The sequence below is a fragment of the Gorilla gorilla genome, chromosome 14 (assembly GCF_029281585.2).
Source record: "Gorilla gorilla gorilla isolate KB3781 chromosome 14, NHGRI_mGorGor1-v2.1_pri, whole genome shotgun sequence".
Classification (NCBI taxonomy): Eukaryota; Metazoa; Chordata; class Mammalia; order Primates; family Hominidae; genus Gorilla; species Gorilla gorilla.
Genome location: NC_073238.2, coordinates 62,281,245 through 62,513,384, shown reverse-complemented (window position 1 = coordinate 62,513,384; position 232,140 = coordinate 62,281,245). Strand labels below are relative to the sequence as shown.

The 232,140-nt window shown below is 40.2% G+C and overlaps 3 protein-coding genes and 1 long non-coding RNA gene across 13 annotated transcripts; 2 read left to right on the top strand and 2 right to left on the bottom strand.

The window, feature by feature from the left end:
• The first annotated feature begins 11,636 nt into the window (after positions 1-11,636).
• On the top strand, positions 11,637-54,407 carry MED4 (mediator complex subunit 4). 4 transcript variants are annotated; one of them, XM_019039651.3, is made up of 8 exons: positions 11,637-12,177; positions 16,714-16,780; positions 20,677-20,847; positions 23,709-23,766; positions 25,404-25,490; positions 27,152-27,283; positions 29,819-29,977; positions 53,731-54,407. In XM_019039651.3, exons 1-8 carry the CDS (start codon positions 11,708-11,710, stop codon positions 53,928-53,930), a joined length of 1,344 nt encoding a protein of 447 aa, XP_018895196.2. In that variant the 5' UTR covers positions 11,637-11,707; the 3' UTR covers positions 53,931-54,407. The 4 variants fall into 4 exon arrangements, with proteins under 4 accessions (XP_018895196.2, XP_018895197.1, XP_004054542.1 ...); XM_019039652.3 differs by having other exon boundaries at positions 11,954-12,071; XM_004054494.5 differs by lacking the exon at positions 53,731-54,407 and having other exon boundaries at positions 11,954-12,071; positions 29,819-31,166.
• Positions 54,408-60,005: 5,598 nt separating this feature from the next.
• On the bottom strand, positions 60,006-71,979 carry NUDT15 (nudix hydrolase 15). The gene is made up of 3 exons (XM_004054492.5): positions 69,048-71,979; positions 66,126-66,322; positions 60,006-61,593 (listed from the first exon to the last, which is right to left on the bottom strand). Exons 1-3 carry the CDS (start codon positions 69,473-69,475, stop codon positions 61,454-61,456), a joined length of 765 nt encoding a protein of 254 aa, XP_004054540.2. The 5' UTR covers positions 69,476-71,979; the 3' UTR covers positions 60,006-61,453.
• On the top strand, positions 69,213-181,491 carry SUCLA2 (succinate-CoA ligase ADP-forming subunit beta). 7 transcript variants are annotated; one of them, XM_019039649.3, is made up of 12 exons: positions 111,956-112,146; positions 116,338-116,518; positions 124,402-124,501; positions 124,680-124,842; positions 140,048-140,176; positions 144,734-144,872; positions 159,211-159,372; positions 159,486-159,628; positions 164,164-164,284; positions 164,738-164,826; positions 170,311-170,411; positions 177,001-181,491. In XM_019039649.3, the coding sequence occupies exons 1-11, from the start codon at positions 112,057-112,059 to the stop codon at positions 170,383-170,385; spliced, it is 1,392 nt and encodes a 463-aa protein (XP_018895194.1). In that variant the 5' UTR covers positions 111,956-112,056; the 3' UTR covers positions 170,386-170,411; positions 177,001-181,491. The 7 variants fall into 7 exon arrangements, with proteins under 7 accessions (XP_055215783.1, XP_018895194.1, XP_018895195.1 ...); XM_019039650.3 differs by lacking the exon at positions 177,001-181,491 and adding an exon at positions 174,336-174,354; XM_055359808.2 differs by lacking the exons at positions 111,956-112,146; positions 177,001-181,491 and adding an exon at positions 69,213-69,346 and having other exon boundaries at positions 170,311-171,100.
• On the bottom strand, positions 156,466-167,723 carry LOC109029420 (uncharacterized). Its single transcript, XR_002008484.3, has 3 exons — positions 167,643-167,723; positions 165,510-165,648; positions 156,466-157,926 (listed from the first exon to the last, which is right to left on the bottom strand). It is a non-coding gene; the product is annotated as an uncharacterized lncRNA (long non-coding RNA).
• Positions 181,492-232,140: the final 50,649 nt, after the last annotated feature.

Genomic DNA, 232,140 nt, shown 5'->3' with positions numbered 1-232,140 from the left:
CAGCTTGAATAGGGACCGTAACGGCCTCACTTTAACTTATTACCTACTGAAAGTCCCTGTCTCCAGATACAGTCCCATTCTTTGGTCCTGGGAGTTAGGGCTTCAACATGTGAATTTGGGCAGGAGGGGGACACAATTCAGCCTGTAACAGGTACTATCAACTGACTTCTCGCCGTTGTCCTTGATCATGTGGCTGAAGTAGTGTTTGTCAGGCTCCTCCTCTGTAAGTTACTCCCTCACCCCCGATCTCTGATACAGTTTTTAATTTTATTTATTTATTTATTTATTTATGTATTTATGTATTTATTTATTTATTTTGAGATGGAGTCTTGCTCTGTCACCCAGGCTGGAGTACAATGGCGCAGTCTCGGCTCACTGCAACCTCCGCCTCCCAGGTTCAAGCGGTTCCCTGCCTCAGCCTCCGAGTAGCTGGGATTACAGGCGCCCACCACCACACCCAGCTAATTTTTGTATTTTTAGTAGAGACGGGGTTTTGCCATGTTAGCCAGGCTGGCCTCGAACTCCTGACCTCAGGTGACCCACCTGCCTTGGCCACCCAAAGTGCTGTGATTACAGGCATGAGCCATTGCGCCCGGCCTCTGATATAGTTTAGATATTCATCCCCTCTAAATCTCTTGTGGAAACTTGATCCTCAGTGTTGGAGGCGGAGCCTCGGAGAAGGTGTTTGGATCATGTGGCAGATCCCTCATGAACTTCTTGGTGGCATCCTCCTGGTAATGAGTGAGTTCCAGGTCTATTAGGTACCTCAAGATGTGATTGTAAAAAACGGCCTGGCACCTCCTCCTCTCTCTCTTGCTTCCTCCTCTCTCACTGTGTGGCACACTTGCTCCCCTTTCTCCTTTTGCCATGATTGGAAGCTCCCTGAAGCCCTTACCAGAAGCAGATGCTTGGCTGAGTATAGTGGTTCATGCCTATAATCCCAGCACTTTGAGAGGTGAAGGCAGGGGGATCGAGACCAGCCTGGGCAATATAGCAAGACCCTATCTCTACTATTTAAATATTTTTAAAACTTAAAAAAAAAAGATGTTCTTGCCATGTTTTTTTGTACATCCTGAAGAACTGTGAGCCAAATAAATGACTTCTCTTTTAATTACCCAGGTTCAAGGAATCCTTTATAGCAATGCAAATAAACTATAAAGGATTCCTTGAACCTGGGTAATTAAAAGCAAAGAGATACATGTATGTATACCAATCAGCATATAGAAACATATCCATAAATATTTCTATTTGTAACCCTGTGTACCTATGTTAAGCTATATAAGAGTTCATACTGATCTAATCCAGTACCACGTGGATCATTCTAGCCTTCTCCCCTTCTCTGCAACTTTTTCCTCCCTTCTTTCAGGGGATGAAACATTTATAATACAGTTAGATTCTTTTTTCACATTCTGCACTCCATACTGGGATCATCAAACTTCCTAAATAATTGTTTTAATTTGCATACATTAAGGTTTATCCTTTGTGCTGTAAAGTTCTATGGGTTTTTATAAATGCATGGTTTCATGTATCTACCATTACAATATCATACAGAATAGTTTCTGTACCTTAGAGAAATCCTCTGTACTTCGCCTACTCCAGTCTCCTCATCCTCTGATTTCTTCGTAACCACTGATCTGTTTACTATCTCTATAGATTTGCCTTTTCCAGAATGTCATATAAATGGAATCACATAGCATGTAGCCTTTACAGATTGGCTTGTTTCACTTAGCAATACACATTTAAGATTCTTCCATGTCTTAGGGTGGCTTTGATAGCTCATTCCTTCTTGTTACTGTATAGTATTTCACTATATAGATGTACTAATATTTGTTATGTAATTCCATTACTTATCCAACCCATTGAACGACATTCTGGTTACTTTCAGTTAGAATTTTTTAATATGTTGCAAACTTTCATGTATCCACAAAGTAATATGACTTCCAAAAAACTTACTGAATGCATTGGGATACACTGAAGGAAGTATAATAGTTATGATGATAGCTGCTGGACATTGCGGTATGGTGGTGAAGAATACTGGCTCTGACTTTAGACTGCCTGGGTGTTGCCACCCCCCAGTATGTGGTCTTAGATGGATGACCTAACTTCTCTGTGCCTCAGTGTCCTTGTTTGTAAACAGGGATAGCAATTGTACCTATAGAGTATGAGACAACACCCAGTCCGGTAGACATTACCCACTTCTGTAATTTATTTTTATTTGTACATACAATGCAGCAAGCACATTACATACATCCCTCTATGCCTTCCAGCAAAAATAGGGAAAGCTTCATTTCCCCATTTTATAGACTGAGAACCTGAAATGCAGAAACTATAAATCATTAGAACCAGGACTTGAATTGAGGTTAGTCATTTTACGAAGGCTCTGATCATTCAACTTCGTTACAGTGATTCCCCAGACCAAAAGAGAAGTTTCCTTTCATGCAGCCCTAGACATACTGGACCTGCAACATCATCTTTACTCTGGGTTGTCACATTTTATGAAGGACAAACTAGAATGTATGAAACAGATGATCAAGTTGATGAAAGGTCTGGAAACCCTTTTAAATGAGGTTTGACTGAAGGAACTAGGGATGATTACATGGGTGAAAAAATGAAATATTAGAGATGAAATAAACCAAAATGTTAACAACCTGTGTCTCTCAATGGTGGGCTAACAGGTGATATTTATTTTTTCATATATTTCTAGATTTTCTATGATGCATCATATATATGCACATATACATGCATCATAGTAAATCTAGACATATAAAAAAATAAAAATCGGCCTGGTGCGGTGGCTCATGCCTTTAATCCCAGCACTTTGGGAGGCCGAGGTGGGTGGATCACCTGAGGTCAGGAGTTTGAGACTAGCCTGGCCAACATGGTGAAACCCTGTCTCTACTAAAATACAAAAATTAGCCGGACATGGTGGCAGGCGCCTGTAATCCTAGCTACTTGAGAGGCTGAGGCACAAGAATAGCTTGAACCCGAGAGGTGGAAGTTGCAGTGAGCTGAGATTGCGCCATTGCACTCCAGCCTGTGCAACAGAGTGAGACTCCATCTCAAAATAAATAAATAAATAAATAAATAAATAAAAATCATAATCATAATCATAATATATATTTTCTATGATGTATATATGAGCATATATATGCATCAGAAAATCTAGAAAATATAAAAAATGCATCATAGAAAATATAGAAAATTTTAAAAAGCAATAAAAATATGCATGTATATATGAAATTTTATAAGAAAAAATCTTAATAAATTGTGGTTTAAAAAAATAGGCTGTTGTGTGAAAGACAGATTAAATGTTTTGTTTATGACTTCAGAAGACAGAGTTTGTGCTCAATATGTGAAAATTATCTTGAAGCACATTTGGGCTCATTATACATAAAATTTGCTGATGTGAGGTAGCCACCTCCCCTCTACCAGAAAGGGTTTGATCACAGGCTGGGATCAGGCTAGATCAGATGACTTCTGAGATCTCTTTAGTTTTTATTCCATAACCTGGGCCTCTACTTAAGAACACAAAATGTTTTTAATTGTTTTAGCTCACGATGTACAAATTGATGCTGTTAATATAAATATATTTAGTTTATTCATCTCTCCAAGCACCCAAGAACACTTAGAGATTTGTTTTATGTATTAGGATAAAATGAACCTGTATTTTCTTAGAATAATCTGAGAATTTTTACTCATTCAAACTAGACTTTTTTTCATCTTGTATTGGTTTTCTAGGGCTGCTATAATAAATTACCACAACCTGTGTGGCTAGAAACAACAGAAAATTTTCCTCTCATGGTTGCAGAGGCGAGAAGTCCCAAAATCAAGGTGTCAACAGAGCTGTGTTCCCTCAGAGGCTCTAGGGAAGAGTCCTTCCTTGCTTCTCCCAGCTTCAGGAGGTTGCAGACATTCCTTGGCTTGTGGCTGCCTAACTCCAGTCTCTGCCTCTGTCTTCACATGACCTTCTCCTCTTCCTTCTGTGTCTCTCCTCTGTGTATCTCTTATAATGACACCTCGATATTGGATTTAGGGTCAACTTGGATAATCCAGGATCATCTCATCTTGAGATCCTTAATTACAACTCCAAAAACCTTTCCAAATAAAATCACATTTACAAGTTCTGGGAGGTGGACATATATTTTGGGAAGGCCACCATTCAATCCACAATTAAGAAGTTTGTGAGGCATTTTGACAATTTGCTTTCTGATACTGATTCTTTGTTCTAGTCCTTCTTCCTCTAGACCTGCCAATCTCCCTGCCCACCTCTGATACTTATTCCAGCCACCTTCTGTCTTAAGAATCTCTGCTTTCACCTCATCCAGGAGGCCTTTCCTGACCAATGTTGTCTTGCTCACCTCTATAGGCCTAGCATTTAGTGTGGCATATACACAGAACTTAATAAATATTTGTTGAAAGAATCAACGAATCTACCAAAGGAGGTCAAAGATGATGCTCACCCTTCTTCTGAGTTACTGAGAAGTCGTAAGTTTTTAATGATACCTGGAGAATTTCAGGGAGAGGATGACATTTCTCTTATTTGAGAGTCTGATAAATTCCAGGAGATTTTTCCATCGATATCACACTGCAAATATTTAAGGGGAATGAGGCCAGGCACAGTGGCTCACGCTTGTAATCCCAGCACTTTGGGAGGCCAAGGCGGGAGGATCACCTGAGGTCAGGAGTTTAAGACCAGCCTGGTCAACATGGCGAAACTCTGTCTCTACTAAGAATACAAAAATTAGCTGGGTGTGGTGGCACACGCCTGAAATTCCAGCTACTCGGGAGGCTGAGGCAGGAGAATCGCTTGCATGTCGGAGGCAGAGGTTGCAGTGAGCCGAGATTGTGCCACTGCACTCCAGCCTGGGTGACAGAGTGACACTCGGTCTCAAAATAAGTACATAAAAAAAAATAAATAAATAAAGGGAATGAGAGGCTTAACCTAAACTGTTTTTTATTCTCAAGGCACAAGAATGTAGGGAGTTAAAGTCAAATGCCACAGTTACTAGAGGGCTAATGACTTTAATTAACTGAGTAATTTTGAAGAGTGGGAGTTTTTTGTTGTATTGTTTTTGAAAGTGCAGGCTGAGGTTCTTTTGAGGAAAGCCTCAAAATGTAACTAGGATGGGGGCGGTGAAGGAGTAAGGGGTGAATCTTCTCTTGAGGTGGAGCAGCCCTAGTTGGTTCTAAGTGAGATAACTTGGCTAATTAAAAGCAGTTAAAATGGCACATTTTGAGGCTTTGTAATTTATTTAAAAATTAGATTTGCTTCCCTATACGCCAGCAACTTGCTGGGAATTCATCCCTTTCTCCCAGTAGCTTTTTGAGAGGTGATTTATGTCTTCAGAAACCATAAATGGTGGTTCTTGATACTGGAGCTTGATACTGAATTGAGTGTTATTTTTACTTGGGATTAAAGGCTCTGAGGTTCCTGTCTTGAGGTAGAGTTTCAACTCTTTTTGTTTATTGGAGAAGAGTTAATGAATGCAGTTGTTCTGTTTTCCTTCCCTCACTACCTGCCTGCCAGGAAAGAAATACCTGACTCTGACTTTCCATCTGAACCTTGACCTTGAATATGTTTTTTTGTTTTTTGTTTTTTGTTTTCCTCAGTGAATCAAGTGAGGCAAGATCCTAAATTGAGAAAGAGGAAGGGAAAGGAGATGTTGAGGGGTGGAGAGAGGCAATGGTGTGAAATTGTATGAAGGACAGTGGAGAGGGGTCAGAATAGGGATGCATAGTCTCATTACCCAGAAGCACTAAGGACCCACTGAAGATTTGGGGGTTAAAGTCATGAATTTCAGTTACAACAAACTGACTGGCTTGTGTGTTTTTCTCCATCCATATTCAGCTGCATTGGTATAGGCATGTAGTAGGCACAGCTGCATTTAGCTCAGTGCGTGGCCTTGCCAAGGGAATAAAACAAATCAAGATGGGGGCAAGAAAGTCAAAAGTATGTGCAAGGCAATGATTAGACATCTCCAGATGCCCATTGACATGCAACCCCTCTTTATTAGTCTGCTAGGGCTATCATAAGAAAATGCCACAGACTGAGTGGTTTAAGCAACAAGAATTTATTTTCTCACAATTCTGGAAGCCAAAAGTCCAAGATCAAGGTGTCAACAGGACTGGTTTCTTCCAAGGCCTCTCTCCTTGGCTAGCCCATGTCTGCCTTCTTGCCATATTCTCACATGGTCTTTTCTCTGTGCACACTCATCCCTGGCGTCTTTTCCTCTTCTTATAAGGACACCAGTCAGATTGAATTAGGGTCTACCCTAATGGCCTCATTTTAACTTGATCACCTCTTTGAAGACCCCATCTCCAAAGCATTCACACTTTTTCAGTACAAAGTAAAAAAAAATTTTACATTTGACCCAGTGCACACATACCTAGATATTTAAGTGAAAAAAGTTTCCACAAGATGCACAATGCACTTTGATATTTTAGATATTTTCTTTTCTATTAAAAAAAAATCTCTATAGGGATAAGTTAGGCATGTCAAACAAATAATAATTACATAGTTATGTGTAGATATAGTGTAGTAATGTAAACACTAACTATTGACTTAACAAAGAATTGTGTTTTGTTTTTTTTTTTTTGAGACCGAGTTTCACTCTTGTTGCCCAGACTGGAGTGCAATGACATGATCTTGATTCACTGCAACCTCTACCTCCTGGGTTCCAGCAATTCTCCTGCCTCAGCCTCCTAAGTAGCTGGGATTACAGGCATGTGCCACCATGCCCAGCCAATTTTTTGTACTTTTTTAGTAGAGATGGGGTTTCACCATGTTGGTCAGGCTGGTCTCAAATGCCTTGGCCTCTCAAAGTACTGGGATTATAAGCATAAGCCACCATGCCTGGCCAGAACTGTGTTCTAACTAATGGGAAGATAAATGACACATGTAAGAGAGATAAAATCCTCATTTATCATCATAGGAAATAAATTTCAAAAGCAGTTGAATAGAGATATAGAATATATGCATATTATTTTAAAATATGTGAGCAAAGAATAGAAGTAATGGTTAAAAATGCTGAGAGTGCCCACCTTTAGTGAGAAGGATATGCTAGGAAGTGGGGCTCAGGAGGTGGTAACTTAATACTTTTTTATTTTCATTAGAAGCTTTTGAGTACCATTTGATTTTAGACTATGTATATATGTTGTTTGATGAAAATAAAAAATAGGCCGGGTAAAGTGGCTCACATAGCAAGGCTCTGCCTTAAAAATATAAAATAGGCCAAGCATAGTGGCTCCTGCCTATAATCCCAGCATTTTGAGAGGCCAAGGCGAGCAGATCACCTGAGGTCAGGAGTTCGAGACCAGCCTGGCCAACATGGTGAAACCCCATCTCTACTAAAAATACAAAAATTAGCCAGGCATGGTGGCACATGCCTGTAATCCCAGCTACTTGGGAGGCTGAGGCAGGAGAATTGCTTGAACCTGGGAGGTGGAGGTTGTAGTGAGCTGAGATCGTGCCACTGCACTCCAGCCTAGGTGACAGAGCAAGACTCTGTCTCAAAAATATAATAATAAAATTAAAAAAAAAATTTTTTAAAGATACATAGTGTATTCAGCTATCTATTCTGCTGACCCTTAGGGACAGCCTTGGTTGAGTTTCTCGCTGCACCTCCAAACCTCCACACCAACTGCTTGCAGCTGCTTTTTGCTCAGAATTTCAAGCTGTGCATTTATTTGATAGTGTTTGTATGAGGGGTTCTTCAAAAAGTTCATGAAAAGTGTGTATTATAGAAAAACTATACATGCATTTCAAAATATTTTTCCACCAAAATAAAGTCATACTAACTTGTTATAACATATGTGAACAGGATCTAGTTTGAGGCACAAGAAGGATAAGACATCAGTTTGACAAGAGCCCCTATAAGAACAATATGAATTCTACTAAAATTGAAGCAAGAATATCAAATTGATGGTGAAGCTTGTGTGGAAGAATGGTGAAATCTTGATGCTTTATGAAAAGTTTATGAGGACAATGCCCTAAAGAAATCAGTGGTTTTACAAATAGAAAACTCATTTGAAGAAGGGATGAGATGATGTTGAAGATAAAGCCTGCAGCAGCAGACCATCCACATCAATTTGCAAGGAAAATATTTATCTTGTTTGTGCCCTAATTGCAGAGGACCAGCAATTAATAGACAACACTATAGACATCTCAATTTGTTCAGCCTATACAATTCTGACTCAAAAACTAAAGTTGGGCAAACTTTCCAATCAATGGGTGCCAAAACTGTTATGCCAAAATCACCTGCAGACAAGAGCAGGGCATTCAATGGAAATTTTAAACAAGTGAGATCAAGATCCTGAGGCACTTCTTTGAAGAGCTGTAATAGGAGATGAAAAATGGCTTTACCAGCACAATCCTGATGATAAAGCAAAATCAAAGCAATGGCTATCAAGAGGTGGAAGTGGTCCAGTCAAAGCAAAAGCAGACCAGTCAAGATCAAACAGCATGGCAACAGTTTTTGGGATGCTCAAGGCATTTTGTTTGGTGACTTTCTGGAGAGCCAAAGAATGATAACAATGGCTTATTATGAGAGTGTTTTGAGAAAGTTAGCAAAAGCTTTAGCAGAAAAACACCCGAGAAAGCTTCACCGGAGAGTCCTTCTCCACCACAACAATACTCCTGCTCATTCCTCTCATCAAACAAGGACAATTTTGGAAGTGTTTCAATGGGAAATCATTGAACATCCACCTTACAGTCCTGATCTGACTTCTTTTTGTTTCCTAATCTTAAAAAAATCTGGGCCAGGCTCAGTGTCTCATGCCTGTAGTCCCAGCACTTTGGGAGGCCGAGGAGGGTGGATCACTTGAGGTCAGGAGTTTGAGACCAGCCTGGCCATCATGGCAAAACCCCATCTCTACTAAAAATACAAAAATTAGCCAGGCATGGTGGCACATGCCTGTAATCCCAGCTACTCGGGAGGCTGAGACAGGAGAATCACTTGAACCCGGGAGGTGGAGGTTGCAGTGAGCCAAGATTGTGCCACTGCACTCCAGCTTGAGCAAGACAACAGAGCAAGACTCTGTCTCAAAACTAACTAAATAAATAAAATCTGTAAAGGGCACTCATTTTTCTTCAGTTAATAATGTATTGGGAGGATTGCTTGAGCCTGGGAGGTCAAGGTTGCAGTGAGCTGTGGTTGCACCACTGCCCTCCAGCCTGAGTGATACAGAGTGAGACCCTGTGGCAAAAAAAAAAGAAAAGAAAAAAGTAAAAAAGACAGCATTGACACGGTTAAATTCCAAGGGCCCTCATTTATTTAGGGATGAACTAAATGGCTGCTATCGTCATTTACAAAAGTGTCTTGAACTAGATGGAGCTTATGTTGAGAAATAAAGTTTATATTTTAAATTATTATCTTTTAATTCCATTTTTCCATGAACTTTTTGAAGTCCTCTCATATTTTAGGTCAGAGGTTCCCAGTCCTTTTAGTACATGAATATCCTTCTTTCTTTACAGAGAGCTGGGATAACCAGTGGTAAAGAGCACAGACCCTGGAGCCAGACTCTGGGTTCAGATTCCAGCTTTGCCATTTACTATATGACCCCAGCATGTGTCTTAACATTTCTGCCCCTCAGTTTCATTATCTGTAACATAGGGATAGTAACAGTACTTACCTCATAGGAGTGTTAGGAAAATTAAACAAGTTAATATTTTTGAAGTGCTTAGAACAGTGCCCAGCATGTCAATAAAATTTCATGAGAAAGTAGTGTCCTTTTTGAATCTACAGATTGAGAAAATATGTACCTAACTCCAAATTACCATGAATTCAGTAATACTATATAAAATAATTCATATTTGTTTATCACGCCTGGATTTGTACAATTTGCAAGACAGTATATCTGTGAAAGATGCTATTACTTATCAGTCTATAGAAACTGTTTAATATGCATATGAATTTGCAATAAATCTGAGGAGGTCAGGAGTTCACAATACACATACATGCTCCACACACTGATCCTCAGTGTCTGCAAAGTAGGACTACAATTGGTCATTTTTAACTAATTAGAATCCTTCTAGAATTTTTATGTTTACACTAATATAATGTTCTCTCTCCTCCTACCAGAGTCATGGCTCAATATGACCCATGAGAGTTGAGTAAACAAAACCAACACATACCGTAGAAGTTTGGCACCCTGGAAACTTAACATAAGAAATGATTGACTAGAGTACTGACAGGCATGTTTAGAATGCAAGTGTAATGAACAAAGCTTCAATCTACTTTAACCCATTGCCTGAGAATTGACTGCATTAACAAAAAAGGGTTAGCCAACAGCAGATGCAGGGAACGGTCAGAAAACAAAAGGTGACAAGGATCTCTCGCACTGTCTAGAGGAAAAGGTACCCTGACCTATGAACACAAATAATCCAATCTCTTGAACACAAATATCCCTACACTGTGGAGATACAAAGCCTCATGATTGTGTCATTAATTTTTAATCTCTCCTTGTTTGTTCTGATCGAAGTTTAACAAGCAACATCCTGTGATAATATGGCTTCTCATATAGTTTTGTCTATGGGAAAAAGATATGTTTGGCACTATTACTTTTCATCGTAAGTGAGTAAATCAGCATTCTAGATTACGCAGCAGTTGCTATGAGTGAATTTATTTAACATGAATTTCTAAAAGACTTGTCAACTCTGGGTGCCCAGGAGTCAGGTTTAGCACCTCCAAAAAGACAGAGTAGAGGATGAGACCCTGAAATGAAAGGACTACAGGTACTACTACCTCATGGGAGTGAGGCAGTCCCAGACCATCTTTTACAGTAGCAATATGAAATCCTCATTCCCAATAGGCTTGTAACTTTGGTTTTTTTCTGGTAGAGAGTGATCCCTACTACGTTGTTATCCCTAGGAAAAGTAGGCTAAGACGTATTTTTGCCTTTGACAACCAGTTCTGGTTTGGAATGTGTGGTACATCAATGACTTAAACTATGTTAATTAACTACTACTTATGTACTGTATTGGTTCCTTCAGTTCAATAATTAACCTGAGTAATGAGCAAAACATTTTGTTGGAAGATGTATGGCTATAAAGATGGATTATAGAAATGTGGAAGTAACCTAACTGTCCATCGTCAGATGAATGGATGAACAAAAGGTGCCATATGCATACAATGGAATATTAGTCTTAAAAAGGAAAGATATTCCAGCACATGCTACATCATGGATGAACCTGGAGGACATAATGCTGAGTGACATAAGCCAGACACAAAAAGACAAATACTGTATGATTCTGCTTATATGAGGTACCTAGAGTGGCCAAACTTACAGCAATGGAAAGTAGAATGGTGGTTGCCAGGGCCTGGAGAAAGGAGGGATAGGGAGTTAGCATTTAGTGAGTACAGAGTTTGTTTTACAAGATAAAAGGTTTTGGAGATGGATAGTTGCTCAACAGTATGAATGTATTTAATGCCACTGAACTATCCACTTAAAAATGGTTAAGGTGGGCCGGGTGCGGTGGCTCACGCCTGTAATTCCACCACTTTGGGAGGCTGAGGCAGGCGGATCACGAGGTCAGGAGATTGAGACCATCCTGGCTAACAAGGTGAAACCCCGTCTCTACTAAAAATACAAAAAATTAGCCGGGCGTGGTGGCGGGCGCCTGTAGTCCCAGCTAGTCGGGAGGCTGAGGCAGGAAAAATGGCGTGAACCCAGGAGGCGGAGCTTGCAGTGAGCCAAGACATCCGCGACGATGCACTCCTGTCTGGGCAACAGAGCGAGACTCGTCTCAAAAAAAAAAAAAAGAAAGAAAGAAAGAAAGAAAGAGAAAAAAAACATTAGGCCCAGGAGAATCAGACTACGTTGCCCCCACTGTTCTCAGTTCAGCTGTCGCTCCCAGGGTTTGGACCAGAAAGCCCTCGCTGGCCCAACAGATGGCGCCGGTGCCCGCAGTGCGCCTCCAGGCGCAAAGGGGGCGCTCTCGCCAGGCCTCTTGTTCCTCTCCTGGGTGACTCTTCCGCCTTCCGAGCCCGCCTTCTCGCCACGCACCTGCGTCAGCGCGCTCTGCGCGTGCGCCGGTGGCGGGACTCTAGAGAGAATGGCTGCGTCTTCGAGTGGTGAGAAGGAGAAGGAGCGGCTGGGAGGCGGTTTGGGAGTGGCGGGTGGTAACAGCACACGAGAGCGGCTGCTGTCTGCGCTTGAGGACTTGGAGGTCCTGTCTAGGTAATGCGGCGAGCCTGAGAGCCGGGCTGGAGCTGGGCCGGTGGACTGACCCCGGAGCCGGCCGGCCCTGCGTTTGTGCTCCTTCTCGGGGTTCGGCGGGGAGGGCTAGCTCGGGCGTTTCGAGTGCGTGAGGGTCATGGACGTGGGGTCCGCAGCCCTCTGGCACTCTGGGCGGCGGTTTTTCTCGTTAGAGGGAATTTTAGTAATGATAAGAACTCGCGCGGTCTGAGCCCCTTCGTCCGCGGCCAGCCACTTAACATTTATGGAACGCCCCTTGGGGGCTCAGCACTGGGGAGACGGTAGTGAAGGGTAGGCTGGATGCCAGCTGTCGAGAGAGGGACAGATGTGTAAACTGGCTTGGGGCCTGTTTTTATTAGAGGGCTGCGCTGCGGGGTACTGGAGCACAGGGGCTAGGCACCTTTCCTGGTTGTAGTCAGGGCAGGCTCTCTGAAGAAAGGGCTGCTTGGGAAGCATGAGCTCGCCAAACTCACTAGGCAGCACAGGTAGATGGAACAGCAAGTGCAAAAAGCCTGGCTTGGTGGAGTTGCAAGTTGTTTAGGATGGTTGTGTGTCAGAGATAGGAGATGAAATTAGATGTCGTTCTTCATATTCTGTCACCTTTCATGATAAGTCTTTCAAGTTGAAGCCTTCCTTGACTCCCTCCCATTGACTTGGATGGTAAATTGTCTTGGTTCTACCTCCTAAAGTGTTGCTTAAATTTGCCCTCTCGTTCCAACCCCGCTGTTCATAACTCCTTCTTAAATGTAGCCTCCCAAACAGTTTTGATTGCCTCATGCTTCTGCATTTTATCCTTTTATATTGGCCGATACCAGTTTTAAAAGGCATCTTATATCACTTTTCTGCAGGAAAATTATATAAAAGCTACCTCATTGGTAGGTTTGCGTTGTCCAGTGAGGTAAAGTTCAAATTCTTTAGTCAGACTTCCACATCTTCAGTGCCATTCCCAGTCTACTCCCGATTTGGTGAATGATTCATATATCCTTCAGAATCCAGCTCAAATGTCACTTTTTCTGTAGCCAACATTCTTTGACAGCTTTAGAATAAATCTTATCTGTTGTATTTTAAAATATACCTGATACAATCAGCACTTTATTTTTGGTGTAAATTTAGTCCTTGCAATACTATGGTATTGCTACCAAGTTACCAGGTCAGCACAATATTTAATGATGGAAGAAAACCCGAAAACACCTAGACACCAGAAATTAAATGGCTTATGTGTTTGATCCACTGTTTAAAATAAACTGTATTAGGGCCGGGTGTGGTGGCTCACGCCTATAATCCGAGCACTTTGGGAGGCCAAGGCGGGCGGATCATTGGAACTTCTTCACAGAATGAAGCTGCTCTGGTAGTGTGACTGGCTTCCAGAAAGGTCTCATGTGTTCACTCAGAGGTAGTTATGTGTACTGATTCTGTGATCTGTGAAGTTTGTCAGTCTCTGAATGTAATTTGTGTCTGGCTTGCATTTATGAAAATGAGAAGAAAAATCACGAATGTACCTTACATATTTTTAGATTTAGCCTCTTTAAAAATAGTGGATTTATAACTTAGGATCTTTTTTTTTCTATTAACCTGATTATATAGCCTTTCAGGATATTTATTAGTTTGTAAAATGTAATGCAAGGAGATAGTCTTAAAAAGTTGAAACACAGGTTGTAGGCTAAATGTTTTTTTTAACCCATTTGTGACTCAAAACTCATTGTTCCACAGAACCATGTTGATAGGAGTCTTGAGTTTTCCACACCAGCCTGTCAATTCTGTTTACCTGAAAAGTGTATTATCACTAATAATGTAGGCTCTAACCGCTATGGAAATTTTATTTCTATGGGGAATTGTGTCTGGATTCTAATGCAGTATGCCGGGAATGCACCTTCTTTTTAGCAGGACAGGGCTCTTGAGTGTGGGGGCTTCCTTTGGCCTCTTTTTCGCAGCTGGGGAGGACAGGGGTTTCTATTTTGTCCTGGACTGTTACAGAACATGACTAAGTCTTAGAGACTTCTACCTCCCCTCCACTCCGGCGCCTAAGGCAAGCCTTGTAAAGCCTCCTGTAGACTCACACTCCCAGATTTGCAAGAACAGAGGAAGGCTTATCCCACATCTCCTACCATAGCCCCACTCTAGTCAGCACCACCCCTGCCCCACCTGAAACCAGCTTTTACTTAGACCAGAGGTTCTCAACCGTCTATGTCTCACTTGTGGCGTACACTAAAAAGTTTACTTAACATGCTGTTTTCATACGCTGTTGATCCATCAGCAAGTCCTGTTAGCTCTACCTCCAAAAGATATCTGAAATCTGTCCATGTTTCTGCCATCACCATTACTAAGTCCTGGAGGCTATAACCTAGTCAAAACCAGTGTGATTTTTTGCCTGGAACACTACAGAAACCACCTAACTTACTTCCTGTTCTGGCCCTCTTACAGTCTATTTACCAAATCACTCAGCAGTTTTTAAAAGTATAAATCAGGTCGTGCCATTTCCCTGTTTAAAATAATCCAGTGGCTTCTCATTGCATTTAGAATGAAACACTAGGCCGGGCGCAGTGGCTCATGCCTGTAATCCCAGCACTTTGGGAGGCCGAGGCCGGCGGATCACCTGAGGTCGGGATTTCGAGACCAGCCTGACCAACACGGAGAAACCCCATCTGTACTAAAAAAAAATACAGAATTAGCCGGGCGTGGTGGCACATGCCTGTAATCCCAGCTGCTCGGGAGGCTGAGGCAGGAGAATCGCTTGAACCCGGAAGGTGGAGGTTGGGGTGAGCCGAGATCGCGCCATTGCACTCCAGCCTGGGCAACAAGAGCAAAACTCCATCTCAAAAAATAAAAAATAAAAAAAGAATGAAACACTAATCTTTACCATAACTATAAGGCCCTACGTAATCTCACCCCTAGCCACCTGGCTGCTACATCCTCACTTTGCTTTCCTCTCCCCATTGTACCAGGCCCTGGCTACACCTCCTCAGCTCCATCTTTGGGGCACTGAACTGTCTGTGTCTTCTACTGTGCTCTTTCCTTCCAGACATCTTGGCTGACTTCTCTCATTTAATCCGTGTCTTATGTCAAAGCTGTGCCCTTAGGAAGACCTTCTCTGACCACCCTATTGAAGTAGCCAACCCACTCCAATAGTCTCTAATAAAACATTGCTTTATTTCCTTCCCAACCCTTATCACTCTAGGTTTATTTCTTCTCTTAGTTCTTCTTGTCTCTTGTATTAGAATTTAAGTGCCATTGTTCACTTTGATACCCCAAGTATCTAGAAAGTAAGTGCCTGGCACATGATAGGCACTCAATAAATATTTGATGAATTAGTGAATAAATGAAGACTTTGCATTCTTATATCTACTTTTTTCATTCATTGATTAATTCATAAATAATGGTATGGGGAAGTAGTAGTGGGAAGGGTTGGGTCTAGTTGACATGATCCAGAAAAATGATATGAGGCTAGCTGGAAGGAAGGTGGAAATTTGAAGGTAAAAATAGCCTGGTAGCCAGTGAGAAAGTACAAATGCTCAGGCTGATCAGAGCAGTGTCAGGTAGCTAGTTACGAAGCTGCCCCTTCTGCATAATTTCTCAAAAGTCCCATCTATCAACAAGTTTGAAACTAATATATAAACAGTACCTGCTATACATTTTTCCCAATCTTATTTTGCTCATCAGATACTAATCTTCATACAGGGAAATTGTCATATTTATTAAATGAGCATTCTAAAAGGATATCATTTTATTATGTGTAAGGATCCCTCTTAGTTGATTTTAATTTAAAAAATTCAAATAAAGTGGAGAATCATTAAAAAATGGTCCATGCATCCCTTAATTGTTTTATTTTACCTTAAAATATATAAACATATGTTCATTCACTAATCATGTTATGTAAGACAGGAGTCAGAAAACTTTTTCTGCAAAGGCCAGATAATAAATACTTTTGGGTTTATGGGCCATATAGTCTCTGCTGTAACAACTCAACTCTGCGTCTGTATTTAGGGAAGACTGCCATAGACAATTTGTATATTAATGGGCAGACTGTCTTAGGAAAATGTTATTTACAAAAACTGCAGATGTGCTGGATTTGGCCTGTAGACCCCTGATGTATGAGTTTTTCTTGCATAAATCGCTCATAATGCATTGTCTGCAATTTGTAGTTTGATTTCTAGATCAAATCAAAATGAGAACTTATCCTCTTATCAAGCAGTCTTAGGGCAGACCCTTAGTTTTTATGACTTTTCCCTGGTCCTTTCTTTATAGCTGTCCTTTGCAAGCCTCTGTAGAGTCTTTCCAAGCATTAGGCTTAGGTTTTTATAGAAAGAACTCTTTCTATTTACAATAGTCTTTCATTGGCATTTAGGTGATAGCTATTTATATAATGATAATATTAAGTAGAACTTTTATAAATAAGTTTGGTAACCGGCACAAGCTAGTCTTGGTGAGCTGTAGTTCACAGTCATAGTGGACTGTAGGGAGTAGCCCTGAGTGTTCAGCATGCTGTGAAAGGGTTTTTGTTGTTGTTGGCTTTTTTTTCAGGGAACTTATAGAAATGCTGGCAATTTCAAGAAACCAAAAGTTGTTACAGGCTGGAGAGGAAAACCAGGTAAGTGGCTTCTTTTTAAATTAGTTAATTTCTCTTTGTTTCTTAATTAAAAGAAAAAAACTTGATTTCTGCAAGTTTCCTCTTTATATTTACTTTGTGTGGGAACAGGAATGTTGGATCCTTTTAAGTTATTAATTAAAACTTTAAAATTGGTATTTTCTTTGTATCATTTACTTAACAGTGCGCTTAAGAAGAATAGTTGCCTGAGGGTTTAGCAGTATTTTATTATTTTCTCTTACAATTCTAGTTACACTTACATGTTTATTTATTTTTGTCCTTTGAATTAACCAAGAAAGGCTTGTTGTATGGAGATTACAACAATATTTAGAATCAAAAGTTAATGCTCAAAAACTTACCGTGTATTGTAAGTATAGTTCCCTAATGCAACTTGAACATGCAGGGAAATAAAAGAGCGTACAACTCTTATTAGACATTGCCTTATAGGTGTGAAAGTACGGGCAGTTTTTATTTGCTCACTTTTCTGTGCTTTCTAATTTTCCATGGTGGGTGAACAGACTTTTTTTCCTGATTCAGAATTTTTTTAGAGGTAAGAGGATAAATTTTATATTATGTTTTTGGCACAGTTTTTTCTTTTTTGAGACAAGTTTTCGCTCTGTAGCCCAGGCTAGAGTGCAGTGGCATGATGACTGCTCACTGCAGCCTCAACCTGCTGGACTGAAGCGATCTCCCACTTGTCCTCACCAGTATCTGGGACTATAGGCGTGCACTATAATGCCTTGCTAATTTAAAAGAAATTTTTTTTTTGATGGAGACATAGTCTCACTGTGTAGCCCAGGTCAGTCTTGAACTGTCTTGAACTCCTGCCCTCAAGGGATCCTCCCCACCTTGGCCTACCAAAGTGCTGGGACTATAGGCATGAGCCACCATAGCTGGCCAAAAAAATGTTTAAGAGAAAATGAATGGAGAGGATTAACCTTTCTAAAGATGATGTAAAGGAGAAGAGGAGACAGTAATAAATCTTTTGTCTGCATCATTACCTTAGTTCTGTCTTATGTTTTGAGGGCAGGGAAATCTGATGGACTCAATAGAAAAGTGTCAGTGAGCCTCAAAAGGGGAGGAGGGGATCCAGATGAGGCCACAAGCTAGGAAAAACAGCTAACCTTAGGGGTAGTAAGGTTTTTGTTTTGTTTTTTTCAAAAAAAGAAAGAGGCTAGAGATAAATATGTTAATAGAAGACTACTAGTCTCTCAGGTACTCTGTTAATACCCGTGGGATTGAATAGGAATTTATACAAAGTATGCAAGAAGTAAAATGCAAGGCTTGACTTTATTTGATAGACACTTATTAAATGCTTGCTATGAGCCAGGCACACAGATTATTCAGAAGGTGATAATTAAGACCTATAGTCAGCACTGATCTTTCTTGTACTTTTTAAAGAGTAGCAATTTGTGAATTGTATCTTAGTACTGTGGATTCCTATGTAATTTTCATTGAAACTGTTACTATTAGAGAGGGATGTGCCCATTTGAAAATTTTCTAGCCACCATTTTATTTGGATATTTATAATTTTATATAGAATTTTAGAATTAGAAAGGATCTTAACGATGTTTAGTTCAACCTCCTGTGAGACTAAGTTCCAGGGTGGATGGATGAGGTAGAGGTTAATGGTGAGTGGAACCAGAACCTAGGTCTTCTGACTTTAGTTGAATAATTTTTTTCTACTGAACAATAAGATCTAAAGAGAATATTTTTTACTCATGGGTAGTATACAAATTAATTCAACGTGTGTAAACTTCTTGAAAGTTGTCAGGGAACTACTGTGTACTACTTGCTTTAATAATACAGCTTTTATAGAAATGGAAACCTAGCTTTCTCCTACGATGTGGGAGGAATGAGGATTAGAAGTCTGTTAAATAAATAGAATATACTTTACTTTTTACAGAAAAAGCTTTCTGTTGTTATTTAAAATACTCTTAATATTTGGCAGTTTGTAGCTCAGTCTTTTGTCTATTGTATTAGAAGAATTCCTATAAAATGAGAAGAACTTCATGTCAAAAGGAACTTGAAGAGGCATACCTGTACTTTTTAGTCTTCAACAAATCTTTTTAAATAGTTTTAAAATTGATTCTGAATTTTGATAGCTATTTTCTTTCTGAAGTAGTATTCTCTACTTAGCACAGTAAAGTAAGGATATTTAGACTAGACTTGCATCTTAATTCTGTACTGGGGTGGTGATTGTAGTAACTAGCCTTTGCTGAACTCTTCCTGTATGTACTTAAAGTGCAATATATCATGAATCCTAACAATAGCTTCATGTAATGGCTACTATTAATATTATATTCCTTTTCCTATTAAGAACACAGGCTCAGAGAGGCTGGTAACTTTCCCTGTGTCACACAGCTGGCAGATGGAGGACTAGAGATATGAACCACCAGAGTTTCTATTTTATGTGTTTTAGCCTTCATGGTTTTTGCTGTATCTGCATACCACTTGTTTGTTTACTGTTTTATGAAATCACTGTATTTTTTTTTTTTTCTGAGATGAAGTCTTGCTCTGTCACCCAGGCTGGAGTGCAGTGGCGTGATCTGGGTTCACAGCAACCTCCGCCTCCTGGGTTCAAGCAATTCTTCTGCCTCAGCCTCCTGGGTAGCTGGGATTACAGGCATGTGCCACCATCCCTGGCTAATTTTTATATTTTTAGTAGAGACGAAGTTTCACCATGTTGTTAGGCTGGTCTCAAACTCCTGACCTTGTGATCCGCCTACCTCGGCCTCCCAAAGTGCTGGGATTACAGGCATGAGCCACTGCGCCTGGCCCAAATCACTGTATTTTTAAGATCATCTTCATCGTAAACAATACTGTGCATAAATCAGAGTTTCAGTGTCTCAGTTTTTTCTAATATATATTAGCACAAATGTGTAAGTGTAAAAGTTTTTTTAAGTTCTTGGTGCCACCTAAAATCATCTCAAATACCAAATTTTGGGAGAACTTTCATTATATATATATACACATATATATATTTGAGATGGAGTTTCGCTCTTGTTGCCCCGGCTGGAGTGCAATGGCGCGATCTCAGCTCACCGCAGCCTCTGCCTCCGGGTTCAAGTGATTCTCCTTCCTTAGCCTCCTGAGTACCTGGGATTATAGGCATGCACCACCACGCCCAGCTAATTTTGTATTTTCAGTAGAGATGGGGTTTCTCCATGTTGGTCAGGCTGGTCTCGAACTTTTGACCTCTGGTGATTCGCCTGCCTCAGCCTCCCAAAGTGCTAGGATTACAGGCATGAGCCACCGTGCCTGGCCTATATTGTATTTTTAAGGATAAACTTTTTTTTTTTTTTTGAGACAGTGTCTTACTCTGTCACCCAGGCTAGAGTGCAGTGGCGTGATCTTGGCTCACTGCAACCTCCACCTCCCAGGCTCATGCAATTCTCCTGCCTCAGCCTGCTGAGTAACTGGGATTTTAGGCGCCACCACACCCAACTAATTTTTGTATTTTTAGTAGAGATGGGGTTTCACCATGTTGGCCAGGCCAGTCTCGAACTCGTGACCTCAAGTGATCTGCCCGCATCAGCCTCCCAAAGTTCTGGGGTTACAGGCATGAGTCACTATGCCCAGCCATAAGGATAAACTTTAAAATCGTGTCTTCCCTAGGAAATCACTAAACTTGCTCATGTTGCCATATTGCTAGTTCTGAAAGGCTAGTTTTATTTTGTTTTGTATGAAAGAATAGCTGAAAAAGTAGAAAAGTTTGATATTAATGTTTCCCAAAATAATCATAGGTAGGCTATTTTTATTCTTAACAAGAATTAGGAATAAAATTTTGAAGGTGTTGAAATTTATAGCCTAGCCAATTCAGTTATGGATTCTTTGTTTCATTGGAATGCAGCCTTTCAGTAGTCTGTTGTCTGATTTAATTGACTGTTATCTGACAGGTCCTGGAGTTGTTAATTCACCGAGATGGGGAATTTCAAGAACTAATGAAATTGGCACTTAATCAGGGAAAAATTCATCATGAAATGCAAGTTTTAGAAAAAGAAGTAGAGAAGAGAGACAGTGATATTCAGCAGCTACAAAAACAGCTAAAGGAAGCAGAACAAATACTGGTAAGTTGACAGAGGTTGGTTCTTAAGGTTAAAAAGGATGTTGTTTAATCTGTTTCTGAAAAATCTGTTATCAATATTCTGAAGAGCAGAAAACTAGACTTTCCAAGTCTAAAGGTAATATCTTGTCACTCACCATTGCAAGTGGTTAAATGAAAGGCTATTGTCATTCTCTTTTTTACTTACTGTTTTCAAATAGTCTGCATTACTTGTGAGCCACATTTTCATTGCTTAAAGATTTTACAGTATTAAATTATAGAAATGGAAAGTTTTACTTTTATCCTGGTCTGATATAAATTTTAATTATCAGTAGTCTAAATCTCTCTTCTTTTTTTTTGGTCTCTGATCCTTAACATAAAAATCAGGGAAATTTTTCATTTTTTATATATTTTGAAATCAGTAAAAATATATACACATTTTATAAATTGATTAAAATTTACATTAATTTAGTCATTCATCCTCATCTAGGTAGGATTTGGACATATATCAAGGATCCTAGTTTTCCCTTTGCTGTTCTTGGCTACTATTTCAAAGAGGCAACTTATTTGCTATTATTTGCCCAGTTACTTCACTAAATACTAACTAATATATAACATGATAGTATTGCAGAAATAGCTGAGCTTGATTCTCATGTCGACCAGACATTGCTGGCATCCTTACCACTGATTAATCTCTTAACAAATGTATTAAAATGAGCTCCAGTAACTAGAAGCCTGGGCAGTTCAGGGTAAATTAATCACCTCTACTAAGGAAACAACTCACTAGTAAATAGTTTTTAAAAATATGTTAAAATCAGGCCGGGCATGGTGGCTAACGCCTGTAATCCCAGCGCTTTGGGAGGCCAACGCAGGTGGATCACGAGGTCAGTCTGTGATTGAGACCAGTCTCAGTTCGAGACCAGTCTGGCCAGCATAGTGAAACCCTGTCTCTATTACAAATACAAAAAATTAGCCAGGTGTGGTGGTGTGTGCCTGTAATCCCAGCTACTCAGGAGACTGAGGCAGGAGAATCGCGTGAACCTGGGAGGCATAGGTTGCAGTGAGCTGAGATTGCGCTATTGCATTCCAGCCCAGGCAACAGTGCAAGACTCTCAAAAAAAAAAAAAAAAAAAAATTAGCTGGGCACAGTGGCTCACACTTGTAATCCCAGCACTTTGGGAAGCCAAAGTGGGCAGATCACCTGAGGTTGGGAGTACAAGACTAGCCTAGTCAACATGGTGAAATCCATCTCTACTAAAAATACAAAAAAATTTAGCTGGGCATGGTGGTTCACGCCTGTAATCTCAGGTACTTGGGAGGCTGAGGCAGGAGAATCTCTTGAACCCAGGAGGTAGAGGTTGCAATGAACTGGGATCGCACCACTGCACTCCAGCCTGGGCGACAGAGGGAGATTCTGTCTCAAAATATATTATTTATATGTTTGTATATATTATATATATATATATTAAAATCTGTAAATATGTATATAAAAATCCTTATGTATGTAATACTTGCTTATCAAACAAAATTCAGAAAATACAGAAAAATGGAAAGAAGAGGGAAAAAATTGTCTTTAGTTCAGCTGCGGAAAGAATGCCACTATTCATAGTTTGGTCTATTTCCTTTGAGTCTCAGGTGTATTAGTTTTTTAGGTTATTGTAGTTAGCAGGATACTAACAGACTTTCAATTACTGTTTATTGAAACTTAAGCATTTTTCATATAATTGTATCCGCTTTGTTTGATTTTCCCACTTTGTGTTATAAATAATTAAAGACAGTGAACACAGGACCATAAAACTGAATTTCGTGACTTAAATAGTAGTAACTAACATTGATTTGAGCACTTAGGCACCAGGCCCTGTGCCTTGCATTTTATATGCATTACTTCCATCTTCATAACAGTTTATATCAAGTCAGTGTCGTCATTTAGAGGAAGAAACCAATACTTTAATAACTAACTTGCCCATGGAGGCTAAAAAGTAGATTGAATTTAAACCTTGATCTCTCTGACTCCATACTCTTTTTTTTTTTTTTTTTTTTTTTTTTTGAGACAGAGTCTTGCTCTTGCTCTATTGCCCAGGCCAGAGTGCAGTGGCACAGTCTTGGCTCACTGCAACCTCTGCCTCCTGGGTTCAAGCGATTCTCCTGCCTCAGCCTCCCAAGTAGCTGAGATTATAGGTGTGTGTCACCACGCCCATATAAATTTTTTGTATTTTTAGTAGAGATGGGTTTTTACCATGTTGGTCAGGCTGGTCTCAGACTCCTGATCTCAAATGATCTGCCTGCCTCGGCCTCCCAAAATGATGGGATTACAGGTGTGAGCCATTGTGCCTGGCCTGACTCCATACTCTTAACCACTGTGTCATAGTCGAAGATATGCATATACTAGGTTAACTTCATTTTGTCCTTTAGCGTACCTGGGGGCTTGGAGGGAGCGTTTTTGTGATAAAGTCATTAAACATTGAGCTGATATATAAACGAATAAGAATATGAATTCAAGGTTGTATCTTCTAAACTAGGGGAAAAAAGGTATTTTATTCTTGAACTAGTTGCAAGAATAGGATGCTTTTGGGGTCGTCCATAGTCTGGGTGTCTTCTGCATGTTTATGGTAGAAGACGTGAAGAAAAAGACAATCCAATTTATGTTTTGTTTCTACAACTAATTTGTGAATGGGAGACTAGTTCATAAATATAATATTTCTTTCATTAAATATGACTGAAATAAATAATGTCAAGTGGTATTTCAGAACATTACAAATAAATTGTTGGGATTTCCAAGTTTCGAAGATTGTTCTTGTAGGCTAAAGGATCTTGTGAATTAAGCCAAAAACTAAGTTTGATATAGTTGAAGAATAAACCACATTTTTTTAATGTTGTTTAAATTAGGCAACAGCTGTTTACCAAGCAAAGGAGAAACTCAAGTCAATAGAAAAAGCAAGAAAAGGTTAGTATCATGGGAAGACTGAATGACCTGAAAAGTTAAGGTTCTGGTTTCAGGAAACCAATACAAGAGGATATTACTGATAATCATTTGCTGCTGTTGAAAAGATTCAGTAAATTTTTATTGTAAAGTGTGTTGTGTTCTAGCATTGTGCTGGGTTTTGTGAGGGAGGTAGAAGTATCACATCTTTTTTCAGATTATAAAAAGCAATTAATACAAGGCAGTTTATGGCTGTGTGCCCAAATGTGCAGTAAAAACAGTGAGTTTATAAAATTGGTGGGAGAGGGAAAGAGAAGTATGGGTTAGAAGTGGGATTTCTACCAAATCTTGAAGGCTAGGACAGAGAGAGTGAAAAGACATCCATTGGACCACTGCGCTGGGACTGAAACATCATGAAGTCAGAGCCAGACGTACATGAAGTCAGCCAGTTATACCCTTGGCATATAAGCACATTTGGTGGTGCAGAGGCCCACATGCCTTCCTGCCCTGCTGTCCCTTTTTCAAAGGCTTCTGTTAAATAGCTAATATTCCTTTTTTTTTTTTTTGAGACGGAGTCTCGCTCTGTCACCCAGGCTGGAGTGCAGTGGCGCGATCTCGGCGCACTGCAAGCTCCGCCTCCCAGGTTCACGCCACTCTCCTGCCTCAGCCTCCCGAGTAGCTGGGACTACAGGTGCCCGCCACCACAGCCGGCTGATTTTTTGTATTTTTAGTAGAGACGGGGTTTCACTGTGTTAGCCAGGATGGTCTCGATCTCCTGACCTCGTGATCTGCCCACCTCAGCCTCCCAAAGTGCTGGGATTACAGGCATGAGCCACCGCGCCCAGCCAAATAGCTAATATTCTTTTGAGAGTTAGGTTAGGCTTCTGTAGCAAGAAACAAATCTCTAGGAGAGATGGCTGAGGCTGGCTATTGACTTCTAGACCATTGTTTGATTCTGTTTTTAATCTTCAAAAATTGTACACACTTACACTTTGTTAGATTGAAACAGTATCTAAAGTTTGTAAAATGAAGTGTGTGGTTCTCACTTCTCAGAGGTAACTATTAATGTTTGGTATATGTCCTAGATTTTTTTTTTCTAGATCTGTGAGTATGTATGTAATAAAAATACAAATACACATATGTACATACATTTTGAACAATCGGGTCATACCGTACATATTATTTAGCAGTTTAGTTTTTTTTTTACCTAATGAATACATTGTAGACATCTTTCTATTTAGGTCTACTTAAGAGCCTTAGGGCATATTGATCGAACAGAGAGGTGTGAACTGTCTGCTCTGATTTCATAGCTTGGATGTCTTTGAGAAATGAAACACTGTTTTCTCTATTTTATTTGTGCTCACTATTGCTTTCAGAAGAGTAATGGTATTTAACGGTATTTAATAATTGAGATTATTGAGTGCTATGGTGCTAATCTCCGAAATTTGTTTATGTCAGCTAATTTTTCTGGATTAGTGTCCTGTTTTTGGAGATTTAAGTTTATACTAAACATGTAGGTATTGTTAAGGAAGGCAGGTGACTGAGATTATTTTATTTTCAGATAATTTAAAATTAAATACGATGTGTAACTGATAGATACATTTCTAAACTTGTATGTTTGTTAGACTACAGGTTATACTGTCCTCTTAAAACTCTTTCAGGTGCTATCTCCTCTGAAGAAATAATTAAGTATGCACATAGGATCAGTGCAAGTAATGCTGTATGTGCTCCACTGACCTGGGTTCCAGGTAAACATACTCGTCTGTTATACTAGATATATGTGGTTTTGAAGATTCTTAGGTGACTATGTACAGACATAGATTTAATTTAAAATGTATTTATCCTTAGAAACCTCTGCCACATATTTTCACATCTTTAATGGTTTATAAGTAATGATATAGGCCATGGGTTTTATAAATTTGGTTTTCTATGAAGCCATTGTTGCTAGGGACTGTGTTTCTTTCATGTTTTGAAATAATAAATTGATAATTTTTTAAACTACAAGATAATAATGTGATGCTTCTAAAGCTTTGGATTTATATACCATTTTATCAGGGCTGGCCAGAAGCAAACTCTTTAGAGCCATTAGGATTTCCACAAAGGTTCCAGCCTGAGAAAGACAATTCCAATTCTCTTAGATGCTAAAGACAAAGCGCTGTGCACCCAACAGTGAACATACAGGCTTGGAAAGAGCTGGGATAATTAGACAGCAAAAGAGAGGATCAAGCTGCAACTATATTGACAGTGGATGAAACATAAAACAGGAGACGTAAGGTAGCAGCCTTATTGGAGGAAGGGGAAATAGTAGTAGTTATCTCCACTTCAAAGTAACTTCTGAAGGTGCTGTGTTACCATGCTGAAAGCACTAAGGGTGACTATAATTTTGGGGATGGGTAATCTGCAGTTGGTGAGATGTGCCCAAAAAGTCAATCCAAATCTGGTCTAGTTTTTGTCAACCACGTACTGCTATTTAGTGTGCTTTCATGTTTGGGATGGACATTACCTGCTCCTGCTATTTCACCACTTACACAAATTAGTTTCTGAATTATAAGATCAAAGAGGTTGGTTAGAAAAAGGTTTTATCTTAGACAAGGTGGCATGAGGAAAAAAAAAGTAAAACAAAAAGATGAAAAATGTAAAAAAAAAAAAGATTTTAAATTGAGACAGTCCTTCTATTAAACATTTCAGTTCTTTCTGTCTTATAAGTGTCATGATTTTTTTCTCCCTTGCAGCATAATCATTGTCATTTTCTTGCTAGAAAATACAGTTAAGTTTGAATAATTGAGATTATTATAATTTTCTTAAGTTGTCATCTGGAATGTCTACAAAAAAATGACATCTCTTTTTTTTAAAGTATAGAAAATAGTATATTCTTGGGAAGATTCAGAAAAGAAATTAAAATGCGTGTATTTTAAAAAGTAATATGCTATTAATAACAATTTATAAGGTGACTTTTATATTTCTTTCTTTCTTTTTTTTTTTTTTTTTGAGACAGGGTCTGGCTCTGTGGCCCAGGCTGGAGTGCAGTGGTGCGATCTCAGCTCACTGCAACCTCTACCTCCTGGGTTCAAGCGATTCTCCTGCCTCAGCCTCCCAAGTAGCTGGGATTATAGGTGCGTGCCACCACGCCTGACTAATTTTCTTATTTTTAGTAGAGACGGGGTTTCACCATGTTGGCCAGGCTGGTCTTGAACTTCTGACTTCAGGTGATCCACCCACCTCGTCCTCCTAAAGTGCTGGGATTACAGGCGTGAGCCACCGCACCTGGCCAGATGACTTTTATATTTCAAAATTGAAAATATAGCCTGAACTTTTCAGCATGAGCCAGGGAAAACGAGTATGTCAAAGAACATATTAACACTTATTTTTTAAAATATGATTGAATTAAATGCAGTCTTTATTGTTTTAGGGGACCCCCGGAGACCCTACCCAACTGATTTAGAGATGAGAAGTGGGTTACTGGGTCAGATGAACAATCCTTCCACTAATGGCGTGAATGGCCATTTACCAGGAGATGCACTTGCAGCGGGAAGATTGCCAGGTAATGTTAAGCCGAAGAGTGTTTTCAAACAGATCAGGGTTTTCCAGAGATGACAAGGTTGGAATATCTGGCAGTAAAGCAAGTTTGAGATTCCCGACACAATTTTTTTTTTTTTTTGTAAATTTGAGACAGTCTTGTTATGTCGCCCAGGCTGGAGCGTGTTGGCGAAATCTCGGCTCCTGGGTTTGAGTGATTCTTGTGCCTCAGCCTCCCGAGTAGCTGGGATTACAGGCGTGTGCCACCAGGCCTGGCTAATTTTTGTATTTTTAGTGGATATGGGGTTTCGCCCTGTTGGCCAGGCTGGTCTCGAACTCCTGACCCCAAGCAATCACCTGCCTCAGCCTCCCAAAGTACTGGAATTACAGGTGTGAGCCAGTGTGCCTGGCTCTCAGACCCAGTTCATTGTAATAGCTAGATTCTTTGCCGGTTTATTCTGCTCTAAAGATTCTCCTTGAGGGAGGTATGAAATTAGAACTAGCTGCCTTTCTCTTATTTGTAAATATTACACTGTCTTCCTCAGGCATTTGGCCTCTCTTTTTAAATTATTGCTCTAAACATAGCTTTTTTATAATTGTGAAACATGCTATGTAAATAGAGTAAGATAGTTTACGGAATAAAGTGAACACACTCCTGAACAACCCCCAAGTTAACAAAATGAATAACAATAGCTTTTTATAAACTTTTATAACTTTATAAAATAGTATTTCTGTGAGACCCAGTTCATTCTGAGCTTCAGTTTTCCTCAAGTTTTTCATAGGTTTGTGCTGTTTTTATATATATTTGTTTTATATTATTCCTCATCTTTTATAGTTTGCAGGTGACTTTTGTTTTGATGTGGTAGAACATTTGGGAAGTAGAAAAAGGCATTTAAAAAAGGAAAAAAATATACCCTTTCTGAGGCAGTCACTTTAAATATTTTAGCCTGTTTCCTTTTTTCCCCTATACATTTTTTGCTTAATGTTACATCATAAGGCTGTCCCTGTGTCATTAATAATGCTTTGTATGCATCATTTTTGTTAGCTACCTAAAGTACAACTGGGGGAACTCAACTGTGATATCCTTGGATATCACCTCATATTTCTCATGTTTTAAAAGTACAGGAAAAACAGATAAGGGGAGTCACTGCCACATTTTGGACCAAGGAAGGGACAGACCTAAAAACAGTCTTCCCCAGCTCCATCCCAAGGCCGATACTCTCATATCATGGTGCTGCCATTGGAGAGGGTGCAGTGTAATGTGGCCCACTCCATGGCAGAGAAGTTAGATGAGGCATCAGAGGCCAGAGCTGGCAAGCAGGAAATTACCCACTGGGGTTCCAGGGAGACTTGCTGGGAAGCCGCCCTTTGGGATTCTGGTGAAACCTGCTAGGAAACCACCTTTAGAGGCGCCACTGAAAGTTGCTGTGGTGAACACCACTTAATGTCCTGCACACCAACCAGGCATCACAGCAGTAAAGGAGACAAAACCACCTGATCCAGGATGTGAAACTTGTTTGCCAGTGGAGTCCCACCTGTGCCCTCTACTGACAAAACTTAATTGTGGCAGCTGGCAAAGGAGAAATGGTTTCAGGGGCCAGAGAGAAGGGTAGATTTGAAGCTAACTGGCATACCTTTCTAGTTAATACCATAACTCTTTCTTTTGACCCTTTAAAAATCTGCCTTCTTTCTTTGAGTCTTGAACTATACCTGTTTATGTGCTCTGTCCCTTTGCTTCAGAAATACAGACTTTAAATGTGACTTGGGCACTTTTTTGTAAGGTATTTCATATGCATACATTGCTAATCAACCTCTCTTTGATGAGTCACTTACAATAGCAGTTCCTCTACCAAGAAATCATTCAAATCTATTATAATACTAAAGTACCTATTACTTGTTTATAATATGTAGAATAATCTACATAACCTAGTATACATAAGTATGTATTATATATGCATATAATAGATACATAGATATAGGAAAAATTTGTAATTACAAATGTCTTACAAAAGAAAAATTATGTCAACTGACTGAATAGTTTCTTACAGAGTAGTATGATTTTTTTAAAAAAGTCCCCAGTTGCCAAAATATCAACTTTTCCTTGATAAATTTGATTTTTATTAATTTGGCTAAATGTGTATTTTTTTCCTAGTCTTAAAAAAAATTGGCACAATAGCTTATGCCTGTAATCCCAACACTTTGGGAGGCTGAGGTAGCAGGATAGCTTGAGCCCAGGAGTTGGAGACCAGCCTGGTTAACATAGTGAGACCTCATCTCTACAAAAACTTTAAAAAGTACTGAAGCATGGTGGCGCATACCTGTAACCCAGTTACTCAGGAGGCTGAGGCAGGAGGATTGCTTGAGCCTAGGTCAGGGCTTCAGTGATGTATTCGTGCCACTGCACTCAAGCCTGGGTGACAGAATGAGACCCAGTGTCAAAAAAAGAAGAGAAAAAAGTAAAATTAAAAAAAATACTTCAAATTGTTGCATAAAGGGAAAAGTAAGAACTAGATTAATTACAGATAGAGCTGTTCTTATCTATGCTTCTTTTTTTCTCCAGATGTCCTTGCTCCACAGTATCCATGGCAGTCAAATGACATGTCGATGAATATGTTACCACCAAATCACAGTAGTGACTTTTTGTTGGAACCTCCTGGGCATAATAAAGAAAATGAAGATGATGTAGAGATTATGTCAACGGACTCCTCAAGCAGTAGTAGTGAGTCTGATTGAAAAACCGTAAAAGACAATATACAGAATTGAATACTGTAGAATTCTGTTTCTTTAACAGCAGGGAAATGTAAACTACAGGTGACAAAAAATACCCAGGTAAACACTGGCTTTGGTAGAATTGTGCAGTCATTAAAAGTCAAAATGAACTTTCTTTTTAAAGCCGAAGACTATAGTTTTAGTTTTAAGCCACTAGGTAGATATTTAGGGGAATAGTCAAAATTTACTGTTGAAAAAGCAGTTGCTATGTGCTTTCTTACCCTGTTCTGTTCCAGTTTTGCTGGATTTGTACATAGCCATTCTAGAAATAGAGTTGAGGGAAATTATCCATATACATATCACTAATAGGCTTCTTGGAATTATTTAGAAAAGCATTTTTAAACTGGCAGTGGATGACTGAATAGGCATCATATTTCTTTTTGTGTGTCATTTAAAAGTAACAAAAACTCCCATTTGACAGTAAAGTCTCTTGGCTTCTGTTGGAGGCATGGGAAATTGTCTCAATTTGTACAGTTTATAATTATTGTAATTTTTGTAAATAAATTTGTACATTGTATGCTTTTTTTTAGTTTATACTGTCAGTGTAGGTAGGAAATTATTTCTGTAAATCCAGTTGCATTGTATAATACTTGAGTGACTAACTGAATTGAAACCTATTACAACTGATAGGGTTCTCAAAGGCCTATTCCTATTAGAAGAAATAATTTTTTTTAATAATTGAAAAAATTTACCACAGCCTTATCTGATTTTAAGAATAGATTGTGTGAAAAGATTTAGAATGGAAAGCAACCATTTCTTCCCTTCACCTTCCTCTTCTTACAGTTCCCCAGGAGTCATTTTTAACCACTTTTAATTTCTGTTGGTAACCTCTGTGTTTAGGTAATATGCTTATACAACTATTTCTTGATGTATCAGTTTTAGACAATGTATCTTCTGATTTCAAAGGTAATACAGCATTTAATGTGAAACATTTAGTGAATACAGTAAAGGAGAAAATAAAATTGTTAGCATTCTACCCAGAGATAATATCAATTCATATTGTAGTGTAGATTTTTTTAAAGTTCACATACACTCTTTTTTGTAAAATGAGAATAATGTTTATTTCCTGAGATACTGCTGTATTTTTTAATTGCTAATCTGTATTCTTCAAATGAACTGAGAATTCCATTTTTCCATCATTTTTTCCTTTTGATTATTTTCGATCTCTAGAAAAATTGGAAAATAGGAGATTAATCTTATATTTTCACCATCTAGAATTAAGGACATACAATGTTTGAATGTCTTTCCCTCCAGGGTTATTTTTAGGAATGGACTAACACAATATCTAATTTTAACCTTGCCTTGTCCGTATACTAGGAATATTGATCCATGTGGATACATTCTTGAAAGATTTACTTTAATGGCTAAAATTTTATTGTGGTATGTGCCATAATGTAACTGCCTGTTTTTATCACCAAATCTTTAGGATAGATTCAAAAGGATTGTGTTTTTCAAATTCTTTAATACTGTATTAGTTTTCAGTTGCTGCCATAACAAATTACCACAAACTTGGCTCAAAACAACACAAATTTATCTTAGTTTTGTACATCACAAATGTGAAGTGGGTCTCACCTAAAATCAAGGTGTGAGCAGGGCTGCATTCCTTCCTGGAGGCCATAGGGGAGAATCTGTCCCCTGTGTCTTCCAGGTTTTAGAGGTCGCCCTTGCTCCTGCTCCAGGCCCCTGGTTGGTGAGTGTTTCTCATTCTGCATTACTGTGATGCTCTTCTGCCTACCTCTCCCATATTTAAAGGATCCTGTGATCATTCTGAGCCCACTGGATAACCCAGAATAATCTTCTTATTTAAAGTGAGATGATTAGCAACCTTTATTCTGTTTGCAACCTTAATTCTTCCTTGCCATGTAACAAAACAACATTCATAGGTTCTGTAGATTGGGATTTAGACATCTTTGGGGAAAGGGGGTCATTATCCAGCCTATCAGAAATAATCCAAACTTTTCCCCTGAAAATTACACAAATATACATTCTATCAGTTTTACAGAATGAGACTTTATATAAAGTACTAAGTCAATATCATAAGTCTATATATTTCTGAATTTCTTTTTTTTTGGAGACGGAGTCTCGCTCTGTCACCCAGCCTGGAGCTCTATCTCGGCTCACTGCAAGCTCCACCTCCTGGGTTCACGCCATTCTCCTGCCTTAGCCTCCTGAGTAGCTGGGACTACAGGTGCCCACCACCATGCCTGGCTAATTTTTTTGTATTTTTAGTAGAGATGGGGTTTCACCATGTTAGCCAGGATGGTCTTGATCTCCTGACCTTGTGATCCACCCTCCTCAGCCTCCCAAAGTGTTGGGATTACAGGTGTGAGCCACCGCGCCCGGCCTGAAAAATTTTTTTAAAGGTTTTTGTGTGTGTCCCAGTAGATGCCCTTAAAATAACTGCCTCTGGAAACGATGTCTATAAAAGGTCATAAACTCAAATTTATCTTCAGAGACGAGGCCACTCACACAAATGTAAGGAGTTGGCTAGATATTACTTAACAGGGAGTGGTAGAAATTTTGGCCAAAACTAGAGTGTATGCCCAGGCTTTTAAAATTAGATTATATAAACTGTGGGACAAATCTAGCCCAAAAGTGCCTGTTTTGTTTGTTTGTTTGTTTGTTTTTCCAGAGATGAGGTCTTACTTTGTTGCTCAGGCTGTTCATGAACTCATGGCCTCAGGCAGTCCTCTTGCCTTAGCCTCTCAGAGTTCTGGGATTACAGGCCATCATGCTGGGCTCAGAAGTACCAGTTTTTGATCTTGGTATAACTTTGTGCAGTTGTCGCTTTGGGAAGCTAGAGTGAGATCTGCCTAAGAATTATGTATTCTGATGTTGTGAGTGGACAAATCCATCCCTCAGCTTCATCAGCAGTTATTTTTAAGTGGTAAAGGGAAACACCTTGGGGCTAAAAACAAAGGGTAGAGGAAGAAAAACATTTGCAAAGCCACACTTATGTAGGCAGATTTCTAAATTTGTTCATAGGAAGTTACTGTCTTGTATTTGTTTCTCCAGTGTCCCATTTAAGGAAATCTGTAGGCTGTTTATTCTTTCCTACTGATAAGTATAACTTTTAACTCTGGGGATGTCAGTCAGCTTTTTTGAAATGATCTTGGTGCTAGAAAGACTTGTAACTGTTTAAGGGTCTCTCTTCCACTAATCTTATCCTCCTAAACTTCTGCCATACTTGTGACATGTGAAATGCATGGGTGTTCTGAGTAGGTTTCTGCTTTCTCAGCATAGTGCTTGGCACTTTGTAGGCCCCCCATAAATAATTATTGCAAGAATGAATCTCAGCTCAGTGCAGTGGCTCACACCTATAATCCCAGCACTTTGGGATGCCAAGGTGGGCAGATTGCTTGAGTCCAGGTGTTTGGGTCCAGCCTGGGCAACGTGGCGAAATCCCATCTCTACAAGAAATGCAAATATTAGCCAGACATGGTGGCACATGCCTATAGTGCCAGCTACTAGGGGTGACTGAGGTGGGAGGATCACTTGAGTGTGGGAGCTGTGATCGTGCCACTGCATTCTAGCATGGGTGACAGAACAAGACCCTCTCTCAAAAAAAGAATAAATTTCAATTTATGTCCCTGGAGGACTGGCTTGAAGATGTTAAAGAAAACTCTAAGGGCCCCCTTTACACCTCTTGTTTAAAGCCAGAATCCACTTAACGCTAGACCCTTGCGGGGTGCCCTACCTGCATCTCCCCTAACTATATAGCCAATACAAAGAATTAACCTCCCATAGCTCACTGAAAGAAGAGAAAATAACAAATTATATCATATAAAGAGGCATTTCTGAGGTAATAGATGTTATTTAATTATAAACTGAGTATTAGATGATAACGAGATTTTGTGAGCAGTTAAACAATGGCAGTGTGGTTCTGTAGAGCTATGTCTGCATATTGAGCTGAACCGTAAGAGTGAAATGGGGTGACGCCAAGGATTGTCTTTAAGATACCAATGGGAATGATAGAGAAAGAACCTATGAAAAACCACTCTTTAAGAACAATGAGAACAACAAATATGTCAAAATGAACTCTAGAATTCAGGAAATTAACCAAAGGCAGTGTGGGAAGTTTTACTCAAGAAAACCACCTGAATCTCAGCAAGAACAGCCTGCTTTGTAGCATTTCCACTAACCCTAATTTCATCTCCATCTCCCAAACTTTGTGTTAGCCTTGACAACCAACAGTGCCACAATCCCAGGGAAACCCAGCAGCCACTGGAGGGTGTAGAAGGGCTCTGAAGCTCCCTCAAAACACCATCTGCTGAGAATTGTTATTTGACCTGACAGTTCTGTGTGGCATTTTTCTGGAAACCCCCCTTCACAATGTTGCAGAATTTTGCTCCTTCAGCTAAAATTGGGATCTTGTCACACAACCAGGAAAATTTGGGCATGCAGGCACATTGAAGGGTGAGTAGAGCAGGATTTTATTGGAAAAAAGAAACCTCAGCAAAGCAAGATGGAGTGCTGTTAATAGGCCCCCCACCCCACAGATTGATTCTTAGATCAGTCACCACACAAGCTGAAGAGAGCAGGCTCCTCCCCTGTAAGACACAAATTCCCTGGGGCTCCATCCACTTCCCCCAGTGCGTATGTTGGGCTCCAGTCCTTTGTGGGCATGCCCAGACAAGCCCTGGACAGGTTCCCTCATGTGCAAAAAAGCATGTGATATAAACACGGGGCGAGGCGAACATTCTCAAGGGACCCTTTTTTATCTGCCTAGGCATTTGGCTGTCTTATTCCCTCCTCTAAAGAAGTACATCTAACTGCTTTTAGAATAAGGATAAGGATAAGGATAAGGATGAAGATCGAGCTTAACTGCTTCCTGCTAACAAGCAGTGCTATTTTGGGAAAATGGCAGTCAGATTTCCCTCAGAGGCCTACCTAAGGGTCCCTGGCAAAAGGGGCCGTCCTCCGAGGCTGCTTTGCATGACCATTTGGAATTTGATGGCCCAAAGGCTAGAAGAGACAAACTGGGTTATTGGAAAACATATCAAAACAAAGCAGGGCAGGGGTAAGGACAGCTCAGAAATCCCAAGGCCTTTTACCAGTTTGCACAGGGAGAAAGAGGCCAAAAGCCCCACTGGTAAAAGACCTTTTACCCTTTTGCCAGCATGTCAGGCTTCTGGGTTCCCTTCCCCTAAGCCCAGTCCTAAGCCAAACAGTCTAAGGTTTGGGAAATTAATTCTTCCCAGTTTGGAGGATGCATCTAAGGGGAGTGTCCCATAGTATGGAGACATAATTGCCTATTAGTGAAGAGAGGACAGGAGGAAAAAGGAAAAAAGGTGTTTTTTCCAGAGGAGTCCCAGATGTTCAGGATGCATTTGAAAGTGGTACAGACTGGCTGGGTGCAGTGGCTCATGCCTGTAATCCCAGCTGTTTGGGAGGCTGAGGCAGGTGGATCATCTGAGGTTAGGAGTTTGAGACCAGCCTGAACAACATGGTGAAACCCCATCTCTGCTAAAAATACAAAAATTAGCCAAGTGTGATACACACCTGTAGTCCCAGCTACTCAGGAGGCTGAGGCATGAGAATCTCTTGAACCTCAGAGGTGGAGGTTGCAGTGATCTGAGATAGTACCACTACACTCCAGCCTGGGTGACAAAGCAAGACTCCATCTTAAAAAAAAGAAAGGGGTACAGACTGAAGATGAATGGCTACTCATTTAGAACAAGGGGAATGAGGCATTCCAGGTTCCCTTCTCTTCCTAGCAAATACCCGGGGTATGTGAGGGGGGGAAAGCAAGGTGTCACTGTTTCTGTTTTCTGTCCTTATATCACCATTTCCCAGCAACCGTGACATGGTGCCGCCCATGGGTGTCAAAGCGGCTTTCACCCATGTTAACGGGGGCCTAGGGGGTGGGAGTATCCACTCTTACCCATGTACACCGTACCTCCCCTGCTATCAGTAGTCTTTGAATTCCCTAGACCTTGTTTATGCTATGGATACTAGCATGACCTTTATCCATGAAATGGGAAGCTTGGCTTTATTGCCAGGAATTAGTCATGCTCACCTATGCTGTGCCTTTTAACCTCCATATCTGCCTCTGGATCCCTCAGACCCAGTTTTCTTTCCAAGGGCTTCAACTCGAAGCTTAAAATTGAGTTTGGGACAAAATTGTGTCTTGAGGGGTTGCATTGACTCCTCCTCATAAGCCAAATGCTAAGGTGAAGCTGTGGGATTGAGTCCTCCTCCAACAAGGGAGAGAAAAGAATGTCCTGTTACACACCCAGATAACTGGTGGCTATAGTTATGCTTGCTAAGATTTGGGTGCATGGGGCTTGGCTTTGGTTAGCTCCCTTGGTCTTACTTTCCCAAAAAGGAAACCCCCACGTTATGAGCACCCTATTTATTCCCATCACCTGGCAGGATTCGCAGGATAATTGCTCAAAACTAGACTATTGATCCAGATTTTTATATCACCCATTCTCTTTTGTTCCTTCTGAGCTGCAGCCAGAGATTTCTGGTTAGTTCACAGGAACAAGCATGGTTAGTCTAAAATGTAGGCAAAAACTTAAAAACAACTAATGAGTTTAGAATTTAATGACAAATGTATAAGTTTTGAAACATAATTTCTCTCTCTCCAGTCCTCATTTTTGTTAAAAAAAAAAATCACGATAGGACTGAGTTGTTTGCAAACTAGACTTTAGTCTTGTACTTAGCCCGATTATTGCATAAAGTGCAGTAAGAATAACTATATCTCCGTAGGCCTTTTAGATTGGCTTTGGTGGAACTCTGTTCCACAAGAAATCTCAGATAAGATCTTTTAAAGCTGAGCCCAGTCATAGGTTTGTATCCTCAGATACCTGTGAGTTGGGTGATCCTCTCCTCTTAAGGTCCCAAGATAAACTTGGAGCTCCTGAGCCTGTTAGAAAGTGACATTCTTTACTGACTACAGGTCAGGAAGCTGTAGTCTACAGGGCCTGTGTAGACAAGGGCATGAAGCCAGTTTTCCTGAGGGGCTTTTATTGGCTCTGCAAGTCGAGCTTGACTCCTTAAAGGGAAGCATACCTTTCCAGTCAAAGCCTTGGTAAAACAACCAGTTTCTCCAGTTGCATCCTGTTGCAAAAGAAAATGGATTTTTCTTGCACCAATGCAAACAACTATATTGCCATAAGTTAAGAATACTCACAAGTAGTTCCCAAATTCTGGAGAAGCCAGGCAGAGAGAGAGAGACAAATATGCTCCAAATTTTGTTCACAGGAGTATACCTTACTCAATTATTAAAGGCTGTAAATAGCTCAAAATAAGTTTCCTTGACTCTGAAAAACAAACAAAAAAAAAACAAGGATCAGCAATATTCCAAGCAAAAGTCAAAAAGATTACTTCAGTTTTCTACTAGTTCACTCCATTCAGTTAACTCTTGTTTTGCTTGATATTCATGAACATTTCAGCTCTTCATGACTCCTGTACATTTTTCCTTTATCCCAGTGTCACAATCTCCAAAGTTATTAGAAACCTGTATTTGAGAGCACCTGTCAAAGATATACAGCTGATTATAAACGATCTTTTGAAGAGGATCCAAACAAGACAACAATTGTCTATGATAACAAAATGTCCAGAGTAGTTACAGTTAGAAACATAATTGACAAAGACATAACCCCCTTAATTATGATTGATAGCATATACTTCAGACATTAGAATTTTAGAAATCCCAAGTAATTTTGGAACATATATTAGTATTATTCACTAAAATATAACCTAAAGAAGATTGAATATCATTTTGACAATCTCATGTACCTAAACATGTCAAATAATCCTGTTTACCTCTCTTTTGGATACTCCAGAGGCCCTTTTAGCATCCAGAATCCAAGCATCAGGAAAGACTATTTTGAAACTGAAGTTTGATTATTTTGGGGAGCCTGTTAAATACGTTAGAGGTTTAAAACACTTGATGTTATGAAACAGAATTCCAGATTACTGTAAGTTATTTATTTTGCCAAAATGACTCAGAAATTTTAAAAAAGCAAAAACTTTTTATAACCCTTTACAAATTTTGTTAAAGAGATTAGTGTCTTAAGAGGACTTTGTTGTGCTTTTATTTCAATGCTCAATTTATAGAAAAACCATATAATACCTTTGTGAATTTAGTCAATATGTTCCCACATGGAATTTCTTTTGCAAGATTAATTTTTACAGTCCTTCCACAACTTGTTTGAACTTTTAGCTTATGTAATTCAAGGCAATCCTTTAACTTAGGCAAGAATTTACATTTCCACACCTTCTTATAATCTTTTTCTAAAGACTTACTTTACTGTTCTTACACACCTCTCATGTAAATCTATTTCCAGTAGTTTCAATTACATGTTATAATGGTAACTCCTAGCAATTTGTAACTTTAATGTAAAACCTGGTAAGTTGTTTTAATTACGTGCTAGGTGCAGCCAAGTTTTGACTCCTTCCAGCATAATTAAGGTTGTGGTTAATTCCATATGTCCCCAGGCCTTACCAGTTGCGAAACAGGCAAGTCAAACAGTTCTCAAAGACCAAAAAAGCAGTTTATTACCTTAAAATATTTAGCAAACTTAGTATCTGACCTGCATAATTTAGTCCACCTATTTACATTTTGCTCACATCTGCATTTTACCAATAATCTTTAAAACTGTTTTTATTTCTCAAAGATTAAAGTCATGTAAACTGAAAGGTACGACACCTTTTATCCTCCCTTTTACAAAATATTTGATTCAAGTGCTTATCCTTCTTTAAGTAAATTAGAGCTCTTTTTTATAGATCTCCCATACACACAGCATATGTAACTACACAGACAGGCAGAAGGATTTTTAGCAGCCCTAAGATTTTTCATTTGCCAATCTCCTAATTGAATTATTGGCCTCCAGGTGGAGCCCTTTAAGAGACAGGGCTAGAAAAACATGCAGCTTCTAAGGCCTAATAAACAGGCATAGGTTGGGCAAAAACAGATTTTGAGAGGGATCTAACCACTTTTAATTCCTGGGGTTCCATGAGGAAAACAAGTTTCTTCCCAAAATGGAGTCAGTGGTGCCTTCTCTGTTTTTCCCAAGGAGTCCCATGCCCCCAGGAGTTATCTTGGGACTTGTCATGCATGCATTGAGAGTGACGAGGCAAAATGAAGAAAAATAATTCGGTTGACTGAGAAAAAACCCTTTTTCCAGCAAAACAAGATCCAAGAAAAGAAAAACATAAAGGCCTTTTAAATATACTTATAACTTAGATATCCACTTTTAATTAACCTGAGTGCTCTTTACTAAAATCCTTTTAAATCCCTTGTTATCTGACTTTAGACATACCAAGCGGCCATATTATTTGCTTTCAAACTTTACTAGAGGCTCAGAGAAAGGAAAATCCACAGTGGTTCATGAGGGGAAGAGAATCAACAAATAGCAAAGGTTGCACAGACATCAGACCAGAAAGGATTCATTCCCTAGGCCAGGATTGAACCCAGCTGCCATTGTAAAATGGGCTAAACAAAACATTGCCACGTGGTTACAGGTCATGCTCTCAATGATGTAAAACAAGATGGAGGCCTGCAGCGAAGTTTGCTGCTGACTATACAGAAAGTCATGCAAAGCACACCAGATTGGCTACAGCTTAAGACAAACCTCACAGATCCTTTTTCATAATTAAAACTTTACAGAGAATATAAACAATGATCCTTATCATTTCTGGCCTAGTAAAATGTCTTCTAAAAAGAAAAAAAAAAACTCTTACTTAAAAGTTAACTGCTGACAGGGTAGAGAAAAGGAAAAAGTTTAAAGTGCAGGGTTGGAAAGACACCTGGAGGAAGAACCTCTTACTCTTAAATGCAAATGGGTTCTTCCAACAGGGAGAGAAACTTAAGAGGGGAGCAGGGGAGCTGCCAGTTTGCCTGTCTATCCAGAAAAAGAAGGAAAAGGCTGACATTCCCAACCCCTGGGAGCAACAGTGGTTGGCAGGGGAGGGAGGCATAGTTTTCTCTACCTTCAGAAGTTCGAGGACAAAAAGGCTTAGAAGCAAAAGGAAAAAAGTTTTTGGTTTGCATCTTACTCTTCCTCAAGTCTTACATCTGGGTGCCAAAATGTAGCAGAATTTTGCTCCTTAGTTCAGCTAAAACCAGAATCTTGTCACACGATCAGGAAAATTTAGACACATGGACACATTGAAGGGTGAGTAGAGCAGGATTCTATTGGGTGAAAGGGAAAAAAAGAATAAAACTCAGCAAAGCAAAATGTAGTCCTGCTAACAGGCCCCCCCTCCCACCTCACAGATTGATTCCCAGGTCACCACACAAGCTGAAGAGGGCAGGCTCCTCCCTTGCATAAGGGGTGAATTCCCTCTGGCTCCACCCACTTCTCCTCATGTGCATATCAGGCTCCAGTCAGTTATGGGCATGCCCAGACAAGCCCTGGGCAGGTTCCCTCCTCTGTGCGAAAGTATCTGTTGTAAACACTTGTGGGGCAGGTTGGAGATTCTCTGGGGACCCCTTTTTATCTGCCTAGGCATTTGGCTGTCTCAATAAGGTTTGTCTTTATTTGACCTGACTGAGCGCTCTCTCATTGTGAACAGTCTTTTCTCTGGATGCATTTGTCAAAAACAATCAGTGACAAGAGTTTAGTATCACAGCTGCCTGAGGCTGCAATAACAACTGAAGCAAATAAACAGCTGACTTAAAACGTAGAAAGGAAAGTTTGGAAAATAAGATATCCACATTGGGCTTTGAAAAGCTCTGACATATTCCTGGAAATCTAGAAGGTGACATGCATGCTCAGTGTTGTGTGTATGCCCAGGTAATACCTAAGATGGCCCTAATCTGTCACCTCTGTCTGACCTTGAGGCTTCGTGCAAGCAGAGAGTGAAGGCACGGTAGAGTTGTAAACTGCCTGCAAAAGCATTGAAAGTGTGCTCCAACATGCACGTAGAGCTCACTTGGCAAAGGCAGGGAGACTTACTTGTTTGAGGTAATTATGGAAACCTCTGTCTAATCATAAGCTAACCACTAAACTAACAGTAAAACTTCAAGGATCATACATAATATATTGCAGATGACATGATCTTGCATATAGAAAACCGTAAGAAATCTACTAAAAAGCTATTAGAATCAGTAAGTAAAATCAGTGAGGTTGCAGAATACAAGATCAACATGCAACACTGCATTTCTGTACAGTAGCAATGAATAATCTGAAAATAAAATTAATAAAATAACTCAATTTACCATAGCATAAAAAAGAGCAACACACTAAGGAATACGTTGAACAAAAGAAGTGCAAGACTTACATTATAAACTCTAAAACATCATTGATATACCCAAAAGAATTGAAGGCAAGGACTTGAACAGATATTTGTACACTCATGCTCATAACAGCATCATTTATAATAGCCAAAAGGTAGAAGCAACCCATGTCCATTGACAGATGAATCAATTTTAAAAATGTGGTATATACATACAATGGAATATCATTCCGCCTTAAAATGGTAGGAAATTCTGACACTTGTTATGATACAGATGAACTTTGAGGACATGATGCTAAGTGAAATAAGCCAGTCACAAAGGGACAAATACTATATTATTCCACTTATATGATGTACCTAGAGTAGCCAAACTCATAGTGACAGAAAGTAGAACGGTTTTTGCCAGCGGTAGTGGGGAAGGGAGATGGAGAAATTGGAACTCTCATATATTGCTGGTATAAAATGTGACAACCACTTTGATAAACCTTTTAACAATCCCTCAAAAGCTAAACACAAGGGTGGGTGTGGTGGCTCACGCCTGTAATCCCAGCACTTTAAGAAGCCAAGACAGGTGGACCACTTGAGGCCAGGAGTTCGAGACCAGCCTGGCCAACAGGGCAAAACCTTGTCTCTAAGAAAAATACAGAAATGAAATTAGCCGGATATGGTGATGCACGTCTGTAATCCCAGCTACTCAGGTAGCTGAGGCACGAGAATTGCTTCAACTCAGGAGGTGGAGGTTGCAGTGAGCCAAGATCATGCTACTGCACTCCAGCCTGGGCAACAGAGCAAGACTCTGTCTCAAAAATATACATGTAAAAAAGCTAAAAACAGTTAAACTTTATGACCCAGCAATTCCACTTCTTAGTTATATACCCAAGAGACTTGAAAACACATCTGTGCAAAAACTTGTACACAAGTATTTTTAGAAGCATTATTCATAATAGTCAATAGCAGAAACAACCAAAGTGTCCAACTAATGAGTGGGTTAATAAAATGTGTTAAGTCCATATAATGGAATATGCTTCAGCTATAAAAAGGAATAAAGTACTGATATATGTTACAACCTGAATGAACCTTGAAGAAAATAGATACTAAGTGAAAGAAGCCAGACACAAAGCCCCATATGGTGTGATTCCACGTATATGAAATGTCCAGAATAGACAAATCTTCAGAGACAGAAAGTAGATGAGTGGTTTCCAAAGGGATGGGGGAGGGAGCAATGGGGAGCAATTAATAGGCGCTGGGTTTCTTTTCAATGCAGTGAAAATGTTCTGAAATTAGATGGTGGTTCTTGAATAACTATGAATGTACTAAAAACCACTGAATTGCACACTTTAAAAGGGTAAATTTTATGGTGTGTGAATTATATCTCAATGAAAAAGTATAATATGAATTTGAAATATGTCAGTGTAGGGAAACAACTTAAAAAATTTGTGTTTCAACTTCTGCAATTTCCCAGGGACAAAATTGTTTTTTAGATTGGCAACTTGAAATATTATAGGGCATAGAGTCAGTATTATAGTTTGGAATTCTGACAGTGTAAATATTTTATCTCAGTTTAGTTCAGTTTCTTTACCTTTGTATGTATACCAGTATACATAAATTAAGTCATCCCATAGTGCATTGAAGAAAATAAAATGTTGATGGGCCAAGCATGGTGGCTTATGCTTATAATCCCAGCACTTTGGGTGGCTGAGGCGGGTGGATCACCTTAAGTCAGGAGTTCGAGACCAGCCTGGCCAACATAGTGAAAACCCGTCTCTACTAAAAATACAGAAATTAGCTGGGTGTGGTGGCGTGCACCTGTAGTCCCAGCTACTTGGGAGGCTGAGGCAGGAGAATTGCTTGAACCCAGGAGTTGGAGGTTGCAGTGAGCTGAGACAGCTCCACTGCACTCCAGCCTGGCAACAGAGCGAGACTCCATCTAAAAATAAATAAATAAAATGGTGATGAATAAAAAAACATACTACAGCTAAGGAAAATAGGGGGCGTGGAGACAAGGAAGCAAATAAGGTGAAATCGTCGTACTCGTTGAATGGTGATAGGTGTGTGGCAGTTCATTGCCCTATTTTCTATTTCTGGTATGTTTTAAATTTTTCATGTAAAAAAAATTCCTTTGTTCTTCACATCAAAAGTATTCCCCCAATACCCTGTTTTAAAATGCCAGGGAGTGGAAAAGTTTGGGCACTCTCTAAAGATGTCCTTGATGTTGCCAGAATTCCAATTCAAGGATGATAGATGTGGAAGGAGTGTGTGGGACCCACTGTAGTGAATATTTATTGACTCTATCACAGTACTTTGAACACAGCTGTGAGATTTAGGCCATCTGGATTAGTTTGCTAGGGCTACCATAACAAGATGCAGTGATTTTGGCTTGCCTATGGCCACCTGCTCGCTGAATCTTCCTGTGGCCTTTTCTCTGCTCATGCATCGCTAGTGTCACATGTGTGTCCAGATTTTCTCTTCTTACAAGGACACCAGTCAGAATGGATGAAGGCCCACCCTAATTACCTCATTTTAACTTAAACTGCCTCTTTAAAGGCCCTATCTCCAAATACAGTCACATTCTGAAGTACTGAGGGTTAGGGCTTCAGCACATGAATTTTGGTGGGACACAGTTCAGAGCATAACACCACCCAAGAGCCTGTATAAACTTTATTAATTAAATGTTGAATTAATATGTAATTATTTTATTTTTTGAGACAGTGTCTCACTCCGTCACCCGGGCTGGAGTGCAGTGGCATGATCACGGCTTACTGCAGCCTCAAACTCCTGGACTTGGGTGCACCTCCCACCTCAGCCTCTCAGGTGGCTGGGCTTAGAAGCACCACCATGCCAAGCTAATTTTTTGTATTTTTAGTAGAGATAGGGTTTCGCCATGTGGCCCAGGCTGGTCTTGTACCCCTGGGCTCAAGTGATCTGCCTGCCTTGGCCTCCCGAAGTGCTGGGATTATAGGCATGAGCCACCTGGTCCAGACCAATACATAGTTCTTTCCAGCAGTTTTTATATGACTAAGCCTTTGATCAGTGATATTATCTCCCTAATTATAATATTTGAATGGGAAAATGGTTTTCTTTGTAACAACTGACTTTATAGCATTTTAAAGGAAAGTTTGGTTGCTACAAAGTAGGTACTTTTTAAACTCCTAATAAGGAGTTTAATATTCTCTCCTGAATCTTTTGCTTAAACCTCTCTTTTAAATGCTTTGGCTATTTTAACTTCTGATACGTAGAATCAAAGAATATTAGCATTAGAGACCTTTGAGGACAGGGATATGGAATAGGTTTCAGTTGTACACCATTACCCATCCAGTGACGCTGGTCGCTGCGTTGAAAAGGCTTCCTAGGCTGAATCTGGGCTCAATCAGTGAGAAACAGTATGTACCATACCCAGTGCAGCCTAGTGTCCTCATAGCTGTCATTCATCATTCACCATATGTTTGAGAACCTCTGTGTGCCAGGCACTTCTCTAGGTGCTGAGGATATGGCAGTGAATAAGACAGAGTGAGCCTGCCTTACCAGAATTTATGAGTCAGAGGAGCAGGGTGGGGGGGGGGTGGTGGGGGGGAAGACAGATAATAAGCACATCAATAAATAGAATAAGTCAGATAGTGCTAAGTATAATTTTCATGTGAGTCTGTGTGAAGAGACCACCAAACAGGCTTTGTGTGAGCAATAAAGCTTTTAATCACCTGGGTGCAGGCGGGCTGAGTCTGAAAAGAGAGTCAGTGAAGGGAGATAGGGGTGGGGCCGTTTTATAAGATTTGCATAGGTAAAGTAAAATTACAGTCAAAGTGGGGTTCTCTGGCGGGCAGGAGTGGGGGTCACAAGGTGCTCAGTAGGGGAGCTTTTGAGCCAGGATGAGCCAGGAGAAGGAATTTCACAAGATAATGTCATCAGTTAAGGCAGGAACAGGCCATTTTCATTTCTTTTGTGGTGGAATGTCATCAGTTAAGGCAGGAACCGACCATCTGGATGTGTACGTGCAGGTCACAGGGGATATGACAGCTTAGCTTGGGCTCAGAGGCCTGACATTCCTGTCTTCTTATGTTAATAAGAAAAATAAAATGAAATAGTGGTAAAGTGTTGGGACCGCGAAAATTTTGGGGGATGGTATGGAGAGATAATGGGTTATGTTTCTCAGGGCTGCTTCGAGCAGGATTGGGGCGGCGTGGGAACCTAGAGTGGGAGAGATTAAGCTGAAGGGAGATTTTGTGGTAAGGGGTGATATTATGGGGTTGTTAGAAGAAACATTTGTCATGTAGAATTATTGGTGATGGCCTGGATATGGTTTTGTATGAATTGAAAAACTAAATGGAATAAGAGAAGGAGAAAAACAGGTATTAAAGGTCTAAGAATTGGGAGGACCTAGGACATCTATTTAGAGAGTGCCTAAGGAGATTCAGCATAGTCCTGCCAGCAAAGATTATTTTTTTACTGTAAGAGTTAAGAGTGGCAGTTTGGGGATAGCATAAGGAGATAGCAGCTGTGATGGCTTGGAGAAACAGTGTAAACCGGCAATGTAATCAAGAGCAGGGCATGTATGAGTAGTTGAGAACGGTGAATAGGAGTATGACTAGACAGAAGATAGTAGGGATGACAAGTTTTTTGGGGCACAGTCTAAGTTGGTCTGGTGTCTGGAATGAGACTGGGGCCTAATTAAAAGGAGCGTCTATACAGGAGCTTAAATGGGCTGTACCCTGTAGCATTCCGAGGACAGGCCTGAATTCTGAGAGGGGAAAGTGGTAAAAGTATTGTCCAGTCCTTTTTAAGTTGGTGGCTGAGCTTGGTGAGGTGTGTTTTTAAAAGACCTTTAGTCTGTTCTACTTTTCCTGAAGACTGAGGACCGTAAGGGATATAAAGGTTTCACTGGATACTAAGAGTCTGAAAAACTGCTTGGCTGATTTGACTAATAAAGGCCGGTGTGCTATTGGACTGTATAGAGGTGGGAAGGCCAAACTGAGGAATTATGTCTGACAGAAGGGAAGAAATGACCGTGGTGACCTTCTCAGACCCTGTGGGAAAGGCCTCTACCCATCCAGTGAAAGTGTCTACCCAGACTAAGAGGTATTTTAGTTTTCTGACTTGGGGCATGTTGAGTAAAGCCAATTTGCCAGTCCTGGGCAGGGGCAAATCCCCGAGCTTGACGTGTAGGGAAGGGAGGGGGCCTGAATAATCCCTGAGGAGTCGTAGAATAGCAGATGGAACACTGAGAAGTTATTTCCTTGAGGATAGATTTCTACGATGGAAAGGAAGTGAGAGGTTCTAAGAGGCGGGCTAGTGGCTTGTACTATAGCATAGCCTGCCTTTGCTGGTGTGTGGCGATTAGGCCTGGTGGAACTGCCATCAATAAACCAAGTGTGATCAGGGTGAGGAACAGGAAAGAAGGAAATATGGGGAAATGGGGTGAATGTCAGGTGGATCAGAGAGAGACAGTCATGGGGGTCAGGTGTGGTATCAGGAATAATGTGGGAGACCAGATTGAAGTCTGGGCCAGGAACAGTGGTAATTGTGGGACTCAACAAAGAGTGAGTACAGCTGAAGGAGCCAGGGAGCAGACAGTATATGTGTCAGGTGTGAGGAAGAAAATAGATTTTGTATGTTATGAGAACTATAGAGAGTGAGTTGAGCATAGTTTGTGATTTTAAGGGCCTCTAAAAGTATTAGGGTGGCGTCGGCCGCCGCATGCAGACTTGAGGGCTAGCCAAAACAGTAAGGTCAAATTGTTTGGATAAAAAGGCTACAGAGTATGGTCCCAGTTCTTGTGTAAGAATTCCAACTGCACAGCCCTGCACTTTGGCTGTGGGTAATGAAAAGGGTTGGGATGAGTCAGGGAGGGCTAGGGTGATGGCAGTCTCTAAAGCTGTCTTCAAGGAACGGAAAAAGGAGTGGGGAAAGGATTTAGGAACTATGGGGTCAGCTAGGTTTCTTTTTGTGAGTTTATATAATGGTTTTGTTAGGACGGCAAAACCAGGTATCTAAAGTCGAAAGTATCCAACCATGCCTAGGATGTAGAAGGTGTTGGGGTTTGAGAGATCAGACAGACAGGATCAGCAGGGAGAGCACATGTGTTTTTATGAGAACTACACCGAGACAGGTAACAGATGAGGAAGAAATTTGGGCTTGACTGAAGTAATGGGGGCTGTCAGTGAAGGCTTGTGGCAGTACAGCCCAGGTAAATTGCTGAGCCTGATGGGTGTCAGGGTCAGTCCAAGTGAAAGCGAAGAGAGGCTGGGATGAAGGGTGCAAAGGAATAGTAAAGAAAGCATGTTTGAGATCCAGAACAGAATAATGGGTTGTTGAGGGAGGTATTGAGGATAGGAGAGTATATGGGTTTGGTACCACGGGGTGGATAGGCAAAACAATTTGGTTGATAAGGTGCAGATCCTGAACTAACCTGTAAGGCTTGTCTGGTTCTAGGACATGTAAAATGGGGGAATTGTAAGGAGAGTTTATAGGCTTTAAAAGGCCATGCTGTAACAGGCGAGTGATAACAGGCTTTAATCCTTTTAAAGCATGTTGTGGGATGGGATATTGGCATTGAGTGGGATAAGGGTGATTAGGTTTTAATGAGATGGTAAGGGGTGCATGATCGGTCGCCAAGGAGGGAGTAGAGGTATCCTATACTTGTGGGTTAAGGTGGGGGGATACAAGAGGAGGACGCAAAGGAGGCTTTGGATTGGGAAGAAGGGCAGCAATGAGATGTGGCTGTAGTCCAGGAATAGTCAGGGAAGCAGATAATTTAGTTAAAGTGTCTCGGCCTAATAAGGGAACTGGGGAGGTGGGGATAACTAAAAAGGAGTGCTTAAAAGAGTACTAAGTTGGCACCAGAGTTGGGGAGTTTTAAGAGGTTTATAAGCCTGGCCGTCAATACCTACAACAGTTACGGAGGTGAGGGAAACAGGCCCTTGAAAAGAAGGTAATGTGGAGTGGGTAGCCTCCGTATTGATTAAGAAGGGGACGGACTTACCTTCCACTGTGAGAGTTACCCAGAGTGTCTGTGATGGTCCTGTAGGCTTCCGAGGCGATTGGGCAGTGTCAGTCTTCAGCTGCTAAGCCAAGAAGATCTGGGAAGGAGTCAGTCAGAGAGCCTTGGGCCAGAGTTCCAGGGGCTCTGGGAGTGCTGCCAGGTGAGTTGAACAGTCTGATTTTCAGTGGGGTCCCGCACAGATGGGATGTGGCTTAGGAGGAATCCTGGGCTGTGAGCATTCCTTGGCCTAGTGGCCGGAATTCCGGCACTTATAGCAAGCTCCTGGGGGAGGAGGTCTTGTAGGAATGCTTGACTGCTGTGGCTTAGGCGTGTGCGGCTTAGGCATTTTGAAGTTCTTGTATGCTGGAGGTGTGGCTGGGTTTTGTCTCAAAGCAGAGGCAAGTAATTGTAACTCAGAAATGTATTGCCATCTGGCTGCTTCCTCTCTATTATTGTACACCTTGAAGGCGAGGTTGATTAATTCCTAATGTGGGGTTTGAGGGTCAGATTCTAATTTTTGAAGTTTTTTCCTAATGTCAGGAGTGGATTGGGTGATAAAATGCATATTGAGAATAAGACGGCCTTTTGACCTTTTAGGGTTTAGGGCTGTAAAGCATCTCGGGGTTGCTGCCAAATGAGCCATGAACCGGGCTGGGTTTTTATATTTGATGAAAAAGAGCCTAAACGCTATCTGATTTGGGATAAAGAAAAAGGAGCATTAACCTTGACTATACCTTTAGCTCCAGCCACCTTTTTAAGAGGAAATTGCTGGGCAGGTGGGGGAGGGCTAGTCACAGAAGGAAACTGTAAGCTGGGCGGGTGTGAGGAGGGGAGGTGATAAAAAGGATTATAGGGTGGAGGAACGGAGGCTGAGGAAGAATTGGGACCTAGCTCGGCCTGGCAAGGAGGGGAGAGGTCAGATGGGTCTGTAGAAAAGGAAGATTAGAAAGACTCAGCGATGCTTGGGGTTGGGACTGAGGGGACAGGCAGGAGGGAAAGAAGGAAGATTTGGGACGAGTTGCATTGGGAACAGAGACCAGGAAGGGACCGATGTGTAAAAGACTGCCTGGATGTCAGGCACCTCGGACCATTTGCCCATTTTACAAGAATTATTTAGATCTTGTAGGATGGAAAAATTGAAAGTGCCATTTTCTGGCTATTTGGAACCACTGTCGAGTTTGTACTGGGGTCAAGGGCATTGCAGAAGAAAATAAGGCATTTAGGTTTTAGGTCAGGTGTGACTTGAAGAGGTTTTAGGCTTTTAAGAACACAGGCTAAGGAAGAAGAAGGGGGAATGGAGGGCGGAAGCTTGCCCATAGTGAAGGAGGCAAGCCCAGAGAAAAGAGAGAGTAGAGACACGGAGAAAAGGGGTGGGGGGGTTCTTGCCCCCCAGAAAAGCAGTGAAGTGGTAGAGACATGGAGAGAAGTGGTCGGGGGGGTTCTTGTCTCCCAGAAAAGCAGAGAAGGGGCCAGGGCATGGAAATAAGGGGTTGGGACGCAGAGATAAGAGGTTGGGGCTTGGAAAATAAGGGGTTAGGGCACAGGGATAAGAGGTCGGGGCACGGAAATAAGGGATCGACGTGCAGAAATAAGAGGTCGGGGCATGGAAATAAGGGATCGGGGTGCAGAGATAAGGGGTCGGGGCGTGGAAATAAGGGATCAGGGCGTGGAAATAAGGGATCAGGGCGCAGAGATAAGGGGTCGGGACACGGAAATAAGGGATCGGGGGTTCTTGCCCCCCAGAAAAGCAGAGAAGGGGTAGAGACAGGGAGACAAGGGGTCAGGGTTCTTGTCCCTCCCCCAGAAAAGCGGGACTTGCCGCTAAGGGTGAAGGTCCAAGGCAGGCGTCCCTGCGTGGTCAGACACCTCTGAAACGTGGGTGAATAATCAGAGAGGCGTCCCTGCAATGATTAAACACCAAGGGAAGGCTGCCTTCCTGAGTCCGTGACCGGCACCGGAGTTTTGGGTCCATGGATAAAATGTGTCTCCTTTGTCTCTGCCAGAAAATGAAAGGAATTGAAATTAAGAGAAGGGAGAAATTGAAGGGTGGCACCAAGATTGAAAGGAGAAAGTGGTTGAGGGATAGTGAGGGAGGTTGGAGAAGAGAGTAAGAAGAGGCTGCTTATCCAATTTAAAATTGGTGAGATGTTCCTTGGGCTGGTGGGTCTGAGGACCCGAGGTCGTAGGTGGATCTTTTTCACAGAGCAAAGAGCAGGAGGACAGGGGATTGATCTCCCAAGGGAGGTCCCCAATCCGAGTCACGGCACCAAATTTCATGCACATCTGTGTGAAGAGACCACCAAACAGGCTTTGTGTGAGCAATAAAGCTTTTAATCACCTGGGTGCAGGCAGGCTGAGTCCGAAAAGAGAGTCAGTGAAGGGAGATAGAGGTGGGGCCGTTTTATAAGATTTGCATAGGTGAAGTAAAATTACAGTCAAAGGGGGGTTGTTCTCTGGCAGGCAGGAGTGGGGGGGTCACAAGGTGCTCAGTAGGGGAGCTTTTGAGCCAGGATGAGCCAGGAGAAGGAATTTCACAAGATAATATAATCAGTTAAGGCAGGAACAGGCCATTTTCATTTCTTTTGCGGTGGAATGTCATCAGTTAAGGCAATCAGTTAAGGCAGGAACTGGCCATCTGGATGTGTACGTGCAGGTCACAGGGGATATGATGGCTTAGCTTGGGCTCAGAGGCCTGACAATAATAAAGAAATGAAAATATAAGGAATGAAGAATTCCTAATTCAACAATTATTACAACACCCTTGTTTCTCAAAAGGAGGTAAAAAATTCCTCCCGAGGGCTGTGGCAGAGATCAGAAAGGTATTCAAAGAGAAATAAATAAATATTTGAGTGTTAAAGATACTATGATTAAGGATATGACAAAAAAATTTTATAAACACATGGGTCTCTTATGAAGTACAATCCAAAGTTTGCATACAATTTAAAACAAAAGCAAGAAATGTCACGCTTTGGGAACACTGTTTTCCTCACACTAAAATGTTCTATCTGAAGCAAGGGGAAGTGTCCAAATTATAGTTCACAAAATACCTTTATTTTCTCACAACAAAATCATCCCTAGTCAGCGGCCCAACATTACTCATTTCTGTCATCAAAAACACCCTTTCTGTGGGTTGGTATGAAATATCCGCAGGCATCACAAGTACTATAAGAAAGGGCTTTTTCAAAATGTCCTGTACTCACTCCTCTTCTAACCTGGGTAAGTTTTCTGTACACAGAGAGTACCGTGTCCTCCTACTGTGTAACAGTAGGGTCTCTTTCACTCGTGTCCGTGTGAAGAGACCACCAAACAGGCTTTGTGTGAGCAGCAAGGTTGTTTATTTCACCTGGGTGCAGGCAGGCTGAGTCCGAAAAGAGAGTCAGCGAAGGGAGATAGGTGTGGGGCCATTTTATAAGATTTGGGTAGGTAAAGGAAAATTACAGTCAGAGGGGGGTTGTTCTCTGGCAGGCAGGGATGGGGGTCACAAGATGCTCAGCAGGGGAGCTTTTGAGCCAGGATGAGCCAGGAGAAGGAATTTCACAAGGTAATGTCATCAGTTAAGGCAGGAACAGGCCATTTTCACTTCTTTTGTCATTCTTCAGTTACTTCAGGCCATCTGGATGTATATGTGCATGTCACAGGGGATATGATGGCTTAGCTTGGGCTCAGAGGCCTGACAGTCTCATTTTGATGAAATGTAATGTTGATATTTGGTCAAATTTATTATAACAGTGTTCTATTTAAAGTGTCCAAGGTTTGAAATAATGTGCTTCAGTAACCTACAATTACCTTTAGGAAAAGCACACCCCATACTAATGACATTAGACTTGTGCAAGGCACAATGGCCATATTTGTTATTTTTTGTTTTTTTTGAGACAGAGTTTTGCTCTTGTTGCCCAGGGTGGAGTGCAATGGCATGATCTCAGATCACTGCAACCTCTGCCTCCCGGGTTCAAGTGATTCTCCTGCCTCAGCCTCCCAAGTAGCTGGGATTACAGGCGCCCACCACCACGCCCAGCTTATTTTTGTATTTTTAGTGGAGACAGGGTTTCGCCATGTTGGTCAGGCTGATCTCGAACTCCTGACCTCAGGTGATCCACCCGCTTCGGCCTCCCAAAATGCTGGGATTACAGGCGTGAGTCACCACGCCTGGCCATTTGTTAAATTTCAAAGTGGTATTTCTCAAAGTGTAACCATGAACCATGCATATCAGAATCACCTGGGTGTTTGTTACAAGAGTGATTCAAGAACCTGTTCCTTACCATCTGAATGGGAAGTTTTGTGTGAGACCCTATGCATATTTGAGCACTGGAGCCCTGAAGCCTTTAAGGACCTGTCTTAGTCATTGCCATTCACTATCTGAGAATCTTAGCACCTCTTTCCCCTAGGCGTTTTTATTTATAAGCCAACATAGACAAAGATAACGACAAAGAAACCTAAACAGAAAAACAGGTAGAACTAAGAATACATAGATTACTTTTAAGAATCATTAATGGGGAGTGAATTTAAAAAAAGAAATGGGAATTTCACATGTGCCTCTAAGAAATAAAATCGCTATGTACATGTTCATGTGTATTTATATATATAGCTCCATAACCCCTCATCCAAAACCTTTGGGTCTAAATGTATTTCAGAATTTGAAATTCTTTTTTTGCATTTTGGAAGGTTAATAGGATTTATATACCATGTGTTATATGTCCCCATTAAAGCCAGCAGCAGCACCTTATAAGTCAAACAAGCATATGAAAATTTGTTTGGCAAAAACATATATACTCCATGACCCAGCCTTTTCACTCCTAGGTTTATATTCTTCCAACAGAAATAAGCACACACGCACATGTAAAACACATGTGCACATTATAGAAGCTTTATTTGTAATAGCCCTGAATTAGAAACAACGCAAGTGAACATCAACATTAGGTAAATTTTGTTATAAACAAAGGAATACTATGAATTACAGCCATACAGAGATAAATATCTCAAAAACAATGTTGACTGAAAGATACCAGACACAAAAATGCATAATGTATGATTCCACTCAGACCAAATTAGAAACAAACTATGAGATGGTGGTAATAGTGTTTATCTTCGCAAGGTGACACTTTTGGGGTGATGGTAAAACAATTCTTGATCTAGGTGGTGGTTATATAGGTGTGTTCATTTTGTAGAAGTTCATTGAAAGCCTATGTGCATGCTATACCTGAATTTAAAAGTTAAAAAAAAAAATGCTGCCACTTTACTTAATTGGCTATCGTCTTGTTTCCATAATCCATTTGAATCTTTCAAATAGATTCAAATATTTATGGAGCCCTACTAAAACGCCAGGGACTACACTAGGCATTAAGGATACCTAAAGAGCCTTATTTATTTATTTATTGAGATAGGGGCTCACTCTGTCACCCAGGCTAGAGTGCAGTGGCACAATCTTGGCTCACTGCAGCCTCGACCTGGGCTCAAGTGATCCTTCCACCTCAGCCTCTTGAATAACTGCCACTACAGGTGTGTGCCACCATGCCCAACTAATTTTTGTATTTTTTTGGTAGAGATGGAGTTTCACCATGTTGGCCAGACTGGTTCCGAACTCCTGACCTCAAGTGATCCACCCACCTCGGCCTCCCAAAGTGCTGGGATTACAGGTGTGAGCCACCGCGCCTGGCAAGAGCCTTCTTTACTTAGCACAGAAGATTGCTTAATAAATACTTCTTGGTTATATTGCTTGCCTGTTTTGTTAGATCCTACATAAAACAAACTCTTAGGGGACAGAACTAGCTACTGAACTGGTGTTTCTACCACCATTCTAACCATCGGTTCTGGCAACTATTTCTCCTGGCCACTTCACTTCTAGCCCTTTGGGTCAGTCAGCTAGACACCCAAACAGTTCACCTGGGATGGCTCATGGAGAAAAATCCATGCATGGTAGCTGGGGTGGGATGGTGGCCTCTCGGGACCTCACTGCACTCTCCTGTTCTGACCTGCTGATCTACTATTTCCCTGATTCTAAACTCCTCATTCCATCCCCCAGCCCTTTAGTCCCTTACTATGGTTCTTGCCCAACATGGCATCTTTCATTACTGAACCTGTTGACCACCTATTCTTTCTCCTTCCATTTGAATTCAACTCTTTGGTGGTGGCATGAGCAGGGACGTTGGTTAAGTTAGTGAACTGCCATAAGTATTTGTAAACCCAGTGTACGCAAAAGCCATTAAAAAAATGAAAACTCTCCTGGCCATGGATTGCCTCTGTATAGCACTGCTGATAAGAAAGACGGGTGAAGCAATGTGTGGTCGAGAGCACTTGGTTTATTTTCACCAATGGCAACAACAGAGGGAGGAACAAAGTGCAGGTGTGTGTCCTGCAGTTCTCAAACTGGTAGACCTAAAACATTTTGTGGACAAGTTGAGCCCTTCTTCATACTGTCTTAAAGCTGCTTCCGACTCCCTCAAGGCAGTTCATGGCTCCTACTTGCCAGACTTCCACCTGTGGTCTGGTTTACCTCTCTTGGGGTTGCAAGAATATCTTACCTAAATAGTCACTTTCTCTGCATCCCAAGTATCTTGTTGATTGAAACATCTTATTGTGTGAGTCAGGTTTATCTAATTCTACTGATTTATTTCCACTAATAAAACACAACGTAATAAAATTCTCAAATATGCATGAACACATAATTATATCCCTTTAAAAATACAGAACCTGTTATAAGGTACATTTCACATGCATGTTACTTAATAATTTCCCCTACAACATAGTAAGTTACCCTCATTTTTCCTCACATTAGTAAATTGGCATTTGGATTTCAGCTTCCTTACCCAGTTGTGAACTTTGTGTACATCTTTAGCCAGAGTATCACTTCTGTTTCTATTTTGGACCCTAACTCCTCCTTACTATAGAAACAGATATTCTTCATGTCCCTGCCAATAATTGGAATGCAGTATTTGCATTTCCTATTCTGAGGATCCTCAATACTACTTGTTTTCTTTCTGACCCAGAAAAAGAAAAAGTTAAGAAAAAGAAATACTAAAAGGTCACTTTTTTCATTCAGCTAGTATATATTAGGCATTTAGCATTAGCAGTTACCACTCTGGCTGCTAGGTATATAATAGAAAGACATGGTCTTTAGTCTAAAGGAGCTTACTTTCTACTGGGGAGACAAGCAATCAATAGAAATCAACATGACATCTTCCATAATATACAAGTACTGGCAGCCTTATCAGATGCATCAAACCTAAATCCTCAAATAATCAAAGCTGTGCTCAGCCACAGAAAATACCCTTCCAGAGTCACACGTGATCCCTGAAAGGTGAACATATTTCCTTTTCATTCACATAAATAGCATTTATGAAAACTACAATATTGATGTATACTTGTCTTCAGCCATTTTGAAGGAGGCTGACTTGCAGGCATTTTATCTGCAGAATTTAACTTATTGCTTCACAAATGCATCAGAGGTGAATTCAACCCATTAGAAATTTAAACCATGCTATTCAAAAAGACAAAAACGGGCGGCTTTGGAAGAACACAACTTGTGACATGTCTCATTTAAGCCTAGAGCCTTATGAAATCAAGCGCTACCTCTGAAGTCAACATACAGTAGAAATGGTGTAAGGTGAGATATGTCAAGGTCCAATTGGGTGAGTCCAGGTTTCACAGAGGAAGGAACCTTGAACTAAGGTACGAAAAACTAGTAAGGATCTATTAAGGCACATTGAGGGTGGGTGTCGCATTCAGTTCAGAAGGAGCTGCAGGCGCACTGGCAAGGAGGTAGGAACCAGCATGTTGCACTGGATGAAGCACAAAGAAAGATGCTGAGAGTGCAGGGTGCAACAGCAGGGTGTGATATAATGAGAAAATTAGTCCAGGGAAATTAGGAAAGCTCATACGTCAGGTTAGGGATTTTATTCTACAGGTGATGGGAACTTCCAAAGACGTTTGGGAAGATGAGACGTAACTAAATTTATGCTTTGAAAAGTCACTCTAGGAGTAATGTCAAAAATGAATTGGAGGGTTAAGATGATAAATTTTATGTTACGTGTATTTTATCACAAGAATAAAAATAAGCCATTCAGTTGATTGGCAGAGTAAAGCTGCAGGAAGAGTCTGGGGAAAAGGTGGCGCGGGCCTGGCCTAGGGGAGAGGCAGGTGGGACCATGTGATGGGGATGGATTCAAGAGACAAGAAACAGAATGGACAAGAAAGAGCAACTGCTGGATGCGGGGAAGGGAATCAAATTTGAGCAATTCAGCAGATGGTAGAGCCCTTCTCTGAGAAGAATATAGGAGGAAGTTCAGTCTGAAACACAGCAAGCCAGAAGGATGTGGACAATCAAGTAGAGATGCCTGGTGTGTGGTGGGGCCTGGAGCTTAGGAGAAAGGTCTGGGCTGTAGATAATATTGTTTGGGGAGTCATCCAAGAATAGGTAGAAAGTGAATCTACGAAGGAAAAAAAAAAAGTATCAAGTTATCAAAAATAAGTCTTGTTATCAAAAATAACAAGTATCAAGTCAAACTGAAGTTGGTGAAAAGTTTGGCTTACTTGCTACTATGTTGCTTTTGCCCACGAATTGATCTGATAAAATGAAGAGTGATACATGATTGAATACAACGTTATTAACCAATATTATGATGCAAAAAGCCAAATATTTAAATATTTTATTTTTTGAGATAGGGTCTCACTCTGTCGCCCAGGCTGGAATGCAGTGGTGGGATCATAGCTCACTGTAGCCTCGATATCCTGGGCTCAAGCAATCCTCCCCTCAGCCTCCCAAGGAGCTGGGACTACAGGCAAGCACCACCATGTCCCACCAACTCCACCACACCTAGCTAATCTTTAACTTTTTGTAGAGACAGGGTCTCACTATGCTGCCTATGCTGGTCTCAAACTCTTGTGCTCAAGTGATCCTCTGGCCTTGGCCACCCAAAGTGTGGGGATTACACTGTGCCTGGCTATTTAAACATTTCTTTTCTGTTTTGAGACAGAGTCTCATTCTGTCCCCCAGGCTGGAGTGCAGTGGTGTGATCTTGGCTCACTGCAACCTCCTCCTCCCAGGTTCAAGCAATTATCCTGTCTCAGCCTCCTGAGTAGCTGGAACTACAGGTGCATACCATCACACCGGCTAATTTTTCTATTTTCAGTTGTGACAGGAGTTCACAATATTGGCCAGGCTGGTCTTGAACTCCTGACCTCAGGTGATCCACCTGTCTCGGCCTCCCAAAGTGCTGGGATTACAGGCATGAGCCACTGTGCCTGGCCTATTTAAACATTTTGAACGTGAAAATGAGAAAAAGTCTGGAATGGGAATTTAAGGAAGTGTGGTAGGTTTAACTGACAGTACAAATATTGTAAAGTCCTTATCATACTACTTGGCACACAATAGATGAAAAATTAGATGTTTTGGAGAACCTTAAGTATTAATTTATATTTTTAATTTATTGAAGTACATAAAATGGAAGATGTGGAACACAATGCACATTGTTACCTTTAATTTTCACTTTTTATAAAACTACTCAGCTGGGCGCGGTGGCTCATGCCTGTAATCATAGCACTTTGGGAGGCCGAGGCAGGCAGATCACCTGAGGTCGGAAGACCAGCCTGACTAACATGGAGAAACCCTATCTATACTGAAAATACAAAAACTAGCTGGACGTGGTGGTGGGCACCTGTAAACCCAAATAGGAAGCTGAGGAAGGAGCACTGCTTGAACGCGGGAGGCGGAGGTTGCGGTGAGCCGAGATCGTGCCTCTGCACTCCAGCCTGGGCAACAAGAGTGAAACTCCATCCCAAAAACAAAAAAACTACTCAAGTGCAGCACAGACATCTGCGTACAACATAAATAATTACTAAAAACAGAGGCAGCTTCAGTATATGATTTTATGTTGAAAGAAGACTTTGGATGTCTTCTCTTATATGAATGATTCCCTGAGCTTGCTTTCTCCCACAATCTCAATTTATTGTGATCATTTCGTGCCACAAAGAAGGGACTATTTCACCTAAAAGTATTTGCCTTGTTTGGGAAGCTGGCAGTCAAGATAACAAAGAAGTGACTCCTCCAAGTGGATCGGAAAGAGGCCGAATTCACCTCAGGCTCCACTGGGAAGACTTTTGGTAAGGTATTGCCAGAGTCAGTATAGGAGCACTTGCCTATCCTGGGACAGATGACACCTCAGGGTTGGTCCAGCAAATAGACGAAAAGATATTTCCCTCCCAGTAACCTGGCAGTAAAGTACACTTCCAGAACTCTAGCTGACATTTAGTTTTATGAGAATGTTGCTAGTCAGCTTTAGGTTTTTTTCTATTAAAGGCAATACTCAAACCATCCAGGCATTAACTGCTTTCTTAAGAGTTCTAAATCCTGCTTCATTCATTGACTTATTTAGAGAAATATTTCCTAATTACTGAGTTGTCACTGAATGCCACCTGAGCACATTAAGTGCTGATGTACACACAATCCCCTTCTAATTAATATGGAATTCTTACCTTTTTACCTTTTCCTATGAATAAAACTCCTGGTTAGTTTTTTCTTTCCATTGAAACACATTTCATGTCAAGTTGGTTGAGTTAAAAAACAAACAAACCTCACAAGCTTTCAATGAGTTTGTCATTGCCTTCCAAGTAGCTGGGACCACAGGCACGTGCCACCATGCCTGGCTAATTTTTAAATTATTCATAAAGACAGGGTCTCCCTGTGTTGCCCAGGCTGGTCTTGAGCTCCTGAACTCAAGCAATCCTCTCACCTCAGCCTCACAAAGTGCTGGGTTTACAGGTGTGAGCCACTGTGCCAGGCCTTGTGATGAGTTTTTGAAGCTATAAAATACCTGCATGGATAAGTACTAACATAAAGAGATATCTTAATGAATTACCAATGAACTGTAGTTGAGATAAACCTATGAAAGGATTTAATCCATAAGCTTGCCTGCTTTCTTATCAAGCCTCACATGTCTATCACTTAGGAGAAGCCAGGGACAGGGATTCAGTCAACTGAGGGAGTGAAATTAAGTAAAATGAGGAAGCAAGCAACAGAAGGACATGGAATAATCAAATAGGAGTAGAAAAATTAGTGTGAAATTAATCCATATATCCAAAGAACAAGGCATACATACACACTTATTATATTTGAGCTCTTCAAACATTCCAAAATCATGCATCTAACATCAAAAATATGGGCAGGGCGTGGTGGTTCATGCCTGTAATCCCAGCACTTTGGGAGGCCAAGGTGGGCAGATCACTTGAGGTCAAGAGTTCGAGATCAACCGGGCAACATGGTGAAACCATCTCTACTAAAAATACAAAAATTAGGTGGGTGTGGTGGTGCATACCTGTAATCCCAGGTACTCAGGAGGCCGAGGCAAGAGGATCCCTTGAGCCCGGGAGCTGGAGGTTGCAGTGAGCCAAGATTGCACCACTGTACTCCAGCCTGGTTGACAGAGTGAGACCCTATCTCAGAAAAAAAAAAAAAAAATAGGTAAAGATACAATTAATAGAAAATGAGATTTCTACATGACAAATTATACAATGTACATATATAATTTTGAAAAAGCAAACAAGAAAGAACTTAAAAAATGATACTCACTGGAAAAAGATTCCTTAGCAGGTATTATGATAGTACTGGGGTCTTTTGAAAGAGCAAAATTCAAAGGTAATCAACTCTAAGAGAAGCACAGGATTTCACAGAAGTGCGCTCAAAATTAAAAATGTGAGCTTTTGGCCTAATCTGGCAAAAATTTGGATCCCTTTGTACTCTTAAAAATTACCAAAGACCACAAAGAGATTTTGTTTTTGTATGGTTTTATCTAGAAATATTTATCATATAGAAATGAAAACTGAGAAATTTCTTAAAATTTTTATTAATCATTTGCAAGTAACAAAAACCAAGTATATATAAACACATAAATAACATTTTTGGCAAATAGCTATTTTTATTTTTTCACATATTAAAACCCACTAAAAATAACCATTTTTCTAACCAACCACAACAAAAATCATTAGTGAGAAGAGTACTGCTGCTTTACATTTCTCCAAATCTCTTCAATGTCTGATGACAGACGAAAGCTGGAATCTTGTATCTGCTTTTGCATTCAGCCTATTACAGTATCACACCAGATAGCCTCTTGAAAACTCCTCTGCATACTCATGAAAAAATGAGTGAAAAAGATAAATGATGGCTGGGCGTTGTGGCTCACACCTGTAATCCCAGCACTTTGGGAGGCTGAGGTGGGCAGATGACTTGAGCTCAGGAGTTCCAGACCAGCCTGGCCAACATGGTGAAACCCCGTCTCCACTAAAAATACAAAAATTAGCCAGGTGTGGTGGTGGGTGCCTGTAATCCCAGCTACTCGGGAAGCTGAGGTAGGAGAATTGCTTGAACCCAGGTGTCGGAGGCTGCAATGAGCTGAGATCGTGCCACTGCACTCCAGTGTGGGCAACAGAGCAAGACTCCTTCTCAAATTAAAAAAAAAAAAAAGGAAAAGCTATAAATGGTGAAATGATGTCTTAGTGTTATAAAAACAGCTTTGACCTAGAATACCCTTGAAAGGCTCTTGAGGCTCCCCCAGACCACACTTTGACAACCACTGCTCTAGACGAATCTCTTCATCGAATCTCTTCATATATATGAATCTCTTCATACAAGGACCCTGGACCTCAGAAAGAGTAAGTGAGAAACTCAACATCACAGCCTATTAATAGCAGGATACAGATATTAGATGGTTTGTCTCACTTCTCTTGGTTTAGATTCTCAATTGGAAACCTGGGAGGTACACCCTAATGACCTGTCCTATTCCCTGTAAGTTGCAAAAATTGTCACAATATATTACCCTCTCCCCAACATTTCTTTAATAAAAGAGGTAATCAACAAATTTGGTAAATTTTGCAACAGCCATACTCTGTTTGAACCTAAACTACAATATTTGAATTCAGGTCTCTATTTGAACAGAAACACTAAGGCAAATTTGACTGCATCCTGGAACTCCATGCAAGCTAGTAATGACAAACTGCACAGTAAATATCATAGGTAAATATGGAAAGCAGATTACCCATAATATCAGTATTTATCATGTATTCTGTGTCTGGAATACAATTCAATGACATATTTCAGAAAAATTTTCTCAAGTACTGGCTGAAAGAGTGGTGGATACATTAAGAGACTGCAAATAAACTGGCAATCACAAGAAATTTTTTAGATAAAATGGAGTTGTTCCGAAATGTAGACATTTTTCATTCCCTAACCAGACCTTATTCTTGTCTTTTTAAAGAAAATCAAATCTTCTTGGCCACCTAGAGATGATTTCCTTTGTATCCCACCAGATGGTTCAGATCTTCTTTAAATGGATCATAGCCTTGTTCTTTTAAACAACGCAGTCCCCAGAAAAGCTGGTCCAGGGGAGGTAGTTCTTCCCAAGGAACCCACTCCCAACCTAGAAAAGAAAGATGCTGAATCAATTTATTTAGGTAACAGAAAACAAAGGGTGTTTATTTGGGTAAGCTAACCTACATTTAGAAAAAATTAATTGAATTTAAAAATAACTTGCTACTAATAAACTCCTAGTGATGCTTTGCATTTGCTTGGCTATACAAATATAATTTGCATGTAGAATGAAGGTCTTATGAAGAGAATGGTGGTCATTTAAAACATTGTGTTATTTGAATGTGAAGCCCAGTTTACAAAGGCTATGCCATGGTAAACCCAGATTTAGTATTAGTCAATGTTTATGTAAATATTTTTGTAAAAAATGCAAATAACTGTATATACTATAGGTTATACTACATTAAAATAAACCACTTCCTTCACCTATAAAATAAAGTAGATTACAAAGTTTCTAAGATATCCTCCATCTCTTAAAAAAGTATGAAAGCTGTGCAGAGGAAAATAAAATATTGTACCTTGGTATATTTTAAACAAATACAGAAGGAGATGATTTTTAAAAATCCATTGAAACAAGAAAGATTTAACAGTGTCTATCAGTTATAAAGTACATGAAATTCTAGAAAAAGATTCTAGAGAATGGTGTTTTCTTTCATGATTTAAATGTAAATAACATAGACGCACAGATGCTTATGACAGGCAAATACCTACATATTATATTAAGATACACACTCCATGTTCTAGTTTCTTTATGATCACCTGTTTTTACTATGTGTAAGCACTAAGTATCTCTCTGTCCATAAAATACAGGCATATAGGTACGCATTTTCACTTTGGGAATGCAGGGGCCAAAAACCCATGAAACTGGAATAAGTACAGGAAGAGATGATCAGTAACTGTGACCATACACTAATGAGGTGGGGGGGGAGGGGGAGAGGGAGGGCGGGAGAGGAAGAGAGAGCGCGAGAAAGAGAGACAGACTGTCTAGACAGACACAGACAGACTGAGTACCCAACAATGTGGTGCAAGATGCTTAATTAACCAGGTCTCCAAAAAGCCGTCCATGAAGTTTACCCCATCCCCTAGAAAATGAAGTGTCTGGATGAGCCTCCGAACTATAATTAGATGGTTGGAGGAAAGATGCACTCAATAGTAAACTGAAGCAGGCTACCCAGATCCAAGGCCTGAGGAGCACGGGATAGAGAGACTGTGTCTTTATCCTAGAAATAAAACAAAGACCCACCAAGCCCTTGTACCTTGGCTAGGCTGCAGCTGGTTATCAGTGTAGTTGGTTATCAGGCTGCAACTGGGAATAAAGTGAACATAATTCCTGCTGTATTGTTACTAACATATAGAGCAGTAAATGTTTTTGATCAAATCTGATTTGATGCTAGGAATCTTGTACCTTGTAAATCATACTGCTTTATTTGAGACTACTAGCAAGGTTCATGTCAGGGAGTTAACAAAATGAAAGTGAACAAATAAAAAAGTTACATAAATGAATTTTAAAAACCACAAAGCATGTAAAACTACTCCTAACTACTATATCCTAAGAGGAATAAAACAATACATATAGTTACACGGTTATAAAAACTCATGATTTAGTACTTAAAGTAGAATAGTAATCTTATGGAAGTTATTAAAAAGTAGGGCAGTGTAGTACTAAATGAGAGCTTCACAGAAAGGTTGGCTTGTATGTTCATTCACTGGGTCCTTCCTTCCTTCAACATATTTTGAATTCTGATTATGAGTCAGACACTGTGTTTGGCAGGGAAGAGTTCAAAATGTATAAGCCAAAAGAACTGTTCTTTATAGATTCAAAGTTCAGTAAAAAAAAAAAAGAGCATAATTTGAAGTTGAGTTGAATTTGAGATGCCTTCTGAACATTAAGGGAAGATATTTAGAAAGCAACTGGAAACACAGGCCCGCAGCTCAGAGGAGTGAGATTCAAAATTATAACTTGCATCAGGATTCCCCAACTCAAATCCCTACAGAGGCTAGACAGGGCAAAAAGAGGACTGAAGAATGAGGAAGCACCCAGAGGTGGCTTGGTGAGAATGGTCAAATAAAGCTTGTGGGACAGTCAGTGACCTTGGTGTTTTCTCTATAGCACCTTCTCTAAAAATGAAGGCTTTCTATATCTGCTTCCTGTGAAGGATACTGAATTTAAAAAAGAACTATTCCATCATATTTGTCTCTTCTAGTCTCAGCTTTATTTGCCCATAGAAAAAAGAAAAATAAGAAAATGTTTAGTCCATTTCTTCTTTCTGAGACAGGGTCTCACTCTGTCGCTGCTCAGGCTGGACAGCAGTGGTGCAATCATAGCTTACTGCAGCCTTGATCTCCCAGGCTCACATGATCCTTCCATCTCAGCCTCCCAAGTAGCTGGGATTACAGGCATGTGCCACCACTCTGGCTAACATTTTTAGTTTTGTAGAGACGGGGTCTCACTATGTTGCCCAGTATATGTGTGTACATCCCTTTGTCAGAGACCCTTCCTAACCACCCTATCTGATACAGCACTCATATATCCGTTTCTTACACAGCTTTATTGCTCTTTTTAGTCCTTATTGCTACTATCATAAAATATCTGTAATCTGTCATTTCCCCCACCCACTAAAATGTAAAGTCCAAGAGGGCAGGGACTTTGTTCTATGCACCATTGTTTCTTTAGTGCCTAGAACAGTGTCTCAATACTCAAAACACTGTACTCAATAGGTATCTGTTGAATGAAAAGATTCTTCCCTATTAGAGAAGAAATTAAATGTTTAGAGGGGAGGTTCAATACATAAGACCACTTGGATAAAGTTTCATATGGCAAGGAACATATTCAAAAAGTTTGATATTTTTCTCTTTAGTTCCTTTTCTGACTGTTTTATGAGAATTTGAGGAGAGATGGTAAACAGAAAACCCTTAGAATAATGCTTAGCACACGGTAAATAAACTTTCAGTGCACTCAATTCAACATAGAGGGTAACAGATAATGAAACCACCTTTGCAATATTATAACAGTGAGAGACATCTAACAAAGCTGACTCCACCTTGCTTCTAACCTCACAAACTGTCTCCTCATTTCTACACACAGGCCAACCTAACTATGGGAGGAATTTAGTTTACAGTTTAAAGCAAGGATGGTAATAGTCCTTTCCCAAAACTAACCCCCTCCTTGTTAAGGGACCAAAGCTGCTTTTGTAAAACTAATAAAAGGCCACAAGGTTAGAATTATGGTAAGGGCCAGAACTCTATTAAGATGTAGGCATAGTTAAACTCTAACCAGGCATCATTTTATAACTTGCTTTTTTGTAACTGCTTACTGCTCAGGAAGCATGTAGCCCGTGGTCAAAAGATTTATAACTTTCCCATTTACACCTACAGATGACATTGCTATTGTAAAACCTAAGACTAGTGTTTGAGGTATTTTTCAGACTTTGCATTCTAATGGACCAACTGGTACCACCCAAATCGGTAAGCCACACAAAGAAACTGACTCAAGTGGTCCTGTGAACCCCCCATCGAGGAACTGACTCAGCACAAGAAGACAGTTTTGACATCCGTATGGTTTTATCCCCAACCCAACAAAGCAGCATTTCTCATTCCCTAGCCCCTTGCTTGCCAAACCACCCTTGAAAAACCCTAGCCTCTGAATTCTCTATGGGTAGGATTTAAGAATTATCTCCCGTCCTCCTCATGCAGCTGCCCTGTGATTATTAAACTCTTTCTCTGCTACAACTCCTACTGTCTCAGGGTACTGGCTTTTTCTGGGTGGCAGGCAAGAAGAACCCAACTGCTCTGAAACAATAATTGTTTTATCAGTGTAATTATTTACCGTAAATGGATGGTATTAACTCTCCTGGAAGGTGAGAAAACTGAGTAAAACAGATAAAATATTTTCCTTAAAATTACTGCCTGAAACAAAATTAAACAATAACAATAAAACTTACTGTGTTCACGAGGTTCTTCGTATGTAAATCCTTACAAGAATCCATCCAAGGTACTTATTATTATCACGGATAAGAAAAGAGGCCCAGGCATGAAATAATTTGCCCAAGGTCACAAAGCTCTAAGAACCAGGACACAAACACAGTGTGGTTCCTCATGGTCCAAATATATTTACCTATTATATCTCTATATTACATCTCTACATTCACATATCTTAGGCTATTCGGACTGCTATAACAGAATACTTCAGACTACATGGCTTATGAGCAACAGAAATTTATTTCTCAACAGTTCTAGAGACTGGGAAGTCCAAGATCAAGACGCTGGCAGATTCCATATCTGGGGAGGGCCCACTTCCAGGTTCACAGATAACCATCTTCTCTCTGTATCTTTACATCATGGAAGGGGTCGGGGTCTCTTTTCTAAGGGCATGAATCCCATTCATTATCTTATGATCTAATCACCTCCCAAGGGCCCCAACCTCCTAAAACCTCGTCATGGGAGTTAGGATTTCTACGTAGAATTTTGGGGGAACACAAGCATTCAGACAATAGCATTCTCTTCATATGGCAACACACTGTAATATTCCTCCAGACCACTTGCTCTCCTGAAAGAAAAATGCATGATTATATATAATTCTCTTACTTTCATTTTTTTCAGGCTCTACATTCTTTGGTTCTGAATCATGAGTCACATCCACTTCTCCTTTCATTAATATAGTAACATAATGGTAATTCTCCTTCTCAATGAAAGAATTCACAACTGAGGCAAAGTGAACATTTTTCAGGTGAAGAGCTGCTTCTTCCCAGGTTTCCCTTTGAGCACATTCTTCCCAGGTTTCACTGGAAAACAGAAACAAAAATTAGATTAATTCTATTTTTTTATATATACATATGTGTGTGTATATATATGTATATATATAAATGTATATACGTGTGTGTGTGTGTGTGTATATTTTGCCATGAAATTCTTGGCTAGAAAATTCTAGTGTAAAACAAAAATAACTGTAATTGGTTCCTGCTTTAAAACAACAAATCAGCTGGGCATGTGGCTCATGTCTGTAATCTTTTGGAAGGCTAAGGCAAGAGGACAGCTTGAGTTCAGGAGTTGGAGACCAGCTGAGGCCAACATAGTGAGACCTCATTTCTCCAAAAAAAAAAAAAAAAAAAAAAAAAAATAGCCGGGCATGGTGGTGCATGCCTATGGTCTGTGGTCCCAGCTACTCAAGAGGCTGAGGCAAGAGGATAGTTTGAGCCTGGGAAATCAAGGCTGCAGTGAGCCATGATGGTGCCATTGCACTCCAGCCTGGACAAACAGCAAGACTTTGTCTCAAAAAATAGTAATAATAATTAATTAAAAAGATAAAAATTTAAAAACAGTAAATCAGCAACCTTGCCCTTGACATTATATCCTGTATCTAGTTATCTAAAGATGAAAAGGACTTAATATTGAATAAAAATTAACATTTAGCCATCTCAGCACTAATTTACAGCCCTGGAACCTGTGTGTAACCAGGAGGCAGTTTAGTGGATTAAGAGCAGACTTTGGAGTCAACTAGACCTGGGACTGAGCTCAAAGTTCATTACTTTCCACCTTGGACAAGTAAAAAGAGAGTATATTACTTCCTCATGGGGTCATTGTAATTGTATCAAGAAGTGCCACTATGTCTTTTCCAGCAGTCTCAGAATTTCAATTTAAGCCTCAAAACTGACAATAGGTAAAAAGCACTTCTAAATTCTCAAGCAAAAGGGCAAACAGATGTCATCTGAGCTCAAGCTCAAGCTAAGGAAGGCCAGACTAGACCTGCGACTTCTCCGTACCCAGGCTACATAAGAAAGACAGGAGATGTTTGAGACAGAGGAAAGTTTGGAGTTTTCAGCCTAGTAGGAGCATTTCCCTTCGAGACTACAAGGGGCCAACTCTGCCCCCCAAGACAGGTGAGGAACATTCCAAGAGAATCAGTCATAAGATTGGGATTGACTCAAGAAGGAGATACTCAGTGTGTCACTCCCCTGCTAAAGACATCCTGAGCTGCAGAAACTCACAGGCCTACCCCAGTGCATCAGAGAAGGTGTGCTACAAGGGTGAAAGCTCTTGGGTAAATCTGAAATGTGTCCCTCGGAGTTTCCAGATGCAGATGAATACAGAGGCAGAGCAAGAAAAAAGGGCAGCAGTGGAAATATCATTCCCATTGTGTGTTTCCTTTGGGCCAAGCAGATGCCACAAGAGACTGCTGGGTAATCAAATAGGAGATCCCAGTAGAAAGAAAATGTGGGGTGATGTGCTAAAAGCAAGAGCTAGGAGGTGGGCCAGCATCACAGAAAGCCCGTCACCTATGTCAGGAAAATCTCTGTGGGACTTCCCAACAACTGACAAACATACCCTGAGAAAGCACACATGTGGATATCATGCCCAGAGGACACCAATGGATGGATCAGAGCAGCATCAGTCACCTGAATGGCTTGCTCTCTCTCCTCCTCCAACACACTGGAGAAAGAAGGAAACTCAGAGACAGCCAGGTGAGAAGAGGAGGAGGATACAGAAAAGCAGAACAATGGCTCACACCTCCTTTATGCACTGCAGGGGAGGGATTAGAAACTGGAAGTGACACTGAAGGTTTAAATTGGATTGGACTTTTAAATGCTTGGAAGTGAATCATACTGACCCAAATGTGATTTATTTTTATAACCAAGTGACAAGAAAACTATAGAATTTGCAGGAAACGTCACTGAAGAGGGAAAGAAAAAATCATGTTTGAAGGCAATGGAAGGAGAAAATAAAACCATTTCCTGTTTGTTCTCCCATCAAATTTAGCCCACTGAGTATACCAGTTATGTAAAGATCAAATGAAAGTATACATGCAAAGAGCCTGGCATATTATCCAGCCCTTAACAAAAAGCCCATTAGAGCTCAATGTTGGCTATGGTCATTGACCTCACGGGTGGATCACCTGAGGTCAGGAGTTAAGAGACCAGCCTGGCCAACATGGCGAAACCCCGTCTCTACTAAAAATACAAAAATTAGCACGGCGTGGTAGCGGGCGCCTGTAATCCCAGCTACCAGGAGGCTGAGACACAAAAATCGCTTGAACCCAGGAGGCGGAGGTTGCAGTGACTGGAGATAGCACCACTGCACTCTGGCCTGGGCTACAGAGCGAGACACAGTCTCAAATCAATCAATCGATCGATCAATCAATCACATGGAAACGGTGCAATGTCTTAGCTGACAACATCGGGCTGCTGGAGGGTTTACACACACCTGCTTTCCTCCTTTTGTGTGTAAGCTGTGAGAAACACACCTCACAGACGAACTCCCAACCGCCACCCAGCAGGCGCGCAGCCGGAAAGACCCAGCTAGCAGAGAAAAGACCTCGCCTGACCCGGCACAGCGCCCCCTCCTGGGCGCGATCCTACGTCGCCCAGAGGTCGAGGGGAGGAACCGAGGGAACGCGCAAGAAAGGACGCAGCGTCAGCGCGGACGTTCTCACGCACGGCACACGGAAGCAAGCACGGCGTGAGTTCGTCCTTCTGCGCACGCCCCAGTTTCCTCGCGTCCGCGGCTGCTCACCCGAACTCCAGATGACCTCCAGGGAGTTGGAAACTGCCAGCTCCAACCGAGCCTTTCCTCTTCCCCAGGAGGACGCAACGCGGATGCTTGCAGCTCGTCACCACGACTCCGACTCCGACTCCTGGCCGCCGCCCGCGCGGCTGTGCGCTGGCCGTCATAGCGCGCGGGAGGACGCGCCTGGTAGCGGCAGGAAGTGACGCGCTCACTACGCCGTCCCGCGGCCGCAGCCAATCTCTCCCCGCGAGGGCGGAGGCGCCGAAATCAAAGCGAGAGCGCCTCGGCCTCTCCAGCTGTCCGCGGTGCGTAATGCGTCGCGGAGGGCTATCAGGTTGGGGAATGCCGTGCCGTGTTTCCTTCCGAAGGGCAGCGTGCCTTAGAGTTTCGCTGTAACTAAAGACGCTTACAGTTGTGCTTTGAATATTCATCATCCATCAGCCTATCCACTCCCAGATTCCTGCAAACCATGCATTTACATGTACAAGCCGCCTGCTCTTACAAACCTCGGCACCACTGCACATTCTCCTTTTTCCGTGAATGACCTCGCCCACCATGGTGCACCCATTTGCCCTGTAGTTCAAATCAGCGTGGTACCAGGATAAGGATAGGTCGTTTAGAAACATCCCATTATAAACAACTATGCTTAAGGTATATTCATAAGTCATGGGAGGAAATAAAGGCTAATTGATAAATCATGCTGGGAAGAGTTAGTTACAAACAGTGGAAAACAGACATTTTCAGATGTTTGCACACCTTGCACCATGCAAAATACAAACCAGCTGAATCATAAAAACAAATGACTAGTTACTGGGAGGGTTTTCTCTCTTTCTCTCATTTTTACTTCTACCAAAGTAATGTGCACATACTGGTAATTTTATTTTATTTTAATTTTCACCAAGCTAGCTAATTTTCTTTTTTTTTTTTTTTTTTTGTGGAGGTGCGCTGTCGGTCTTTTGTCGAGGCTGATCTCCAACTCCTGTCCTCAAGCAGTCCTTCCACTTGGGCCTACCAGAGTGCTGCGATAACAGGCGTGAACCCCTGCGCCTGACCTATAGCTATAATTTTAAGAAGTAAAATGGTGCAAAAACCGCAACAAGAGCAACCTGACCCTCCTACTTTCAGAACCAAGAAACCAAGTCTGCTGACACCTTGATCTTAGAATTCTAGCCTCCAGAATTGTGAGAAAATTAATTTCTGTTATTTAAGCCATACAATCTTTGATACTTTGTTATGGCTTGATACTTTGTTATGGCAGCCATAGCACTAGCCTAGCCTTATCTCAGTGAAAGACAAGATTTGGGAGGAGCTAGGGTATCCACTCTGAGCACGTTTAGTCATCATGTTGCTGGAGATTCTAGTTAGCACAACTCATAAAATTTAAAAATCAATAAAAGGTAGTTAAATTGGAAAGGAATAAGTAACCGTCTTTTTTTTTTTTAAACAATCCTGAGGAATTAATTAAAAAGCCATTAGAACAAATAAGTTTAGCAAGGTCGTAGGATTCAAGGTTAATATACACAATTGATTATATTTCTATATATTAGCAATGAACAATTGAAAAGTAAATTTTTAAAACAATACCATTTATAATACCATAAAAAACATAAAATACTTAGAAATATATTTAGCAAAAGATATGGAACACTTGTATACAGAAAACTATAAAACTGTGAACCAAAAATAAAATTCTAAGCACCTCCACCCCCAGCCATCTGAATGGACTCCTTCCTCTTGGCCAGAGCACTCCAAAGTTAACCTGAAAAACTGGTTGAAGCCATGACGGAGCAGGGATCAGATATGCCTCATTATGCCACCTTTCTTTTGGAATTCAGGAAAAGCCAACTAGCATTTAACATTAACACAGACCTTAAGTCTGATAAGAAACATTTACAATCTAGTCTCTCTGAAGCCTGCTACCTGGAGGCTTCAGCTGCATGATAAAATTTTGGTCTCCACAACGTCTTATCTTAACCCAGACATTCCTTTCTATTGATAATAACTCTTTCAACCAATTGCCAATCAGAAAAATTTAAATCTACCTATAACCTGGAACCCCTGCCCCACTTCAAGTTGTCTCGCCTTTCTGGACCAAACCAATGGTCAATCTATATCTTAAGTGTATTTGATTGAAGTCTCATGTCTCCCTAAAATGTATAAAACCAAGCTGCTCCCCAACCACCTTGGGCATATGTTGTCAGGGTCTCCCAAGGGCTGTGTCACAGGCCATGGTCACTCATATTTGGCTCAGAATACATCCCTTTAACTATTTTACAGAGTTTGACTTCTTCCTTTTTTTTAATTTCAAGTTTTTGGTTACATGGATTCGTTCTTTAGCTGTGATTTCTGAAATTTTAGTGCACCCATCACCTGAGTAGTGTACACTATGTGTAGTCTTTTATTCCTCACTCCCCTCCCAACTTTCCCATCCGAGTCCCCAAAGCCCATTGTATCACTCTTATGCCTTTGCATCCTCATAGCTTAGCTCCCACTTGTGAGAACTTACAATATTTGCTTTTCCATTCCTGAGTTACTTCACTTAGAATAATGGCCTCCAGTTCCATCCAAGTTGCTGCATAAGACATTATCTTGTTCCTTTTTATGGCTGAGTAGTATTTTATGGTGTATATATACCACATTTTCTTTATCCATTCGTTGGTTGATGGACACTTAGGTTGGTTCCATGTCTTTGCAATTGCAAATTGTGCTGCTGTATGTGCATGTGTTTTTTTGTTTTTTTTTTTTTTTTGTTTTGGAGATGGTCTTGCTCTGTTGCCCAGGCTGGAGTGCAGTGGCGCAATCTCGGCTCACTGCAAGCTCCGCCTCCCAGGTTCACGCCATTCTCCTGCCTCAGTCTCCTGAGTAGCTGGGACTACAGGCGCCCACCACTGTGCCTGGCTAATTTTTTTGTATTTTTAGTAGAGATGGGGTTTCACCATGGTCTCGATCTCCTGACCTCGTGATCTGCCTGCCTCGGCCTCCCAAAGTGCTGGGATTACAGGCGTGAGCCACCGCGCCCGGCCACATGTGTGTTTTTTATGTAATGAGTTATTTTCCTTTGGGTAGATATTCTGTAGTGGGATTGCTGGATTGAATGGTAGTTCTACTTTTAGTTCCTTAAGGAATCTCTATACTGTTTTCCATAGTGGTTGTACTAGTTTACATTTCCAGTAGCAGTTGGCCTCACATCCAGGCCAACATCTATTGTTTTTTTACTTTTTTGTAACGGCCATTCTTACAGGTGTAGGGTGGTATCTCACGTTTTAATTTGCGTTTCCCTGATGCTTGTGATGTTGAACATTTTTTCATGTTTGTTGGCTGTTTGTATATTTTCTTTTGATAAATGTTTATTCATGTCCTTTGCCCACTTTTTGATGGGATTGTTTGTTTTTTTCTTGCTGATTTGTTTGCATTCCTTGTAGATTCTGCATACTAGTCCTTTGTCAGATGTGTAGTTTGCCAGAGTTGGACTCTTTTCATTGACAGAATGTTGCTGAAGAAAATAAAATACTTAAGTAAAAGAAGAGAAATATTATACTCATGGATCAGAAGACTCAATATTGTTAAAATATCAGTTCTCTACAAATTAATTTATATAGATTCAATGCAGTCCTGATCAGAATACCAGAAGGCTTCCCTTTCCAGTAGAAATAGATAGGTTGATTCTAAAATTGGTATGGAAACACAAATAACTAGAATAATAGAAACAATTTTTGAAAAGAAAACATTTAGAGGGTTCACACCACTTGATTTCAAGACTTAGGATTAAGCCACGGTAATCAAGAGAGTATGGTATTGGTAAAAACATAGACATATAGATCAGTGAAACAAAATGGACTGGAAATAGATCCATATATATATATATATCCATATATAAATTAATTTTTGAAAAATGTGCAAAGACAATTCAATAAAGAAAAGATAGTATTTTTAACAAATGGTGCTGGAACAATTTGACATATAAATGTAAGCAAAAAGCCTTGATTTATAATTGGCACCATATATAAAAATTAGCTCAAAGTAGATTGTAGACCTAAATAAAAACATCTAAAGTATACAATTTGTACAAGAAAATATAGGTAAAAATCTTTGTGATCTTTGGTTAGGTATAGATTTCATAGCTATGAAAAGAATGACCCTTAAAAAATGATAATCTGGCTTTCACCCAAAATAAAACCTTTTTCTCTTTGAGAGATACTGCTATGGACTCAACTGTGTTCCCACAAAATTGACATGTTGAAGCCCTAATCCCTAAAATGATGGTATTTGGAGATGGGGTCTTTGGGAGGTAATTAGGTTAAATGAGATCGTGAGGCTAGGGTTTTCATGATAGGATTAGTGGCCTTGTAAGAAGAGACCACAGAGCTTGCTTGCTCTTGCGAAATGAAAACAGAATTCTAAGCTTCCAACTGACTGAATGGACCCCTCACACCCCCAACTTGGCCAAGGGAATGCCAGAGAAACCTTGGATGCTGAATTTACATCTATGATAGGATAGGAGGTTGGACACACCTCATTATACCCCCTCCCTTGTTAATAGTCATTAGGTTTTCAGCCGGGCTCTGTGGCTCACACCTGTAATCCCAGCACTTTGGGAGGCTGAGGCAGGCAGATCACCTGAGGTTAGGAATTCGAGATCAGCCTGGCCAACATGGTGAAACCCCGTCTCTACTAATAATACAAAAATTAGCTGGGCGTGGTGGCCGGTGCCTGTAGTCCCAGCTACTTGGGAGGCTGAGGCAGGAGAATCTCTTGAACCCAGGAGGTGGAAGTTGTGTGTTGGGAGAAAAGCTGAGTGTTGGGAGAGAAGCTGAGGCAGGGCTTGCATGTCTGATATAATGTGAAAGAGTCTTGGAACATGTCTGGGGTCCAGGGTCTAAAACCCCTCGTGGTCTTTGGAACACCAGGCTCTGTGCTAAAGGGTGGAAGGCTGCCGTGCCACACTCTAAGCCCAGGGCATAAAACCCCTCATGGCTTGGATGGAACCCAGGGCTCAGGGCATAAAACCGCTCACGGCCTCTGGAATGTGTCAGACTTGCTGGCTCCTTGCTTCTAGCACTCCCATTATCTCAAGTAGCAGAACATGTTCCATATGCTTCAGAGAAAATGCTAAAGCATCACAGCTATAGCTTATTTGCTTGATGCATCGCTACCTTTCAACCTCCACATCCTCACCACCTGTTTCTGTGTTTGATCACCAACAAATAGCGTGGGCTTCCAGAGCTCAGGGCCTTCACAGCCTCCATACTTGCGTTGGCCCCCTGGACCCACTTTCTCTCTCAAACTGTCTTTTCTCATTCCTTTGACTCCGCCGGACTTCATCACCCCCCTATGACCTGGTGTTGGGTCTGATCACCCCAACATTGTGGTGAACCGAGATTGCACCACTGCACTCCAGCCTGGCTGACAAAGTGAAAGTGTCTCAGAAAACAAAAAACAAAAAACAGTCATTAGGTTTTCTTCCCTAAAGGCTGAACAGAAGCTAGCCCTTTCAAAAGACTGCTAGTTTATCTTCCCAGGTGTAGAACAAAAACAAGATGAAATTAATAGTTCCTTCACCAGTCCCTGAGATAAGATGAGATTAATGGTTCCTTTACCTCTCCCCTAGATGGCTGCTTCCTCTAGTCCCTTTTTCTTTAAATGTTCACCTTATCATATGTAAAATATAGATTTACTGGGCTTTAACTAAAGTCTCATAAGTAGGTAATCATTTATCTCACTGCTGTCTCCTGTTTTTTAAGGAAAATGTATAAATACTAAACCTCCTGAGAACCTTTTTGGAAAAAATAGCCACAGATGCTTCTGTGACTTACGTTTTTCCCAGGCACAGCCTCAAGCTGGCTCAATAAACCTGGGTGATCTGAGACTTATGCCTCAATCACTCATTTTGGTTGTCACTCTATCTGCTGTGGTTTGAATGTGTACCCCAAAGTTCATGTGTTAAAAACTTAATCCGTAGTGCAACAGTGTTGAGAGGTGAGAGCTTTAAGAAGTGATTATGGCAGAGCCCTCATGAATGCATTAATGCTAATATCTTGAGAGGAGGTTAGTTATTGTGTGAGTGGGTTCCTGATAAAGAGACGAGTTGGCCCTTCCAACTTTTCCCTTCTCTCTCTCTCATGCACACGTGTGTGCATATATGTTCTCTTAAACCTCTACCCTTCCACCATGGGATGATACAGCAAGAAAGCCCTTATTAGATGCAGTCTCTCGACTTTGGTCTTTCCAGCCTCCATAACTGTCAGAAATAAGTCTCTGTTCTTTATAAGTTACTAAACAGAAACCATCCCTTATAGTGGCAAAAAACAGACTAAGACAATCTCTCTGCTCTGTGAGAAGACAGTGAGAAGGCAGCCATCTGCAAGCCTGGAAGAAGGCCCTGACCAGGAAGAAACCCTACTGTCACCTTGATCTTCTTGGACTTGCCAGCCCCCAGAACAGTGAGAAATAAATGTCTCTTGTTTAAGGCACTCACTCTATGGTATTTTGTTATAGTAGCCTCAGTTCACTAAGACACTAGTTAAGAAAACAAAAAGGCAAGCTGTGGACTGGGAGAAAATGTTTGCAAAGAACATATCTTATGAAGGACTTGGACCTAGAATATGTAAAGAATCCTCAGCAATCAATAATAAAGCAAACAACCTGATAAATATATGGACAAAAGAATTGAACAGATATTTCACCAAGAAGAGATATTGTATTAGTCCGTTTTCACACTGCTTATAAAGACATACACAAGACTGGATAATTTATAAAGAAAAATAGATTTAATGGACTCACAGTTCCATGTGGCTGAGGAGGCCTCACAATCGTGGTGGAAGGTGAAAGTCATATCTTACATGGCAGCAGGCAAGAGAGAATGAGAGCCAAGTGAAAAGGGATACCCCTTGTAAAACCATCAAATCTCATGAGACTTATTCACTACCATGAGAACAGTATGGGAGAAACTGCCTTTATGATTCAATTTCTGTCACTGGGTTCCTCCCACAACTTATGGGGATTATGGGAGCTACAATTCAAGATGAGATTTGGGTGGGGACACAGCAAAACCATATCAGACATGATGGCAAATAAGCACATGAAAAGATGCTAAATGTCATGAGTCATTGGGAAAATAAAAGCCTAAACCAAACTGAGGTACCTCTGCACATCTATTAGAATGAATAAGAAAAAAATCCCCATGAAAACTGGCAATACCAAATGCAGGTGAAGATACAGAGTTGTTAGAACTCTCATACATTGTTGGTGAGAATGCAAAATTGCACAACTGCTTTGGAAAACAATTTTCTATTTCATATAATGTTAATCATACACTTATAATAGAACCGAGTAACCTTACTCCAAGATATTTACTCACAAGAAATGAAAACTTACGTTCATACCAAGACCTGTATGTAACAGTTACACTGGCTTTATTCATAATCATCAAAATCTGGAAACAAATGTTCTTCAACTGGTGAATGGATAAATCAACTGTGGTAAATTCATACAATGGAAACCCACTCAGCAATATAACAGAGCAAACATCTGATACACTCAACAACATGGATGAATCTCAACTGCATTATGCTATGTGAAAGGAATCAGATATAAATGGCTACATGCTGTATGATTTCATTTATATGCATTTTGGAACAGGCAAAATTCTGGACATAGAAAACAGGCCAGTGTTTTTCTGGGGCTGAGGATGTGGAGAGGGGTTGATGACAAAAGGACATGGGGGGTTTTTTGGGGGTGGTGGAATGGTTCTGTATCTTGATTATCATGGTGGTAATATGATTATGTATTTGTTAAAACTCATAGAACTGCACACTAAAAAAGATGAATTTTACTATCTGTATATTAAAACTAAAATCAAACTTTTTTAAAAAGCCAAAAAAAGAAAAATGTAACATGGATTTGCAGAAAGAAAAAAATCAAGATACAATTCAGCAGTAGAAAGGGTCAAAGCAAAGCTGAGCTGAACTGCTCCACTTAATATCAAAAGTGGTCATCCTTGTGGGTGGAGCTGAGTTTATGAAGATTATATATCTGCAGAGGCTAGCCTTAGCAGGTTCCTCCTCTCACTGGGCCTTAGAGGACTTGGAGAGCCTGCCTCTGGGGTGATGGTATTCATCGTCCCAGGCATTCCTGTTGAGGTGAGTAGGCCACTCCTAGAACATAGTAAGTAGGAAGTCTGGGGCTAAGAGGGGATGGGAAGGTGAATAGGAGAACCTATACATTCAGAAGTCACATTTGCTAGCCAGTTTAAAGTTTTCTTTTATTGCATAGTAGTTGCATTTCATTATCCCAAAACCTTCAATAAAACCTGGTTATATGTTATAGCCTGATCTTTACTAAGCTTTGAAGAGTTGGAATAGCCTAAGTCTACCCTCCAAAAAAGGAATGACAAGAAAGGAGCATCAGCCCAGAGAAGCATTAAAGTCAAGGAGGATGCCTTTGATGTCAGTATCTCTAGTACCCAAATGGTGACTAACACATATGTACCCCATAAATGAGTATTTGAGTAAAAGCTGCTCTACCTTATACCAGTGTAACAAAATACAGATGTCCCCAGATTAAATGGTTTGATTTAATGATTTTTCTATTTTACAGTGGTGCAAAAGCAATAACATTCAGTAGGCTCCTTATGATGGGCTATTTCCAGATAAACTCGTTGTAAGTTGAAAATATAGTCAAGTTGAAAATCTTGTTTTCAACTTACAATGGGTCTATTTAGATGTAACCCCATTGTAAGTCGAGGAGCATCTGTCCTTTTAAATAGTTAAACTAGAAAACATTTTTCTTCTCCTGAAAACTTTAGGCTGTGTAGAGAAAGGTGGCATAATTCACATAAAGTACAAATGGTCATGAAAAAAAAAGCACCAAGCTGATGTTTATGAATCATATAAAAGAAGTGTCAACCCACATAAATATTACTCTAATTAGAGAACCCCCATATTGAATTCCCTTCTGCAGGATTCTCAACCAGTTGAACAGGATCTACCAGGAGTTATTGCAGCATGAGAACCTGATGCAGCTCCTTATTGCTACACTTTCTTCTGCATTTTTCCAGATTCCTAGATGAAGGAAAGGTGATCCAGGCAAAGAGGCCCCTCTCCTGTCCAATTCCAGGACTCTACCAGGAGAGCACCATTTTCCTCCCTCCATTTACAAAGAAATAGCCTCAGTCTGGGGGATGCTGGAATGCTCCTCGTACTGGCTATTTTGTTATTTTATTCTTTTTATTTTTATTTATTTTTTTAATTTTTTTTTATTATACTTTAAGTTTTAGGGTACATGTGCACATTGTGCAGGTTAGTTACATATGTATACATATGCCATTCTGGTGCGCTGCACCCACTAACTCGTCATCTAGCATTAGGTATATCTCCCAATGCTATCCCTCCCCCCTCCCCCCACCCCACAACAGTCCCCAGAGTGTGATATTCCCCTTCCTGTGTCCATGTGATCTCATTGTTCAATTCCCACCTATGAGTGAGAATATGCGGTGTTTGGTTTTTTGTTCTTGCGATAGTTTACTGAGAATGATGGTTTCCAATTTCATCCATGTCCCTACAAAGGACATGAACTCATCATTTTTTATGGCTGCATAGTATTCCATGGTGTATATGTGCCACATTTTCTTAATCCAGTCTATCATTGTTGGACATTTGGGTTGGTTCCAAGTCTTTGCTATTGTGAATAATGCCGCAATAAACATACGTGTGCATGTGTCTTTATAGCAGCATGATTTATAGTCATTTGGGTATATACCCAGTAATGGGATGGCTGGGTCAAATGGTATTTCTAGTTCTAGATCCCTGAGGAATCGCCACACTGACTTCCACAATGGTTGAACTAGTTTACAGTCCCACCAACAGTGTAAAAGTGTTCCTATTTCTCCACATCCTCTCCAGCACCTGTTGTTTCCTGACTTTTTAATGATTGCCATTCTAACTGGTGTGAGATGATATCTCATAGTGGTTTTGATTTGCATTTCTCTGATGGCCAGTGATGATGAGCATTTTTTCATGTGTTTTTTGGCTGCATAAATGTCTTCTTTTGAGAAGTGTCTGTTCATGTCCTTCGCCCACTTTTTGATGGGGTTGTTTGTTTTTTTCTTGTAAATTTGTTTGAGTTCATTGTAGATTCTGGATATTAGCCCTTTGTCAGATGAGTAGGTTGCGAAAATTTTCTCCCATGTTGTAGGTTGCCTGTTCACTCTGATGGTAGTTTCTTTTGCTGTGCAGAAGCTCTTTAGTTTAATTAGATCCCATTTGTCAATTTTGGCTTTTGTTGCCATTGCTTTTGGTGTTTTGGACATGAAGTCCTTGCCCATGCCTATGTCCTGAATGGTAATGCCTAGGTTTTCTTCTAGGGTTTTTATGGTTTTAGGTCTAACGTTTAAATCTTTAATCCATCTTGAATTGATTTTTGTATAAGGTGTAAGGAAGGGATCCAGTTTCAGCTTTCTACATATGGCTAGCCAGTTTTCCCAGCACCATTTATTAAATAGGGAATCCTTTCCCCATTGCTTGTTTTTCTCAGGTTTGTCAAAGATCAGATAGTTGTAGGTATGCGGCATTATTTCTGAGGGCTCTGTTCTGTTCCATTGATCTATATCTGTTTTGGTACCAGTACCATGCTGTTTTGCTTACTGTAGCCTTGTAGTATAGTTTGAAGTCAGGTAGTGTGATGCCTCCAGCTTTGTTCTTTTGGCTTAGGATTGACTTGGCGATGCGGGCTCTTTTTTGGTTCCATATGAACTTTAAAGTAGTTTTTTCCAATTCTGTGAAGAAAGTCATTGGTAGCTTGATGGGGATGGCATTGAATCTGTAAATGACCTTGGGCAGTATGGCCATTTTCACGATATTGATTCTTCCTACCCATGAGCATGGAATGTTCTTCCATTTGTTTGTATCCTCTTTTATTTCCTTGAGCAGTGGTTTGTAGTTCTCCTTGAAGAGGTCCTTCACATCCCTTGTAAGTTGGATTCCTAGGTATTTTATTCTCTTTGAAGCAATTGTGAATGGGAGTTCACCCATGATTTGGCTCTCTGTTTGTCTGTTGTTGGTGTATAAGAATGCTTGTGATTTTTGTACATTGATTTTGTATCCTGAGACTTTGCTGAAGTTGCTTATCAGCTTAAGGAGATTTTGGGCTGAGACAATGGGGTTTTCTAGATAAACAATCATGTCGTCTGCAAACAGGGACAATTTGACTTCCTCTTTTCCTAATGGAATACCCTTTATTTCCTTCTCCTGCCTGATTGCCCTGGCCAGAACTTCCAACACTATGTTGAATAGGAGCGGTGAGAGAGGGCATCCCTGTCTTGTGCCAGCTTTCAAAGGGAATGCTTCCAGTTTTTGCCCATTCAGTATGATATTGGCTGTGGGTTTGTCATAGATAGCTCTTATTATTTTGAAATACATCCCATCAATACCTAATTTATTGAGAGTTTTTAGCATGAAGGGTTGTTGAATTTTGTCAAAGGCTTTTTCTGCATCTATTGAGATAATCATGTGGTTTTTGTCTTTGGCTCTGTTTATATGCTGGATTACATTTATTGATTTGCGTATATTGAACCAGCCTTGCATCCCAGGGATGAAGCCCACTTGATCATGGTGGATAAGCTTTTTGATGTGCTGCTGGATTCGTTTTGCCAGTATTTTATTGAGGATTTTTGCATCAATGTTCATCAAGGATATTGGTCTAAAATTCTCTTTTTTGGTTGTGTCTCTGCCCGGCTTTGGTATCAGAATGATGCTGGCCTCGTAAAATGAGTTAGGGAGGATTCCCTCTTTTTCTATTGATTGGAATAGTTTCAGAAGGAATGGTACCAGTTCCTCCTTATACCTCTGGTAGAATTCGGCTGTGAATCCATCTGGTCCTGGACTCTTTTTGGTTGGTAAACTATTGATTATTGCCAGAATTTCAGCTCCTGTTATTGGTCTATTCAGAGATTCAACTTCTTCCTGGTTTAGTCTTGGGAGAGTGTATGTGTCGAGGAATGTATCCATTTCTTCTAGATTTTCTAGTTTATTTGCGTAGAGGTGTTTGTAGTATTCTCTGATGGTAGTTGGTATTTCTGTGGGATTGGTGGTGATATCCCCTTTATCATTTTTTATTGTGTCTATTTGATTCTTCTCTCTTTTTTTTCTTTATTAGTCTTGCTAGTGGTCTATCAATTTTGTTGATCCTTTCAAAAAACCAGCTCCTGGATTCATTGATTTTTTGAAGGGTTTTTTGTGTCTCTATTTCCTTCAGTTCTGCTCTGATTTTAGTTATTTCTCGCCTTCTGCTAGCTTTTGAATGTGTTTGCTCTTGGTTTTCTAGTTCTTTTAATTGTGATGTTAGGGTGTCAATTTTGGATCTTTTCTGCTTTCTCTTGTGGGCATTTAGTGCTATAAATTTCCCTCTACACACTGCTTTGAATGCATCCCAGAGATTCTGGTATGTTGTGTCTTTGTTCTCGTTGGTTTCAAAGAACATCTTTATTTCTGCCTTAATTTCGTTATGTACCCAGTAGTCATTCAGGAGCAGGTTGTTCAGTTTCCATGTAGTTGAGCTGCTTTGAGTGAGATTTTTAATCCTGAGTTCTAGTTTGATTGCACTCTGGTCTGAGAGATAGTTTGTTATAATTTCTGTTCTTTTACATTTGCTGAGGAGAGCTTTACTTCCAACTATGTGGTCAATTTTGGAGTAGGTGTGGTGTGGTGCTGAAAAGAATGTATATTCTGTTGATTTGGGGTGGAGAGTTCTGTAGATGTCTATTAGGTCCACTTGGTGCAGAGCTGAGTTCAATTCCTGGGTATCCTTGTTGACTTTCTGTCTCGTTGATCTGTCTAATGTTGACAGTGGGGTGTTAAAGTCTCCCATTATTAATGTGTGGGAGTCTAAGTCTCTTTGTAGGTCACTCAGGACTTGCTTTATGAATCTGGGTGCTCCTGTATTGGGTGCATATATATTTAGGATAGTTAGCTCCTCTTGTTGAATTGATCCCTTTACCATTATGTAATGGCCTTCTTTGTCTCTTTTGATCTTTGTTGGTTTAAAGTCTGTTTTATCAGAGACTAGGATTGCAACCCCTGCCTTTTTTTGTTTTCCATTTGCTTGGTAGATCTTCCTCCATCCTTTTATTTTGAGCCTATGTGTGTCTCTGCACATGAGATGGGTTTCCTGAATACAGCACACTGATGGGTCTTGACTCTATCCAACTTGCCAGTCTGTGTCTTTTAATTGGAGAATTTAGTCCATTTACATTTAAAGTTAATATTGTTATGTGTGAATTTGATCCTGTCATTATGATGTTAGCTGGTGATTTTGCTCATTAGTTGATGCAGTTTCTTCCTAGTCTCGATGGTCTTTACATTTTGGCATGATTTTGCAGCAGCTGGTACCGGTTGTTCCTTTCCATGTTTAGCGCTTCCTTCAGGAGCTCTTTTAGGGCAGGCCTGGTGGTGACAAAATGTCTCAGCATTTGCTTGTCTGTAAAGTATTTTATTCCTCCTTCACTTATGAAGCTTAGTTTGGCTGGATATGAAATTCTGGGTTGAAAATTCTTTTCTTTAAGAATGTTGAATATTGGCCCCCACTCTCTTCTGGCTTGTAGGGTTTCTGCCGAGAAATCCGCTGTTAGTCTGATGGGCTTCCCTTTGAGGGTAACCCGACCTTTATCTCTGGCTGCCCTTAACATTTTTTCCTTCATTTCAACTTTGGTGAATCTGACAATTATGTGTCTTGGAGTTGCTCTTCTCGAGGAGTATCTTTGTGGCGTTCTCTGTATTTCCTGAATCTGAATGTTGGCCTGCCTTGCTAGATTGGGGAAGTTCTTCTGGATAATATCCTGCAGAGTGTTTTCCAACTTGGTTCCATTCTCCCCATCACTTTCAGGTACACCAATCAGACATAGATTTGGTCTTTTCACATAGTCCCATATTTCTTGGAGGCTTTGCTCATTTCTTTTTATTCTTTTTTCTCTAGACTTCCCTTCTCGCTTCATTTCATTCATTTTATCTTCCATTGCTGATACCCTTTCTTCCAGTTGATCGCATCAGCTCCTGAGGCTTCTGCATTCTTCACGTAGTTCTCGAGCCTTGGTTTTCAGCTCCATCAGCTCTTTTAAGCACTTCTCTGTATTGGTTATTCTAGTTATACATTCTTCTAAATTTTTTTCAAAGTTTTCAACTTCTTTGCGTTTGGTTTGAATGTCTTCCCGTAGCTCAGAGTAATTTGATCGTCTGAAGCCTTCTTCTCTCAGCTCGTCAAAATCATTCTCCATCCAGCTTTGTTCCATTGCTGGTGAGGAACTGCATTCCTTTGGAGGAGGAGAGGTGCTCTGCGTTTTAGAGTTTCTAGTTTTTCTGTTCTGTTTTTTCCCCATCTTTGTGGTTTTATCTACTTTTGGTCTTTGATGATGGTGATGTACAGATGGGTTTTCGGTGTGGATGTCCTTTCTGTTTGTTAGTTTTCCTTCTAACAGACAGGACCCTCAGCTGCAGGTCTGTTGGAATACCCTGCGGTGTGAGGTGTCAGTGTGCCCCTGCTGGGGGGTGCCTCCCAGTTAGGCTGCTCCGGGGTCAGGGGTCAGGGACCCACTTGAGGAGGCAGTCTGCCCGTTCTCAGATCTCCAGCTGCGTGCTGGGAGAACCACTGCTCTCTTCAAAGCTGTCAGACAGGGACATTTAAGTCTGCAGAGGTTACTGCTGTCTTTTTGTTTGTCTGTGCCCTGCCCCCAGAGGTGGAGCCTACAGAGGCAGGCAAGCCTCCTTGAGCTGTGGTGGGCTCCACCCAGTTCGAGCTTCCCGGCTGCTTTGTTTACCTAAGCAAGCCTGGGCAATGGCGGGCGCCCCTCCCCCAGCCTCGCTGCCGCCTTGCAGTTTGATCTCAGACTGCTGTGCTAGCAATCAGCGAGATTCCGTGGGCGTAGGACCCTCCGAGCCAGGTGTGGGATATAGTCTCGTGGTGCGCCGTTTTTTAAGCCGGTCTGAAAAGCGCAATATTCGGGTGGGAGTGACCCGATTTTCCAGGTGCGTCTGTCACCCCTTTCTTTGAGTCGGAAAGGGAACTCCCTGACCCCTTGCGCTTCCCAGGTGAGGCAATGCCTCGCCCTGCTTCGGCTCGCGCATGTTGCATGCACCCACTGACCTGCGCCCACTGTCTGGCACTCCCTAGTGAGATGAACCCGGTACCTCAGATGGAAATGCAGAAATCACCCGTCTTCTGCGTCGCTCACGCTGGGAGCTGTAGACCGGAGCTGTTCCTATTCGGCCATCTTGGCTCCTCCCAACCCATACTGGCTATTTTGTTCTGCTCCAGTATATCCTTATGTTAATGGCAGCCTCTCTGTTCTATTTTCATACCTCTTTTATGTATCTATTATTATTGAGTCAGCTTTTTACCAGAAGATAACTGAGGCTGAGAATATTCCTAGCAATGAAGTATGAAGCAGGCCCTCCTTAATTTACCTGAAGAACATGTAACGAATACAGTTAGGTTATAAGGTGAAATAATGCAGTTAAGGTCATGCTGCCCAATTCTTCTTTCCTTCACTTGTAACTCTTTCTCAGGAGATTGATTTGGAAGAGAGAGTCCACTGTAGCTGGAACCATTCTTTCACCCCACCCTGCCCTGGGCAACCCTGTGCTGGCTGGATGTGCTTGATTATTATTTTATTTTATTTTATTTTATTTTGAGATGGAGTCTCGCTCTGTCACCCAGGCTGGAGTGCAGTGGCGCAATCTTGGCTCACTGCAAGCTCCGCGTCCTGGGTTCATGCCATCCTCCTGCCTCAGCCTCCCGAGTAGCTGGGACTACAGGCGCCTGCCACCACACCTGGCTAATTTTTTTGTATTTTTAGTAGAGACGGGGTTTCACCAGGATGGTCTCGATCTCCTGACCTCATGATCCGCCTGCTTCGGCTTCCCAAAGTGCTGGAATTACAGGCGTGAGCCACCGTGCCGGCCTGGATGTGCTTGATTCTACTCCCAGACCTCAGCCTCTTGTTTAAACTCATCCAGTTTCTTTTCCCTCTTTCCTCTGGTCTATCCCTATGTTTGATATTTGAAGCTTCGTATGTAAAACTCAAGAATCCACCTTATGCTTTTATGTAGTATTATATGGTATGTATTGTAACTGAATCACAATTTAACTCACACTGCAACTCAGATGTGTGAAGAAAACGAGTTTCTTTCTTTCTTTTCTTAATAGGGAGTCTGATTTTTTCCCAAATCTCTTTGTCACTAGTTGGGATATGGGTCTGTGTAAAATGAATCAAATGTTCAATGTGGTTCAACTTGGTCTCATTAAATCATGTTCACTCTGTCCTGGTTTAAAGGGCTGTCCTCTCAATCATCTTTCTTCTTCTTGTGCCTCTTTTTTTTTTTTTTTTTTTTTGAGACAGGGTCTCACTCTATCACCCAGGTTGTAGTGCAGTGGTGTGATCTCAGCTCACTGCAACTTCTGCCTCCTAGGTTCAAGCGATTCTCCTGCCTCAGCCTCCTGAGTAGCTGGGATTACAGGCACCTGCCACTGTGCCTGGCTAACTTTTGTAATTTTTGTGGAGATGGGGTTTCACCATGTTGGCCAGGCTGGTCTCACACTCCTGACCTCAGGTGATCCGCCTGCCTTAGCCTCCCAAAGTGTTAGGATTACAGGTGTGAGCCACTGCTCCCAGCCTACTTAAGATGTTCCTGATGTAGCTGAGTGCAGTGGCTCGCACCTGTAGTCCCAGCTACTAGGGAATGCTGAGTGGGAAGATCACTTGAGCCCAGGAGTTTGAGACTACAGTGAGCTATGATGGTGTCACTGCACTCCAGCCTGGGTGACAGAGCAAGACCATCTCTAAAAAAAGAACCCAGATGTAGGAGGTTGAAGAGTCCTGGCATCCATGTAGACTGAGTATGGTGTCCCTGGATTAGGCAGACCAGAGATGGGAAGAGTCCAAATAGAGGAACAAAGAGTGCTGAAGAGGTCCCTCTCTTTATGGCTACCTGATCATACCATGTTACCAAATTTGCTTTGGTATAGGAGACTCTTTGGGATGACCTCCTCTCAGATGAGGTCTCAAACGGGAAGCACGACAAGGCTGGGGCAGAACAGGAGAATCCCCTCCTGCCTTCAACACTATCCTCATTTATCTAATGCACCTTCTTTCACCAGAGTAAAGATCACAGAGATGAAAAACTAACATTTCACTCCAGTCTTTCCTCTTTGTTTCTATTTACTACTATCCTTATGGGACAGAAAGGGGAAGGTTACCACCCTTACTCTATAAAATCTATAATTTATGGACTAGCCCTGATCTTTCATATTCTTAAGGGAGAGATATAGGTCCGACTTGCAGGCATATTGCCTTACTCCATAATCCTATTTTGAATGTTAGAAATTGAATATTTAGGCTGGGCACGGTGGCTCATGCCTGTAATCTGAGCACTTTGGAAGGCCAAGGCAGGCGAATCACTTGAGTCAGGAGTTTGAGACTAGCCTGGCCAACATGGTGAAACCACGTCTCTACTAAATTACAAAAATTAGCTGGGTATGGTGGTGCATGCCTGTAATCTCAGCTACTTGGGAGGCTGAGGCACGAGAATCACTTGAACCCAGGAGGTGGAGGCTGCAGTGAGCTGAGATTGCGCCTCTGCACTCCAGCCTGGGGGATAGAGCAAGACTCCATCTCAACAAAAAAAAAAAAAGAAAAAGAAATCGAATATTACATTGGTCTATCTCTTTGCATTCCTTCTGCAACAAACACTAATTATTTGGCCCTGCAAAATGAATGTGTTAGTCGTATGTCAGCCTGTGGTAAATTAAAGACAATATTAGCCAAATTCTTTGCTACTTCTTCCATTGAGAAGTGGAATTTATTTTCCCTTCCTTTGGATTTGGGCTGCCAATAGTGACTTTCTTACAATCCCTCTATCAAATATTTGTTTTGCAAATATTTTATCTCAGTGCACAGTTTGCTTTTATATATATATGAGTTTATTAGGAATAATCAAATCACATGATTACAAGGGAAAGTCCCACCATAGGCCACCAGCAAGCTGGGGAAAGAGAGAAGCCAGTAGTACCTCAGTGCAAGTCTGAAAGCCTCAAAACCAGGGAAGCTGACAGTGCAGCTCTCAATCTGAGGCCGAAAGCCCAAGAGCCCATGGGGGGCTGCTGGTGCAAGTCCCAGAGTCCAAAGGTTGAAGAACTGGGAGCTTGATGTCCAAAGAGGACAGGAGGAGGAAAAGCTGACTTCCAGCACCACACAGGAAGAGAGAGAGAGAAATCTGACTCAGAAAGCCACGCTACTTATCCCACTTCTTCCACCTGCTTTGTTCTAGCTGCCCTGGCAGGTGATTGGATGGTGCCCACCTGCACTGAGGGTGGGTCTTCCTCTCCTAGTCCACTGACTCACATATCCATCTCTTCTGGCAACACCCTCACAGACCCACCCAGAAACAATGCTTCATCAGCCATCTAGGCATCCCTCAATCCAGTCAAGTTGATGCCTAATATTAACCATCACAGCATGGAAGTAAGAGTTCATAATTCATTACTCTCGTGTTTGCTACAAGGAGAGTACACCTTAATATTAAACCTTATTTGTATCCCAGGTACAGAATCCCAAAAGGTGGTGTATATCATTTTTCCTTAAGTAACTCTTGACTGCAACCATTGGCCCTCTAAGTTTCAGGACTTGGTAAGCATCTTCCAGACCGAGCCATCAGCCTTTTAACTCTATTCTTCTGAAGCAGGTAGTATTGTCCTTTTGATTGACGGAAATGTAACCACACCACACAGATCTCTGGTTTCTGAAATTTTTTTCTATTGGCCCAGATTTACTTGATGTTTGACTACATTAGCTTGATTTCCTAAGAAGCTCTCTACTACCACTGTAAATGGTTCCCTCTCCCCAGTGCTGCACCCGTTTATTTATTTTTTTATTATACTTTAAGTTCTGGGGTACAAGTGCAGAACGTGCAGGTTTGTTACATAGTTATACACGTGCTGTAGTGGTTTGCTGCACCCATCAACCCGTCATCTACATTAGGTATTTCTCCTAATGCTATCTCTCCCCCAGCACCCCAGCCCCCGACAGGCCCTGGTGTGTGATGCCCCCCCACCTGTGTTCATGTGTTTTCATTGTTCAACTCCCACTTATGAGTGAGAACATGATGTGTTTGGTTTTCTGTTCTTGTGTTAGTTTGCTGAGAATGATGGTTTTCAGCTTCATCCATGTCCCTGCGAAGAACGTGAATTCATCCCTTTTTATGGCTGCATAGTATTCCATGGTGTGTATGTGCCACATTTTCTTTATCCAGTCTATCATTGGTGGGCATTTGAGTTGGTTCCAAGTCTTTGATATTGTAAACAGTGCTGCAGTAAACATACATGTGCATGTGTCTTTATAGTAGAATGATTTATAATCCTTTGGTTATATACCCAGTAATGGGATTGCTGGTCAAATGGCATTTCTAGTTCTAGATCCTGGAGGAATTGCCACACTGTCTTCCACAATAGTTGAACTAATTTACACTCCCACCAACAGTGTAAAAGTGTTCCTATTTCTCTACATTCTCTCCAGCATCTGTTGTTTCCTGACTTTTTAATGATTGCCATTCTAACTGACATGAGATGCTATCTCATTGTGATTTGGTTTGCATTTCTCTAATGACCAGTGATGATGAGCTTTTTTTCATATGTTTGTTGGCCGCATAAATGTTTTCTTTCGAGAAGTGTCTATTCATATCTTTTGCCCACTTTTTGATGGGGTTGTTTGTTTTTTTTTCTTGTACATTTGTTTATGTTCTTTGTAGATTCCGGATATTAGCCCTTTGTCAGATGTATAGATTGCAAAAATTTTCTCCCGTTCTGTAGGTTGCCTGTTCACTCTGATGATAGTTTCTTTTGCTGTGCAGAAGCTCTTTAGTTTCATTAGATCCCATTTGTCTATTTTGGCTTTTGTTGCCATTGCTTTTGGTGTTTTAGTCGCAAAGTGTTTGCCCATGCCTATGTCCTGAATGGTATTGCCTAGGTTTTCTTCTAGGGTTTTTATGGTTTTAGGTCTAATGTTTAAGCCTTTAATCCATCTTAAGTTAATTTTTGTATAAGGTATAACGAAGGGATCCAGTTTCAGCTCTCTGCATATGGCTAACCAGTTTTCCCAACACCAATTTATTAAATAGGGAATCCTTTCTTATTGCTTGTTTTTGTCAGATTTATCAAAGATCAGATGGTTGTAGATGTGTGGTGTTATTTCTGAGGGCTCTGTTCTGTTCCGTTGGTCTATATATCTGTTTTGGTACCAGTACCATTCTGTTTTGGTTACTGTAGCCTTGTAGTATAGTTTGAAGTCAGGTAACGTGATGCCTCCAGCTTTGTTCTATTTGCTTAGGATTGTCTTGGCTATGTGGGCTCTTTTTGGGTTCCATATGAAATTTAAAGTAGTTTTCTCCAATTCTGTGAAGAAAGTCATTGGTAGCTTGATGGGGTTAGCATTGAATCTATAAAATACTTTGGGCAGTGTGGCCATTTTCATGATATTGATTCTTCCTATCCATGAGCATGGAATGTTTTTCCATTTGTTTGTTTCCCTCTTATTTCCTTGAGCAATGGTTTGTAGTTCTCCTTGAAGAGGTCCTTCACATCCCTTGTAAGTTGGATTCCTAGGTATTTTATTCTCTTTGTAGCAATTGTGAATGGGAGTTCACTCATGATTTGGCTCTCTGTTTGTCTGTTATTGGTGTATAAGAATGCTTGTGATTTTTGCACGTTGATTTTGTATCCTGAAACTTTGCTGAAGTTGCTCATCAGCTTAAGGAGATTTGGGGATGAGATGATGGGGTTTTCTAAATATACAGTCATGTCGTCTGCAAACAGGGACAATTTGACCTCCTCTTTTCTAGTTGAATTCCCTTTATTTCTTTCTCTTGCCTGATTGCCCTGGCCAGAACTTCCAATACTATGTTGAATAGGAGTGGTGAGAGAGGGCATTCTTGTCTTGTGTCGGTTTTCAAAGGGAATGCTTCCAGTTTTTGCCCATTCAGTATAATATTGGCTGTGGGTTTGTCATAAATAGTTCTTATTATTTTGAGATAATGTTTCATGAATACCTAGTTTATTGAGAATTTTTAGCATGAAGGGCTGTTGAATTTTGTCAAAGGCCTTTCTGCATCTATTGAGATAATCATGTGGTTTTGTCATTTGTTCTGTTTATGTGATGGATTAGGTTTATTGATTTGTGTATGTTGAACCAGCCTTGCATCCCAGGGATGAAGCCAACTTGATCGTGGTGGATAAGCTTTTTGATGTGCTCTTGGATTTCATTTGCCAGTATTTTGTTGCCGATTTTTGCATCGATGTTCAACAGGAATATTGGCCTGAAATTTTCTTTTTTTGTTGTATCTCTGCCAGGTTTTGGTATCAGGATGATGCTGGCCTCGTAAAATGAGTTGGGGGGATTCCTTCTTTTTCTATTGTTTGGGGTAGTTTCAGAAGGAATGGTACCAGTTCCTCTTTGTACCTATGGTAGAATTTGGCTATGAATCCATCTGGTCCTGGACTTTTTTTGTTTGGTTGGCTATTAAGTACTGCCTCAATTTCAGAACTTGTTACTGGTCTACTCAGGAATTTGACTTCTTCCTCGTTTAGTCTTGGGAGTGTGTGTGTTTGCAGGAATTTATCCATTTCTTCAAGATTTTCTAGTTTATTTGTGTAGAGGTGTTTATAGTAGTCTGATGGTAGTTTGTATTTCTGTGGGATTAGTGGTGATATCCCCTTTATCATTTTTTTATTGCGTCTATTTGATTCTTCTCTCTTTTCTTCTTTATTAGTCTGGCTAGCAGTCTATCTATTTTGTTGATCTTTTCAAAAAGCAGCTCCTGGATTCATTGATTTTTTGAAGGGTTTTTCATGTCTCTATCTCCTTCAGTTCTGCTCTGATCTTAGTTATTTCTTGTCTTCTGCTACTGTTTGAATTTGTTTGCTCTTGCTTCTCTAGTTCTTTTAATTGTGATGTTAAGGTGTCAATTTTAGATCTTTCCTGCTTTCTCTTGTGGACATTTAGTGCTATAAATTTCTCTCTACACACTACTTTAAATGTGTCCCAGAGATTCTGGTACATTGTGTCTTTGTTCTCATTGGTTTCAAAGAACATCTTTATTTCTGCCTTAATTTCGTTATTTACCCAGTAGTAATTCAGGAGCAGCTTGTTCAGTTTCCATGTAGTAGTGCGGTTTTGAATGAGTTTCTTTTTTTTTTTTTTGAGACGGAGTTTCGCTCTTTTTGCCCGGGCTGGAGTGCAATGGCACCATCTCGGCTCACTGCAACCTCCACCTCCACCAGGGTTCAAGTGATTCTCCTGCCTCAGCCTCCCGAGTAGCTTGGATTACAGGCATGCACCACCACTCCGGCTAATTTTGTATTTTTAGTAGAGATGGGGTTTCTCCATGTTAGTGAGGCTGGTCTTGAACTCCCGACCTCAGGTGATCCACCCGCCTTGGCCTCCCAAAGTGCTGGGATTACAGGTGTGAGCCACTGCGCCCAGCCTTGAATGAGTTTCTTAATCCTGAGTTCTAATATGATTACACTGTGATCTGAGAGACTGTTATGATTTCTGTTCTTTTGCATTTGCTTAAACTCCCACACAATAATAGTGGGAGACTTTAACACCCCATTGTCAATATTAGACAGATCAATGAGACAAAAAATTAACAACGATGTCCAGGACTTGAACTCAGCTCTGGACCAAGGAGACCTAATAGACATCTACAGCACTCCTCACCCCAAATCAACAGCATATACATTCTTCTCAGCACATCACACTTATTCTAAAATTGACCACATAATCGGAAGCTTTTTAATTTTTTATAGTGCCTCTTGAAAAGCAGAAGGACCAGATGGTACAAGCAGGCTGGTGACCAATAGGATGTGACATAAATTATGCTATATGTTTTGCCAGGCTAGGTCATAAGAATCCTTGCAGTTTTTTTCTCAGGCTCTTAGACTACTCACTCTAGAGGAAAACCAGCACCATGTAAAAAGTATGATTGCCATACAACTGCCATGTTTTAAAGAAGCCCATGCTAGCCACATAGGGAGGCCATGTAGAGAAAGGGACAAAGCTTTTCAGGAGCCGCCCTGGGCGGAGCTGGACTTAGATCTTCAGTGGCCTCATGTAAACTCAGCAGCCAGCCTCTTCTAGAACCCTAGCCCAAGGACTGGAGCAGGAAATGGACCTTCAAAGTGAAGACTGCCTTGTCCTGCACCTCCTTCTGGCGTAGACTGAAAAATGGGTTTCCTAATGGGTTAAATCCTTTAAAACAAGGAGTTGGGGGGGAAGAGTGTCGTGCACTCCTAGAGAAAGGTACACAGTTGTCCGGCTGGGAACGTGCTTGGCACGACCCCGCGGGCATCTGACTGGTCTTCCAGCTCAGGAAAAAGAATTTGAAAGAGGCTTAGCGTGAAGGGGAATCAAAGAGGAGGTTGTGATTTGGCTGAAGGTGACTGGTTTAGTGCTATAATTGTCTTATTTTATATATATATATATATATTTCTTGGAGTAAACATTTTAAATAAACGACGTCATTGTCTAAAAAAAAAAAGGAGAAAGGGACAAAGATGCTTGGCCATCCGTAACTTTTTCATCCATTCCAACACAGGCAACCAGATATGTGCATAAAGAAGTCATCTTTGACATTTCTGTGTATGCAGACAAAAGGTAGAGAAGAATGAAGAAGCTAACTGACAACCAGAAGTGAGGGACTGGCTACATAATTTGAAGGGCCCAATGATAAAAATGTGGAACTCCTTATTTGAAATTTGTTGAGAACTTCAAGATGGTGGGACCTTTTTATTATTGCGTAAGCACAAGTCACACATCCATGAATTCAGACCTGCTCCAGATATATGGCCTGTTTGAAGCCATCCCAACAATCTCTAGTGTCTTGAGCCACAGATTAATATTTTGAATATATAAAGAACTCCTATAACACAACAACAAAAAACAAACAACCTGATTAAAAAATGAACAAAGGACTTGAATAGGCATTTCTCCAAAAAAGATATACAAATGCCTAATAAATACATAAAAAGATTGGCCGGGTGCGGTGGCTCATGCTTGTAATCCCAGCACTTTGGGAGGCCGAGGAGGGTGGATCCCCTGAGGTCAAAAGTTCAAGACTAGCCTGAGCAACATGGTGAAACCCCGTCTCTACTAAAAATACAAAAATTAGCCAGGCCTGGTAGCACATGCCTGTAATCCCAGCTAACTGGGAGGCTGAGGCAGGAAAATCACTTGAACCCAGGAGGTGGAGGTTGCAGTGAGCCAAGATCATGCCATTGCACTCCAGCCTGGGCAATACAGTGAGACTCTGTCTAAACAGCAACAACGACAAAAAAAACTACATAAAAAATTTTCAACACCACTTATTGTTGAGGAAATACAATAAAAAAGCTACAGTTAGGTCAGGCATGATGGCTTATGCCTGTAATCCCAGCACTTTGGGGGGCTGAGGTGGATGGATCATTTGAGGTCAGCAGTTCAAGACCAGCCTGGCCAACATGGTGAAACCCTGTCTCTACTGAAAATACAAAAATTAGCCCGGAGTGGTAGCAGGTGCCTGTTATCCCAGCTACTTGGGAGGCGGAAGCAGGAGAATCACTTGAACCTAGGAGGCGGAGCTTGCAGTGAGCCGAGATCACTCCACTGTACTCCAACCTGGGTAACAGAGTGAGACTGTCAAAAAAAAAAAAAAAAAATCTACAATGAGATCACTTCACACCCATTAAGATGGATTATAAAAAACAACAACCAGAAAATAACAAGTGTTGGTGAGAATGTGGAGAATTTAGAACCCTTGTGCGCTGTTGGGAATATAAAATGGTGCAGCCATGGTGGAAAACAGTATGCTGGTTCCTCAAAAAATGTAATGTAGAATTACCATATAATCCAGCGATCACACTTTTAGGTACATATACAAAATAAATGAAGGCAGGGCAGGGACTTAAACAAATATTTACATACTATGTTCAAAGCAGCATCATTCAGAATAGCTAAAACAAGGAAGCAACCGAAGTGTTCATTGATGTTTGAATGGACAAACAAAATGTGGAATATAAACACAATGAAATACTATTCCATCTTAAAAATTAATTAAATTTTGACATAAGCTACAACATAGATGAAACTTGAAGACATTATGCTAAGTGAAGTCAGCCAGTCACAAAAGGACAAATATTGTATGATTTTACACTTATGATGAGGTACCTAGAGTAGGCAAATTCATAGAGACAGAAAATAGAATATTGGCTGCGAGGGGCTAAAAGGAAAGGGTATTGGGAAGTATTTAATGGGTACATAATTTAAGTTGGGGAAGATAAAAAAATTCTGGAGATAGATGGTGGTAATGGTTAGTAAACAATGTGAAGGTACTTACTGTTACAGAACTGTACACTTTAAAAGGGTAAATTTTGGCTGGGCATGGTGGCTCATACCTGTAATCCCAGCACTTTGGGAGGCCGAGGTGGGCAGATCGCTTGAGCCCAGGAGTTGGAGACCAGCCTGGGCAATATGGCAAATCCCCATCTCTACAAAACATACAAACTTAGCTAAGTGTGGTGGCACGTGCCTGTAGCTCAAGCTACTCAGGAGGTCAAGGCTGCAGTGAGCTGTGATCATGCCACTGCACTCCAGCCTTGGTGACAGAGTGAGACCCTGTCTCAATAATAATAATAATAATAATAATAATAAAAGAAAAAAAAGAAAAAAAGGATTCACTGCCCAGTTGTGAAGAACATGGTTAGGCAACAGTGTCCAGTGGTGGCTCCTTCAGGGTCCCCCTCTATTTGAACTGAGGTCACACTTTTCTCAGGGTGTCCCCAGCCAGTGACTGTGATTATTGTCAGAATCAGTGGTACAAGGCATTTCCACCCAATGTGGAATTCCTCTAACAGGCAATCTTTGCTCCAGAGCTCTGTGTTGGGCTCCGGTCTTTCTGGCTTCTTGTCAGGTTATGATTTGATGATTCCTCTGTCCAATATTTCTTTTTTTAAAAAATTTTATTATTATTATACTTTAAGTTTTAGGGTACATGTGCACAATGTGCAGGTTTGTTACGTATGTATACGTGTGCCATGTTGGTGTGCTGCACCCATTAACTCGTCGTTTAGCATTAGGTGTATCTCCTAATGCTATCCCTCCCCCCCGCCCCCCACCCCACAACAGTCCCCGGTGTGTGATGTTCCCCTTCCTGTGTCCATGTGTTCTCATTGTTCAATTCCCATCTATGAGTGAGAACATGCCGTGTTTGGTTTTTTGTCCTTGTGATAGTTTGCTGAGAATGATGGTTTCCAGTTTCATCCATGTCCCTACGAAGGACATGAACTCATCATTTTTTATAGCTGCATAGTATTCCATGGCGTATATGTGCCACATTTTCTTAATCCAGTCTATCGTTGTTGGACATTTAGGTTGGTTCCAAGTCTTTGCTATTGTGAGTAGTGCTGCTATAAACATACGTGTGCATGTGTCTTTATAGCAGCATGATTTATAATCCTTTGGGTATATACCCAGTAATGGCATGGCTGGGTCAATGGTATTTCTAGTTCTAGATCCCTGAGGAATCGCCACACTGAGTTCTACAATGGTTGAACTAGTTTACAGTCCCACCAACAGTGTAAAAGTGTTCCTATTTCTCTACATCCTCTCCAGCACCTGTTGTTTCCTGACTTTTTAATGATTGCCATTCTAACTGGTGTGAGATGGTATCTCACTGTGGTTTTGATTTGCATTTCTCTGATGGCCAGTGATGATGAGCATTTTTTCATGTGTTTTTTGGCTGCATAAATGTCTTCTTTTGAGAAGTGTCTGTTCATATCCTTCACCCACTTTTTGATGGGGTTGTTTGTTTTTTTCTTGTAAATTTGTTTGAGTTCATTGTAGATTCTGGATATTAGCCCTTTGTCAGATAAGTAGGTTGCAAAAATTTTCTCCCATGTTGTAGGTTGCCTGTTCACTCTGATGGTAGTTTCTTTTGCTGTGCAGAAGCTCTTTAGTTTAATTAGATCCCATTTGTCAATTTTGGCTTTTGTTGCCATTGCTTTTGGTGTTTCACACATGTAGTCCTTGCCCCTACCTATGTCCTGAATGGTATTGCCTAGGTTTTCTTTTAGGGTTTTTATGGTTTTAGGTCTAACATTTAAGTCTTTAATCCATCTTGAATTAATTTTTGTATAAGGTGTAAGGAAGGAATCCAGTTTCAGCTTTCTACATATGGCTAGCCAGTTTTCCCAGCACCATTTATTAAATAGGGAATCCTGTCCCCATTGCTTGTTTTTGTCAGATTTGTCAAAGATCAGATAGTTGTAGATATGCGGCATTATTTCTGAGGGCTCTGTTCTGTTCCATTGATCTATATCTCTGTTTTGGTATCAGTACCATGCTGTTTTGGTTACTGTAGCCTTGTAGTATAGTTTGAAGTCAGGTAGTGTGATGCCTCCAGCTTCATTCTTTTGGCTTAGGGTTGACTTGGTGATTTGGGCTCTTTTTTGGTTCCATATGAACTTTAAAGTAGTTTTTTCCAATTCTGTGAAGAAAGTCATTGGTAGCTTGATGGGGATGGCATTGAATCTATAAACTACCTTGGGCAGTATGGCCATTTTCACGGTATTGATTCTTCCTACCCATGAGCATGGAATGTTCTTCCATTTGTTTGTATCCTCTTTTATTTCATTGAGCAGTGGTTTGTAGTTCTCCTTGAAGAGGTCCTTCACATCCCTTGTAAGTTGTATTCCTAGGTATTTTATTCTCTTTGAAGCAATTGTGAATGGGAGTTCACTCATGATTTGGCTCTCTGTTTGTCTGTTATTGGTGTATAAGAATGCTTGTGATTTTTGTACATTGATTTTGTATCCTGAGACTTTGCTGAAGTTGCTCATCAGCTTGAGAAGATTTTGGGCTGAGACAATGGGGTTTTCTAGATATACAATCATGTCATCTGCAAACAGGGTCAATTTGACTTCCTCTTTTCCTAATTAAATACCCTTTATTTCCTTCTCCTGCCTGATTGCCCTGGCCAGAACTTCCAACACTATGTTGAATAGGAGTGGTGAGAGGGGGCATCCCTGTCTTATGCCCATTTTCATGGAATGCTTCCAGTTTTTGCCCATTCAGTATGATATTGGCTGTGGGTTTGTCATAGATAGCTCTTATTATTTTGAGATAGGACCCATCAATACCTAATTTATTGAGAGTTTTTAGCATGAAGGGTTGTTGAATTTTGTCAAAGGCCTTTTCTGCATCTATTGAGATAATCATGTGGTTTTTCTCTGTCCAGTATTTCTTTCTCACCTTCTAGAAAACAAGTATTACTCTTTACTAAACGCGTTGCACTCCTAACTCCATCTCAACCTCTGTTTTCTGGAGACCACAACTGGCACCATTTCTTTAGAGAGGACTTGCTCGCTCCCCTTCCACCTCTACTTACACTAGAGCTCCTTTTCTAACTCCCTGTTTTTCTTCTATCCCATAGTTTTCTCATAATTATGTTGGGTTTCTTTGTATCTCTCATAACAATGTAAAATAATGAATCCTTTTTTTGTTTTTTGTTTTTGAGACAGGGTCTTGCTCTCTTGCCTAGGCTGGAGTGCAGTGGTACAATCACGGCTCGCTGCAGCCTTGACCTCCTGGGATCAAGGGTAAAATAATCCATTTTTTTTTATGTAATTATACTCGTTACTCCTTTCCCCTAGCCATTACACTGTAAGCTATTTGATGACAGAGCTATTTCCTTCTTGTTCAATACAGTGCATCTAAACATAGTAAAGTGCCTGACACGTGCTAAACTGGTCACCCAGTAAATATCTGTTAGATTCATTTTGCGGGAATGGAGTACCTGACTTTTCAAGATCCCTCTTCCATCCTAGAGAGGGAGGTATAGCTTAATAGAAAGAACAAGGCTTTGGAAACAGATAGGCTTGTATATATATTTCTGTTCTGTCCTTTCTTCCTGTATATTAGTTAGCTTTTTCTGCATAACAAACCACCCCAAAAGTTGGTGATTCAAAACAACAACTATTTATTTAGCTTTTCATTCTGAGGCCCAGGTGGATGGCCATCTCAGCATGTCTCTGCTGGGCTTTCATGTATCTGTTGCAAGGTGGTGCACTGGCACATGCCTAGATGATCTAAGGTGGCCTCATTCACTTGTCTGGTGATGTATAGGCTATAAGTTAGTACAGTAGGGGCAGCTGAGCCACGTGTCACTCATTTAGAAGGGTGATCATGGCAGCATGGTTCCAAGAGCAGGAAAAGGGCAAGTCCCTGTGTGCAAACATATTTCAAGCCTCTGCTTGCTGTATTTGTTAATAGCCTGTTAGTCAAAGAAACTCACATGACCAGCTCAGATTTAAGAGTGGAGAAAGAGTCTACACTTCTTGCTGAGAAGATCAGATATGCTATAGTATTTGAAAGCTCACCTGGGGAGGAGGCTTCCAGGGTACATTGCATTTTTGAAACAGTGACTTTGGAAGTCAGGGGACAAGGGCAATTTGCAAAGCTTCTCTTGAGGGGATAGACTTTCAATTTACTTTGTGCTGTATATCCACCTTATTTCCATTGAGGGAGGTTTAAACTGAATTTTCCCACCCATTTCCCCATCATACTACAACTGGAGCAACAGTCAATTCATTCTCACTTTTTTTTTGAGACGGAGTCTTGCTCTGTCGCCTAGGCTGGAGTGCAGTGGCGCAATCTCAGCTCACTGCAAGCTCCGCCTCCTGGGTTCACGCCATTCTCCTGCCTCAGCCTCCCGAGTAGCTAGGACTACAAACACCCACCACCACGCCCGGCTAATTTTTTTGTATTTTTAGTAGAGACAGGGTTTCACCGTGTTACCCAGGATGGTTTCGATCTCCTGACCTCGTGATCCGCCTGTCTCGGCCTCCCAAAGTGCTGGGATTACAGGCGTTCTCACTTTTAACAAGTATATTTTAAGACATGCAAGGGTGTGGTAGCCAGAAGAGGAAGAAATTTGATCATTTTCCCAATCTACCACAGATACTTTGGGCTAATTGGAAAACTTCAGTTTTCCCTTAAATAAAATAAGAATGATAAATACCTATAATACATTATAGAGCTACTGAAAGGCTTAAATAGGATCCATAAGTACAGGATATAGTGTGGTATATATCTATAGCAAACATTCTATGGTAGCTATCCACTAAGCTCCTAAGGATATAAACAATGTTTTTTATCTTCACTGCATTCTTCTTGAGACAGAGTCTCACTCTGTCACCCAGGCTGGAGTACAGTGGCGCAATCTCTGCTCACTGCATCCTCTGCCTCCTGGGTTCAAGCAATTCTTCTGCCTCAGCCTCCGAAGTAGCTGGGATTACAGGCGCCCGCCACCATGCCCAGATAATTTTTTTGTGTCTGTGTATTTTTAGTAGAGATGGGGTTCCACTCTGTTGGCCAGGCTGGTCGTGAACTCCTGACCTTATGATCCTCCTGCCTCGGCCTCCCAAAGTGCTGTGATTACAGGTGTGAGCCACCACACCCAGCCTTCTTCACTGCACTTTTCTAGTGTTTACCACCATAGTAAATGCTCAGTAAGTGAATGAATTTTGTGATGGATTATATTATTATGCCAAATATTCATTGTCCCTTTCCCTATAAAAGGATTGCACATCTCTGTCCAAGGCCATGTGAATTTAGTGCATCCCTTGGAAGGAGTATACACCCCTGCCATATTATCAGGCTTAGCAACTTGACGTCCTTTGACCAATAAAATGAGGTTGCAATATCCAATTCTTAGTAGAAGCTTTGAGTCTTTGCTGTTTTCCAGTAAGTCAGTATTTTCCTCAGACTTGAGAATATGTCTCAGTAGAGACTGTTTGTTCAGCCTAAGTCCTAGAATGAGAAGAAAGATGGAGTGAAGCCATAGCCAACCTGCAGCCCCTAACATGTAACATGAGTGAGAAATACACTATTGTTGTAAGCCACTGAGATTTATGGGGCTGTTTGTTACCGTAGCACAATCTAGCTAAAGCAGACTAATACACATTTTTGGTTCTTAGTTGTGCTGAAATAGAGGATATATCCTTGTTGATACTTTAAGGAAAAATTGTGTTTAATTAAAAAATTCTCATCTAGTGACTAATATTACTCTGAAACTATTTGAAAATAATAGTTATTTACTTATTTCCACTTTAGTAGCTTGTCATGCTGATTTCCTAAAATGTGTATCTTCCTCCCATTATAGGTAACAAGTTTTCCTGCAGCTCTGAATTTTCTCTTTTATATACTGTAGATGGTGTTTTGTGATACGTATTGACATTAAGTCACACAGCTGGTGTTTTAGCATGTTGTTTGCTTTTCTAACACGTTTCATTTTTATGAAATTTACTATATTGATTCTTCATTACTGTACTACTACTGAAATTATTGTAGATAATTTATTTTGGAGCTTTGTAATTCCTTTAGTTTGCAACCAATTTTACCCTAAAAATAGCTGTTATGTGCTTGTGAGGAATTTTAACAGGGCATAAATATTTTTCTACAGTTTTTCTAAATATCAAAATTATATATATTCGATATAGACAATACAGATATAAAGAATTGTACAAAGAAGAAAAAATGTCTCCTAGCCAGAGACCACAATGGTATTTTTAACATTATGCTGTATTTCTTTCTAGTCCTTCTAAGAATTAGCAAGTGTCTTATCTAGCCACTGCTCTTTCCTTCAGATAAAACATAGAATAAAATTAATTGAGACCTGAATTTCCACCTTTGAGTTCAGGTGATTCCTAGTTACACCCTCTTCTAACAGGTCTCTCTTTCTCTCCTATTTCTCTCTTCCTCTCTTTCTCTCCCCTGTTTCCACTACTGCTCAGCCTCTGCTATAGTACTTGAAAGCTCACCTGGGGAGGAAGCTTTCCAGAGAATTTCTGAAACAATGACTTTGGAAGTCAGGGACAGAGGCACTTTGCAAAGCTTCTCTTGAGAGTATAGACTTCTGTATTCGTTTGTTCTCACACTACTATGAAGAACTGCCCGAAACTGGGTAATTTATAAAGAAAAGAGGTTTAATTGACTCACAGTTCAGCATGGCTGGGGCAGCCTCAGGAAATTTACAATCAGAGTGGAAGGCAAAGGAGAAGCAAAGCACCTTCTTCACAAGGCAGCAGGAAGGAGAAGTGCTGAGTGAAAGGGAGGAGCCCCTCATAAAACTGTCACATCTACTGAGAATTCACTCACTATCATGAGAACAGCCTGGGGGAAACCATCCCCGTGATTCAATTATCTCCACCTGGTCTCTCCCTTGATATGTGGGGATTATGGGGTTTATAATTCAAGATAAGATTTGGGTGGGGACACAGCCAAACCATATCAACTTTCAATTTACTTTGTGCTTTATATCCGCCTTATTTCCACTGATGGAGGTTTAAACTGTGAATTTTCCTACCCACATCCCTTCCATACTACAACTGGAGCAAGAGTTAATTCATTCTCACTTTTTGTTTTTGAGACAGAGTCTTGCTCTGTCACCCAGGCTGGAGTGCAGTGGCATGATCTCGGCTCACTGCAACCTCCGCCTCCTGGGTTTAAGCAATTCCCCTGTCTCAACCTCCCGAGTAGCTGGAACTACAGGTGCCTGCCACCACACCCAACTAATTTTTATAGTTTTAGTAGAGATGGGGGGTTTCACCATGTTGGCCAGTATGGTCTCGATCTCTTGACCTGGTGATCCACCTGCCTCTGTTTCCCAAAGTTCTGGGATTACAGGTGTGAGCCACCACGCCCAGCCTCACACAGCTTTTAGTCAAGTGATAAAACACAATCTTAGAGGCGGCCAATCTGTTTTCTCTTAAATGAATGAATATTTATTTATTCTACTCTACCAGAAATAGCCTTTTTCCTCCATCTCTTCATCAACTTGTCTTAACTGAAATCTGGTTTTTCCTGAGGTCAGCACTTTCCCAGACAAGGCCAAGCTAGCCCAGAGTGTGGGTCTGAACATTTTGAAAGGCATACCTTTTGAGCTGACACAGTCCACTGGGGCACAGCGTAGGCAATGATTCTTCTAACATGTCTCTTTCTCTACGTTTAGTGCTGGCTGTTTACTCTTTTCTGCTGCACTTACCTCAGGATCTGCCATGAGGTTTTGTGTCTGCCTTGCTTTCCACTGCTTCTTCTAGATCATTACTCCCTCACTCTCCTGAGACAAATTATCTCATACCACAGGTCATACTTTTTTTTTTTTGTAATGGAGTCTCACTCTGTCACCCAGGCTGGAGTGCAGTGGCGCAATCTCAGCTCACTGCAACCTTCGCTTCCCAGGTTCAAGCAGTTCTCCTGCCTCAGCCTCCAGAGTAGCTGGGATTACAGGCACACGCCCGGCTAATTTCTTTTTGTATTTTTAGTAGAGACGGGGTTTCACGATGTTGGTCAGGCTGGTCTCAAACTCCTGACCTCGTGATCTGCCTGCCTCGGCCTCCCAAAGTGCTGGGATTACAGGTGTGAGCCACCGCGCCTGGCAAGTCATACCTTTTGACTCTTTCCTAGTCCCTGTCCCATACTTGCCTCCAGGTTACACTCTATCATTCAACAAAGACTTAGATGTGTGGCTCACAGACTTCTCTTTCCAGTGTGCCCTCACCTTCCGTGGAGGGCCCTCAAAAACTCCAGTTTCCTCATTTCCACTAATCTCTCTACCTCTTCCATATACTTCCACGACACAGTTATCACCTGGACCTTCTACCTTCAAAATAGCAAATTTAAGCATTTTGATCTGTAACCATGCCCTCCCCTCTTAACAGTCCCAGCCGGTCTCTGACCCTGGGAGGGTGGAACCTGGGAGGGGGTAGAGCGTAGAGTGTAATCTGAGGCCTGTGCTAATAGTGATTGACAGAGGAGCAACAAGGATGCTAAAAAGTCATCACCTTTTACCACTTGTCTTTGCATCTTGGCTCTCACTGCCTAGCTTTCATGCTGTATCCGCTAATACCTTTTCATCATAATTTTAATATCCTGAACATTGTTGAAGAAGTGCAATGTTTGGAGAATGTTCGGGGTAGCTCCACCACCCCACTTTCCACAAGCCGTGCTTCTACTTTCCCTTCTAGCCTCATATTCAACCATTTTCGCTATTGTTGTTCTTTAATCTCCTTGGGTCCTCCAGTCCACTACTGCCCCCTCTCCTTTACTCCTTCCAGTCCATCAGGCTTCTCCTCTTGGATTCATGGTCTTTTATTTCGATAACATTCTCACCAAATACTCTAAATTGCCTTGACCCACTGCCATTTCCTCATTGCAATTTGGCAAAACCACACCCTGAATGAACACAATGGTTTGCTTTCCCTGTGTTTGCCCTGGGCCTCCCAGGCTGCTGGAGAAAAATTACACAATAGGCACATTTTTGTAGGTGTATAGTCACCATCACCAACCTCAGATGGTTCTTAACACACCCCAGCAATCCTGCTACTTTTTTCTGTTAACTTTCTTTCCTGCACTCTATAATGAAAACTTCAAACCCTCTTCACTCCCTTCAAATTTCTGACTCCCTCACCTTTCACCTAATTTCCAGTAGATCATTTTGACTCCTTTCACTCAGACAAAATCTAAGCTTTTGACAGGACCTCATTCAATTTACTTGTACAAAACCTACCCTCTACCTACCTCTGCATCTACTTCCTCAGTCTTCCCTTCTGTGGCTTCAGGAGAGGTGTTTCTTCTCTCATCCAGGCTAGTGTCTCGACAAGAGTTGTAGAATTCTTTCTATCCTCAAGAAGCATACTGTGTTATTTAATCATTTTCTCTCCTTTTATTGTTTGCTATTATTTAACCTCTCACATGCACCTGAATTATTCCCATTAAGTCTTAATCATACTCAGATCTCTTCCATCTAAAATCCAAACAAATAAACAAATGAAAACAAAATGAAAGGAACAAAAATAGTCAAGGTCGTGGTCCTTTTTAACTGCTCTTGTTGAGCTGTACTCTTCATCCTGCAAAGCACATATTTTAGTTTTAGTTATTTATTCATTAGTGTGGGTATTTAACTTGTGTCTGCACTCCAAGTAGAGTGTAAGTCACGTGAACAGTGATGTTGTGTGGATTTTTGCTCGCCATTGGACCTTCAGCTGCTTAGATCCACAGCTGGAACAGAGCTGGCATTCACTCAATAGTTATTTTTTGGTTAAATTTCTTCATTCATTCAGCACTTAACTTCTTGACACTGAATCAGCACCAAAGATCAAGCGCATAGACTTGCCTTCAAGGAGCTCAAGTCTGGAGAGGAAAAGAGGTCAAATACCCCAGTGATTTCAATATAATGTGATATGTGCTATGAAAAGGCATACACAGCACAACAACTTCTGCCTCAGCCACGGTGAGAGTGGAGCATGAGAGGTAGGCAGAGGCAGTCAGGAAAGGGTTCCAAGATGAGTTGTCCCTTGCATTGAATCCTGATAGAGTTTGGCTCTGAGTCCCCACCGAAATCTTGTTTTGAATAGTGGCTCCCATAATTCCTCCCTGTTGTGGGAGGGACCCGGTAGACGGATCAACAGATTACAGGCTACGGACATATTAAGGAGGAAGAAAAGAAGTAGATCTTTCTGTATTCCATTGGCAGGGCAGAGAGGAAATGTGGTATTGTGGGGAAAATTCTGCAGCTAGAGTCACCAAGTCTGGTTTAGAAGGCCAGCTCCGTCACTTATCGGCTAAGACAATGAACAAGTTTTTCAGTTAGCCCAAAGGATGTTTCTTATATGTGTGAAAAATAATATCAGCTTTACCTACCATATCAAGAGTGTTATGAGCATCAAGTAAGATAATGCATGAGGAATTATGTTGTAAGTTGCTATATAAAAACACAATGCTTTATTTTTGGTTGTTATCAATAGTTATTTATGGCTTGACTAATTTCTTTGTCTCAGTAGTGTTTAGTGGTTCTCAGAGTGTGGTTAGCAAGGCAAAAACTATTTTTTGTAATTTTGTTTTGTTTTATCTTTACCCCATGTTGATATTTTCATTGATGATCAAAAGCAATGGTCACTCCTGGCACAATGGCTCATGCCTGTAACCCTAGCACTTTGGAAGGCCGAGGCAGGAGGATCACTTGAGGCCAGGAGTTTGAGACCATTGCTGGAGTGCAATGGCGTGATCTCGGCTCACTGCAACCTCTGCTTCCCGGGTTCAAGTGATTCTCCTCCCTCAGCCTCCTGAGTAGCTGGGATTACAGGCACACGCCAACACGTCTAGCCAATATTTGTATTTTTAGTAGAGACGGAGTTTTACCATGTTGGTCAGGCTGGTCTTGAACTCCTGACCTTGTGATCCGCCCACCTCAGCCTTCCAAAGTGCTGGGATTACAGGCGTGAGCCACCATGCTCGGCCTTTCCCCCCATTTTAATAAATTTAAGTTTTAAATTATGGGCCCATGAATTTTTATTTTATTAATGACTTGTAATATGATACATTCTTTTTTAATGTTTATATTCATTATAGGTAGATAATTATAGGTTGAGATAATTATAGGTTCACATGCAGTTGCAGGAAATAATACAGAGTGATCCCTTGGACCCTTTACTTAGTTTCCAACAATAGTAACATCATAACTAAGTTATTGATACAGTCTAGATACAGAACATTTCCATCGCTAATAAGGATCCCTCTTGTTGTCCTTTTATAGCCATACTTCTCTCCCATACCTCTCCCTCATTCTGGCACCTACTAATTTGTTCTCCATTTTGTCATTTTGAGAATGTTATTTAAATGAAATCATATAGGCCGGGCGCGGTGGCTCACGCCTGTAATCCCAGCACTTTGGGAGGCTGAGGCGGGTGGATCACGATGTCAGGAGTTCGAGACCAGTCTGACCAACATGGTGAAACCCAGTCTCTACTAAAAATACAAAAATTAGCCGGGCGTAGTGGCATGCGCTTGTAACCTCAGCTACTCAGGAGGCTGAGGTAGGATAATCGCTTGAACCTGGGAGGCAGAGGTTGCAGTGAGCCGAGATCACGCCATGGCATTCCAGCCTGGGCGACAGAGGGAAACTCCGTCTAAAGAAAAAAAAAAAAAATGGAATCATATAATGTGTAACCTTTTGGGATTGGCTTTTTTTTTTTTTTTTCTGAGACAAAGTCTCACTGTTGCCCAGGCTGGAGTGCAGTGGCCGGATCTTGGTTCACTGCAACCCTTGTCTCCACAGTTCAAGCAATTCTCCTACCTCAGCCTCCCTAGTAGCTGGGACTACAGACATGCGCCACCATGCCTGGCTTATTTTTGTATTTTTGTGGAGACGTGGTTTTACCATGTTGGCCAGGCTGGTCTTGAACTCCTTCCTGACCTCAAATGATCTGCCCGACTTGGCCTCCCAAAGTGCTGGGATTACAGGCATAAGCCACCATGCCCGGCTGGGATTGGCTTTTTAAACTCAGTAGAATTCTGAATGTATTAATCGTTTGTTCCTTTTTATTTCTTAGTATTCTGTGGTATGAATTTATCACAATTTGTTTAGCTATTCATTAATTAGAGGACATCAGAATTATTTCTAATTTTTGGCTACTATGAATAATGCTGCTATAAACATTAGTGTACAGGTTTTTGTGTGAACACAGGTCTTCCTTTCACTGGGATAAATGCCCAGGAGTGCATTTCCTGGGTTGTACCGTAGTTGCGTGTTTAGTTTTTTGAAGAAACTGACAAACTGTTTCCCATGTTACATTCCCACCAGCAATGTATGAATAATTCATGCCCATGTCAGCATTTTTATTGCACTACTTTTTATTTTAGCTAATCTGACAGGTGTGTAGTAATATCACATTGTTGTTTTAATTTTTATTTCCCCCAATGTCTAAAGATGGTGAACATCTTTTCATGTGCTTATTTGCTGTTTATATGTCCTCCTTGGGAAAATATATGTTCATGTTTTTTGCCTATTTTATAATTGGATTATTTGCTTTTATATGTTGTGTTTGAAAGTAATTCATATATTCTATGTATTAGCTTTGTTGGATGTGGTTTGCAAATATTTTTCCTCTGTGTGTAGCTTGACTTTTTATCCTTTTTTTTTTTTTGAGATGGAGTCTCTCCCAGGCTGTAGTGCAGTGGCTCATTCTCGGCTCACTGCAACCTCTACCTCCCAGGTTCAAGCAATTCTCCTCCCTCAGCCTCCCAAGTAGCTGGGACTACAGGTCTGCGCCAACACACCTGGCTAATTTTTATATTTTTTTTATTAGAGATGAGGTTTTGCCACATTGGCCAGGCTGGTCTTGAACTCCTGACCTCAGGTGATCCACCCCCCTCAGCCTCCCAAAGTGCTGGGATTACAGGTGTGAGCCACCACACCTGGCTGAATTTTTACCTTAACATGGCCTTTTGCAAAGCCAAAGCTTTTATTTTGATGGGGCACAATTTATCAATTTTTGTTTTATGGATCATGCTTTTGGTGTTGTCTAAGAATTCTTTACCTAGTTTTAGATCTTGAAATTTTCTCCTATTTTTTTCTAAATGTTTTATAGTTTTGTGTTTTACAGTTAAGGTAATTTTGAGTTAAGTTTTGTATAATATGTGAGATTTTGGTCAGGGCTCTTTTTGATTGTTTGCTTGCTTATGGATGTCCAATTCCTCCAGCACCATTTGTTTAAAAGACCATATTTCCTCCGTTGAATTACTTTTGCACCTTTGTCAAAAATCAGTTGGGCATATTTGTGTGAGCCTATTTTTAGGTTTCTTATTAAGTTTCATCAATCTATGTGTCTCTCTCCAGCAATACCACACAGTCTTGATTATTGTAGCTATTATAGGAAATGTTGAACTCAGACTGTTTCTTCCCACTTTGTTCTTTTCAAAATTGTTTCAGCTATTCTAGTTTGTCTTTTCACATAAAGTTTATAATACTACATCTGTATGTATAAAAAGTTTTGCTTGAATTTTAATAGAAATACATTAAATGTATATATCAATTTGGGGAAGAATTGACATCTTTACTGTGTTAGGTCTTCCAATCCATTAACATGGTAATATCTTGTCACTTATTTATCTTCTTTGATTTATGTCATCAGTATTGTGTAGTTTTCAGCAGGTAAGTCCTGTTCATGTTTTATTAGATTTACATGCATTTCATTTTTAAAAGGAATTTTAGGTGGTATTGTATTTTCGATTTGGGTCCATGTGTTCATTGCTTGTACTTAGAAATACAATTGATTTTTGTATATTTTTCTTGTTTCGTGAGATCTTGCAGGGCTCGCTTATCAATTCAAAGAGGTTTTTTTTTTTTTTTTTGGTAAAATGTTTGGGATTTTATACATAGACAATCATCTTATTCTTGTCAGGCCTCTGAGCCCAAGTCTGCACATATTCATCCAGATGGCCTGAAGTAACTGAAGATTCACAAAAGAAGTGAAAATGGCCTGTTCCTGCCTTAACTGATGACACTCCACCATTGTGATTTGTTCCTGCCCCACCTTAACTGAACGATTAACCTTGTGAAATTCCTTCTCCTGGCTCAGAACCTCCCCCACTGAGCACCTTGTGACCCCCACCCCGGCCCGCCAGAGAACAACCCCCTTTGACTGTAATTTTGCTTTACCTACCCAAATCCTGTAAAACGGCCCCACCCCTATTTCCCTTTGCTGACTCTTTTCCGCCTGCACCCAGGTGATTAAAAAGCTTTATTGCTCACACAAAGTGAGTTTGGTGGTCTCTTCACATGGACGCGTGTGAAAATTGTGTATAAATTACCTGAGGGTTGGTAATTCATAAAGAAAAAAGGTTTATTTGGCTCATGGTTCTGCAGGCTAAACAAAAAGCCTAGAGCCAGCATCTGCTTCTGGTGAGGGACTCAGGAAACTTCCTCAGATGGCAGAGGGTGAATGGGAGCTGGCATGTGCAGAGATCACACTGGAAGAGAGCAGAAGTGAGAGAGAGAAAGAGGGAAGGTGCTAGGCTGTTTTTAACAATGAGTTCTTGGGAGAACTCTTACAGGAGCCAATACAGTGAGAACTTTCTTATTACCCAGAGGACAGCACCAAGCCCTTCATGAGGGATCGGCCTCCGTGATCCAAACACCTTCCACCAGGCCCCACCTCTAACATTGGAGAATCAGATTTCACCGTGAGGTTTGGATGGTCAGATATCCAAACTATAGCAACAATTATGTTATCTGTAAATAGTGAGAGTTTTCTTTCTTTTCACTCCATATGTTTGTAATTGCTTTTCTTGTCTATTGCACTGACAAGAACTTCCAGCACTATATTGAATAAAAGTGGTGAGAGCGAACACCCTTGCCTTGCTCCCAATCTTATGAGAAGAGCATTCAGTCTTCTCTCACCATTAAGTATATTAGCCGTAAGTTTTTTGTAATCCGGTTTATCAAGATGAGGAAGTTCCCCTCTATTCCTGTTTATCTGAGTTTTTAATCATGAATGAATGTTGGAATTTGTAAGATGCTTTTTCTGTTTTTTTTTTTTTTTGAGATGGAGTTTCACTCCTGTTGTCCAGGCTGGAGTGCCATGGCACGATCTCGGCTCACTGCAACCTCTGCCTCCCTGGTTCAAGTGATTCTCCTGCCTCAGCCTCCTGAATAGCTGGAATTACAGGCACATGCCACCACGCCCAGCTAATTGTGTATTTTTAGCAGAGACGGGGTTTCTCTGTGTTGGTCAGGCTAGTCTCAAACTTCTGACCTCAGATGATCCGCCTGCCTCGGCCTCGCAAAGTGCTGGGATTACAGGCGTGAGCTACCATGCCTGGCCTGTTTTTTTTTTTGTAATGGGGTCTCATTATGTCACTCAGGCTGGAGTGCAGGGGCACGATCACGGTTCACTGCAGCCTTGACCTCCTGGACTCAAGTGATTTCCCCCCCATCTCAGTCTCTGGAGTAGCTGGGACCACAGGTGTACACCACCATGACTGGCTAATTTTAAAATTATTTATAGAAATGAAGTCTTGCTATGTGGCCCAACCAGTTTGGTCTCGAATTCCTGGGTTCAAGCAATCCTCCCACCTCGGCCTCCCAAAGTGTTTGGATTACAGGCATGAACCATTGTGCCCAGCTACTTTTTTTGTTTTGATCAAAATTATCATGTGATTTTTCTAACTTAATATAGTGCATTACACATATTTTCAAATATTAAAACAAACTTACATCTCTGGAATATATCCCACTTGGTCATATTGTACAATTCTTTTTATATATTTATGAATTATATTTGCTAATATTTTGCTATGGATTTTTCCATCAATATTCATGAGAAATGTTGGTATTTTTTTCTTTTTGTACGGTCTTTTGCTGGCTTTGGTAGTGGGGTGATTCTAACTTCATACAGTACATTGGCAACTGTTCCTTCCTCTTCTATCTTCTGGAAGAGGTTGTATGGAATTGGTGTTAATTCTTGTGTAAACATTTGATAGAATTCATCAGTGAAAGCTTTTGGGCCTGGAGATCTCAGGTTTTTTTTTTTTTTAGTTTAAAAATTACAATTACAATTTTCTCTAGTTAGAGGACTATTTAAATTATCCTTTTCATATTAGGTTATTTGTAGTAATTTTTGCCTTCTGAAGAATTCGCTCATCTTGTCAAAGTTGTCAAATTTATGTTGTGTGGTGTTATTTATGGCATTCCTTTTTGGTGTCTGAAGGTTCTGTAATTATATTCCCTGGTACGTTCCTCACATTGGTAATTTGTGTCTTCTGTTTTTCTTTTTTCTTTGCAGTCTTGCTGGAGGTTTGTTAAATTTATTTATCTTTTCAAAAACCAGATCCTTGGCTGGGTGTGGTTGCCCACACCTGTCATCCCAGCACTTTGGGAGGCTGAGGCAGGAGGATCGCTTGAACCCACGAGTTGGAGACCAGCCTGGGCAACATAGAGAGATTCTGTCCCTAAAAAAATAAAATAAAAAAATCAACCAAGCCTGGTGGCACACATCTGTGGTCCCAAACTACTCCAGAGGCTGAGGTGGGAGGATCCCTTGAGCATGGGAGGTTGAGGCTGCAGTAAGCCGTGATCGCGTCACTGCACTCCAGCCTGGGTGACAGACCAAGACCCTGTCAATAAGTCAATCAATCAATCAATAGCTTCCCTGGAGACTCCAGCCAGCCACCAGCTTTGGTAACTAGTGGCCGACTGTCAGGCCTCTGAGCCCAAGCCTGCACATGTACATCCAGATGGCCTGAAGCAAGTGAAGAATCACAAAAGAAGGGAAATTGGCCAGTTCCTGCCTCAACTGATGACATCCCACCATTGTGATTTGTTCCTGCCCCACCTTAACTGAGTGATTAACCTTGTGAAATTCCTTCTCCTGGCTCAGAACCTCCCCCACTGAGCACCTTGTGACCCCCGCCCCTGCCCGTAAGAGAAAAACCCCCTTTGTAATTTTCCACTACCCATCCAAATCCTATAAAACAGCCCCACCCCTATCTCCCTTTGCTGACTCTCTTTTCGGACTCAGGCCGCCTGCACCCAGTTAAAATAAACAGCCTTATTGCTCACACCGTTTGGTGGTGTCTTCACACGGATGCGCGTGACACTGATCTCTGAGCATCAGAAGCGCATGACACCAACCATCTTCTCTTTGAGCATCACAAGCGCGTGACACCGACCATCTTCTCTTTGAGCATCACAAGTGGTTTTATTCATTGCTGTAGGCCAAGGGCTCAAGGCTGTTTAGCACGAAGTAGACACTGGGTAATCATTTCTTGAATGAAACACATTTTACAGATGAGGCAACTGAGGCCGAGAGAAGTTAAGATCACACAAGTGGCGGCGCTGGTCACCTTTACATTGCAATTCACTAGGAAGTGTTCAGGTTGCTCTGACCGCAGGGCAGATATTGGGGTTGCGGTGCCCAGTTCCAAAGGTCAAAGCTTGCTCCGCGCGCGCCGGGGAGCTGGTCTAGCGGCTGCAGTGTTAACCCGAGGCCCCGCCCCCAACGGGTGGCGCGAGGCGGGGCGTAGGTGAGCGCTGCAGAGAGGCTGCGCCTTGGGCCGCCTGTCGCCTGTGCGCCTGCGCGCGGCGCCGAGGGGACGGGGTCCGACTCAGAAATGGCGGCCTCCATGTTCTACGGCAGGCTGGTGGCCGTGGCCATTCTTCGGAGCCACCGGCCTCGGACGGCCCAGCGGGCCGCTGCTCAGGTAATGCCTTCCAGTCCGCTGTCATCTCGAGGGTCGGCAGGAGAAAGGGTGAGGTGTGAGGGGTCCCGTGGCCCGGCTCGGGGTCACTTCGCCGGCAGTGACATTTTCTGGGTGCCCTGCAAGGCCCTCGGGCGACTTGCCCGGGAGTGCTGCTCGCCAGGACTACGAGCGAGCCCATGTTTGCGCGGCTCTGCCCCAGCCCTTAGTCCGCGAGGATCCCCGGCAGCCCGGCCGTGGCTGCTCCTGCAGTTTCTGAGGGATGGGCGGGAGCAGGTGGGCTCTGAGTGGAGGTGAGGGGGTCAGGACATTTTCTGCTGCCATTCCGGCGTCTGGCACGGTGGGCTGAGACTTGCGCCGCCCCTCTTTGGGCAGGGGGGAATGCCCTTCAAAAGTACTTTTGTGTTTCTTGGGAGCTGTCATAGGTGGGAATGTCAGAGGACCAGCGGTGCTTACTGACTTGCCTTTTGTGGGGCAAGGTAGGGAAGTTTCCCCTCTCCTCCAAGTAGTTGTATACTGTTCTACTTATTAATAGCAGTAATAAGATTATGTTTTCTACCTAACCAGTTGGAGAGGTAAGAAAATAATCTTTTGTATAGCCTTATTTCTGGATAGGCTATAGCATAATAGTTACTGGCCTTGTTTTGAATATTTGATGTGTGCCAGGTAATGTGCTAAGCGCTTTACGTATAGTTTCTCAGGTTTTTCAGCAACTGTGAGGAAGTCATTCAATACCTGCATCATTGTTGAACATATTATGGTTAAGAGAACAAGTAATTTGGACTAGGTCATATAGGAGGTAAGATCAAAGCTTAGATTTAATCCCAGAGCTGTCTGGTTCTAAAGCCGTGTACTTGAGTCGGCTCCACAACTTCGAAAACAAACATCTTCCTTCCAACTTTGACAACAAAAAACTGTGGAAGGGCATTATTGGTGTCCTAAGTCAATTCCAGAGTTTTGGGTTTTTTTCTGAAGTAACTCTTCATACATGTCATAGTATGAGTTGATTTAGGGCCCTCCCACCCCTACCTTTTTTTTTTTTTTTTTTTTCATTTTTATTGAAGTTGTTCATACTTTCAGCCTAGGGGTAGTGAGTTCTGTGAGTTTGCTTCCCGATAGAAGAAGTGACTTTTTGACCTTGAACTTCTTTCTTATGAATCTTAGAAGAGTGCTATTTAGTTTTTAGAAAATGGGGAATTTAGTGACAAATACGTTTTCATTCTAGTCAAAATCTTTATCTTTTTGGAAGTTCATTTAAAAGCCTTCATTTCTCCATATGGAAATTTCCAATATTATTTTCTTTATAACAGTTGCTCTCTTCTACCCTGGTATTAAGAAATGCAGCTCTAGAGTTTGGAAGGACCTTAGTCCAACCCTTTGCTTTTGTAGATGAGGACATAGAAGTACGGAGTCTTAAGAAACTCGTTCAAGGTCACACATTTAATTTAGCAATTTGTTTTCCACATTTTTTTTTCTTTTTCCTTGAGACGGAGTCTTGCTCTGTCGCCCAGGCTGGAGTGCAGTGGCGCGATCTTGGCTCACTGCAAGCTCCGCCTCCCGGGTTCATGCCATTCTCCTGCCTCAGCCTCCCTAGTAGCTGGGACTACAGGCGCCTGCCACCACGTCCGGCTAATTTTTTGTATTTTTAGTAAAGACGGGGTTTCACCGTGTTAGCCAGGACGGTCTCGATCTCCTGACCTCGTGATCCGCCCGCCTCGGCCTCCTAAAGTGCTGGGATTACAAGCTTGAGCCACCGCGCCCGGCCTGTTTTAAACATTTTTTTAAGTTCTCTGACCCTCCTCCAATTTCTTAGTATCTTTAGCCCAGTGTATCTTCGTTGAAAATAGATATTTCAGCATATGTCTTTAAGAATAAGGACATTCTTCCAAATAACCGCAGTGATCATACTTAGGAATTCAACATTGCTGTAACATGAATATATATAGTTTAGATTCAGATTTTTCTAGTTGTCCCCAAAGTGTTCTTTATAGACATTAGATTTTTTAAAAATTTAAACTGGGATGAGACCTTATGACATTTTCTCTGATCCAACTAACCAATTAGGTGCCACCTAGTGACTTATGTGCTAGTGACCTAGTGCTCTTATATGTATTGCAGTTGTTTATTTACATGCCTGTGAACTCTGTGGCTGGGACCCAAGTGTCTTTATTCTTTTAGTGTCCCTAGCCCACTGTCTAGTTCATAGTCATCACAAAAAATATTTGAGTGTATGACTTTTTGCCAGGCTTATGCTAGTTACTCCCCTACCCACTTATTTTTATTATTATTTTGAGGTATAATTTATGTACAGTAAGATGTACAGCTTAAGTGGATAGCTAGATTAATTTTTATGTGTGTATTCACCTGTGTAACCATCGTCTGCATCAAGATATACAATGTTACCAGCCTTCAGAAGGCTCTCATGTCCTCTCTCTTATCAATACTCCCTGACAGAAGGTAGCAACCAATTATGACTTCTGTCACCATAGGCTAATTTTGACTGGTTTTGAACGCTATAAAAATAAATCATGTAAGTATATATTCTTGTTTCTGGCTTCTTTCTCTCTACATTATGTTTGTGAGATTAATCCATCGATGTGTGAGCCATAGTACTTTTTTTCTTTTTATTTCTCTGTAGTATACTATTATATACGTATACCACAGTTTATCCGTTCTCCTGTTGATGGGCAATCAGCTAATTTCTGTTTTCTGTCTGTTATAAATAAGCCTGCTCTGGACACTCTAGACATTTTTATGTGTGCCTTTTGATAGATGTAAGGACTAATTTCTATTGATACATACCCAGGAATGGGATTTCTGAGTCAGAAGGTGGAGGTATACTAAACAGTAGTTTGAGAGGTTGCTGGTTTTTTTTCTTTTCTTTCTTTCCTTCTTTTTTTTTTTTTTTTTTTAACTTATTTATTTGTTTTTTTAGACAGGGTCTTGCTCTGTTGACCAAGCTGGAGGACAGTGGTGAAATCACAGCTCACTGCAGTCTCAAACTCCTGAGCTGAAGCGATCCTCCTGCCTCAGTCTCAGGAGTGGCTGGGATTATAGGTGTAAGCCACTGTGCCCAGCTTGGTTGCCGGCTTTTAATATTGAAGTGACACTAAATCAAGGAATTGAGCTACCTAGGTCAAATGTTACCAAGGATTTTAGCTTGCTAAATGGATCAGAAATAAGTTGCTATTATATATGATTGATTTGTAAGACTAGTAGTCCTCATAACTGTAGGGTTCTTAAGAATCAACTGAGTGACTTGTTATGAATGCAGATTTCCTTGGACCCAGTCCAGAGATTCTAATGTTGCAGTTGAGAATGGGTCTCAGGAATCTGCAGATTACAAGCACCCAGTTAATTTTGAGGCAAAAGCTCGTGAACCTACTTTAAAAAACAGATTGTTTATATGACCTCTTTAAATTTAATTCTTAGGACACTGTGTGTTTCATATGAACCATGTTTCAGTATACTGCATTCTGTATTGAGATTATGGAAATGCGTGGATAACATTTAAATGTGTGATTCCATTGACCAGTCATTGGGTGCAGGCTGACAGTGGGAAGGAGGTGTGACTTTGGGCGAGTGGGCGAGTAGGCTCCAGTAAGAGGACTTGGCTGAGAGCTGTCAGCAACCAGCACTCCCAGCAGCAGCAGCGGGGGCTATGAATGCCTTGGTCCTGAATGGGGAGTGCCAGGGAGATCTGGGCAGCATACTGCAACATCCACTACAGATGAAGCCATGGAATTTGAGTATCGAGTGTATGAAAGAGTAATGGTATCAAATCATTTTATTATTACATATCTAGTGCCAGGTGACTTGTTAGGTGTGGTGGAATGGTAGAGAGAAGAAAATTGGGAAGGATTTTTGGTTTGGTGGAAAAGATGAGATTGGTTTTAGATCCGCTGAATTTGGCATTGAGGTAGAACTGCCCTGTAGATCATTGGAGATATGATAGTAAAGCTGAAATCTAAAATAAGGAATAGAGATGATGAGGAAATAATTAAAATGACAGTGGTAACAGTGATATTTAGCTGATAGGCTAGCTTTTAGTTTTATGCTGTAATTCAGGTACTCTGAATATTGTACTTTGCTAATGTAATATAACAGTTTTGTTATAGTTATGAAGAACCAAGTAGTTAACAAGAGTGACTGCCAAATCACTGTCATATATAAATATGTCCCCAATCTTTCTAGGTTCTGGGAAGTTCTGGATTGTTTAATAACCATGGACTCCAAGTACAGCAGCAACAGCAAAGGAATCTCTCACTACATGAATACATGAGTATGGAATTATTGCAAGAAGCTGGTGTCTCCGTTCCCAAAGGATATGTGGCAAAGTCACCAGATGAAGCTTATGCAATTGCCAAAAAATTAGGTACTAAATTAAGAAAAGCTTTTGCCACCTTGACATGAGAGCTCTGAGAAGATTTGAAGTTTATTTTTGGTTTGATAACAACTTTTAGCTTTTTTTTAAAAAAATACATTTTCTTTGCTTAAAATAGAAGGTAGAACTTTATTATTATTGAAATTCTAAAATTATTATTATTATTATTATGAGCACCCATAATGCCAGTGACGTGGGAGTCACTTACATTGGCATTAGGAAGCTGAAGTCCTGTTTTTAGTTGAAATATAATTATGGGGAAGGGAATTCTACTACTACTACTCTAACTACTCTGGAGCTTAAAGGATGGCAGTTGTGATGATTCTTCAGGGAAATGGTGAAGGAAAATCTTAGCTGTTTATGTGCTTATAAGGAGAGGTCCATGCTTCCCCCTCCATTTTTTTGTCATGAAAAATATGGAACCAAAGGGGAACAAAAAGTAGAGTGCTAGAATGTAAACTCCTTGAGAGCAGAGTTTCTTTTTCTTTTCTTTTCTTTTTTTGAGACGGAGTTTCATTCTTATTGCCCAGGTTGGAGTGCAATGGTGCAATCCTGGCTCACTGCAACCTCCGCTTCCCGGGTTCAAGGGATTCTCCTGCCTCAGCTTCCCGAGTACTGGGTATTACAAGCACCACCACCATGTCCGGCTAATTTTTTTGTATTTTTAGTAGAGACGGGTTTTCACTATGTTGGCCAGGCTGGTCTCGAACTCCTGACCTCTTGATCTTCCCGCCTCGGCCTCCCAAAGTGCTGGGATTACAGGTGTGAGCCACCACGTACAGCCCGAGTTTCTTTTTCTTATTTGTTCACTGATATATCCCAAAATCTTAGAAGAATGCCTGACACTTAGGTAATCAATAAATACTAAATGAATAAATATTAAATGAATTTAATAGTTGCCCATGTTTATTAGCAGATTCCTTTATTGATAACAGAAGCCTTAATAGCTTTTGTCAATTTGAATTAATCTCTTAATCAAAAAATAATTTTTGATTTCAGAAAATAAGCTTACATTTTTAAAGATTTAGCATGAAAATAATGAGCTGATGTACTAGCTATACACTGCAGTTTCTTTTTAGCAGTATTTTAAATCCCACCAATTTTACGTAGATTAGCATAAATAATCTCTCTTCTATGTACATGTAATTAATAGGCTTTAAATATGATTTGGTGAATGCTTTGCTTTTATATTTTTTAAGAAAGATAAGGAGCATTTTCAAAGTGTTTGAAATTTTGAAAGTATTCATCTTGTGTAGTACTTATTTGTATCTAGAATGGATTTTTCTTTCAAAATTAAGGATATATACAAGTTCAGAAAACTGTCATATAAGCTATGTTTTTGAATGAGATGGCCATGATTTCCTTGACTTGGAAGCATGATTTTTCATTTATAGTTTTGTTGTTTTTATTGTTGTTAATCAGAAAGAATTATTTTAAATCAGATTACAAGCAAACTTTTTATTAAGCAAAAGCTTTGTATAAGTTCATACTGATTGTGGTGAAATGTTTGTTAATTAATGGTGACCTATAATTGGAACTTCTGCATGGTTAATGTTAATGGGACCTGATTTATATATAATTACGTCGGTAAAAATGGTTTTCCCCTTGTTTCCAGATTTTAAAATTCCAAAAAAAAATTTTTTTTAGAGATAGGGTCACTATGTTGCCCAGGCTAGTCTGAAACTCCTGGGCTCAAGTGATCCTCCTACTTAGGCCTCTGAGTAGCTGGAACTACAGGCACATGCCACTGTGTCTATTTTTTGATTATTATAATTGGTTTCTTTAGTTTTCCGTATATTTTCTCATTTAGTGAAATTCCATTGTTTTGTCAGAAAAAAAATTTGCATAGAAACTTTTTCATAAAATGAATAGGATTAATTCAGATGCCAATCTGTTTTGATTATGCCTTATAAAAACTTAATGATTCTTAGGTACAGAAGAAAGAAATAATATGTGCAGGATAAACTGTAACTATGAGTATTTCTGGCAAGTTCTCTGGGACCAGAACTCACAAGTAATAAGAAGCAGGTAGGCAGCTCTGATTTTGAGCCCCTTGGAACAGATACCTTGTTCATTTAGAAAGTGTGTTTTTTGTCAAAGAATATTGCAAATGATGATTATAGTGTGGGATGGAGACTAATAATTAACAAGGAAATTTAAATCTAGAGGAGCAGAAATGCTAGTTTTTAAAAGATAAATTTAGAAACTTCTATGAAAATATGGAGGACAATTTTGTGTTTTTTTTTTTTTTTTTTTTGAGACAGAGTCTCACTCTGTCACCCAGGCTGGAGTGCAGTGGCGTGATCTCGGCTCACTGCAACCTCCGTCTCCCAGGTTCAAGCAATTCTCCTGCCTCAGCCTCCTGAGTAGCTGGGATTAAAGGTGCCCGCCACCATGCCCAGCTAATTTTTGTATTTTTAGTAGAGACGGGGTTTCACCATGTTGGTCAGGCTGGTCTCGAACCCCTGACCTTGTGATCCACCCGCCTAGGCCTCCCAAAGTGCTGGGATTATAGGCGTGAGCCACCGCGCCCAGCCCAATTTTGTGTTTTTAGTGAGTCATTGATAACAAAAGATAACGATTATGGGATCTAGTTGCACAAGGTGTAGAATGAGGGGCCTTAGAAATACACTTGGTTTTGTTCATGTAGCTAGCAATTCCCAATGCTGATTTTTCATTACTTCAGGGTGATTTTTGTTTTTTGACTTTCTGCAAAATTCATAAAATGCTAATTTTCATTTCATAAAAACTCTTTTTTTTTGAGATGGAGTTTCGCTCTTGTTGCCCAGGCTGGAGTGCAATGGCGCCATCTCAGCTCACTGCAACCTCCGCCTCCTGGGTTCAAGCAACCTCCGCCTCCTGGGTTCAAGCAGTTCTCCTGCCTCAGCCTCCTGAGTAGCTGGGATTACAGGCATGTGCCACCACCCCGGCTAATTTTGTATTTTTAGTAGAGACAGGGTTTCTCCATGTTGGTCAGGCTGGTCTTGAACTCCCGACCTCAGGTGATCCACCTGCCTCAGCCTCCCAAAGTGCTGGGATTACAGGCCTGAGCCACCACGCCCGACCTTCATAAAAACTCTTAACTCAGCGCTTTGCTCAACAAGTGATATAATAGAACATAAATGCTTTACAGATGTGCCAAACTATTGTTTCTTCCCAGTCCTGTGGTGGCAGGAGAAGTTGAGTTAGCACGGGGTTTGGGGCCACTGAGCCTCTTTATCCAGTATTTCCTACGATGTCCATCATTTTCTGTTTGTGTGATGATGTGAAAAAAGTTGAGAGGCATTGTCCTGGAGGCAAGTTTTACCTGTTGTGAATAATTGAGGTTAGGAATGGAGGAATGGTTAGAAAGAAATCTAATTCTAATATTTTAAAAGACTATATGAGTCCCCAAAATGAAGGTTGGTGAGCTTGAAGATCATGAAGTTTCTGGAATAGATTATCAAAGGGATGGTTATTAGCACAGATAAATGTAGTAGATATTATTTGGGGTCAGTTCTGAGAGCAAATTATCTCTAACAGTTCATAGTTCAAGGAAATATGATTTTAGTAAGGATTTGGCAGAATGTTTGTTGTTTTGTTTCTGAGGCAGTGTCTTCTTCTGTCACCCAGGCTGGAGTGCAGTGGTGTGATCATGGCTCATTGCAGCTTCAACCTCCTGGGCTCAAGCCACTTCTTCCGTCTCAGCCTGCTGAGTAGCTGGGACTATAGGTGTGCTCCACCATGCATGGCTAATTTTTGTATTTTTTCTTGAGATGGGGTTTCACCATGTTGCCCAGGCTGGTCTCAAACTCTGGGGCTCAAGCCATCCACCCACCCTTGGCTTCCCAAAGTGCTGGGACTACAGGCGTGAGCCACTGCGCCTGGGCACAGATTTGGCAGAATTTTTATAATTTCCCTATTGACTATAGAAAGATAGTTTGGCTTCTAGTATATTTAACGTGGAATCCCTATCTGGTTGAATAGATACATGTAAAGGGTGCTGATTAATGAATGTCAGCCTGGAGGGAGATTTCTAATGGCATATAATAGGACTTTACCTTCTTTCTTTCTTTTAAATATTTATTAGTTAGATACCTGTATACAAGGAATGCTTAAAATGTTTGTGAGTGACTAAAGGTAGGTGGGATAGTGATTGTGTTTTAGAGAGACAGTCTTGGGATCCAAAAAAGATCTTGTCTGACTAGAGCAGTGCCAAATGTAATAAGACTGCAGGTTCTATGAGGGCAGGAGAGGTCTCACTCACTGTTGTATCTACAATGCTAGCACAGTGTCTGGTATGTAGATGAACCTGTTGAGTGAATTAATGGAATTGAATAAAATGTTTGTTTCGACCAGTTGTCCTCAGATTTCTCTTCTAATCTTTCTTCTTTTCTTGATAGTTGATGAGACTGTATTTAATGAAAAAAATTTTTTTTTTTTTTTCGCTTTCGTTGTGAAGGGCTTTTTTTTTTTAGAAGAAACTTTCGAAGAATCATCTTTTGCCCTTAAAGACTTTATATGCCTAAAGAAAGGAAATTGACACTTTGCGGGGAAGAGAAGAACCTTCTGTCTTGCAAAGTGTTTTTGAAAAAATAGAGCTTCATTACTCTTACTTAATAGGTCAGTGTGTTAAGTTCCCAGTTTAATGAATAGGAATGATTGAATTTAGCTCAGTAAAGCACAGTGTAACTATGACCGTTTTTTACATTACATTTGCACTGTTTGCATTGTAGTTCTCTTCTTCGGATATAAACAAATATTTTTTCTTTGGATATAAACAAATATTTAAAGTGCTGGAAAATCAGGACTGGACAGGTAAACAGAAACAGGTGGAATAAATAGTGGCTGCTCCCTTCTGTTTGGGCACAAACTCTCTAATTTGCCACGGTTCAGAGACTACCTGTAGTATTCTCAATAAGAATGTTATTGTTGGTTTTAAGGAAATTTCTAAGTTGTTTCTATTCGTTACCTAATATTAGTTGTGATACATTTGTGAATAGTAGAGACAGGGTAATTGAAAAGGGTTTGTCTTATCTAAACAAGATACTTTTTCTAATCAGCTCTAGTTGTAGTACTGTGCAGCCAGTTTTTCCCATTGGGAGTTTTTGTAAGAGCAGTGAAAAATCTAGATTTATAAGAATTCTGTTCATATTTTTAAATGTTCCTTTTTTTCAACATTCAGCAAAATATTATGTGCTAGGAACTCTCCCAGACGCTTGTTAACATCTATGAATACAACAAAGATTCTGCCCTCCTGGGCCTCTTTTCTGATGGGGAAGCAAAACAACAAATGATATATGTAAGAGAATTACATATGTACGAAGATGATGAATTCTATGGCGGAAAGAAGTGTAGTAGGTAAGGGGGATTGGTCACAGGTGGGCAGGTTAGTAGGGTAAGCTTCATGGGCAACATGAGATTTAAAGAGAAACTTGAAGGATCGGGGGCTTTTCCCACATGGACACCTGGTGGAGAGTATTCTAGGCAGAGGGTGCATTAGAGCCAAGTCCTGAAGGCAGGAACATGCCCAGGAATAGTGAGGGGATTAGTGCAGTTGGAACAGAGTGAGCAACAAGGAGGGCCTAGGAGATAAAAAGGGTAGAGGGTATTATAGGGTATAGAGGGTATTATAAGGTCTTCTAGGCCATTGTAAGCACTTTGGCATTTAACTGAGTGAGACTGGCATTCAGTGCAAGGTTTGAAGTAGAGGAATGGTGTGCCTGCTTTGGCTGCTGCCTTGAGAATATTCTGTGGGGGACAAAGGTCATATAGTTAAGAGATAGTGGTGGTTGGGATCAGAGTCTAAACTGCAGGTGATGAGGAATGGTGAAGATTCTGGATAAATTTGAAGATAGAACCAGTATGATTTCCTGGCTGAATGGAAGTGGGGTTTGAGAAAGACAAATTTTTTAAACACTCTCTTGGCTGACTACGCATAGGGTCATCATCTGGTTTAAATAGCATGTATTAGTGGTGAAGGCTTACATCAGTAATTTTCTAAATGTTCTTTTAAAATAATTGTTAATGTGTAAACTTTAGGTGTTTTTGTTTGGTTTCAAACTCCATTTCCTACCTCATTGATTTGGTTGGTTCATCTGATTAGGTGGGAGCTTCCTCTCATTCTGCTTGATAAATGCATCGTGGAGTGACATCCTAGTTGTAGAGGACTCTACTTCAGTCTGTTCAAATCCATGTTTACGGAGTAGTTGTTATATCCCAGAGACTTCCTTGTGCTTGGGATATAATGAATACAATGAGACCTTTAGCCCTGATCTCAAAGGTTAATTATTTTGCCATAATGTATAGTTGGTGCCACCCTGCCAGTATGGGCAAAATGCTATGAGAGGCAAAATAAGGAGGCTCTGAAATTCTGCCTGTCTGGTACACAGAGAATGCCTTTCTAAGAGGTATTACTCTTTTTTTTTAACTGATACATAATATTTTTGTGGTACATGTTATATTTTGTTACATGCATAGAGTGTGTAATGATCAATTCAGGGCATTTAGGATACCCATCACCCAGAGCATTTACTCTTTTGAGACAGCCTTGCTCTGTCCTCCAGGCTGGAGTGCAGTGGCACAATCTTGGCCCATTGCAACCTCCGCCTCCCGGATTCAAGTGATTCTTGTGCCTCAACCTCCCAAGTAGCTGGGATTACAGACATGTACCACCATGCCTGGCTAATTTTTGTATTTTTAATAGAGATGAGATTTCACCATGTTGGCTAGTCTGGTCTCGAACTCCTGGCCTCATGTGACCCGCCTGCTTCAGCCTCTCAAAGGGCTGGGACTACAGGAGTGAGCCACCGCACCCGGCCCATTTACTCTTGATCGTGAATGATGAGTACTATCTAGGCTAAACAGCCAGTTTGCTGGTTTTCCACAGCAAATTAGAAAGGAGAGGAAAAGGGATAAATAGTAATCAGTCTACCTGTTAAAGAAGAAAAATTCAGTCCATTTATTTAAAAATATGCATAAGCTTTGCAAGCATAGAATTCTGAAATCTTTTGATACAGATACCTTAATAACTCCTGATAGTACTACTCATGCAGTACTGCTCAATAATGTATTTTAATAGAACTTTCTCTTAGTGGGACAGTATAAATCAGTATCAATACTGGTAATGGTAATATCCCCCAAATCATGACATATTCCTGCTATAGCGTATATAACTCAAATGTTCTCAGGACAGCAAGTTTACATGTGAATAGAGAGGGAGGGAAGTGTTAGGAAGACATGAAATTCAATTTTGTACTTTTGATACTTTCCAAAGTTCTAGATGACAGTTTCCAAAGTGTCAAGGAATGGTTAAATTATTTTCAGTTTACTTTAAGAAATGGTTTAATGTGGCCAGGTGCGGTGGCTCATGCCTGTAATCCCAGCACTGGCTCACGCCTATAATCCCAGCACTTTGGGAGGCCGAGGCGGGCAGATCATGAGGTCAGGAGATCGAGACCATCCTGGCTAACATGGTGAAACCCCGTGTCTACTAAAAATACAAAAAAAATTAGCCAGCCATGGTGGCGGGCGCCTGTAGTCCCAGCTACTCGGGAGGCTGAGGCAGGATAATGGCGTGAACCTGGGAGGCGGAGCTTACAGTGAGCCGAGATCGCGCCACTGCACTCCAGCCTGGGCGACAGAGAGAGACTCTGTTTCAAAAAAAAAAAAAGAAATGGTTTAATGTAAGTGATGAATTTTGAAAATTGTGGGTCTTAGACAGTGATTATTTTAGTGTTCTAATCTAGAAAATCTACATAAATAGAATGCCTCATTTTTGGACATTGTGAATAAATTAGGCTTGATTTAATAACACCTGTCAATATGTATGTTAAAATACTATGTCTGGCATGCTGCTCCATGCTTCATATTTAATAGAAGTGTTTTTCTTCTAGGTTCAAAAGATGTTGTGATAAAGGCACAGGTTTTAGCTGGTGGTAGAGGAAAAGGAACATTTGAAAGTGGCCTCAAAGGAGGAGTGAAGATAGTTTTCTCGTAAGTCATATTTTTTAAGGAAAAATCATCCTTGTTAAAGACTGATTAAAGATTACTTATTGAATTGATGAAAATACTGAAATTTAAATATTAGATGAGATAAAATTTTGGCTATTATGTGGATTTGCTTTTTCTCAACTGGAGGAAAGAAAAATTTGAGTTCTTTTTCTTATTTTAGTCCAGAAGAAGCAAAAGCTGTTTCTTCACAAATGATTGGGAAAAAATTGTTTACCAAGCAAACGGGAGAAAAGGGCAGAATATGCAATCAAGTATTGGTCTGTGAGCGAAAATATCCCAGGAGAGAATACTACTTTGCAATAACAATGGAAAGGTCATTTCAAGTGAGTAATTGTAGACATGATACATACAGGATAAATTTATGACATTCAATTTCAAAAGTCCATTATTGTTTCTATTTATGTGGGAAAGATTTTAAAAGTACAAACTATAATCTGTTTGTATGTCATGAGCATGATATTTATGTCATTTAAAAAACAGCTTCTTTAATGCCATAAAATTTGATATATAATATCATGATATTAAAATTATAGGAAAAATTCTGCTGTAATAAATTTCATGGGATTCTCAAACTGTTAATTCACTAAAAGCAGCTTAAATCATCTCTGGATCATCTCCAGATTGAGAAAATTATATCTAGCATAGTAAAATATTCTAATGAAAGAGAAAGTTGCTGAACCCACTAGAAGAATGTGTATCCATTGCCTCATCTTCTGTTTTCTCAACTTCTTGGGTTTGTTTTTTTTTTTTAATAGTTTCGGGTTTGTTTCACTATATGATTCAATATTTGGTAAATTGAGGGATGACATTAAGTAGCAAACAATATGGTTTTAAGGAGTATTACATTAGCACAGCTCTCCTCTCTTTATGGAACCTAAAATGTTGAACATAAAGTTTCTGGTGAAGAGAAAATCCCTTTATAGACCTGGTGGTTGGAAGAGAGCATTGATAATCATTTTATACTAGAATTATCTGTTTTTCGAGGTTATTAGGTTTTACAAGCTGAATCTGTGTGTTAACTAGCTTGTTTTTTGAAGCAACTGGGTATATATTTGAAAGCCCCAGTACGGATTTCATGTAGAACATTAATTGTGTAGAATTTAGAGTAACAAAAATTTTAAGAGTCATGAAAATAATTTTCTTATGTAGAACAGCTTTTTAAAAAATAGCAACTTTCTGTATTGTGATTTTTCTTATTTACAATTAAATCTATTAATGTTTGAATGATATGTGTTTTGCAACTTTTAATTTTTATAAGGAAGTATTTCTAAAGATATAACACTAGATGGTAGTAAAAATCCACTCAGAATATAAAATTAAGAAGCATTGTTTTATTCTTAAGTGATATTCTATGTGATAGAATTTAGTTTGTAAGTTATTTTAAAAATCCCATGATAGTAACCTCATATATTACCCAAAATTTACATAAATTATATTTTTACACATTCACTTATTTTCACTACATTTTATTTTTCTTTTCATTGACATTATATATCAGCATCTGTCATTTTGTTAGTTATGTTTTTACTTTTTGTTATAGTAGCCAGAAACAAGGTATAAATACCTGGATGAATTGAGATAGGAGTTCTATCCATAGTAATTCATCTTTATTGTAGTAAAGGTAGGATACTGAATATGTATTATTAAAGATATGTTAAGGCATTTGGGAAAAGGATCAAATTTGAGTTCATCTTAAGAACTTGAATTTCCTGACAACTATTTAGGTCTTGTTGAGGATAAAATGTTTTTATTTTAATACTTGGTTAATAATAATACATGGTTATAATTCAGGTTAAAAATACTGTAGTACCAGTAAAACTGTTTGACCGAAGACATTATAAATTCTTTGATATTATCACATTAGACCAATGTAGAGTTGGTTGGTGTTACTTTTTGGGGTATAGCCATGTTTTTGGGAATCCCTGTGGACAGATCTTTGTTGAACAACAAAAATTAGTCACCTATTTAAACTACAAAGAGCACTTGTGATTGAGTTAATGTCCCATGCATGGGAATTAACTAATCATTAGAAATTGCTTTTGTTAAAATGGGGAAAGGATTTCCTATTTAATAAATGGTGCTGGGAGAACAGGCTAGCCATGCAGAAAATTGAAACTGAACCCCTTCCCTACACCATATACAAAAGTTAACTCAAGATGGATTAAAGACGTAAATGTAAAACTCAAAACTATAAAAACTCTAGAAGGAAATCTAGGTAATACCATTCATTCAAGACATAGGCGCGGGCAAAGATTTCATGATGAAAACGCCAAAAGCAATTGCAACAAAAGCAAAAATTGACAAATGGGATCTAATTTTGGAGCTTCTGCACAGCAAAGGAAACTATCATCATAGTGAACACACAACCTGCAGAATGGGAGTAGATTTTTGCAATCTATCCTTCCGACAAAGGTCTAATATCCAAAGTTTATGAGAAACTTAAAACAAATTTTCAAGAAAAAAAGCAAACAACCCCATTAAAAAGGGGGCAAAGTACATGAACAGACACTTCTCAAAAGAAGACACAGGCTGGGTGTGGTGGCTCACGCCTGTAATCCCAGCATTTTGGGAGGCCGAGGTGGACAAATTACCTGAGGTGAGGAGTTTGAGACCAGCATGGCCAACATGGTGAAACCCTGTCTCTACTAAAAATAAAAAAATTAGTTGGGCATGGTGGTGAGTTCCTGTAATCCCAGCTACTTGGGAGGCTGAGGCAGGAGAATGGCTTGAATCTGGGAGGTGGAGGTTGCGGTGAGCCGGGGTTGTGCTACTGCACTCCAGTCTGGGCGACAGAGTAAGAATCCGTTTCAAAAAAAAAAAAAAAAATTATACATATGGCCAACACACATGTGATTAAAAAGCTCACCACTGATCTTTAGAGAAAAGCAAATCAAAACCACAATGAGATACCATCTCATGCCACTCGGGTGGCTATCATTAAAAAGTCAAAAAACAACAGATGCTGGCAAGGTTTTGCAGAAAAAGGAATGCCTTTACAGTGTTGACGGGAGTGTAAATTAGTTCAACCATTGTGGAAGACAGTGTGGCAATTCCTCAAAGACCTAGAGGCAGAGATACTATTTGACCCAGCAATCGCACTACTGGGTATATACCCAAAAGAATATAAATCATTCTGTTATAAAGATACATGCATCGCTATGTTCACTGCAGCACTGTTCACAATAGCAAAGACATGGAATCAACCTAAACATCCACCGATGATAGACTGGATAAGAAAATGTGGTACATATACACCATGGAATACTCTGCAGCCATAAAAAAGGAATGAGATTATGTCCTTGCAGGGATATGGATGGAGTTGGAAGCCATCATCCTCAGCAAACTAATGCAGGAGCAGAAAACCAAACACCGTGTGTTTTCACTTATAAGTGGGAACTGAATGATGAGAACACATGGACACAAGGTGGGGATCAACACACACTGGGGCCTGTCGGGGTGGGGGTGGAGGGAGGGAGAGCATCAGAAAGAATAGCTAGTGAATGTTGGGCTTAATACCTGGATGATGGGATGATCTGTACAGCGCACCACCATGGCACATGTTTACCTATGTAACAAACCTACACATCCTGGACATGTACCCCTCAACTTAAAAGTTGAAGAAAAAAAAAAAAAGAATAAGCAAAGCAAAACTAGAACAAAACAGAAAACAATTACTTTTATTACTGACTTGTTTTTAGGAGATGTATCATAGGTTCTACTGGTCTTTAGTACCTTTCACATCCTGATTCCGGGAGGTAACTTCTATGGGGTTGGCGTGCCAGAAAATGAATTCAAGTACCTACTCTCTGTGTGATACCTTTGTTAAATTAGATTTCTTAACATTTGCCTAGTGCCTGTTGGGTACTTTTGGTCTGAGTCAAGTCTATTTAATAAATCCCATTTACTACTTTATTTTTCTGGTAAAACAACTGCAGTCTTCTGCAAATGAGTGGGATATTTTCCTGTGTCAATTTTTGACTTTACCTGAAATAGTTATAAAATGTGCTTAAGAATTCTAGTTTTACTTCGTATAATTTTTTTTAAATACACATCTTTATTTTTTATTTTTATTTTTAATTTTTTTGAGAGTCTTGCTCTGTCGTCCAGGCTGGAGTGCAGTGGTGCCATCTCTGCTCACTGCAACCTCCGCCTCCCAAGTTCAAGTGATTCCCCTGCCTCAGCCTCCCAAGTAGCTGGGATTACAGGTGCATGCCACGATGCCCCGCTACAGATCTTTATTATATTATATGGCTGCTTTCTCATTTAAGCCTTTTACATTTAAGCCTATTTTAAGGCAAATTTTAAAAAATACCAACAAGAGAAGAAGAATTTAGGTTAAGAAAGTGAAAAGTAGGGCTGGGCGTGGTGGCTGACACCTGTAATCCCGGCACTTTGGGAGGCTGAGGCGGGCGGATCATGAGGTCAGGAGATCGAGACCATCCTGGCTAACACAGTGAAACACTGTCTCTACTAAAAATACAAAAAAACAAAAAATTAGCCGGGCGTGGTGGGGGGCGCCTGTAGTCCCAGCTACTTGGGAGGCTGAGGCAGGAGAATGGCATGAACTCAGGAGGCGGAGCTTGCAGTGAGCCGAGATTGCACCACTGCATTCCAGCCTGGGTGACAGAGTGAGACTGTGTCAAAATAAAAAAAAAAAAAAAGTGAAAAGTAGAATTATTAATATATTTGAAATTTCAGCTACTTGCTTGAAATGAAATTGTTTTGAAAGTTTATTGCTAAGATTTAAAAGTGAAGCCAAGTCGTTTGAACATGAAATAGCTATTCATTCTACAGTGTTGACTAAATGTGGAACTATAGTCATTGTTTAACGTTTACCCATGTAAGTTGGTTTCTTTCTCATTGGTTGTGGAATTAAGACAAATAGAGACTCCACTTTCTTCTATGTATTATTATTTCCTTTTTTTTCTAACTTATAACCAATTGTTGACTTAATTTTTACTTTAGTGAGAATTTAATATTAACTTTTCTCCTCGTGTTGCCTTCTGTGGCTTTTCATTTCTTTTACCAGTTGGTATAAAAAGAGAGTAAAACTAAAATGAAAAGAGGCTGGGTGCGGTGGCTCAACACCTGTAATCCCAGCACTTTGGGAGGCCGAGGCGGGCGGATCACAAGGTCAGGAGATCGAGACCATCCTGGCTAACACGGTGAAACCCTGTCTCTACTAAAAATACAAAAAATTAGCCGGGCGTGGAGGCAGGCGCCTGTAGTCCCAGCTACTCCGGAGGCTGAGGCAGGAGAATGGCGTGAACCCGGGAGGCGGAGCTTGCAGTGAGCCGAGATCGCACCACTGCACTCCAGCCTGGGCGACAGAGTGAGACTCCGTCTTAAAAAAAAAAAAGGGAAAAGAAAACTAAACTAAAATGTTAGAATATTTTAAAGATTTGTTGGTCTGTACCTCTCCTGTTGAATAAAATTATATTTTATGGTTATCTGTAGATTTAATTTGTCTATATTCTATTTCAGTGGCATGACTAAAACTGAACCGCCTCTTCTTCAGAATTTTTTCCTGCTCTTTAGATCTTTGTAAAAGCTAATAATTATGCACTGCCTTGCTAGAGAGAAAACGAAGAATACCCTTTCATTTGAAATTTATAGAGGAACTGAAAATTAAACCATCATTTCAAACATTTCTCTTTACTTAGACTTGCTAATGTTCTCTTCTTTAGCCTCAGAAGGCTCTGAATTCTTTTACTTAAAAAAAATTTTTTTTATGTTGAAAGGAGTTCTAATACTAAGTGCCCATAGTTTAGCTAAACTTCAGAGGCTAAGAGCATAGTCCTGCACATGATTGCCCTTACTTTAGACACCAGCCTCAATTTTGGTGGTCCCCAGGTTACCCTCATTTCTGACTAGCTAGCTACAAATTTGAGGGTTAATTCCTTAGAATGACTCAGAGAGCTCAGGAAAATGTTAAACTTAGGATTACAGTTTTATTATAGCCAAAGGATATAAAAATCATAACCAGCCAACAAGGTCTGGGAGGGTTCCCAAACACGAAGTTTCCACTGTTCTCAGGAATGTTTTGTCTTGCTAGCATCTTAATGTGTGGCAGTATGCAGAATATTGCCAACCCAAAGCCCCCAAGCTTTTGGTGTTCAGAGATTTTTTTTTTAGATTGTCAGCAATATAACAAAAAATTTACCTTACCCATTTTGAGTATGCAGTATAATAGTGCATTCTCAGAAAGAAAGAAGGAAGGAAGGAAGGAGGGAGAGAGGAAGGAAGGAGAATGTTAATTTCTCTTTTGGTAAAAGGAACAGCGTAAAACAATTTGTGCACATTTTGTGCAACATCTGCAGAACAGATATCCAAATCTTTTTTTTCTTTTCTTTAATTTTTCTAGAACTTTTTTGTCTTACAAAATTAAAACTATTCATTGAACAGCTCCCTTTTCCCTCTCCCACTTCCCTCCAGCTCCTGGTAATCACCATTCTACTTTGTGTTTCTAAAAGTTTGAGTATTTTAGATACCTGAAGTAGTTGTCTTTTTGTAACTGGTTTATCTCAGCATAATGTCCTCAAGGTTTATTCATGATGTAGCGTATGACAAAGTTTCCTTATTTATGGCTGAGTACTATTCCATTTTATGTATATACTGCATTTTCTTTATCCATTCATCTTTTGATGGACATTCAGATTGCTTTCATCTCTTGGCTATTGTCAGTAATGCTACAGTGAACATAGATGTTCAAATATTTCTTTGAGATCCTGTTTTCATTTCTTTTGGATGTATACCTAGAAGTGGGATTACTGGATCGTATGGTAATTCTATTTTTAATTTTTTTGAGAAGCTTCTATAATGTTTTCCATAGCAGCTGTACCGTTTTATTTAATTAATTATTTTTTTGAGACAGAGTCTCGCTATGTCTCCCAGGCTGGAGTGCAGTAGTGCAGTCTTGGCTCACTGCAACCCCAGTCTCCCGGGATCAAGTGATTCTCCTCCCTCAGCCTCCTGAGTAGCTGGAATTACAGGCACCCACCACCACACCCTGCTAATTTTTTTATTTTTGTATTTTTTTGAGATGGAGTCTCGTTCTGTTGCCCAGGCTGGAGTGCAGTGGTGCAATCTCGGCTCACAACCTCCGCCTCCTGGGTTCAAGTGATTCTTCTGCCTCAGCTTTCTGAGTAGCTGGGACTACAAGCGTGCACCACCATGCCCGGCTAGTTTTTGTATTTTTAGTAGAGACAGGGTTTCACTATGTTGGCCAGCTGGTCTTGAACTCCTGACTTCAGGTGTTCTGCCTGCTTTGGCTTCCCAAAGTGCTGGGAATACAGGCATGAGCCCACTGCACCTAGCTGAGCCGTATCGTTTTATATTCCAACTAACAGCAGACAAAGCTTCCAATTTTTCTGCATCCTCGCCAACATTCATTTTCTGTTTTTTTGGTAGTGGCCATCCTAAAGGGTGTGAGATTATATTTCACTGTGGTTTTTATTTGCATTTCCCCCGTGATTAGTGATACTGAGTATCTTTTCATATGCTTACAGGCCATTTGCAGATCTGCTTTGGAGAAATGTCTATTTAAGTCCTTTGCCCATCTTTAAATTTTTTTGTTTGGGTTTTTTATTTTTTATTTTTTTGGTTATTGAGTTGTAAAAGATCTTACATATTCTGAATTTCAGCTTTTAACCAGATATATGGATTGCAAATATTTTCTCTCATTTTGTAGATTGGCTTTTTACTTTGTTGATTATTTCCTTTGCTGTGAAGTTTTTAAGTTTGATAGAGTTCCATTTGTCAATTTTTGCTTTTTTTCTGCCTGTGCCTTTGGTATCATGTTTAAGAAATCATTGCTAAATCCAATGTCATAAACTTTTTTCTCCCTGTTTTCTTCTATGAGTTTTATAGTTTCAGGTTTTATGTTTAGGTCTTTAATCTATTTTGAGTAAATTTTTGCATATAGTAGTATTGGTAAGGGTCTAACTTCATTCTTTTGCATGTGGATATCCAATTTTTCTAGCACCGTTTGTTGAAGAGACTGTTCTTTTTGTCCTCTTGTGTAGCTTTTGCACCATGTTGAAGATCATTTAATCATATACCTGAGGGATTATTTCTGGGTTTTCTGTTCTATTCCATTGGTCTATATGTCTGTTTTTTTATGCATTATCATGCTGTTTTGATAACTGTAACCTTGTAATATATTTTAAAAGAAGTGTGAGGCCTCTAGTTTCTTTTTTTTTCCTCAAGATTGTTTTGACTGTTCCGGGTCCTTTGAGATTATGTATGCATTTTAGTGTATTTTTCTATTTTTATAAAAAAAAGCCATTGGGATTTTGATAGAGATTACATTGAATCTGTAGATTGCTTAGGGTAGTATGCACAGTTTAACAATATTAAGTCTTCCAATCTGTGATCACAAGATGTCTTTCCATTTGTTTGTGTCTTTTTATTTTTATTTTATTTTTTATTTTTTTTTTGAGATGGAGTCTCGCTCTGTCACCCAGGCTGGAGTGCAGTGGCATGATCTCAGCTCACTGCAACCTGCATTTCCTGGGTTCACACCATTCTCCTGCCTCAGACTCCTGAGTAGCTGGAACTACAGGCTCCCGCCACCACGCCCAGCTAATTTTTGTATTTTTAGTGGAGATGGGGTTTCACCGTGTTAGCCAGGATGGTCTCAATCTCCTGACCTCATGATCTGCCCGCCTCAGCCCCCCAAAGTGCTGGGATTACAGGCGTGAGCCACCGCGCCCTGCCTGTTTGTGTCTTCTTTAATTCCCTTCAGCAGTGTTTTGTAGTTTTTGGTTCATAAGTCTTATGCCTCCTCGATTAGGCTATCCTTAAGTATTTTATTCTCTTTGATTTTAACTGGAATTATTTCCATAATTTCCTTTTCACATTGTTCAGTGTTACTGTATTAAAAGGCAACTTATTTTTGTTTGTTGATTTTGTATTCTGCAACTTTGCTGAACTGATTTATTCTAAGAGTTTTTTTTGTGTGTGTGCAGAATCTTTTGGGATTTCTACATATGACAACATCTCATCTGCATACACAGAATTTTACCTTTCCTTTTCTCTTTGGATGCTTTTTATTTTTCTTACCTGATTTCTGTGTCTAGGACAGCTAGTGCTGTGTTGAATAGAAGCGGCAAGAGTGGGCATCCTTGCTTTGTTTCTGATGTTAGAGGAAAAGCTTTCAGCTTCTCATTTTTGTGTATGATGTTGGCTGTAAGTTTTCTTTTTTATTTTTATTATTATTATACTCTAAGTTCTGGGATACATGTGCAGAATGTGCAGGTTTGTTACATAGGTATACACGTGCCATGGTGGTTTGCTGCACCCATCAACCTGTCATCTACATTAGGTATTTCTCCTAATGCTATCTCTGCCCTAGCCCCCCACCCCCCGACAGGCCCCGGTGTGTGATGTTCCACTCCCTGTGTCCATGTGTTCTCATTGTTCAACTCCCACTTATGATGAGAACATGCGGTGTTTGGTTTTCTGTTTCTGTGTTAGCTTGCTGAGAATGATGGTTTCCAGCTTCATCCATGTCCCTGCAAAAGATATGAACTCATCTTTTTATGGCTGCATAGTATTCCATGGTGTATATGTGCCACATTTTCTTTATCCCGTCTATCATTTATGTGCATTTGGGTTGATTCCAAGTCTTTGCTATTGTGAATCATGCCACAATAAACATACGTGTGCATGTGTCTTTATAGTAGAATGATTTATAATCTTTGGGTATATACTCAGTAATGGGATTGCTGGGTCAAATTGTATTTCTGGTTCTAGATCCTTGAGGAATCACCACACTGTCCTCCACAGTGGTGGAACTAATTTACACTCCCACCAAAAGTGTAAAAGTATTCCTATTTCTCCACATTCTCTCCAGCATCTGTTGTTTCCTGACTTTTTAATGATCACCATTCTAACTGGCATGAGATGCTATCACATTGTGGTTTTGATTTGCATTTCTCTAATGACCAATGATGATAAGCTTTTTTTCATATGTTTTTTGACCGCATAAATGTCTTCTTTTGAAAAGTGTCTGTTTTTCATATGTTTTTTGGCCGCATAAATGTCTTCTTTTGAAAAGTATCTGTTCATATCCTTCTCCCACTTTTTGACGGGGTTGTTTGTTTTTTTCTTGTAAATTTGTTTAAGTTCCTTGTAGATTCTGGATATTAGCCCTTTGTCAGATGTATAGATTGCAAAAATTTTCTCCCATTCTGTAGGTTGCCTGTTCACTCTGCTGATAGTTTCTTTTGCTGTCCAGAAGCTCTTTAGTTTAATTAGATCCCATTTGTCAATTATGTCTTTTGCTGCCATTGCTTTTGGTGTTTTAGTCATGAAGTCCTTGCCTATGCTTATGTCCTGAATGGTATTGCCTAGGTTTTCTTCTAGGGTTTTTATGGTTTTAGGTCTTACATTTAAGTCTTTAATCCATCTTGAGTTAATTTTTGTATAAAGTGTTAGAAAGGGATCCAGTTTCAGTTTTCTGCATATGGCTAGCGAGTTTTCCCAACACCATTTATTAAATAGGGAATCCTTTCTTATTGCTTGTTTTTGTCAGGTTTGTCAAAGATCAGATGGTTGTAGATGTGTGGCGTTATTTCTGAGGCCTCTGTTCTGTTCCACTGGTCTATATATCTGTTTTGGTACCAGTGCCATCCTGTTTTGTTTACTGTAGCCTTGTAGTATAGCTTGAAGTCAGGTAGTGTGATGCCTCCAGCTTTGTTCTGTTTGCTTAGGAGTGTCTTGGCTTTATGGGCTCTTTTTTGGTACCATATGAAATTTACAGTAGTTTTTTTCTAATTCTGTGAAGAAAGTCATTGGTAGCTTGATGGGATAGCGTTGAATCTATAAATTATTTTGGGCAGTACAGCCATTTTCGTGATATTGATTCTTCCTATCTATGAGCATGGAGTGTTTTTCCCTTTGTTTGTGTTCTTTCTTATTTTCTTGAGCAGTGGTTTGTAGTTCTCTTTGAAGAGGTCCTTCACATCTCTTGTAAGTTGTATTTCTAGGTATTTTATCCTCTTTGTAGCAATTGTGAATGGGAGTTCACTCATGATTTGACTCTTGTTTGTCTATTATTTGTGTATAGGAATGCTTGTGATTTTTGCACATTGATTTTCAGTTTCTCATTATTGTGTATGATGTTGGCTATGAGTTTTCTTATATGGCCTTTATTATATTGAGGTTGTTTCCTTCAGTCTTTGTTGAGTATTTTTTATCGTGAAAGGGTATTCAATTTTGTTAAATGCCTTTTATGTATCAATTGAGATTATTGTGGTTTTTGTCCTTCATTCTGTTAATAGCATGTATTACACTGAATTTTTGTATGTTGAACCATCCTTGTATTCTAGGAGTTAAGTCCCACTTGATCATGATGTAAAGTCCCTTTAATGTGTTGTTGAATTCAGTTTGCTAGTATTTTTTGAGTTTGTTTTCATCATTATTTTTTCAGAGCTATTAGCTTGTAGTTTTCTTTTAATACCTTCTGATTTTGGTATCATTGTAATGCTGGCTTCATAGAGTGAGTATGGAAATTTTCCGTCCTTTTCAATTTTTTAAAAAGAGCTTGGGAAAGATTGGTTCAGTTCTTTAAATGTTTGATAGAATTTTCCAGTGAAGCCATTTGGTCCCAGGCTTCCTGTTGCTTAGAAGTTTTTGATTACTGATTCAGTATCATTACTAGTTATAGAGCTGTTCATATTTTTTATTTCTTTATGATTTTGAAGATTGTTTCTAGTAAGTTATCAATGTCTTCTAGGTTATTCAATTTGTTGATACATAATTTTTCATAGCAGTCTCAGACTCTTTTTCTGTGACAGTTGTAATGTCTCCTTTCACTTCTGATTTTTGTTATTTCAGTCTTTTCTATTTTATAGTTAAAGGGTTGTGAATTTTATTCACTTTTTCAATGAGCCAATATGCAGTTTTGTTGATTTTTTTTTTTCTTTCTGTTCCTTGTTTCTTTTATTTCTGCTCTAATCTTTGATTTTCTTCCTTTTGCCAACTTTGGGTTTAGTTATTCTTTTTCTAGTTTCTTGTGGTATAAATATAGGTTGAGCATCCCAAATCTGAAATTCTGAAATCCAAAATGCTATAAAATCCTAAGCTTTTTGAGCACTGACATGACACTTAAAGGAAATGCTCATTGGAGCATTTTGGAATTCAGATTTTTAGATTTGGGATTCTCCAGTGGTAAGTATAATGCAAATATTTCAAAATTCAAAGATATCCAAAATCTTCTGGTCCTAAGCATTTCAGATGAGGGGTACTCAACCTGTTAAAAAATCAGGAGCTGGGTGTGTTTTCTTAGTTGTAGCAAGCTGTGTCAACTTCTGTCTGGGATGTTACACATTTTCTGGTACTGCCATGAGCCTGTGTACTCTCCTTTGTTCTCGATGCCCCACAGGCATCCAGAGTATGCTGGTTCCCCATCAGCATCCATATCAGTTGAGACAGGAAACAGTCCCTTGGACAGCCGTCCAAGAAGCTGGAATGTTGAACATGTGTTCTACTCTTCTCTTTCTCTCCCAATGGAGAAGCTTCTTAATCCCAAACTATGTTAGTTTGGAGTGGTGGGGGGAAGGATGCTGATGTGGATAAAATGAAATGGCTTTTCTTACCGATTTCATTGCAGATGTTCTTGGCTTTGAGCTTACCTGGGGTACTGTGACTTCCTAATTGGTTACTGTCATTGTCATAGAAGGATCATGTATTGTTGCTAAAGTCAGTGTTTTTGTCAGGGAGCAAGGTCTTGGGCTTCCTATTTTGTCATCTTGCTGACCTTGGTGTCCAGAGTTTTCACTGGGGTTCTATGGTGTAGGCATTAAACAAAAATTTTTTTTTAATTTTAAATTTTTGTAGAGACAGTTTCTCACTATGTTGCCCAGGCTGGTCTCGAACTCCCGGACTCAAGCAGTCCTCCTGCCTTGGCTTCCCAAAGTGCTAGGATTACAGATGTGAGCTACCACACCCAGCCTGGGTATCACTGATTGAATCATTGTCTGTGCAGTTGACTTAGCCCATTTCTTCTATGCAGAGTGGGTTGATACAATTTGACTGAAAGCCCCAAACCTCTAATCACATTATCAATCTTTCTGGCATGGCCATTGCCCACCTGAGTCATCTCTTTAGTGTAAACTGTCTAGGGGCCCACCATGAGGCTCCTTGGTAGCATCAACTATCAGATGTGGTGGGAGGGTTTAGAAGTTACTTCCAAGACCCTGGGGACAAAAGTCATCCGAATTCCTTGTTACAAATGTATACAGAAATCGAATACATGGTATAAAATCATTTTTTCCTAAATAAAAATTTAACACTCTTAAAAAAGTGATAGATTCTTCTTCTTTTTAATTTTTGTTATTGCCTTATTTTAAGTATTTGAAGGACTGTTTCATTCTCTAAACAGTAATGAATGCAATACTATTCCTTTAATTTATACTTTAAATGAGTATGTTACTGAAACACTAAGTGCTAGGATAGAAAAGTGGAATTAGGCTGGGCACGGTGGGTCATGCCTATAATCCCAGCACTTTGGGAGGCGAATCACCTAAGGTCAGGAGTTTGAGACCAGCTTGGCCAAGATGGTAAAACCCTGTCTCTACTAAAAATACAAAAATTAGCTGGGCATGGTGGTGCATGCGTGTAATCCCAACTACTTGGGAGGCTGAGACAAGAGAATCCCTTGAACCTGGGGGGCGGAGGTTGCAGTGAGCTGAGATCGCACCATTTCACTCCAGCCTGGGTGACAGAACGACACTCCATATAAAAAACAAAAAAAAGAAAGAAAGAAAAGTGGAATTAGTCTTTTGATTAAAAAAAAAAAGTTTTCATGCCTGTTTTTTTTTCTGGATGTAAGAGTAGTATGTTCATTGTAAAAAAATTTTATTTGGAAAATAGTTGCATTTAAAATAATAAAAGTCTTTTAATGTTTTATTTCCCACTCTTTTATTGTTTCTGTCAATATGGAGCACATTGAAATGCACTTTATGTTAAAAAATAATACAATTGAGAAAATGACCTAGGGCTTTGTATCATTTTTTTCATACATAACACTACATGTAAACATACACTACATTACCCACTACAGATCAGTAGTTTCCTGTCAGTAAATAATCTTTAAATGCAGTTTTACTGTTTCTCTTTTTTTCATGTTAACATTATTTCTAGTTTAATGCATAAATTAGTAGATCTATTAGATAATTTATGATTTTTTCTTGATTGATTTTCAAGGCCTTAAAGGTTAATAATTGTTAGTATTGATACCTTACCTTCTCATATTGTTCATGACAATAGCCACAGCTATTCTTTCAAACTAGTTAGCTTTCTCATTTATTTTATTTTACTTTTTTTTTGAGACAGGGTCTTTCTCTGTCCCCATGCTGGAGTGCCATGGTGTGATCACAGCTCACTGCAGCCTTGATCTCTCAGTCTCAAGCCATCGTCCCATTTCAGCCTGCTGTGTAGCTGGGACTAAAGGGGCATGCCACCATGCCTGGCTAATTTATTTGTATTTTTTGTAGAAATGGAGTCTTACTATGTTGCCCAGGCTGGTCTTGACTCCTGAACTCAAGTAGTCCTTCTGCCTTGGCCTCTGGAAGTGCTGTGATTACAGGTGTGAGCCAGTGTGCCTGGCCAGCTTTCTTTTTTATTGTCTTGCAGTAGGGCTAGAGCTTAGACTTTCCCTTTTCTTAGGCTTTTTCTTTCAAATATCTGTTTTCAGGATTTTCTAGTGTTTATGCTTTAAGCAATACTTTTAATGTCCCCTCAGTTTTTATGAAAAATGCATAGGTTATATTTCACATACATATGTTTACTACATATTTGGTGTTAAGTTTTTTTTCTTTTTTTTTTAATTATACTTTAAGTTCTGGGATACATGTGCAGAAAGTGCAGGCTTGTTACATAGTTGTACATGTGCCATGGTGGTTTGCTGCACCCATCAACCTGTCATCTACATTAAGTATTTCTCCTAATGCTATCCCTCCCCTTGCCCCAACCCCCTGACAGGCCCTGGTATGTGATGTTCCCCTCCCTGTGTCCATGTGTTCTCATCGTTCAGTTCCCACTTATGAGTGAGAACATGTGATGTTTGGTTTTCTGTTCCCGTGTTAGTTTGTTGAGAATGATGGTTTCCAGCTTCATCCATGTCCCTGCAAAGGACATGAACACATTCTTTTTTTATGGCTGCATAGTATTCCTTGGTATATGTGCCGCATTTTCTTTATCCAATGTATCATTGATGGGCATTTGGGTTGGTTCCAAGTTGTTGCTATTGTGGTGTAAGTTTTTGTGTATATTTTAAATCTATTTTCCTTGCAGGCAAGCCATTATTTTCTTCTTTTTTTACTTTTTTGTCCATTGCTTTAATTGAATATTTATAAGAGGGCACTATGCTGGAGATGTGAGGATAAATTCTCAAGAAAATTTTAAAATGTGGGTAGAGAGTAATAGATGCTTACATCTGATATTATGCACGGGTAGGTTTTAAAGTTTCATTGATGAGTCTAAAATAAATCTAGAGTTTTGGTTGTTTACTTCCCTTGCCAGGGTCCTGTATTAATAGGAAGTTCACATGGTGGTGTCAACATTGAAGATGTTGCTGCTGAGACTCCTGAAGCAATAATTAAAGAACCTATTGATATTGAAGAAGGCATCAAAAAGGAACAAGCTCTCCAGGTATGTTGTATTCCTGAAAAATTTCTAGCTTATGATTAGAGAATTATGATACTTAAAGATAACTGTACAACTGAAGTAATTGTCAAAACTTATTTAAACATTTTGAGTGTCAGGCAAGTTAATAACTTGTTTGAAATAGCTCATTTTGGAATTATTTACAACTTTTTCATATCTCTATAAATATTTCAATGTGGATTGTTTTAAAAGAGTCACTGGCCGGGCACGGTGGCTCACGCCTGTAATCCCAGCACTTTGGGAGGCCAAAGTGGGCGGATCATGAGGTCAGGAGTTCGAGACCAGCCTGGCCAATATGGTGAAACCCCCGTCTCTACTAAAAATACAAAAAAAATTAGCCGGGCATGGTGGTGCATGCCTGTAGTCCCACCCAGCTACTCGGGAGGCTGAGGCAGAAGAATCGCTTGAACCCAGGAGGTGGAGGTTGCAGTGAGCCGAGATTGTGCCACTGCACTCCAGCCTGGGCAACAGAGTGAGACTCCGTCTCAAAAAAAAAAAAAAAAGAATCACTATACCATTACCCTATCTAGTAAAATTAACAATAATTTCTTTTCTTTTCTTTCTTTTTTTTTTTTTTTTTTAAGACGGAGTCTTGCTCCGTCACCCAGGCTGGAGTGTAGTGGCGCCATCTTGGCTCATCACAACCTCCGCCTCCCAGGATCAAGCAGTTCTCCTGTTTGAGCCTCCCAAGTAGCTGGGACTACAGGCACCTGCCACCATGCCTGGCTAATTTTTTTGTTTTTAGTAGAGATGGAGTTTCACCTTGTTGGTCAGGTTGGTCTCGAACTCCTGACCTCAGGTGATCCACCCGCCTTGGCCTCCCAAAGTGCTGGGATTATAGGCGTGAGCCAGCGCGCCCAGCCAACAATAATTTGTTAGTATCATCACTTAGTCATTCAAATTTCTCTAGTTGTTTCAAATCAATTTTTCATCTACAATTTGTTTGAGTCAGCATCCAAATAAGGTTCTTCATTGTTATTTTATTTATTTTCTTTGAGATGGAGTCTTGCTCTGTTACTTAGGCTGGAGTGCAGTGTCGCCACCTTGGCTCACTCCAACCTCTGCCTTCTGAGTTCAAGCTATTCTCCTGCCTCAGCCTACCGACTAGCTGGGACTACAGGCGCACGTCACCATGCCCGGCTAATTTTTGTATTTTGTTTTAGTAGATACTACACAAAATATGTAAACAAAACATGCTATGTTGGCCATGCTGGTCTTGAACTCCTGACATCAGGTGATCTGCCCTCATCGGCCTCCTGAAGTGCTAAGATTACAGGCGTGAGCCACCGCGTCCGGTCACTTCATTGTTGTTGACTGATAAGTCTCATAGGTCTTTTATAACTTACAGGTTTCTCTTTTTTGCTGTCATCTTTTTTCTTTCAGTTTAGTTGTTGAAGAAACTGAGGTGATTATTATTCATTGTTTTTCGTAGTCTGGATTTTATATCTCCATGGTTTAAGTGGTTAAACATTTAAAATATTCCTGTGTCCCCTTTATTTTCTGTAAATTGTATAGAATGGATGGGACACTGTCTTATATATCTCCATAATAGAGCTGTGGTTTATGAATGATTTTAAGGATTCAATGAATGCTGTGGTCCTTCTTTCAATTCTTTCAATTTGTATGTGTTCACAATAAAATTTTGCCTACAGTTTTACTGGTTTTCTCTATTGTCCTTGTGTGCTGCTTCCCCTCCATTCTTCCCCCCACTAAAAAAAAAAGCCACCATTGAGTTTAATATTAAGGCCTGTGAGAGTTGCTTGGTAGTATTTGTAATGCTGCTATTGAATTAAATTGTTTGCTTTGGATATAAAAATAAGTGACTCATCTTTTCGTTTGTTTGTTTTTGAGATGGAGATTCTTGCTCTGTCGCCCAGGGTGGAGTGTGCAGTGGCGCAATCTTGGCTCACTGCAACCTCCGCCTCCTGGGTTCAAGCAATCCTCCCACCTCAGCCTCCCAAGTAGCTAGGATTACAGGCATGCACCACCATGCCCAGCTAACTTTTTTTTGGTATTTTTAGTAGAGACAGGGTATCACCATATTGGCAGGCTGCTCCAGAACTCCTGACCTCAAGTGATCTGCCTGCCTGGGCCTCCCAAAGTGCTGGGATTACAGGTGTGAGCCGCCGCGCCTGGCCTAATGACTCACCTTAAAAGAAGAATTCGAATATTGGACTTTGAAGTTAAACATTTCTTTTTTTTTATTATTTATTTTTATTTTTAGTTTTTTTTTTTGAGACAGAGTCTCGCTCTGTCGCCCAGGCTGGAGTGCAGTGGCGCGATCCTGGCTCACTGCAAGCTCTGCCTCCCGGGTTCACACCATTCTCCTTAAACATTTCTTAATGAGAAAACTATGTCAGAATAAGTTTATGGTATTAAAGTACAGCAAGTGCAAGAATTATTTTTTTTTTGAGACGGAGTCTTGCTCTGTTGTCCAGACTGGAGTGCAGTGGCATGATCTTGGCTCACTGAAACCTCTGCCTCCTGGGTTCAAGCGATTCCCCTGCCTCAGCTTCCCAGGTAGCTGGGATTACAGGCGCCCGCCACCATGACCAGCTAATTTTTGTATTTTTAGTAGAGATGGGGTTTCACCATGTTGGCCAGGCTGGTCTCAAACTCCTAACTTCATGATCTGCCCACCTTGGCCTTCCAAAGTGCTGGGATTACAGGCGTGAGTCACCGTGCCTAGCCAAGTGCAAGAATTTTGACCGGCACAAAGTTTTAAGGAGATAAATGTTTCTGATGGAGAATAAAGCAAATTAATTTTGGCAAATGAATGATATAAATGTTTAAAAGGCATGGATTTGATTTATTAGGTAGTTACGTGAAGATGATGACTGGAGAGTGAAATTTAGATGAGGAAGAAAATACTTGATTTACAAGAATACATGGAGGAATAATCTAAGATTATGGCATTTTGCATGATGGTGATGAGTGGAAATAGAGCCTAGCATTAGAAAATTAATGTCATAATGGATTGATCAGAATTACTTTGTAGTTTTCAAATGTTTAAGCCTAAACATTTGGTTTTAGTTTTTGTTTTTTTAGGTGAGTTGTGACATAGTGAAAAACTTTCATAATAAAATGGTACTTTCATATTATTCTTTATTTGAAATAGGTCAAAACAAAAGATTACATTCCTTAGTGCTTTTTTTTTTTTTTTTTTTTTTGAGACGGAATCTCGCTCTGTCGCCCAGGCTGGAGTGCAGTGGTGCAATCTCGGCTCACTGCAACCTCCACCTCCTGAGTTCAAGCAGTTTTTGTGTCTCAGCCTCTCGAGTAGCTGGGATTACAGGCATGCGTCACCACACCTGGCTAATTTTTGTATTTTTAGTAGAGACAGTGTTTCACCATGTTGCCCAGGCAGGTCTCAAACTCCTGGCTTCAAGTGATCTGCCCTCTTTGTCCTCCCAAAGTGCTGGTATTACAGACTTGAGCCACTGCGCCCAGCCTACAGTGTTTAGCTTGATCATTCACTTTACTTATTGGCATTTGACTCTTTGCAAATATCTTCTTCATCTTCAAAGAATTTAAGATTTTTTGTTATTGAAAATCAAAAGAATGTGTTACAACCTTAGATAGCAACTGAAAAAGAGGAAAGAATTCTCTATAGTGTTCCTGAGCAGTGGCAGCACTGTTAGAATAAACACATAGACATGTATCCTCTGTACCAGTGGTTCAGAATTGCTCATGGAACTTGAAACATGATAGATGCTTGATCCAGTAAAGAACTTGTCAACCAGAACTTCTGAGTTGGGACCTTGATATTGTATTGTTTAAAAGCTCTGTGGGTATCTCTATTTGGGAATCCCTCAAGACTGTAAACTCTTTTATTATAAAGTTAAACATCTTTATCTTTTGGGCCTAGCACAGTGCCTGGAATGTATTAGGTGCTTGGTAGATTTTTGAATGAATGGGATAACACTCATTTGACTGTATGACATGTATTCTTATTGCTTGGTAGACACTCTTTATAAATTATACAAAAGGTAAAATAGGGTCTTCTAATATTTTGGCTTTTCTTTGGACCATAAGGGTTGTCAGTCCACATTTTATATTTTTAGTAGAGATGGGGTTTCACTGTGGTGGCCAGGCTGGTCCATAACTCCTGGCCTCAAGTCATCTGGCCCCTCAGCCTTTCAAATTGCAGGCATTACAGGTGTGAGCCACTGTGCCCAGCTCACATTTTATATATAGTTTTAATAAAATATAAACCTCTTCTTTCAGCTTAGGTTGGCAGTAAAGCTTAGGCAGTATGGACACTATGGAACTGGAATCTAGGCCAATGAATGGCAAGTTACTTGATCTCTCTGAATCTCTTTCTTATCTATAAAATGGGCATAATATCTACCTTTTGAAGATTTTGAATAAAAAGTTTTGTTTAACCATTTAGTAATGGTAGCTGCTATTTCAGTAATTAATGTTTGACTATAAATGACTCATGTTTATCATTTAAGTGATAAACTACAAGGCTTTTTATTTATAGTAATGTTGATTAGACATATGCAAACTACCTATAATAAAAAGACATATTGATTTCAGCTTGCACAGAAGATGGGATTTCCACCTAATATTGTGGAATCAGCAGCAGAAAACATGGTCAAGCTTTACAGCCTTTTTCTGAAATACGATGCAACCATGATAGAAATAAATCCAATGGTGGAAGATTCAGATGGAGCTGGTAAAGTATCTTCTTTTGTCTAACATGATTATGCATTTATTTCTCTAATATGCTTCCCTAAGGAAGTTAAATCATAGAAGTTAAAGAAGTTAAACTTCTACCTATGTAGAAGCTTTTTAAAAAAAATAACAGATGGAATGAATATGAACAAATATTAAACCCATTAAAACAAAACACTATTAAACCCATTAAACAAACAAACAAAAAATAAAACAAACACCTTATAGAGATGTGCACAGAGGGGTTGGAACTGTACTGTCCAATACAGTGACTATCAGCCACACGTAGTTATTAAAATTAATTAAAGTTACATAAGATTTAAAAATTCATTTACTTAGTTGCACTAGTCATGGTTCAAATACTCAATAGCCAAATGTGGTTATCATATTAAGAGAGCACACACACAGAACATTCCCATCATTGCAGAAGGTTTTATTGGGCAGTGCTGGGTTAGTGTATGCAGTGTGGTGGTGATTGAGCTGTAATTTTATGGAATTAGCTATCTGGATATATAGATTGCATATAATATACATTTTGCATCTTTCTTTATTCACTTAATAACATATCCTGGGGAACTCTTTATGTATATGGGGTCTTTATATATTAGGGATGTCAATCTTTTTTCTGACATTTGGCGTGAATCTTTCTCTGAGATTGTCATTTATTGTTTAATGTTATTTGATTTTTGGGGAAATATTTTTGTTTTTGCATGTACTCAAATCTCATTACTTTTTTTTTTTTTTTTTTTGAGACTGAGTCTTGCTTTGCTTTGTCGCCCACACTGGAGTGCAATGGCGTGATCTGGGTTCACTGCCATCTCCACCTCTTGGGTTCAAGTAATTCTTCTGCCTCAGCCTCCCAAGTAGCTTGGACTATAGGCATGCACCACGGTGCCTGGATAATTTTTTTGTGTTTTTAGTAGAGATGAGGTTTCACCATGTTGGCCACGCTGGTCTTGACCTCCTGACCTTAGGTAATCTGCCTGCCCCTGCCTCCCAAAGTGCTGGGATTACAGGCGTGAGTCACTGCGCCCAGACGAGTTCCATTACTTTTATGCTGAGAGATTTTTTTATTCTCCATCTTAAGATCAGTAAATATTCATCCTCAATGTGTTCTGTTTTTTTCTTTTGGGTCAGTTTAGTCAGAGATGTTCTATTTTTTAAATTGTTTCATTTTTTACTTTTAAGTCTTTAATCAATTAATATTTTACTTTAGCTTTACTTTTAGTTTTTTAGAGTATCTTATTCTACTTTTAGTAATGCTAAAGTAAAGGTTCTGCAGTGAGAACTTTATTTTCTTTTTTTAAGCTTTCTAGTAAAACTAAAATTAGATTAAATTGCCTTCACTAGATGTTCCTTATGCCCCCCTGCCCCCCCTTTTTTAAAATTTAATGGGCTACCCAACATTTAGAAAAACACTTTTTTAATCCCAATACTGATTTAAAAAACCTTAATACTGAGTCACAAATTAAAAAGTTTCAGCAGATATCCAAGAATTCATAACACAGATAATGATCTGTAAACACAAAGCAATAACATTGGAAATTAATATAAAATATTATATTTTTAAATTTTTTGAGACACAGTCTTGCTTTGTTGCCCAGGCTGGAGTACGCTGACACAATCAGAGCTCACTGCAGCCTTAAACTTGTGGGCTCAAGCGATCCTCCCTCTTCAGCCTCTTGAGTAGCTGGGACTACAGGCCCATGCCACCACCATGCCTGGCTAATTCTTTTTAAAATTTTTTGTAGAGACGGGCCCTCAATATGTTGCCTAGGCTCATCCATCTCGTGTACTCAAGCCATCCTCTTACCTCAGCTCCTGAAGTGCTGGGATTAAAGGTGTGAGCCGTCACACCCAGCCTATTTTTTTTTTTTATTTAAAGAAAATACTTTAAAATAATTTCTGAATTAATGAAGAAATAATAATGCAAATGAGAAAATATTTCAAACTGAACAACTGCAAGGAATGTAGGAATTGTGAGGAATACTTATTATCAAAGGGGTCAGTTTCTTAATATTTAGGTTGGTGCAAAAGTAATTGCAGTTTTTGCCTTTTTTTTTTTTTTTAAAAACGGCAATTACTTTTGCACCAGCCTATCTAACTTAAATGTAATTATCTAAGGATTAACTGAAAACTGTCCAAGAACCATCCAAGAGTGGATCCTTATGCAATTTATATGGAAAGTAAAAGAATAAGAATTGCCAATTTTTTTCCTATTCAACAGCATTAATTTAATTTAATGGGTGATGTTTTGCTGAACCAAATCATTCCTTACTGTGAATATGGTACCATGTGTACTTTTTTCCCCTTACTTTTAAATTTTGATACAGAAATAAATACTATGAGGAACTCCCAAATACACTTTACTCAACATTGCCAGTTGTTTACATTTCACCCTGTGTTTTATTCTCTTTCTGCTCTCTTTCTGTCTGTGTACACATGCATTTGTGTGTATAAAAATATAAATATATTTGGAACCATTAAGAGTAAGTTGGAGACATTGTTCTTCTAGTGTCTAAAAACAAGAATATTCTTTTTTTTTTTTGAGACAGAGTCTTGCTCTGTCGCCCAGGCTGGAGTGCAGTGGTGCAATCTCGGCTGACTGCAAGCTCCACCTCCCGGGTTCTCACCATTCTTCTGCCTCAGCTTGCCGAGTAGCTGGGACTACAGGTGCTCACCACCACGTACGGCTAATTGTTTGTATTTTTAGTAGAGATGGGGTTTCACCATGTTAGCCAGGATGGTCTTGATCTCCTGACTTCGTGATCTGCCTGCCTCGGCCTCCGAAAGTCCTGGGATTACAGGCGCAAGCCAAGAACGTTCTCTTATATAACCTGACTACATTTATTAAAACCAAGAAATTTAATACTGAGAAAATATTACCTAATTCATAATACATATTCAAATGTAGCCAGCTGTCCTAGTGATGTCCTTTATACTATTTTTCCCCAGGACCACCAGGATCACACATTGAATTGAGTTGTCACATCCATTTGACCTGGAACAGATCTGGAAGTTTGATTTATTTCTTGACCTTATTTTTTGTTGTTCCTGTTTTTCTTTGTTTGTTTGTTTGTTTTTTTAAAGAAGGGGTCATTTATTTCATAGAATGCCCTTCAGTTGTGCTTCTCTGTTTGATGTTCCCTCATGGTGTTTTTTTCCTTCATAGTGCACAATGTCAGGAGGTACATTATGTTGGTTTGTTCTAGTTTTGATAATGTTAACTTGGCTCACTTGTTTAAGATTGTTTCCAGAAGCTTTTTTCATTATAGAGTCATTAGTTTTTCCCGTTGTAATTACTATGAAATTTGTGGGAAAATATTATATTCCTTGTCAAACTTTTACCCATTAGTTTTGGCATCTGCTGATGATTTTCTAACTACATCATTCCCTCTATATTTACTAGTTGGCTTTGTATTATACAGAAGAGCTTTCTCTTCTGCCCCATTCGTTTGTATCAGGATGGGCTCATCCATTCTTTAATCAATGAGTTATCCATTTTAATCCTTATTTTATTACGCAGACTGTCCCAGATTTGGCCAGCAGAGGCCACTTTCAGGCTTGCTCCTGTGGCCTCTTTTTTTTTTTTTTTAAATAAATGAAAAATTTTAAATAAAATTATAATTTAACTTACAATATTGAAACAAATACAGACTTTCAGGAGGTTGTTAAATTAATAGTCTTGCATGCCCTTTACCCAATGATGACATTTTTTTTTTGAGACACGGGGTCTTGCTCTGTCACCCAGGCTGGAGTGCAGTCGCGCGATCTCAGCTCACTGCAAGCTCCGCCTCCCAGGTTCACGCCATTCTCTTGCCTCAGCCTCCCAAGCAGCTGGGACTACAGGTGCCCGCCACCACGCCCGGCTAATTTTTTGTATTTTTAGTAGAGACGGGGTTTCACCGTGTTAGCCAGGATGGTCTCGATCTCCTGACCTTGTGATCTGCCTGCCTCGGCCTCCCAAAGTGCTGGGATTACTGGCTTGAGCCACCACGCCTGGCCCAATGATGACATCTTATTTAGCTGTATATACACAAACAGTTAGTTGACATTGGTTCATTACTGTTAGCTAGACTAAATATTTTACTTAGTTTTCACCATTTTTTTTAACATTTTAAACCTGCAGTTATTTGTGTGTATATGTATAATTTTATTTAATTTATTCCGTACATAGATTTGAGTAGCCACTACCACAATCAAGATACAGACTGTTCCATCAACACAGGAGACCTCTTTGCATTCACATCGTCTACCAATTCTTTCCTACCCTGTCCCTGTGCCCTGGAAATCACTAGTCTATTCTTCATCCTCTATAGTTTTTTTTTTATTTTGAGAATGTTATATAAATGCAGTCATATATAACCTTTTAAGGTTGACCTTTTTACTATACATAATGCCTTTGAGGTCTATCCAGGTTGTTCCATCTTTTTCTTTTTCATTGCTGAGTAGCATTCCACTGTATAGAAGTCCCTGATTTCATTCAACCATTTACACTTTGAAGGATATTTGGGTTATTTCCAGTAGTTTGCTATTACCAACAAGCTGCTACAAACATTTGCAAGGTTTGTGTGACTGTAAGTCCTCCCTTTGTCCTTTTGATATGCCCATATTTTTATTTGAGCAAGCCTTTTACATTTTGTGCAACAAGATATTCCAGGATTATCTTCAGTTTTCCTTGTCACAGTTCGGCAGTCCACCTTTTCTCCAAAGGACCCTGGCTTCTTTTTGTGGAAAACAATATTTATTAATAGGTACCAAGATAGACATACTACTTAATGCATATTGCTAATCTTGTGTCATTGCTTCTAGGCCTTTTCAACAAACAGAACCAAGAAGTATGTGTGTGTGTATGTGTATGTATATGTTTGTACACGTACATAAAAACACACCTATATTTATGACTTTTTTGTTTGTTTTGGGACAGAGTCTCATTCTGTTGCCTAGGCTGGAGTGCAGTGGTGTGATCTCAGCTCACTGCAACCTCCGCCTCCCGGGTTCAGGCGATTCTCCTGTCTCGGCCCCCGAGTAGCTGGGATTACAGGCACGTGCCACCATGCCTGGCTACTTTTTTGTATTTTTAGTAGAGATAGTGTTTCTCCATGTTAGCCAGGCTGGTCTCAAACTCTTGACCTCAGGTGATCCGCCTGCTTCAGCCTCCCAAAGTGCTGGGATTACAGGCGTGAGCCACTGCACCTGGCCTTCTATCTGTGTTTTTAAAAATCTCCAAATTTATACTGACAACTCTAATTCCACTTGAGTTCTTTAAGGTTCATTCTAGTTTTACCACTTTCTATGTTTATAATTTTCTTATTCAACATTTACATAAATGGCTTTTATTAGCTTCAATATAGTTATTCCTTTCGTTACCAAAACACCAGGGGTTTGGTCAAGGTCCTGCTGCACAGAAAGCCAATCACTGACAAGTATTGCCAAAGAAGAAGGGTTTAATTGGGTGCTGCAGTTGAGGAGATAGGATCTCAGTCTCAAATCTGTCTCCCTGACTGACTAAAACCAGGGGTTTATATGGCAGGGAAGAAACGTAACAATGTGTAAGAAAACAAGAACTAGGGAGGGGCAAGGAAGCAGTCATGATGAATACGTGGTAAGAGTCTCATTGTCTGGATGTGGTGATCTGGTGAGTTGCAGTTCTTCGATACATTTTTTTGAGAGGTCCCAAGGTCCCTTCCTGAGGAAAAACTCGTAAGTTTTAAGCTTTAAGACCAGAAAGGTCAATTTCTGTGTTTATCCAAAAGAACAGTCTATGGGACTGTTGGGTCAGTTTCAGTCTTCCCTTTCTATTTATCAGTTCCTCAATCATGAGGAATCCAGTCATTGGTCTTTCTGGCTGCTTCATGCTGAGGAAGGGTGTCATAGGCAGCTCCATACCATAGGTGACCATGTAGCCACCCAGGAATCAAAGGTTCATCTAATAGAGAGTTTCTTCTGACACATAATATTTCTCTCTCTGGCGTACCACTTCCACCAAAGACAAATCACAGCAGGATCTACCTGCAAAATAAGCTTCTACCAATCTACCTGCAAAATAATCTTCAGTCCCATATACTTGGCCTGATTACCCACACACAGTGCGACAAGAATCATTGCCCATAGATTTTTCCAAATTGGCTTTGCTGGAACATTTCACAAGGTCATTTGAGTCAAAGTCCTAGGAAAGGCCGGGCGCGGTGGCTCACGCCTGTAATCCCAGCACTTTGGGAGGCCGAGGCGGGCGGATCACGAGGTCAGGAGATCGAGACCATCCTGGCTAACACAGTGAAACCCCGTCTCTACTAAAAAATACAAAAAAAATTAGCCGGGCGTGGTGGCGGGCGCCTGTAGTCCCAGCTACGCGGGAGGCTGAGGCAGGAGAATGGCGTGAACCCGGGAGGCGGAGCTTGCAGTGAGCCGAGATCGCGCCACTGCACTCCAGCCTGGGCGACAGAGCGAGACTCCGTCTCAAAAAAAAAAAAAAAAAAAAAGTCCTAGGAAAATAGCCAGTTCCTCTGGCTGTGTCCCATTACAAAAGAAAACAGGTTTTTATTAAATGTATGCAAACAAACACATTTTCCATGAATTAAGAATATTCACAGTTTCCAAATTCTGGAGAAATTAGGCAGAGAGAGAAATATGCCTCAAATTCTACTTATAAAAGTATCCTCTACTCAATACACTTAAAGTATATATCAAGGCTATATGTAGCTCAAAAGGAACATATTCTCCAGACTCTGAAAAACAAAAAACAAACAAAAGAATCATCAATATTTCAAACAAAAAAAGCCATAAAAATTATTTCAGTCTTCATTATTTCAGTCCATGCAATGAACTCCTGCTCTGCTTCATATTGGGTTAGCAATCTTTATAAACACATCAGCTCTTTAATTAGAGTCCTGAAAGGTCTCTCTAATCCAGGGGCACAAACTGCAAAGTTTTTAGAAACCTGCATTAAAGAATCCTTTTCATGAACTCCTCCAAAGAAGCAAGCCCTGGACCATAGGTGATTGTAAGTCACTTTTTGAGGAGATTAAAAGCAATATATCAATTGTCGATGTTGAAAGTCATAAGACAGTCATAAAGACACAGTTGATAAGGATATTTGGTTACTTGTGTGGCATACAACAATTTAACATAATCATAATTACTACTGACAACATATATTAAGACACATCAGAATTTCAGGAATGTCATACAATCCTGGAATGCATATTAACAACATATCTAAATAAATATAACCCAAAGACAGTTAAATACTACCTCACATTTGATAATGCTTCCTGTATAATTCTAACATAACAAGCCTAATAAGCCTAATATATCTCTCTTGGACGTCAGGGAACCTAATATCCAAAAAAAATAGTTTGAGGTCAAAAAGACTGAATTTCGATCTTGAAATTTTGCTTATAGAAAGTTTGCCAAATATTAAAGTTTTAAGACACTTGTTATCACAAAATAGAATCACAAAGTCACTGTAAAATGTCATTCATTTAGCCAAAATTATACAAAAACATTTACTTTTTCATAGAGAGGAGACTAATTTTCCTAAGCAATAAGATGTAATAAAGATAGCATGCCAACTAAACCTGTCTGGCTCCTCCCCCTCCATTTTCTGTTTGCAACTTACTCAGAAGGTAAACAAAATCTTTTATCTCTTAATATTACACAAACATTTTGTTCAAAAGCAAAAACCACAATTTTCCTTTATATGATATATTATTAAAGTTAATAAAACTGTATAAACAAATCTATCTAATTTTAATCAGTTTGACCATAAGGTAAGATTTCCATAAACTTTTAATAACTGGTCCCAATTTTCTTTTTAAAGAGCATAGCAGTGCTCCAAGAAAACCATGTTCTTCTAACACATAGACCCAGATGCTGGCCTTGCATCAGTGTGCTTTTGGTATTAATGTTTAATTTATAGAAAAACTCTGATCTTATCCCTCAAAATCGGCCTTTACAGTCTTACATGGCTACCTCTTCCGCAGTGATCCCTGGGCCTAGAGGGATTGAATCGTTTTAACTTCTGGCCCTGTGTCTCATAAAAGCAGTTCATTATGAGTGTTCATCTTCAAACCAGTGCGACACCTGCACATATTCTGTTTACAAGTACACATGAAAGCCCATCATTGATAAACATCTTGGGATCAAAAGTCACTAGAAAGTCTCTCTTTTTTTTTTTTAACTACTTAATTCAAATGAATGTCACTTAATTTTAATAATGGTCAACACAACTAAATTAGTTTGAGGAGAAATCCTAATCAATATAATTTCCTTAATGACAGGGCCAGTCTTTTCTGAACATTAAAACTTCGTACCCACATCACAGTTTTTCTTCATTAAATTATTGATTGAATTGAATTATCTTGGATATAAACATTTAAACATTTTTATTCTCACCTACTTTTTCCAAATAACAGAATATATAATGTACTGTTCAGAACTTGTCTTTTATTATTATTTTTGTGTGTGTGCCAGAAATCTTAAAGCTCTTGTAGTTCTTTAGATCATTAGAGGTAAGCAAAATCCACCAAATTTTAAATGGCTGGTGTCCTCTATCAATTTTTAAAGGCTTGACCACAGTAGCTTAGGAACTTTAGATAAATAGGGCAAATTGTAGAACCAAATGAAGCTTTCCATTAGAAACTTAAAAAGTTTACGGTTTTATATATATGTATACACAAGCAAAACCCACAGGAGAACAACAGCAAACAAATGAAAATTAGAAGCAAAAAACAAACAGGAAACCCAGCCCTCAATCTTTCCCCTACTCAGTCTACCCTGGAGGCTACAGTGTTACCCAGAACCTCCCAAAAAAACCACATGATGAATATTTTATTCCTGGTACACAATTCAATAACCTTAAGTCCACCAATATCACCATACATCTTGTGCAATCAAGAAATTCACTCTAGGCCCATGACCAGTAAATACTCCAGCAGTATCCATGCAAAACAGCTAACATAGTGTGAAGCAATGCAAGCATGTATGTGAAATATGGGTCCACACTAGATCTGGCTTCATGCTTAACTATTAAGAATTGCTAAATTGCTGATGCATTTCTTTACAGTATTTCTTATTTTACCTTCATCAAGACTAAGAGCTTTAACTATGAAATGTTAATTAGCCAAATTTCTCTCATTCTCAGGTTTTAAAGAATCTATTATCTAAACTCTTCTGTGTTCTGTTTTCTTTTTTTGTGCATGAAGATAGACTATACACTGGAAAACCAGAAAAGCTACATATGACTTACACAGACCATCCATGACATGCCTGGGCTTTCCAATCAGTACCAGATTTTTTTCCTCTTCCTCCTCCTCCTCCTTCTCCTGGGCTTTCCGATCAGTCCCAGATTTTCCTCCTCCTCCTCCTCCTCCCCTTCCCCCTCCTCCTCCGCCCCTCCTCCTCCGCCCCTCCTCCTCCCCCTCCTCCTCCTTCTCCCTCCTTCTCCCTCTCCCTTCTTCTGTCTTATTTGTTTAAATAACATCATTTTACTCCAGGACAGCAATTTACCATACAAGATCTTTTCACATACAAAATTATTATCTTTATAACCTTCCTTACCAAAAATACATGACCATCATATACATAATTTTTTTCATACCTTTCTCCCCCACTTGTTTCCTTACTACCTTGTTTCATAAAAAACTTTTTCAAACCCATAATTTGAATTAACTTTTAGATAACTTCTGAATTAAACAAAATTATTATTTTTCTCTTAACACATTTTTTGGGGGCACATTTTTTAAACAGAATTATATATTATTTCTTATCCTTAGTAACCTTAAATGTTAGTGAAACCCTAGAAAGCAATCCTGAACTATATTAGCATTTTATAGATGAGAACAGTTCCACAATTTTTAGAAACGTGTTTCCGTATATCACAACCCTTTCTTAACTGGAAATGACCCAGATATCCAATGAGCATCAAAAATAATTTCAAAATTTTAAATTACACAAGAAGTTTACCTAAAACATTTATCCCAATTACAAGTATTCAGTTCTTTCATTTTAAACCGTTTATCTAGATTACTTCTGAAAACATATATTAGATGCCATCATTTAAAGTTATTTCCTTATTAACCATTTTATAATCTATGAATATCAGTCATTCACTGAAATAAGAACTTTAAAGTTAACTACATAGGCATTTTCACCAATAACTATTTTCATTAAACCAATAACTTAATTAGTCTTTTCAAAAAATTTGCACAAAGATCATTTTGTTTTGGCTGGGTTTATAGTTTTATAACCTTCTATGCCAAACCCTGACACCTCAAAATATCTACCAGAGACAAAAATAAAATCCAGGCAAAAATGTATGCTGACAATTCTGAGGACATTGCTACTTTCATTTTACTAACTATTTTAAAGCTAGCTTGTTTAGTAAAGATTTACTTAACTCACATGAACTTAAAAATTGCTTGGACTTAATTTATGAGCGCTCTTTTACTTATAAGCCAATTTGGTAGACACAACGTATAACAATAAGTGTACATACAAATAAACACATCTAGACATGTATGTATACACACACACAAATGAAAATCCAGTAGTGTTTACCTTGGAACTCTAGCCATGAGATAGCAATACAAACTCACTGATTTTACATGGTTACACTTTGTTTACTCCAACAGGTAATTCACTGAAAGCTGTGAACCAAAACTTTGGGTAAAGCAATTTTCATGGCAGTTTGATTTTCTAAAGGCCAAACCTCCCCAGACTCCAAAGAACACTGGGGCCAAACATCAGCAAAGGAGAACATCACATACTAACCAGGCTCAACCCTGCTTAGCATAGCAGCACAAAAGTCTGGGTAACACACAACTCCATCCCACTTTTTCATTCAGCAGCAAACTCCAGATTCCAAACAACACTGGGACCAAACAGTATTGCAAAAGTGTATCATTTTACCAAATTCTAATTTCTCATGACTGTATAAAACACACACAATCACCCAAACACAATCCAGCTGCTACAGTAACAAACAAGCCCCAAAAGTGTCCAAACTGACACACTTGAGCTGCTTCCTCTCTCCATTAGTTGGGCTTGGTCAACTGCAAACAAAAATTTCTTAGGAATTTCCCAAATTGAGAGGAGCTGATCCAACTGTCCGGTACCCACAAAGGACACTCACTTGCCCGGACACAACACGCAATTACAGAAAAACCTCCAAGAATGTTCTTACTGAAACAGTTAGGGTGCTTCCCTCTCTCAGTCATTTGGGCTTGTTCAACCTACAAATGAAAATCCTTTAAAGATTTCCCAAAATGAGAGGAGCAAATCCTTATGTCTAGGCCCATAAAGGACACTTACCTATATCGATGCAATGTCATGTTTCAAAGGCAGTTCTAATGAGGCAATCAGGAATGTGGTTGGGGCCGGCTGTGGTGGGGCCAGAGAGAGACTGATACTCACCTTCAGCCAAAATTGGATGGGCAGCTGCTTAGGATGGCTTCTGAGACTCCCTGCCCTCATCAGCTGAGTCACAAGCAACATGTTCCCTGTCAACTAACCAAAATCTGTTACGGAATCACTAGGGGTTTGGTCTAGGTCCTGCTGCTCACCACACAGAAAGCCAATTACTGAGACAAGTATTGCCAAGGAAGAAGGCTTTAATCGGGTGCTGCAGCTGAGGAGATGGGATCTCAGTCTCAAATCCATCTCCCTGACTGGCTAAAACTCGCGGTTTATATAGCAAGGAAAAAAATGTAACAATGTGTAAGAAAATAGGAACTAGGGAGGGTCAAGGAAGCAATCATGATGAATGAGAGGTCCAGAGTCTAGTCTCATTGTCTGGATGTGGTGATCTGGTGAGTTTCAGTTCTTTGACACATTTTTTTGAGAGCCGTGAAGGTCCCTTCCTGAGGAAGGAACTGAGATAAAACAAATGTAAGCTTCAAGCTTTAAGACCAGAAAGATCAAAAAAGATCAATTTCACTGTTTATCCAAAAGAACAGTCTGTGGGACTATTGGGTTGGTTTCAATTTGCTCATATATTTTTGTTGTTCTTTCCTACCCATAGATGAAGATTTACCAACATTGGCACTATTGACATTTTAGGGTAGGTTGATTTTTTTGTTGTTGTTATGGGAGGCTGTCCTGTGCTTGGTCGGATGTTTAACAGGATGTTTATCCAGTAGCATTGAGGTGCCAGTAGCAATCTCCATTTGTGACAAACAAAAATGCCTCCAGACATTTCCTGATGTCCCCTGTGGGACAAAACTGCCCCTTCTTGACATTTACTACTTTAGATTCAGATTTCCACGTTACATCCCTTGAGCCTGAAGAACTTTCTGTGTAGCATTTCTCTTAGCACAGGTCTGCTAGTGATGAATATTGTTTCCATTATTCTGCAAATATCTTTATTCTGTCCTTCTTTTGAAGTATATTTTCACTGGATATAGAATCTTGGCTTGATATATTTTTCTTTCATCACTTTTTTCCTGTCCCATTCTCCTTTTCTTCCAGTTTCACATTAGACTTCTTGATATTGTCCAAGAGGTCACTGAGGTGCAGTTTCTTTTTTCTTTTTTTTTCTTCTGCAGATTGGATAATTTCTCTTTGTCTTCAGGTTCACTGACCCATCACCAGTCTGCTGTTAAGTTCATCCAGTGAATTTTTTATTTCAGATATTATACTTTTTAGTTCTGGATTTTCCATGTTGTTCCCTTGTTTTATTCTCTGCTTAGATTACCTGTGTGTTCATTTATTATGACCATATTTTCTCTTAAATCCTTAAACATGTTTTGAAAAGTTTATAATAGTCTTCTGATTATTCTAAATTTGGGTTACTATGGGTTTGGTTTCAGTTGACTGTTTTTTCTCTTTACTAGTGGTCACATTTCCCCGTTTCATTACGGATCTAGTAAGTTTGACTCATATACTGTGCATTTTGAGAGCTATGGTGTAAAGACTGAATTCTAGTATCTTCCTCTGAAAGAATATTGACTTTTGGTATTAATGGTACTTAACTTAGCTGGGCTCCAAACTTGTTCTCCTGTGTTGGGCAGCAGCTGAAATTGCTTGCTTCTTTCAACCCTGTATCTTTTCAGGAGCTGCAAGGAGAATGTTATGGTTAGATTGGAGTGAGGAAGGGGTAGAGTACTGAAAGGTGAAGTCAGAGAGGTGACCTTTGTTAAGAGCCATTTTGGTAGAGTGCTGGAAGTAAAAGCCTGATTAGAGTGGGTATAAGAGAGAATGGCAGGAAAAAAATTTGGTACAAGGAGTTTAAGCACAGGGGTTGGCATTTAATAAGTATTTTAGGCTTTATGGATCACATATAGTTTTTGATACTGCTGTTTTGCTTCTTCTTCTTCTCTTTCTTTTCCCCTTTTGTCTTCATAATCCTTTAAAAGTGTAAAATCCATTCTTAGCTTACAGGCCATTTGAAAACAGGCACAAGTTGGGCTCAGTTGCTCACACTTTTAATCTCAGCATTTTGAGAGGCTGAGGCGGGTGGATTACTTGAGGTCAGCAATTCGAGACCAGCCTGGCAAACATGGCAAAACCCTATCTCTACTAAAACTACAAAAATTAGCTGGGTGTTGTGGTGCATGCCTGTATTCCAAGCTACTCGGAAGGCTGAGGCATGAGAATTGCTTGAACCTGGGAGGTGGAGGTTGAAGTGAGCTGAGAGCATGCCGCTGCACTCTAGTCTGGGTGTGAGAACGAGACCCTGTCTCAAAAAAATAAAAATAAAAACAGGCACAGGCCGAATCTGGCCATAGTTTGCTCACCCGTTTCTTTTTTTTCCCCAGAAACCCTTGTTCTGAGACCCCTCTTTTAATTAGACAAATCTTCAAGGAGTTGCTATGTAGTAAAGAGTAAGGGGGAGATAGGAGTTAAAAGATTTTTTTTTCTTTTTATTAAGGTGAGGAAATAAAACTGTTTTAGCAAGTCGGCAAGATTTAGCCAATAGAAAGGTAAGGGGTGGGGGGAGGCAGATTTATAATGTAGGGGAAACGGAATTGCTGGAACATTATTTTTGAGTAGAGGAGAGGGGATGGGATATGGGGCCCAAGTGATGGGGTTAGCTAGGAACAAGGATAGTTAATTTTTGACAATTTTTAAATAATTTAAAATATTTTTGAGGTTTTCTTTTTCTTTATGTAGTGCGTAGCATGGATGTAGACCCAATAACTTTGATGGGGCAGTTTTAATTCCCAAATATTCTTTTTTAAAGAACAGTTTGAATTCATAGTGAACATAAATTGAAATATTTTCATTAAGTAACAAAATTAAAATGTGTCTTTTCCCTAAATGAAAGACCATTTGATTATTTGATACTTTATTGTATCTGTCTTGAAATTAAGGTCATTTTTCTCTTTTTCCCTTCAAAGTATTGTGTATGGATGCAAAGATCAATTTTGACTCTAATTCAGCCTATCGCCAAAAGAAAATCTTTGATCTACAGGACTGGACCCAGGAAGATGAAAGGGACAAAGATGCTGCTAAGGCAAATCTCAACTACATTGGCCTCGATGGAAATATAGGCTGCCTAGGTACCATGTGTTTTTATGTTAGAATTGGATTCACTAAGTTTAATTTGGATTTATTAAGCTTAATTTATTTTCTCTGTGTTTGTTGCTTATACAAATCATTTTCCCGTATATAGTAAATGGTGCTGGTTTGGCTATGGCCACAATGGATATAATAAAACTTCATGGAGGGACTCCAGCCAACTTCCTTGATGTTGGTGGTGGTGCTACAGTCCATCAAGTAACAGAAGCATTTAAGCTTATCACTTCAGATAAAAAGGTAAGGGCAGGGCTTGATATATTTTTATATCATGTAAATATATAAAATAAATACTTATAAAAATGTATATTTTTATGTTTTAGAATTTAGAATTCATATATATGTCTCTTAATATATATTTTGAGTCTTTTTTTGCTATCATATCTTGAAGATTTTTGCAATTCACCAAGAGACTCTTCTGAAACACTCATTTTAATGTTTGTGTAATCTGTCATTGTAGATGTGCCATAATTTAGAACTATGTGTTTATTAATGATTATCAAAGTACAAGGGATGTGAAGTATCATAATTCAAAAGACATATATATTATTAATCACTAGATATTTGTTAAGGAGTGTATCTATTGTGTGGCCAATGTAGATTTTGTAAGGCTTACAAAAAAGATAATAATCTCTGTGGAACTATTCTTACTGGATTTAGACCAAGAATTCTTCACTGATAGGGATCATATCTTACTAATTGTTGCTTCTCGTAGTGTCTGGTATAATGCCCAGTACATATGTAGGTCATTAATCAATATTTATTATTGATGATGCTGCTGACAATGTATATTTTTATTTGTGGTGTTAGACTGTAGAATTGTTTAAAATATAAATTTATTTCAATGCCTTTTCCTTTGAGCCTACAGCCTTATTTTCCATATTTATTAATTTTGCAAGGAGGATTAAACTAAAATGAGATGTAAAATGTGCATTATTTCCCTTGTTTAGTAATTACTAAAACAAGTAAACATTTTATTGGAATTATATTTCTATAGCTTCTTTTGACTTAAACTCGAGAAGCAGAGTATTAAAGACAATCTAATTATCTAACTGTTGAGTACTTACTACTAGAATTGAGTTGAGTACTTACAACTAGAGTTAGAATTCTAGTTGTTTATTTTTCTAAGCATGGCTTTTAGGGCCCAGCTGCAAGAATGGAGAAAAGTATATGAAGAGTTACAGTGTAGGGGACTGACATGATGGGCATCAGAGTTGGAAACAGAATTGAAACCCAGGGTGTCAATGTGGATAGCATTGAAGTGGCCGTATATTTTGTGATGGTCACTATGCTTGGACTTGGAAATACATGGGCCCTTCTCTTAAGTTACTTATAGTTTTACTGGGGTGATTGACACAAAGTAGTGCTGTGGAAGAACAGAAGACAGAGGCAAAAACTGGGAGAATCAGGGTGGCCTTCACTGAATGGATGATACCTTAAGCTGTCTTGAAAATTAAATGAGGGCAAGAGGAAGAAAATGTACAAAGACATAGAATCCAGAGAGGGCCATTATGTTCATGGGGTGGTAAGATGCTTATGTGTAAGAATATGGCATTATTGGGATAAATGATAAGAGATAATGTTGGCAAATTGTGACCACAATTGTGAAGATCCCTATTATCTATAGTTAAGGAGTTTGGATTTTAACTCCCTATCCCAGCACATACACAAGAGAATTCATTCATTATGAATTCTCTTGTCATGGAAGAGATCCCTGACAAAGGCAATATCAGTAAGAATAAATTAGAGGCATTTCTGAGATAGGGTCATTAAATTCATTTTTTTTCTTCTTTTCTGGGAGCCTCGTAGAAGGGTTGGTTAAGTTAACATTAGGACTTTGGGCTGGGGAGAATCATTGGGTGGTGATGCCTTTCATGCTGTCAGAGGCAAAGTCGAGGAATAGGTATTTCAGAATGAATGTCAAGTTTGGATTGTGGTGACTGTATCTAGTAGACAGTTCGTTGAAAAGATATTGTACTTCCTATAGTGGAGAAAAGTTGAAGTCTTAGGAGTTGGTGAGGTGATCCGTGCAAGTGAGATGAGGACCCAAGAATGGAACCTGGCCCCTCCATTTTTGTTGAAGGGTTGAATAGAGAAGGAAAACCCAAATGAAAAACAGAGAACAAATGACAGAGATAGGAACAGATCGGGAGAGAGTGGTGACATCGAAGGACCAAGGTGAAGAGTTTTGAGAAGTAAGGCATTGGGAAACAATGTCAAATGTTGTAGGACTATTCAGACAGAGTAAGAACTGAAAGAGGTGAGTGGGAACCTTCGTAAGAATAGAAGAGATGGGGGCATAGGCCAGATTGTAATGGATTGATTTGATGAGGAATTGAGGGAATAGAGATATCCAGGAGAGATTACTCTTCCAGGACTTTTTTTTTTTTTTACAAACGCATGGAAGGGATGCAGTGCTATCAGTCAAAGGCAGTAGGACTGAGGAGAGTTTTGTGGTGTATGTTTTCTTGCTTGTTTAGAAGATCAAGAAGATGAGCTCTTTCTAGTTGGAGGAAGAGAAGAGATTTGAAAATAAAGAGAGTGAATGTAGCTAGAGGGGTGAAGACCTGGAGGAAATACTATATACTAAATAGATGGAGATAATTATCTGGCCAGGTTAGCTTTGGAAAGGTAGTTACTCCTTTCCTGAGGTGCCACTAAAGAAAGGAAGGTTGTATGCTAAAAGTTAGAGAGCTTGCATGGGATAGAAGGCTTATGAAGAGAGTTAAAGATATGAGGCCGACTACTAAGTTGAGGATTGCTGATGAATTATTATTTTATTGCTCTTCAGGTTATGCTAGTGTTTCCAGTTTTGTTTTCATTTTTCACTTTTTTACTTTTCCCTGAATAAGCTATGGCTGGAATCATCCAAAGATGCATTGTTTGAAGTAGGATGGCAGAGGAATAGGTATGACAGAAATTGAGCATGCAGGTGGCAGTGACACTGAATTGCTTAACCATATGTCCCAGGCTCTATAGTGAAGAAAGTCATCCATTGAGAGCTAATAGAGTAGAAGATTAGAGAGGGATTGAGGGACTAGAGGCTTTTTTTTGGGAGGGGGGCGGGGTGGGGGACTAGAGGCTTTTAAGAGGAAAAGATTGTGTTTGATAGAGCTAGAGGAGAAAGGCATTAAAGTGAAAGGGGAAGGAGGTTGAGCAGAGAATGAGATTTATACATTTAATATTCTAGAGACACTCATCCTGGCCTAGACCAGGATTTATCCATGGTAGTAATTCGTTTAAATTGACTACAGGTGAAAGTGGCTTGGTAGAGTAAAGATCCAAGAACTTTAAGGCTGGAGTGTTAGATGGTGCCTGGTGGTGAATATGGAAACTATCCAGAATGAGGTGAGAGGCAGAGAGATGAGAGATGCCAAAGGCTGCTATGAGTTCTAGTCTATTATGAATTCCAGAGCTTCATTTCTTAAAGGTCTGGCAGTAATAGTGGTAAGGTAAAGAATGTATAGTATAGCTCAGTGTGTCTCACCCCTTTTCATGTCATGGCATTCACAGAAGATATTTCAATGGGGCCTTGGAGGTAGATGGAGAAGATTGCTTGTAGTCAGAGTCCACTGGCCCTGAGGCTCCTGCTGCCCCAGAACATTACTAGCTGCCCCAAGAATTGAGGGGAATGATATTTTGGTGTATCTACAATGCATTTTAATCTCATTGTTTGAGAAGCCCTGGTATAGCTGAGTGAACTAAACCTCTTTTTTTAAAAAAAGAGAGATTATTTGGAAAGGATAGGAGAACACTGATTCAGAACTATCATTGTGATGTTGAAAGAATGCTGACCCAAACAGGTCCTGAGATTTGGATGTGAAATGTACCCAAGAGAGGGCCATACAGGAGAAGCTGGGTGATTCTTAGGGCCTGGTTTGTGTAAAACGTTGATTACATTGATGGGGATTGTTTGCAGTGAGCAGGTCTATGCACATGTACCCCCAGAGGCCAGGGGATCTGAGAGGCCAAAGAAAGAGGCTGGCAAATCCAGTTCTCAGAAAGAAACTAAATTTACACAGGGACTTAGAAACAGAAGCTATGGCTTGGGTGGCTGCGAGATGGTGGATCCCCACACTAGCCCTCCAGAAATTATCCTTTATATAGTGAGCTTTTTTTCTTGGTAACACTTGCACAGCTGGTCACATCTCAGACCCTCTTGTCAAACTTGTGACCATTGAGGAAGTTAGGTAAACATCTTTATGAGTTGTCATTTATGCTACAGGCATTGTTTCTTTATAAGGGCTATCTATGTTACAGGCAGTGTTTCTTGACCTTGCTGCAGAAGGCCTTGCTCTGCAGGAGTCAAACGTTAGTCATTATGACAGTTTTGCTTCAAGATGGTGTTACTCTTGCCACACAACACACCCTTTTCCTACAGGGATAAATGAGGAAATGATAGGTGACAAACACTAAATTGGAGATCTTGCACATGAGACTATCTTACAGTGTGATCTGGGGGTAGTCACATTGGTGAAGGGCCAAATTTAACAGGAGAAAGTAAATGGAATTAGATGGTCTTGTTCATATGGGATATAGTAGAGAAGGAAATGTGAACTAGGTGTTGAAATTACCCAAGGAGGTGGAAATAAGTTCTGGTGGGCAGTGGACTACATAGACTTCAATAAAGAGAGCTAGAAGAGGGTATGGTGGTTTGGTCTGAAAATCTTTCTATCAAGTTAATGTTTATCATGAAGCACATATACTAGTATTTTTTGGGGAAAAGAACTTAAATTTCTTTTAAATTTTAATCTATCAGAACACTTTATTCATAGGTACTGGCTATTCTGGTCAACATTTTTGGAGGAATCATGCGCTGTGATGTTATTGCACAGGGTATAGTCATGGCAGTAAAAGACTTGGAAATTAAAATACCTGTTGTGGTACGGTTACAAGGTGAGTATAAAAGGTATCTTGCAGTTGTTCCTAATTCTTTAAAAGTTCACATTTCCATGGAGTTCAGTTTGTTAAAACATAGTTTTTAAATAGCTGTGTCTTGAAAGCGTTATACAATATGAAATTAAAACTATAGTTTTTAAAACATTTTAACATTGGGGCAAAATGTTTATACTTTTGCTTGGTATAATTTGATACACTTTTTATTTGTTGTGATTTGTCTTGAATTCTGACTTGCCTGAATTTCTAAGCAAGTCAGAATTATTGTAAGGCAAAATATTTTATAAGATAACCTGGGCTTTTACAGTATTTTCTTTGGTTTAGAAGCGTTTATACTAAATAATGGAAGTCTCCTCTGTTGAGGTTTCATTCTTGTACCATGTTTTGGCAAACATTTTTAAATGCTTTTGTGTGTGTATTTAAAACATTTATATTTGCATAAATCATTTACAGGTACACGAGTCGATGATGCTAAGGCACTGATAGCGGACAGTGGACTTAAAATACTTGCTTGTGATGACTTGGATGAAGCTGCTAGAATGGTAAATTGGCCATGTTCATCTAAGGAGGATTTATAAACACAGATTCTAAAATGAACCTAATTATTAATACAGCTAATAATTTGTGTTTCAGCTAAATATTATGAGTGTAATGAATGGTTAAAGAAAACGATTATTCATGACTCTTGCTGAAAGATGTTAAGGCAGACTTTATTCAGAGGGACTGTTGCAATAAGCATAGAGACTACTGCAGTGGACTTTTGCAGTAGGGAAGAAAGATTGGGCCCAACTCCAAATACAGCAAGAAAAAGTGGGAATTTATAACCAAGGAAGAGGGTGGGGGCAGTGGATGAAAAATTACTAAAAGGATACATTATGGGTAAGGGAGGATCCTGGCTAAACTGACTTAAGCAAGATTCTTGGTAAAATTGGACTATGCAGGGACAAATACAGAAGTCCAAAAGTTAGGGCCAAGTTGAGAAGAGAGTTCAGAGTAGCCTTTGGGAGGCTGAGGCAGGAGGATTGCTTGAGTCCAGGAGTTTGAGACTAGCCTGGGCAACATAGGGAGACCCTATCTTCACACACACGTGCACACATGCACATACACACACATGCACGCATGTGTATGTATGTGTGTGTATCTATCTATATATTCGATAAATATATATTGAAAAAACAAAAGAGAGTTTGGTCAAGGAGAGAATCTTTGTCAGAACGTCTTATACCTGTGATCATCTTAAACAACGGTCAGCTCCTGCCCAATCTTGTTTGTTGTTTTGTCTGTATTCTTACTTCCTCCCACAGCTGTGATTATTTTCAAGCAAATCCCAGACATTATATCATTTCATGCATTTCATCATGCATCTGTAAAAGATAAAGGTAATGATAATGGTATAAAAGAATTACTGTCACTTGTTTTAGGTGGGGTAATGGTATTATGGTTATGTTTTATGAAAATGCAGTCATTGTTGAAATTTCTGAGTCTCTCATATCTTTTGTTTAAGTTCTTTGTAAGGGTCAGAATAAGTCTCTGCATTGTAGTTGGTTAATATGTCAGTAAGTTTCTTAATCTGTTGGTTTCCCCTTTTAAAAAGAAAAGATTTTCTGTGGTTTATTTGTTGAAAAATCCAGGTTGATGGTCTTGTTAAGTTTCTCATAGTCTGGATTTTAATGGTTGCATCTTTAGGCTGTCATTCATTTACTGTGTTCTCTGCCCTCTCTGTGTTCTCTGCCCTGTGTATTTCCTGTAAACTGGGAGTTCAATCTGTAGGCTTGACCATATTCATATTTGATTTTGGGGAGCAGGGAACAAGAATATTTCATAGTAGGTGTTGTTTAATTTCATCAAAACGTATACAATGTTAATCTTTTTGTGGTATTACTAGCCATTGACATCATAGCTTAGATCCAGTATTTTGTTTGTGTTGCAAAGCGGTGCTATTGTAATTCTGTCATTCTTCACTTATTATATGTAATGCTTCTAAAAAGTAATACTTCCACGTGTCAACCATTTGTTACCATGGAGTACATTTTGCATAGGAAAAGTAGGATAATTACCTGATTGTTTGCCTTTGTTGACCAATTTTCAAAATAATGTTTGTTCTATTATGTCCAATAAAGGTGACCTAGGCTTTTTTTTTTGTTTTTTGTTTTTTTTGTATTTTGTTTACTTTTTGTTTTCAGGTGTGTGTGTGTGTGTGTGTGTGTATTGTGTGTGTGTGCATACACATGTGTGTTCCACTGGCATACTGTTTTGAACTTATGACTTAAACATTTGATGTAGTTCAGTTCATGTAAGTTGTGATCGAAATTGTCCAATCTTTGGTCTTTGGGAACCTCTCTTCAGGTTAACTTTTGCATCCTTCTGAGAAGCCCTCTATCTGGTGTGATAAAATGTTTCAGGCTCATCTTTACGTTTCTTGAGTCAGAACTTGAATGGGCCAAATGGTATTTAGAGAGCACAATTTGGGCCTTATGCATATTCATAGATACTGGGTTGATTATTGTTTCTGAGCTTTTTAAGTGGCAAGTCTGAGAAAACATGTATTTTTTAAAGAGGTAATACTTGAGTTCATACTGATATTTTCAATGCAAGTCCAGGAGTATAGATTTTTTTTTCTTATCTGACATCTGTTTGTGCCTTCGTTCATGCCATACTATCGTAATTATTCATTTGCTTTGTCCCTTAGTACAGATATGACAATTTTATAAAAAGAATACCAACAGTCTGATTACTGAAAGCAATTATATCTGCAATTCTTTCTGTCCTTTAGGGTATGTCCCACAACTTAGTGGATTTTAAAATTCATGTGAAATACTTCTCTGTGTGTTTTGTCTCAGCTTTATATAGTTTCATTGTTTTTAAAGGGATTGCTTTAAAAAAAACACACACACAATCTTTTGTTTTTTATTTTGTATTTACATGATTCCAAAGTGGGAAGTATAGAACAAGGTATTATCGGGGAATCTAGCTTTTATATATTTCCCTCTTTCCTTCTTCCCCAACAGGCAACCTTTTTACCTTTTTTTTTTTTGTTTTTTAAGAAAGTTTTGGTTTATCTTTCTACTTCTTAAAAACATAAGCTAATTGTATGTATATGACTAAATGTATGTGTGCAGTAGTCCCCCCTTATCTGCAGGGAATGTGTTGCAAGACCCCCAGTGGGTGCCTGAATCACAGATAGTTCCAAACCTGTATATACTGTGCTTCTTCCTATACATATATGCCTTTGATAAAGTTTATGTATTAGACATGGTAACAGATAACAACAACTAATAATAAAGTAGAACAATTATAACAATATACCGTGATAAATGTGAATGTGGTCTCTCAAAATATCTTATTGTTCTATACTCACCTTTGTGGTGATAATGAGATGATAAAATGCTTACTTGGTGAGATGAACTGAGGTGAATGATGAAGGCATTGTGACATAGTGTTAGGCTACTACTGACCTAATGATGTAACAGAAGGAGAATCATCTGCTTTGGTTCATCCTGGATCACTGAGCCATGATGTTGATGGTTGGATGTCAAGAGCAGATAATGTTGATGACTAATGGAAGAGTAGTTTATACAGCGTGGATATGCTGGGCAAAGAGATGGTTCACATTCCACTTGGAGCAGGATGGTGCAAGATTTCATCACACTTCTCAGAACAACACACAGTTTAAAACTTAATGACTTTTTTATTTCTGGAATTTCTCATTTAAAATTTTTGCACCACAGTTGACTGCAGGTAACTGAAACTGTAGAAAGTGAAATTGGATAAGGGGGGACTTTGTGTGTGTGTGTGTGTGTGTGTGTGTGTGTGTGTGTGTGTGTTTGTCTCCGTCTCCCTTTTCCCACTTTAGATTAATGGTAATCTATACTTTGTTTCTTTTACTTAACAATAATGTATATCAGAGAACACTTCATAGTAGATACAGAGAGATGAGAATTTTTTGTCTTCCCTTCCATTATGTTTATGGACATTTCATTGAACACTCGAACACTCTTTGGGCTCTATAGCTTAATGAATAGTAGACTCTTGATTTTTTTTTTTTTTTTTTTTTTTGAGACTGAGTCTTGCTCTGTCACCTAGGCTGGAGTACAGTGGCGTGATCTCAGCTCACTGTAACCTTTGCCTGCTGGGTTTAAGCAATTCTTGTGTCTCAGCCTTCTGAGTAGCTGAGACTACAGGTGTGTGCCACCACGCCTAGCTAATTTTTTTTTTTTTTTTTTAAGACAGAGTTTTGGTCTTGTTGCCCAGGCTGGAGTGCAGTGGTGTGATCTCAGCTCACTGCAACCTCCATCTCCCAGGTTCAAGCGATCCTCCTGCCTCAGCCTCCCAAGCAGCTGGGATTACAGGCATGTACCACCATGCCTGGCTAATTATGTATTTTTAGTAGAGATGTGGTTTCACCATGTTGGTCAGGCTGGTCTTGAACTCCTGACTTTGTGATCCACCTGCCTCGGCCTCCCAAAGTGCTGGGATTCAGGTGTGAGCCACTGCGCCCAGCCTTGTCTTTTTAGTAGAGATAGGGTTTTGCCATGTTGACCAGGCTGGTCTCGAACTCCAGACCTCATATGATCCTCCCACCTCGGCCTTCCAAAGTGCTGGGATTACAAGCATGAGCCCCCACACTTGGCCAGACTCTTGAATTTACTGAGTTAATGTGATGTCATTTCACAAAAATAATAAAAGTCTTATGTCCTTCTTTGGGAAAGTACTTACTAGTAAATAAAATTTAACTCTAGTTTGGAGACAGAAGAATTTAAACTTAAACCTGAATTAGAAATAAAGAATTTGAGCAAGGCAATAGTAGGAGAAAGTATTTCAGAAAGCCTATTTTACCTTTGAGATGTGGGATATATTGAAGGGAAAAGGGGAGAGATAGTAGGAGTCCATCTAGTGCAATACTTAGATATGAGAAAAGGTGAAGGTAATAAATAGGTTATAACTTGTCTCTGAAAGTGCACTTTTTTGGAATGAAAACTTAAATTAAGAAAAGCTTGGAGGACATGAAAAGAAGGAGAAGAACCAGTAGGACCTTGATCAAATAGATCATGAGAGGTAAAAGTGAACAGTTGATTTAAGTTATGACTACAGTGTTTTTATTGACTGGGAGATTGTAGAAGTCATAACAATAATAATATTGAATGAGATGATGATGATATTAGCAGTTACTACTGTTTATTGAGTATTTACTGTGCATGCAGTGCTAAGCTGTTTTCTTCAAGGATTATCTCATTTAATATGAGTTTGGTGATAAAATTTCCATTTTTATAGATGAAGAAACAGGCTAGATAAGTTAACTTATTCAAGGTTATATGTCATAAGCATCAGAGGGGGGATTTGCATCCAAGATATCTAACTTCAAAGCCTTTTCTTAACTAATTTACTGAGGAAGAGAGAAGCTGAGTTTGTTTTTTTGGTCTTAGACATGTCTAAATTTGTATGATGTTTTGTATGGTAACTGGTGGATATTTTTAGACAGATTGTAGAGAGAATTGGAACTCAGGTTAGCAATTGTTAACTTACTGACAAAGAGTAAAATACTAACTACTAGACCCAAACTTCTATCCCAATATTTTAAGTTAAGATTGTATACTTATTTCAAAACAAATTTTTACTTAGATGTGCTTTGAGTTGTGGAGTATCCAACAAAGACACTCACTGTTTCTGTCTTTAAGATAAAATTTAGAATATTATATATATATATATATATACATATACACACACATACATACACACACACATTTTATACACACATATATAATCTTATGTAATACATATGTATAATCCTAGCAGGTGGTATAACATCTTAATCAGAAAGTATTTAATTGAAGTTTGGGCTATGAAGAGTGTCAGACTTGATTATCCTTTGAGAATGTCATTTGCTTATAAGAACATAATGTGATTTATAGCAATGTCAGAATAGTCCAGATGTTTTAAATGGAAAAAATTGAGTGTGCATTAATTTTGCACTGACCTGTAGTTCTGAATTTACCTTTTTGTGAAAATTCTTCGTTCTTTTCTTTTAGGTTGTAAAGCTCTCTGAAATAGTGACCTTAGCGAAGCAAGCACATGTGGATGTGAAATTTCAGTTGCCAATATGATCTGAAAACCCAGTGGATGGCTGAAGGTGTTAAATGTGCTATAATCATTAAGAATACTGTGTTCTGTGTTATTGTTCTTTTTCTTTTTAGTGTGTGGAGATTGTAATTGCCATCTAGGCACACAAACATTTAAAAGGATTTGGTCTGCATTTAATTGTACCATTCACAATGGACTGTTTGTACGAAGCATGTATAATGCAGTTATCTTCTTTCTTTCGTCGCAGCCAGTCTTTTTTGCTTCTCCTACAAAACGTAACTTGCAATTTGCCAGTTTATTATTGTTGGATACAAAGTTCTTCATTTATAAGAGTCCTATAAATAAGATAAATACGAAGATAAAGCTTTATTCTTTAGTGTTAAAATACAGTATATCTAATAACTAGCCTCATTAGTAGAGCAGTATATTAAAACAATGTTTTATGTAAAAAGTGTTTATCTTCAGCACCAAATACATAATAAATGTATCAATCACTATTTATAAACAGAGCTTTCAAACACTCCTCAGAATATTCTTCTAAGTATTTTGATGAAGTAACTTTGTAATTATTTGAACATTGTTTTAATCATTAGGAAACACTGATTAACTGCAAGTCTTCATGATTCTGTCATATTAAGAAACACCTGTAGGTTTGTTTCAAATAAAGGCATATATACCAAGGACTTATAGACAAAATTAAGAATGTCAATTTAAGTTAATAAAAATCTCCCAATGTGATTTGGGTTCATGGCTTTTGTTTGCTTGTTTTGAAGTAAACACAGTAGAAGTTGATTTGTTCGTTATTGCAGTATAGAGGTCTAAGCACCAATTCATAGGTCATATACTTGCCATGACAGTGATTTGTTTTTTTTTTTGAGTCAGGGTCTCACTCTGTCACCCAAGCTGGAGTGCAGTGGTATGATCATGCTCACTGCAACCTCTGCCTCCTGGGCTCAAGCAGTCCTCCCACCTGAGCCTCCTAAGTAGCAGGGACTACAGGCACGCACCACCATATGTGTTTTTTTTTTGTTTTTGATTTTTGTTATTTTTGGTAGAGACAGGGTATCACTATGTTGCTTAGGCTGGTCTCTTACTCCTGGGGTCAAGCAGTCCTCCTGCCTTTGCCTCCCAAAATGTTGAGATTACATGTATGAACTACTGCACCCAGCCAACCATACATATTATACAGCTATTTATAGATAGATAGTTCACTGGTAGTCTGCTATTTATGTGTATGCCATCTAGTATATCCTCTAAAGGAAACAGAGGGGAGAATTGAATCCAAGATGCCTAACTTCAAAGCCTTTTCTTAACTATTTTACTGAGGAAGAGAGAAGCTGAGTTTATTTTTTGGTCTTGGACATGTCTAAATTTGTATGATGTTTTTGTTTTTGTTTTTGTTTTGAGACGGAGTCTCGCTCTGTTGCCCAGGCTGGAGTGCTGTTGCACGATCTCAGCTCACTGCAAGCTCCGCCTCCGGGGTTCACACCATTCTCCTGCCTCAGCCTCCCGAGTAGCTGGGACTACAGGCGCCTGCCACCACACCCAGCTCATTTTTTGTATTTTTGGTAGAGGCAGGGTTTCACCGAGTTAGCCAGGATGGTCTTGATCTCCTGATCTCGTGATCTGCTTGCCTCGGCCTCCCAATGTCTGTATGATGTTTTATATGGTAACAGGTGGATATTTTTAGACAGATTGTAGTCACATGGTTCTTTTTGTCCATATATGTAAATATATGTGTGTGTGTATATGTACATATTGACCTTTTGCTCACTGCATAAAACTTGGTAGTTAACTAATGCCATGGAAGGAAATGTTGACCAAGCAGTAGGCTATTTAACCATACTGATGGATTTAAGAACTTCTACCTATTGTGATGTTCTTAAAGTGTGATCAGATGTTTACACTATGAGAGGCAGCATAACATAGTGATGATGAGCACAGACTTTGAAAGTAGACTGTCTGCTTTGAATCTGGATCCACTACTTGCTATATGAGGGCTTCTTTTGTTTTTTATTTTTTTGAGACAGGATCTCAGTCTGTCAACCAGGCTGGAGTGCAGTGGCACAATCATGACTCACTGCAGTTTCAATCTCCTGGGTTCAAGTGATCGTCCTGCCTCAGCCTCCTTTTGTAGCTGGGACTACATGTGCATGCCAACATGCCCAGCTAATTTATTTTTTATAGAGATGGGGTCCTGCTACATTGCCCAGGCTGGCATCAAGCAGTCTTTCTGCCTTAGAGTAAATTTTAATGCTAGTGTCCCTCAGTTTACTTAGCTCTTTTCTTATCAGTGAAGTTTATTTAGTAAGGGAAGAGAACAAAAATATGTGAGAGAATTTATATGTAGAAAACAAAATATGTATTTTTAGCCAAATATATATTTGGTAGTTTACATATATATGACACAGAGTATCAGAGCCATAAACCATTTAAAATTGTAGCCAGGTGCGGTGGCTCACCCCTGTAATCCCAGCACTTTGGGAGGCCGAGGTGGGTGGATCACCTGAAGTCAGGAGTTTGAGACCAGCCTGGCCAACATGGTTAAACCCTGTCTCTACTAAAAATACAAAAATTAGCCAGACATGGTGGCGGGCGCCTGTAATCCTAGCTACTTGGGAGGCTGAGAGAGGAGAATCGCTTGAACCTGGGAGGCAGGCGGAGGTTGAAGTGAGCCGAGATCACGCCACAGCACTCCAGCCTGGGCAACAAAGAGCAAAACTCCATCTTAAAAAAAAAACAAAACTTGTGATAATTAAAAGTCCAGTCATTTAGTTTTTACTTTTTAAAGGTTCGTTCCAAAGAATGCCAGCCAGTGATTAACTAAGATTGGCATTATTTGTATTATTTGTATTACTCAAGGTCTACTTAGTAGTTAAAAACAATGCTTGGTATATCAGAGAGGATATAATACAGATTATTGGTAATACTAGTGTTTTAGTTATCTATTCTTGCATAACAGATTACCCCAAACACTTAGTGAGTTTCAAACAACAACATTTACTATCTCATTTATATCTCATATCTGTGGGTTTGGGATCAGTTTAGCTGGGATTAGTTCTTGTGCTGCAGTTATTCAAAGGTGTCGCTGAGCCTGGATGACCTACTTCCAAGGTGGCTAACTTGTATGGCTGTTGGCCAGAGGCCTCAGTTTCTTACCATGTGGACCTATCCACAGGGCTGCTCGTGTCCTTGTGACATGGCAGCTGGCTCTTTGCTGCCCGCCCCCTGCCCCCCAAGCCACAGTGCCTTTGTGTTCTAGTCTCATTGTCACTTCTGCTGCACTGTTTATTAGAAAATCCAGCCCACAAAGGGGAGGGAAATTAAGCTCCACTTTTTGAAGGGAGAAGCATCAAATATTTTGTTAACATTTTTCAAAACCATCACAATTCATGCTTGGAGACTGAAAGAACAAACTGGATGTTGAGTTAACTCAGAGTTTAGTAGCTGCTAGGACAGAGGTGGTACTTCGAATCTGCTAGGAGTTTGGAAGACGTCTGATGCTTGGAATGCAAAAAGAAGAGTGCATGGTTTTAAAGTGTTTCTTAAGTGACTGAAGGGGAAAACTGTAACAAAGTATTAGGGAAGGCAAGGGAAAAATATTTCAAGGATAGAGTCATCAATGGTATCTAATGCAGCTCAGAAGTCAAGTATAGTAAGGACTAAAAAGTAACCAGTGGAATTGAGACTAACTAGTCTTGGCAAGAATGGTTATGGAGAATGATTGTGGAGAATGGAGACTTGAAACAACCAGCTGGTAGCTACTTATACACCTTCATACCTCATTTCCTAAAACACATAAAACCTTGAGTATTCTTTATGCGGTGCTGATACTTGCTTCCTTGTGGCCCTACCCACTTCATATGAAAAAAGCCTACTTTAACATTTGAGTTCTCTAAGGTATAGTTGAGTAGATACTAAATACTGTGGTTTGTACCAAGAGTATAACCAATTTTGACTATTAACCTTGCAGTTGCAAAGCCTAGACTAAGCCAACTTGATTCTGGCACTTGGTAGCAGATGCCCATGAAGGGGGAAAATAAGCAGGCAAAAACCAAAAAACAGAAACCAACTCTCAAAACTCCAGCAGAGGGCAATGAAGCTGTTAATATTTTGGTGAGTTGTTTCCATCTGGCAAAGAATTCTATTTAAAGAAGTTGCAAGGCCAGGCGCAGTGGCTCACGCCTGTAATCCCAGCATTTTGGTAGGCCGAGGTGGGCAGATCACGAGGTCAGGAGATAGAGACCATCCTGGCCTAACACGGTGAAAGCCGTGTTAGGTTTCTAAAAATATAAAAAATTAGCTGAGCATGGTGGTGGCCACCTGTAGTCCCAGCTACTTGTGAGGCTGAGGCAGGAGATGGCGTGAACCCAGAAGGTGGAGGTTGCAGTGAGCCGAGATCGTGCTACTGTACTCCAGCCTGGGCAACAGAGCGAGACTCTGTCTCAAAAAAATAAAAAAATGAAAGAAGTTGCAAAATGATGGATGTAAATGTTGGATGGTGGGTCAAGGGTAGAGGTCTGTAGTTAGTCATGCTCTTTTGTCCTGTCAGAACGTAAAGGGTGAGGAAAGTCCTGTGGCTGTTAGATTTCTGTAATTTAACGTGTAGTGGTAAAACAGATTTAGAGGTTTGCAGTATAAAATGAGGAAAAAAGTAGGCTGGGAGCAGTGGAGCACACCTGTAATCCCAGCACTTTGGGAGGCTGAGGCAGGTGGATCACCTGAGGTCAGGAATTCAAGACCAGCCTGGCCAACATGGTGAAACCCCATCTCTACTAAAAATACAAAAACCAGGCGTGGTGGCATAAAATAGGGGAGATTATCCTGGATTTCCCTGCAGGCCCAGTCTAATCACATGAACCCTTAAAAGCAAAGAATAATCCACAGCTGGAGGCAACAATTCAATGCCCTGTTGCCGCTTCTGAGATTTAGGGTTTGTGTGCAAGGACTGGAGAGAGACCTTTAGCTGAGTGTGGCTGTTAGCTGACAGCGAGCAAGGATGTGGGGGTCTCAGTCCTACAAGTGCAAGGAGCTGGCTTTTGCTAGCCATCTGAATGCATTCTGAGGTAGGTTCTTCTCACAGCCTCCTGATGAGAGCACAGCTCACTGACTCCGTGATTTTGGTTTTGTGAAATTAAGCAGAGAAACCAGCCAAGCCTATCCAGATGCCTGCCCTACAGAACTGTGAGATAATACGTTTGTGTTGTTTTAGGCTGTGAAATTGCTGCTAATTTTTGATGGCAGAGATAGGAAATTTAATACACTACCATATTTATGCTTCTGTGCATAAGTTATAATAAGCCAGCTCTTAAACTGAGAGGAAAGATGAGTCTTTAAAAATAAGGGCCATTTTTTTAAATTGGAAATTAAAATTCTATAATGGACTGATTCTTTTATAAAAAACAATTACTAGAAAAGTGAAATTTTCAAAAAGCACAGAAAAGCCTCAATTCTTTTATTCATTTATTTTTGATTCTACAGGATAAAATTGCTCTTTCAAACTGCTGTAGAAGTTTCTAAATATTTTAAAAATATCTGTTTATCGCTTGCAGATTTGTGATCTGTTTGTGGACTGGCATCAGTCCACAGATAACATTTTGAGTAGGACTGAAAAAAGCACCATCACATCCAATTTGTGAAGATATAAACACAAATTGGAAGTAGGCTATAAACAAATGTCTAGGGATAAGAGACTCAGCATTGAGTAGTTGTGGTTAACATTATGGTACTCATAGCTATGTTAAATCTGCAAAACAATTGCCATTAACTAAAGAAGTCATGACTGTTGGGTGCCCTAGAGTCTAGTCAGCACTAATACAGTAACACAGAAAGCACTAAGTTTAGCAAGTTGGGAGAAGTATTAAAAGGGCCAGGAGTGGCCTAAGCTTCCTGGTTCATTTGTTGCCAATTATATTAGTCCATTTTCACACTGCTAATAAAGACATACCTGAGACTGCGTAATTTATAGAGGAAAGAGTTTTAATGGACTCACGGTTCCACATGGCTGGGGAGACCTCACAATCATGGTGGAAGGCAAGAAGGAGCAAGTCATGTCTTACACGGATGGCAGCAAGCAAAGCGAGAGCTTGTGCAGGGAAACTCCCCCTTATAAAACCAGTGGCTCACGAGCTGTAATCCTAGCACTTTGGGAGGCCGATGCGGGCAGATCACCTGATTGTCAGGAGCTCAAGACCAGCCTGGCCAACATGGTGAAACCCTGTCTCTACTGAAAAAAAAATACAAAAATTAGCCAGGCATGGTGGTGTGTGCCTGTAATCCCAGCTACTCCAGAGGCTGAGGTAGGAGAATTGCTTGAACCCGGGAGGTGGAAGTTGCACTGAACCGAGATTGTGCCATTGCACTCCATCCTGGTGACAGAGCAAGACTGCATCTCAAAAAAAAAAAAAAAAAGAAACCCAAAAAGCAAAAACCAAAAAACCATCAGCTCTCACAAGACTTATTCACTGTCACGAGAACAGCACAGGAAAGACCCACCTCCGTGATTCAGTTACCTCCCACCAGGTTCCTCCCACAACACATGGGAATTGTGGGAACTATAATTCAAGATGAGATTGGGTGGGAACACAGTCAAACCATATCACCAACTAAACACTAACATCTATTAATGTCTCCAATAGGAGTTGATTGACCACCAGTTGAGACCCTGCAGTTCATCAGTTGAGAGTGACAATTCCAGAGTGACCAGCTGAGCATGTAATATGAAGGAAACTGGAGAAAAGCCTCAACTACTTTATGATTATTCCTATGATTTGTTCTTAAAGCAGAGAAGCATCTTTTTATTTGTTTTTGATATCCTTGTTTGATGAAACCAGCATCGTTTTAGAAAAAATATCTTTGTTTTAGTAAAAATGACACATACTCATTGAAAAAATAAACCCCTTCAAAACTGGAATGATACAAGAAAGTGCAGACAAGTAAAAATCACCTGCAGTGCCAGAACCCAGAAATAACTAATGTTAACAGTTTTGTAAACAATCTTCTGGTCGTCTCTAAATATGAGCATATGTGGATAGATATAAATACACTTTTATATAAATAGGATCATATACATAATGTTCTATAATCTGCATTTCTTCAGTCCATGGCATCAAATATAGGACTACATAATTTTTAATAGCTGCACATACAAGAGAATGTGTATATCATGGTTTATTTAACCTAGCCTTGCAATTATTGACATTTGGTTTATATGTCTTTAACATTATAAATAACAGGTGAACACTGGTGCATATGTCTTTCAGCACATGGGTAATTTCTCCTTAGGGTAAAAACCTGTAAGTGGAATAGCTGTGTAAAAGCATGAACCGCTTTCCAGAAAGTCTTTTTTGGTTACTCTTCCATTCATAATGCACAATAATATTTCCATACTTGATAACATTGTATTGCTAATTCCAATGGGCAAAAACCGTGCCCTGTTTAATGTTGATTGAGCTTTCATCTGTTGACTGGGCATTTGTGGAAGTGTATGTGTGTGTGTGTTTGTGTGTGTCAGCGTATGACTTCCTTTTCATGTTCTTTTTTTTTTTTTTTTTGAGACGGTGTCTCGCTCTGTCACCCAGGCTGGAGTGCAGTGGCACGATCTCAGCTCACTGCAAGCTCCGCCTCCCGGGTTCACGCCATTCTCCTGCCTCAGCCTCCTGAGTAGCTGGGACTACAGACACCCGCCACCATGCCCGGCTAATTTTTTGTATTTTTAGTAGAGACAGGGTTTCACCGTGTTAGCCAGGATGGTCTCGATCACCTGACCTTGTGATCCGCCTGCCTCAGCCTCCCAAAGTGCTGGGATTACAGGCGTGAGCCACCGCGCCCAGCCCTTTTCATGTTCTTTGACTATTTTTCTATTGACTGTTCATTCTTCCTAGTATTAATAACTTTTTGTATATTTGAGATTAACCATTTTTGCCTATTACGTATTTTATATATATATGTCATATGTCATTTTAAATATAATGAAATGTATTAGTCTTTGTGGTTTCTAGTTTTCATGATATGTTTTGAAAGGCTTAATTGTTTTGTTATAAAGTCTGAACTTGAGTTATGAATGCAAATTTCCCCTCTCAAATGCCTAATCTGTTTCCCAAACACCATTTACTTATCCCTTAAGGGATTTACTTTTCCCTATTTGATCTATTTCCCACCAATTTTAAAATGTCATCTTTATCATATACTAACTTCCTGAATGTTCTTGCGTGTATATGAAACTGGCACATACAGGGAGACTCTTTATTTAACTTTTACTTAAAGTAGGAGGTAGGAAAGAGATCTGTTGAAACCATGACAGAGAGTGTTGCAGCACCTGTCAAAGTTATCCTTGCTTATTTGTAGAAAAATTGAACTTTCCATTTTCCTAACTTTCAACTTTCAATTGAATGACTCTGATTCTACTAGGAAAAAAATAAAAGCTATACTATTTGATGCCAGATGTATGACTGTGGGCTGATGAGGAAGAACTGGAAACAAATGACAGGTGATTCACTGCTGTGTGTCTGGTGTGCCATGACTCTCTTGAAGGGGGGCAGTGTTGATCTGAATCTTTTTGTCTAATGCTTTTTCTTCCTCTGGGAGGGATGCTGAAGAGGGGCAGCTGAAGGAGCAGTCTTAAGCAAATTGGTCATGGCTTTCTTAAATATTGTGATTCGATTGATATGGAACATTTTTTCAGTCTGTGAGAGACTTTTCATTATGGGCTAACTCATAAAAAACCGTAGATTAAATTTTCCCAGGCTGTTGGTTCTCTTGTGTTTGGTATCATACATCAGCTTGAAACCTTTGGCCTTTGTGGAAGCTTTGTGGAGACCACTGAACAGACTTGGAGCCATATCTGACTCGCCTGCCAGCATTCCTGATGTTCAGTGCCTCTTATTGCCCCTGTCCATGGCATTCTCCTCTGTGGTTATGTGAAAGGAAAATAAATCACTAAGCCAAGGGAAAAATCAAACTGGGAGCTATGTCAGGCAAACCTGCCTCCCATTTTTTTCCTAAATAACATAGCTACATACCTCCCTCACAATTTGCCACAGATCCTCGTCCACAAGGAAATTCACTGTGGACAAAGGACAGACAGAACTCAAAGTCATCCCTCTGAGACTCACCTGAGACAAATGCATATCTGATTGCTTCCTTTGCCCTATTGTTTATGTAAAAATGCAAATTCACTGAGTCAGACTAAGTTGTGTATTGAGTGGAAGGCTGATCAGGACTCAAAAGAATGCACCCTTATGTCTTTCATCTACTTCTAACCTGGAAGCCCCCATGTTGAGTTGTCCCGCCTTACCTGGCCAAACCAATGTACATCTTACACATGTTGATTAATGTCTCATGTCTCCCTAAAATGTATAAAAGCAAGCTGTACCCCAGCCACCTTGGGCACATGTCGTCAGGGCCCCCTGAGGCTGTGTCACGGGTGCCTCCTTAATCTTGGCCAAAAAGACAAAAAAAAACTTAACTAAATTGACTGAGACCCGTCTCAGATACTTTGGGTTAACAGTTAGGTTCTACCCTTTGATGCCTGTTTACTTGACTGTGTACTGAGACCAGCTGCTTCACTGAACATTAATACCACAACAGGCAACGATTTTGTTTTGTGGTAGGGTACTTGGCCTAGTGCCCATTTTGTAGATGTGTCATTGCTGAGAAGGCAGAACAGTAAGGGGATTTAAAAAATTTATACACTGTTATACATTGTCACTGAAATGCCAAATGATTTAGCTTTTGTTATTGTCACTCAGCCTGCTTACTTGAGCAGGGTTTGGCAAGCCAGTAATTTAGGGGACTTGTGAGTGAAATACCATGTGAATAAAGTCCATTGTTTCCTTAGTTAGAAAAAGGCTAATTGACTTACATACTGTTTCTGAGGTGAGGAAGTTCCATTAACAAAATGAAACCAAGCCAAAGAATCCAGTGTTTCTCAATTTAACCTAGTCAAATATCTGATATCTCTTTGAGAAATGGATACCCAGTGTCAATAATCCTATGAGGTTAATGGCAGTTAAACAATGGTTTGCTTAAACAGTAACTGGCAAATGCTATAGGGCAAAGCCTATTTGTGGTGTAGGGGGTGCTTGCATCAGTTGATCGGCTATGCTGTATTCACGTGCTTTCTGAAATATCTGTGGCAGGGACAAAAGTTCCTATTTGGTGCTCACTTTGGACTTTTATTTTTGTTTCCTTTGCAGTTGCAAAGATCTTTTCTGTAGCCTCAGCTGATCTAATCCAGTGGTTCTCAGATTTCAGTGTACATAAATCTTTTGGATGCCTGTTAAGCATACAGATTCCTAGGCCCATACCCAGCTATTCTAATTCAGCTGGCCTGGCAACAGGCATGTTTAATAAATTTCTTAGGTGATTCTAATGCATGTGTTCCTTTGAAAAAAAATTGGATTGGGTCAGGATGTAGGAGAAAAGGAATTGATACCGTTTTATGCGTGTGTTATGTACTAGATCTGGTTATGGCAGGATGCCTCATTTCAGTGGTTCCCTTCTAAACCCCAAATACCATGTCCACCTGTTCGAGACATAATATCCCTATGTTTGTGAGAACCTGTGCTTAGGGAATGATTCCTTCGGTTTGAAGCTTCTTATTGTCCTTTAAAATGCAGATATGCAGGAGGAGATATCTTTTTATGGCTTAGCACAATGCTGCTCAAAGCGCCAGTCTCTGAAGCTATTTGTTCTTGACTTGCAACCAGGTAAGGATCTTTTGCCAGGATTTAAGTCAATTATGTCATGAAGCACACTATTTAGTTCATCTGAAATATATTTTTATCTTGGTAGCAAGGTAGCAAGACTTTCCAATGCAGGAAGCTTCAGTGCTTTCATTTATATTCTGATGTAAGTTATCTTATTGCAGACTGGTAACAAACACTGTCTTCACAGACATTTGAGCCTTAGGTATGAATGGAGCAGCTTTGGGTGGAGGGATATCTCCATGACTGGGTGGGAAAAGGTCCAGAAAGACAACATTGGAGTCACCAAATACTAACTGTTCACTAGGCTTGGCTGTTATAAAAGCTGCCAAAATTCATGCTTATGGTTTGACTGGATTTCTTTTCTCTGCTTAGTATGCCCTTCAGTAGAAGTGCCAAAAAAAAAAAAAAAAAAAAGACAAACCCAGTTATATAGCCCAAAGAAGAGGATTAAGTTAGTTATCTGCAGCCTCTGGATTGACTGTGAAGTCTGTTTGAAAATGGGAGCGTTGGCCAGTAAAATGTTTCCCTAAAAAACTCGAAGCTGAGGCCGGGTGCGGTGGCTCACGCCTGTAATCCCAGCACTTTGGGAGGCTGAAGCGGGTGGATCATGAGGTCAGGAGATCGAGACCATCCTGGCTAACATAGTGAAACCCCGTCTCTACTAAAAATACAAAAAATTAGCCGGGCATGGTGGCGGGCGCCTGTAGTCCCAGCTACTCGGGAGGCTGAGGCAGGAGAATGCCGTGAACCCGGGAGGCGGAGCTTACAGTGAGCCGAGATAGCACCACTGCACTCCAGCCTGGGTAACAGAGCAAGACTCGGTCTCAAAAAAAAAGAAAAAAAAAAAACTTGAAGCTGAGTCTTTCTGGGGACTCTCATGAGCATTTTTGACCATCAATTTAGAAGAAATATTCTGATATTACTATTGCATTACCATTATTTTATCTAGATTAAATTGCTTCATTTCTTAAATGGTTCAGTCTAAATGGGAAGACTTGATAATAAACAAATAATAACTAAAAGGAATAGAAAGATTCTATGATTCTAGAATTCTTTCAAGTACACAGTTATTTTAGAGATCCACTTCCAGTATTTATTCACTTCATTCAACAAATATTAAGTGCACACCTCCTATGTGCCACACAGTGTACCAGGGCTACATGGTATATAATGATCAGTAGGAGACATGGTCCCTTATGGTGTTTGTAATGTAGTGGGGGAGATATAAGCAATTAAATCCAAGTCAATGTATGAATAAATATATAACAATGAATTGTGAACCTCATACGAAATGAAAAGGCAAATAGTTAATAATTGTCAGACATAAATTTCAGTTCAATTGAATTCAGCAAATGGTTTTTGAGCATCTATTTTGTGCCAGGCACTGTGCTTAGCATTAGGGATACAGAGATGCATAGGAGAACATTCTTGTCCTCAGATCCACTTGGGACTATACCTGAGTAACACCTACCCCTCTCCTCAACTCCCATTTGATTTTGTTGGTTGATTTGTGTAGGTTTGCCTATTTCACCTGCTGTTCATTCCACACTCTTAGTGTGTAACAGTGAGGTAGGGCTTTCTGGTACCTGTTTGTCTGCAGATGTAGAATCAACTCTTGTGTTTGTGAATTTGACTCAGAGAAGATATTTAAATGATTTGGCCTTTGAGATGCCCAGCTGAGCTGCTGAGCGGACACAGACTCAACAGAACTAAGAATTGTTGAACATCTATCATAAAATTATAGGCTTAGATTCAAAGTGATCACATGATATGCTCATTTCTTCCCTTCCCTTCCCTCCCTCCCTCCCTTCCTTCCCTTTCTTCCTTCCTTCCTTTCTCTCTTTTCTCTTTTTCTCTCTCTCTCTGTCTTTTTCTCTCTCCTTCCTTTCTTTCCTTCCTTTCCTTTTCTTTTTTTTTTTTTTTTTTTTTTTTTTTTTGCTTTGCTTTGCTTTCTTCTTTCTCAGGGTCTCCCTATGTTGCCCAGGCTAGACTCAAACCTCTGGGCTCAAGCAATGCCCCTGTCTCAGCCTCTTAAGTAGCTGGGACTACAGGCATGCACCACCATGCCCAGTTTGCTCATTTATTTATTGTATCTGGGAGTCTTCCACATGCTAGGCACTGTTCTAGGCACAGGGTAATAGCAGTGAACAAAACAGACACACACCCCCTGCCCTCATGCAACTTGCACCTCACCCAACGTTTAACATATCCTGACAGTCAGTCATTCCTTTCAACTTAAACATCTTCACTATCAGAGAACTCATCTCCTTATGGGGAGTTGTCTCATTTTTAAACAGTTTGAAATATTGGAAAGCTCTTTATTATACTGATCCCAAATCCTTTTCCCTGTAGCTTTTAACTGCTAGTCTGACTAAGGTTCTATATTTGAACCAGTTTGGAAATAGCTAATCCTTCTTTCTGGGAACCCTTCAAATATTTGAAAAAAATACTTGTGTTTCTTTTAAGGCTCCCCATTTTGTTAGCTGATATAGAGAAATATGTGTAGATACACGAGTACTTGGATATCATCTAATAAAGCAATTGCACCTCGAATTTTGCTTGTTGGGTGTATTTGTCCTTTAGTTCTCAGAATCTATGAAGTGCAGGCATGTTAACCATCTCTCCATCATGGTTGAAATAGAAACTTACCCTTTCATGTGCAGTCATTTGATGCTCACAACAATCCTGTGTGCTAGGTGTTATCATCACCATTTAACAGATAAGGACGCTGAGATGAAAAGGTTAAGAAGTGGCTTACCCTGTGTGTCATAGCCTATGACCTGAACCAGGCCTTCTGCCTTCAAATTTTATGTTTTTCATTTCTTTCTTTCTTTTTTATTTGTATTTTTTTGTAGAGACAGGATCTTGCTATATTGCCCAGGCTGGTCTAGAACTCCTCAGTTCAAGCCATCCTCCTGTCTCAGCATCCCAAAATGCTGGGATTACAGGTGTGAGCCACAGTGCCCAGCCTCATGTTCTTCATACTCTATTACTACCCACCTCCTCCATACCTTGCTGGTCTTAAAGTGGAAGTGATGTTAGGCTTTAGAATTTCTGTCATCAGATAGTTGTTGCTGGAAGAATAGTGAGTTCAATCTACAAAGGATCCTTTTCTGCATGTTAGGAGAACTAGATTGGAGGGCAGTTCCTGGTGGCACCCACTGTGCCTTACCACTCCTGGGATTCGTTTCACTTATTCCTCTTCCCTGCTTCCCTTCATTTCCCTGCCTTTCTTTTCTATTCTTTGTTTTTCTTTTTGCTTTTCTCTTCTGCTAATACATAGGTTTTACTCTCATGGTCTGAGCTCTGACTTCAGAGCTAAAGCATTCTTTGTCATTGGCACGAGCAGTGACCAGACTCCAAGTACCTCTGAGTCTGCAGAGGAGGTGCAATAAGCATACCCATTAAGCCACCAAATTGAAAAGTATTTGGAGGAAATTGCTCCAGCAGTAGATTCTATGCTCCATGTTAGGGGGCAGTGAGAAAATCCCACATAAAGTATAATATACAACTTAGTAAACTACAGTAAAGCTGGAGGGAGCTTTGGTTAAGGACATAGATACCAAATGTATAATGGGATGGTGCTGCTATAGCTTGGATATCTGATCCTCTAAACCTCAAGTTGAAATTTGATCTTCAGGGTTGGAGGTGGGGCCTAGTGGGAAGTATTTGGGTCTTGGAGGAATCTCTCATGAATGACTTGGTACTATCCTTGAGGTAATGAATGAGTTCCCACTCTATTAGTTCCTGTGAGAGCCTGAGAGCTTGTTGTTAAAAAATATCTGGCACCTCCCTTCTCTCTTTTGGCTTCATTCTTGCCATGTGCTTTCTGCATATGCAGCCCCTATTCACCTTCCAGCATGAGTGGAAGCAGTCTGAGGCCCTCACCAAAAGCAGATGCTGGCTCCATGCTTCTTGTATAGCCTGCAAAACCATGAGCCAAATAAACCTCTTTTCTTTATAAATCACCCAGTCTCAGGTATTCCTTTATAGCGACACAAATGGACTAAGATAGTGCTGTTATAATCATATTCCAGAAAAGCTGTTAATGTTGCATGGGAGTAGAAAGAATATCAGACCTTATGAGAAGGAATGAGACATGAACTCCCTAGAGGCAGCATAGTGTAAGGAACATCTTGCCCCTTAATTTTCAAGGATTAAAAAATCTCTTCTGTCTCTGGCTAAAAGTAACTCCAGTAGTTCACTGATGCTGTACCTTTTATCAGCAAAGAATACATATCTGGGTAGTAAATAACTTATGCAGAGTAAGATTTGTGCTTACAATTTGCTTTCATTTTACTATAAGCTGTCACCTTAGGTCAGCATTGGCCAGGATACTGCTTTTGCCGTTTTTAGACAAGATAGTGCTATTATTAACTGCCCAGGAATTTGCTGCTTTTTCTCATATGGAAATCTCTATCACCCTGAAAGACAGCATCAGAGATTTATTTTCCTCAACTTAAACCAAATAGTTCTTTATGGGTTAAAGGTTCTGTCCTTATTTTCTATGGTGACACACCTAAGCATCCAGCAAAAGGGCGTTTGCAGGAGGGATCGTTTCTTTCTCTGAGAGGTAGAGTTACTGCTTACCTCGTAACTCACTCTATTTCATATTTCAGTTTTATTTATATTCTTCTTTCAACAAAAGGACTTTTGGTGGCTGCAGCAAAAGACTTGCAGTTCCATTTGGTTAAACAAAATAGACACTTAGTTGGAAATAGGGAGTGCAAAGAAGACTGAGGCATGATTTCTGCCCTTTAAGGAGCTTTGAGGGAAATACAGGAAAAACACGCTGCCCTTTTACTAGACTGTAGCTTTCACAATGGTATATTCAGGGTGCTGAGGGAGAAGAGATGGTGTGGAGAGAGGGAAGGCTTTCAAAGCCAGATCTTGAAGCAGGAGTAGGAATCCACCTGGTGGGGACAGGTAGGCTGGAGGGACTGAGCACATGTGGAGAGGTGAGATACTGTGGCTTGTGAGCAGGTGCCACGTGCCCAGGGACACTAGCCTAGAAATGGAACATTAGGATAGAAGCAGGGAGGAGGACTAGGTGATGAAATATGAAGGTAATGGTGTTCCTCCATTCATTTCTGAGTTTCCAGGCAGCCAGTAGGGCCCAGGGCTCAAAGGATTTTTATGAGTAGTTATTCTTGAATGACAGCATGATAGAGAAAGGACACTTACTTCTACACTTCACACCTGTAAGGTGAATTTAAATTTGTTTTGTAACCACTTGTTGTGGGACTTGGAGTCTTAATCATTTCTTCTGAGCTTCAACCTTGTCTTTCAAAGGTACTTTAGATTTTCTACATCTAATGGTGGCAAATAAATCCACCAGCTGCCAAATACATGGGAAATGACCTGTGAAAACCACAAGTGGCCCAACAAACTGTATGTCTTCAATTTGACAGCACAAAGGAATTATTGGTTAGTATTTCATTGGTTGAATCTTTTGTTTAATCTGGCCTGGAATATTAGTATTAAAATACTTACAAATTTATTTGGAAATAATTCCAAACTTACTAGAAGTTGCTAAAATAAAAATAGCACAAGGAATAGTCATGTGTCCTTTACCCAAATTTGCCTATTCTTAACATTTCACTGCATTTGCTTAATCTTTTGCTCTCTCTTTCTCTTTCTTTCTCCATGATGTTTTTTGAACCAATTGAGAGTAAGCTACATATATCATGGCTCTTTCTCCCTAAATGCTTTGAGTATTTCTTAAGGATAAGAATATTCTCTTCTATTGTTTTATCCACAGAACAGAAGCTGAAAAAGCATACTGCTCGCATTTCAGGTGAATAATTTATGATTTATTCTTCAGCTTTAAATTAAACTGATTAATTCACTTCAAGGCCTTAAATTATCTTCAATGTCTTCTCTCCTTCATTTAATACCTTAATTTTTCTATTGTATTTTGTCTTTTTGATCAAGCTATCAGGATTGCATTAGCTCTATAATGCGGTAATATTGATGAGATAGTAGGTTTTAAAAGGCTCTTCCATTATTTTGAGAAAAGAAAAATGAATTTTATAGGGTTCATCCTATGCTACCTCAAAGCTTAAAATTAGATTATCTTTAAAAGCACTCGTATTGGAGATTACCAGTCATGTCTCCAGTCTTAGCCTATAAATATAGGAGAATCTCCTTACCCTTAAGGTCAGTTATGGCAATATACTGCTTTAATTCTAGTGTATTTTTCATTTCAGGGGGCAAATATACAATGAGTTGGCCCAAATTTTTAGTAAAATTTGTGATCCTTTATGTTAGCTGTCCAAAAAACTGTGGGTTTATCCAAGTTTACAATATAGAGAACTGAGGTTAGGATTTCACGAAGGAAGCATGTACTATATGGAAGTAATTTTTTAAAAAATTGTATGGTCATCTACATTTACATGAAGAATTCTGTACATGTTAAAAGTGAGGATGGCCAAATGTAAATAATGTAAATTTCATGACTGGGCCAATTAAGAAAGAGATATATATGTATATATATGCACGTTTAATGTGTAACTTTTGTATGCTGAGTGGTACACACATTTTTTTATTTGTTTTTGAGGAAATTAATAAGGTATAATTAATTGTGTCTTTACTTTTGAAAAACTTTTAAGACAGATGGAGGCAACAGGGATGCTTGTGATAATAGATAAGACAGATATCCTTGATTATAGCTAAATTGGTTTGGATTGCAGATATTCATTGTTGAACTTACTCCTGTTTTATCATACTTTGGAAAAGACACCTGAACAATAAATGAATCCTGCATAGGCTACTCTCCTTCAAACAATGAACTGATATTATTTGCTTGTAGGAGATGCATAGTAAAGGAGAGAACTCTTGGGCTTTGTCAGGCCACACATTGAACCTTACCCTGACGCCACTGCCTTGCTTTCTCCTTTGTGTTTCAGTTACTGTACTCACATTGTGGATGATACTGCAATTCTGCATAATGTCAATAGAAGAAACTATTTATAAACTTCTCAAATAACAGAATATTCATTTATATAACATTAGTACTGTTGTCGGTGTGAGACATGCACATTGATAGAATTCTTTACCATCTATATTCCAGTTTTGTCAGTTGACCTCATAATGTCTTTTGTGGCATTTCTCCCTCCAGTGCAGGATTCAGTCTACGGTTAGGTATTGCATGTAGTTGTCATGTCTCAGCCTTTTTTTAACCTGAAACATTTCCACAGCCTTTAACAAACTTTAATGTTTTAAATTTTATATTGATCTAGTTTTTTTCTTATGATTAGACACAGATTCTGCATTCTTGGCTTGAAAGAGCACTGTGTCATTCATTTTGTGCTCTCAGCGCATTGACAAGTGCATGGTGTCTGTCTGGCCCTCACTGGTGATCATTTCAATTACTTTGTCAAAGTTTTCCTCCATTTCTCCACTGTAATACATTTACAGTTACAATTACACATTACCATTACCACTCTTCTTTTTTCTTTGTAATTAATATACATTCTGTAGGGAGACACTTTTAAGACCAGCCAAATATTGTGCTCATTAAAAATTCCCCCTTGGTTTTAGCATCCATTGATGTTTCTTGCTTTATCCAGACATCACAGTGATAGCCCCCAAATGATGATTTTTTCCAATTTGTTCTGCACTGACTAGTCACCCCTCAGCATTCTGTTAGGTTGGTGCAAAAGTAATTGCCATTGAAAGTAATGGCAAAAACCACAATTACTTTTTTTTTTTTTGAGACGGTGTCTCGCTCTGTCACCCAGGCTGGAGTGCAGTGGCACGATCTCGGCTCACTGCCAACTCCACCTCCCGGGTTCACGCCATTCTCCTGCCTCAACCTCCCGAGTAGCTGGGACTACAGGTGCCCACCACCACGCCCGGCTAATTTTTTGTATTTTTAGTAGAGACGAGGTTTCACCGTGTTAGCCAGGATGGTCTTGATCTCTTGACCTCGTGATCCGCCCGCCTTGACCTCCCAAAGTGCTGGGATTACAGGCGTGAGCCACCACGCTTGGCCAACCACAATTAGTTTTGCACAAACCTAATACTACAAGCAGGAGCCATCTCTTGCTTGGACTCATGAATTCCTGTTTTTCAATGGTTTACAATTCACTACTATTTTATTTTTTACTTTTTTTGTTTTTCCCATCTGTCTTAAATTTTTTTTTTAAATTTTAATGGTTTTTTTTTTTTTTTTTTTTTTTGGTGGAGGGGAACAGGTGGTGTTTGGTTACATGGATAAGTTCTTTAGTGGTGATTTCTGAGATTTTGGTGCACCTATCACCCAAACAGTGTACACTGAACCCAATATGTAGTCCTTTATCCCTCACTCCCCTCCCACCCATTCCGCTGAGTCCCCAAAGTCCATTGTATCTATCCCTCACTCCCCTCCCAACCTTTCACAAACTCCACTGTATCATTCTTAGGTCTTTGTGTCCTCATAACTTAGCTCCCACATATGAGTCAGAACATACGATGTTTGGGTTCCCATTCCTGAGTTACTTCACTTAGAATAATGGTCTCCAGTTCCATCCAGGTTGCTGCAAATGCCATTATTTCATTCCTTTATGGCTGAGTAGAGTTCCATGGTATATTTATACCACATTTTCTTTATCCACTCATTGATTGATGGACATTTGGGCTGGTTCCATGTTTTTGCAAGGGCAAGTTGTGAGTGTAAAACATGCGTGTGCAAGTATGTTTTTCATATAATGACTTCTTTTCCTTTTGGTAGGCACCCGAGAGTGGGACTGCTGCATCAAATGGTAGCTCTACTTTGAGTTCTTTAAGGAATCTCCAGACTGTTTTCTATAGTGGTTGTACTAGTTTACATTCCCACCAAAAATGTAAAAGTGTTCCCCTTTCACCAGATCCACACCACCATCTATTTATTTTTAGAGTTTTTAATTAAGGCCTTTCTTGCAGGAGTCAGGAGTAAGGTGGTATCACATTGTGGTTTTGATTTGCATTTCCCTGATAATTAGTGATGTTGAGCATTTTTTCATGTTTGTTGGCCATTTGTATATCCTCTGTTGAGAATTGTCTGCTCGTGTCCTTAGCCCAGTTTTTGATGGAACTGTTCTTTTTTCTTGCTGATTTGAGTTCCTTGCAGATTCTGGATATGATTCTTTGTTTTTTTGAGTCTCTGTCACCCAGGCTGGAGTGCAGTGGTGTGATCTTGGTTCACTGCAACCTCCGCCACCTGAGTTCAGGTGATTCTCCTGCTTCAGTGTCCCCGGTAGCTGGGATTAGAGTCATGCACCACTATGACCAGCTAATTTTTTTTTTTTTTTTTTTGTATTTTTAGTAGAGACCAGGTTTTGCCATGTTGGCCAGTCTAGTCATTTTTTGGATGCATACTTTGTGAATATTTTCTCCCATTCTGTGGGTTGTCTGTTTAGTCTGTTGATTATTTCTTTGGTTGTGCAGAAGATTTTTAGTTTAATTAAGTCCCACTTATTTATCCTTGTTTTTTGTTGCATTTGCTTTTGGGTTCTTGGTCATGAAGTCTTTGCCTAAGCCAATGTCTAGAAGGATTTTTCCAATGTTATCTTCTAGAATTTTTATGTTTTCAGGTCTTAAATTTAAGCCTTTGATCTATCTTGAGTTGATTTTTGTATAAGGTGAGAGATGGGGATCCAGTTTTATTCTTCTATATGTGGCTGGCCAATTATCTCAGCACCATTTGTTGAATACTTTATGTTTTTTTTTTTTTTTTTTTTGTGAGACAGAGTCTTGCTCTGTCACCCAGACTGGAGTGCAGTGGCGTGATCTTGGCTCACTGCAAGCTCCGCCTCCCAGGTTCATGCCATTCTCCTGCCTCAGCCTCCCTAGTAGCTGGGACTACAGGTGCCTGCCACCACGCCCAGCTAATTTTTTGTATTTGTAGTAGAGACGGGGTTTCACCGTGTTAGCTAGGATGGTCTTGATCTCCTGACCTCATGATCTGCCCACCTTGGCCTCCCAAAGTGCTGGGATTACAGGCATGAGCCACCGCGCCCGGCCAAATACTTTATGTTTTTGTTTGCTTTGTCAAAGATGAGTTGTCTGTAAGTATTTGGCTTGATTTTGTGGGTTGTCTGTTCTGTTCTATTGGTCTATGTGCCTATTTTTATACCAGTACCATGCTCTTTTGGTGACTATAGCCTTATAGTCTAGTTTGAAGTTGGGTAATGTGATGCCTGCCTCCAGATTTGTTCTTTTTGCTTAGTCTTGCTTTGGCTACACAGGGTTTTGTTTTTTTTTTTTTTTTTTTTTGGGTTCCATATGAATTTTAGGATTGTTTTTTCCAGTTCTGTGAAGAATAATGGTGGTATTTTGATGGGAATTGTATTGAATTTGTAGACTGCTTTTGGCAGTATGGTCATTTTCACAGTGTTGATTCTACCCATCCATGAGCATGGGATGTGTTTCCATTTTTTTTTTTGTCATTTGTAATTTCTTTCAGCAGTGTTTTGTAGTTTTCCTTGTAGAGGTCTTTCACCTCCTTGGTTAGGTATATTTCTAAGTGTTTTATTTTTCTTTGCAGCTATAGTAAAAGGGGTTGAGTTCTTGATTTGATTGTCAGCTTGGTTGCTGTTTGTGTATAGCAATGCTACTGATTTGTATATTAATTTTGTATACTGAATTCATTTATCAGTTCTAGGAGTTTTGTTTTGTTTTGTCTTGTTTTCGAAATGGAGTCTTGCCCTGTTGCCCAGGCTGGAGTGCAGTGGTACTATCCCGGCTCACTGCAACCTCCATCTCCTGGGTTCCAGTGATTCTCCTCCCTCAGCCTTCCAATTAGCCTGGATTGCAGGCATGTGCCACCACACCCAGCTAATTTTTGAATTTTTAGTAGAGACAGGGTTTTGCTGTGTTGGCCAGGCTGGTCTCGAACTCCTGATCTCTAGTGATCTGCCCACCTTGGCCTTCCAAAGTGCTAGGATTACAGGCATGAGCCACTGTGCCTAGCCCAGTTCTAGAAGCTTTTTGGACGAGTCTTTAGAGTTTTCTAGGTATACAATCATATTGGCAGTTTGACTTCCTCTTTTCTAATTCGAATGCCCTTTATTTCTTTCTCTTTTCTGGTTGCTGTAACTAGGACTTCCAGTATTATGTTGAATAGAAGTGGTGAAAGTGGGTATCCTTGTCTTGTTCCAGTTTTCAAGGGCAATGCTTTCAACTTTTCCCCATTCAGTATTATGTTGGCTGTGGGTTTGTCATAAATGCCTTTTATTACATTTAGGTATGTCCCTTCTATACCCATTTTGCTGAGGGTTTAAATATTAAAGGGATGGTGGATTTTGTTAAATGATTTTCTGCGTCTATTGAGTTGATCATGTGATTTTTGTTTTAAATTCTGTTTATGTAGTGTATCACGTTTATTGACTTGCATATGTTAAACCATCCCTGCATCGCTAGTATGAAACCCACTTGATTGTGGTGGATTATCTTTTTGATATGCTGTTGGATTCAGTTAGCTAGTATTTTGTTGAGGATTTTTGCATCTATGTTCATCAGGGATATTGGTTTGTAGTTTTCTTTTTCTGATATATCCATTCCTTATTTTGGTATTAGGGTGACACTGGCTTCATAGAATGATTTCGGGAGGACTTCCTCTTTCTGTATCTTTTGGAATAGTGTCAATAGGATCGGTACTGATTTGTCTTTGAATGTCTGATAGGATTCAGCTATGAATCTGTCTGGTCCTGGACTTTTTTTGTCGTTGGCAATTTTAAAATTACCATTTCAATCTTGCTGCTTGTTCTTGGTCTGTTCAGAGTTTCTATTCATGGTTTAATCAAGGAGGTTTGTATATTTCCAGGAATTTATCCATCTCCTTTAGGTTTTCTAGTTTCTTTTCAAAGAACCAGCTTTTTGTTTCATTTATCTTTGGCATTGTTTTTTGTTGGTTTGTTTGTTTCAATTTAACTTAGTTATGCTTTGATCTTTGTTATTTCTTTTCTTCTGCTGGGTTTGAGTTTGCTTTGTTCTCATTTCTTTAGTTCCTTGAGGCGCGACCTTTGATTGTCTATTTGTGCTCTTTCAGATTGCTTTATGTAGGTATTTAATGCTATGAACTTCCCTCTTAGCACTGCTTTTCTGTATCCCAGAGGTTTTGATAGGTTGTGTCACTATTATTGTCCAGTTCAAAGAATTTTTAAATTTCCTTCTTGATTTCATTGTTAACCCAATGATCATTCAGGAGCAGGTTGTTTAATTTCCATGTATTTGCATGGTTTTGAGGGTTCCTTTTGGAGTTGATTTTCAATTTTATTCAACTGTGGTCTGAGAGAGTACTTGATACAATTTTGATTTTCTAAAACTTATTGAGACTTGAAAAGTGGCCTATCATATGGTCTATCTTGTAGAATGTTCCGTGTGCTGAGGAATAGAATGTATATTCTGCTGTTGTTGGGTAGAATGTACTGTAAATATCTGTTAAGTCCATTTGTCCTAGGGTATAGTTAAGTTCATTGTTTCTTTGTTGACTTTCTGTCTTGATGACCTGTCTAGTGCTATTAGTGAAGTATTGAAGTCCCCAACTATTATGTGTTGCCATCTATCTCATTTCTTAGGTCTCGTAGTAACTGTTTTTATAAATTTGGGAGCTTCAGTCCTAGGTGCACATATATTCAGGATTGTGCTATTTTCCTGTTGGACTAGTCCTTTTATCATTATATAATGTGCCTCTTCATCTTTTTTTTAACTGTTGTTGTTTTAAAGTCTGTTTTGTATGATATAAGAATAGTTACTCTTACATACTTTTAGTGTCCATTTGCATGGAATATCTTTTTCCACATCCCCCTTTTTTTTGAGATGGAGTCTGACTCTGTCACCCAGGCTGGAGTGCAATGGTGTAATCTGCACTCAATGCACCTCCGAAGTTCAAGCCATTCTCCTGCCTCTGTCTCCCAGGTAGCTGGGACTACAGGTGTGCGCCACCATGCCTGGCTAATTTTTTTGTATTTTTAGTAGAGACAGGGTTTCGCCATGTTGGCCAGGCTGGTCTTGAACTCCTGGCCTCAGGTGATATGCCTGCCTTGGCCTCCCAAAGTGCTGGGATTACAGGCATGAGCCACCGCACCTGGCCTATGCGAGTTGTTCTGTTAGAAATGAGTCTCTTGGCTAGGCGCGGTGGCTCACGCCTGTAATCCCAACACTTTGGGAGGCTGAGGTGGGTGGATCACCTGAGGTCAGGAGTTCGAGACCAGCCTGACCAACATGGAGAAACCCTGTTTCTACTAAAAATGCAAAATTAATTGGGCGTGGTGGTACATGCCTGTAATCCCAGCTACTTGGGAGCCTGAGGCAGGAGAATCACTTGAACCTGGGAGGCGGAGGTTGTGGTGAGCTGAGACTGTGCCATTGCACTCCAGCCTGGGCAACAAGAGTGAAACTCCGTCTCAAAACAAAAAAGAAAAAAGAAATGAGTCTCTTGAAGACAGCAGATACTTGGTGAGTTCTTAGCCATTCTGCCATTCTGTATCTTTTAAGTGGAGTATTTAGGCCATTTACATTCAATGTTTGTACTGAGATGTGAGGTAGTATTCTATTTGTTGTGCTAATTGTTGCCTGAATACCTTGTGTTTTTTTTCTTCCATCGTGTTATGATTTTATAGGTCCTGTGAGACTTATGCTTTAAGGAGGTTCTGTTTTGGTGTATTTTGAGGATTTCTTTAAAGATTTAGAACTCCTTTTAGCATTTCTTGTAGTGCAGGCTTAGTGGAGGTGAATTCTCTCAGCGCTTTTTTGTCTAAAAAGAACAATTTTTCCTTCATTTATGAAGCTTAGTTTTGCTGGATACAAAACTCTTGGCTGGAAATTGTTTTGTTTAAGGAGGCTAAAGGTAGGATCCTGATCCCTTCTAGCTTATAGGGTTTCTGCTGAGAAATCTGCTGTTAATCTGATAGGTTTTCCTTTATAGGTTACCTGATGCTTTTGCCTCACAGCTCTTAAGATTCTTTCCTTTGTCTTGACTTTAGATAATCTGATGACTATGTGCCCAGGCAATGATCTTTTTGTGGTGAATTTCCTGGGTGTTCTTTGAGCTTCTGGTATTAATATCTGCATGTCTAGATCACTAGCAAGACAAGGGAAGTTTTCCTTGATTATTCCTTCAAATGTGTTCTCCAAACTTTTACATTTCTCTTCTTCCTCGGGAACACCAATTATTCTTAGATTTGGTTGTTTAACATAATCCCAAACTTTTTGGAGGCTTTGTTTATTTTTTAAAATTCTTTTTTCTTTGTCTTTGTCAGATTGGATTAACTCAAAAGCCTTGTCTTCAAGCTCTGAAGTTCTTTCTTCTACTTGTTTGATTCTATTGCTGAGACTTTCCAGTGAGTTTTGCATTTCTCTAAGTGTGTTCTTCATTTTCAGAAGTTGTGATTGTTTTTTATTTATGGTATCTCTTTCACTGGAGATTTTTCATTCATATCCTATATCACTTTTTGGATTTAAGTTGGATTTCTTCTTTCTCTGCTGCCTCCTTGGTTAGCTTAACAATTGATTTTCTGAATTCTTTTTCTGGCAATCCAGAGATTTCATCTTGGTTTGGATTCATTGCTGGTGACCTAGTGTGATCTTTCGGGGGTGGTAAAGAACCTTGTTTTGTCATATTACCAGAATTGTTTTTCTGGTTCCTTCTCATTGGGTTACATTATGTCACAGGGAAGATCTGGGGCTCAAGCGCTGCTGATCAAATTCTTTTGTTCAACAGGATGCTCACTTGATGTAGTGCTCTCCCCATTCTGCTAGGGATGTGGCTTTCTGAGAGCCTAACTGCAGTGATTGTTATGTCTCTTCTGGGTCTAGTCACCCAGCAGAGCTACTGGGCTTTGGGCTGGTACTGGAGGGTGTCTGCGAAGAGGCCCATGATGTGAACTATCTTCAGGTCTCTCAACTGTGGATACCCGCACCTGCTCTGATGGAGGTAGTGGGGGAGTGAAGTGGACTCTGTGAGGGTCCTTGGTTGCAGTTTTGTTTAGCGTGCTGGTTTTGTGTTGGTTGGTCTCCAGCTAGAAGGTGGAGCTTTCAAGAGAGCACCAGCTATGGTAGTATAGGGAGGATACAAGCTTGCCTAAGCTTGCCTGGATAAGTTTTCCTGTTCCTCAGGTGGTGGGTGGGACCATAGAGCTCCCAAGAGATTATGTCCTTTGTCTTTGGCTACCAGGGTGGCTAGAGAAAGACCATCAGGTGGGGGCAGGGTTAGGCGTGTCTGAGTTCAGACCGTCTTTGGGTGGAACTTGCTGTGCCAGTGAGGGGGATGGGGTGCGGTTCTTAGGCTGATGGAGTCATGGTCCCAGGGGGATTATGGCTGCCTCTGCTGCTTCTTACAGGTCCCACTGCTGGGGGAAAGCCAGCAGTGATAGGCCTCACCCAGGTCTCACACAGCTGGAAAGGCCCGTCTCACTCACACTGTGCCCCCTCAACAGCACTGAGTTTATTTCCAGGCAGCATATAAGCAGGGCTGAGAACTTGCCTCAGGTTACAAACCTCCCTGCTGAGAAAGCAAGCAGGGCTTTTGGGTTTCACCGCTCCTTGGCTGCCATGGCTTCTGTGCTGGTACCTGCTCTCCCAGTTTACCCTCTCTCCCAGATTCTGTCCGGGAAACTTTGCATTCAGTTGAAATTGTTAACTTGTTAACAGAGTTCAGCTGGAAGTTTCTTTCTCCCTATGACCTTTCCCCAATTCCACTAGCAGCCCTCCTCAAGGATCCCTGCAAGACAAAGTCGGAAATGGCTTCCCTGGGGATTGAAAGTGCCCACAGGGCTCTTCCTGCTGCTTCCTTTACCCCTATATTTTGCTCAGCTCTCGAAATTTGTCTCAGCTCCAGGTTAGGTCTAATCCTTCTCCCATGATCTGGACTTTCAGATTCTCCAGTGAGGATGTGTGTTCAGGGGTGGACAGTCTCCCTTCACACTTTGAGGACTCACAGTTTTTTGGCTGTCTCATGGAGCCTGCAGAAGCAAGCCACTTCCTTTAAAGGGTCTGTGGATTCTCTTGGTCTTCCTGGTATATTTCTGCAGTATTTCTTGCAGTAAAAATTCACAATGTGAGTCTCCACATGCTGCTGTTTTCATCCAGGTGGGAGCTGCAAATTAGTCCTGCCCCCTATTCACCATTTTTCCCTACCTCATTACTATTTTAAACTATTTTGGTGCTCAGTTTACACCAGATTTGACCAATGGAAACCCCTTCAAGCTGGCTTCTATGTCTTCATGATATGCCTCATCTTTTTTTTTTAAAGCACTTTCTTCTTAGGCTTACTTTGTTCTATCCATGGAATCAGAAGTTTCTCCCAGGATCCCTGTTTCCTTTAGTGGAAAGTAGTACTAGAGACCAAGATCTGGGCTGTAAGTGTACTCATTTCTACTGGGATGTCACTGCTTCTTGGCCCTTTAGCAGACAGAACTAGTAAATTAATGCATGTATAATATTCACACACGTGTATGTATGTGTATTCACATGCAGATGTATATACACCCTGTGTGTGTGTATACTTATTTTAGAAATCATGAACTCACACCAATACTCTAATTTCAATCTATATCAACAGGGATTTTTCTTGCTGTCTCCCATTTGATATCTATTCCATGATGAAATCCTATATATCTACAGTATCAACATATTCACTCTTTTGCTCAGTTCAATAATACATCCACAGTAGTTACAGAACCGTTTTGCCATATCACTATAAAACAAAGCCTATTAAGAAGCGTTTAGGATTTGTTTTTGCTTCTTTCCCTTGTCCCATATTCTACCCTCCCCAGACTGAGGATATATGGTCAAATACTTTGCTATACTGTATTCATAAGTTACTTGCACTAGTTCTTTCTTTTTATTGTTTTTCCCTTTGCTGTGGTTATGTTATTTATTTGAAATACAGTTAGGTTCATTTGTTTGAAATTGCTTTCAATTTGAGTTTTTCCCCCCCAGTTTCTAATCTTATTGATTTAACTTTATCGTTTTGAACAGGTAAGATATAAATATGCTTTCAAAAGTCAAAACTATACAAAAAGATATATTCAGAGAAGCATCACTTTCCCATTTTTCCTTCCCTCCTCATCCTTTGTAGGTAATGAATTACATTGTTTACTAGTTTGTTATTCTGGTTTTTTTTGGAATGATAAGAAAATATGATTTTTTTTCTTATTTTTAATAAATTTACCTAAAAGTTGTCTTTTTTTCTTTTTTTTTACTGGGCAGTATCTCCTGGAAATCTATTAGTTCATAGAGGATTTTCCTCATTCTTTTTAGGTGCGTGGTACTCTTGTGTGTGTATTTTCCATATTTTATGCAACCAATCCCCTTTGCTTGGACATACAGGTGGTTTCCAATATTTTGCAGTTATAATTAATGCTTTAATGTATGTGGTCATGTATTTTGATGTTATTGAAGTTGTATCTTTTTTGGGGTGAATTCCTAGATGTGAGTTTACTGATTTGAAGAGTAAATGTACGTGTAGTTTTTTTAGATATTGCCAAATTGTCCTCCATAGGGGCTATTCCATTTTGCATTTCCTTCCAACAATGTATGAGTGTGCCCATTTGCCCACAGTGTTGCCAGCGAAGTATATTGAAACTTTTTGAGTTTTTTGGTCTGATTTGTTATTTTTTTCTGATAAGTGATAAATGCTAACTCAGTAAAGTTTTAATTTGCATTTATTATGAGTGAAATTAAACATCTTTTCATTTGCTTTAAATCCATTCGTATACTGTATCCTTTTTGTGAATTATCTGTTGATGTCTACTGCCTATTTAACATAAGATTTTTGATCATTTTCCCTCAATTTTAAAGTTTAAAAAGTGAGTTGGGGATATTAGCCCATTAGCTATTATATATGATGCAAATATTTATTCCCAGTTTTTTGTCTTTCAACTTTGCTTATGGTATTTTTAATCATGCAAAAGTTTGAGACAGTGTCTCATTCTGTTGCTCAGGCTGGAGTGCAGTGGTATGATCTTGGCTCACTGCAGCCTCTACTTCCCAGAATCAAGCTATCCTCCCACCTCAGCCTCTTGAGTAGCTGGGACTACATGTATGCACCACCACATCTGGCTAATTTTGTTTGTTTTTTTAGAGATGGGGTCTCACTATGTTGTCCAGGTTGGTCTTCAAATTCTGGGCTCAAGTGATCCTCTTGCCTTGGCCTCCCAAAGTGCTGGGATTACAGGAGTGAGCCATCGTGCCCGGCCAAAAGTTTTAATCTTTTTAAATGTTGTCAAGTTTATCAGTCTTTTCTTTTATTGCCTCTGAATTTTGAGTCATGGTTAGAAAGGCTTTTTCTACTCCAGAGTTAAAGGAGAATACACTCATGTTTTCTTCATGTACTTGTATATTTTCCTTTTCTGCATTTGGACCTCTGATCCATTTGAGATTTTTTCTTTTCTCTGCTTTAAGGAATGAATCTAATTTTATATTTTTTCTAGATGGCTGTCTAGTTGTACCAACACCATTTACGGCACATGACTACGTTTGTTCCAGTGTTTTGATATATCACCTTTATTATATGCTTGATCTTTATAAATAGTTGAGTCTGTTTCTGAACTTTCTATTTCTTTGATCTATTTGTCCAGTCATATGACAATACTACACTGTTTTAACTATGGAGGCTGTGTAGTGTATTTTTATTTTTATTTTATTTATTTATTTTATTGTACTTTAAGTTCTAGGGTACATGTGCACAACGTGTAGGTTTGTTACATAGGTATACATGTGCCATGTTGGTTTGCTGTACCCATCAACTCACCATTTACATTAGGTATTTCTCCTAATGCTATCCCTCCCCCAGCCCCCAGCCCCCCAACAGGTCCCAGTGTGTGATATTCCCCTCCCTGTGTCCATGTGTTCTCATTGTTCAACTCCCACTCATAAGTAAGAACATGCAGTATTTGGTTTTCTGTCCTTGTGATAGTTTGCTGAGAATGATGGTTTCCAGCTTCATCCATGTCCCCACAAAGGACATGAACTCATCCCTTTTTATGGCTGCATGGTATTCCATGGTATTTATGTGCAACATTCTCTTAATCCAGTCTATTGTTGATGGACATTTGGGTTGGTTCCAAGTCTTTGCTATTGTGAATAGTGCTGCAGTAAACATAAGTGTGCATGTGTCTTTATAGTAGCATGATTTATAATCCTTTGGGTATATACCCAGTAATGAGATTGCTGGGTCAAATGGTATTACTAGTTCTAGATCCTTGAGGAATCGCCACACTGTCTTCCACAGTAGAGTTGAACTAATTTATACTCCCACCAACAGTGTAAAAGCATTCCTATTTCTCCCCATCCTCTTCAGCATCTATTGTTTCCTGACTTTTTAATGATCGCCATTCTAACTGATATGAGATGGTATCTCATTGTGGTTTTGATTTGTATTTCTCTGATGACCAGTGATGATGAGCATTTTTTTCATATGCCTGTTGGCTGCATAAGTATCTTCTTTTGAGAAGTGTCTGTTCCTATCCTTTGCCCACTTTTTGATGGAGTTGTTTTTTTTCTTGTAAATTTGTTTGAGTTCTTTGTAGATTCTGGATATTAGCCCTTTGTCAGATGGGTAGATTGCAAACATTTTCTCCCATTGTGTAGGTTGCCTGTTCACTGTGATGATAGTTTCTTTTGCTGTGCAGAAGCTCTTTAGTTTAATTAGATCCCATTTGTCTATTTTGGCTTTTGCTGCCATTGCTTTTGTTGTTTTATTCATGAAGTCTTTGCCCATGCCTATGTCCTGAATGGTATTGTCTAGGTTTTCTTCTAGGGTTTTTATGGTTTTAGGTCTTACATTTAAGTCTTTAATCCATCTTGAATTAATTTTTGTATAAGGTGTAAGGAAGGGATCCAGTTTCAGCTTTCTACATATGGCTAGCCAGTTTTCCCAGCACCATTTATTAAATAGGGAATCCTTTCCTCATTGCTAGTTTTTATCAGATTTGTCAAAGATCAGATGGCTGTAGATGTGTGGTGTTATTTCTGAGGCCTCTGTTCTGTTCCATTGGTCTATATATCTATTTTGGTACCAGAACCATGCTGTTTTGGTTACTGTAGCCTTGTAGTATAGTTTGTAGTCAGGTAGCATGATGCCTTCAGCTTTGTTCTGTTTGCTTAGGATTGTCTTGGCTATGCGGGCTCTTTTTTGGTTCCATATTAACTTTAAAGTAGTTTTTTCCAATTCTGTGAAGAAAGTCAATGGTAGCTTGATGGGGATGGCATTGAATCTATAAATTACCTTGGGCAGTATGGCCATTTTCACGATATTGATTCTTCCTATCTGTGAGCATGGAATGTTCTTCCATTTATTTGTGTCCTCTCTTATTTTGCTGAGCAGTTGTTTGTAGTTCTCCTTGAGGAGGTCCTTCACATCACTTGTAAGTTGGATTCCTAGGTATTTTATTCTCTTTGTAGCAACTGTGAATGGGGGTTCACTGATGATTTGCTCTCTCTTTGTCTGTTATTGGTGTATAGGAATGCTTGTGATTTTTGCACATTGATTTTGTATCCTGAAACTTTGCTGAAGTTGCTCATCGGCTTAAGGAGATTTGGGGCTGAGACAATGGGGTTTTCTAAACATACAATCATGTCATCTGCAAACACAGACAATTTGACTTCCTCTTTTCCTAATTGAGTGCTCTTTCTTTCCTTCTCTTGTCTGATTGTCCTGGCCAGAACTTCCAACACTATGTTGAATAGGAGTGGTGAGAGTGGGCATCCTTGTCTTGTGCCGGTTTTCAAAGGGAATGCTTCCAGTTTTTGCCCATTCAGTGTAATATTGGCTGTGGGTTTGTCATAAATAGCTCTTATTATTTTGAGATATGTTCCATCAATACCTAGTTTATTGATAGTTTTTAGCATGAAGTGCTGTTGAATATTGTCGAAGGCCTTTTCTGCATCTATTGAGATAATCATGTGGCTTTTGTCATTGTTTCTATTTATGTGATGGATTACGTTTATTGATTTGCATATGTTGAAAAAGCCTTGCATCCCAGGGATGAAGCCTACTTGATTGTGGTGGATAAGGTTTTTGATATGCTGCTGGATTCAGTTTGCCAGTATTTTATTGAGGATTTTTGCATCGATGTTCATCAGGGATATTGGCCTAAAATTCTTTTTTATTGTGTCTCTGCCAGGCTTTGGTATCAGGACGATGCTGGCCTCATAAAATGAGTTAGGGAGGATTCCCTCTTTTTCTGTTGATTGGAATAGTTTCAGAAGGAATGGTACCAGCTCCTCTTTGTACCTCTGTTAGAATTCGGGTGTGAATCTATCTGGTCCTAGACTTTTTTTGGTTGGTAGGCTATTAATTATTGTCTCAATTTCAGAACCTGTTAGTCTATTCAGAGATTCAGCTTCTTCCTGGTTTAGTCTTGGAAGGGTGTATGTGTCCAGGAATTTATCTATTTCTTCTAGATTTTCTAGTTTATTTTCGTAGAGGTGTTTAGAGTATTCTCTGATGGTAGTTTGTATTTCTGTGGGATCAGTGGTGATATCCCCTTTATTATTTTTTATTGCATCTATTTGATTCTTCTCTCGTTTCTTCTTTATTAGTCTTGCTAGCGGTCTATCTATTTGTTGATTTTTTCAAAAAACCAGCTTCTGGATTCATTGATTTTTTGAAGGGTTTTTTGTGTCTCTATCTCCTTCAGTTCTGCTCTGATCTTAGTTATTTCTTGTCTTCTGCTAGCTTTTGAATTTGTTTGCTCTTGCTTCTCTAGTTTTTTTTATTGTGATGTTAGGGTGTCGATTTTAGATCTTTCCTACTTCCTCCTGTGGGCATTTAGTGCTATAAATTTCCCTCTACACACTGCTTTAAATGGGCCCCAGAGATTCTGGTACATTGTGTCTTTGTTCTCATTGGTTTCAAAGAACATCTTTATTTCTGCCTTCATTTTGTTATTCAACCAGTAGTCATTCAGGTGCAGGATATTCAGTTACCATGTAATTGTGTGGTTTTCAGTGAGTTTCTTAATCCTGAGTTCTAATTTGATTGCACTGTGGTCTGAGAGACAGTTTGTTGTGATTTCTCTTCTTTTGCATTTGCTGAGGAGTGTTTTACCTCCAATTATGTGGTCAGTTTTAGAATAAGTGCAATAGGGTGCTGAGAAGAATGTATATTCTGTTGATTTGGGGTGGAGAGTTCTGTAGATGTCTATTGGGTCGGCTTGGTCCAGAGCTAAGTTCAAGTCCTGGATATCCTTGTTAACCTTCTGTCTCGTTGATCTGTCTAATATTGACAGTGGGGTGTTAACATCTTCTGTTATTATTGTGTGGGAGTCTAAGTCTCTTTGTAGGTCCCTAAGAACTTCCCTTATGAATCTGGGTGCTCCTGTATTGGGTGCATACATATTTAGGATAGTTAGCTCTTGTTGAATTGATCCTTTTACCATTATGTAATGCCCTTCTTTGTCCTTTTTGATCTTTGTTGGTTTAAAGTCTGTTTTATCAGAGACTAGGATTGCAACCCCTGCTTTCTTTTTTGCTTTCCATTTGCTTGGTGGATCTTCCTCCATCCCTTTATTTTGAGCCTATGCGTGTCTTTGCACATGAGATGGGTCTCCTGAATACAGCACACTGATGAGTTTTGTCTCTTTATCCAATTTGCCAGTCTGTGTCTTTTAATTGGGGCATTTAGCCCATTTACATTTAAGGTTAATATTGTTATGTGTGAATTCGATCCTGTCATTATGATGTTAGCTGGTTATTTTGTCTGTTAATTGATGCAGTTTCTTCCTAGCATTGAAGGTCTTTACAATTTGATATGTTTTTGCAGTGGCTGGTACTGGTTGTTCCTTTCCATGTTTAGTGCTTCCTTCAGGAGCTCTTGTAAGGCAGGCCTGGTGGTGACAAAATGTCTCAGCATTTGCTTGTCTGTAAAGTATTTTATTCCTCCTTCACTTATGAAGCTTAGTTTGGCTGGATATGAAATTCCTGATTGAAAATTCTTTTCTTTAAGAATGTTGAATATTGGCCCCCACTCTCTTCTGGCTTGTAGGGTTTCTGCCACGAGATCTGCTGTTAGTCTAATGGGCTTCCCTTTGTGGTAACCCTACCTTTCTCTCTGGCTGCCCTTAACATTTTTTCCTTCATTTCAACCTTGGAGAATCTGACAATTATGTATATTGGGGTTGCTCTTTTCAAGGAGTATCTTTGTGGTGTTCTCTGCATTTTCTGAATTTGAATGTTTGCCTGCCTTGCTAGGTTGGGAAGTTCTCCTAGATAATATCCTGGAGTGTTTTCTAACTTGGATCCATTCTCCCCGTCACTTTCAGGAACACCAGTCAAACATAGATTTGGTCTTTTCACATAGTGCCATATTTCTTGGAGGCTTTGTTTATTTCTTTTCACTCTTTTTTCTCTAATTTTGTCTTCTCACTTTATATCATTCATTTGATCTTCAATCACTGATATCCTTTCTTCCAGTTGATCAAATTGGCTCTTGAAGCTTGTGCATGCGTCAAGAAGTTCTTGTGCTGTGTCTTTCTGCTCTATCAGGTCATTTAAGGTCTTCTCTACACTGTGTATTCTAGTTAGCCATCCGTCTAACCTTTTTTCAAGGTTTATAGCTTCCTTGAGATGGGTTCGAACATCCTCCTTTAGCTTGGAGAAGTTCTTATTACCGACCTTCTGAAGCGTACTTCTGTCAACTCGTCAAACTCATTCTCCATCCACTTTTGTTCCTTTGCTGGTGAGGAGCTGTGACCTTTTGGAGGAGAATAGGTGCTCTGGTTTTTAGAATTTTCAGCTTTTCTGCTCTGGTTTCTCCCCATCTTTGTGGTTTTATCTACCTTTGGTCTTTGAAGATGGTGACCTACAGATGGGGTTTTGGTGTGGATGTGCTTTTTGTTGATGTTGATGATATTCCTTTCTATTAGTTTTCCTTCTAACAGTTGAGACCCTCAGCTGCAGGTCTGTTGGAGTTTGCCAAAGGTCCACTCCAGACACTGTTTGCCTGGGTATCACCAGCAGAGGCTGCAGAGCAGCAAATATTGCTGCCTGATCCTTCCTCTGGAAGCTTCATCCCAGAGGGGCATCTGCCTGTGAGGTGTCTGTCGGACCCTACTGGGAGGTGTCTACCATCAGGCTACATGGGGTTCAGGGACCCATTTGAGGAGGCTGTCTGTCCGTTCTCAGAGTTCGAACGCCGTGCTGGGAGAACCACTGCTCTATTCAGAGCTGTCTGATAGGGACGTTTAGTTCTGCTGAAGCTGTCTGCTGCCTTTTGTTCTGATATGCTCTGCCCACAGAGGTGGAATCTACAGCAAGGCAGTAGACCTTGCTGAGCTGCGGTGGGCTCCGCCCAGTTCAAGCTTCCTGGCCTCTTTGTTTACAGTGTGAGGACAAAACTATCTACTCAAGCCTGAGCAATGTTGGACTCCCCTCCCACTGCCAAGCTGCAGCATCACAGGTCGATCTCAGACCGCTGCACTAGCAGTGAGGAAGGTTCCGTGGGTGTGGGACCTGCTGAGTCAGGCACAGGAGGGAATTTTCTGGTCTGCCAGTTGCAAAGACTATGGGAAAAAAACAGTATTTTGGCAGGAGTGTACTGTTCCTCTAGGTACAGACTGTCTCAGCTTCCCTTGGCTAGGAAAGGGAAATCACCCGACCCCTTGTGCTTCCTGGGTGAGGCGACACCCTGCCTTGCTTCGGCTTGCCCTCTGTGAGCTGCACCCACTGTCCAACCAGTCCCAATGAGATGAACCAGGTACCTCAGTTGGAAATGCAGAAATCACCTGTCTTCTGTGTTGATCTTGCTGGATGCTGCAGACTGGAGCTGTTCCTATTCAGCCATCTTGGAAGCCTCAAGAGCTGTGTAGTGTATTTTTAATATCCGATTGAACTTGTTTTCTTCAGAGCCTTTCCTTGTCATCAGTGTTTTCTTTTCTTTCTTTCTTTTTATTTTTTTTTTGAGATGGAATCTTGCTCTGTCACCCAGGCTAGAGTGCAGTGGCACAATCTTGGCTCACTGCAACCTCCACCTCCTGGGTTCAAGTGATTCTCCTGCCTCAGCCTCCCAAGTAGCTGGGACTACAGGCATGCACCACCATGCCCAGCTAATTTTTGTACTTTTAGTAGAGATGGGGTTTCACCAAGTTGGCCGGGCTGGTCTCATACTCCTGACCTCAAGCAATCCACCTGCCTTGACCTCCTGAAATGCTGGGATTACAGGCATGAGCCACTGTGCCCAGCCCCTTGTCAGTGTTTTCTTAACTCTTCAGTGTGCTTATTTTTCCATGTGAACTTAAGCATTATCTCTTATCTGACATTTAATTATTTTCTTGTTATTATTTATTTATTTATTTTTTGAGACAAAGTCTCACTCCATCACCCAGGCTGGAGTGCAGTGGTGTAATCTCAGCTCACTGCAACCTCTGCTTCCCAGGCTCAAATGATCCTCCCTCCTCAGCCTCCTGAATAGCTGGGACCACAGGTACATGCAACCACACCTGGCTATTTTTTTGTATTTTTGGTAGAGACAGGGTTTCGTCATGTTTCCCAGGCTGGTCTTGAATTCCTGAGCTCAGGAGATTCACCCACCTCAGCCTCCTGAAGTGTTGGGATTACAGGTGTGAGCCACTGTACCCAGCGTTGACATTTAATTCTTGATTGTATTCATTCCTGCAGGTGTTCTGGGACTCAGTGTTAGAAGCTGTCTGTCTGTAAGAATCTTGCTGTCTCTGCCTCATGAAAACAGTTGCAGTGATGAGAACCAGTTACTAATGGCATACATCACACATTTCAGGTATTTTGGGCATTAGCACACTAAATCTTAACGTTGGCTGTAGATTAGAATCACCTGAAAAGCTTTTAAGACTTATCAATGCCGGCCAGGCATGGTGGCTCATGCCTGTAATCCCAGCACTTTGGGAGGCCCAAGGTGGGTAGATTGCTTGAGCCTAGGACTTCAAGACCAGCCCGGGCAACATGGCAAAACCCTTTCTCTAAAAAAGAAAAAAAAGAAAAGAAAAGTAAAAAAAGACTTAGTGCTGGGCATCTCTGAATTAAATCAGAATCTCTGAGGGTGAGGCCTTGGCAATGACATTTTTAAAAAGCTCTCCAAGTGATTCTAATGTGCAGCTGGGATTAAAATTTGTGGTTTCAGAGATGTAACCAGGAAAATCCTCGTTTAACTTTAATGAAGTTTGCCAGGACACAGGAAATTTTATGTAATGAGTTGTGGTACAGGCATACAGCCAGAAATACTAGTCCTAGAAGAGAGTGAAGGTGACTGAGAGCTAGTGGAAAGTGACAGAATGGTGATATTTGGAATGGAAAATTGTGAGAAAGAGAAGATGCTGACTACCAGGATGGCCTAGGAATTCTCAGAGTGGACATAGAGCATAAACTTCATGTTACTATCTATGTCAAATAGCGTGCTCTATTAATTATAGTTGAAATCACTGAGGGTAGAAATGTTTTTGTCAAACTTCAGAGATACCCAGGAGTGCTAAAAAGTGGTTTTGCATGTATGTGGGGAGAGGGCAAAGATATTTCCTCAAATAGTAACTTAAGAGAATTCAACTGAAGTTACATGAACCAGGAGCTACTCTCTGGATAGAAGAAACTATTTGTTTGTGAGGGGTGTGGGTGTGGTGTCTTCCAGTTCTCTTCTGGAACATTTTCACAGCACACTAGGTTATCATCATTGGAAAGTCCACACTATTTGACCAGGTAACAGCAGTCATTTTGTACTTGGTTTTAGCTGAAAGACCGAGAAGTGATACAATAATCATTCTAATTTTCATGCTGCACACTTGTGTTTTGTCAGTTACCTGTCTTTGAAGAGTAGTTTTTGTACTTTTACCTACAGTTTCACCAGTTGTAGCTGAGATATATTCAAGAACTAGAAGGAAGGAATGAGAATGTTTTAATTTTTTTGGGGGTGGGGGTCAGTGTGTCACTTTTCCACCCAGGCTAGAGTGCAGTCGCATGGTCATAGTTCACTGTAACCTCGAGCTCTTGAGTTCATGATCCTCCCACCTCAGTCTCCCGAGTAGATGGGAGTGCAAGCATGCCCCACTGTGCCTAGCTTTTTTTTTTTTTTGTAAAGATGAGGTCTCACTATTTTGCCCAAGCTGGTCTCTAACTCCTGGCCTCACATGATCCTCCTGCCTTGGCCTCCCAAATTGCTGGGATTACAGGCATGAGCCATGGCACCTGGCCTGAATTAAAATATATTGTGTGTGTGTGTATGTACGTATGTATGTATGTGTGTGTGTGTGTATGTATATATATATGTATGTATGTATGTATGTATGTATCTATCTATCTATCTATCTATCTATCTATCTATCTATCTATCTATCTATCTATATCAGACCAGCTCCCAGGAACATGCTTCTCATTATAAGTCTTTTGCAGGTTATGTCAACCGCATTGTCCAAAGATTAATTATAAAACCAGTCTCTCTAACTGCATCTTTCTTTGAAGCCCATCTTCTGGGTGAGCAGGTGGTTGAGCTGTCCCTCGCCTTTGAATCAGGAAGTTAGCATCAGAAATGGTATGTTGCTTTTCCTTCCTTTTATTTTATTCAGTCTTGGCATGGTGTGTCACCTAATTAACAAAACAAATGTAATTTTATGTGACTTTACCTCTTTTCATGGCTCATTATTTTCCTCCAATGTAAGAAATTGATGTTCACATCATTTCTTATCCTCCCTCCATCTAAAAGGAAATGTCCAATTTGGAAGACATTTTCTTTAGTTTTCTATGAAAGCCCTCTCATGACCTTTCTGCTTGCAAACAAAAGAATCATTTCCTGATCAGCACCAGCAGTCAGCTCCTTTACAATGGAACCCATTTAAGGTCAGTGCTGGCCTATAATAGAACTACTTAAATAAGTGTAACTTCAAAGACAAATGGAAATAATGTGTAATATTGAGATGTGATAACATCTTAGAGAAAATAGTTCGTTTTTCTGCTATTTTTAAAGTAGTAGCCAATGGTGTGAAGCGGTTTCTAAAGAAAGCTCACACCACATCCCACCACCAGAAAGCTCCTCCACAACGTGGGCTGGATCCAATTCAGTTCCCAATATGGCATTTCAGGAGAGATTGTCATGGATTAGAGGAAGGTATTCAAGATGATAAAGGGCCTAGAAAAAATATCTTGTTGGGAGTGTTTAAAAAAAAAAAACTTTAGACAAATTAAATTGAACAGATTTTAACTGAGTAAAGAACGATTTGTAAATTGAGTAGCTACCCCCCACCTCCCAACCCGAATAGGTTCGGAGTTACTCAGGCATTGCCAGGAGTTCAAAAGGATATATGCACAGATAAAGGAAAATGATGTACAGAAAATCGAAGTGAGGTACAGAAAACGGAAGTGAGGTACAGAAGACGGAAGTGAGGTACAGAAAACGGAAGTGAGGTACGGAAACTGCTGGGTTGCTTACAGCTCGCGTTTGCCTTCTTAGCACGGTTTGAGAGGTTGGCTACCTGTGAGTGGTCAAAGTCTGGCTGCTGGGATTAGCTGAGACTTAGCTACTTGTTCCAAGAGTAGGTTCCGGTCTGTTTCCACATCCAGTCAGGTTTCAGTTCACTATGTACCCCGAAACCTTGAGGCTGAACTTAAAATAACGCGAGGAAGCAGCTTTAGGTGAAACAACGTAGCACAAGTATAGCAAAAGTTCAGTCTGATATAAAGGAGATAGGACAGACCGGATGCCTGTGGCCATTGTCCATCTTTGAGAGGGTATTTAAAGGCTGGCTTGTTCTGTTTTGCTTCTGAGACATACTAAGTACCGATCGGTAGAAAGTGAAAGCAAATGATGGCAAGGACACCTCATAAATTAGTGAGTCACTCCCCATCATTTGAGAGTATTAAGCAAGAGGGTCAACGATTATTTGTAGGACTATTTTAGTCCTACAAATTTTAAAGGGATTTCCTGTGCTGGGTGGATTTTTATGATTCTTATATGAGCATGCTCCGTTTTTCATGATGCTAAAGAGGAAATACTTGCTTTGTTAATTTAAAATGGATTAATTTAAAGAATTCTTGGCTGGGCGCAGTGGCTTACGCCTGTAATCCCAGGACTTTGGGAGGTTGAGGCGGGCGGATCACAAGGTCAGGAGATCGAGACCATCCTGGCTAACATGGTGAAACCCCGTCTCTACTAAAAATACAAAAAATTAGCCGGGCGTGGTGGCAGGCGCCTGTAGTCCCAGCTATTCAGGAGATTGAGGCAGGAGAATGGCGGGAACCTGGGAGGCGGAGCTTGCAGTGAGCAGAGATCATGCCACTGCACTCTAGCCTGGGTGACAGAGCGAGACTCTGTCTCAAAAAAAAAAAAAATCCTTGAGTCTTTTCACATCATAAAATGTGCGCTAAAATTTTAGGTTGCAGAGAAATTTTTAATCTACCTGAGAAACAGTTTTTCAATATAAAATGTTAAGTATATGTGGGTTGTTGCTTATAAATATTCACAAACAAAATGCTGCTCTACTCTGAATATCAGACACACATGCACTAATTTCCAGCAAGCACTGTAGATGGAGCAATTTCTGTGGCCTTCTTCATTCAGCTTCAGAGAATGGGAGTTATTACAGATCCTGTTGTAAGTGAGAAGTCCTGGGAATCCTAAGCCAAGATATGTCAAATTGATAAACTTCAAGAGTTTGGCCCTTTCTCTTAACAAGACACTTTCTCACCATTTCAACATGCTGTGTTCAAAGTCAGTATCTGTTGTCTTTGTTTTCTGAAATACCATCTTGATATGGGTGACATGAAGCCAACTTATTCAAGGTGTTAAATCAGACCTAGAAAGAAGTGTCTGAGATAGTCTAGGATTTCCTAAAATAAAAAATTGTTCTCTTTACTCTATAAAAAGAGAGAAAAAGGAAAACTTCCACCTGTCTTTTTGACAACTAGAACTCTCCTCCCCATGTAGTCTGATAAGCTTTTCAGCCTCTTCAGAACTTTCTTATTTATAACTTATCGCTGATAAATGTCCACACTTACTGCTTATCATTCAACAAATCCAAACATCCCAAGGACAAAGTTTACTGTTATCTGCTTCATAGGGAGGATTTAGTTTGGGTACCTGCAGTATGTTACAGTCTTGGCCTCTCACTTTTCTTGTGACAAACACTAAAGATAATTTATATCCATTTTTTTAAAAAACACGTTTTTGAAAGCATGTGATGCCCTGGTGAAATGCCATAAGTTGGCAGGCTTCATAGCATAAGAAAACCTCCTCTTCAGCAAAACAATTAATTATACTCAAAGCACCCTCAGTCCTCCCATGACTGTTTTGATGTTCAAAATAAGGTTAGGACTATTTAGCATTTAGGTGTGTCAGGCACTGTACTAGGTGCTGCACAGATTCTTTCTTGCTTAATCTTCTCAGTGACACCAAGAAGTAGGTGTTACTGTCCTTACTTTGCAGATGAGGGAACAAAGGCTTGGGAAAGTCAAGCAGCTTGCCCATGATCACACAACTGACAAATGATAGAGCTAGTCCCTGTTTCTCCAAGGCTGAGGTTTTCCCCACTGTCAAAAGATTTGTTAAGGTAGGCCATGTGATGGATGCCCATAAGATTGTTGTCTGCCCTCCCTTTCCTGCTGGTTCCTTCTTCCCCCATCCATTCCCACAATTGTGGTAGGAGTTGCCATGTTTCTACAGGACCTGGACTTTCTGCCACATTTGTCTGGTCTGGGGCATTTGATTCAACTTGGGCCAATCAGTCATTTCCCTGAGATTTTAGGTTGGGGAGTAAGAGCTGGAGATAGGCTTCTTGTTGGGTGCATGACTGAGAGTGTAGAAATCCTGGGAGAAGTGGTGGCCAGGTCCCACCACGTAGATGGAGAAGCAGAGGAGGCTGGTTTGTAGTAACAGGGAAGAATAGAGCAGACATCAAGGGAGAGACAGATGGGGTGTTGCAGAGAGATGCCTCCAGGTTCTCTACAGGGCTCCAGCCATGGTTCCATTCCTGAGGCTGGCTGCATCCCTGTCTTTGAAGTTTGTGAGAAACGCTGGATCTTTCCAGTGAATTCCTCTGTTCAGTTAACCTGGTTCAAATTAGGTTTTCACTGTAACCAAGAGCCCTAACTATGAGTAACACAGGATTCATTGAAAAGACTCTGGGGGCAATTCACGAAAGGGAAATAAAAGTGTCACAAGTGTGGGAAAGGCTGTGGGCAGGTGGCCTGGAGGCCACAGCTACAGGAGCTTCTGGCCCTTGTGCCCTGACTTAGTTCTGGCCCCTTCCACATATGTGAGTCAGCACTGGAGCTTTACACTCTCAAGGAAGAGAATGATAAGCCCCTGCTGGGGCACCGTTCATTCCTGTGGTGATTTCTTTACAAGGGAGAAAATCTACTGGCTGACAAAGTCAGAAGCCATTTCACGCCTGGACCTGATTTGCTCTCTTCTGATTTCCCTCACATCAGTGTATTGATGGCTTGGTTGCCTAGGGAAAGAGAGGAATTTCTGTTTCTGAAGTTTTGATTAATCTCTCTCTCTTTTTTTTTAAATTATACTTTAAGTTCTGGGGTACATGTGCAGAACGTGCAGGTTTGTTACATAGGTATACATGTGCCATGGTGGTTTGCTGCACCCATCAACCCATCACCTACATTAGGTATTTCTCCTAATGTTAACCCTCTCCTAGCCCTGCACCCCCAAACAGGCCCTGGTGTGTGATGTTTCCCTCCCTGTGTCCAAGTGTTCTCATTGTTCAACTACCACTTTTGAGTGAGAACATGTGGTGTTTGGTTTTCTGTCCTTGTGATATTTGCTGAGAATGATGGTTTCCAGCTTCATCCATGTCCCTGCAAAGGACAAGAACTCATCCTTTTTTATGGCTGCATAGTGTTCCATGGTGTGTATGTGCCACATTTTCTTTATCTAGTCTACTATTGTGGATATTTGGGTTGGTTCCAAGTCTTTGCTATTGTGAATAGTGCTGCAATAAACATGCGTGTGCATGTCTCTTTATAATTGAATGATTTATAATCCTTTGGGTATATACCCAGTAATGAGATTGCTGGGTCAAATGGTATTTCTAGTTCTAGATCCTTGAGGAATCGCCACACTGTCTTCCACAATGGTTGAACTAATTTACACTCCCACCAACAGTGTAAAAGCGTTCTTATTTCTTCACATCCTCTCCAGCATCTATTGTTTCCTGACTTTTTAATGATCGCCATTCTAACTGGCATGAGATGGTGTCTCATTGTGGTTTTGATTTGCATTTCTCTAGTGACCAGTAATGATGAGCTTTTTTTTCATATGTCTATTGGCTGCATAAATGTCTTCTTTTGAGAAGTGTCTGTTCATATCCTTTGCCCACTTTTTGAGGGGTTGTTTTTTTCTTGTAAATTTGTTTAAGTTCTTTGTAGATTCTGGATATTAGCCCTTTGTCAGATGGGTAGATTGCAAACATTTTCTCCCATTCTGTAGGTTGCCTGTTCACTCTGATAATAGTTTGTTTTGCTGTGCAGAAGGTCTTTCATTTAATTAGATCCCATTTGTCAATTTTGGCTTTTGTTGCCATTGCTTTTGTTGTTTTAGACATGAAGTCTTTGCCCATGCCTACATCCTGAGTGGTATTGCCCAGGTTTTCTTCTAGGATTTTTATGGTCCTGGGTCTTATGTTTAAGTCTTTGATCCGTCTTGAGTTGATTTTTGTATAAGGTTTAAGGAAGGGGTCCAGTTTCAGTTTTCTGCATATGGCTAGCCAGTTTTCCCAACACCATTTATTAAATAGGGAATGTTTTCCCCATTGCTTGTTTTTGTCAGATTTGTCAAAGATCAGATGGTTGTAGATGTGTAATGTTATTTCTGAGGCCTCTGTTCTGTTCCATTGGTCTATATATCTATTTTGGTACCAGTACCATTCTGTTTTGGTTACTGTAGCCTTGTAGTATAGTTTGAAGTCAGGTAGCGTGATGCCTTCAGCTTTGTTCTTCTTGCCCAGGATTGTCTTGGCTATGTGGGCTCTTTTTTGGTTCCATATGAACTTTAAAGTAGTTTTTTTCCAATTTTGTGAAGACAGTCATTGGTAGCTTGATGGGGGATAGCACTGAATCTATAAATTACTTTGGGCAGTTTGGCCATTTTCATGATATTGATTCTTCCTATCCATGAGCATGGAATGTTTTTCCATTTGTTTGTGTCCACTCTTATTTCCTTGAGCAGTGGTTTGTAATTCTCTTTGAAGAGGTCTTTCACTTCCCTTGTAAGTTGTATTCCTAGGTGTTTTATTCTCTTTGTAGCAACTGTGAATGGGAGTTCACTCATGATTTGGCTCTCTGTTTGTCTGTTATTGGTGTATAGGAATGCTTGTGATTTTTGCACATTGATTTTGTATCCTGAGACTTTGCTGAAGTTGCTCATCAGCTTAAGGAGATTTTGGGCTGAGACGATGGGGTTTTCTAAATATACAATCATGTCATCTGCAAACAGAGACAATTTGACTTCCTCTCTTCCTATTTGAATACCCTTTATTTCTTTCTCTTGTCTGATTGCCCTGGCCGGAACTTCCAATATGTTGAACTGGAGTGGTGAGAGAGGGCATCCTTGTCTTGCTGATTAATCTCTTACTAAGAAATACAGTGTCCAGAGCAGAGGAACCTGGACGATTTGCTCCCCCACACCCCTTGATGCCATTCAATCTCTCTGTCCTGGATAGATCCTCTTTAGCTTCCTGACTACCACTTACCAGCAGCACGACCTTGAGCAAGGCATGTCATTATTCTGTAAAATGGAAATATTACCAGCACCTACCTTATAAAGTTGTTGCAGGCACAAAATGAGGTCGTGTTCATAAAATGCTTTGTCTAGAGCCTGGCACCTAGAAAGTGATTAACAGCTGGTAGCAATTATTATGTTTACTTGCAGATATTTTGATTATGAGCTCTGAATTCTGAGCTATCTTGAATACTGAGCACTGAAGCCTGATAGCTCTGACCTGAGCAACCTAATTGGAATCTCCCTTACTCAGCACCATTTTAACACTGACGTCTTGAGCTCCCATAGCCCATGCTTTCAAATTTTTTAAAAGAATGTAGGCCGGACACAGTGGCTCACGCCTGTAATCCCAGCACTTTGGGAGGCCAAGGCGGGCGGATCACGAGGTCAGGAGATCGAGACCATCCTGGCTAACGCGGTGAAACCCCGTCTCTACTAAAAATACAAAAAATTAGCCGGGAGTGGTGGTGGGTGCCTGTAGTCCCAAGCTACTCGGGAGGCTGAGGCAGGAGAATGTTGTGAACCTGGGAGGCAGAGCTTGCAGTGAGCCGAGATTGCGCCACTGCACTCCAGCCTGGGAGACAGAGCGAGACTTCGTCTCAACAACAACAAGGAAAGAATGTAATATACCTACAGATAAACACCATCTTTTTTTTTTTTTTCAAATTTTATTTTAAGTTCCGGGGTACGGGAACTTAATGTGCAAGTTTGTTACATAGGTAAACGAACACACATCTTTTAAAATTTTACCTATGTATATACCCCTGTAATCACCATTAGAACAAATATCTAGGACACTTCCAGCATCGCAGAAAGTTCTTTTATGTCCCTTCCCAGTCAATACTCACCCTCTTCCCCAGAGATAACCCCTAGTCTGACCTCTTTCACCACAGATTTGTGTTTCTGGTTCTTGTACTTAATGGAATTATACAGTAGGTACTTTTGGTGTCTAGCTTCTTTCACTCAATGTTATGTCTATCCATATTGTTGAATATAAAAGGGGTTTATTCTTTTTGTTGTTATGTAATAAAATATGAACCTGCCACAGTTTGTTTGCCCATTGTACTGTGGATGTACATTTGGATAGTGTCTAGTTTTTGTCTATGATGAGCACATGTCTTCTGAAAGAGACATACACTCAGTTTCTTGGGCATATGCTCTGCAGTAGAATTGCTGGGTCATGGGGTAGGCACATATTTAGTTTTAGTAGATTTGATCAGATAGTTTCCCTGAGCCTCATTTGAACCTTGAACTTGAAGCCTTTGCCTTGGTGAGCCTCAGGTCCCCCAGCTTACTCATAATGCAGTACTTCTGAGCCCAGAGATTGGGGAGAGGATATGTGGGAAATAACTGGGAGCTAAGTGGCAGCTTAGCTGGAAGGTCTCTAGTACCTTGCAGGAATTTCAGGAGCAACCCCAGCCTCCACTATCAGACATCAAAGGTCGGACAGGATAAGACAGGTGGCCCCTTCACTTTGTGAGAAAGCCAGAGCCCAGAGAAGCCACAAATTCCATCTAGGACAGGCCAGGAAAGAGGTGGTATGGCTGCATTCCAGGCTCAGCGTGGGAAGCGATGAATCAACAGAACTTGCTATGATTCTGGATCCACATGCAGGGAAGTAAGTACCTGGTTTCAGCAGTAAGTTCTACAAGAGAGGATTCCTACTTGACACTGGGAAGGCAGGTCCCAGCTGACCTGATTCATCCTCACCTTAGAAACTGCAACAGAAAATTAGTTACTGTCACCTACACCATGGGCTTCCTTCCAACATTTTTCCAAAAATGGTGCTTTGATTCTGAGGGTGACATCTCTGCCTAACTTGAGAATGGACATTTGTTCTGATACTTAGTTTTCACAGTTATCATAATTTCTTTTTTGAACAAGATATTTTAACTCTTTTCACTGCACATATTTATTTTCCCAACTGTTCTCATTTGCCAAACCAAAGCTTTAAAAAGTATCTCAGAATTTGTAATGGCTAACACTTTTAAAAATGAATTTGGTTTTATAAGTCAAGCTGACACAACACAATTTTTCGGACAAATTAAGTCCCCAACTTTGCTGTTGCCTGAATAATTTGTGCCCCAAGTTACAGAGCTATTGACATCATTCTCCTTTGGACCATCACCCAAAAAACAGAGTGTTTCTATTCTAGTTCTCCTCCTTCAGGGCAAGACACATGTCACTTTTTCCAGACAAATTGACACCCAGGCAAATTTCAAACATTGTTGTATAACTACTTTAGAATCAGAGACTTCGAACCTTTGACTAGTAATATGTAAAAAAAAAAAAAAATTCAGTACTGTGCCAGAGAGCACTGTTCACATTTACTATTGCAGAATGCCTCGGTTCAAACCCTGTATTTGCCATCTGCTAGCTCTGGACCTTGGGCAAGTCTCCAAACAGGGATTTCCCCATCTGTGAAAGACAGGATACTAGAAAGGTCTTCCCAAGGTGCTGTTGTGAGGTAACAAGTAACTGTTGTTTTTTTTTGATATTCACAAAAATATATGTGTATTAAATTGAAATTATTTTAGAAAGTTATGTGATTTATATAATACCACTTATGTCAATTTAGGGTTTATTAGACATTGACAAATACTAAGAACCTACTGTGTCAGGAACTGTTCTAGGCAAGCAATAGAAGCCTTCCCTGTTAAAGCAGAAAGGAAATTGATGAGAAAGTATGGAGTAACTTATGGAATCTCCAGAAGGACCAGGCTCAGAGGCTGCAGAACGAGTCCTGTGGAGATGAGTCGCCCTTGCCATCAGGAGCAGGTCCTGCTGACACCACACACACTGTGGATGGGCCACGCTGGCTGCTGCTGCAGGGGCTTCTGTTGCAGGCACCTCCTGGAGCTGCATGGAGTGGCTGCTGTTCTGCCGCATGTCATCTGAAGGGAAGTCCCTGCTTCTCTGCTTCAGAGCTGTGGCAGATGTGTCTGATGGGCAGAGCCCAGGCCACATATCCTGGCCCCAACCACAGGGAATCCTGAGAAAGTGAGGAGCTGCCTTTCTTGCTTTATAGCGAGAGGTAGGTTTAACCTTCTGTACGAGTTTGCTAAGACTGTCATAGCAAAGCACCACACACTGAGTGGCTTAACTAGCAGAACTTCCTGCCTCATAGGTCTGGAAAGTCCAAGTCCAAGATTAACGTGTCAGCAGGGCCGTGCTTCCTCTGAAGGAGCTGGAAAAGGATCTGTGCCAGGCCTCTCTCCAGTTTTTGGTAGTTCCCTGGCTGTGGCAGCACAACGCCAGCCTTCATGTATTCTCCCTGTGGATATGATTGTCTCCAAATTTTCCTTTTTATAAGGACACCAGTCCCATGGGATTAGGGGCCTACCCTACTCCACTACGAACTTATCTTGACTAATTAGTCACCCTATTTCCAGATCAAGTAACATTCTGAGATATGGGCATTAATATATGATTTTTGAGGGGACATAATTCAACTCGTAATACCTCCTATGGGTGGGAGACTTTTTTTTTTAAATGTTTTTAGTTTTTCTTGAGAACGAGTCTCGCTCTTTCACCCAGGCTGGAGTGCAGTGGCACGATCTTCTCTCACTGCAACCGTTGCCTCCCAGGTTCAAGTGATTCTCCTGCGTCAGCCTCCTGAGTAGCTGGGATTACAGGCGAGCACCACCACGCCTGGCTATTTTTTGTATTTTTTAGTAGAAATGGCCAGGTTGGTCTCAAACACCCGATCTCATGTGATCCACCCACCTCAGCCTCCCAAAGTGTTGGAATTACAGGCACCGTACACGGCCAGGAGACTCTTTAAGTGCAGAAAAAAGTAAAAAAGAATGAGAAATATCAAGTATAAATTCAGAAAATTGTATTTCCAATCTGTGATGCTTTAACAGCTTATTGTTGATAATACAGTCTTATGTGGCTATTAAAATTATTTTAAATAATTTAAAAATTATTTTCTATTAATTATTTTCTAAAAATTATTTTCTATGAATATTAACCAGAATGAATTGAAGAAACTGAAGCCATTACACTTTTACAGCTGGAAAGAACCTTAGCAATTCACCTGATATTTGCTTTCTTCCAGTGAAAAAATACAGTGGTCCAGAGGAGTTATGTGACTTGCTTAAAGTCACACAGCAAAGATAGAGCCAGATCTTGAACTCTGTCCAGAGGTTTTCCTGCTCATGGTTCCTTTCAAAATTGGGTTTCTTTTAGGTCCAAACACCAGCATCACATTAATGCAAATCTCAGGCTGTGATTCTCTGTGAGGATTGTCCTTAGAGACTCAACACCCACCTGCTGTACCCTTAGCTGACGGGCTGCAATTTGGTCTTGGGTTGCTCTGATTCAACACAGTCCTGGCCCTGATTGTGGGGCAAGAATGACTTATGGGAGGTGAAGAGCCCATTCCTGGAAGCAACTGCCAGCTTTTTTTGAGAAAGAAGAGGAGAGGGCCCTGGAAGGATAAACCCACTGGCTTTCTCTGCTGGGAAAGGATATAGAAAGAATTTCAAAAGGAATATTTAGAAAATAAAATATTTGTGCTATGCTATCCTGCTAGGACCATGCTCTAGAATCAAGTTTAGATCTTTGCCACTTGAAAAATAAGGACTCTGGGCTCTCCTGATGGAAGGTTTTCTTCCTGAGATGTCTGGGAATGCTTAGCTTCCCAGTGGGTGGATTTGTGGGACTTTGATTCTTAAGGCATTAAGGTAGAATATTTAGTCTCTGCTTTTCTATTTTAACACTGTTGATGTCTTAAAGATTCGTGATAGTGAAATGGCTTCTAAAGATGTTCATCCCTGGGTATTAATGATAAAAATATACCAATTGCCAGACCTTTCTTTCCTTTTTGCCATTTCTCTGTTTTCCCTGTCCCCCTGTTTTGTTATATTTTTATCCAAAGACAGAGCTTAGGTTTGAGTTTTCCCATCTCCCTACTTTTCTGAGCATATCCAAGAATATTATCTAAGTGTTGTGCCACCTGTTCTTTTCCATTCTGCTGATTATGGCCCTAGTGAAGGAGGTTGTTCTGATGACAAACTCTGGAAAGTTTTTATGGTTCTTGTTCCTTTCTCAGTTGTCTCCTTTTGAGTTGGAGAATTTCTCACATTGAACAGCCACAGCTTCTCCTCTGTAAGAATGGCCAGTCCACACATGTGGATTTCTATACTTTACTTTTCTTCCTTGTCACGCTTGATTGTCTCACCTCTGGGAGAGACTGAGGCAGTCCTGATGGGGGTGAATCCATCAGTTATTTGAGACTCAGGTCACATGGAAAAGAGGGAGAGGTTTTGTTTATTTGGCTTAAGTGAGATTTTTGAAGAACCTGTTCTTTCTTCCCCCTGTCTGAATCCTCATGACCTTGGAGAATTAGATGTGTTTGCCAGTGCCTCTCATTGTGACTGGCATTCGATCAGTGTTTGTTATATTAAATTGCATCTTATTAGTCATGGCACAGAGCTTTGGGTGAATTGGCTGAACATCAAAATAACCAGAGAGCATTTTGTGGCTTCCTGTTGAGGAAGTCCTTTTCCTAGACACTTTAAGTTTTTAACAATTGATCTGTTACCATATAGTCGGCTAGGGCTGCTGTCACAGACTAGGTAGCTTAAAAAACAGAAATTAATTTTTTCCCAGTTCTGGAGGCTGGAACTTTAAGATGAAGGTGTGAGCAGAGTTGTTTCTCCTGAGGCCCCTCTCCTTGGCCTGCGATGGCTGCTGCCTCACATGTCCTCACACGGTCTTTCCTCTGTGTGCATGCATCACTGGTGTTTCTCTTTTTGTATACAGATTTCTTCTTCTTATAAGGATACTGGTCAAACTGGATTAGAGCCCACCCACGTGACCTCATGCTGGTAATGCTCATATCCAAATAATATCACACCTTGAGGTACTGGCAGCAAGGGCTTTAACAAATTAATTTTAGGGTGACATGATTCAGCCCGTAACACTGTATTATTCTCTGTACCTGGAATAGATACTAAGTCAAGGACTGGAGTGGAGTTCAGATGCCTGGTCCTCCTCACTCACTTTACAGATGAGGAACCTGAATTTAAGAGGGAGAATGGAAACTCTTTTTTTTTTTTTTTTTGAGATGGAGTCTCACTCTGTTGCCCATGCTGGAGTGCAATGGCACGATCTTGGCTCCCTGCAACCTCCACCTCCCAGGTTCAGGTGATTCTCCCTACCTCAGCCTCCCAAGTAGCTGGGATTACAGGTGCCCACCACCACGCCCCACTAATTTTTGTATTTTTAGTAGAGATGGTGTTTCCTCATTTGGCCAGGCTAGTCTTGAACTCCTGACCTCAGGTGATCCACCCGCCTCGGCTTCCCAAAGTGCTGGGATTACAGGTGTGAGCCACTACGCCTGGCCAGAAACTCTTTAATGTTCATATTTTTAAAATCTGGGCTAAAAGAAAATAGAGAATCCCAACTTTCTTCCACCACAAGGCCAGCGTCTTTTAACTCTGGTCTGGGCTGAAGTTACTACCTACCCTTCTCTGTGCAGGTACAGAAGACAGTCAGCCAGAACCTTCCACAGGTTAGCAGCCATGTCCCAGAGGCAGGAGGGCAGTGGTGCCCGTCTCCTTTCTTTGTGAAGAGGGCTCCTCCCAGCTCCAGGTGAAGCCTTTCCAACCCTCAGCCTTTTCTCATGTTTGCATTGTCTGCCTTAGCAACAAACCGACCAACCCAAGCTCGTTTTAGGGTTCTTGCTGGAATCTCCAGCAGTGCCCACATCAGCTACTACCCCCCCTGCACCCCCACAGCCCTCTGCTCACGTCTCCTTTGTAGAACTTCTCATCCAGCCCTGTAATTGTAGGGAGATATGTTGGTGTCCCCTCCTAGACTGTAAGCAACTCTTTTTAAATGTGGGTTTTATTATTATCCAGGTATGGTGAGGCCAACGGATTAAGAGATGATTGCCACTGAAAAGATAGTTTGTTGCTCACAGTTCCCAAGAGGAGGGGCATGCCACACCATGCTGGGCCACCTGGGGAGGCACCAGGGTCAGTCAGGAGGCAGGGGAGTGAGAGAGAAATGTGGGCAGGAGCCTTTATCATAGTTTCTGTGGGAAAGAGCTGGGGAGGAAGGGTAAGCATCTTAGGATTGCCTAGTTTAAATGATTTCAGTGGGTTTTGGGGCATAGGGATTGTCCTGAGTTGTCTGGTACCTGTCTGGGGGTGATTAGGGCGGGGAAATAAAAGCTCTGCATGTCAGAGTCTGATAGAGGAGGTGGTGGGGGCTTGGGCTCTGGATTGCTCGGAAGGTGCACTAGCAGGCAATTTATTTACTATCTCTAGGAATTGGCTAGCCCTGGGAAGGGCAGTCTCTCCAAGGTCAGCAAAGCCCCAGATGCCAGAGCATCAGATATATATAAAACAAAAAGCTATGATTAATACAGCAGTAAAAGAGCAGGGACAGCATTCCCTTGTCCTCTGCACCCTGCATTTATTTGGAGCATAGTAGACATTCAATATATGCTTATGGAATGAATGTTATTCCTAATTTCCTGGCCACCGCTCAGCATGGTCACAGCTTGGTTGGGGATGATTAACAGCTTGTGTTCACTCTGAGTGTTGAAGAAGAGGTCACTGATTATTGCCATGCAAACTGATGGGGTAGGTGCTCCATATCTCCACTTCATTTTTTTTTTTTTTTTTTTTGAGACAGAGTCTTGGTCTGTTGCCCAGGCTGGAATGCAGTGGCGTGATCTCAGCTCATTGCAACCTCTGCCTCCTGGGTTTAAGCCATTCTCCTGCCTTAGCCTCCTGAGTAGCTGGGATTACAGGCATGTGCCACCACGCCCAGCTAATTTTTGTATTCTTAATAGAGACAGGGTTTCACCATGTTGGCCAGGCTTGTCTCGAACTCCTGACCTCAAGTAATCCTCTCACCTCGGCCTCCCAAAGTGTTGGGATTATAGGTGTGAGCCACTGCGCGTAGCCATCCACTTCATTTTGTTACTCATTCATTACTTCAAACATCTTTTTTTCTTTTATTTGTAAAATTGACATGTAGTAATTGTATATATTTATGGGATACAGAGTGATGTTTCAATATATAATGTATAGTGATCAGGTCAGGGTAATTAGCTTATCCATCAAATTGAACATTTATTATTTCTTTGTGTTGGGAACATTCATTATCCTCCTTCTAGGTATTTGAATCTATATATTGTTTTCTGTAGTCATCCTGCAGTACTATGGAACATTAGAACTTCATGCATCTTGTAAGCACCTACTCTGTGTTGCGCAGTAGACAGAAGCAAAGCATATTCCCTCCTCTCAAAGAGTTCGACATGGGACACTGCAGAACTGGAAAATTTGTCTTTTCCACTTGACATCATAGATTTGGTAGAATAGAGACTTGAAGTTACAGTGCTGGGCACACAGTAGCCTCTGAAAAGTTCTTAAATAGCTTAACTTGGCTTGTATACTTCTGATACCTTTTGTGAACACGGTGGTATCACAGTGCAAAGTGTCACCTGAGAAGTAAAGGCTGACTTACCTGTTTTGTTGTGGTTTGCCTTGATGTTACTGGAAACTCATTTTGGTTGTCTGCACTCTTCAGGCTAGTCACAGCTTCCATATCTACCACTGTTCTCAATTCTAGAAAGGAAAATAAAAGACTGAAAATCTTTTCATGACAGTCCTGCAATTATTGCTTACATTCTTGCATTAATATGCCAGGTATTAAAATGTAATTTTCATGATAATTTTGGGGAGTGATAAATCTTTTGCCAGGGACCTTATTTTGGATATGAGGTTGCTAGAATGATGAAATTCTCAGTGTGCATGACAGGAAGCTGGGGTGGGGCTATGAGGAGAGGAAGAAAGGAGGAGGCTGTACATTCTTTCTGTGGAGGAACAGCAGCAATTGATGAATTTACTTACCTCAGATGCAGTTTTAACCCTTTGCAGTTTTTTTCAGTAATTTTTCATTTCTAAGATACAGTAGAGCCACTTTTATGCAGTTGAAAGAACATCCTATAAATGTATAAAGTTAAATCTTTTGGTTAAAAACATCTGCTTTAAATAGGTAATACAAGCCCATGATATAAATATACAAAGAGTATACAGTGGAAAATGAGTGGAGGGGGCATTAGTTATTCTTCTTAGTATTGTGGTAAAATATACATAACATAGTATTTATCATTTTAACCATCCTTAAATGTATAATTCAACGGCATTAAGATTGTATTAATATAATCATCACCATTATTTTTTTTTTTTGAGATGGAGTCTCACTGTCACCTATGCTGGAGTGCAGTGGTGCAATCTCCACTTACTGCAACCTCTGCCTCCTGGGTTCAAGCAATTCTCATGCTTCAGCCTCTCGAGTAGCTGGGATTACAGGCGTGCGTCACCGTTTCCAGCTAACTTTTGTATTTTTAGTAGGAACGGGGTTTCACCATGTTGGCCAGGCTGTCTTGAACTCCTAACCTCAAGTGATCAGCCCACCTTGGCTTCCCAAAGTGCTGGGATTATAGGCTTGAGCCAATGCACCTGGCATCCTCCATGTTTTTGTGGTTTGATAGCTCACTTCTTTTCTTTCTTTTTTTCTTTTTTGGGATAGAGTCTCACTCTGTTGCCCAGGATGGAGTGCAGTGGCACGATCTTGGCTCACTGCAACCTCTGCCTCCCGGGTTCAAGCGATTCTCCTGCCTCAGCCTCCTGAGTAGCTGGGACTACAGGTGCCTGCCACCACGCCCAGCTAATTTTTCTATTTTTAGTGGAGATGAGGTTTCACCATATTGGCCAGGCTGGTCTTGAACTCCTGACCTTGTGATCCACCTGCCTCGGCCTCCCAAAATGCTGGGGATTACAGGCGTGATCCACCACGCCCGGCTGATAGCTCATTTCTTTTTGGCACAGAATTAATATTCCATTGTGTGGATGTACCACAGTTTATCCATTCACCTACTGAAGGACATCTTAATCACTTCTAAGTTTTGGCAATTATGAATAGAGCTGGTGTGAGTATCCATGTGCAGATTTTTGTGTGGACATAACTTTTCAGCTCCTTTGACTACCAAGGATCATGACTGCTGGGCCATATGGTAAGAGTATGTTTAGTTTTATGAGAAACTGCCAAACTCTTTTCCAAAGTAGCTGTACCATTTTGCATTCCAATGAGCAATAAATGAGAGCTCCTGTTGGTTCACATTATTACTGGCATTTGGGTGGTCAGCATTCTGGATTTTGGCCATTCCGATAGGTGTGTAGTAGTATTCTTTAATTTTTGAAAATGTAAAACAGTATATTATTGCCTTATTCACTAGCCCTCACTTCAGACTTGAGAATGTAAACTGTGGGCTGCAAGTGTTAATTAATAATTGAATAATTTTCCAATATCTGTGCTTGGGGCTGGGCAGGGAACAGGTGCTGCTGCCACTGTGAAGCTCTGTCTATTTCCTGATGAATTAAAAGGCAATGGCGAGGGTCTGTGTAAAAAGCTCAATAGGAAGGGGCAAGGAGTGAAAAAACAAGATGGGATCTCCATGTACATCAGAGTCAAGAGGCTGAGAAAACTGTTATCTGGAGAGATATTGCATTGTTGCTGTGTTCTGTGGTCTCTTCTCCCACTTCAGCCTCATCAGCAGATACTGTTACTGCTGGAATCCTTGATATTTGACCCCCAATCCCAGAGTAGGGTTGATTTGGGTCCTATGTACCTACATTAGGGTATGTAGTATCCTGGAGGGCTCTTTTAAGGCAACTTCTTACATCTCAGGCTGGAATGCCTGCCTTGCTTTGTCCTACCTAGTGGCTTTGGGTCTGAATTTTTCAGGAAGGAAAGGAAACGAATAAATAGAAAGAGGGGATTTGTCTTTTGAAAAGGCTACTCTTGCTACAGTGTGGGAAGCAGATTTAGGGGAGCTCAGAATTGATATGTGGACCCGGTCAGGAGGTGGCCACGGTCATCAGGTGAGAGTTGATGGCAATTTGGATGAGGGTAGTGGTGGTGGAGGCAGAGATCTATGGATGGATTCAGGAGAATTCTAGGCGGCAAAGCCATCAGGACTGGATAATGAATTCTCTAAGCGTGTGTCAGAGAGGAAGGTATGAAGGAGACAGGTTTCTGGCTTGTGCAAATGGTTGCAAGGTGGGCAGTTCATAGAGACAGGGAACCTTGGAAGAGGAACAGGCTTGGTGGGGGAACTTATCAAGAGGATGCCTGAAGAAAGAACATCTCCCGTAAAAGAATAAATGCATTAGAGTTGTTAATTCATTCCTTCATCAGTTATTTATTGAGAACCTAGTGAATGAAACTTTTTGGAAATGGCTGTAACTACATTGTCTACCCCATGTAGCCATGGTGAAGAGTAAATGAGTGCTCTTCATGTTGAGTGCACAAAGCACTCAACCTGAAGCCTCATCATTCTCCTTAACTATTTGGAAATGGTTTCTGTTTCCTTATCTATAAAAATGAGGGCCTTCATATGGGTACTTTCTAATGTTCTCAGTAGTTATTGTATTGTGAAAAGTGATATTTCTGCTTCCTGCCTCTGTCCTACTAGTCTTAGACTATAACTTCCCTTGGGGTGGGGTTCATACTACCCCTTTACCAACCCTACCCCATAGGGGATGGACATAATTCAGCTCAACATTCATTATAAAAAAAACAATCTTCTTGTTATGCTTTCTGACATTAAATAGCCTACCTTTTCTGTAGGGTATTCCAAATCCTAATCACTTGAATATATTTTTAACTGCATCCATTTCCTGCAGTAACCTTGTTTCCGAGTCAAGAGAGAGAGAGAAAAAAAAAGCCACCAAAGAACCGAAAACAAAGCAAGCTTATATGATTCGTATCTATGTCTCTTAGTAGCCAGGAGGACTAGATCCAGTTGAACTATTCTGAGCTCCTTCTCCAAACATCCCCTGGGGAAAGCCTTTTGGGATCCAGTCAAAACAATTCAGGGCAACAAGAAGGACATTCAGGCTCAGAAGCCATTTTATGGGACAAAGCAAAAACCAATACCAAACCAAAAAATCTGCTCCAAATCATAAGCAACTGATATGGTTTTGCTGTGTCCCTACCCAAATCTCAAATTGTACCTCCCATAATTCACACATGTCATGGGAGGGACCCAGTGGGAGGTAACTGAATCATGAGGGTGGGTCTTTCCCATGCTGTTCTTGTGACAATGAATAAGTCTCATGAAATCTGACAGTTTTATAAAGGGGAGTTCCCCTGCTCATGCTCTGTTTCTTGCCTCTGCCTTGCAAGACGGGACTTTGCTTCTCTTTTGCCTTGCCACCATGACTGTGAGGCCTCCCCAGCCAGCCCCCTCCTCTGCTATACACACACACACACACACACACACACACACACACACACACACACACACACACACACTCGGTGCCCTTCTCCGAGGCAGTGAGCATACAGTGGGACTCTGACTTGGCACCTTCCGGTCAGAGTCTGCGGCTGTCTTTTGCTCATCAGCACCTTGTCCTCTCCGTTCTGCTGTCAGTGACTTCTGAGGACTCTTAGCAGTGGACACAGCAGCAAGCAGGTTAGACTCCGGTTGGTGCCTCATCTCCTCCATGTCATTGCAGCCCTCACCTGTGCTGAGCCAGAGCTGAGCAGTTTGCCATCATTGGCTCTGAGATCATCGCAGCCACCGCCCTTGTGACCTGAATGTCTTGGTCTTTGTTTAAAAGTCTCTAGGGCCAAGACTTAGGGGAATCTTGCTAGAGGCAGAGCTGTGAGGTAGCGGGTCATATTTCTAGGAGCTTCTCAACAGTTAACAGAAGTCTTGGCCAGTTTCCTGTTTGTTTCTTAGCATATCTTTAAAAGTGAAGAAATGCCAAGACAGGATATTAAAACTTGTGTGGCTTACATGTTTAAATTTAATAAGGAAATATCTTAACACATGTAAATATAGTTGTTTTAGTCCTGAAATATAAAATTAACATTATTTCTTTTTATAGTAGGAAAATGTTGTGTTTCTAATCAGTGGAGAAAAGATGAATCAGTCAACAAATGGTGTTGGGACGCACCATTACACCAAAAATAAATTCACAGTGGAGCAAATATTGAAAAACAAAACAGATTCTCCCCACCCTTACAGAGGAAGTTGTGCATATTCCTAACTACATTTTTTTAAAAAGAAATGTGTGCCAAAATGCTTCCATTGACTCCACTTCCCCAGGATCAAACAAACAAACAAACAAAAAAGTCAATATGTCCTTCAATAAAAAAGAACCCGAAGCTTAATTTATCCAATTTGCACTATTTTGTTATATCCAATGTTTAAATTGACTTTCAAGTAATTGCTAGGCCTTTTATTATATATGGCAGTGGTTCAAGAATATAAATTCAGTCTCTTTGAAGAGACTGTTATTCCCCTTACCATAAACTCATCTTTTCCTAACTTAAGAAATATGCCATTTTAATTACAGAGGAAGTGACTGTGAAAAGTCAAGCTTTGCCTATTTTTGTAAACTGAAACCTCCTAGGACACAAATTACCCGTGCAGCCCACATGTGCCATGCCAACAATAGACCAGGCTTAGCAGCAAGAAGGGAACATCACTGAGACACAAATATAGAGCAAAGATGTTAGTGGTAACTAAGAAAGAAAGCAAAATGCATCTGGCCTTTTTTTCCCCTTACAACTCCCACTACTGTGATAGTTACGAGAGATGCACTCATTTCTTTTATTAGCATTTAAAATGGGTGGGTGACACATTACAGAATTTACTTGCTGAATATAAGAGGCATCATTACATAAGATGCCAAAATAGGCCGGGCGCGGTGGCTCACACCTGTAATCCCAGCACTTTGGGAGGCTGAGACGGGCGGATCACGAGGTCAGCAGATTGAGACCTACCTGGCTAACACGGTGAAACCCCGTCTCAACTAAAAACACAAAAAATTAGCCGGGCGCAGTGGCGGGCACCTGTAGTCCCAGCTACTCGGGAGGCTGAGGCAGGAGAATGGCATGAACCCTGGAGGCGGAGCTTGCAGTGAGCCGAGATCGTGCCACTGCACTCCAGCCTGGGGGACAGAGCGAGACTCCGTCTCAAAAAAAAAAAAGATGCCAAAATTTTGCTCTACTGGCAAATGGGTACCCTGGCTCTTTTAAGCCACACTTTATATGCTAGCCATTACAGCACTAATAGAATATATAGGTGCTGGTGCTGGGAGGCTGAGATCAGATATGAATAGAATTTCAAGGTCTGGGAGGTGAAGCAAGAGTGAAGCAAGGGTGGTATTAGATCAGATATGCACTTAATAGTAGTAGCTGCCAAGGATGGGAAGGGCCAATGGTCTGGGCTGGGCCAGACCTGCTGAATTGGCAAGGTAGAAGGAAAGGACAGTGGGACTAGAGAACATATCTGTGAGATCAGGTAAATTCACACTGATAACCATTCTTGGTGTGGCCAGACCTCTTTTCAACCCAGCCCTGACAGCCTTGGAGAAGCTGTATTCTGTGCCAGGGCATCTGAGAATATCCGTCTTTATGCATCTAAACTCTCACACCTGCTTCACCGTGCTGCCGCTGTAAAGGTTTCCAGTGGGGGCCATACAAAATTGCTGTCCCCAGAGGTCACTGAGAATGAGGAAAATACCCATCAGTCAAAGAGGAGTAGAAGTGACAAGATGAACTTGCAGAGCCCTCCAAGTTTCTGCTTTCCAATAGCCTTCACAAGGAATTACCCCCGACCCCAAACCACCACATCTGCTTTGTAATCCAAAAGCCTTCCCAACTGCAATAAAGCTGCTGTATCGATTTCATCCAAGTGCAAAGAAAAGTAAACAGAGGGCATCAGAGAGAAGGAAAGCACAAAGAATTAGAACTAGCAGCTTCCAAAGTAAAGTGATGAGGATTTGGGGAGTCTTAGAGGGTCAGTATGAGACTGTCAGGCATTCATTCATTCCTTGCTCACTGGCCATATTCCAAGAACCTTGCTGGGTATGAGAAGATGAAGATGAAATTCATTTGTAATCTCAAGGACCATCACATCATTGCATAGCACAGTGTATTACTACAACAATGAATAAACGCTGAAGGTGTATGGAAGGGAGGACAAATAACTGTTGAAGGGTTGATGGACTTCATGGAGGAGGTGGCCACTGAACTAGATCTTAACTATGGAATAGAGATTCCAATGAGGCCTGAATGGACAATCCAGGAAGAAGAGCTGGCATGCAGGACCTCTGATGGATCTGTAAATAAAAAGCAATAGGAAACATAGAATCCCTGTGTAAGATCACACAATTCTTTCCTTTGCTGTCATGATTTTCTGGTATGAGCAGAAACACGCATCTTGAATTTGAGTAGAAACTGGGCCCCAAAATGATGCCATTTTTTCTCTTTAAAACATTATCTGTCATGAGTGCACACTTTACTATATGATCTTAGATCCTGAGCCAGAAAAAAAATGACATAACAGATATTGGAACAATCAGAGAATTGGAGAAATTTAATTAAGGTATAGACAAGTCATTCAGGGTAAAAAGTCCCTGATGAAGATCTTCTGTCTTTCTGCAAAGGAGTGGGAGTCAAGCAAGATGACTTACCTTTCTGAAAGTGATCTGATTTAAAATAACAGCAAAACCTGGGACTCTCAAATACTAAAAGTGTCAGGATCATGCCAAAGGAACAAAAGAGATGGCCTCTTTTCTCCCTTAGCATCTCCAGCTGGTAATGTTTGGGGTGATTTGCCTTTCAAATCATAAAAGCCTAAAATTAGTATTTATACGCGCGTAAGTCAAAAGTGTAATATTTTATATTTCTGTAATCCATAAGACGTGGATAATTGTGTTAATTTAGAATCTTGAAATACATATGATTAATAATTAACATTAGTAATTTTGCTTCACAAAAAACACTTCAGAGTGATTGTTTCCTGCCATGTGGAGTCTAATAGGAGTCCACTTCCTTGCCAATCTCTGGGAAATGTGAGAAGTTGCAAGCAGACAGGCATCATCTCATTCCGCTGGAAGCCTTTTTCACCACCAGTTGGGGAGAGCACCCCGAGGCCTCAATCTGCGCAGAACCTCTGATGGGTCTGCAAATCAAAAACAACGGGCAGCATAGCATTGCTGTGTAAGATCACACAACTCCCGGCTTTGCTGTCATAATTTGCTGGGATGAGCAGAAACATGCATCTTGAATTTGAGTAGAATCTGGACCCCCAAACAATGCCATTTTTGTCCTTAAAACTTTATCTGTCATGAATACACGATTTAATATAAGATCATAGATTGGCTCCTGAACCAGAAAAAAAAAAAGATATAATAGATATTGGGTCAATTGGAGAAATTTAATGAAGGTATAGATTAATCCTATATCAACGTTAAATTTCCTGATTTTGATAAGTGTAATATGGCTGTGTAAGAGAATATCTTTATTCTTAGTAAATACACACTGAAGTGTTTAAGAGCAAGTGGCATGATTTCTGCAACTTATTCTCAGATGGTTCAGAAAAATAACATAGAGTGAGAAAATGATAAAGCATATGAGGCAAAATATTAGCAATTGGCAAAACAGGGTAAAACATGTACAGGAGTTTTTTAAATTGTAGCTACAATATTTCTCTAAGTTTGAAATTTCAAGATAAAATTTAAATTGGATTGTATCTGTGCCTCTCATAGTGCACTGAGCCACTTCCTGCCTGCTTCCTACCATCACGTTGATTCCTTCCATCTGTCCTTCTCCCCTGTGATTTTTGTTATGGCTTGGGGAGCATTTATGTCAGAAGCACCATGCTAGAAACTCTCAGGGAAATAAAGATCAGTGCAGTGCAAGCCTCACCCTTAGCTCAGTGGGGAGTTCAAGTGTGGACACCATGACCACCCTTGTGAGATGGAGGCTGCCACATGCAGGGCCAAATGTGAGGAAGGACACAAGAGCAGGGGGAAGGCATGGGGGCTTGTTGAGACCATGGAAGGGATCATGTAGAGGACACTTGAGGTCAGCCATGAGGACAGGTGGAATTTGACAGCAGAACACAGTACAGGACAAGTGGCACAGACAAAGGGGCAGAGGGAGTGTCATAAGAAGAGCCCCAGGTTCAGAAGAGCAAGGTGGGTTCCATCTGGGTGAGTGCTCTGGGAATGTGATGGGCAGGACTGGGAAATAAGGCTAGAGAGGAAAGACAGGGTCAGATGCTGAGTGGCCTTAAAGGATAAGAAAGGTATTTTGAAATTTATTCTAGACAATAGGGAGTTAAGATTGTTTCCTTCCAAGACTGGGAACCATGGCTTGAGTATCTTTTATGGAATTTTACTTCATATATAGTTCACACTGAAGGGGTTAAAAACATACTGCTTTCACATATTGACTGTTTTGAATTAAAGGCATTTGAAAGACAGAAATTGCAAGAAGATCATTCTGACCTCTTTTCTGTTTCTTAAAAGCAGAAGATGAAATTCCCATGTGAAAGACACCCTTCCTATACTAGAAGGAAAAGCAACATCTGT

Coding starts and splice junctions, on each gene's coding strand:
- MED4 (XM_019039651.3), top strand. CDS start 11,708: ATGCACTCCTGTCTGGGCAACAGAGCGAGACTCGTCTCAAAAAAAAAA. Junction 25,491..27,151: donor TCCACTGACCTGGGTTCCAG/GTAAACATACTC, acceptor TTATTGTTTTAG/GGGACCCCCGGAGACCCTAC. Junction 29,978..53,730: donor GGACTCCTCAAGCAGTAGTA/GTGAGTCTGATT, acceptor TTTTTTTGGTAG/AGATGGAGTTTCACCATGTT.
- NUDT15 (XM_004054492.5), bottom strand. CDS start 69,475: ATGATGAATATTCAAAGCACAACTGTAAGCGTCTTTAGTTACAGCGAA. Junction 66,323..69,047: donor GGAGGTCATCTGGAGTTCGG/GTGAGCAGCCGC, acceptor TCTGTTTTCCAG/TGAAACCTGGGAAGAATGTG. Junction 61,594..66,125: donor AGAGCCTGAAAAAAATGAAA/GTAAGAGAATTA, acceptor TTTCTTTTCTAG/GTTGGGAGTGGGTTCCTTGG.
- SUCLA2 (XM_019039649.3), top strand. CDS start 112,057: ATGGCGGCCTCCATGTTCTACGGCAGGCTGGTGGCCGTGGCCATTCTT. Junction 124,843..140,047: donor CAATGGAAAGGTCATTTCAA/GTGAGTAATTGT, acceptor TTCCCTTGCCAG/GGTCCTGTATTAATAGGAAG. Junction 164,827..170,310: donor TGGATGAAGCTGCTAGAATG/GTAAATTGGCCA, acceptor CTTTTCTTTTAG/GTTGTAAAGCTCTCTGAAAT.